Genomic DNA, 246,143 nt, shown 5'->3' on the forward strand with positions numbered 1-246,143 from the left:
CGTCTCCGTGCTGTGCCCGGGCCTGAAACCCGATTGGTATGGGTCTAGATAATCCGCTTCATCCAGGACCAGAGGGAGCTGATGCGCCACCACACTCTCAACAACCTTCGCAAGAAAGCGAAGGTTGGAGACAGGACGAAAGTTGTTCAATACAGCCGGGTCCAGAGCAGGCTTCTTGAGGAGAGGCCTCACCACCGCCTCCTTCAAGACGGTGGGGAAGATACCCTCACTCAAAGAAGCCGATATAACTGCCTGGAACCAGCTGCGTGTCCTCTCCCGGGCTGCATAAACCAGCCAGGAAGGGCACGGGTCCAGTAAACATGTGGTGGTGCTCAGCCTCCCCATGATCCTGTCCACTTCCTCCGGAGTCACAGAATCAAACTCCTCCCAGATGGTATCGACAAGACCACCCGTGTCCTGATCGTCAGACTCTGCCCAGTCAGAGTCCAAACCGGTCCGAATCCGAGCGATTTTGTCCGACAGATGTTGGTTAAACTCCTCGGCACGTCCCTGCAAGGGATCCTCCCTCACCTCCTGATTTAGGAGGGAGCGAGTCACCCTAAACAGGGCAGCCGGGCGATTATCTGCGGACGCAATAAGGGTGGCGAAGTGGTTGGACCTCGCCTCCCTAATTGCAGCGAGATAAGACCTAATAAAGGCTCTTAGTCGCAATCGGTCGGGTTTGGATCGGCTGGACCTCCAACCGCTCTCTAGGCCCCGTCTCCGACGCTTCATCTCCCGGAGCTCCGCAGAAAACCATGGAGCCCGGCGGGATCTTTAAGACCTTTCAACTAAAATTTCCTATATAAAAATATAGCATGACACGCTCTCTATATATTTTTTCAGTTTTTGTATGCAATAAAGTATCAGTGCAATTTTATCTCTTGCATTGCACATATATATATATATATACAGTATTTGTTTCCCTGATAGAAATACACTGCACAGAAAGACAAAGAAAATATTAATATTCTTGCTCGGAAGCAGTCCACGGTGCTTCATAAAAGCTGACACTTAATCGGTGATCGTGTGGCGGTTCAAAAACATGATGGCTCTCTGGGTTAGTGTCAGTCACTACAAACCTTCTCTATAAGGATGAATGAAGATGAAAAGAAAGGCAAATAGAAGTGAATGAGACACTGCTTTATGTGATTCATGATAGCTTGCAGCAAGCTGTTAGCCTTCGCCTGGCTCCCTTCTCGGAGAATAATGGATAGTTACAATGTGTATAGTGACACTGTCAAACCATCAGGAATTGCTGATTATAGTGTTAAATATTGATCTCTGCTTCACATGTGTCAAAATCCTTTCTTCCCTTAATTAGAACTTCCCTAAGCACCATACAGGAACAAACTGAATATATCAGATCTCACTGAAAGAGAGGGCAATTCTAGAATATAATTGTGACCTCTCGTTGGCTGCATCTCTCTTGAGTGTTGAGATGACTTGAGCTGTCTCTCCTGCCCTTCCTAGCTCATAGACATTTTCCCCATTCTAACCATGTGATATTTTTTTTCTACCTTTCCCCATTTCATTTTTGGTTCTGTTTTTCATCATTCTGAACTGCTGGGGCTGTAGTCAGATGGTAGTGAAACTTAAAGTGCCAGAAGGTGCCTTTTTCTATTTGTTTGTTTCATGGTACAGTGCACCAAGCAATGACCTGTGGCAACCATGTCACAGAAAACGGAGACAGGATCACCCAATCAAAGGGAGCTTTAAAATTAACAGAGAGCCCTCCATGGCTTTTTAGATCAGGGGTGGTGGCAAAAAGACATCAAACCCAGCCTATAATTTTCTGATTATCTATCAAATTCAAAGAAATGAAAGAGAATGAAATTACAGAAACTAGATTCCTGTTATTTACATTAGGAAAACAACCTTTCTTTTAGCCCCCTCCTCTTACTTACTACACAAACAACCAATTTGACTATTTTTTATATTATTGGTCAATCAACTCCTATGCACCTGGCTGTAGTTAAAATATAAAACAATGAAAGCTGGTGATGTATGGGTTCAATTTAGTCTACAAACTGAGCACTTAAATCATTTATCTTCGTTTACCTCTAATTTATTGAGGGGTTTTTTTAATAACAGCAAGATGGTACATTTGCCTTTAGTTTGGTGTGACTGATAAAAATCAATATGTCATTAGAAAGAATTTCATAAATTAAGAGCTTTCAAAACAAGGCATTGCATGTTTCTAAAACATACAAAAGTTTCAAATACATGAATTTCATATAAAAGCTACTTGAACACTATTTGCATTTAAGAAAGAAAAGATAAAAGGGGTTATTTTATTCCATTAACACCATTTGTATAATTAAATAATAGCTACTAATGATATTCATCTCATGGCTCAAAATGTATGCTGAGTCTATCATCCAAAGATTAGGGGGGGAAGGACAATCTGTTAGTTTGATTCTGCTATAACTATCTTGATTGACTGACATCTTGATAAACAAGCATTTATACACAAGCATTTATTAAATAATTTTAGAACACTATAAACAAGCAAAGAATATTAAACTCTACCCTATATTACCTGATAACAAGTGGCTTAATGTATCTTGTAGTGATAATTTGTAACTATACAAATAGCTGTATAAGTTACATGTTAGTAGTCAATAATGACAAAAAAAAATAAAAAGTGGTATCCATTTGAAAATATTACTAAACTACTACAAACATAGGCTAGATCTTCAGTGTGATGGTTAAAAATGCAATAGGTACTTAGCAAGACAAAATAAATGGAAGAAAAAAGAAAAAGTATATCTGTATTTTCCTACAGATATAAAGAATTCAGGAGAATCTGTTCACGGTTAAAAGTTAGAATTTCCATCTTTGTCTATCACTGAACAGTGATGAACTCAGAACATATTACAGCGAAGTTTTGGATTCGATTGCCTTTTCAACAAACACATCTTTACATAATTATATTCTTAATAATGATGATACATATTGGAATAACCATAATTAAATTTTGCTTAGCTTTTTCTCCAAATAAGTTATGTCCACAGCAAAAAAAGAATAGGGCATATTAACTGATCATGGCTATTATGCATTTTTTTTCTGAGCTAAGAAATGAGAAAGTTCATATGCCTATCCAAGGAAACACTGCAGCTTGAACTAATAATATAAAAAATAATCTTGAGATACTTTTTCACCTAACTACATCCATTACAATTTAATTTGATATTTTTACTAAGTCTTTGTAGAACAAAATATAATTTGTCCAACAAAACTACCTATGGCTATCTTAGCTGAAATACTTTTTATATCCACCATTATTTTAATTTTTGTATTTTCTATTTATATGTGCCCTGTTCACCGCCCTGAGTTCTTCGGGAGAAGGGCGGTATACAAATTTAATAAATGAAATTTAATAATAAATGAATTATGATAATTTTACATTAACTTCTAATATCAATATTCTATTTTTATGGTTAATTTCCCAACCATGTTTTTGTTACAGCAGTTCAATACACTTTTTCGGCTAATTTTATATTGCCTCATTCGATCAAAAAGTAAGCAGGTTATTTTACTCCTTTACTACTTCTGTTTTACTACTTCTATTTTAGAAGTCAATATATGATCAAACAAGTGACAAATCCATAATTAGTGGGAATAGTGGGAACCAGTTCACAAGATTTGGTTTGTTTTATTTTTCAGGACAATTCCATAGGCACAACTTCCTACTCCCTCCACCCAAGAAATTAGCTGCAGAGAGCAGCCATTATCAGAAGATACCTGACTTCAGAATTGTAATTACTTGGATTACAACGATCCTGATTCTACCAAACACACCCCCCCTCCACACTTCATTTTATTTATCTGCTAAAGACATTCAAAATAATTCAAATATGTAATTATCTATTTAAAAAAGGTCTTTCCGTGTAGACTGTCCTGATGTCATTTTCATGAGTCTTAGCCAAAGGAAATAATAATAAATGACAGGTAAGGTTTCTAGCACTTTTATATAAGCAAGTGAGCCTCCTAAAGCTACAGGCTACATTCTCTGGATATCAAAAATAATAACTGGTTTTACAGCAGTGCAGCATCGAAACACAGGGGTATAAGATATACTGTACTTTAAGCTCTGTTTGATGAATCTGAGCACAGTTCCTGGGGGATAGATTACTTTAAACCATGCTCTTTTACTTTCTAATCCTAACTTGATTTGATTTGTACTTTAATACAGCTGCCTGGCAATTCAACAGCAAACAGAGACTATTTATGTAATCATATTGTAAGTAGTGGGACAAGAAGAAAACTCTCCAGAACCTTTTTGGAAAACAGTTTGTTGTACTTTTTATTTATTGAACAGCAGGGCTTCAGGCTTTTTGGTGCTCATTATAATTGGTTTTCTGCTTGAACTTTCAAAAACTGTCATGTCAATACTCAAACAGAATTTTTTTGCGTACTATATGGCTCTGGGCTTTATTTTCTTATGTGCTACTTGACAAAGTTCTTGTAATATCTTAAAGGCAAGTTCTAGAATTTAAGTTGCTCTTTAGGAAAGTGTAGCTAGAGTTACTTCATCATTCAGGTTCACCTTCCCAAAATCCTTTGTTGTAATTCACTATAATTTAAGTAATTTGTTAGGCTATGCTACTTTACATATTCAGCTTTATGCCTTTGCAGTTCTGGCCCCTCCCAGCACTGAAGTTTTCTGTCTTAAAAAAAAACCAAGTATGTACATATATCAGTCTCAGATAATTTTCCCAATGTTTTTTGTACTAAAAACAGTTGATTATACCGTATAAACAAGTCCACCCAGTATTAGCCAACACTGTATTTAATTGTGCTTGCTCCATCTAATAGTTCTGCTAGCCTAACCTGTCATTTTGCTGTTACAGACTTACTTGTTAGATTTTCAGCTAGCTTTCCAACAATTGATGCAAAAACTAAACATGGCCAGATAGGTGCTATGAATTTAATCCTGCTGTTCACTTCCAAAATAAACTGCTTTATAATCATTTTATGCACAGGGAAGATCTTTACAACATATTACATAAATTGAGGTCTAAAGGTTTCATTGTAGCCTGTATGATTTAAAAACATTGAACAGTTTCTGATGAATTAGGCAGATTATCTTGATTCAGATAGAGGAAAATAGGTTTAAGGTGCCATTAGAAAATTGTGAAAGGAGCACAGTATGAATCAGGCTGTTTAAATGAGAAAGTAGAAAATATTAATCTAAATTTTATTTTGAAATAAACTCTTTAAAAACCATATTTTACGCAAACTTCATTGTCTGCACATATATAAATGCGTAAGCTTAACTTGGTCAATTGTTTTTCTTAAATGACGGTTTAAAAATATACCAAAAGCACGTAAGGACTGTATAATTCCTGAGACATTAAAAGCAAAACATTTAAAAACAGAGAGATGAGAATATTTGTTGTCTTGAATTTTCAAAAGACCTTGATATTCTGTAGAGAGACCATTACACTTTTAATATTATTTTAAAAGTTTTAAATCGTTTTAAAATTCTAAAACAATCTGTTGAAAATAAAATATATCAACATATCCTTGAAACAAGAACTGGTTTGAAAGAAAAGCACAAACCTGATAGAATTTACCTCTTACAAAAGCCATGTGACATGAGCTCATTATACGCTGTTGTTAACTAAAGGGCTCACCAACCATCACGGTCTGGATATTTACCAGTTTTATAGGCTGCCCAGTTTCAATATGTTTAGGGGTTAAGGAACACTGCTACTGGTCCTACCCACATGGTAGTACGCCTTTAAATGGATCTAGTAAACAGAGATTTTCTCCTTATTCTTGAGAGAATACCAGTCTCTGGGTAAGTATTTCAACAGAAAGTTAATTTTGGACGGGCTTGTGTAAATGTACAGGTGTTCACTAAAAACCTAATTTTGAAGTTCAGAACAAGATCCCGGTTGGCAACTAATCCAGTAGCAGGTTGAAAAAGTATTCTCATGTAAACTTCTTTTTATTATTTGTTATGTAATGGTAAATTATTTCTCCATTATGTTTGTATTAGAATATATTTAACATGCCAATATTTTTACATAATCAGATTCTAACCGTCTACTTTAGCAATATATACTCTTCCAATGTTCAGGAACTATAACGCATTAGCAAAGGCGTATACACCCTTATCAAAGATGCTCCGTTGAGTTCATGGGTGCTTACCCCTCAGATAACAAAGAGAAGGTGCGTTGATTTCACTGGTTCTCTCTTTAAAAAAAGAAACTACGGTATATCCAGGCTAGTCTTTTAGTCAACTAAGAAATTTATATACTATATACTAACCCTCTTAATATCCTCTTTCTCTTTCCTCTGGGCATTTATTGCTGTTCTTTCTAGTTCAGTAACCAGTGAGCAGAAGGTTCATTAAAACTAATTGAATTGGAAACTTGTCTGCCCTGGGAAATGTTAACTCTTTGTTGTTATCTCTTTTGTTACGCTCCTTTCAAATAAATTATTGTTCTTTTAGCAAATAAAAATACTTTTTCGGAAACACTGTTTTCCTTTTGGAAATCTTTTTCAAGAGAAAAAAAGAAGCTGTTCTGAAATTGTCATGTTAACAGCAAGAAGCACAATGAAAAATCTTGGTCCACTGTGGACAACATGTAGGAAAAATAATTTTTGGAAATCTTATAGGCATTGCAAATAATCTTGTTAAATGTCTGCTATGCTTCTTCCTCACACTGATAGCACAAGAATGACTTTTCTCACTTTAAAAGAGATAATCAAAGTGTAGTAATGTATAGAAAATATGGCTAAGCACATTAAAGCAATAAAATGAAAATCTGATAAAATCAAATTAAAGTAGAACAGCTTCTAGGAATGGGACTGTGAACCTTCATATTAACTTTTTTATATTTTTAAAGAGTTTCAGGAGAAGGAGAAAGGTTTTTAACAGCACCTACAGGATTTTACATGTAGTGGAATTGTCTGCTCCAAGAAAATATGGATTTTTAAAAAAAAAATGGCTCATAGTTGCCATGGTAGATTTCCGACAGCTTTAAAATCAATTGAAAATAACAGGCAACCCACTGTTGCTAATAACAGTAAATATTTATGACTGATTTAACTGAGCTTCAATATCAGTCAATCACTTTCTAAAGGATCTTAGCAATTCATTAACCTCTTTTTGCTGGTTCTGTCCCAGTTGGTATTAGCCATTAAGACAGAATAACAGGAGCGGAGCTATCATTTATAGCTTATTTATCCATCCCCTCCATTCAAGGGTATTGTGGTCCCCAATTGATTGCCTGCTTAGTCCTAACAGCAATAACAGGGGCCTATAACCAAGACTAAAAATCATCATTACCTTCCCCAAGACAGTTTTGAACATGCATTTATCACCTTAATCTGGAAAATGGTAACTTTGTTTGAACAGTGAATAGTCAAATAATTAAATTAGGAAGAACAGGAAGATTGTTTCTTCCTCCTTTTGCTTTAATATAAATGGAGGAAACTCTTATCAGGAAGGATTTTGTTTTTTGTATTTTCTACGCACTAATTTTAAGTGTTTTATGAATTGCAGTTACACTAAAACTTAATTTTAATGGAATTTAGAAATAAAGAGAACAAATAGCCTTTAAAAATATAAGGGTATATTAAGGCTTCTCCTTTTAATGGAAGAGTAACATGGCAATCAAGGCAGCAGTTGGCCATCATTTTCCTTAGAGAGACACCATAGTGACAAATGGTACAGTTCAAAGCAATCAGTGACTGGCTTTTAGACCACATTTTTTGAAACATTTTCCTCAATGATGTGCCAGCATCCCAGGCTATTTGCAAAACACACCAGAAATCTCTTTGCTTAGATTCAGAGCATGATTAGCATGATACAGCAGCATATCAAAATAGCTTACGGTAATTTGATTCACTTAGACAAAAAAAAAAAGAAATCATGGAAAGAACATGGTCTGCCTTTTCCATCAGCAGGAAGACCAAGGACTGAAGAATCCACTGTGGCAAATCAAAACACACACACACACCCCAAAAAAAGACACCATCAAAGAAAAGGTCGTTATTGTTTCCTTTCCTGGTTTAAATTCAGATTCAGTCTTGACACCGACAACTACCTGGGTGAGTCCTTGCAGTTTTTCTTTGATGTTGTGCTTTTACCTTATTCCTAGGGCTAAGAAAGAGACTGGTCCAAAGTCATCCAGCTGATTTCATGTCTTTAAGCAGAAATAGAACTCGGAATCTACTTTAATGACTACACCAAACTAGCTCTTGAGAAGAAGGTGAGTCTGGCCCCAATTAGATATAAACACTGTAACTCAGATTCTTAATCTGAGTGCATTCTTTTCAAACACCTATGCTGAATGCAGGAAAGACAGATGAAAGCAGAGCTGCTTAACCTAAAATACAGAGGATGATGCCCAGAGCATAGTCCTGTGTAGTTTGCACTAACCTCTGGATAAAAATGAAAAGAGATCAATGAAATGTGATTTTCCCTGTCCAGCAGGAGGCAAATGAATGGAAGAACCACTGCTAGAAAAAAACTATTTCCTTGGTTATACCCTTTGCTCTTTCAGGGGTAAGGACACCCAGTCCAAAGCAGGGAACTTCTGTTATTCCCAGACAGAGGATTTGCTAATGGACTGTCATTTCATTTGCTGAATGGATGTGTTTTATTACCACATCCAGACAATAGCCCACTTCTTGCATAGCCTCCCCTACCAAAACAAAAAAAAAACAATCTGCCAAACTAGCAGATAAAATCATATGAAAGATCAACACTTCCTAATTCAGCAGCTATGATAACATCATGAAAACACCCTACCTAACTGAAAACTCGCTATTCATGTTCACTACTCTATCTGACATGATACTACATGGAACAGCTTTAATTTACCCCATCCCATCTCTTCTTTCCAAACATTCTACATGATCTCTTCTGACAACATGCTGGAAATCCAGAAGAAGGGTGGGATCAATCCACAAGCCAAAATGATAAGTTGCTCAAAATCAGAGCATCCTTCTTGTAATAAGAATTTCCAGCCACCACTATCTCTTGGTCAAACAACACAGTTACACGTATCTAAGCTGAAAAGCTCATGACCCATTTCTCATTCCTTCAAAGCCACAATCACTGATGACACGCAGAATTGACGTATATAATTTTAGCAACTTTCCCATTTGATGAAATTAAATGTATCACCTGCATGTAGCCTAATCCTTTTTCCTACTCAGAGGATCATATACTGTAAATGTAGGCATTTAGCCACCTACACAAATAACATATCCCAATGCTTGGTGGTTGGAAGAAAACGTGAACGGTACTTCCTCTAGGAAGGATTTACTGTATGTATTGATTTCCTTATTATATTTATATAGCCACTGATCACACATACTGCGTGTGACTCTGGGCAGCTCACACAATTTAAAAAAAATAGCAGTAAATGGTTGCAAATAAAACAACTAAAATGAAAACCATTAGAAAAACCAATTAAAACAGTTTAAAGCTGGATTTGCAGGAGAGAACAATCCATACAATTGCTAACAGCGTAACCAATTGACAGGCTCCATACCGTCACTGGATCCCCAGGCAGGCCCAATGGCAAAACCATGCTTTAAGAAGCTTCCAAAAAGAGAGCAAAGGCCAGGTCTAATTTTGCAGAAAATGATGTTCCAAAGGGCAGGCGCTGTAGCAGAAAAGTTTCTTCTGGATGCCATCAGATGACATTCCTTGGTAGACAGGAGCTATGACAAGTCCCTCTTGCTGGCCCGGGATAGGTAGATGTAAGCAGGGAGAGATGGTCCCTCAGTATCAACCTTTCAAGGTAGACCAGACAGGAAAGAGCCCTGATGGAGCAGTGGTTAGAATGCAGAATTGCGGGCTAATTCTGCTGACTGCCGATTGTCAGCAGTTTGGCTGTTCGAGTCTCCACCGGCTTCAGGTTGACTCAGCCTTCCATCCTTCCGAGGTCAGTAAAATGAGGACCTAGATTGTTGAGGGCAATATGCTGACTCCGTAAATCACTTAGAGAGGTCTGCAAAGCACTGTGAAGCGGTATATAAGTCTAAGTGCTATTGTTGTTGCTATTTATAGCTCACAAAACTAGGGAGGTCCTTTCTCAGATGTTTGCCCCAATCAAATTCCTGCTATGGGCTAAGCTGGCTTTTATCTGTTTCCTTGGCTGCATCTCTTTGTCCTGTCTCCCAATATTGGTAGTGGTATTTTTTCCACATACCATTACATTCAGATAATTTATTCCAATAAATTATCTAAGATAGATAATCTTAGATAGATAATCTAAGATTCTCCCAATAGAAACTGATCTGCTGCTAAGCCATTTCACACATATTCATTCTCTCCTGATGCTTCAATCATTGAATGATAAAAACGTTTGTATGAATTCATCCAAATAAAATCCACAAGCTCAGCTAATGTTAATATCATTTATTTCCAACTCAATAACAACAATATTTGTGGTATCATGGGACTAGTTGGTAAGAATTATTATATAGAAAACTATATTGTATGTACATCTTTTTCTTTCATATATTAGAGAGAGAAATTATGCATTTACACTCTGGTGATGATAGCATTCTAACACCATTTAACTTAATTCAGAATCTAAAATGTATATAATTCAGAGTTACTTTTCTCTTTCAAGAACATTATGGCACTTATTCTTAAATGTCCTTGGCACATACATTGACAAAAATGTTTTCTTTCTTTCTTTCTCTCTCTCTGTCTGTCTGTCTGTCTTGCTCTTCCTTTCTCCAATTATTTATTTATTTATTTATTTATTTATTTATTTATTTATTTACTTACTTACTTACTTACTTACTTACTTACTTACTTACTTACTTACTTACTTACTAACTTACTTACTTACTTACTTACTTACCTACTTAATTACTTAACAAAATTTCTATGTCATCCCTCTCCTAAAACTCTGAGTTTTGACTGCTTACAAAAATGGCTAGATCTTTATCTGGAAATTAAACCAATATTAGTAAAGCAGTTTTTAAGATATTTATATTACAGTATTATGATCTAAAAGTTCAGCTAAATGGCTTTATTCATATAATGAATCAATGGTTACCCAGGATGCACCTGAGTTCTGCAAATCAATTCAGTTACTCCATTTGTTAGAAAGCAGCCCACTGTAAGGGACCAATCTGACCTCTTGAATGAATAAGGGACATTATTTATTAGGGCTTTGCATATTTTGAAAATACTTTATTTAAACTGACATCATAAACCTTTTTCAAGCTCCCATTTAAACTTGAAAAAAGGGACCAATGGTTTAAGAGTCAAGTTAACTTTAATTAGTGGAATAATCAAAGCAGCTGCATAATTAGAACATAGCCTTTCTTTCCAAAAAGTTGCGACATTGTTGAAATCTCCCTGAATGTTACATGGCAGTTTTGAGTTGTTTTACCCCCAGAACAATATGTGGTTCCAATATCTCCCCATCTCCAATTATCTTATGAAATTTGCCAGTATGAGTTGGGATAAATAAGGAAATGATGGAGTACACCCTAAAATAAGATACACTAAAATAGTTTGCTGACAACTAAGGGTTTAATGCTTTGTCCAAACTCAAGAACACAATCCTGATTGCACATATGGGTCTGACCTAACTCTGGCCATTTTGTATTATCCCACAGCCTTCTGCCCCCATCCCAGAGCCCTGGTGACACAGTAGTTAGAATGCAGTACTGCAGGCTAATTCTGCTGACTGCCGACTGTCAACAGTTCGGTAGTTCGATCCTATCCGGTTGACTCACGGTTGACTCAGCCTTCCATTCTTCCGAGGTCAGTAAAATGAGGAGCCAGATTGTTGGGGGAGCAATATGCTGACTTTGTAGACTGCTTAGAGAGGGCTGTAAAGCACTGTGAAGTGGTATATAAATCTAAGTACTATTGCTATTGCTATTGAATAGAATAGAATAACAGAGTTGGAAGAGACCTTATAGGTCATCTAGACCAACACCCTGTCCAAGCAGGAGTCCCTACACCAGTGGTGGGATTCAGCCAGTTTGCACCATTTTGGCAGAACCAGTAGCTAATTTTTTGTTGCCCAGGGCCAGAATGGAATTCCGGAAGTGGCATCCAAACAGGTTGTTCATATATTTGAATCCCACCACCGCCCTACACCATTTCTGACAGATGGAAGTCCAGTCTCTTCTTGACAGCGTCCAATGATGAAGCACCAACAACATCTGAAGGCAGTCTGTTCCATTGGTTGAATGTTCTCACTGTCAGGAAATTTCTCCTTATTTCCAGGTTGAATCTCTCCTTGGTCTCCTTGTCTGGCCTTCAGGTGCTTTGGAAAATAGGTTGATCCCCTCCTCTCCGTGGCCACCCCTCAAATATTGGAACACTGCTATCACATCTCCCCTGGTCCTTCTCTTCACTAGACTAGCCATGGCCAGCTCCTGTAACCGTTCTTCATATGTTTTGGCCTCCAGTCCCTTAATCATCCTTGTTGCTCTTCTCTGCACTTTCTCCAGAGTCTCAGCATCTTTTTATAGTGTGGAAACCAAAACTGATTGCAATATTCTAGGTGTGGTCTTACTAAGGCTTTATAGAGTGGTATTAGTAACTCACGTGATCTTGACTGAATCCCTCTGTTAATGCAACTTAGGATTGTATTGGCTTTTTTGGCTGCCGCCACACATTTTGACTCCTATTTAATTGATTGCCCACTAAGATTCCAAGATCCTTCTCACAGTTGCTGTTCTTAAGCCTGGTTTCACCCAATCTATAGGTGTACTTTTGGTTTTTCTTGCCTAAATGTAAGACTTTACTTTTCTCTATGTTGAATTTCATTTTGTTAGATAGGGTCCAGTGTTCAAGTCTGTCAAGATCTGTCTGGATCTTGAGCCTATCACCAAGGTTGTTAGCTATTCCTGCCAGTTTAGCGTCATCAGCAAATTTTATAAGTTCCCCTTCTATTACCTCATCTAGGTAATTTTTGAAGATGTTGAAGAGTACTGGGCCTAGGACAGAACCTTGTGGTACTCCATTGCTTACTTCCATCCATGTATATGTAGTATCATTAAGGACTACTCTTTGAGTGTGGTTTGTCAGCCCGTTAAAAATCCATCTGGTGGTGATGCTGTCTATCCCACTTTTTTTAAGCTTTCCAAGAAGTAGGTTGTGGTCTACTTTGTCGAATGCCTTGCTGAATTCTAAGTAGACTACATCCACAGCATTCCACTGGTCCACCAATTTAGTCCCTGATCAAAGAATGAAATAAGATTGGTTTGGCATGATCTGTTTTTTTGCCTGTTATTGATCTGTTATTGCTATTCTGTGACTCTTGTTCTTCACAAAAGAAAACGTTGGGAGGATTGGTACCTCCTATCCCCATTACTTGGTTTCTATTAATATGACAACCCAAGTATTGGAAAAGGATTGCCTACAGTGCAGTCTAGTTCACATGAAGTTTCTTTTTTCAAAAGCCCCTCTGTGACTGTGCAATAAGAAATTACTACAGGGCACTACATTTATTTCCAGCTATCTAAATGAAAAATTATATACATCTTCCTCTTTATATCTCAGGTGCAAGAGAGGCCAATACAATGTGACCTATATTTGTTCAGCACCATGGAAACCATTTCATTCTATTGTCAGGCTACTATTTGCATAAAACCAAGAGGGAGAGTCAAAAACAGAGGTTGGTGGGGAGGAGAAGAGGAATAACTGGCCGAGGGGAAAAAACAATAATAAACACATGCATACCACTATGACTATAATGAAAACCTATATTATGGGGGAACACAGAACACAGAAGCATTATTGCACTCGAAGAATGAGCTGAAAAAAATACTCCAGGGTAAAAAGTGCTTTTGCTTTGGAAAAAAAAAATCAAAATCCTCTATGATCTAGAGCAGATTTCTAAGTGTGTTTATTTCTAAGTGTAGAGTCTGTGACAGAGAAGGCATAGTTTATTTATTTAATTGCTTAGCTATTTATTTAACTAACCAATTTATTTAACCAAATTTAACTATTTAAGAACCACTCATCTCCTTCGAAGAGGGACTCTGGACAGTGTACAATAAAATATTAAAATCATAAAAACAGTACATAATTTTTTTAAAGCAAGAAATGTTAAAAATTGTTAATTGAATGGGATGGGGAATGTGCTAGCCATGTTGGATGGAACTAGCCTGGTTAATAGCAATAGCACATGGACTTGTATACAGTGCTTTACAGCCTCTCTAAGCAGTTTTACAGAGTCAGCCTATTGCCTCTAACAATCTGGGTCCTCATTTTACCGACCTTGGAAGGATGGAAGGCTGAGACAACCTTGACCCGGTCAGAATCAAACTCCTGGCAGTGAGCAGTGAGTTAGCTTGCATCGTAGCATTCTAACTATTGTGCCACCATGACTCATACAAGGGGATACCATAGCCATCCCTCAGATAACCACGTCCTGTGCCATGTAGGACAGGTGATAAGCAGCACCTTCAATTGCTCCTGTAAGGAAACTGGCAATCAGTACATCTTGTGAAACAGAAGTACAACGTGGATAGTCCAAGGTATGCCCATAGCTCTCTACACCGCTGCATCCTGTGAACCAGTTGAAATTTCCAAGTGGTCTACAAGGACAACTCCAGGTACAGCACATTGCAGTAGTTGAACCATGAAGTGACTAAGGTGTGAGTGACTGTCTAATGACACACACCCCAATCCCAGAAAGGGCACAACTGATGGGCATGTATTATACCTGCTCTGCACCTATTCATGCTTCCAGATGCAGTTTAAAGTACTGGTTTTCGCCTACAAAGCCTTTAATGATTTGGTGCTAGGTTACCTACAGGGCTGCAGGTAAAATGTGTCTGCAGTGTGCTCAGCCAATTCAATTCAATTGTAGCTATCCCCCATTTTCAGAGATCAGGCAGGGAGCAAAGACAGAAACATTGTTTTTTTTTGGTGATTGTTTTTTCTGCTCCTATTGAAAGTCCATTTATCTCCAACATTATTGGGGAAAAACCTGAAGACAGCTTTTCCGTGGGATTTTTCGGACCTGATGCCATCTATTGGTTTTGGGATTCTGATTGTCTTCTGTTCCTGTTTCTTTTTTCTTTTTTTTTCCTGTTGTTGCTTATTTTTGTTGAGCAACCAAAAGTCCTATGGTTGTGGAAGGATGTAAATTTCATTAACAAATAATATATCCTAATACCAGCAAAGCATCTGACAAAGCGTCCTATGACATTATGATTAGCAAGTTAATTAAGTGTGAGCCAACTCTCAGGTCACTTGTGAAGTTAAACAATTGAGTTGAAAATTTTACTTGAAGGGCATTCATCAATTGTCTCTTATCAATAGAAGAAGGTATCAGTTGAGAAACCACAGGATTCAGTCCACATTTTTATAATTGCTTTGGATGACAAAATAAAGAGTCTTTCTTGCAGCCAAGATCAAAATTGCAATTAAAGGCAGATCCAAGGGATCAGAGAGGAGCTGGCATGCCCATAGCCAAACAGATCCCTACTTGTTGAACACGTTGAGCAATTGCATCTTTGATGAAGCATGGCAGATAACATTGTGGCCAAAATTGTATTAGGAAAAGGAGAACACTAATTTAAAACTAAACAGCTAAAGATAACATTAAACTGACCCAGCTCTAGACTATGGATGAGAGGAAGACAACATCGTAAGGCATATCACATAAAAAGTTACCAAAGCATGTTCATTCTGCACTTTGAGGACCACAGGAAATAATAGCTCTATTATTGTCTGCATGGATCAAATTTCACCTTAAGCACTGTGCCCAGCCTTGGCAAAGTACTTCAGTAGGATTTGAGCAAACTGAAACAAGTTCAGAAAAGGCAACAACATCAGAGAACAAGAGGTTAAAGTCACTAGATATGTTTAGCCATGAGAAGAAAAGATCTGAAAACTTGACACACCTAAAAGAGCAACATCTAGTCTTTTCATCTTAGAATGCAGGCATCCAGGAGGGGCCGGAGGCTCTGCTCTGCCCCGGCCCCCTGATCGGCTCCCGGGCGGCAGCGGCGTCGCCGCGGATCAGCTGTGCGGCGGAGGCGCCGGCGGCGAGGACTACAGCGGCGACTACAGTGGCGATGGCGAGGACTCCCCAGCTCCAGTTCGGTTGCCTATTCGGGGAGCCGGCAGCCACGATGGCAGTGGCGGCAGGGCTTCCCCAGGCCCGCCCCCTGGCCCTTGGCAGGCATCCAGGAGGGGCCGGAGGCTCTGCTCTGCCCCGGCCCCCTGAACGGCTCCCGGGCGGCAGCGGCGTCGCCGCGGATCAGCTGTGCGGCGGAGGCGCCGGCGGCGATGATGACAGCGGCGGCGGCGACGACTCTTCTTTCCCAGTCTGGTCGCCTATTCAGGGAACTGGCAGCGACGGTGGCGGTGGCGGCAGGGCGTCTCCAAGCCCGCCCCTGGACCACGACAACCATCGCAGCCATCCAGGGGGGGCCAGAGGCTCTGCTCTGCTCCGGCCCCCTGACCGGCTCCCGGGCGACGGCGGCGTCTCCAGGCGATGGGCGGAGACGCCGCGGACCAGCTGGACGGCGGAGGCGGCGGCATCTTCGTCGGCGTCGGCGGTGAGAGCTTCGCGGGCCCTGGTCCGCGATCCCCCACGATCCCGATCACCGGGCAAGGGCGGCGGAGACGCCAACGGCGAGGACGGCAGCGATGGCGGCGACGACCCTCCAGCCCCAGTCTGGTCGTCTATTCATGGAGCCAGGCAGTGACGGTGGCAGTGGCGGCGAGTCATCACCGGCCCACCCCTAAGCCACCACAACCATTACAGCCATCCAAGAGGGGCCAACATCTCTGCCCTGCCCCGGCCCCCCCACCTGTTCGACTCCGGCGGCGTCCCCAAGCGACCAACGGAGGCGCCGCGGACCAGCTGGGTAGCGGAGGCAGCGGCATCGTCGGCAACGGCGACGGCGAGAACCCCGCGGGGCCCTAGCCTGTCATCTCCCCACGGGCCTGAACACCGGAGGGGGCAGTGGCGATGGGGTGCCTCTAACCCGCCCCTGAGCCGCTGCATCTGCTGCAGCCATCCGGAGTGGGGCCGGTGCTTTCACCCTCGGCTCCCTATTATGCCTCCCTGGGCAACAGCGGCACCTGGGATGATCAGGAAAGACCCCGCGGATCAAATGGATCAGCTAGGCGGCGGAAGAGACAGCCGCAGCAACCGCCCTGAGCAGGACCGGAGTCGCTGCCCTGCTTCGACCTCCTGGCCGGCTCCTGAACAACGGCGGCATCTCCCTGGGATCAAGGAGGTGCCGCAGACCGGCTATGCGGACCCGATCGACCACCACCGAGGGGCCTTTGACAGCGGCGCTAAGCTTCTCCAGGCCCCGGTCAACCAACTCACCGAAAACCCCTAGACCACCGAGGCCATCAACATCTGGCCTCCACCAGCTCCGAACCCCCTGCCCTCCCTCGCCCCACAGGACATGATGGGCCTGGGTGTAAGCCACGGTGGCAGAGTGGCCTGTCCTACACCTGCAGCCCCATAGAGGTGAGAGCTCTATGGGGTATGCTTCACCCAGAGTGGGTCCTGGACCACCCCCAGAAGCAGAATCACAACCCATCGTGAGAGGATGGGGAGTGGCCTGCTTCTGGGGTTCACCCAACCAAGTGGCAGTGGTTGGATGACGGTCCAGATACCCACCTACCCGACTAGACCCTCCTTCTAATGCTCCACCCAGGGGACCGCCTTCCCAATGCTCCACAATGCTCCCTATGCTTCTTCAATATTCTAGCATAGATCTACTCGCCCTCAGGAGTTCCCCCCTCTCCTGGGTTCGTCCTGCCTTCAATACATCAAACCTCGATGACGGGCCCCACCTTTGGGCCTCTGAGAGATGGCCAGGCAGGGTCAGGGGCCTCCATCACAAGACCAACAAGAGGCCCCTGGTTAAGTTTCTTGTTAAGTTTTTTGTCGGGTTAGGGAGGGGGGCGGGAAAAGAGTATGGCTGCTCGGGGAAGGCAGGCCTTCCGGGTACCATAACGCAGGCCAGGCCTACGACCATTCGCGATGGTGAGAAACGAGGACCAGTCGCCGACAATAACCAATGGCGTACTGACGAACATCCTATTCCCAGGATGGTGGGGAACGGCAGAAGGTGCACAAACAGAGGGCCGTATCGTCACCGGGAGTGTCATCTCCGCTCTGTACAAGCGGTGAGGCGCTCCGACCCTCTGTACTTCCCCGGAGGACCCGGGAGCGAAGGTGTGCAGCCTCCTATGCTAAGGCTGGTCTACCTGAATGCCAGGTCCGTAGCTAACAAGGCACACCTTGTTCGTGACCTAGTGGAGAGCGAGCACGCGGACCTGGCTTGCATCACGGAAACCTGGCTGGGCCAAGAGGGTGGTGTCCCTCTGGTTGACCTCTGCCCGCCAGGTTTCCAGGTGCTGCACCAGCCTCGGACCCATGGGAGGGGCGGGGGAGTGGCAGTTATCATCAGGGAATCCCTTAGCCCGCGAGAGACCACCGTCCCTCAGATGGTCGGGTGTGAGTCTCTCCTACTGAGATACGGCCCGGGGGCGCAGTTGGGCCTGCTGCTGGCATACCTACCACCTAATCGTGCAGCGGCAGCCTTGCCCGAGCTACTCGATGTCCTCTCAGGGTTGGTGGTTGAATTCCCAAAACTCATGGTCTTGGGCGACTTTAACCTACCGTCCCTGGGAGGATCGTCCGATCTGGCTCGGGAGTTCATGGCTTCCATGGCGGCCATGGACCTGTTGCAAATAATTTCTGGACCGACTCATGAGAGAGGCCACACCCCAGACTTGGTGTTCTTGTCTGGACGGTGGCGCGATGATATCGGTGGGGGTGCCACGACTGTCACGCCCCTGTCATGGACCGATCATCACCTCCTGCGGCTAGACTTCCCCTTTGCCACCCCCCGCCGTGGATGCGCGGTGCCAACCAGATGGTACCGCCCTAGGCGCCTAATGGACCCTGATAGGTTCCAGGCAGCGCTTGGGGACGCACATGCACTCCCTGCTCACAGCTCGGCGGATGCCTTAGTGGAAGCCTGGGAAAAGGCAGCCACGGAGGCTCTGGACCGAGTTGTACCCTTGCGGCCTCTGACCCGGCGCAGATCCCAGCGAGCCCCATGGTTCACCGCGGAGCTCCGGGAGATGAAGCGTCGGAGATGAGGCCTAGAGAGCCGTTGGAGATCCAGTCGATCCGAATCCGACCGATTGCGATTAAGAATCCTCACCAGGTCTTATCTCGCTGCGATAAGGGTGGCAAAATCCAACTACTTTTCCACCCTCATCGCGTCCGCAGATAATCGCCCGGCTGCCTTGTTCAGGGTGACTCGCTCCCTACTGAACCAAGAGGTGAGGGAGGAACCCTTGCAGGGTCGAGCCGAGGAATTCGGTCAATATCTGCTGGATAAAATTGCTCGGATTCGAACCGGCCTGGACTCCAACTGGGCTGAGCTGGAAGAACAAGGCATGGACAGTCTTGTCGACGTCATCTGGGAGGAATTTGATCCTGTGACTCCTAAGGAAGTGGACAGGATTATGAGGAGGTTGAGCTCCTCCACATGCTTGCTGGACCCGTGCCCTTCCTGGCTGGCATATGCAGCTCGAGAGGGGACACGAGGCTGGTTCCTGGCGGTCATCTCCGCTTCTCTGAGTGAGGGTCACTTCCCCACCGCCTTGAAGGAGGCGGTGGTGAGACCTCTCCTCAAGAAGCCCACCTTGGACCCATCCTCATTGAATAACTTTCGTCCAGTCTCCAACCTTCGCTTCCTTGCGAAGGTTGTTGAGAGCGTGGTGGCGCACCAACTCCCTCAGATCCTGGATGAAGCGGTTTATCTAGACCCGTACCAATCGGGCTTCAGGCCGGGCTACAGCACGGAGACGGCATTGGTCGCTCTGATAAATGATCTCTGGAGAGCCCGGGACAGGGGCCATTCCTCTGTCCTAGTCTTATTAGACCTCTCGGCGGCTTTCGATACCATCGACCATGGTATCTTGCTGCGACGCCTCAGGGGACTGGGAGTGGGAGGCACGGTTCTGCGTTGGTTCTCCTCCTTTCTCCAGGGTCGCTCGCAGTCGGTGCTGGCAGGGGGACAGAGGTCGACCCCAAGGCCTCTCGCTTGCGGAGTCCCTCAGGGGTCGGTCCTCTCGCCTCTCCTGTTCAACATCTACATGAAGCCGCTGGGCGAGATCATTCGCAGCTTTGGAGTAGGGTACCATCAGTATGCTGATGACACCCAGCTTTTCATCTCAACTCCAAACAACATCAGTGATGCCCTCGACGTGATGTCCTGCTGCCTGAAAGCGGTCCGGGAATGGATGGGGAGGAACAGGCTTCAACTGAACCCGGACAAGACTGAATGGCTGTACGTACCGGCATGCCAGGATACTCAGAACATCCCATCCCTTAACATCGGGGACAAGTTACTACCCCCTGTTGATAGGGCCCGCAACCTGGGTGTCCTCCTCGACTCGCAGCTCTCCCTGGAAGATCACATAGGAGCTGTGACCAAGGGGGCCTTCTCCCGGGTTCGACTAGTTCGCCAATTACGGCCTTATCTGGACCTGGATGCCTTACGTACAGTCACCCATGCTCTTGTGACCTCTCGCCTAGACTACTGTAACGCTCTCTACATGGGGCTGCCCTTGAGATCCACTCGGAAGCTTCAACTGGTGCAAAGTGCAGCGGCACGGACACTCTTGGGAGCCTCCCGATACTCCCATATCACACCTCTCCTCCGTGCGCTGCACTGGCTTCCGGTTGCCTTCCGTGTGAAGTTCAAGGTGCTAACAATGACATACAAAGCCCTACATGGCGTGGGTCCGGACTACCTACGGGAGCACCTTCTGCCAATGTCAGCACCCCACCGTCCTGTGCGCTCCCACAGAGAGGGCCTCCTCAGGGTGCCACCGCTCAAGGAATGTCGGCTGGTGGCCCCCAGGGGGAGGGCATTCTCAGTGGGTGCGCCAGCCCTCTGGAACAGCTTACCAACCGAAATCCGGATGGCCCCCGACCTCCGCACGTTCCGGCGCGACTTAAAAACTTACCTGTTCCAGCAGTCCGGCCTGGCCTGATAGCTCGAATTGGGGTCCCAGTTTGTTTTTACTATTGTTTTTTTTTCACTATTGTTCATTCTGTACACCTACCTTATTCTGTACACCGCCCCGAGTCCCTCGGGAGAAGGGCGGTTTATAAAAACAAATAAATAAATAAATAAATAAATAAATAAATAGAACATGATATTACGCAATAGGAAAGCAGCTGTGGTTGAATATCAGGAAAAGATCCCACAGTGTATTTTGCATAGGAATTCTGAAATTAGAAATATATTGCTCATTTTTAATTAACATATTAATAGCCAAACACAATAAATGCAAACCAAAAATACCTTAGAAATATAGAAAAATATTTTAAAATATGTAAAGCAGAACGAACGCTTTTGCAAAAAAAAAATTGTGCCTTCAAAGCTTGATATTTCTGAAACTCTAAACATAAGTGTTAGTTGTTTCAAAGCTAGTTTCAAAATGGCAATTGCAATATTTTAATCCTATTATTTCAGAAATCAGTATAGTTATATGTTAGTATACACATGCTAGAGGGACTCGGTGGCTCAGTGGGTTAGGACGCTAAGCTTGTCGATCAGAAGGTCGGCAGTTTGGCGGGTCAAATCCCGAGTGCCACGTAGCAGAGTGAGCACCTGTTACTCGTCCCAGCTTCTGCCAACCTAGCAGTTCGACAGCACGTAAAAATGCAAGTAGAAAAATAGGGACCACTACGGTGGGAAGGTAACAGCACTCCATGCGCCTTTAGCGTCTAGTCATGCCGGCCACATGACCACGGAGATGTCCTCGGACAAGCACTGGCTCTTTGGCTTTGAAACGGAGATGAGCACCAGCCCCTAGAGTTGGAAACGACTAGCACGCATGTGCGGGGGAACCTTTACCTTTACCTTTTATACACATGCTAGTTAGTATACCTGTTGACTTCAAATCCTAAGACCTACAGTACAGAAATGAAACACAAAGGACAAAGCTTTTAAGAAGAGGCACCTCCCATCTTCCCAATGAATATCCAATAGAAATAGAAAAGTAGATGAAGAAGAAGCCAGTGTTAATTTGCTCTGTTGAATCTTAAATTGATTCTGTTGCTAGACGTCCTCAAAGACTCTTTGGAAAACTGGGATCAACGTTTTAAAAGAAGCAAAATGAAGCGCTTTAGTCTTCCAAACTGCTTGCAGATACCATCTGAGTGCATGTTGCTACCCTGTACAGATACACACACAAGCATTTTTTTTTAATGTCAGAATTAAAAGAACTTTCTGTGACCTTAGAATAAAAGCTGAATTTACCCACAAAGCACTTCCCTGTTCGTCAGGCTCTGCAATTTCAAAACCACACAATTTGTAAGTGGAAGAAGAAGTGTGTGCATAGGAAGGGGGGAGTGAAAGGAAACCTGCCTCATCCTGTTTTTCTGCCTTTGGGCTGAATCAGATACACCTCCGTTTTAATTGTGAGATTCTCCCAGGATGCAAAGTCTTACCACTGACATCAGCAACCTTGTTCAGGGCAAATGCATTTCCAAAGGAGTGGCAGTTTAAATCTAATAACCTCCCAACAATTTACAGGCTGGAACATGGGGAATTGAATGCCTAATGGCATTTAACTAGGGAATCCCTTTTGAAAAGCCTTTAAAAAAGGATTCAGAAGCATCGGATTCAGAAGCATCCTTCAATATCCCTGCATTTAGCTTCAGCTAGCAGCGAGCAGAGCAGCAGTAATATACATACTCATATTCTGTTTTATTTCACTACAGTAAGTCATGTGTATCTTGGAAATTCCTCTAATCCAAATATGCTTTAGAAGAGTTAAAGGTGAACTGAATGTAAAAAAAAAATAGTGGTACTCCATAAATCAATTTTAATTCTGTCTATTCCTTCTGATTTTCAGAAGCAAAGTGGTAAAAAAAAGAATGAGTGAATGAGAGAAATTTAGTGCAGGACTAAGGAAAGGGGAAAAAAAATCTTTCGAGTGAATTCCATCCTTCCCAGTGAAGAGCTAACTCAGAAAGCTGCAGTTCTAAAGAGCAGGTTTAACCCAGTGGCATATAGCAATTCAGGGTCTGAGCAGTCAAAAATCTGAGCAGGATTAGATTTTCCCATTTACTATCAGCTCCAGGTTTAGCTGCTGGCTAGAAGCCACACCAACCAGGACAATGGACCTTTTCTTATTTTGAAGGCTAAATAGGGTCATCTTGGGTAGGTTGCTGGACAAATTCCCAAGGCACACTGGCAGAGAAATTCTCCTGTGGTGTCAGAGATTTAGCTCCTGGCAGTTCTCCAGCTGAGTGAAATCTCCAAGAAAATCCCCGTTTCCTATCAAAAAGGTGCATGTCTTCAACATGTATTTGGAAACCCAAATGTCTTTCTGCAGTGGGTTCAAAGAGACGCCATCAAGAAAAGGAAAGCAAGATCTCCTCAGCCAAAGCAAGTAAGCAGGAGATACACTTTCTCTGACTTGATTAACTTTGGGAAAGGATACAGTAGTCTTCTGATTTCAGCAAGAACGTGTTCACTAGATAAATGCAGATAGAATTACATATTAATAAATGCTCAGAACCGTTTGAAGGGATCAAAAATATAAATTTGAATCTGTCTTTGGTTACCTAATATTTTTTTTTAAAAAAAGGAGAACATCATCAACAAAAGACCTCTTGCCATTAACGCAGCAGCAGCAGCACCTGCAAGGGAGGCAGAAACAGGACCACTTTAACCAATGAGTATTTTTGCTGTCTCTTGGGTCACAGCCTTATAATTTACTCTATCGGGCCACAGTTTTCATGCTAAACATATCTGCTCCCAGCTATAAACAAAGGAGAATATTATCTGATTTGGAAGACTTCATCGCCAACTAGTCATTTCAGATCACTGTGTAAAATGCAGTTCTCACTGCCACAGCCCTCCCAGTTACAGACTGCTTTAAATGTTTAGAAAGACCTTACAGAATTTTAGCACATACACACACCCCCATCCTGCACCTCCTGAGGCTCAAAATGTGGGTTTTTCCCCAAGCAATATCAATCTTTTCACTTCCCTCATTGCGGCCACATAGGATTTCAACATTCCTTGGGGCAAATGCAACATCCCAAATGTGTATGGAAACCTTGTTCCTCTTACCTTAAAGGAGACACATACATCCTCCCTTTGCATGTTACCCAGAAGTGCAAAAACCCCAGATGCATGAGTCACTCTCCATGCCACTGCTAAGGCCACACGAAGGAACCCTGAACTTTGCTGAGGAATCATAGCCTCTCCTGAAATTGAACTCTCAGGTGTCCCAGATAATAATAATAATAATAATAATAATAATAATAATAATAATAATAATAATAATAATAATAATAATAATAATAATAATAATAATATAGTTGGAAGGGACCTTGGAGGTCATCTAGTCCAACCCACTGCTCAGGCAGGAAACCTTATACCATTTCAGGCAAATGGCTGTCCAGTCTCTTCTTAAAAACCTCCAGTGTTGGAATGTTGTTCTCTGGTAGTCCCCAATCATCTCCAATGCAGGCACCCTGCTGGGATTCAGCATTACAAAAGAGCTGTATGAGCAACCCATGCTTAAGAATTGGATCGCGTCCCTACTTCTCTTCAAAATGAGCAGCGATAGGTCTTTCCTGCTAGAAAAGTCTCTACTCAATACTAATTCTGAAATACTTCCAGCAGGAATGTGTTCCTAGAAAAAAGAAAAGGAGAGCTGGAAAGCCACCACTCCTGCAGTCTGTTGATGGTAACATTTCTACTTCTTGTTAATTCAGTTTATTGCTGTTTGCACCCAGGTCTTTCCACTCTTGGGATATGGGATGAAAGCAATGGGCAAAATAACTTGTTTGCATAATAATAATAATAATAATAATAATAATAATAATAATAATAATAATAATAATAACAACAACAACAACAACAATAATAATAATAACAACAACAACAACAACAACATTATCACAGTATCAGTAACCAATTGAATTTGCTCAGCTACAAATGGGGGACGGGGGGGGTGTTTGCAGGAAAACAACAGCCACCTCCAAGGCAAAGGGCTCTCATGTGAGAAGGCTATAGTGTTATCACTGTTGTACTTACACAACTCAATAATGGTGTAGAAAATGAATCCTGGGCCAATTCAGGCATATGTGCAGGATCTTTCTGCTTTCGTCAGAGTGATTAAAACTATATCGTAGTGTCACACCACCACCTCCCACCTCCTTGTGGCTGTGTGTGCTACACTGCAAGGCAACACAGAAAAGAGGACTGTGCTTGGAACCTTCTTTCCTCATCGGTCTAATCACCTTTGCCCTCCTCCTCCATGCATGCCACTGCCCCATTCCTAATCTCGGCATGTAATTATTCTCCATTCAATCGAAACAATATTTCTATCAAAAGGCTCTTATCCTAAGCTTGAGGACCTCCCCAGCTTGCTCAAGACTGGAGTGAAGGTAACCAAGCCATTGGCACATGTCAGATCTAGGGGTTGTTCAAGTTTCTGAAACCTTCAAGATGATGAAAGCTGTTTCCTTCTCTCTCTCTCTCCTCCAAGTTATTGTACTTACTACCAAGTAGTTATGTCCCATCTGTCTTCTCCTAGGGAAATCATAACAACTTCCTTAACTTCCATGGGAAGAGAGGGGAAGTCTTGTGTACTCAGACTGCTCCTGGACCCTCATATATTTAACAGAATTTGGGACTATTACCAGTGGGGCCCATTTATAACTTGAAAGACGGTATTGGTATCCTTGAGTCCTTTAACTGTAATAAACTTTCCATATTCCTGGTCATCGTGTAGCACTGTACTTTCCATCAGAGCATTCGCCTTCAGAACATGGAGTTCCTGAAGTTAACAGTCAGACCTAGGTGCATTCTTCAATGTAGATACAGTAATTCTCCATTATTCATATACAGACCAATGGTAAGATTGAATTGGCAATTAAGAAAAGCTTAGAATGTCAAGGAGTTAAGGCAGGGGTAGGCAACCTTGGCTCTTTTATGACTCGTGGACTTCAACTCCCAGAATTCCTGAGCCAGCACAGCTCACCATGGAAACCTCTCCCTTCCCCTCAGCATGGCTGGCTCAGGAATTCTGGGAGTTGAAGTCCACGAGTCATAAAAGAGCCAAGGTTGCCTACCCGTGAGTTTTTATTTATTTATTTATTTATTTTAATTCCATTTATATCCTGCCCTTCTCCGAAGACTCAGGGCGGCTTACAAGCTTAGCAGTAGCCTTCATTCTATGTATATGCCTGCTTATTAGCTAAGTAATTATAATATAATTGAAACAGAGGTATAATATAACAGGGAATAATTGTTTCTCGTTTCTGCAAGTCAGCAAGGACCAGTTTTTTCTTTGTAGCCCCTTCATTTTCCCAACATCATTTCCTGAGCTGTTTTTCTCTAAATGTTCTGTCACCTTTATGTAATTTTCTGTTTTCTTTTACTTCTATATTTTAATTGCTTAATTGTTTAATGCTTAAAGCAGGGATGTCATGCCAAAACTGCGTCCACCCCATTGCCGGCAATGGGGGGGGAAAAGTCACGATACATCGCAACACGTCACATGACTTTGCGAGTTTGACACCCCGGGCTTAAAGTGTTTGTTTCTCATAATAAAGCTCAATTAAGTTACATTTTTTTAGAAATATCCACCACCCTACAATAGCAAGATGACATATGACTTGATTCCGAGCACATTTTAAAGGGGGGAAAAAAACTTCTTTTTCTCAAAGGATACTTGCTTAAAATGTCTAAAGAGCAGCTCCATACACATTCCATAAGAAAGCATGAAATCCACTGACGCAGGTGCTTGACATCCACCATGTATGAAATTGGCCTTTAAAAAGCACACATATACTCTCTCTCTCTCTCTCTCTCTCTCTCACACACACACACACACACACACACACACACACACACACACAAAGTTTAGATTAAGCAGCATATGGAGAATGTACATTATTAGCTTGCTTGAGGGCTGGTGTGGCATTTAACTGATACAAAACATAACATGTATGCATATAGCTTTCCTTGAAATAAGAAAAACCAGGAGTTCTTCTCAACACATGCAAAGCAAGCTACTCTTTATAATCCTAACCGCAAGAGGATGACGTGGTCCCTTTTTGTACCACCCACCTCTCGGGCTGCCACCTGCCAAAACCAGCTCTTTTTTTCCTCTGCATCCCTCTCCGTTTTGTTACAGAAGGAGCAGCAGGAGCACTGGCAGGCTAGAGCAACAGCAAGCAATGCCAGCGGGTGATGAGTATCCTGTTGCTCATAGTTACAGTCCTTCAGGCTGCGGCTGAAGTCTTTCTGCGATAGCATACACCAGTTTGAATGTTTAATCTCTAGGGTGGGGTGTTAAACCAGAGCTCTCCACAACAACATGGACTTGGCTGACCTTATCTGACTCCATGTATTCTATTGACAGTGGGACAGGGTGGCGATGCCCACCAATTAATAAGTTTGGGGCTTTCTAAAAAGATTGGAAAGGTTCATGGAGGATAGGCCTGTTCTTAGCACAGGCAGGATAGTTAAGGGGAATTCGAGTGGTCATTGAGACATCACTAAAAAAAAAGGAAGGAAGTGAGTCCAGCTGCTGGTTAGGCTTATTTTATTGTTGTTGTAACCTGCAGTTTGTATATGTCTTTAATTTTTTTTAAAAAAAATCCAAAGCAGCCTACAAATAAAACATGAAGCACTACATCAAAATCAAAACAAAGGTGAATAGATATATTGTATAGAACTCAATGGACCACTCAAATGTAGTCACACCTTATGCATTACCAATAAAATCTGGCTCAATCCTTACAGAAATCTACATTTAATCCAACATACTGTCTCCAGTGGACGACAGCTAAGTCTCTCATCTAGAGAATATAAAAGAAAGAAGCCAACCCTGCAAATAGACTCTGAAACTAAATATGTTATTTAGGTAATGTCTTACTGTTAAGGAACTCAAGAAGGTCTTCAATTTTAAAATACTAAAATAAGCATGATTTTTTTTAAAAAAAACCCTTAGATTTGAAGTTTCAGGTAGAATATTTAAAGTGGCCATGTTCTCACTGTATAGCTCTTTTGGAAGAATGACACGATTTAATCATTTGCAAGGAATTAAAAACCACAGGAAGAGGTGGCAGCAGGAATCTTGAAATAACGGATCAGCTGAACAGGAGCAGGGGAGGAACTTCAGGCTAAAAAGCCTCTCACATTATTTATTAAAATCACTTCCACACTATTTCTGTGGCAAGATGCATAGGATTTCTATTTATTCATTTTTTATGAATTGAAACTAGGCACTTACACTGGCATGTGAAAATATTATGCAAATCTGACTGGTATTTCAAAATTCCATTCTCTCCCCTACTCTCTATTTTTATAGCAATACATAACTGACTATCCTACCGAAAAACTATTATTTCAATATGTGGCTTTTTGTGACTACCACATTGTTTCAAATCATCACAGTCTGGACTTAGATATTTGAGCAGAGTGTGAAAGAAAAGTGATGCAACATATTCAGGAGAGTGTGGCAGGAGAATATATAACAAAAGGGTGAGTACATTCCCTGAGTTATACATTTCTAGGTAAGTTTGTTTTCCAAATAACAGCCAAGTGGTTCTTCTCTTATTAATGTTTTCAGATCAGCAAATATAAGAAATCTAATCCATTTATTCATTTCCATGTTCATCCCGTGCTTTCAGTATATTAGCTTTCTCTAATATACAGATAACTAGCCCCTGTGGCTCACAAATTTTTCACTGTTGACAGTTGCCAGCTAAAAAATGTGCTTCAACTTCCTCAAACTTCAAAGGCCCCAAATATACAAGCTGATGTTAAAGACTGAGGCAGGCAATCTCATTCAGGATTTCATATGTCTATTCTGAAACAGATATAGCTGAACTTGAGAAACTTTCAAAAGTGCCTGACATAAAAATATAAAAATCAGAAATGCTTGGTGTAATTCTATAACTCAGGTTTCCACAGCATCTATTTTTTAGGGTATATATACATACATACATACATATATACATGCACCTCTCTCTCTCCCTGTGATAAAGGTAAAGGTTCCCCCGCACATGCGTGCTAGTCGTTTCCAACTCTAGGGGCCGGTGCTCATCTCCGTTTCAAAGCCGAAGAGCCAGCGCTTGTCCGAAGACGTCTCTGTGGTCATGTGGCCGGCATGACTAGATGCCAAAGGCGCATGGAATGCTGTTACCTTCCCACCGTAGTGGTTCCTATTTTTCTACTTGCATTTTACGTGCTTTCGAACTGCTAGGTTGGCAGAAGCTGGGATGAGTAACAGGCGCTCACTCTGTTACACGGCACTCGGGATTCGACCTGCCAAACTGCCGACCTTCTGCTCGACAAGCTCAGTGTCCTAACCCACTAAGCCACCGTGTCCCTCCCTGTGATATACACACACAAAACAGAGAGAGAGAGAGCATTCAGTTTCAGGAAGTCAATTCTGAAAATTCATCTTTCATATTGAGATTTATCCAGTGGTAGAAATGTGGAACAAAAATCTCATAAATAGATATAGGAAAGAAGAAAAGTTTCAGATCTATGGCATGTTTGCTTATAAAATCATGAGTATGATGCCATAACATCCAGCAGGTGCATGACTACGTATCCAAACCTACAATCTAAGTTAGTATAACCTATTTTTACAGCTATAAAACACTATTACTGTATTTGAGAATACCATGGTTTGTATTACAAGGCTTGAGAAAGAATTCCCCACAAACAACTATACTGCTTTTAAACCAATACTACTTAAGATCTGGTTTCAAAGTAAAGATAATAAAACTTGAAAACTTATATGTTGGAATTGTCAGTTATTGATGTATGAAAAAAGATAGTTCGACCAGAATTCTTGGTCTACCTAATGGGGCTGATTGCGAAATCTGAAAGTCAGGTCCTATCCCTGGATGGACTGACAAAGGGAAAAGGAAGAGAGATGGGGCAAAAAAGTTTTTTAAAAATGGTGGGTTTGACGAACAAAGTCCTGTTCCCTTGCATATGATTGACATTAAAAGTGGCAGAGCTTTGATTGTGCATGTCATCTTGACTTTTTAATTTGCCCCTTGAAATACATAGCCCATTCTGGAATATATTTTACAAACTGAATTCCCAAAGCTTTTGTTCATCATTGCTGCAGTAAATAATTTTGGCTAGCCCAACTTTTGTCTGTGAGGCATCAATTTGTAAATCACAGGAGAAAATCCAAGGCTTTTTCTTGCCAGCAAGAATAGAAATCTGTAGAAAGCTCAGGTAGGTGAGAGAGGAATGACCATTTTTCCAGTTACTCCTTCCTGTCAACTTCCCACGCTATTCTCAAGAACTCCCCTTATTCAGAAGGGAAAAGAGAAACCATTATTAAACCATTTGACACAGAGAGAAACAAAACTGAACAGATTATGCTGTCATCCATTAGGAACATCTGAAAGCTCCTATCCATCAATAGTCTGAATATTTCACCATTCATTGTTCCCTGTTAATTCTGGCAGGGCTTTGACCATTTATTTATTTATTTATTTATTTATTTATTTATTTATTTATTTATTTATTTATTTATTTATTTATTTATTTGATGGATGGATGGATGGATGGATGGATAGATGGATGGATGGATGGATGGATGGATGGATGGATGGATGGATGGATGGATTTCTATAGCCGCCCATCTCAACAAACAACTCTAGATAGCTCACAATTCTTTTCCACTATCCTGGTGACTTTTTGCCATCTCTTTCTTCTCAAATCCTTTTTGGGCACACCTCTTCTGAAACAGCCATTTCTGCCACCTTTTCTTAATTTCTAGGAGATCCATTCACAGCTCCAAGGCCTAATTTTTGCTTCAAATTAATGGGAGGGGGGAGGGGGACAAGAGCATCTATTATAGACTCAATTAACCCAAAAGAGATTACTTATGAAAAGGTTGCTACAACCCACCAACAGTAGCTAAAAGAAAACACCCAAGGCTATTTTGCCTATACAGTAAAGCACTCAATAATTAACTATTCCTTTTTTAATTAACTAGGGCTTCACCGACACAAGGAACTATTAACCAATTAACAATTCTACATCCAACATGACTCAATAAATATATATGTAAATGCGGTAGCAGAAGGAAGCACCAGTGAAGTATGGTTGGAACAGATTGAAATATTAATGAACATATGCTCCAGCCTTATATAAATTAAGTCAGCCCACTGATTCATTGAACTTAGTGGGGTCTATATTGACTGACAGAAGTTTTTTAAGAGGGAAAAATGGATGTATGTGCAGAAATACTATGCAGCAGGAATATCAATAATGAGGCCACTAGGTTACATACAGTTACCAATATTTCTCTTATGGTCTCCAGAGCCCGCTTGAATAAACCCAGATTTTAAACCTTTATAAAGTTTTAATTCCTTAAAACCTCCAATATTTCCCCTCAATTGGGCCCACTTGAGAGGATCTAGGACAACTTGCCGCAATCAACTCACTGAAGGACAACTTACTGTGGGACAATTCAATGCTGTATTAATTGTTTCATTCAGTTATTTTTATTATTGGTTACATTTTCTGCAAAATTATTGTAAATCGTGTATTTCTGGATTGACTTTATTTTATTATTGTCCTCCATGGTTTTGTTGAAATTAATGTAACTTTTGTATATTTTAATTTGTCCCACAGTGAATTGTCCTGTGATGAGTTGGCCATGGCAAGTTGACATGGCAAATTGTCCCATTCCTATTTGAGAAGTGCCGGTTCCATTAAGCAAACTCACTGTACAAAGCCTAATGTACTGATTGAAGTAGACATGATTTCTGGATCTATGTTGTCTAAAGCATGTTTACATATGCACTTTGCTACTTCATCACTTAATTGGGTGACAACGTACATGTCTGAAGCAGCCACCACAAAGAATGCAAGCTATAGAACTCAATTCCCAAATATGGTGTTTTGCAAAACATCATTTCCCAGTATCAGCTGAAAATCACTAAAAAGGAAAATGAGCTATTGATCAAGATGCTGCAGAAGCCTTTGTAAGGCACCTGTTCATTAGTCATAAGGAATAATGTGGTTGCGACTTTCCTTGCAGAAGTTCTGTTGTTGTGAATATACTCCTGCTCTTAACACCACTAGGGGGCAATCATTTTAAGTTTCCAGATACTGCTAAATGAAAGAAAGTCTTGCCCTAATTAACATTACAGAACTTGCATCAAACTTAAGAATGCATTACAGTAATCAGCAATACAGTGAAATTTACCACTTTCTAACATCCATATGGTTGTTCTTCTTCCCATAGTTCCCACACCCTGGAATGTGCACGGCAGAACACAAATTAAATCAGCAACAGTAGGATAATCTGTTTTGATGATGGAAGATCCTGACTTTGCCTCTCCTTTCTCTTCCAGAACCTCCCAAAGAATTCGATCTCCAGTAGTTCAAAGATTCTGAAAGGTCACTTTTCTCTGTATCTGTGTCACAGCTGTAACAATAAGTAAGTACATCTTTGACACAGCAAATGTCAAATATTGCAGAGGAGACAATGTTTTCATTATTTTACAGATTACATCAGAAAAATAGGCTTATCAGTTTCATATTTTCTTTGCTCGCCCATGTAATGGTTTAAAACAATTCTTTATACATTTTGGATGAGCCACACTATTCTGTCTTCTGGACAGCAATCTATGGAGTCTCAAGTCAGTAGATTGCTCTACTCAGATCCTGAATTTCAGATTCATGGCTGGATATCAGGTTCAAAAGACCAGGCAGACATGTGCAAGGTCCAGTTAAACTGATTTATTGCTGAAACGCCTACACACAGGAGTGTTCTCAACTAACAGTTAGCACCTGCTTGGAGTTAGTTTAAATGGAATTTAAGCAGGGTGGGCTGGTCTTTGTCCCTTGCAGCTACATAGGGATTCTAGGCTGATACTCTTTTAACTCCGCCCCCAGGATTCTGCCACTCCCCTTCTACATTGGCTTGGCAACTACAGCTTCCACCATGAAAGCGCTATCCCTTTTCATGATGGAACTGCTCCTTTTACTACTATTCTCCTTACAGTGTATCCTTCTTTTCTGAGTCTTGAACCACTATACTGAAGCAGCAGGAGCAACAGAGCCAAAAGAAAATAGGCTACATTTACCACAATAGGAAAGAGCCGCTTGGTACAGGTTTCTCACCATCCCTACCTCAGCATGGAGCAATGACAAGAAACATCTGTGCTGTTTCAGTAGGAAGGCCTCCAAAAATGGACATCAGTCCACAAATCCCAGCTGTGGCAAGATCTGCAGTATTGGATAATAATTCTGCAGGTAATCAGGGCTGAGCCATAAAAATAATAATATATCAGTGTGGGAGCAAAATGTTTTTAATATACTTTTCCAGGGACCAAAACATTTATAAATAACAATAAACATAATCGTGATTATGCTGCCATAGTGCTCACAACTTGCTTTCCAAAAAAAATAAAATTATTAGAAGAAAAGCCTTATTTATTATTTAATTATTAAATATATTTATATGGTCACCCAGCTCACACATGCTGATTCTAAGTGGTATACAGCATTAAAAATCAACAATATAAAAACCCCAGAAACTCTTCCCACTCCCCATTTTTTAGTTTTCAGTAATCTGCAGTTCAGTAAATATGCTGAAGCTTTTTTCTCTCACACACACACAATATTATCAGATGTTTGCATGAGAGATACTTTCCTTTAAATTCAATTGTAAAAAATCTAATTATAAGTAAGTACATAAACTGTGGCTGAATGCATCCATTTTATGCAATATATACGTACGGTATATATATATACGCACACACAAACACACACACACACACACACAGACAAAGGCAGGACTATTCAATAGTTATCATTTACATAGGAGAATTACAAATGAAATATTTGAATTATATTATTTTTTAAGAAATAGGATTGACGTGATGTTTTGCATAAAAAAGTTACCTACAAAGCTAATAGCCAATCAAAGAATTTTTACTGTAGGCAGCAAAAAAACACTTTTCTTCCTATGTTTCTTTAACCAATTTCATGGGAAAGGAAATTGAGGTATGCAACATATAGCCTTCTAGATGCTGAAAAGTATTTCTTACTTGTTAATAGTGAAAAAAGGGCAGAGCAATCTTGTTAAAACTTTGTCCCCTTGGATTGCAATTGAGGAAACATGGATTGATGTGAGGGATGTGGAAGGCCATAAAATCACTACATAATTGCTTACAATTGACAGCCAGGTTAAGCTGTTAGTAAATCTTGGATTGATAGAAAATACTAAAGAGATGTTGAATGGAACAGAAAGGCCTTCTGAAGTACATAAGGACTGTACATAGATACATTTAATTATGTTCATCTGAGAACAGCCATGAATTATGCCTCACAAGAATTTAATATAAAATTTTGAAGAAACTCTGATCTGGTTTATATACTGTGCAAAGCTATGATTTATTTAATCATGCTTTTTAACTTATGTCTAATTTGACCACATTTATATCACTTGTATATAAAGCCAAACAGATTGCATTATAGGTGAAGATGATTAGATTAGATTAGATTAGATTAGATTAGATTAGATTAGATTAGATTAGATTAGATTAGATTAGATTAGATTTTAGCACAAAAGCATATGCAGCCTATGGAAAGAATATTTTGTGTCTGCATTCTCAACTTTATAGACGTTTAGTCTATGACTTATAACCATTCATTTAGTAGCCATTGGAAGTTATGATGACATTGAAAAAAGTGACATATGACTAACACTTGCACTGACAACTGTTGTGGCATCCCAGGGCCATATGCTCAAAATTTGGGCACTTGGCAACTGGTTTGCATAGACAAGCAGCATTCCAGGGTCTTGTGATCACCATTTATGACCTTCCCAGCTGGGGTCTCACAAATAAAGTCAGTGGGAAGCCGGCAAGGAAGTTCACAAGCCACAGTCATATAATGTCTCACTTAATGCATGAGCTGTTTAACAACAAATTTTCTAGTCCCAACTGAGGTCATAAATGGAGGATTACCTGTATCATTAAAGCTACCTTATCTAGGCTGCAAATTTAGGCTAACCAGTAGAGGGCAGAAAAATGATCCAGAATGCTTTAACACATTGTTGACATCTAGTTTTAATAAATGCAAGGTTCACTGCAGTCCCTATATGTTATTATTTACTTTATCAACAATTAGCTGAAGCATGACAGCAGCAAAAGACAGAATCCTGTTGATACTTAATACTTAGGATGAAGAATTAGGGAGGAAATCCTGCAAAGCTTGCATGCCTCACTGCTGCATTTCTGGAAAAAAAGCATAGGATTTTTCACTCAAAGAGAAATCTAACTCAGATTTTGATGATGAAAAAAATGAATATATCAATACTGATTTTATAAAGCACAAAAGAGATCTAGCTACTAGAAAAGCCTGCTTATAAGAAAAAACAGTTGGTCTGCTTTTAAACTAAAAGACAGTTTCGTTTTGAAGTACAGTAAAAGCTTAAGATCTATTTTCCACTTTAGTTCAGCTACCACAGTCAGAGTATTCAGTGTAATGTAAATAGATAGTTTTCTGTGAATTGTTAGTAGAATTTTTAATTTTAGTATTAGGAAACTATATTAGATTTTATTATTTAATTTTGTGGCTTCAAACATGTCAAGCACTGGTTGAAAAGGAAGTCAATACTACACCTATTATTGATATATATATATATATATATATATATATATATATATATATATATATATATATATATATATATATATATATATATATATATATATATATATATATATATATATATATATATATATATATATATATATATATATATATATATATATATATATATATATATATATATATATTAATTTAATTTAATTTAATTTATTAATATTTCTATACCGCCCTTCTCCCGGAGGACTCAGGGCGGTGTACATATATATATATATTCAACCTGCATAATTTTAATGCATGAAATATTTTAGGCTTAATGCAATATTGGAGGAGTTTGATTAGTTTTTCCCCGGCTATCTGCAGAGTATATGGACAGTAGAACTTTATTATATCAAAACCCTTACCTGCACAATCTCATCAGCTAGAATTTTTATTACTTCTTTGATTCATAATCTATTCCTGTATCAATCACAAGACTACTCCTGTTTGTTTTCATTGCCATGGTTGCATATTGGGCGGAAAGCTTTAAGGATTTTATAGCAATAACTACCAAATCTCTTTCCTTGTGAAAAGATCTGACCATTGCTCTGTGTTGTAGCAACTTCTTTTTCTTGTAAAGTGAGGAAGTTCATTTTTCACAGGTTTATTTGTTATATAATTAGATAATTTGAATCTGCCATATGCAGGCTGTTGAATTTAAAGACATTTATCATGATTCAATAATTTTTGACATTCTTCCAAATAAATATATTCTAAAGACATTTAACATTTAAAGAAGTATGTCTTGATAATTTCCTACAATGGTCCATTGATCCACTAACATATTGTTAATCAATCATTAATTAGCTATAATAGTCATTGATTGGTTTGCATTTGTTCCTTTTGATATAAATACAACAAATTACTCATAAGTGATAAACCTGAATAGCTAGATGATTTATTTGAAAATTCATCAAATTTAAAAAGCAGTGATCTTGAGCAACAATTTTAATAGTACAGGTTTTCATTGTAAACCTCTGACTGTTAAGCTGTATATTTGCATTGCAGAGAAAAACCAAATAAGAGATGTCAGATGTAGCTCATATTTGTCTGGCCCCACCATAGTTTTGGCGGAAGCATTTTGTACTTCATGCAGCAAGCCTTAAAATGTGTAGTGCTGGAACATAATATCAGTGCACTATATTTCTCTACTAGTTATATTAGCAGCTAAAACTAAAAGGAAAGATACGGTCACTTTAGAAAGACACAATCTGTAAGCTTCATCTTTCAAGAGATAAAAAAAATACATTTGGACTAGAATTTCCAAAATTCAGGGCTCATAGCTATAATCCGTACTTTTCAAATGTTCCTTATACAATAGAAAGAACATTTACCCCTCCCCTTCACTTTCTTGTCCTATTCCTTCTTAATCTCACACTTTGGATTTTTTTTCCCATACACTAATTCAGTACATGAAAATATAGGAACAAGTAAATGCATACTGCTTATGAGCCAATGTATCTCAGACAACGCAGGCTCCCTCAACTGAGAATTAGACATGAGCACCGTCCCCTTGAGCCAGTCACGACTGGACAGGAGAAACCTTTAAAACCTTAACCAATGAGAGCTGAAGGGAAATGGAAAATAATTTTCACTATATTCTGTACCTAGGAGATACTGAAGAGATGTACTATCTCCAACAAATTATCCAATATTTTTTTTTATTTAGTTATCATATTTGTTAACTAGCCCGGTCAAATGGCTCTGTCACATGTCACTGTAATTCAGTGGGGAGGGGGGCTTCTAGATAGGAAGCATAAAAGGTAAAGGTAAAGGTTCCCCCGCACATGCGTGCTAGTCGTTTCTGACTCTAGGGGCCGGTGCTCATCTCCGTTTCAAAGCCGAAGAGCCAGCGCTTGTCCGAGGACGTCTCCATGGTCATGTGGCCGGCATGACTAGACGCCAAAGGCGCACGGAACGCTGTTACCTTCCCACCGTGGTGGTCCCTATTTTTCTACTTGCATTTTTACGTGCTTTCGAACTGCTAGGTTGGCAGAAGCTGGGACGAGTAACAGGCGTTCACTCTGTTATGCGGCACTCAGGATTCGACCCGCCAAACTGCCGACCTTTTGATCGACAAGCTCAGCGTCCTAACCCACTGAGCCACCACGTCCCTAGGAAGCATATTACGGCAAAATAAATTATTCAGTGACCCATTGCTGATATTACTGTCGTAACAGCCATCACAGGGTTTAATCTTTTTAAGAGCCATATGCTGCCTTAAATCACCAATCCAAATCCAAAGTGTAAGCCCTGCTCTTTTCCTTCAATCGTAATTCCCAGCATCCTTCACCACTGGTCATGGAGCTGCTAGTAGTCATAGTTCAGAAACATCTGGAGGGTCACCAATTTCCTATAATTGCAAACAGACTCACTTTCAGTCTGTGTATTAAGGCAGAATATTGTCTGTGCTAAACCAGCAGAGATTTCCTGCCTACCATATTATACAGTGACTCAGTTGTTTCTGATACTGTTGCCCACTTCTTCTTTTCTGTTAACATATAGTCATAACTATATCTTTCTTTCGGATTAAAATGGTGTCTGCTTTGTATGATCACAAAAACAAGAACAGATATCTATGAACATTATACATACACACACACACATACACACACAAAAATCCCATATATACACACACGTTGATATTCAAACTTTTAGAAAGCATATGCAGCAAAACCCAGTAATTGACAAAGCTAAAAATCTAGTCCAAGACCAAAACAAAAATAATCCCTACTATCAACTGTGTTCTTAAAAGAATTTATAATTAAAATGTTTTGAGTCCATTCCTATCTATACAGCGTTCACATGAGAATAAATCCCAGGTTCTGTGATTTCATAACAACTTATTTTCAATTACACATGCATGCTCAGAACTACATCCACTGAGTCTCTTAAAACAGTTTGCCCAACAAAACATTAGAGACACATCCCAGCAAGATGTGTCAGACAGAACAGATAAGAATATCCAAACTTGCCATGGTCTGTTAAAAGCAACAAAGCTAAAATGTTTATTTTCAAAGCAGGTGACATTTATCCAGTAACACTGTATTACCACATTTTGATTTTTATGCCAAATGGATGATGGCTGTATAATTCAATGTGATGAATGTTGTTGTCAGGATGTGTGTTTGATATTCTGTAGTGGTAATGCGTCTTGAAATGGATGTTCCCCCACTTTACCATTTCCCATGGCAGCCACACAGAAGAGACACCTAGGTGGGGCATATGGGGCAATAAAACAAAAAAAGCTATTGGAAAAAAAATAGGCTCTTGATTCAGTTCCTTAATATTAGGGCAAAAAAACTGTTTTTCTTACTATATGTACTGTTACTGGATCTTGCAAAATAATAAAGTATGGATTGAAGCAATTATGATAAAACTTAGATTATGGCAAAGCAGTTATTTTACAGAATCATACAATTAAATCCTCCCTGATTGATTACATAGCACAACAGGTTTAACTCAGCAAATCAGCAAGAAGGCTATTTATTTTGGAAGACAGCAAACAACCATAATTCTTTTTATGTATTACTTTCAGGCTGAATTATAGTATATCAGACATGTCCAATGTGTGGCCCATAGCGCATACGGCCCTGGACAGCTAGTTATGTCACCTCACAAGATCACACAACTTTAACATTATTATGTGACTTGTATGCATTAACTGTATTATATATTTTATATGTGGCCCTTGGCAATTTCTCTTCACTCACTGCAGCCCAGGCAAGCCAAAAGGTTGTATACCAGAGTCTGTACACTACAGGAAAATTTAAGGTAATGTTATCCGTTCCGATCAGTACCATGGACAGCAGAGTTGGAGGATGCTACCATATTTCAGTAGCATTTTCTGTGATTTCTCAATCTTTGCTTTGAGAAGACTATACATTTTCCTTAACAGCTGCATTTCTGTTCCCAAATGTTGTCATATTTTTATGCTGCTATCTGTTCTGAAGAAGCTGCTATCTACTCTGAAGATAATACATATATAAAATTTGGCTTGCAGTGAAATGCAGTCACAAAACTGCCAAGGAAACTGGCCAACTCTTACTTATGGCATTAAACCCACAGAAAAATGCAAATACAGTTGGCAACTACTACCCACCTATGGATAGGAACATTTCAGTATTCAAAGTACTCATACAGCATTTTCTGCAATCAAGAACCAGAATAGGTAAGCTCAGGAAAAAAATAGAGTGCTTCCCAATTTAACTCTTCTCCCAAAAGACTGCCGGCGGATAACACCCAGGGGGAAAGCCTTCTCTGTGGGTGCGCCTGCCCTCTGGAACCAGCTACCCGTGGAGCTTAGGACTGCCCCTGACCTTCGTTCATTCCGCCGGGACCTGAAGACCTGGCTCTTTGAGCTTTCCGGCCAGGACTGAGGATTTTTAACTGGGGTTTTTATTTTTCGGGATAATTTAATCTTTTTTAATTGTTTTTTTTAACTTTTGTATTTTGTATTGGTTTGATTTTAAAATACCCTGTAAACCGCCCTGAGTCCTTCGGGAAAGGGCGGTATATAAATCTAATAAAATTAAATTAAATTAAAATTAAAAGCAAAAAAAAGAATAAAAATTAGATTTAAGTTAGCTTCCCAGCCCAAACATTTAATATATCATGTTACCAATTTTAATAGAAAATTGGGCTGCCAAAACTGAAAACATCTCTTGTTGAGAAATGCCAAAAGGCAGCTCCAGGGCATCAGGCAGCCTAAATGTTGCCTAATCCTGTCATAAACAATTTCCATTTATTCGTGTGGTGTTTTTTTTAAAAAAAAGATGCCCATTGACTATATCCTCAAAAGCCTGATAAAAAATTGCTATATGTCTGCTGCATCTTTCTCTCTGTATATCTATCTTCAAGACTGAAACTCGGAGTATGGTTGTTCTTACATAGGATACAATTCCACTAAAAGCTAAATTTGTTTAAATGGCAATCTAAGCATGTAATTTATTTTAAGTCCTATTTGTTTCTAATTATTTAACTTTAGTTAAAATTTTCCCATGTTGATTTTATCAATCTCCTCCTTACAGAACAGGAAAAATTAAATTAATTATTTAGTCAATAAATTCATTAACCAATATGATTACTTTTTCCTTGGGTAACACCATTTTCTAACCTAGTGGAATGTTCAAATTTCAGCTCAGAAATTTTCTTCTTTGGTCATAAATTCAACTTCACTAAATGCACAAAGAATTTTATGCAGAGAGAGAGAGAAAGAGATTGTTGCCAAAACAGTTATCATAAGTGGCTGTTTTCTAGTTGTCACTAAACTTCAGGCAACTAAACCAAATGCACAGGGATGCCAGGAAAACCACATTATGTGTGAAGTACCACACATAGATCTCCATATTGCCATCCTGTGGTAGCTTGACAGGCATAGAACAGAACAGAAAATGATTCTTAATGTCAGTTTCTACACCAAAAGAAGACAATCAAATTATTAGGATTAGCTGTTCTGCACCTGCCATCCCATAACTTCAGGAGGAATTAATGTGATTTAAAGCAATGCTCAAGCTTCCAAACTTAATCAAAGGGGCTGTCAGGTACTTAATCCCAAGGGCCAAATTGCAAATATCTCAAGAAGTCTCTAATTAGAGCTCACTGGGCAACCAAGTGCTAGTTGGAAACGACAGCTCACCGATCATATATCCATTTTTCCCCCTAACCATGTTGCTCTTCAAGAATCAAAACAGGAGGCACTGCACTACTAACAGCATGTTTCCACCACACTGAGCATTCATTCTTATTTCATGTGGTGACAGCTGCTTCAGATTCTTTAAGCAATAGTCTGAAACAATACAATCGTACAACTGTCTTATTTTTTATTTTGTAATTGTCCACATTACAGGCAATAGCGAAGATCCACAGAGCTCCTTATAATCCTTACGAGGCCCTGCTAAAGCAGTGGGGATTTTTTTTCCTTCATACTTCACTCCCCTTATGTATACACAGAACCCCTAACTGTAAACAGATTCATGTTTGGGGGGCAGGGAGGGATGATGAAAGTAAGTGCTCTGTTCACAGAGACTGCTCGAAACGACTTGCCAAATCCCCACACCAGAATTCCTTGGTTTATTTTTAATTTAACATATTTTATCCTATTCTTCAGCCAAAAAGCTTCCCATAACATGCAATCAACGAAGGGGGAAGGAAGCTTAAATCACATGGCATAAAAGGGGGGGAAGGATATGATTTGTTCTCATGAGATGAACATTCAGGCCCAAAAAAACCCAATGAGAAATGATAATCAAATATGAGAGCAACAAGAAGAGTAAAAGTTAAAACTTTCGTCTGCTCTCAATCACTCCCTGTGGATACCTGATGTTCATATTCATGGCCTGGGTCCGGGCTATTTGAGGGAACACCTGCTGCCGGCATCAAACGCCCTTCGCCCAGTGCGCTCCCACAGGGAGGGTCTGCTCAGGGTGCCGCCGGTGAGAGATTGCCGGCGGGTGACACCCAGGGATAGGGCCTTCTCGGTGGGAGCGCCTGCCCTCTGGAACCAGCTGCCGGTGGAGCTGAGGACTGCCCCCGACCTCCGATCATTCCGCCGGGGCCTGAAGACCTGGCTCTTTGAGCTCTCAGGCCCAGGCTGAGGAGAAATTTTTAATTGGGGTTTTAATGTATACAGGGTAATTTAATATTTTTTAATTGGTTTTTTAACTTTTGTATGGTGGATTTTTAATTCCCTGTAAACCGCCCTGAGTCCTCAGGGAATAGGGCGGTATATAAATGTAACTATAAATAAATAAATAAAATAAATATTTTTTAAGAGATTATTCTCCAGAGTTCTCTACAAAAAAATTCCGCAAAAGTGCCTGCTCTATTGGCATTTCTCTTTTTTGCTGTATGGCTCTATTCTTCTTCATAAGATCTTTCTTAAGCAGAACTTTGCTTGAATGGGGAACTAATGCTGGCTTATAGTCGTTTGCACATTCGCTTGCATATACAGGCCACTTTCACTCCTTACTTATTTACTTCCATCTTATTGCACATGTAGACTGTAAATCAATGGGCTTCTTTTAGGTAGCCAGCTTCCTGCTGGGGTAAAAGTGTTAGGAAGATTTCTTAGTTGGCTGCTGCAACTGTTTGCACAGCATTTTTCTCATAAGAGATTGCAGATTCAGAAATCTCTCAATTTTTAATGGGAAATCTCCCAAAAGTGACTGGGCCAATGTTCTGCCACATTATGGGTTGATTTGGATCTATGGAAGCAGATAGGGTGCTTTCTAGTATGCCCTTGGTCCCCCAAGACTTGGAATCCTGTCTCTCTTGGCTGTATCATAAATAACGTGTACTGGGTTGGTTCTGGGAGGTTAGTAACACCTTGTCTCAAGAAGGAGAGGTTTCAAAATCTTCAAAAAAACTACAGTATGCCCCTTTCCCCCCGGATCCAGCCAGACGTGACAATTATTATCCTAGAAAAAGTGGATTGTGTGGATCCATTTGTTAGATTTCTAGGTTCAGGCTTGAGCATGTGAAAGAAATGGCATTATGGTTGATTCCTTTTATGAAGACCTGGATGGCAGTAGTGCACCCTTTGGGTCCTTTAAGGCATCTCGGCAGCCTTTCATGCCATTGAACATGACATCCTTCTGGGCAAGTGTTGGGGATTGGGTGCATTTTTTTACAGTGGAATTTTGTCCTTCACTAAAGGTAATCCTTGCTTAACAATGATACTTAGGACCAGAATTTTTGTTGCTAAGTGATAGAGTCATAGAGCATAATGTCACGACTGATCCACTGAGTGACAGCAGTTCCCAGTTACGGTTAAGCAAAGACCATACAGCTTCTTAAGCGAGAACCTCGAGTGAGTGTGAGTTCCAGCTTCCCCATTGGCTTTGTTTGTGGAAAGCCAACCAGGAAGGTTGCAAATTGTAATCACATGACCATGAGATACTGCAACAGGCAGAAATCCGGGCCGGTTGCCAAGCACCCGGTTTGTGATCACATAATTGCAGGGGTGCTGCAACAGCCAAAACAGTCTCAAGTTCAAACGGTCACTGAAAGAGTGGTCATTAAATGAGGACTACCTAGCATGGGTTGTCCTGGTTGGTGATTACTGAAGTAGGGAGATCAAGCAGGTTCACATTCTTCTTTGGGGTATTGCAGGGTTTCGTTCTCTCTCCCTTACATCAAACTTCTAAGTTATCCACCGACAGACTTTATATCATCAAACAAGACAGGCAGGAGATGCTGTCAATGTCTTGTCCCAGTGCCTTGAGGCTCCCAGAGTCTAGGTGCATTTAAACAGATTGAAATTGAATCCCAGAAAGATGTTCATTAATCTAGACACTTCTACGGCTATAGTATTATCTTTTGACACTGATTGGCAATGTCCTGAAAATGCAGGTCCAGAGTTTGGCGTTCTCTCGGACTCATACCTACTGTTCCATAGACAGGTGGAGTCCTTAGCCAGGAGGGCCTTGACCCAGAGCCAGTTGCAGCCTTACCTGTGATATAAGGGTCTTATATAAATAACTCAAATCCTCATCAGCACTCAGCTGGACTTCTGTACACGTGGTTGCTCTTGAAGATCACCAGTACCTTCAATTTGTCAAGAACAAAGTGGCCCGTTTAATTGGTAGGCATTTGCCTCTGTGAATAGTACTAAGAGTTCCCATTTCCTTACATAATAAAGAGACCCATAGGGACTGCTTTTCTATGGCTGTGTGTGTACTTCGGAATACTCACCTTATGAATTAAGGTTGGCCCGTATAGCTTTCGCCTTCTGGAAATTATTAAAAACAGTGCTGTTCCAGAGGCTACAGTGATGCATGATGCCTAGAATGGATGGCTATATGAGAGAGGGAAGGAGAGGGGGGGGGGCAGAGATGTTAATTGTTTAATTGCCTCTTCTTCTGCAACTTTAAGCAGTTTGATCAGTATTTTATCTGAGCTTGTTGCTATTTGGCAGCTGGTCACTTTTTAGAGAAGTCTTTTCCTGAATATATTTTCTCTCTGAAAACCTTTCTGTAATTTTATAATCCTGCTTGCAAAAGGTTTCAGGATAAATTTTCCATCCTCCTTTAACCTCATTGGACTATATTAGAAATTTTCCACACTGAGTCTCGAGTATTATAACTTAGCGGCAAATTTTCCTGTGATTTGCTCGATTTTCTAAAAAAAAACAAAACTCTCATTTTTTTCTTTTTAGTTTCTCAATTTACCAACTTCTTGACTGAGATGTCTTTTCTTATCCTTCTTGCTTTAAGGAAGTCTGCATTCAGTGATCATATATCCTTATCACCCAAGATATTCATCCTCTTGTCTTTCTTTCTGTAATAGCTTGTTTTAAAAGCCACTTGGATTTCTCTTCTGCCTCAAATTTTGGGCGTATATCTTTTCACTTTGTTTCTCACAATGTCTTTTATTTCTTCTCTTAATTTATCAAGTTCTCTTTTACAAAGGTTAGGTAAACTGAACCCACTTATTACACTGATCTTATATTCTGACCGTGTGTCCTCCTGGTCAAATCTCTAACTAATATATTTAATACCAATAACTCAAGTTCTGTTCTAGACTGCACATGGATAAGTCCTAGCGGACTCAATTGCAGTTCTCGATTTTCTGTTTCCTATGACATATTTGATTCAGTCCCAATGCTCTGCATCCAATGATATCCATATATCGAATCTATGTTTATTCTACTTGAAATACATTTTAGCAATTCATAAACCTTCATCTCAAAACTCTACCAGGTATCTCTGACATTAGTCATTTCACTCTTTCCTGCAATTCCAGGGTTTCTTCATATTTCCATTGTCTACATTCCAGTCCTTCTTAGTAACATCTTTTTTTAATATTGCATTTAGCATCTTTTGCAATTTATTATTCATTTATAAAGGCATGGGCACTGATTTAACACTGATATTAACTCAACATCATTAATTCTTACAAATATGACCCTACCATTGATTTTAGTCAAGCAATATGTACTTAATATGTACTTCATATTGCCTCATGCGCTGAATGATTATTATCATGTAATAATCTGATTTAAAGAAATCTGTTTTAGACCACCTAAGTTCATCTGTTCCCCAAACATGAGCCATATAGTGCTTCATTTCTATTTAACAATGGCACGTTTTTCTTTGTTCACATACCTCACCTTTCATATTCCGACTGTGAACAGAAAGGACTCCTGTTTCAATATCAGCATCAGTGACAGGACCTCCTTACAGTTCCGGAGTCATCACATATGAGAAAATATTTTCCTCCATCTGAACCATCTCATCATTGGCACGCAATTTGTTTCAGCCATGGCCGCCTTCTCCTGGCAACAATAGAGAATTGGTTTTCCATTGCCTTTTTCCATGTTTGATTTTATACTTCCTTCTCATAGATGGGTTGGCTACCTTCATATTTGTAGAATCTCGATCTGCTCCCATTTTTCATTGTATATTACTTTTAGATATGACCCTTTTCTTTTGACCTCATCCACAAGAGTGGGTCTTATCAGAAATCATCCTCCTGTTGCCATCAGTGATTAGATCATTGGAGCTACTGAGCCCCTTCTATCACGTCAAAATAGCAACCCCATGAGAAATCATAGATAAAAATTATATGATTACTATTTTATGCCCCAACAATATTAAATTTTATTTTTTGTTGTATTTTACGTCACTGTTAATCGTTGTGGATCATAGTCTTGTCCAAACCTTTCCCAAGCTGTTACTGAATTCCATAATACCCTAACCAATAGAAAAATTAAAGTCTAAAATATTGGAAGATGCAACACTGAAGGAATCTGGGTAGCCAGTGCTGGGTAGCATATTTTAAATCCGATTGATTGAATGTGAGCACCAAGTAATTAGTTTAATAATTAGAATTCAACAGTCTTTACAAATGCTTACCTTTATGTAATCCACATATATTTCTATTATTTCATTCATTTGCTGGATATAAAGTTGCACCATGTGAGTTTATGAGAAAATCAGAAATTATTCCATATAAACTGATAAGGAAAGTTTTTTTTCTCTTTTACTTGACATAATTTTTTTTAAGGTTCCATTCAGCATTTTCATGTTTTGATATAGCTGACATAGGATTCATATGTGAATTCATACACTTCATTATGTATGTGTGAGAGCTTTAAAATCATCATTTATAATCCTTCTAAAACAGCATTTTATCTTCATTGTCTATGATGTCATACACCACAGACTGACAGTTTCAACCGTTATTTATCTTATCAATCACATTTGATCTTTTATGTTATTCAATTCATGCAAATCTAAATGTCTGTTTCTCAGACTGGCTCCTTATTTTACATTTTAATTCTGACCAGAAAAAAGCTAAAATACTATTGACAAATGCTTGGAATGGTTTTACCTACAGATTGTTTTCCTCTGCCTCTAGACAAAAACAGAGGTAGCAACACTCTTAACGATTAGCAGAATGAAATGGTATTCAGGATTTTCCTTCATTGTTTAGCCCAAGACTTCAAAGTAGTGTAGTTTGTATGTAGAAATACAAATGTGTATCTAAATTGTTACTTCCAGATGTAGTGAAGGATATGCCCCATCATCAAAACAGTTTGAGATAGCCTTCAAAACAGATATTTACATCGGGGAGGACTGTGTGGAGACAGTTTCCTCCTTTAAATTTCTGGGAGTCTACCTCTGTAAAGATCTGACCTGGAAAGTTAACACAACCCAGGTGGCTAGAAAGGCCCAACAGAGGCTTCACTTTCTTAGGGTCTTGCAGAAGAACAGGGTAGAACAACAGCTAATGACCCTCTTTTACCGGTCTACCATAGAGAGCGTCCTCTCGTATGGTATTGTGGTTTGGTATGCTGGTCTGACAGCCGCGGATAGGAAAGTATTACAGAGGGTAGTGAGCACAGCACAAGACATTGTGGGCTGTTCCCTGACACCACTGGATGACATCGCCAGGGCTCGTTGCCTTGGAAGAGTGAGGAAGATTCTCAGGGATGACTCACACCCTGGACGGTATCTCTTTACTCTCCTACCATCCGGTAGGAGATATAGGAATATAGCCAGCCTTACCAACAGGCTGAAAAATAGCTTTTATCCGTGGGCTGTTAGGCTTTTAAATGGGACATAATCTCTGTGAACTTATGCAGAATTGACTTGGGAGCCCGGTGTGTGGTGTAGTTGGTTCACATGGTGTGGTGGGATGGAGGGTTTGTTGTCACTGTGTGTTGGGGGGAGAGTGCACGGGGGGAGGCTCAGCTAATCTCAATGTACACATGTTGTACTTTGACAATAAAGGTTTATTATTATTTTATTATTATTTGAGAACCGTGGATGAGATCAGGCAGTAGGGAGGAGGGCAAGAGAATTGTTGCACAATCAAAAGTTCTGCTCACATAACATTAAAAACCGAATTGTTAAAAAATGAACACTATAGAGAAAAAAGAGATAACAGGCAGAAAAAGCAACATGTGGAATATTTTGCATATTACTACATATTGTTAAATAAGCATTTTTTCAAGGAGGATATTTTTTTTTAAAAAAGGCACTAGAGAAGTAAGCATCTTGGTTTCCCCATCCCCATTTTGATGTTTTTTCTTAATTGTTTTCCAACTACTTTATGAACTATTAAAAAATAGTTTTACCCAGTTGTGCATAACCACGATAAATAAATATAAAGAAATAAAACAAAAAAATCTCAGGAAGCCTAAAAAAATTGATTTCTCCAATTTCTATTTGACTAATTTTACTAATTATATGAATGCACCAGAGGGACAAAACTAGTCCTTGAAAAGAACTATATTCTGTTTAGAAACAAACATTCTAAAAAGCCCTGCCATATTTATTACATTATGCATCCAGTGAAACAATATACATAGTAATTTATCTATGGGCTTCCCTCACTAGTAACCATGGTATAAGTATGCTTTGACATTTAGGGGGAAGGGGCATTTTTCCACTATATAAACCAGGGGTCTTCAAACCTGGCCCTTTTATGACTTGTGGACTTCAACTCCCAGAATTCCTCAGCCAATGTGCCTGGCTGAGGAATTCTGGAAGTTGAAGTCCACAAGTCATAAAAGGGCCAAGTTTGAAGACCCCTGATATAGATTTCATCTAATTCTCAGCTCATGAGTTACAGAGCCTTAAGTTGTTCTTTTCTATAGAAAACCTCTATAAATAACAGTATTAAGTTATTCTCCCCCTTATTCTGGCAGCGTTCAAGGGCAGTCTCCAAGTGTACAAAATCTGTTACGCTTTGTCACTCATTACCTTGGAGGGAAGTCATGCAATTGCAGCTTTGTATCTACAAGGCCCAAATCTACTAGGCAGGATAGGGATTAACAGCAGTGACAGCAAATTTCATGCCAGTATAGTTTTCTACCAACCCAATTCAGAGGTAAAAAGGCCTACAAAGCAAAGGTCGGGGAAATCCAGTTACATGTGTAGTAGCATGATCATAATGTAACCAGGAAACAGAACTCTGATACACAGCAGAATTACCATGAAGGAGAGCATCGAATCTGAACCAAAAGATTAATTGTGAGACTGTTACATTTCTTTCATACTAAGAGGAAAAGGACAACCCTAGGCAAGTGTTTGATTTATATGAAATCATTAAAATGTTGTTTTAAAGAAAGAATGCATTGAAGAGCTTCCTTCTAAACAGCATAGAGCTCCTCAAAGTGATTGATCTGAAGCTTTTGTCTGTGAGTCAAACGCAGCAGAGGGTTGCAGAAGCAGGAAAGAGATATTTCTGAATCTGTTTGAAGAAATCTCATCCATGAAGAAACCAAATTACCATGGTAATTATCTTCTTACTTATAATTGTAAGTATATCCTTACATGGTTCATACAGCTCTTATTCTGAGCCTTAATCCTCCCTGGAAAGAGATTATCTTTTATGGAGTAGCTGAATTAAGTGTGTTCTTTCAACCAAGAAACTATAGTGTATTTGGGCTCTGTGTGGGTACAAAGCTACTTAACGCTTATTTATAAGTTTCTTTTCTGCTTTAGTACAATGATACATGAGACAAAGGAAGACCAGAAAAATGTATCTACATATAGTCATCTTAAGAATTCCTCATAGTAGTGGCCTGTTAGCTATAAAATGCTCCAGCAGAAGTCATTTACACTAAGTTCTGGAACCAATTTAATATCTGTGTTTTTAACCTTAGAGCCCTAAACAAAATCTAGATAACCTTAAGCATATACTCTCTTTCTACATTCTTTTTCATGTGCCCTACTCAACATCTGAATTTCTATTCCAAACACAGATGAAAATAAGAGAGTGCCTATCTGAATGTCTGTCTGGCTCCATCATTGTTAGTTTTACAGGTTAAAACCTGTTCTTGTACAAATGTTTCATAATTATATCTACTGGCTTTATTTTTTTAATAAAACTATTATCAGTTATCCTTGATTGTTTCTGGCTTATTTTTACCTACTACAGGTTTTATTGACATTGGTTCATTATAATTTATTTGCTGTTTTTATATTGTGATAGCATTTTGATTATTTGCCATTTAGCTTCCATGTGTTTTATTAAAGATTTTTTTAAAATAAATAAGTTTGTGGTAGTGCTAGGCAAGGTGTGATACAGTGAAATCTTCAACAATGTTCATGTTTGCATCATTAAACCATGGACCTGAACATGCCAGGTATAGGTTGAACCATTTCACTCTAAAAACATGGATATTTGAGAGTTTGAAGGAAAGATTAATAATTTTATTTTTAAAAAAATTAAAAAAAAAACTTTTAAAAGGTTGAGCAGAAATTCTTCTATTATTGTTCATTACTTATAATTATAAACTGATCAAATCTTTGTTAGCTAGTAAAGCCAAGGCTTTGGAAATATACTACTTCTATGTCATTATTGGAGGAATAAATGGCACTTTTCTTACCTACAGTTTGATATTGTATCACTGTAAGGACTGTGATAATGTTTTAGGCACTTAACTGACATAGCACATTTGAAAAAAATCATAGGGAAAAATTTGGTGAGTTTCACCAGGTTTGAAATAGGACATATTTTCCGTGGTAATTGTTACAAACAGGAGTAATGAAAATAAAGTCTTTTTAGGATGACTCATTAGACATCAGGAAAATGTATACCTATTCCAAGGGATTCAGTCTCTTGTTTAAATTCATTGTAAAATCCTACCTCTGAATCAATCACTGCTTTTTAAAAATTATTTTAAAATAATTTATATGTTGCATGTAGGTCGACTTTCCTAAAACTAGTAACTACTAGATAAGTTGGACTACAGTTCCTATCATTCCTATAATGTTTGTGATTGCACTGTACCTGTTCAGGCGCATACCAAGTTGGAAAAAACTAATTTCAACTGATTGAAATGACAATGCATCAAAATATCTTTTTAAATTATTAGAATGACATATCATTAAATGAACAAACAATTAAAAAAATTTATTTCCAAGGTGAAAAGTGATTAAACCTCCCAGCTTCTGCAGGAACACTAGTAGTCTGTAAACTAACCAAGCTGTCCTGTAAGGTCTATTCAGAAGTAATCACTCTTGGTCCAATGTGATACACTTCCAAATAAGTAAGGGTGGGGGAGAGGCAATCTGTGTTATTAAAAAGTTAGGATGCAATGTTATGCATACACTAACTTTATGAGATTCTTCATTAAAATGCAAAAGTTTCCTGCAAATGGGCAATTGTAAAAGTGTATCTGCCCCATCCTCTGGAGTCATTTTGGAGAGAGAGACATGGATATCAGAGGGATTAAAAAAAAAGAATGATGCCCTGATAGATAACTCCTAAGAGAATACAATCCACAATTATCTACCTCAGATATAAATGTGTTTTGATTGAAACATATTATTCCAAAAGTTTAATAAAACAATACCAGTTTTCACAATACCTTGCACTTGTATGAATTGCTTCCCTCACATTCAGTTGTTATTTTTTAATCATATGGAAGATACTTTGATGTCTTGTTGATCGACTTCATCATTTTGGTCCCATTCTTCTTTTCCTGTTATTACCGAACTCTTTATCAGCATGGTTTTAAAATCAAAAGCAGCAATAGACTTGTTGCCCTTTAGGTGCTCTACATTACATTTTCCATCAGCCACAGCCAGCATAATCTGTGACAAGGGATGGTGACAGTTGAAATCCAAAATATCTGCAGGTTACAAGGTTCTCTGCTCTGTCCATAAAGCAAGAAGAGAATTAATTTGTTCTATTTCTAAATGCAAAACTTGAAAACAGGAGCCCATCCCTATCTTCTGAGTTCAGGTTCTCCATTTTTTTAAATCAGCAACAAAGCTAAAATATCTATTTCTATTTCTCTGACAATTCCAGTTGCTAATTAGCATTCCCTCTCAGAGTTAAATCCTCTAGCCTCACTCAAGTCAATGGGAATTTCATCTGAATAAGAGCTGATTGACTTTAGCCCTCCAGGATCTATTATTTTCCATTAAAAACACCTAGCTGGCAATGTGGTTCTTGTGAGAATTCACTGCTGTGCCAGGGCAGTCAGCACACTGCTTTCCAGAAGCCATATTCATGGCCTCTAATACCTTCACATATCATAATCATTTTGAAAGCTTCAACACATGTCTTCTAATGGTGTCACTCTATATAATGAGATATGCAAATCAGAGTGTTATAGAGAGTCTTAATTGCATTATATCATTCAGAGCTGTAAATGTTCAGCTAGTTACTGTCCAGGTAGAGCAATGAAGAGGAGGGAGGGTAGACTGAGAAGAAGAAATATTCATTTTTGCTGCCTGACTCCCAAATTAAATAGGCTTCCATTACTAATAGGCAAATTTATATGTTCCACAGATCCAGATGCAATAGTAGGTAAATAGTAAGAGTCTGGAGAGATAGATTCACTTTGTCTCAGAAATGCTTTTTGAACCCTGACTTCACGGTTTGGGATTCCTCAGACCCCATTTATTATACAGAAAAGCTGGTCATCACACTCGGAGGAAGGAAGGTAAGGTAAAGGTAAAGGTTCCCCCGCACATGCGTGCTAGTCGTTTCCGACTCTAGGGGCCGGTGCTCATCTCCATTTCAAAGCCAAAGAGCCAGCGCTTGTCCGAAGACGTCTCCATGGTCATGTGGCCGGCATGACTAGACACCAAAGGCGCACGGAACGCTGTTACCTTCCCACCGCAGTGGTCCCTATTTTTCTACTTGCATTTTTACGTGCTTTTGAACTGCTAGGTTGGCAGAAGCTGGGACGAGTAAATACAGTTTGGCAGGTAGAAGGCAATGAGGGAACTACATAAAGAGGAGGATGTGTTCATAGTAGAAAAAACTTTTTCCTTGCTGTGCAGGTTAGAAACATTCTTCACAAAAGGCATTTCTTTCTTGTCTGCTTCCATGATAAATATTATTGGAACACTGTCTCTTTTAAATTAGTTTAAAAAGATATTAATTAGCGCACAGACCCATATGAAAGAAGTAAAGGAAAAAAGTCAAATCAAAGCATATTAAACAGAAAAAAGGCAGAAATATAGATAAAACATTAAGAAAGTAAACAACTATATATGAAGACTTAGTTATGACACACAATTATACTTTAATCTGGAAAGGCCTCTTAAAAATCTAAAATGTTAACTATGACCTAGAATTCAGTCAAATATTGCAATACTAATATTGGGGTGGGTGGGTATGGAGTTGAGAAATATTAGAGCTGCTTCAGAGTAATATTATCCACTGTGGAAGGAAGTCTCTCTGTACTTGCCAAGGGGTATGTTCCTTTTTTATTTAAAATCCAATATTAATTTTTTTTGCAGAAAAACGCTTGAGTAGTGAATAAGTAGATCTGAAATTAAGCATTGGTACTGGGCAAAGGAAGCAACAGAAAATCTTTCTTGTACAGAACAGCCCTTCCCAACTTAGTAATAGGACCGTTGACCTGTTTTATTGGTATTCTCACCAATATTGCCTTTTGTTCCTATTGTTGCAAAGCAGGATCTCTAAATCAAGAGTAAAGGAAATTTCAGCCTTCATCTTTTCCAGACTCCCATCCCTTATTTCTCTTTCCAACTTATAGGATTTGGCTAGAAGACCATTTCAGCTCAGGAAAACCCCACTCCACCACATTATGGCTTAAGTGCCAACAACCTATCATCTTATGCACAGAGAACACACAGAGTGTTTAGGACAGGGAAGAGGAATTTCTTTGTAGTGGCACCCTAGCTTTGTAATACCTTTTGCCACGAAGAAGGCTGATACTTTTATTATCTCATGCTATTTTTCAAATTATTATTTATTCTGCTAGTTTTTACTGTTCTTAGTTGATGGAGTGAAAGTGGTCACAAGATCTTCGGATAGTAGAAGGGCTACTGTAATGGCGATAGTTTTGCACAAGGAATAACCAATAGGGGCACTGATTGCGTATATGCAGTCTCTTCTAAAAATGAAAGATCAGCAAACTAAACTCGCTGGAGTCATGGATGTGCAATATGTGGAGAGGGAGGACATATCCTACAATTGAAATAGATCTGGTTTTGATATATTGGTTTATTTTCCAAACGTCACAGATACACATAGCTTGACAAGGGAAGCTAGGAAAAAGAGCCCTTTTCTACAAGCAACCCCAAAGTAGATAACGCTATAGCACTACACGTGAATAAGTACTAGCAGTTTTCAAAAGTAGGCATTGCCAATGTTAAAAGTTATATATATATATATATATATATTAAAAATAGTATCTGGATGCTTTTGGTTAATTTGTTTTCTTTGACTAAAACCTCTGTTCCCAAACCTGCTACTTCTTCCCCTTACACAGATGAGCAGACGGACGGAATAAAAATAGTGGAGCTGTGTACACTTAGCTGGAGGTAAGGACCACTGAACTCATCAGGTCTTACTTCCAAATAAACATACATAAAATTGTGCTGGAGGATAATTATTCAGCTCAGGACACAGGACAAGGATATTTTCACAAGACCTAAATGATAAGCCCAGGAGCCGCTATTAACATTTCTTACAACTGTGGGAGATCTGATTCATGTCATTCCCTCATTCTGGCTACTTTGGTTATTAATACCACTTGGCAGGCGGGTGGGGGTGGAAGGAAAGGAGTTTCTACTTGCTTCGGCACTTATATTGCAGCATCTTAAAATAATCTCACAATTCCTGGCCATCTGCAGATCCATTATTTTCCCTCCGTTCTTGAGGTTCTCAGGGGAAGTTTTAAAACTGCCTAACAATAATGCCGGGCTTTGACAAAACAGATATCGTTAGCTTATCTGTTATTAAACTGTAGTAGCCAACATGAAGCCTTCGAACCAAATGCAACCAACATATTGTATATTGGTCAGAGCCCTTCTCTGAGGGAGATGGGCAGGCAAGAAACAAGAGGGATGGACGGGTGAGCATCCTTCCTAGTTTTGTGAGTAGAAAGTGCTTGCCTGATAAAGCTGCATGTGCACTGACAGAAGCACATGTATATTTCTTTTCTCCTAGCATATTTGGGTTCTTATATTAACATGCACACAAGAAACTCTCCATATGCGATACGGTTTCACTCCAAGGGAATAATCACAGCGTTGGAAAGGATTCTTCTACCCCAGCCCCACAGGCCTAGAATGGAATGTGTAATCTAGCAGCTGTCTTGTCCTCTAAAGCAATGATAGACGATCTTACTTTCTTTTGGGGACAGTGTTTTCTCAAGAGAAAACCTGCGTGGTCTGAAACCTGGGATGAGTGAGGAACGATCTAAAGTGTATAGGAGTCTCCCTTCTCCTTTTTCTGCTACCCTTTTGCTTTGCCCAGAGGTCTGAACTACTTGTTTGCTAACTTAGAGGTTTCTTTAATTTGATTAGGGGCCACATACAGCCTTAAGGGCATAGGATATCCATCCCATCCCACAGCGTGGCAAAATGTTTACACTGGAAGTTAAACCATAACTCATTTCCAGGAGAACACAGCACAGAATTTTCAATTGTCCTGGAGCCACACACAGTTATGCAGCATCTGAAGCAAGTATTGGAGCAACCATCTGGAATGAGGAAGGGCCAAAACACAATCTGTAGTTGGACTGTGTAACTTCAACAACAGCCAAGTTGCAGCGGGCCAAACTAGAGACTCCAATATTAATAACACTTCCAAGAAAAAAATAATAAGGAAACTAAAAGGAAACAATCAAAACAACAGCGTTTCACCCAACTGTGCTGCTAACTTACACTGATCAGACATGAACAATCATTCTCTATCATAGTTTCCCTTACACAATACATATTATGTTCAATCTTGGATACCACTAGGCATTTATAATATTTAGAACTGAAGCTAGTGCTGTCCTTTCCACAGAAAGCCACAGCTGGGTTACAGATTAACCTTAGATTTAAAGCAAAGCACGGAATTTATTGAATAATGTCTTTCCTCCTCTGCAGAAGTCAATACTTTGTCAGAAAAAGTCAGAATACAGCTGGAAGGGTCCTTGGAAGTCTTCTAGTCCAACCGTTGCTCAAGCGGGAGGCCCTATACCATCTCAGACAGGTGACTGTCCAGTCTTTTCTTAAAAACCTCCAGTGATGGAGCGCCCACGATTTCTGGAGGCAAGCTGTTCCACTGGTTAATTGTTCCCACTATTAGGAATTTCCTCCTTAATTCCAGGTTGCTTCTCTCCTTGATTACTTTCCATCCATTGTTTCTTGTCTTGCCTTCTGGTGCTTTGGAAAATAAGTTGACCCCTTCTTCTTTGCAGCAGCCCCTCAAATACTGTAATGCTGCTATCATTTCACTCCTAGTTCTTCTTTTCTCTAGACTGGCCACACCCAATTCCTGCAACCATTCTTCATATGTTTTAATCTCCAGGCCTTTAGTCTTAACATCTTTTTGCTAATGTGGCCAAAACTGCATGCAATATTCCAGGTATGATCTAAGGTTTTATAAAGCTTATACTCTTTGCTTTAATAGAGTATTAACTCACTAAACAAACAGGTCTTTTTAATATCTGACTTCCAAAATGTAACAAGTACTATTAGGCAAATGGCCGTTGTGAAAACAGACTTGACCTACAAGACTACTAGCGCCACACAGAATAGCCCTCCCCCCAAAGAATAACCTTACAAAAGCAATTGAAAACGACTGATATAATTTTGCCAGGACGTTAAGCAACAATACAACTTAGAAGAACAAAGAAAAAAAATGTAGGTAGACATTTACTAGTTTGGCACTGATTTATTGGAAATATCATAGAATTCTATGCTAAACGCAAACTGTGGTTTATTATTGGATAAAAAACACCTGCTTTCAATGACCAAGGATTCAAATTTAATCATTGACCTTAGCAATTAAAATAGGATGCAGACGGTGGGCTGCTTCACAACCTGGTGGACCAAAGAAGAGGTTCTGGTAACATCACTGGATCTAGCTGAGCCAAATAAGTTGTGCCTTGTTTGTGAGGCTTGGATGGTAGAAAGGCTGAGGGTTGAGGATGGAAATGAGAGCACTTGGACACCAAGAGGGTTTGTGCTGCTAACCTCAATTTCATTTTCCCAGTTTCAGCTGAGAATTACATTGCAATAGTCAGTCAGAGGATACAGTACTCTGGCTTGGGTTGGGAAAATATTGTAATCTGATCTGGTGTGAATCGGCTTCTTCCAGGGTTCAGCCAGGTACCTGATAATTATAGCCAGTTTTGGCCATAAACTCTTCCTGGGGAATACAACTCTAATTGGGGGGAAAAGAGTCCCTTTACTAAACCCTGTTGGTGGCAAAGGAGCAGATAAAACTTGTCAGCAACAAAAAGTCCACAGTCTTGCATTGTCGAAAAGAGATAATCCCAGCCAACTGGTAACTGCTTATGTTATTTTAAGCGGGGGGGGGGGGGGAACAATATAAATAATTGAAATGCTGCTTAGAAAATATCCTTAGAAACAAGGGAATCTAAGGCACGCCAAGTTTAAGGCAGAGTAACTCAAGGGACAAAGCAAATAGCTTTGAATTATAATGAGAAGCTGAAATAAAAAAGCAAGAAATACCAGAAGACTTGTGAACAGTTAGATGCTCCCAACATTCTTAGCATGGGATAATTTTTTTTTATTCCCAAGCAAAACAGGATGTATACACATGACGTGTAAACCATAATTCATAACTTAATGTACAATGCAAAACAGCCAATATGGCTTATTCAGCAAGCTGTTTCCTGTGGGGTTTTTTTGTTTGTTTCTATTTATGTGCTGCCGAACTTCAGTAGACTGCCCATCTCACGTGCTCCAACAAAGAGGGTGGGCTTTAGTTCCTTTCTTTGGAGCAATGTCATCTGATGCTTGCCTTTTCTGGGCTCTGTCTGCCCTGTGGAACGATCTTTTCCCCCTTTCCTGGAGATTCAACTGGTCCCAACCCTGTTAGCTTTCAGGGAGCCTTTTACAAGTTGGCTGTTCCTCAGCTACTGGCGCCAGGATGTTAGATGAGCTCATCCTGGGAGGTGTAATATGTGTTGATGTGCCATTGTGTCTGTTTGGTTTTTGTTGTTTCTCTGCGGCCATTTTTGCTATTGGGGATATCATAATTTTGTTTTTATCACTGTACACTGTACATCTTCAATCTTCAAGAGCCTTGGTGGAGCAGTGGGCTAATGCCTCCTTAAGTAACACCAGCTGCCTGCAATTAGTGCAGGTTCGAGTCCCACCAGGCTCAAGGTTGACTCAGCCTTCCATCCTTCCGAGGTAGGTAAAATGAGGACCCAGATTGTTGGGGTCAATTAAGCTGACTTTGCAATAATGCCGCTTGGGGGGTGTATGAAAGCCCTAATAGGCAGGCATATACATAGAATGAAGGCTATTGCTAAGCACATTGGTTTGTGCTTTAAATTGTAAGCCGCCCTGAGTCTTCGGAGAAGGGCGGGATATAAATGGGATTAAAAAAAATTGTTGTAAGGCTATATAAATGCATAAATAAATCTAATCCAAGGATTAGCATAATAACTTAATAGTACATTAACTGCTCTAGGTTAATTATGATTGGATCATATGCACAGTTTATGTGCTCAGCTCAAAATGTTTTTTTTTTCTTTAATATGCACCAGAAGTAGCATTTTGTTATTTTTTTCTCATGGGGAAAAAAATCTTCAATCTTCTAAATGAGTAAACTGTACATCATGGGCCGTTACTTGAGATCTTTTATCAATGTTAATGTTGAAAAAAGATAATCCCAGTCCCTGGTCTAGACTTCTCAAGAGCCTGACATTTTTTCTTATGTCTTCAAATTCCTATAGATTTCCTAACGAAAGCATGCATTTGTTGCAAGCCAAAAACCCCATTCAATATGTAACTTCACATTATCCAAGACACACATTTATCTATAAGAAATATCACTTCTTTTGTAATGACATTAGAAACAGAATCAATCTCCATTATGTATTATGTCAAAAAATAAACAATAATTTTGTATTAATTAAAGTTCAATAGGGCAGATGAAAATTTAATATTGGGCTTTACAAGGAAGAGAATCATGATTGATGAGACACCTTGTCCCAAATATGTTTGGAAGAATAGTCATTATCCTTTGAAATCTTACTTCTAATGACCAAAGAAACAAATGTTTCTCTCCTTTAAGGACATTATCTTCACTTGAGTACAGGAACTTTTATTGAGAGTCAGTGAAAGCAGAAAGGCAAAGCAAGATCTGAGGGATTATCACGTAAACCATTACATTAAAGTTTCCTTTCACAAACCCCTCCCCAGCATCCAACTGTCCAGCACGTCTCCAGCCAATCCACAGGTTTGAAGTTGTTATGGGAAATGGAACGATAAGGGACAGTTCCCAGGTGCTATGTCTTCTTTTTACAACGGCTCAGACATAAGGCAGATGGCTCCTGGCACATTCCTCTCCCTCTTCACACCCAAAGCGATACATCAAAGGTAGGGAGAACAAAATAAAGGAAATACATCCATGAGCCCCTCTCCCAATAGAGTGAAACCTCCCCCCTCCCATCAGAATAGAAGAGCCCCAAAAATGTGATTTTGAAGGGGTCCTAACAACTACCTAAATTTCAACGTCTATTTACAACTCTGCCAGTACCTACCTGTTAAAAATTAAATGTAGATTAAGTCACTCTTAGCATGCATATAATTTGCGGTAAATGCTAAGAAATGTTCAAGAAGGAAGAATCGGGGATCTGTAGAATGGCTACCAATAAGAGACAGATGAAGAGGCTCCACTTCACAATTTGTCAATACTGTCAATAAAGTAACCTGCTTGGAAGAATAACCATGATTCTTTTTTGGTTTGGGGGGCCTGATATCAATCTTGCCAAATTGAAACAGCCTACTAACTACATCAACTATATGCTTTGGGAGCTATCAGAAAGTAGCTGTCTTCATCCTCTTTCTCTCACACAAACTATCTGAACTGAGTTGCCTCTTACTCCTCTGGAAGGCACCCCCTCCCTCCTGGGAACCCAGTCCATTACATTCCATCACAATAATACATCTGGGAAGAACTACCTAATCATATATTCATACTTTACTCCCAGAAATATTACTGATATTCTATATTCAAGTTTTTTTCATTGTTACTTGACAAAATCCATTTACAATGCAGGAGAAATTATAAGTACTTACATTAGTAATTAGGGAAAAAAACAAATGTAGCAGACAAATAGGTGTCAACAAGCCTATGAGTTCTTCCCAAATTCTTCATCAGAACATATTAAGCAAAAAGAGGAGAGAAGACAATGGGCATGTTACCCATTAGGCCCACGTTTTTTCTCCATCACTTTAATTTTTTTGCTTAATATCCTAATTAATTAAGAATTCTGTTCTCTACTTTGTGACATTTAAGTTGGATCAAATAGAAGTAATTACTCTACTATTACTTTTGGATTTATTATTTGGATTATCACCTAGTACTTTTCATTTGCAGTTTTCAAATTTGATTTCATTCTGCTAAACTTTTCCATTAGACTATACATATATTATAAATTGAAATGAACAAAATGGGCTGGAGATAGTGGAGAGGAAGACGAAGAACATATGCACTATTAATCCTGCAAGAAGGCACAATAGGCCTTATAATACAATCCTGCAGTCACCTTCAGAAATGTAAATGCCAAAGAAACACAGTCCCAGATAAATCCCAGACATAGGATTACAGTTTTAGGATTTCTTCAAATGAAGTGGAGGGCTCTTGGCTAATTACCACCTTTGAACATAGATGGGGCTGCAGTGCCCCAGACAGACCTGGTTCCATAATCTTAGGATTCTCCTGGATTGGCAACTCCTATTCAAGGAGCAGATAGCAGTCATGAAGAGGAGGGCCTTTGCACAATTGTATGCTATGTGCCAGTTACACTTATTTCTGGACCAATAGGTCCTTCTCACAGGGCCCATATTCTGGTCACTTCCCATTTGGACTATTGAAATAAGCTGTACATTAGCTTTCCTTGAAGACTGTCTGGATGCTTCAATTGGATCAAAATTCAGGAACCCGTGTAGTTTTGCATAATCCGAAATTTGCACATGTGTCCCTTCTTTTTAAGAAGCTGCACTGGTTGCCAATTCAAGTGCTGGTTATCACTTTTAAAGCCCTGCATGGCTTGGAGACAGGTTATTTGAAGGACTGCTCCTCCCCAGTTAAATCTACCCATCCCCAAGAGTGGGAAGGCAGGGCATGCTGTGGGTCCCACCTATTAAAGAAATACATCTGGTGGGTCCAAGAAGAAGGAGCTTCTCTATATTAGCTCCCTCCTTATGCAACATCATTCCCACAGAGATAAAATTGCCCCCCACACACACACCTTTACTTTTCCAAAAGGCCCTGAAAACATGGTTCTGTAAGTGGGCTTGGGCATTTTAGATTGATATGGAGCTGATCAAGCAGCTTGCTTCATTGTGTTTGTTGCTGCCACTGAGCTGGGCAGAGGGGAAGTTACATTGTCGCTTTTCATTGCTATACACCACCCAGAATTGCCACATGTGAGTTGAGCAGCCATATGCATTTATTTAATAACTAAATAATTAATGAACATATCCTAATGCTGAAAATTAAAACCTTAACCATAGATAGAAACAGTGATGGAATGAGTTAACAAAAGTGTTCTCTAATACTACCAATCAAACACAGTATCTATTTATTAAATTTATATAGCTGCCTATGTCTCTGCTGTAACTCTGGACTGCTTACAAACTTAAAAATCCAGAGAACAATACAAACACAGCCCAAAATTAACCGCAAAAATCATTAAAAACATTTAAAACAATAAAACTACAGTATTTTTTTAAAAAAAACAACATAACCCGTAGAAGAGCACCCGTTCATTTTCCTAAAAATATAACCATTTAGCAGGCTCTTCGCCAATGTCACCAGATCCCCTGGCCACATGACAAAGCCATGTCTTCAGGCTCTTCTAAAAACTAACAAGGTCAGGGCTCCCTCAGGGAGGTTGATGTTCTAAAGCAGGGGTCCCCAACCCCCGATCCGCGGACCAGTACCGGGCCGCGGCATGCCAGCAACCGGTCCACACAAAGAAGCAAAGCCCCATCTGTGGGTTGCAGGCAGCACATAAAGCCATGCACTCTCCAGTCTGTGGAAAAACCATTTTTCACAGAACCGGTCCCTGGTGCCCAAAAGGTTGGGGACCCCTGTTCTAAAGGACAGGCACTGGGGCAGAAAAGGATCTTCACCTGGCTGCCATCAGATGATACTGCTTCATATTGGGACTCACAACATGCCTTTTCTGCCAGCTCTGATGGGATAGATAGATGTGATTGGGGTGAGGCAGCCCCTCTAATACCCACCCTCACACCATGTTTCCCTCATAACGGGATTTTGGGGATAACAGGAAATATTAGGAATTAATGGGTGAAAATATGAACCTTCCTGGTACAAGATGAACAATATGATAAAATTTCATATCGAGGGCAAGGCAGTCTTGGAAGCATTTGTAGAAGACATATTGGATTAGTACAGATACTGAGGCTATTAACCAAGCACAGGTTTTTTATGTTTCAAATTATTCTGAAACAAGATTCATTACAGTAGCTACCTATAAAATTCAAAGATAATACATTTCATAGACAATTGTGCATTTCTATTAATTCAGGACACTAATGCTAAGCACATCATAACAATGTTATGCTCAGAGCCCGGGAGGGAGTGCAGGCAAAACTGCTCATGGAACTTCCATGAAGCAAAACAACCTTGACATCATTGTCAAAGAAAAAAATATGCAACACTCACTTCCACCTGGAAGTAAGGAGTTATCGTGGCAGCTGACAACAAAGGCAAAGAAATAAGAACAGACAAAAGATCTAGGACAAAGTAATGTCAAACCCTACATGTCTTGGAACATTGCTTAAAGAGAATAACATTCAAAATGACCCTACAGAATTAGTAATATCAGGGTTAAAAGAAATAAATGGAATAGAAATACATCAGTGGGCAAGGAGTTTTTGCCAAGGCTGGCTAGAAGTTCTAGCAGACAGAAAATCTGCAGTCTGTCCGTCTGTCATGGACAAGTTTCAATCTATGTGAGAGAGTGTCACTGTAACCTTTTAGTTGTAGAGAATCTCAGCAAATGAGAAAGCATCCTCTTGTATGGTTATTCAGATTGTTTATAAACATGTAGAACAGCATTTCTTCATGGCAGCCAACATAATTTCTCATTCCGTATTGACAATGAGCCATGAAGGAACCTATGGGTAGATACAGTTCTTTCACCTGTGATGCAACCACTTAATACAGTAACGTGTTTTATGATAATGTCAATTGGAAAATTTTATTAAATGATATAATGAAAGAAAAATATGCTATATTAGCAACAAAAAAATTATTTCTCATTATACATTTCTATTTCTGATCCTCAAAGTAGGGCACTAGGTATCCTTCTTCCAGTTCACAACTGTATTTTAAAATGCTCAAGAGACAACTGATGAGATGTCATTCCTTCTACTTCTGCATCTAGAGCTTTCACTACACTCAAAAACTGTTTTGTGTTCATGCGTGATTATAGATTTACTGAATAAAGCAGTCTTCTCCAACCAGATCTCCTCAAGATGTCTCACAATTTACAATCATCTATGGAACAATGTCCCAACACATCTGGGAAGCAGCAAGTGAACGTTGAAATGGGGCCTGGCACATAGTGAAAACAAGACAGGTGCACATCCATTTCTCACTTTCATCTTAAACCCCAGTATCTGGTTGTAAAAATGGTGGGCCCCATTGAAATGATAGTCACCCTAAATTAAGACAACTCTGCTTTCTCCATTCACTGCAGGAAAAGGATAAACATGAAAGTGGTTTTATGTAAAGGAACTGTTATTTCCCCCAAGGCAAAAATCAGCAGTGTAGGTAGATTCTGTATGCTGTCAGCCTTGGTTCTCCAGAAACAACAGTCTGGGGGTATCATACTGTCTCATGATAGCTTTGCATGAGCTCCATGTGTTTCAGATACTACCAGACATGTGAATTAAAGACATTTAAGACTGGGATTCAATTGCACACATTTTTGATCCAGAATATTCTAATACTGTGTTGATCATTAAGGCACGGCACAAGATTTATCTGTTTTCTCAAAAAAAATTGAGAACAAAAGGAAATGAAAGAGATATTTTCTTATTAGCTAAAGTCACTGGATTTTGTTCAGAGATAGGTGGCTTATATTTATACCAGCTGGGCTTCCAGTAAAGATGGACGACTGACCAATCCAGAAAGCTCTTTCTGGACTAAAGCTTTTTCAATTTACAAACAAGGGAACTGAATTGCCTGAGTTTACGTGATTCTCCTGGGTTACGAAGAATCCCAGAATCACGCTACAAGATCTCTCATAGAGGGGCAGTTTACAAGGAAACTCTCAAGTAATGTTCCAAAGTAGATGAGTGAATCGATCATAAGTTGAGATGCAGGGCTGCAATCACTTCATTGTTGAAAAAGCAGCTGTTTTGAAATTTATTTTTCAAACAGACAATAAGTCATGCCTTTCACTTCTTAAACACTTTGATTATTATCTTTACTAAGCTGAGAGACACTTTTCAGTTACAGCTGTTACTCCTTTTTGAAGATCTTCACCATTTTGGGGACATAGTTATTATTGAACAACAAGAAAGAGGGTTACCAGAGGTGAGCTAAAATCAGTAAGTACTTTTTTCTTTCTTATTTTGATGGAGAATCATAAGGATTTAAAAAGTTGTGATTTTATTTTGCCATTTTCATGAATTTCCCACCTTTATTTGATGTTGAGAATTATAATTTGCACTTTTGAATTTTTGTTATGGGAGGTTGAAATCTTTTAATTTTAATTTTTTTAAAAAAAGATTTATTTTTTGACCAGGTACTTAAAAAACAAAGGAAGCTGAAGAAACATAAAAGGCATCTAACCCACATGGAGATTACAAAAATTATTTTGGAGAAGGATTTAAATAAAACAATTCACTTTATAGATCAACTATGTTCCAAGTCTGTCGTGAAAAGGAGTAAGAGAAACAAATTACTCAAATAATTGGAACAAAGATAAGTAATCCAGAAACACAGCCAAGTGCAGAAAGTTATCAAACCCCTAAGACTACTGCACAAGTATTTGACAACACAAAGGACTTAATGTAATTTTGGAATATAAATCTCACACCAACAGTACCTACTATGAAAATAGTTTAGTTATAAGTCCCTCAGTGCAATTGAAAGAAGAGTTGCAAGCAAATCTACAATCCTCAAAAGAACAAGTCTGGAATCTCCACTTCAAAATCGAAATGAAAATTGACAACGTTGACATATTTGTTTTAAAAATCATATTGGGGAATCTCTTGAGAAAAAGAGTTTATATTTATTTAACAGACTTTCCAAAGAAGAAAAAGATTGCATTTTATGAGGACAAACTGGAGAAAGTGACTTAAAATTAATAAGTTAATTGTAGTTAGGATGGATTTTCTATTGGTTTGACATATATAATTAAAAGAAGGTGCCAATGGTAATTCCTAAAGTTTGAAAAATATTATTGAAAGTAAATTTGAAAGTATGTATGAGGAATGAAGCTTAAAAGGATGCACTAAAATTAATTGATTTTAGTTATACCGATGAAACTTTCAAAGAAATGTTTAGAGTCTTAAAATAAATATATAAGAGTTTTCCCTTCAAAGTTAAAGAATTTGTAAGAGTGTAGTGATTTTTGTTAATGGTGATGGTTTAGAAAAATTAATGTGCAAATAGAAATATATATCACTTCCCACAACAGGAGAAAAAAAAGAAAAAATGGGTTTGGTTAAGATGTCAATGTAAAATGTTTTAAACAAAGAGATTTTATTTAGTCTTGTTTCTATTGGGATATTACTTTTGGTTTTTATGCTTGAAATAAAAAAAATGAAATTCAGAATTTAGTTTGAAGATGTAATAATTGTGTATTATAGAACTGGCTTATAATAATTAGAGGTAATGTAAAAGGTTGAGGTCATAAATGAATTAATATTTTACTATGTTGGAAAGAGTGGGAAATCAACATCTTTTTTCTTCTCTCCTACACTCTTTGAACTTTTTAAAATCTTTATTTTCATTGTATTTTATGCTACAAAAAACCTTAATAAAACTGAAAAGAAAAAATATACCAACTGTGTGATTTGTATGTACAAATGTAACAGCTCACAAAGATTTGGATTAGAGAGCTGTATTTAAGAACTACAGTAGATCCTTTCTTTGGAAAACATGAAACTGTGCAGTTCAGTTCAGTTCTATTCACTTAACTAGAAGTTAGTGCCAATGAATTTGACAAGATTTACTCTTCAATAGACATAAATAAGATTGCTCTCCATGTGATCCATTCATATTATGCTTTAACTGTGATAGATTCTGGCAGATTTTGATACACTATATAGAAAGGGCATCACCCCTTCTTCATGTGAAGAAAAAGCCAATAGTCCCTTGAGAATGAGTGGAAGACACCCTGGCAACCATTTAAGGCTACATACAATGTTCCAAGTCACTCGGTGACACAGTAAGATGTGTAAATTCATCCTTTAATTTTATATATCACAGTGAACTTTTCTTTAAAGAGTTAAAGGCAGAATACATGCCATAGTTTACTTTTACAAAAATCCTACAAGGCAGATTAGACAAAAAATTGTCTATTGTTAGTTTATGTAATGCCTCTTCTTTCTATAACTCAAAGTGATGTACATAATGCTCACGCCTCCTAATTTTCTCACAAAAACAATCCTATGAGGAGTGCTGAGATGAGAGAGAGTGACTTGCCCAAAGCCACACAGATGGCTCACCATCTCCCAGTTTCTGGTCCAACATCTTAAATACTGCACCAAAATAGTTAATTAGATTAGTACAAAATTAAAAAGATGTTTCAGTTGATATTTCCAGCCAAATCACACATACAATGCACTCAAAATATATCAATATATCTATCTATCTAAACATCCATAAGCATCTCTTCCTAAGCATGCTGTGTCATCAAAACATACACTGTGACATCAACACTACAAGCTGCATCATTTCATACTTGCAATGTCGCAGGCATTCTAGTATGTAAAGGGTAGAATCTGCATTGCAGTATTGCAAGGCACAGTTCATCAATTTCTTCATCTTCTCATCCTTGCAGATGATTATGCAAACAACTTTTACGAGTGAGGGTGAGCTCTTTTTAAGGTAGGTCAGGTGGCAATATCAGCACCACAGGAAATACTGGAATTCTGTTACATTGATACAAGCTATAATAACAGAATCTTGAAAACCTAATAGTCTTTTTCTATAACAAAAAGGGTCAAAAGGGGACTTTTTTTCCAGATTGTTTTGGGTGGTTTGTTGTTGTTGTTGTTGTTGTTGTTTTGGAGGGGGAGGGGCTAAGCTTATGTATCGTGAATTCCTGTTCTGCTAACAATCTATGCATTTCTTCTCCAAGGTCATCTCTCTATGTTCCTCTGCAATGAGCAATCTTATGCAAAATTACACAGTGAGGAGTATTGAGCAAAAGAAGCCAGCAGATAAGCGGAAAGCAAGTCTAACTAAAATATGTCCATTGCAATCCCATTCACTATGCCTCTCCATATGTTTCCATCCTTGCAATCCAATTTGTTTCTATTACATCTTTATACCACTTCGTATAAAAATGTTTCACTACTCTGCTTTTCAACTCTATCTAACCACATTTTTTTCAGGCTTTCTTCCCCTCCATTCCTGCCAATTCACCCATTCTTCACACATTTGTTTTACAATTCAAATTTCATTCATTCTCTCAATAGAAGCAAATTACTTTTACAGTACATACTTATTTTGTAGGTAACTCACTTATATATTCACTCTACATTAAATCAGAACTAACAATATCACTTCCTGCTTTAGCCTATATTTCCTGAGCATTCACTCCCTCTACATCCAACTATTTTTGTTTCTTCTACCACATCCAAATCTCACTCCCATAAATTAGGCAGACACACAGTTTTATATATTGCACTTTTTTGCATCTTTTCACAAATATTAATTCATTCCAACAGACTGCATTCTCCGTTACCTTTTTCCAGCACTTGGATATCTTAACATTTAGTTACCCACTTCCCCATTTTTAATAAATGTGCTACTAAGATACACAAATTCATCTACTTGCTTTAATTGTCCCAATTTATATATAATTTTCAGTCATTGATTGCATGACCCTGTCATTCTTGTACATCAAAAATTACAATCCATCTAACATTCACTGAAAATCATTCTAGTTCTTAGCCCACATCCTGATATGGCCTGCAAACAAAATGCATGCTTGTTCATATCTTCAACCAACATACCACTAATGTCATTAAAAGCAATCCTTAAGTTTTTTGTGCATAAATATATTAAACATTTAACATCTAGAGACAAGACACATTGCTGTTTTCTCCCTGCTTAATGTTGAAGGAAGCATTCCATTTATTCTCACCCTGTTTTTACTTTCAGAATATGCCAGATTTAACATAGTTCAAAATCAACCCTCAACTCCAAATTCACAGTTATTTCATCATTCAAGTCTATTCATGTATCATAGGCTTTTTCTAAATCAACTAGTTCAACTTTCTCTCATTCATATATTTCTCAATGACCTTCTGTAGGACCTGCATGTCCCCTTACTTGCACAAAGTCACACTGCACTTCCCAAATTTGGCTTCTTGTCACCTCTTTTATTCACTAGATCAGACTTCTAATCTTCACATATGTTAAATCTACACTCCGTAAACAAACAGCTAATATATTTTGACATTTATCCAGTAACACTATGCATGCTTATAGCTTTACCATTTTTAAACATTTCTTACAGCATTTATGACCTAGTTTTCATCAGCTCTTTCCCCTGGACATTAACTTTTATAGCATTTCTTTCAGTAACAATCTTCAACATATCACTATGATTTTCTTACAAATCTCTAAAATGTCTAGTCCATCATTCTCTCAAATTGATTTAACCCAAATGAACAAAGTCCATTGTTTTGGCCAATATCTCCAGACAATGTATGCTGCTTCAATAATTGCAGAAGAGTAATGCTTTTTCTGCACATCTGTAAACATGTACATTATCTTCTGTTTCCCCTTCTGACAATACAAACTTCCTTTGTCATCTAGATCCAAAAACACACTTTAAGGTAGTCCAGAAATATGAAAGTATAACACATGCAATATAAATCAGGATTGGAAAACTGATAGCATTTCAGATATTGCTCTACTATAACTCCCAGTAATTCACATGCCATAGAAAAATTGAAAAATAATGGGAGCAAACATTCAGAAACATCCATAATGCTGTTGTTCCCCCAACCTTGCTATGCCTACTTATTCAACGTTCCATTGGGTTCTATTAAACTTGCTTTCAAAAATTATTTTAGGAAGACAGACTTATGGTTTACAGAATTGTTGCAATTTATCTGCCAAAAGTTGTGTACTCATTTAGCCAAAATACTTCTACATTCAGTTAAGATCTTTCTCATCTTCAGTTCACTAAATATAATATTCAGACATATAATGAAGTTTAGAGCAGATACTATTCCCCTTTCAAATGAGGTTTCAGGGAGACTTACATTTCTATCCTATGCAGTAGTTCTGTACGACCAAACATCTATTTCTATATCTGAAAAAGCAGACTGGAAAAAAAAAAGAAACAGAGTATTAGCTACCCTATTTAAAAGGCAGTGAAAAGGTGGGTGCTGAAGTAGATGCTGAAAAGTAAAACTGGTTGGGATAAAAGCACATAAAACAGTGAAATACTCATTAGAAAATAAGTTATCTACACACTCCTGACTTCTCTAAGCACAAAAAAGAACTCAAGGCTCAATTTTCTTTAGAAGGAAAAACCAGTAACTGTTTAAGATCATGTTCTATAATTTTAGGGAGTAGCCACAAATACATACATCAAGGAAAACAAAAATACTTCCATAGAATTGCAAATCCATTGCTGCTGCTTTTAGGTTTTGAGAGCTTATCATAATATTGTACATACGTATCTTCGTCATCATAATATTGTACATACGTATCTAGTCAGAAATAAATCTTCAACAGATTGAATTCTAATAAACATAGTTTGTAGATTGCAGACTACATTCACTGTTACACTATCTACTTCTAGTATTATTTTCATACCCATATCTAACTTTCAAGATTGGAGAAGATGTCACCTACTCTATTCATTACACTAGAGGAATTTTCTGCTATTCAGAGAATGCCACTTGCCATGAGAAAAGCAATTTGCTTGACAGAATATCTAGGCTCAACACTGAGTTAAGTTAGCCATTTTACTACAGATATTCCCTTTTCCCCCTCCCCTCTTTCCCCTCCACTCTCTTCCTTGGAAGGTGATAGATGATGCAACAATGGAGAGGAAGAAAGCTGAAATATTTCCAAATATTCATTTGGAGAATTAAAACTAAGCTACTAGAGATTTAAAATGTTTATTTCAACCTTTTTCTTTAAAATGAGCAAAAATCTTCATTGCCAAAAACTGGTGATTAATTACCAAATTTCAGTGGATGATTTGGGTAAGTTTGGGTTCTGCTGTATGTCACTTTGCCAGAAGGTTTTGTTTTGTTATTATTTGGGCTTAGTATAGTGATTGAATTTAATAGTTGAAGTTTATAAACAAGTTTATTATTATATCTGAACAATGTTCAGCAAACTATGGATAAATTTAATTGTGGCTTAGTGCAATATGCAAGCTGAGTAATTAATGTTGGTAAGATCTGACTGGCAGATTTTGTTAGAATTCATATCGAAGATACATGGTGGCATAGGTTTGTTACCTCCCTCTCTGTCTATAATGACAACAGGCTTGGAAGCTACGTTCCCCAAGAGTAGAGAAATATTAGGTTTTGATAATAAATATAACTACAGCTACAGTCACACATGCTAAAGACTACCAATGTGGCCTAGTGAGCATGTCTATGATGCTTGTCATATGCAGCACTTAAAGTCTAGTAGTTGATTACACCATCTGAAGCAAACATGGAGGTCCAGATACCAAATTCTGAACCTGTCATAGCTTACAGGGACTAGTTTCGTAATCTTGAGATAGCCCCTATGGCTGATCTAGATGCCATAGTACTGTAAGTAGCCAAATAAACATTCATGCATGACCATGGGGGAAAGGGGAAAAATGCTAAGTAAGATGTGTGGCTTAGCATGCCGTGGATTCAGTCTACAATTACAATGGCAATTTCTCCAGGGATAACATCCTCTTACCTGAAAAAAAAATGGGATTGAAATAAATCATACTACCATACTAGTTTCAAAGTGATACCTTTTGGGACACTGGAACAGAAGATCAGATGCTCAACACCCCCTCAAAAATAACCCATTCTTTATTGTTGTCTTACATATTTAAGTTTTTGCTGAAAAGAAAAATTGCATCATTATATTTCATTCTTCTTGCTTTAATAAGCACTTACTTCTCTCTTCTTTCTTTCTAAACTAGGAGGAAAGGGAGGAAACTTTCTCAACAGTAAAAATTTGTTTTCCCCTCTGATTTTGATCTATTCATGTATTAGTTTCTGCTTTGTCATATACCACTGGCCTTGCTCTTTGATCTAGTATTAAAAACTAAAATGTCCCTGGAGTCAAGCTCTATTCCTTTTGACTAAACAGCCATCTCCATATGATTTTCTTAACAACAGTGTAGAAATGATTTGCCAAGGATTTTTTTTTTAACTTCCCAGTCCAGTCCTAGAATTTCTTGATATTCTCTCATCCAAGAACCAGGTCCAACCTTGCATATTTCTGGAGATCAGACATGATAACCTAGCCTGTGGTGTAAGGCTGAAACACTGCAAGAAGAAATTAATCACTGTCAAATAATAGAAAAAGACATAGCTATCATTCTGCTATGATCTAAATTTCATCAAGACCACCTCAGATCTACCTGCTTTGCTCAGCCCAGGGCTAGTATCAGAATACATTTCCATAAAAATAAGGGAGAACTTTGATAACACAGCAAATGTTCTAACAGTCAGAAGTGTCCCTGCACTCCCATTTTCACCACATCCTTGCATTTGGATCCATGCATTTTTAATAGGTATGTACAGGATATGCAAAAATTCAAAAGATCCATCTCCCCTCATCACATCTCTTTGGTGAAATGGGCACATCTATTGAATTCTATGCTGACATGTAACTGGCAGGGTTCTTCTTTCTTGTAACACGTAACTGTTACAAGAAAGAAGAACCCTGCCTGAAACAACACAGAAACCTTTTTCTAAAAATTTATGCCCACTACTGAGCAGCTTGTTAATCCAGAAGGAATATGTCTCACTGTTCCTAAGAGCTGCATGGCAGCCTGCAAGGAAGCTCAGCTCCCTCCTGCATTATTCTGAATTTTAGTTAAAAAGGTTGCAGAAATTGTACTAATTTATCCTCCAAACACATTTTAGAATTGCTTTGAAGAGTAACACCAGTCCTAAGCAGAAAGCCTCCCAGACTAAGAAATGTGCCTAGACCAGGGGTAGGCAACCTTGGCTCTTTTATGACTCGTGGACTTCAACTCCCAGAATTCCTGAGCCAGCATGGCTCAGCTTGGAAACTTAGCTTTCCCCTCAGCATGGCTGGCTCAGGAATTCTGGGAGTTGAAGTCCATGAGTCATAAAAGAGCCAAGGTTGCCTACCCCTGGCCTAGACTGTCAGCTAATTATCAGTTCATTTCCAGATGTAACTGTTGCCATGTAAGTGTTCTTCATTTTCAGGGAGATTTCTACTGGACAAACCTAGACTATGCCTGAACAGAGTTTGAACTATATATGTTCAGTAAACTAAAATGTAGCTGACTGTTTTATGGCTTATTGAAAGTTTAGCCAGTGGTAAGTTTAGACAAATAGGTTAAATCAGTAATTCATGAAGTGGGGGGAGTTTCAACAATATCATATTGACTCAGAAGAGGCATCCACGCCAATTAAAATTGTCTAGGATCCCAATCCAAAAGCCATGACCTCTGCAAACTTATAGATATCACTCAGTGATACTGTAGATCAGGGATCTTCAAACCTGGCCCTTTTATGACTTGTGGACTTCAACTCCCAGAATTCCTCAGCCAGCATGCCTGGCTGAGGAATTCTGGGAGTTGAAGTCCACAAGTCATAAAAGGGCCAAGTTTGAAGACCCCTGCTATGTAGATCATCTACTTTACATACAATCCAATGTTTGGCTGGATCCCTAGAGACCCATTGCTGTTCTGAATAAACAGTAGTGAGCTATATGGACCAGTAGACTGACTTCGGTAAGACAGCTTTTTAGGTTCCACTAATTTCAAAGCAATTGCTCTCCAGTTAATATCCAAAGGTTTAAAGTCCCAATCTATGTATGCATATACATTAGTTAAATGTATTATCTAGTACTGTACAGCCCAATCTTGTGGATGTACTTTCAGAAATCAACATGATGAAATTCATACAGTGTTATCGTTCTTCTTAAAATGTACACTTAGGCTCTAACTGCAGTCCCCAAAAAGGATAGTAAACACCAGTTGAGCACAGTGAAATTATATTGGAGTGAAGCATGCCTAATTCAAATTATTTCCTTCTTTCTTCGGAGATGCTCTTCTGATTCATTAGTCAGAAGAGTTCAGGAAATGCAAGGCAACTAACTATAGTTATTGAGTAAAAAGTACAAGTAAATCTAATTTTCTTCCCTCCAGCCCTGTGTCTGTCCTTTCATTTATCTCCACTGGCCATGCTGTGTGGGAATAAGAGGGACTGCAACCCACCCTTATCTGAAAGACTCCTGTTGGGAAGGGTGAATGAAACCGTGGCTAGTGGCAATGGATTTGTCTGACTTTCTCAGTCTTGAGAAGTACAGCAGGAAGCACATTTGTTTGCAGGAAGCATATTTGTTTAGAAATAAGCTCCAGGTTTGTTTTTGTTTTTTTGTTCTCCAGTAGAACTTATATCTAGGCAAGAGGTGTGAGCATCTAGGGTTCTAGGAAAACCCCTCCCCTCTGTTTCTTGTCCAATTACTCTCCTTCACTTTGCTTTTGTTTGGTAGATGTGACATAAATTTCAAGATTTACTCCTCAGCAGGAACATGGCAGGTGTTCTTATTCCAATACCACTTTATGGAGCCAAATCCAGAAAGAATTCCAGGGAAAACCCTATCCTAAAGAATGTAGTTGCACAAGAAATGGATTTCTTTGCCTTTAGACCCTGTCTATTGATGGCACTTCTAGCCCAAGAGGGGCACTGGTTGAGTTTCTCTGGTGTGATCCTATGCTGGATCCTAGGAATCTAACCCCTTCTCAATGGGGCTTTGAAACAGAAGTGCCTATATGAACTGAAGAAGCTTCTTGGATGAGAAGCAAAACATCTTCAAGCAAAAACAAAGCTTAAAAAGGCAGCTTTGAAACAAAAGCTTACTGTATCATACAGTAGCCATACATACATGTCATTCATTATTGATAGGAGAGTTTTAAGATTGGGGGGGGGCAAGAAATCGTAGGAACAGAAGCCTAGGACAGTTAGGTCTTCTGCATTTCCTTAGGTTTTCGAAAGTCTCTAAAGCCCTTGCAGAAAATCAGAGTAGGCAGATAGTCTGGACTTTCATCTTTGCAGTCTGCACTGTTGGTCCTGCTAGCACTAAGCTTCCAGTTTGTTTTCTCTGCAGCAGTGGGTTGCAGCTGAAAGGGAGCTATGGCCACAAGTTTTTGGAGACTGAACCGAGGAGAGTGGGCTTCCTGTTTGTGCAAATTCAATTCTAAGCAAATTCACAGGACACACCGAATCACAATTTCACCAGCCATCTTTTGTCCCAGAATATTATACAAAAGCAGCCCATAGCTGAACTGTACTAGGAATCCCAACAGGCTGGTAACTTGAGCAAACTACGATTAGGATAGACATGGATGCAAGTCCATGGGAAATGCATCCTCTCCGGCGTGATAGAAACGGTTGCTTTTGGGGTTGTTGGGCAGAGAGAGAGGCTACGAGCTTTGCTTGGCGCTCCTAAGCACTGAAGCAACAGCTGCAGATCTTACCAAGCAATAAGTCTCCATCTGTCGGAGAACAGGACTGAACCCCACATGAGTTCAGTGCACTTCACGATTTCAAACTGATTTTCCTTGCTGCTTTGTTGGGAAGCCGGACAAACGGATATAAGCAGACGCTTGTATTTCCGAAATCAGGCTGAAATCTTGTTTCAATTCTGAAAGCAAGGGCAGTGCTTAACCTGTTGCACGATCCAGCCAATGAGGGCTTATTCAAGAAACCATAATGAAGAAATCCGTGCCTCAGCTTGATCCGAGAGTCCCTTGTCCTTGGGATTGCAGTGCCACTCTGATGTAGGATTTGAAACTAAGTATCACTAGTCCTGTGTTGCGCCACGAGGTGGTCAACTACATTTTATCTCACTATGTTGTGGAATAATTGGTTTAAGACTCCACGCATGATACCAACTTTGGCACAAGTCAACTCTGTTTCAGTTAACCCCGTTGGGGGAATACAGCCTGAAAGTTATTCTGGGGGAATACAGCCTGAAAGTTATTCGCTGGCCAAGATCTTTCAGTCAAGGGAGGCAAACTGCCTGCAGTGGGCTTGTCTGGGACGTTAGGGCCAGCGGAGTCTCCTTCCAAGGCAGAGCAGCTGGCACAAAAACGGAGCCGGTATAGTAATAGCCAGTTCAACGGCCCTTTCCAGTACCACCCCATTCATGACGGAGAAGAAGATGGAAGGCCTCCTAATATCTAACGCCCCGATATATAGAGAATAAATATCCGCTAAAGACAAGCTTCTTGTGTCTCATTTATTATGGTGAAGAATTAAAAGCATTTGTTTACTTCTCTCCCCCCACCCGCAGTCATGACTTTGAGTTCTTCTGGGCTCCATGTTCGTCGTCTTCATCCAACCCGATCTCTGAGGACAAAGGAAGGGCTGAATACTTCACATAAAGCGTTGCAGCAAAACATACTGGGACTTGTTCGGATTTGGCTTAGGCTTAGCGGATGTCCGAATCTTGCTACTGTGATTTGCAAACGAACGATTTCTTCAACAATGTTTGATTAAAGAGATCCAAGAGTTGGTGGGACTTTAGAACCTAACCCCTGATTAGTGCGAAGCTGAGGTGAGATCTTCCTGAAGAATCTCAGCTTAATTTCTGTTCGAAAAGGGCTTAATTCTTCTCTATCAGCTGCCTGGAAAATAGTAGAGAAGTAGGAGTCAATTAGGAAGACAGTTGTGCAGTGAAGGAAAAGATGCCGGCAACTGAACTAGTTTTATCTTTCAATTAGTAATACGGTATTAGGATTTCTTCTTCTGTTTAAAAAAATGGGATAGCTCTGTCTGGACTGATGAAGAGCTTCGAGTTGTTGAGTTTGGCTTGCAAATAAATATCTTCCACATGAACTCTGAAAGGCTGGGAGTTTGCAGATTGGGCTTTCAATTTAGCGGTTTTGAAATTCATTGAGGAGCATCTTCTGGAAATCGCTGCCTTGCGCTCTTGCAGTAGCCTGGTGATTTGCGAAATAATAAAATAATGCGAAGGAACGCTGCAGCAAATTATTATCAATATATTTTATTCCTGATTTCAGCAGCTAGGACAAACGTAGCCTCAAGATTTTAGGTCGATATACCAAGTTGGAAGCAGGGGGCGAGGAGGGAAAGGGGGTACCTGCCTGCCTAGAATAGATGGAAAGATGAATCACGGATGAGGAAAAATCTGTCCAGAGTGGCAACGTTTGGGGTGTCCTTGCAGCTGAAATGGTCAGTTTTCAGGTTGCAGGACTATCCGCCTTTATCTGAGAATATTTGCCAGTGAAATCAGACGATTTAAATTTGACCAGATATTCAGAAAAGCACTGACACTGGTTAGTTTACACTACAAACCTGTGAATTACCACTATCACTCCCGAAATCAAACCCACTGAATTCAACAGAAGCATACAGCTGAGTTAAAATGGACACAGGATTGCAGCCTTCATAACACGCAATCAAGCTGAATTCCCCAGTGGGAATGGGGATAACCCTCACGAAAGAAGGCACATAGAGCAACGGGTGGGCTCAGCCTACAAAATGTAGAACAGGTGCTATCCACGGAATGCGGCAGGTAGAGAAGATCCACGGAGGAGGTAGAAATCGGCCCAGGATTTCGCGGGTTGAAATAATTTTCAAATCAGTAAAAACCTGACGTCGAATAGCATTTTGCACTTCGGCCACCTCGAGCCTCTTAATGCCTCAGTATTGAATTTTTTTTTTTAAGACTAAGGAGGCAAGTGGGAGAAACGGACCTAGCCTACGGGTTCATAATATTTAAGATGCACCGGGTCCCTTCGCAGAATCCCTGGGGCGTGTCTTTCTTCACGGTGGAAGCAAGAGGCGGAGGGCGTTAAGTCCGGCCCAGCGTCTTGCAAGGGATGGCCGCTCCATCCTGCCGATCAGCCCACTTGGGCTGGGACGAGTCTACCTACAGGTTCGCAGGGGGTGGAGAGTCAACGCTTGGGGAGCTGCAAAGAAGGGTTGGGCAACGCTAAAGTAGCGCAACAGGTAGGGCAACCTTAGGCTGCCAGTTGCAAAACTGGCCATCCCTCAAAAAGGAACAAAGTTCCCCCAACCTCCTTTCACTCCTTGCCGTCAACAGGAACTTCCCTGTTGCTTCCTTGGGAGGGTGCGGGGGAGGGTGTGATAGCCAAGGGAAAGTGACCCTGGAAGGAACTGACCACAGCACGTCGCTTTCTCTCCTACCGAGATATACCCGAGATAATCAGCGATGCGCCAGGCTGCTACAGGTCGCTCCAGTCACCTTCTCCCCAAATATTCTTGCTCAAGTTCAAGAGACCGTTTCCTTCCCCCAAGCTAAATCGCATTCAAGTTATCGGGCGTCGACCCCGCCACGTTTCCCAAGGCACCTCATCATTCGAATTCATGGACCTATTCTCTCTCCGGGAGTGGCTTTCCCCTGGGTTACGTCCATTCAAGGCTGTTTCGACATCTACCGAGGCCTCCGTGGGACTCTTGCAGCCGCTGAACAACAGCCTCCACCTCCCGTGCCCCGCCACTTCCCCAACCGCCCCTTCGCTCAAGGCGGGCAGAAGGCGCTAGCAGAGACGCCCGCGACGGCGGGAACGGCCCATTCATTTCCAAGCCGCTGAGAGAGTCTTGCGCTCAAACGCGTCCTTCAATCCCTTCCATAAGCACAAGCAGAGCCCCTCGCTGCGCCCTCAGCTTCAGGCCGACCCGAGACAAAACAAGCCAGCCGAGGTACAAAGGGAATTAGTCACTCGGCAGCGGCTTCCCCCTCGAGAGGCGGCACGGGAAAGCCTTCCGAGACCGAAGCGCTCCGAGAGCTGGCGGAGGCAGGCGGGAAGCGCCCCAATGGCGGGGCGACTGAGGCAAAGCCGCCTCTCTGCTCGTCCCCCAAACCTCTCCTTAATTCTGTCACTGGAGAGGGGCACTTGGCTTTATTTCTGGTTAAACACGTAACTTCCCCCCCCCCGTGCCAGATAATAAACCAACATCTTCGCTAAATTCCTAGAAAATTCACCCGCACAGGAACGCACATTCCATTGCACGCTTTCTCTGCGGCGCGCCCCGCAGTCGCCCATCCAGCAGAGCCACCGCTCGCTCGCTCGCTCCCTCCCCACAATTATCAGCGAGGCGTCGCCGGAATTCACACACACACACACACACAAACTAAACGCCTCGAGAAAAGGGGGGGGGCAATCTCCCCTTTCCACTCCGTTATAACAGCTGGGCTAGGCTGGCGGAAGGGCATGGAGGGGTGGCGTCCGTTCTGCCTGAAGCAGCCCTGAGCCTGAGCCCTCCTGCCTGCAAATGGGCGGGGAGAAAAAGAGAGCGCGGCGTTTTGCTGCCTAGGCTGGGCGCTTTCTCTGAAGGGAACCGCTACTTTTCGGCGGGAAATTTTCACCGCCGCGAGGCTTGTCCTCTGAATTCCCTCAGGCTTCTGCCTGAAGAGATTTCTCCTTTCTCAGTCTAAGGGTCTCCGGAGAGACTTTAGACCCCACCCCCCTCGCTACCCTTTCTTACAACTTGTCCAATTAACATTGCCTCAAAAAAAAAGAAGATAAAACAAAACCGTGACTGTCCGAAAGACGAATTGCACGTGCGAGCCAGAAGCTCCGGCTGTGGGCTCGACCGGGGGGGGGGGGAGGAACTCCCTGGGGAATGTTGCAAAAAGTATGATTTCTCCCCAAGACTGAATTAGCCTCCGGTCCTGCTGCCAACCCTAAAGGTGGCCGTCTCCTAGCCCCGCACAGTTTCTGAGCTCAAGTTAAGCCGGGAAAAAGAGGCCTCACCTTCGCGACAGTCCGTCAGGGCCGCCGAAAGAGCCACTCTGGAAAGAAGATGGAAGAGCGCTGACTCGGAGGACCGCTCGAGCGTGGCAGGCCGCGCGCTCCTTCTCCCCCTTTCTCAAGAATAAGCCCCGGTCAACTCCCCAGGGCGCACGGCCGGGCAGGCTCGCGCCAGCTGGGCAACCTAAAGCATCCTTCCCTGGAAATCCAGCTTTCTCCCGACCTGGGTCCTGCGTGTAATGCATCAATCGAGGGCTAGGGATCCGATAGATTCCCTCTTTGGACAAGAATTGTTATAGTTACGGTTATTATTATCATTATTTATCTTGTGTGAACCTGCCATCTTTCCTTGACTCCAACGAGCAGGTGTCTCGTTTTAGCTGCCCCTTCTCACACACACACACACACACACACACACACACACACACACACGCTTTCCCCAACCGCTTGATGCTGGTAAGCTTAGGAGAAAGGGGGGGACACGTAAAACTAGCCACTACTTCAAAACAGACACAGCATAATAATTGGGTATATGAGAAATTCTCTCCTAAATTAAAAAAAATGGGGATCTTGGCTTGCTCCCCCCCCCACACACACCCGAGAATATATTATATATATATATATATATATATATATATATATATATATATATATATATATATATATATATATATATATATATATATATATATATATATATATATATATATATATATATATATATATATTTAAAGGCTTCTCGTAAATGTGTTTGTATCTAAAACAGGGATCCTCCCATCAAGTTTCTTAGCTGTGTCCCACACTAGGCTATATATTTTGGTTTGAGATAAAGTGAGTTTGAAGTTTAATAAACAGAAGAGATATCCAAAGATACCATTTCCTTGTTTATGCACGTACTCTGTGTGTGTGTGTGTGTGTGTATGTATATGTATATGTATATGTATATGTATATGTATATGTATATGTATATACTATGCTAATAGATACACAAATGTACCTAGTCTGCAGAAAATTCCATTGAAATAAACCAGTTTTCTTCCAGATGAAGTACAGAAATTAATTTCCTGTCTAAAGCTTAACAGCCCAATCCTAATTCTTCCTATTCTGTAGAAATCACACTGAATTCAAATTATATTAACATAAGTAAACGATTTAGGAATGTAACCACATGCTTCTCTGGAAAGAACCCTGTGAATTCAACAGGAATGTTTGGGTTGTACCACTAGCCTTTCATTGTAAATAAAGTAAGGCTGCAGCCTTTTGCAGTTAGTAGATCCTCACATTCTTTAAATTTTATGGAACTTGCTTTCCACTAAACGTACCACAGGTTTATGGCATCCACACGCATGCAACACTGCCCATTAAAATCAATTTCATCCAGTTTAGCCTACTTAAATTTCAGCAATGGACATGAGTGTTCCAGTTCCAAATATCTTAACTTATACCCCATTTTCTACCCCATGTTTCTACCCCATTTCTTTTTTTTGCTACAACTTGCCTACTCTAAACTCATTCAGAATCAGAGACTGATACAGAGATTACTCAAAAAGCTAATTCTTCTAGAATACATTGCTCTAAATAGGGTGTATTTAATTTTTTTAGAGCCAGATAAGGCAAATATTCTGTATTTAACAGGTCCTCAGAGGTTTCAAAGGAAGGCTAAAATGGTAGAAACAACAAACTCTACTTGTTATTGAAGTTAGAAAAAGAAACTAAACTATACATCTTAGCTTTGCCTCCTTTGCCTCTTAAAACAGCAAATTCCTTTTCTCAGATCAGATAAGCCATCGTACAAATAGCATTTCTTTAACCTGCTGTTTCAGTGCTATGAATCATCATCATCATCATCATCCAAGTAATTATCTATCATGGGAGGCTTCTGGGACTTTTTTTTCCTAAAGAGAAAAAAGACGGGATTCTGTTCGTTGACATGGATTTATTTGCTGTAAACATTAAAATTATCTTTCTCCAAGAAAGAGTTTAGGGAGAAAGTGTCAGCTTCTAACTGTCATATACACCACATGGAGAAATTGTGGGGTGGGTAGAGCGGGAGAGAGGAAAGGGAAGAGGCAGTGATTGTAAAATATGCCATACCGGAAATATACAAAGAAAAATAGATATACTACAGAATATGGCATTAAAAAACATTGTATTGATACGTAAAATAATATATTAACAATTTTAGGCATTTAAAAAAACAACTCCCTCCCTCAACAAAAGAAACTTGAAATAAAAAGACAAAGTGCTCAATAATTTCCAGGGAGATCTATATATGAGATAAACACTCTGGAAATAGTCAAAAAAGCTTGTGCATGCAAGACTGGTTTCTCCTCAGACAACAAAATGATCAAGATATAAACTCTTTTCTTTTAATCAGCATCAACAATACATACGACACTTACAAACAAGGAATGCCAAACGGTGTTTACAAACACGGGAATATGGGTCCCTTTCGGAAGATTTTTCCAGAAATGGATGTGGGTGGGGAGTCTGTTGGATTTGTGTAACACCTGTGCCCACCTATTTTACAACTGAGAAAAAAAAAACATTTGAAGCTTCTTAGAGAACTACCAATCTTTATAAAATCTAGCAGACTACATAGTGTCTGAAATAACTATTTATAGAATATAGACATTACTGAAATAGCAAGTGCCTATAATAACATTGTCTTCCTAGAATCATCACTTTCTTTTGATTTAAGTCTTAAATAATAATCAAATCTTTTTGTTCAAATTCCTTTGATTTAGTCTCTTTTTCTAATTCTATAATGGTTTGAATAGCTTATTCATAAATAGGCACAGAATAGTTTTGCTTTGTTTTTAGAAAGAAAAAGCCAAATTGCATCTGATAAGTGTACAATCCTTTGCCTTCTGTCGATTCATGCCGCACCCTCTCCCTCCCCCACCCTTCATTTCATCTTCTATATATTACAGCTTTCCCTTTACAGCAGAAAACACTTTAAAGGTCTTAAGAAAAGGGGGGGGGGAGACTGAGTGGGTCATCTTAATAATCTTGTCATCAACATCAGCAGCAGCAGCAGCTAAAGCCTGAGCAACACTCAGCTTCCTAAATTATAGTCCTTGGTCACAGCCACCCTCACAATCATAGTAATGAACTTTTTTTTAATCTGTGTGTGTCATTTTGCTTTGGGGAAAAGGGAGTGGATGGGAGCGAAAGAGACTTTTGTTTTTTGCTTGCTTGTTTGTTTGTTTAGGCAAGAATAAAAAGCTTGTACCATGGGAATCTGTGTGTAGTCCAAGGAACGGAATTCAGCATGGCCACAGCCCCCAGTTTTCAGTCACTGTTCTGCAGGACAGGCTAAGCCACAGTTTGGAAGGACGGGAGCATGCGACAGCCGGAGGTGCTCCTTCCTTATCGGGAGGGGGGGGCTCTCGCTTTTCTCCTGGGACTTCGACCTCGTTGCTTGCTTGCATTTCCCCCCCCCCACTCCGAGGCTTTGAAAGTTCTTCACTCTGAGAGCACAGCAGCATTGTCTTTCTTTCTAGATTCCCCCCCCACACACACACACTTTACACTTTCTCTCTCCCTCTCTCTGTTTTTGTTTTTAAAAAGGTAAAGTGTCCAAGAAAAGTTTGTCAATTATTGCTGGTGGCGGCACCAAATCTTCCAATTTCAGGTAGAAAATACGCTGCAGGCCTTGCGTGCAGAGCGTGCGAAGTTCCGGGAGCTTGCCCAGGAGTTTGGACAAGTAATTTGGCCGGTTCAGGCCGCCGTTGTTGAAAGTCACGTGATCCTTGAGGCAATTGACAATCTTGTTCTGCAGTTCTTCCACCCGTTTGGGCTCCTTCAGGCCGTGCCTCTCTGCAAAGGACAAGAAGGTGCTGATTTAGACCCAGCTCTGGACAAATCTAAGGGGGTGGGTGAGGGAGGGGCACTTGAACAGGCCTTGTTAGGAGACTGCCAATTATGCATTGCTGCTTTAACTACCCCTTCCTCCTTAAAGTTCCAATGCTAAACAACACCGTTTGGGATAAAGTGAAGTTTCTGAACCCAGGGGACTTTCTTTGATGTAGCTACAAATCAGACAGCATTGTGAAATTGCAGCTGTGTCAGATTGCAACTCCTCCATTTGAGTCAGTACTCTTGAACTTCCAGGGTGCCATAGAAATATCTGTATTATAGTCATTCAAATGTAAAGTTTCTCTCTTAAAGCCTCTGTTCATACAGCACCTCCATGGCTTGATCAATTAACTCAATACTCTGGATTGGCAGGCACGCTGAACCTTAAGTTAATCACAGGGGTTGGATGTGCACCATGTTAATATAAAATATGATTGGCTACTTTGTGATTCAGTGTGTCATGTGAACATAAACATGTCTTCATGCATATATCCTGATTTGTGGATTCTATTCCCCATTGCCTAATGGTGATTGTATAAAAAGGGCAATTACTCTGGATTACTTCATATTCATCTGGGACATAATGATAAACTCTAGCTTACTTTAAATAGGAGCCCAGGAAGGTTAAAGGAATAGGTTTACGTAATCCAAAATAAAAGCCAGAAGTTTATGGGAAAAGAAGTGAGAAATCCCAATATGCAATATAGAACTTGTAAAATGAAATAAGGGGAAATAATGTGGCTATTGTGGATTTTAACTCTATATTGGAAGAATGTGGATATTTTCTAGCTAAGAATTCTCATCTGCCCAGACAGTTGGAACAGGGCATGAGGCAGAGATTTTCAGCTTGCCAGAAAGACAAAAGTTCCTTTAAAAAAATAATCTATATTCATCACTAAGATGGAGAAACTGGTTACTTATTCCAGATGAGTTAATCTGAAATAAAACACCTATGGGTGATGAGAACAAAGAGGAAGAGGAAGAACCAGAAACTGGGTCTCACCTGTCACCATGGCTAGGGCAGCGATGCAGGAGAAGGCAGAGATATCAATGTTCATATTCTGCAGGCTGGAAGAAAACTCCACAATGGAGTCGATCCATTCCCCGAATCCACGGACACATTGCAGCCGGTGCAGGACCACACCATTACAAAAGATGAGCTTCCCTTCCACAGGGTTTGACCTGCGGGGGGGGGGGGGGGGGGGTTACAGGGTGACCAAAAAAGGGGAGGGGGGGAATAGAGAAAGGCAAACAACTAATTATTTGCCAAGCAATAAATGGAAGGCTTAAGAGGGACCTAATTACTGAGGAGTTAATAAAAACGCAGCTCAGCGGACCTTGAACGGGGCACAGTTTTCCTCATCATAGGGAACACAAGAGATGTGTCTGGGTGTGCATGTATGTGCACATGTATTCCACACGCCTGCACATCCCAGTATAGGCTTGCAGATGACCTTCAACTTGGAGAGAGCACTTCCTACTTACCGATAGGCTAACCGCAGGACAAAAAGTTCCAGGAAGGCAGACTCAAACAGCAGATCTTGGTCTTGTTTGGGAAGGTCAGTGAAGCCAGGGATCTTTTCTGCCCAGCCCCGGATAATATCCATGGAACCAGTTAAGAGATCATAAAACTGCTGGATGTGCTGCGTGTCATCACCGCTCATCTGATAATCTGGGTTTGCCTGGAACTGGGATTCCATTGCGAGGAAGATGGGAGAGAGAAGAAAGAGGAAGGGAAATAAGAGAAAGACCCCAGCAATTTAATGAGGCTCTCCGAAATCTATAGCCCGTGAAATTGCTAACCCCATTTCGAGGAGGGGAGCCAAGTTTTTATAACAATTAAACCTCGCTCTGGCCAGTGAAGAAATTAGATGTCCCATGGCAATTAATTCAATTAGGGGTGGTGTTAGGAGGGGAAATAGCTGTGGCCAGGAGGAAGGGTCAACTTTAAACACTCTGGAAAGACATCCTGAAGCAAAAATTACAGGGTCTATACCCACAGTACACACTTGTAAAATGCATTCAGCACAAAGGCCTGTGGCTCTCTATCACACTTCATTTCTTATGTACTCAAAAATGTATATTCACATGTGGTTCTACTGTGAGAAAAGGGAGCAACTAACCACACCTTGAAAAAGAGGCGACTTTCTCTCTTCAATTAATTCATCCCATGGGTCCCATAAGGCAGAAGAGAAAAACAAACCAACTTCCTGGAGTAAGGAGCTGAAGGTTAGTTTCCAAAAGGCAGGTGCTGAGGGGGGTCATCTCCTTTGGGAATGTCCTGCCCTGAGTTTAATCTTTCTTAATGGCTTTCATTTCCCAAGCAGGTCTGGATGGGAACACCTCCTTTTCAAACTAAAGCATTGCTCCCGTTACTGGCAGGGGGAAATGGGGGAGATGACTTCTAATGTGGAACAAAACAATTCCACATACATTTAACTAGCAGTAAACACCACTTGCAAAAGTAGCCAGCCCACAGTCCGAAGGAAGTGTATAGAGAGATGCAATCTGCATCTGCTCGAAGTTCCCCTTCCCCCTTCGGCAGGCACACATGCATACACAGAGACACCAATTCTTTGCCCAGGTACCTCCAAGCCCTCTGGGACACCAACACCTGGGAGGTGTCTGCGCAATGGCATCAAGTAGGGGTGGTGGAAAAGAGGGTGACCTTACTGGGGGCTAGGCAGATTTCATTTGGTGGCCTGGGAGGGGGACCCATAGGCAAATATTGTCTCCAGCTTACCCTGGAATAGTCCAGGCTGGTCATAGCCGGGTTGGAGTCGACATGAGCTCTCACCAGGGCACTGATCAGACTCACCGGGGGCGAAGGGGGAGAAGGCTCCTGGGGGCTCTTCGGTTTCGAGGGCAAACGACCCCTTCGGCCTTTTAAACTGTCTGTTCGAACGACTGAAAAAGACAAGATGCCTCCACTCAGAGAACACGCCTTAGGTCCCCCCCCCCCCCCCGGCCAGGCAGAGGAGGAGGAGGAGGAGAAGAAGAAGACGAAAATACAATCCGAGCCCCCAGCCCCATCTAATGTCCTGGTTTTTTTTTTTCTCCTGGGCCCAAAACCTCGCGGCTGCCCAGAGAAAAAGTTCCCGAGGAGAAATTGGGGCTGCTGGCATTGTAGTATTTTTCCAGGCTTCCTTGCTCCAACGCTCAGTTTCCAGGAGGTTTGGGCTCCAAAACAGCTAGGCTGACTTTTTTTTTTTTTAGAAAAAACACGTAGGAGAGCAAACCCTCCCGGCATTCCTTCACATAAGCCCAATTATGCCCTGTTTCTGGAATCCCTTTTTAGGTTAAAACTAAGAACGCCCGGCAAGCGCTTTGTCCCAGGCAGGGAAAGATGATCTTAGGTCTAGTCCGAATGTGCTCAGGCCTTCCTGCCACTACCCCGGGGGTTTGTGAGTGTCAGATCGCCCTGAAGACGGGCCCGAAGGAGCATGGGGAGGGGTGGGGGGGGAGAGCCCAGGGCCGCCCAAGGGTCAGAAGAAAAAAGCCGGGTGCGGGAGCTCAGCTGGAACTCCGCCGCGCCTCCTCTCCTGGCGACTGGGGACGTTGCTGCTCCGCCCGTGCTCGTGGCCACCCCTGGCTCCCGCCCACGGCAGGCTCTACCTTCTTTGACCATGCCGACAGCAAGGCACTTCTGAAAACGGCAGTACTGGCACCGATTCCGACGGCGTTTGTCCACGGGGCAGTTCTTATTCGCTAAGCAAACGTATTTGGCGTTTTTCTGGACGGTGCGCTGCAGAGACAGGGGAGGGAGGGGGGAAGGAAAGGTGAGGAGCGGAGAGGAGAGGAGCCCCCGAAGGCGGTCCGAGTTTAAAGGCACTTCGGGGGCTGAGAAGATCCCTCCTTCTTCCTCTCTCGCTCCAGCGGTCTCCCCTTTTTCCAGGTCCTCTAGCAAAAAAAAAAAATTGGGGCGCCGAGCAGCGTCCGGCGAGCCTGCCCATAAACGACTGAACGAGCCGTTCGGTCAACACGAATCCGAAGCATTTCTATAAGTGGTTTTTTTTCATTATTCCTTTTCTTTTGAAGGACGCGGTTATTCAATTAGGAAGTTACGGGGTAGGGCGGGGAGGGAGAAACGGGGCTTAATTCAACCATCGAGATTGCGGGTCAACTGTACTTTGTTAGCCGAGGCGGGGTTCTCTGTTCTAGTCAGTCCTAAGGCAAATGAATTGCAAAAGGGTCCCCTCGCGCAGCTCAGCTCCTACACAGACAGGACAAGCCCCCCCCCCACCTCCCAGGTGGGACTGGAACTGATAGGGAGAAAGGTGGGGAGATCAGCAGGCGTTGAACACTCTAACAACTCGTTCTCTATTGCAGACCGTTTTTGTAGATTATAGTTTAGGGAATAGGCCTAAGTATAAATTTTAAAAGCCTCCCGGATCGTGGGTTGGGTATGAGGAAGAAAGGAAAAGAAAGAGAATCGGGACATTGTGGCACTTTCTTTTCCGAGCTTCAAAGCTCAGGTTAAATAAAAGCAATTCCTAATTCCTTCAAACGTTCTTTCTAACCGCCCCCCCATCCCCCACCCCGCTCCGGGCTCGGAAAAGGATGCAGAGGAATTCATCCCTTAAAGCAGCCAGTTCCTCTTCTGCTGCACTATCTCCATCAATGTGTCGGGCAGGGAGAACGTGGTAAAACGAAGGGCTGCATCATTGGGGGACAAGAAATGTTATTCTTAATAAAGCAAGAATAGCTAGGCCTCAAATCTGTGCCAGGACAATAAAACTGACTTTTGTTTTTCCTTTGGTGAGCTGCGTATTCCCATCTAGTGTAGGTAGATTTGGCTCAAGTACCTCGGTACTATTTTAGGGATTAGATGGCAACAGCCTAAAAGACGGGTAGGGAATAGAGGGGGGAAATATATGCCATTTAATAATACGAGAACCCCACTGGCTTCTCTCATCTTGAGCTTTTTTTTCCTTTCCCTATGAACTAAAAACCCGGTAAGTGTGGATTTTGAGCTATAAGGCGCCTTTATCTTTCTGAACTCAGCTACATCTGGAGACAGGGAGGGGGCTAAGACTAGACCCCCAAATATAACTTTGAAATCTGGGCGTCCACTTCTTTTCAAGACTGAGGGCAGCTGCAGTCTAAAGTGAGTTAGTTTCTACTCAGCAGAGGCTGGAAATTGAAGGTGGTCATTAAACGAGGGGTAAAGGGATACAGTTAAGGAGACGGATGGAGGGATGGGAGATCAGCTGCACAGCGAAGCAGTTGGCATCTGGGAGACAGGTAGACACGACTTCTTTCCCCCCCCCGCCTCCCCAAGAGGCACCATGAGCAGCAGCTCACCTTAAAGAAGCCCTTGCAGCCCTCGCAGGTGCGCACGCCGTAGTGCTGGCAGGCCGCGTTGTCTCCGCAGACGGCGCACAGCCCCTCGTTGGAGGGTGAGCCCCGTGAAGGTGGCGAAGGCACCTGGGCATCCAGGAGCTGGGAGGCATGCCCGATCTGCAGTCCGGGGAACCCGACGGCGGCGGCACTGGCCTGCTTGCGGATAGGGTTGGGCAGAGCGAAGGGCTGCCCGTCGTGGTGGTGATGGTGGTGGTGGTGGTGGTGGTGGGCGCCAGGCCCGTGGCCCGAGGGCTCAGCATTGAGCGGTAGGGCATGCAGGGGCCCATCAAAGCGCATCTGGCAGCTGCCCACCGGCATGCCGGGCGGCGATTGCTTGAAGGAGAAAAGCGAGAGACGCGGCACCGCCGTCGGGGCTGCCTTATGCACGCCGCTGCCGCCACCGCCAGCCGCTCCTCCTGCCGCCCCACCATAAGCCTGGTGGTGGTGATGGTGGTGGTGATGGAAGCCGTGCAGCGGCCCGGCCTCGTCCCAAACACTCTGGCCAGGCGCGAAACCAGCGGCCGGGGTGGGCGGCGAGGCGCAGGGTTTGTAGTAGACGGCCAGCTCATCAGGCGCCTGGGGCCCGCCGGCAGCGGGGGGCTGCGGCGGCGGCGGGTAGCCGTGGCCGTGCAGGGGCAACTCCTCGACCTTGATGGAGGGCGCCGGCGGCGGGGGCGGCGGGGGCTGCGACGGCATTTGGTACAGGCAGGGCGGCTTGACGTCGTAACCCGCAGCGGCGGCGGCGGCGGCGCCGTAGTTGTCCATAAAGGTACTGAAGCTGGGGAGAGAAGTGGTTGCAGTGATTTCAGTGTTGGTCAGGTCCATGCTAAACTTGACAAACTCGGGCGTTAAGAAGTCCGAGCTGTACTCCCCGGCAGCCGCCGAGTGGTGGTACGAGTAGCTCTGCGTGGCCGGGCTGGCTCCTTGCGGCGAGGACCCGTACTGAGCCTGGACGCAGGGCATGGCTGCAAACGAAACACGGCACAACAAGAGCATGGCTCAGCTTTCCTGGGCAACAATCCCATTCCTCGGCCCCCGCCCGCCCTCCCCACCAAGAGGCCAAGCCAGGAGGAGAGGAAGGTGGCAGGGAATGGGACGGGCAGGCGAGAGAGGAGAGGGCAGGACAAGTGGGGGCAGAAAGGGAGGCAAAACGCGAACCGAAGGGAGGTGAGGAAATGGGCAAGCAGGTAGCGCAGAAGGGCTGGCTATAGAAAGAGTGGAGAGAGGGGGCAGTAAGGACTCCGCTAAGCGTCGGTGGGGGAGGAGACGGGGGTGTCCTCTAAGTAGAAAGTAATGCCCCCGCTGCTAAGTACAAGGGAGGCTAGGTGGGGTGCAGAGCTGCCCGCGCTAGAGCTATCGAGAGTGGAGCCCAGCACGCCCCCTCCTCTCCTCTCCTCTCCACCTGCACGCACAGGTACGCGATCCCCCTTTCTCTCCCGAATTCCGCGAGCCCAACTCCTGCTAAAGGCAGAGGCCCGCTTTCTCCGGGTCTGTGAGAATTTGACTTCCTGGTTGGCGGGGTGGGGGGGTGGGGTGGGGGGAGTGGGGGGAGGAAAGGGTCAATCCGCGTCACCCACCTTCAGCCGCGTGAGTGGCGTTTTCGGGAGAATTGAAGGCAGACAGCGTCGGAAGTCAATGGAGAGACAAGTTGCCAAGACTTGAACGAGGCGTTGATGGCTCCAGTTTGTCCGGTTGCTCCCTGAAAAAGACGGGCAAGATGCGGAGAGGGAGACGACGTTACTCTTTCAGCCTCACTTGGACCGGGTGTGTGTGTGTGTGTGTGTGTCAACGAGAACTAGCGGGCGCCACAAAATTCCTCGTGTCACCAGCTGGGCTTCTGTCAGGCCCAGAGGTGACTAGGAGAGCTGGGTATACGGTCTCCCATAAGCCGCTATAGGCAAAGAGGAAAAGAAAACCCTTTGCCTGAAGGGCTTTTCTTGTTCTCGTTGCGCTATTTGATTCCCTCATTGTGCAACAAAAGTATTCAGGCATTCAAGTTATTTCCACCACCACCCTGCTCCCTAATAGCTTGCCCACACGCATCGGCGCGCTCACGCAAACTCTTTAATACTCGACAGCTCCCGCAAGCTTCAAGACGCGCGTTTGCAATCCCATTGGGCTAACTTCTCTCCATGGCGAGCTGGGTGTCAGTGGCGTGAGGTTAAGAATGAGAAGCGCGACGTGGGGAGGAGGAGGAGAAAGAGGGGCCCACGCTCTCGTCTCCCCTCGACATTCCGCCACTCTTCGGCTTCCAAGTCTTCAAAAGGGACAGAGTGGCAGAAACGGCATTTAATTAGAGCACGCAGCCGCTCGCTTGCTCGCACGCGCGCGCACAAAGGCGAAGGCAATTAAAGGCCAAAGAAGCCAGCAACCAAGAGCCGCCGAGCTGCGCGCGGGAGAGCCGGAGGGTCCGAAGGATGCGCGTGGCAAAGTAAGGCAGCGGAATTAAACGGGAGAAGGGAAATACCTCTGCCATCTTTTCCGGATCCCCTTCGGAACTGACGCAAATCGTTTTTTTCCGGGGGCTTTTCCAATGATTGCATCCCTCCGATATCGCCCCCCCCCCCCCAAGAATAGCTTCTCATGCGTATAAGTAGCAAAACCTGGGAAGTTTCATTCTTGGACTGCTCAGTCTCGGCGACTCCTCTCTGCTTCTGCTCCGAAGTCTTGCGCCCTTAATTCAAACTCCCGTTCAAAGCCAACAGTCCCTCTCTCGTGCTCTGTACAACCTGCTGGCCGTTCCAACTAGGGCTGGGAGCGTTTCCCTTCTTTCTTGCCTCCCACCTACATCAGGCAAGAAGGCCGGCCGGCCCCGCTATCGGGCGGCGTTCTCTAGACTAATTTATTACAGTATTCCCCACCTCCGGCGGCAATCAACCTGAAAGGCAGCGTAGAGTTCCAGGACCGAGCGCTGGTCCTCCCTGCGCTAAGCCTTGCCGCTGACGGAGATCAAAGTGTTCCCAAGTAACCCAGATCCGCCCAACAACTTTTTTTTCCCCTTGCGATTGAAGTCCCTCCTCGGACCTCCTCCGCAGGGTGGAATGCCGCGGCCCTGAGCCCGAAAGCCAAGCGCTGGGGCTGCTCTCAAAGTTTCCTCTTCCGGCTTTCTCTCCGTAAATCCACACTTTGGGAGATGGAAGTTGTGAGGTGGGCTGTGAGAAGGTCTCCGGATCTGAAGGCCGACAGGCGAGGAGGCCCTTTTAAAGAGGTACATTTTGGATAAGCTTGCGCGGGGCGGGGGTGGGTGGGGTTAATATTTTGTATCAGGCAACCGCGATCTTCCCCGGTCCCAATCCCCCCCCCGGCTCATCCCACCCATGTCACCCCATCTCCGGGCTACTTTTCTTTGCCTAAAGGGGGGAAAATATGTTGCATCATCCAACCAAAAGACAGAAAATATTCTCTGTCCCAGTCAGCGGCGCGATCCACTTACTTGTTAGGTGGCGTTCATTCATTTATTCATTCATTCATTCAACTGTTGGCAGTTCGGATTCCCAGGGCGGCCGGGCGGGCGGGCGAAGGAAGGAAGCGGAGAGGCGCTTCTCGCCGCCAATCGCTTCGCTCTCGCTTTCCTTTCGCCTTCACTGCCAGCGCGCGGACAGGCTCTCTTCCTTTCGCTCCTTAGGGAAGTACAGTACGAGCGAAGCGCGGGGCGAGCAAGCAGGACCGACTGGCCCTTCCCTCCAATGTGCCTTTGTTTATGTGGGCTCCGTATTGCACAGCCAAATGCCCCTCAAGACTCAAAGCGTCAGTGCACGTCAGTGCCGCCTGCCCAATCAGCCAGTCAAGGGGCTGGATCTCTCGGTACAGTTGGCTAGATCTTGCTTTGGTAAATTTCCGACGTGACATCACCAAGAGTGGCGCTTTTAAGGTGGGAAACGGCTCTCACTGCCTGCCTTCACCTTGGCGCAGCTTTTGCCAAATTAGGGACAGACCCTCGATCCTTTTTTTTCCCCTCCTCTCCCTAATCTGGGCTGATGCACCCGGAGATCCGAAACTGTAAACAAAGACTGAATACTCCCTTTCTCACCCCGCCCCCCTGTTGTCATAAATTGGTCCAAGAATCTCTAGGCGCTGTCAATCCACCGCGCGCTCTGCCTCCCTCTCACGGCCCCGAGTATCTTTTTTCCACGTTATACTTTCTCCTCACGCGGAACAGGCGTGCGTTTTCCAGGTACGTTCGCTTTCAGAGCGAACGTTACAATAGTCCCTGGCAACTTACGCGGGATGTCCACCTATCTTTAATCTGTCTAGAACTGCGACTTTTTACCCGTCCCTCCCGAGTACCACCTTATCTCGGCGTTCTCTGCAGAAGGCATTTTACAGGTAAAAAGGCAGGAATGTATTGACGCACCCAGTCCATCCTTTTAAAGCAGAGACAACGCATTCAACAAGTTGCGCAATCGTTCCCAGCCCGATTTACGTCCCGAAGCATACTTCTCTCGCCTCCTCCCTCTCCCTCCGTTGCTCTGCAACTGCTTAAAAAAAACCGCCCACGGAAGCTATTGGAGAGGGGGGGGAAGTGTGTGTATGTGTGCGCGCGCGCAGGACAAATACAATATGTAAATTAGATTCAAAACGTTAGTATTTTGTCACCTTATAGGCATACAACCAAACTGTATACAATCCCGTTTCTGCAGTTGAGTAGGAAACAGGTTAATGGTCAAAGTCCAAGGCCTGCACGAGGGTCAGAATCATTGCAGCCCTGAAGGAATCGCTTAGTCCTACTACTCCGAGTGCTCTGGTCTGGAGTGAACCCTCAGCGGAACCAGTGGGAGTTACTTCCGTGTAGATGGGCAGGAAAAGCAGCGAAGCTCCAAGGATCAGTGGGAAACGTCGCCGGAATGCCTGCTTATCTTCTGTTTCCCGCGTGTTTGCCAGAAAATAGCGTGGACGTTGCAACCCACTCAGGTAATCGAAGAACCAGCGGGCGCTGAAGATAAGAAATGGGGGTGCGTGTTCCCGCGACCTTCCCAACAGCCTGAGGGTTAGGGGGCTGTAGGCAGGCGGGCGTTTGCTGTTCCCTTGCCCGCCCCCCCCCGCGTGCCCACCCTCAGCCTTTTTAGAGGAGAAAATTTGCGTCCTCCCCCCCCACACACACTTTAACTGAACTTGCTTTGGCTGCCGATTTGAGATCTTGCAGGTGAAGGGACAAAAAGATTAACTGAGGATCCCATAGTGATCCCGTGAAGGTAGATCCTGTGCAGGTTGATTTGAAAGTAAACCCCGCTCATCTCCACAGGGCTTTTTTTTCCAAGTGAGCACAGATTTAAAGAGAGGCGTTTATCTCCCGAGTTTATTTGGGGGGCAGTTAGCGCTCTCTGGCTTCCCTTAGCTTTCCCCCCCCCCTTCCGGGAATTCAGAAGAGTTGTGCTTCTCTTTGCAAGTTCCACCTCTTCCTAAAAATGTCTCCTTCCTTTCCTGAACTTTCGAAGAACCCTTGAGTCAATGGGATTCCCTCCCAGACAGGAAACTTCCCTACACACACACACACACACACACACAAGCTATTTTTAGGAATCCTATAAATAGACTGAGGGTTTTTGGGGACAAAAGGTTGGAAACGTAGGCGGGAAGAACCCTGAGCGGCCACCTTAAGTCCTCCTCCTCCTCCTCCTCCTCCTCCTCCGGCTGCTGGCCCTGGCGCGAGGCAGCCAGAGGGCTGGGAGGAGGAAAGCTCGAGCTCATTTGCATGAGCGCAGCCGCGTCAGCCGCCGCCGCCGCCGCCCGTGGGCTGAAGCTCACGAAAGGGAAAAAGTGAGAGTTGGGAGGAGGGAAGGGGGGGGAGAGGGGCGGGGTGGCGCGTGACGCAAGGGGACGGTGCCATTGACGCAACAGGCTCGGGATGCTCCGAAAATAGCAGCCGCGGCGCCCAGCTTGCCCCGGTGGTGCCTGCTCCATTGCGCTGAGAGAGCGGGAAGCAACAGCCTGAGAGTGGGCCGGGCTATTTTAAGGCTCTGCGAATCGGAAACTCGAAAGCAGCCAAAGGAGGGGTGGGTTATTTTTAAACCTTTTCCTGGGCGCTGTGTTTCGAGATTGAAAACTTTCTTCTCTCGAGCTCTCTGAAGTTGCTCCAAAGAGAAGGGTTTGGGCACCAACGGGCAGCGCTAACTCGCTTCCCCTTTGTTAACGCTGCCAAGCCCGTGTAAGAAAAGTATGTAGTCCTGTTTAGGGTAGCGCGTACTAGGAATCGTATTTAATGCGTGGGTGTGAGACGGTTCGCAAGTAACTTTTTCTCTCGCTTGAGCCATCACTTTTTGGCAATGGAAAGTCAGGCTGACATAAAATATTCTCTGCAGCGATGGCGGGGGAAGGAAGCTGCCCTGGGGTCCGCAAGCAAGGTGACCCCCCCAGTTCTCCTTTGCCGCCCGCGCCTTGAAAAGTCCGGATCGTCCTGGGATAATATAGGAGATATAGGAATATAGCCAGCCGTACCAACAGGCTGAAAAATAGCTTTTATCCGTGGGCTGTTAGGCTTTTAAATGGGACATAAGAGCAGGGCTACAAACAGGAAGGGGTGAAGAAAAAGCCAGGGATTCTGCTTTTACCTCCAACCTGCCTCACTCCTGGCAAGGGAGCCCTGCAAGCCTCAGGAGATTTGCTGGGTGGCCATTCCTCTCTGCCTACCTGCAAGTACAGTATTGGGAGGATCACTAGGCGGCAGCAAATAGTTTTTCAGTGTTTCTTTGATGCCATCTTGTGGTCATCTGGTTTTCTGTTGCCCAGCTGAGAGGTTGCCTTGAAGCTCAAATAACTTCCACCTGTGGATCAAGGCCATCCCCCTAATGTCTCCCTTAATGTGTCTCCTGTTCTGATAATTGCCCAAATAATGGAGTGTATTTTTGAGACTTTAAATATTTTTTGCTCAAAAATGCAGTGTTAGTTTCGACAGCATGGACTATAAAAGAATGAAAACTAAACAGCCCAATCCTTTTATATTAGTCTAAAGCTCTTCTCAAATTGCCCAATTAGAATCATTTAGTATTGCATTTTCCCGAACATGTCAATAAGGGGCTGGACTGTGTAGTCAACATAACCAAAAACATTTGAAGTAATATTGGTAAAACATGTATTTTCTAAAATAAATGTGTAATCATTTCCAATAATTTGTTGAATTCAGTTTAGATATGTAAAATCCCCTATCTTCAATATTCAAGGTTGATTCCTCGAGTCAGTAGACCAGGGGTGTCAAACTCATGTGACGTGTCGTGACGTATCGCAACTTTTTTTCCATTGCCTGCAACGGGGTGGGCGCAGTTTCACCATGATGCATCCAGCCCATGGGCCGGCAGTCTGACACCCCTGCAGTAGACATTTCGTTTGCCATTAACCACAATTCCATTTCAATGTGCAAAATAATGTATTGTATAGCTTGCCCCAAAATAGTGTGCTTTGAGGGCCAGCTGTTTCTATTTATTTCAAGGAAGTGGCATTCTATTAAAAAAAATTTCTACAGTATATAAGTTCTTGAAATGATGTTATTTTTCTATATTACATCATGAATGCTAGTGATAAGACATTATGGCTTTGTAATTCCTTTATATATTTTGTCTAAATCCTTAGGGATGCTACACACATAAGAATTAGTGTGGCTGTGGAATTTAGAATCTATACATTTATGTAAGCATCTTAACTTCACTGATATATATATATATATATATATATATATATGTGTGTGTGTGTGTGTGTGTGTGTGTATGTGTGTATATATATATATATATATATATATATATATAAGTTCAATTTATATACCGCCCTATTCCCGAAGGACTCAGTGTGTGTATATGTGTATATACACATACATACACACACACACACACATATACACATACATACACACACACACATATACACACATATTTAAAAGTAGGAAATTAATTAGAGTTAAAAATAATATTCAGGGTTGATTCACAAACGAATAAGTTATCCCTCTGTGTTTATGTTATATTTAAACAAGTTTAGGAGGATAAGAAAATTATTCCATTCTCGTTGCTAAGTTTTTACCTCAATTGATATATAAATTACTTGCACATTTACTTGCAGCAGAAGATCACAAAGTGGGAAATATGTCCCTTATGTCATAAAGAGTTGTTTTTAAATTACAGTCTCCCTTTAAAAAAACCAGAGGGGGATGCTGTGGTCAGATTTGCTGTCAAATACTAGATGGTGCCCTGCATAATTTAAAACACTGCATAGCATTTTTCTTCTTCTGTTCAATCATGTCTAACTCTCAGAGACTGCCTCAAAAGTGGTTTGCTATTGTCTCTGTCCTAGGGCTGAGAAAGAGTGACTGATTCCAAGGTCCACCAGTTGGCTTTTGCCTAAGGTGGGACTAGAACTCACCACCTCCAGCTTGTAGTCTGATGCCTTAACCACTACATCAAACTGGTTCTTCTGTAACATTACAAAACTTTATATTATAAAATCTGTAGCTTATAAAAGGGAATGTGATAAAATATATAAAAGCACTACTCTATGTTTATGCAGTGCTAAATCATATTAAGTTCAAAAACTTTCATGTAAGTGGCTATAGGGAAGTCTAAATGAAAAGTATTATATAAAAACACAGTGCTCATAATAATTTAACAATACTTCTGGAATTAGGATTGAATCCTGCATGTGAGCACATTTACTTACAACATGGGTAACAAATTAGTTTCTTATATTGGAGATCTAAGCAGATTTGTCGGTGTTATTCCAAGAATTTAACTAAAAAGACAATGAGTACAGGCTTGAGGCACAGAGATTTTTATTTCTAGTACATGGGAAATACTGCGATTAGGAATATATCAAAATGAATAAAATGCTACTTCTCACACCAACCAAGTTAATTTATATACCAAGAATAAATGAAAGTCTGGATGATGCAGCTTGTTGTCATATATAATATTTTTTTTGTAATGTTCAAAATAAACAAGCAATTTCTCTTAGTTTAATGCAAACTGATTCTAAGTATTCTGAAAATGAAAACAAGTCTTCAAATGTTGTTTCAGAAGAAATGGCACAGGGAACCTTACCCATATTAGAGCTGAGAATATTGATTGTCAATTTAAGATGCACTCCCAATTATGAGCTTTCCCCCAGGAACTTGCATGAACAAAATTTCAAGAAAGATAACAAAATCAAACTGGAAAGGCTGTGATAAAGGCCTATAAAAAGAAAATTACATCATAATATGTTTGTGTTGGCAATAACAAATAATTTTAGTTTTTAGAAAACATGTGTCTGTATTTTAACCTACAGTTGAGTAACTTTCCTGTCTTTTTTCTGAAAACCATATTTATGAGAACTGAAAACTAACATTGATAGAGTATGCTTTCAAAGGAGGTTAGGTGTACAGGGGGAAATGGAAAAAATGTTCTTGGAATATTAATAGATGAAAAAAGAATTTAACTATGTGCTTTTTTACCCTCTCCCCAAATATCATGATAAATCTGCCAGAATGCCATTCAGGGCAATTAATCAAAGATACAAGAGTTCTTATTTTTCTATCCATTCATCCAAAGACAGAATACATTTATAGGATTTAGGTTTAAATATTAGTTGCAATTTCTGCTGATGCCAATATTTCAGTATGGAATGAATGTTAATTACAAAAAAGCAACAATCTCTTTATGCATGAATATTATTTCAGTTACAGTTCTTGACAAAAGTCATACTTCCCTCATGCTTTAGTAACTCTCTTTTACCCTATTATTTGCATAATCCCCCAAAGACATATTTACTTTTGAGTATGATTTATTGATTTAAATGGTGCTTTTAAAATAAGCAACATGCTTTGTTGATTATTATAAAGGGTTTCCCATGCTATATTTGCAACATTGTAGAAGTAACATGGTTGGGCCCTTATATTGTTAGGTACATATCTAATTATCATAGCTTTAGAATCCATGTAATATAAAATTTCATTGCTCATTTTAAAGTTTTGAAGTTAACAACATAAACTTCAAGTTGAGTAATTAAGTAATCCTTATATAGACACTTATTAAAGTATTTATACATATTATCTTAAATCTACATCTATCATTTTGCCAATTAAAATTAGGACTTTAATTGCAATTAAGTAATTTAATTGCCAATTGAACAGCAAAATTGCTAAGTGACTAATTTTAATGCCTATTTTAATTACCAATCATGACTGGGGAGGGAGCTAATCAAGCAGTATCAGAGTAATGATGTGAAAAAAAGAAGAGAGAACAAACATCCATGGCTCCATGCTTCAAAAAGACATGTACGTTAAATGAATGCAAACAGTTTTTGTAGATGTAACAAAATCATGACTTTTGATACCTAAATAGCTGTACACAGAATTCAGTTTAAGAGATTCACTCTCTAGAACTGGAATTACCGTATAAAGGAAAAGCAATCTGACATTTTATAAATTACATGCAAAAAACATCTACTCCATCTTCAAACTGACAGTGTCTGGGATTCTGGTTGCCAAGTACACTTTTGGTCTCAAATGCCATTGTACGTTGAGGACTCTTGTAACCTAGCAGTATCCCAGCAAAGTATGTTTAATTTGGAAGATTAAAAATAATGTTAATCTAGTGAATTGTTTTGAGGAAAAGCCCTTCATTTTTTTGCTCTTAAAACATAATGGTCACCTATGATTAGGAATATATAACAAAAGAGTGTCAAAACATTAATACCAAGAAGGCAGCAACTGCAATAAAGCCAGAGTAATATTTACAAGAAAATATTAAAGAGTCCATAGAATAAAGTATTTATTGTATGTTTGCCTTTGTGATGAAAGGCATATGTCATTGTGTTATCAGCAGTAGTATGTAGGGACAACTGAGCACATGAAAAGGTGAATGATGAATATTCTGAGCCAGTGGAAGCTACATTTTAGAAGATCCATATTAAAATACATTTCACTCAGGGCATTGTTTCCAACCAGTTTCTACCCTTTAATGGTCCCAAAATTATTCTTATTTAGAAAATAAGAGAAATCTTCAAATTAACAAAATACTTTCCATGTTGGCCCTTATAATAAAATCCAATATGGGAAATGTTTCTGCACTGTTTATATGCAAAATATTTACTTCTAACAGCAGACAATGTATCAGAGCTTCTTAAAGGCCCTATATTAAGGTTCAGAAGCATAGTGAAAATGCTTTCTCAATTAATAGAAAACTTAATAATGTTCACGTAGCTAAACTACACATTACACTGCTGGTATAAGTAATATTAGTGTATAAGGGTTCTTCTCTATAGAAAACTACTTTCTGGAAGGGTATTTTATACTAGCAGAAGTTGAGAAGGAAAGGTTTTTAAAGTTCCAACTCACTCTTTTGTAATTGCAAGGGGCATATGTGCTGGGATGGGGGAATACTGGACTAAAATTACACATGGGTTGTAAGATATATTGACACTGGAAGTATTTTGTCTAGAGATGCTCACTTACATGTGCACCTGCATATAGGCAGCTTTAGACTGCTGTTTTAAATTTTAAACTAAAGGCAAAATTACCTCCATTTTTATATCTGTGGATGTTAAATCATTCTTTTGATAGTTCATTATATAAATGGTAGTGATTTGGAATGATTATATGCTCATCTCTAAAAAAAAAATCAAATGCTAGAGTAACTCAGGAAAAAGAACTGATTAAATCCTAGAAGTTGCAGCCTAGGAGAGCTTCATCCAGTCCGTTGCAGAAATAAAATACTGTAATAGGATTCAAAAGCGAAACCTTTTTTCTTTATTAAATCTATCCTTAATAAATTATTAGATTGTATTGCATCTATAGTTTGTGAACAATAATTAAATATAAGGGAGAAGCATGTGTTCTGAAACTATAAATAAAAAGTGGGCAACAAGATAGGGTTAAAAAATTCTTGAAATATTTTCTGCTTTTATGTCAGAATCAGAAATTATGGGAAACTGCAGCATTTAGAAGCAATGTTCAAAATCTAAACACATTAAAATACTTTCCATTAAATCTGAGCTCTGTAAAGCCTTTATGCAAAACGAGCATTTTTCTAAGGTAGTTCAGAATGCAGAACCTGAGGCAGGCAAGAATGATAAAGACAAATCCCTTAAAAATACTGTTTTAAGGACTACACGTTTATTCTGAAGTCAACTCTGTAAAATTCAACAGGATTTTCCCCTAGAAATGCATGTTTTAAACATAAAGAATGCTATTCTACACCCATTAGTTTGATTTCAAAATTCTCAGTTAAGATTAACCTTATTAAATCTATGGGACTTTGTCATGTTGTTTCATCGATTTCAGTGAATGTATTCTATTACTTTTGGAACTAACCCATCAGAAACAAACCACCACCCCAAAAAATATTGTATATAAGGTTTTTAATATTTTACATAATGGTATCTCTGCTAACAAATATGAATTGCTAAAGTATAAATATATTTCAAAAGAGTTTAAGTAATCCTTTACTATAATTGTTATGGAGTCTGATTAGGTAATTGGGATAAATATGCTTTTAAAAAAATCATGTGAAAATGTAACCTTAAAAGACAAAATACAATTAGCTTCCTTCAGCTTTTACTAAACATTTACCTCATTTTCTGGGACAGAAAAAAATGTAAAGTACAAACAGAGAGAAATTGAATGTGATGTTAATATTTTAATAAGATATTGTAATTTTAAATACATGTAATTCTTCTTTGTCCATCAGGGGACTAGGCCATATAACATATTTGACAGTTTCCAGGATCCTAGCTGACAAATAGATGTTTACACCTTTTGAAGTCCTTCTGCACTAGGCTTACTGTAAGATCCACTCTGTTCAAAACTATACTTATTTCCCTACAATCCATTCCCCATTCAGTGCAATCACATTTACTTCCCGGGTATGTGTGCATAGGATTACAACCTTACTGATTTTAAAAGTCTCAGGTCAAGGAATATAAATTGTCCAATGCAATTCATCTTCTTGTTCAGAGTCATTAAACACACACCCTCCCCCCCCACCCCGAATATATTTGATTGATATTCTTGGAGGTGAAAGGCTAAAGGGACCATATGGCAACATGTTGCATTCCATATGTTATCTGCCCATCCATGCTTAAGCTGCCATTAGCAACATCTGCACCTAGTGGAAATCCAGCTGCGCTGAAAGCTATTGTCAACTAAATGAAGGGGGGGGGGGAAGAGAGATTTTCACTGTCAGCAGATAGACCCGTTTCTCCGTCTTGCAAGGCATAACGAGTTGCATTAAAAGGAAGAGGGAGGAGGGGTGATATTATCAGGCGGCATTTTTTTTTACAGGGAAATTTGCTGTGCGATTAAAAAAAAAAGCACGGATTGATGAACAGACGTACTGAGGAAAAGATCCGTCAAGCTTCCACCACGACGCTGCAGTTCCTAAAGGCTCTTTTTTTCCCCGGAAGCTTCCAAAGGCGTAGAAAGAGCTCCGCCCCGCCCCCTAAGGTCTTTCTCGAGCTAGAAGCAGCGGGTTCATTTAGGGGCGGGGACAAAGGCGAGAAGCTCCTCCTCCTCCTCCCCCCCCTCCCCCGAGAGCGGGTTCAAACGAAGAACTTACTTTTCCGGAAGCGCGGGCTTCCTACAGCTGCTGGCTCAATGGTGCGCCTCCCCGCCTCCGCCCACACACTTAAATAATAAATAATAATAATAATAGCCGCCCATAACGCCACGCCGCTCCATTACGACATCCTAGGTTCTTGGGAAGAACTCGGGAGCGCACGAAAGCCGACACCGGCTAAAGAACCGGCAGCTGCGACTTCACACTGTTTGTGAACGGATGATGATGATGATAATAGTGATTGTTACCTTTTCCTGGGCTCGGCCAGAAGCCCGGGCTTTTCTCTCAATGCCCGCTTCCCGTGCCCCCTTTTCTTCTCTAACCAGTCGCTAAACTCCTTCCCGGACGCAACCTTTCGCCTCAAGAGGCAAGCGGCTACCTCTTCGGGGGAAGATTCCGGGGTGCAAACGGGCGGCCAAAGGGCGACGGTCTTCCTTCCCCGCCGTTTCTTCCAAGCCCCCGAGTCGCTTCACACAAAGCGCCCATTGTAACCGCAAGCGCGGCTCCGGCAGCCAAGAGCGTCAATCCCTCGTCAGCGAAACGGCTCTCCGTGACGGCAGCGCCAAGCTGTATAAATAGCCCGGCCCAGCCCGGGCAACAGAAGGGAGGCGGGGGGGGGGAGTTTCCATTGAAGCCGCCAGGAAAGGAAACAATAGCTTTGGAGCAGGAGCGAGCGCGCCGCCGAGCGCGCGCCCGGCTTGCTCGCACCGGGCAGGCGAGCCGCGCGCCACCCTGGGACGGCGTCTGTCTCTGCGACCAGCTCGGTCGTTTGCGAGGGTTTCCCCCGTTGTGGCTTTCCCGCCAGAAACGCCGTTTTTATGTTTCTGTTTCCCAGGCATAATCTGTACTCTTGTTTTTTGTTTTGTTTTTCCTGTCGCCGGCTCAGCTTTTTAGAAGGTCTCCCAGACAACACCTATTGGAAAAGAAAAAAAGAAAAAAAAAACAACAACACCGCCCCGCGGTTTAGATTTATTCCTTTCAGAAGATCCTTGCTTACAGAAAGATTTTGAGACTGGAAACTTGCAACCGCTTCTGATGTGACCGATTTCAAGATTCTTTTTGTGTGTGTCCGCGCCATCAACTCAGCCTTTACTCCTGGCCCACGCTTGCAGAAGTGATTTGCCCTTTTGCCTGCTTCCTAGGCCCAGAGAGGATGGTTGGCCTAAACTGCAGTTGGTTTTATACCCAAAACTGGAGTAGAACTCGGAGTTTCTCCGTTTTCAGCCTGGTGCCTTCGCTACTACACATTAAACTGGCTTTTATTGAGAGTCTAGAAAACTAAATTTAACGAGTAACAAGTACCATTTTGTCTCACATGTTTAAAAAAACAATTTATATTATTGTTGTTATTGATGGTTATCTAGCCAAAAGTGGTAGTCCTGGACTTATTTTTATTTTATTTTTTTAATTCCATTTATATCCCGCCCTTCTCCGAAGACTCAGGGCGGCTTTACAAACTTAGCAGTAGCCTTCATTCTATGTATATGCCTGCTTATTAGGGCTTTCACACACACCCCAAGCGGCATTATTACAAAGTCAGCTTAATTGCCCCCATAAATCTGGGTACTTATAACCATTCATTTAGTGACCATTCAAAATTACAATGGCACTGGAAAAAGTGATTTTATGACCATTTTTCACACTTTGATCACTACAGCATCCCTGTGGTCAAAAGATCAAAATGCGGATGCTTGGCAACTGGTTCGTATTTATAATGGTTTCGCAGTGTTCCGGGGTCATGTGATCACTTTTTCGTAACCTGTCAAGGGAAGTCAAATTTGCTTAACAAGCGTGTTCCTAACTCAACAACTGCAGAGCACTTAACAACTGTGACAAGAAAAGTCATAAAATGGGAAAAATTCACAACTGTCTCACTTAGCAACAGAAATTTTGAGCTCATGGTCGCAAGTCAAGGACTACCCACTAATACTATACTGTAGTTTAAATACATGGAAGGTATGTCAGTCATCGCTCTTCTTTTACTCGAGAGATGACTGAAGTTTATTTCTACCTAAACTTGCACATGGCAAATGAAGTGCAAGATTTTATCAATTGTTGGATCCTTCTTCCATGTTCTGAGACTGAGGTAAGCAGTAAGAGCTAAAGGGTCGCTGAATTCTCCAATGTCTATAAAAACAAAATATCAAGGATAAAATATTTTTCAGAAATAGCAGACTCCTGAAAAAACTATAAATTTTGTTTTCTATCACTGGATATCCTCATTTCCTCCCTCACTTGAGAATTACTATAATGACTGGTGATTTTCTTTTTTTTTCCATTTCCATTTTTTATTGGTTTATAATATACAAAAATGCAAAAGCAAATAGTAAGAAAAAGAGGAGAAAAAAGGGGAAGGAAGAGTGTTGGGAAAAAGGGAAAAAAGAAAAAAGGCATTGACTTCTGACTCCCTTTGGTTCAGTAGAACAAGATAATAACATCAAACCTCAACTTTTACTTTTACATACTAGTGTAAACTAGCCATTTCTTTAACAACAGATCTATCTAATCAGTAAAACCCAAAATCAAAGTTTCATTTTTCCCACTTCAAAGTCCAGAAGCTGTTTCCAGTTAGAAACAAAAGTACTTATGGTTTTTTTCCTTTTATCAAAGCAGTCAATTTAGCCATCTCTGCTAACTCCATCAACTTTTGCAGCCATTCATCCATTGTAGGGATCAAAGCGTCCTTCCATTTTTGTGCATAAAGTAGTCTTGCTGTCAAATGACTGATGATTTTCAATGTTGGCTCGTGTCATCACAATGAAATGTTTTAAATCATTTTAAGTGTGAGAATAGTAGTGGATTGTCTTCTGCATACCTTCCACTCTCATTCTCAGCTTTAAAATTGCATTGAATTGAACTGAACTAAACTGAATTGAACTGAACTATTCACATTTGGCCAAATGTGATTAGACATATAAGGAATTTGTCTCCGGTGCAGAAACTCTCAGTGTACATGCAAAGCAACAGTATAATAGCCATAATAATACCAACAATACCTTTTGCTCCACCCAGATAGTTATTTCAGACTTGCCCCTTTTTTGCTGCCATTTTTTCTCCCCAATCCAAGCTTGTTGCAAGAAATAAGGGAAGACCACCAGTATCTTAACTTTCTGTAATTAATCCAATTGTTGGATTGTTAATCTAATTGTTAATCTAACTGCTAATTGTTGGCTGCTTCTGCTGTTGTATTAGGCATATGTTACACTTTAAGCAAGTGTAAGAGTACCTACCAGATTTAATTTTTTTAAAAAAATAGTAATAATATTTTAACATGTCCTTTTGACTAGACACAGGTCAATTTATAAAATGTATAAAGAAATTGCCAAAAAACCCTATTATATAATCCAATTTAAGATCACCCTTCAAAATATAGAGCTTTAGTAACATGAAAGGTTAATAACTTCAAATTTAATAATTAGAATCTGTATCTAAATATCAAAATAGTGAGTGGTTGCAGCTTTCTGCTTTGTTGAAGAAGTGCCTAGCTACTCAGAAAAGAGATTAAGTAAAGTGGTGGTATTTTAAATCCTGCTTAAGTTTACCAGAATGTGATCCCAGATAATTTATTTAAGAGGAATGCATGTGATACTCTGTTAAAACAGAATAGTAGTAGCTAAAAAAAGAAAATATAGCATACATACAGTATATCTGCTCCATGCTACAGCAGTGCCATTGCAAGGATGATTGCTTGCTTGTCTTCTAGTTTGAGCAGATTCACATGTATAGTATAAAATACATGCTCCGGTACTAAATATATTTCCTTTGCTACTGGATAAAAAACAGCCAGCTCAATACTTCTGTGGCTACATATTAGTCAATTTCCAGATAGCCTGTTCATCTTCAAAAAGATTAGCCTGTTTTGTTAATTCACAGATCAGCGAACGAATAGCATTCTGAGATCAATATTCAGTGATTAAAATAGTTGAATTTTAGAGAACAACATTTATTTACTGAAACTATAGCCAGACACAGTAAAGTCAACAAAGTGTGCTTTTAAATAATTTTGAGGGGTTTGGGGGTTTTTAAGAGTGAGAATAGTAGTGGATTGTCTTCTGCATACCTTCCATTCTCATTCTCAGCTTTAAAATTGCACTGAATTGAACTGAACTGAGTATTTCATTTGGCCAAGTGTGATTAGACACACAAGGAATTTGTCTCCAGTGCAGAAACTCTCAGTGTACATGAAAAGCAATGGAATAATAATCATAATAATACCAATAAGAAAGTGTAGTAAAGAAGATAATAAGGATAATTAATAATACTACATTGGTAAATATGCAAGGCTTTTTTTCTCATAGAACGCTCAGAACGGAGTTCTGGTACCTTTTTTGGATGGAACCTTGTAGGGTAGGCAAGGCAGGTTGTGTGACGTGTGAGTTCTGGCACCTTTTTCTTTCACAAAAAAAGCACTGTAAATATGCATAGACATTACACAGCACTGTGAGAATTAGGTGTTCAGCAGAGTGATTGTGTGAGGGGGAAAACTATTTTTGTGTCTAGTTTTGCATGTAGTACCCTATAGTGCCATCCTGAGGGAGGAATTGAAACAGTTTATGTCCAGGATGTGAGGGGCCTTAAGTTATCTTTTGCCCTAAATGCTAAAAAAGGCCAAATTTTATCCATATGTCTTCCAAGGAAATAACTGTAGCACTGGATGGTCTCCAATGATCTTAACACATCCTCCAATGATCCCCCCCACAATATTGAGTTATATTTCTCCCTGAGTTCTCAGAATATTTCCTTTCACTTAGGCAATTTTATTGAATGTGCAAAGAGTGATGGCAAATGCAAGTTGTGATCTACTACTTAGAATTTCTTTTTATCATGTGTGCAGTGGCCTATGCAGCAAACCAGCACTATGCCAAAATTGATGTTCTGCATGCAGTGACATCATGAAAATGTCAATTTTATCTTTTTGTACCCCATGATCTGAAACAAGTATATACATTGCTGTCTTTGTATGATATCTTTTGTAATTTCCCCCATTGTCCTCTCTGGACACCCATGTGTGGAGCAAAACTAGTATTAAGAAATGTTGTTATGCGTAAGAATATCTGCTTGCAACAAATACCTGATAGTGGAATTAAAAAAAAAACCCAGTCAGCCTTAACTTAGAGCCCTATGGATGTGTTAAGATTCTATTTCTGAAAACTCCCTAATAAAGTAGCAAGGGATAGGCAACTGTTGGCTACAGACCTGCCTGTCTGTCTGCAAGCAGGACAATGAAGGAAGTGAGTGAGGTCACATTGCATACATGATCAGGGACAATAAGTTTTTTTTAAGTAAAATTAATACTAAACTATTGATTTCATAAGAAAACCAAAATCATGGCATCCGGCCCTCTCAATTCCTGGCAAATAGATGGGGAAGAAATGGAGGTAGTGACAGATTTTATTTTCCTGGGCTCCAAGATCACCGCAGATGGGGACTGTAGCCAAGAAATTAAAAGACGCTCACTCCTGGGGAGGAAAGCCATGGCAAATCTAGACAGCACACTAAAAAGCAGAGACATCACCTTGCCAACAAAAGTGCACATAGTCAAGGCTATGGTCTTCCCAGTTGCAATGTATGGCTGTGAAAGTTGGACCATAAGAAAGGCTGAGCGCCAAAGAATTGAAGCGTTTGAACTATGGTGCTGGAGAAGACTCCTGTGAGTCCCTTGGACTGCAAGGCGATCAAACCGGTCAGTCCTAGAGGAGATCAACCCTGACTGCTCTTTAGAAGGCCAGATCCTGAAGTTGAAACACAAATACTTTGGCCACCTAATGAGAAGGAAGGACTCACTGGAGAAGAGCCTAATGCTGGGAAAGGTTGAGGGCAAGAGAAGAAGGCGACAACAGAGAATGAGGTGGCTGGATGGAGTGACTGAAGCAGTAGGCGTGAGCCTAAATGGACTCCAGAAGATGGTAGAGGACAGGAAGGCCTGGATGAACGTTGTCCATGGGGTCACGATGGGTCGGACACGACTTCGCAACTAACAACAACATTGATTTCATGTGTACAGAAATAGTAGTCAGAGATGCAAATTGAATTCAGATTGCTCACCCTGATACAAGACATAGTCTGCAAGAAGGTGGGTTATTTCATCAATTAAAATGTTTTTCTGCAGTTAAACATTGCAAGTAGCTATGAATATTCTTATTTAGAACTCAAATTTAGAGGAAAAAATATTAATTGTGTGGCCAGCCTGTACAGAAGTGATGTATTGGAATGATGCCACTATTAGCATAAAGATTTGCAGATATAAATCTCCCCTCCATATCATATGTAAATAATATTCATTTAGATTGGCTAATACAATGACTATCGCAGCGCTTTGTCACTGATACAAAGACATTGGAAATGGTTTTGTCCATTTCTGAAGCAAATGTGAAATGCTGGTATTAGCCAGGCAAGAGCCAGAATGGATTAAGATTTAATTGTAAAGGATGTCACCTTTCTTAAATCCACATCTAAGATCACATTCTGGCACTGTTCTTGAGATCTTTCCGCAAATAATAAGAACCAGATGCTAAGTAAAATAAATTTAGTTCCAGTGGAACTCTCATATTGGATGGAATAATTTTTCTAAAGAGACACAATCAGGTGATTTTTTTTTTGGTGCAAGACATTTTTTCCAGGTTTTTAATTTTAGAACTTCTTAGCTTATTTCTGATATTGTTCCTAGTTCCTTGCAGCTTCCATATCTACTTTTTCTCATGATTCATTACCATTTTTTCAAGTATTTACTCTTTATACTACTTTATACTAATACACATTTGGGACCTTAAATTTTCCCCGTATCCTTCATTAATTCTTGTGGCCTTTCATTGTAAGAAATCAAATTGATTACGCTTTTTGATATATATGCTTGTCTTTGCTTTTTGTACATGTGAATAAGATAATGCTTCAGGAAAAGTTTAAATAATAGGATAATGCTTCAGGAAAAGTACAAATAATATAAACAGGCTGCTGTTTTCAGACACATTCTTTTATGTGAGATGCTACCATGATACTTTCATCCTGGTTGGAAATTGTGTTGATTAATGATTGAGCCCCATATCCTCAATCATGTAGAAATAATTCTGGGATGATGTATAGGTCATAGTCTGCTAGAGCAGCCACTAACTATACCAGTTGCAAATGGATTGTGATTTGGATCAGTTAGCAATATGTAAATCATATTGATTTGGAGATTGTTCTCCTTTCTGTGCCAAATTATGTGATATGAAACTAGTAAGCATGTTTGAGCTTCCAGTATGTTAATAGAAGCCGAATTAGAAATAATGTGATTCTTGTTTGAATAATATAGGCTAATTATAATTGGTTACTGTAAAAATAATAACAGATTTGATTTTGCTTTCTAATGATCTTGAGTATTGAAATTTTGCAATAAGGAAACTAATGCATTCACATTTGCTTATTGTATCAATATAGTCTAATTTTGTTGAGTCTTCTATCGAATTAACTGATGAATATAACACCCAGTTTTGATTTAGTGTCATTCATTTTTTTCATTTATTAAGCTTCTTTGGTTTGAAGAGCAATATGTTTGTTTTTGCTAATAGCATTAAATAAGAATCAATTTTCATATCATCATTCATCTGCTTCTTCATATTGAATAGCCAGAGCTCATTTAACTGAAGTATAGCAGATGTAAAATGAAGTTCTTGCTTAATGCTGTACACATCATTTAATGCTTGCAGTCCCCAGAATTGTCTCTTTGTGACAATATTTGCTGTCAAGATAAAATTGTATTACAGAGATTTCGCATATTCTTTTACTGGACACACTGAAAATCTAATCTTCCAGCATCACAGATCTTGTATGAGTATCTTGCTCTTGAATTTTGAACATATCAGAAAGTGTTCAAGGATGATTGGTGTGATTTGCACTTAGGTTTAAAAATTATAGACAACCTATGCTCCATTGGATCAATGCTTCAGTGACATTTCCTTACCTAAGAGAGAAAAAGAAAGACCATGGGTGATGGGCAAAAAAACAGTGGGAGCAGGAGCATCTTCCACGTTCCCGTTGGCTTCCCTCTTAGGTTTCCTTGTGGGAAGCTGATAGGGAGCATCAGAAACCTCCCTTCTTCCCACCCTTCCTTTCTTCCCTCCCTTGTCTTTCTTTTCTTCACTTTTCCCCCCCTTCCATCTGTCCCTCCTCTCCCTTCCCTCCCTCCTGTTATTCTGTCATTATCTTTTTTCCTTCCTTCCTTCCCTCCCTCCCTCCCTCCCTCCCTCTAATTCCTGCTGCTTTCCTTTTTACTTTGCTTGTGGGAGGCTTTCAGGGAGAAAGTTAGTGGAAAGCTGGCAGAAAGTTACAAGCAAGGCTAGCTAGCAGGCAGTTAAATGGCTGCTGTCAGGTGGAGGAGGGAGCAAGGGATTGTGAGACTGGCTGGGAAACTGTCATGGAACATTGAAAATGAAGTTCATGTCACTGCAGCAGTGGCCTATCAACACAACAGCAACTAGTAGCACCAGAGCAGCCACAACTTCCCCAAATTTCATTTCCTCAGGAATCATGGGTCCCATATTTTAGACATGTTCTGTAAGTCCATTTGAAGTACCTTGGTTCAAGTTCCTTGGCTGCCATATGATGCCATATGATGTACCATTTCATCCAGTTAAAGGTCATGATAATGAGAGTTTTAGAAGTACTGTACATAGATTCACATGGTAAGAAAAAAAAGAGCTGTTAAGGAATATAGAGTTCTTCATGGTGGTGTTAAAGAGCTGTTTCATAGTTCTTGAGTCAGTGGAAAACTGTACTGTATAGTATAAGATTGGTTATCCTGATCCTGCCAAGGAAAGATGCCCATAAATGGTGCTGTCCATATTTACAGTGTATGGTGTGTTTTAAGTTAGGGGTAGATGGGTTTATTTCCCTTCTTTCCCACCAAAATAATCAGCCAGCAGGAAAACAACCAGCAATCTTTCTCCTTAAAATGGTTAGGATGATTGGGGAAAGGCATATTTTTGACAGTTTTGATATCAGTGGATAATTTTTCGGACATGGCTTTCGTTCTGTTCCTGAAGAGAGCTAAACCCACATCCAAAAACAGCCCAGACTAAAGTCGAAAAGCATGGGGAGTGTTGTGCCACGAAGCAGGAGAGAAACAAGTGATGCTTCAAGATAAAGGTAAGAAAATTAATTTGTAACCAAAAGCTAAAGATGATTTCAGGGTACCTCTCGAGTCGGCTGGGAATCAATGAAAGACAATGTCATGAAGACACAGCAGAAAAAAAAGATTGCTGGAATATGTGCGTACACAGACAACTTTACAAGGCTCTTGTTATCATACCAGCCTTTAGAAGGAAGCAGCCTCCTCAGTGCTTCCTCCAGAAAGTTTGCACAATCCTTCCAAACTTGAAGGGCTGTTCACCGAGTACATGAAATCTCTGCTATTGCTTGCAAGTAAAAAGTACATGGGGATTTCAGGGAGATATCCATGTAGTTTTCTTGAAAACAAACACAAGTGGCTGCTACGGCCTTTTCCTGGAAGTATTTTTGACTTCCCAATTTGACCTACCACCTGGGGATTTCTCATCCAAGCATTAACCAAGTCTGACCTTGCTCTATTTTTGAAATCAGCCAAGATCAGCTAGATGCTGCCATCTAGATTCTCCAGAAGAAATCAGCTACCAGAGAGGCACTGAAGGAATGAACATCCCCTTTAGAGGTGAGATTTTCATTAAAACTGTAGCACGAGAAAATAGAGTTAATAACCCTGTATACATCCTGTGCAGTTGCCATTTAGCTTTTGAGAATTAAAATTCTTAACTGATTTTGTACAATTAACTTCACATCTGACTTAATGTGTTTCTGGTAGAACATTAGAGAAAATCGGGAGTCAGAGGAGTGAATCTGTTGAAATAGGATCAGGTTTGCTCTTTTGAATGTTCTGTTTAGGATTGGCATTGTGCTATCAACTTATAGGGAACAGGGCTGGTTACCTGAGGGACTGCCTGTTTCCCATAGTATCTGCCCAGCCGATCCAATCTGGTTAGATGTTCCAGATTCCTTTGATTAAATAACACCATTTATCAGGACTCCCATTCTGTGTAGCAGTATCTGTCCCCTGGAATGAGGTTCCCCCTGAGATTTGAACAGCTCTCACTCTACTAGTGTTTCCAAGGGCATGAAGACTTGGCTATTCGGTCAGGCCCTTGGCAAACACGATTGAAGGCCCCTTTTCTTCTTTCTTCCTATCTGGGTTTGTTATGTCTGCCATCTTTCTTCTTTTTTGTTTTGGGTTTTCTTGGTTTCTTGCAATTTTTTAAAAATAATTTGTATACCACTGACGAAGAAAAAGTCTTCATCACCACCTACAGTTTTTGGGAATCAGGTGGCATATGCCTTCAACAAATTACTATTATTATTGGCTTTTATGTCGATATATTTGTGTATAAAACAAATCAGCTTAAAGTTGTCAGGGAAATAAATCAATACTTCCCTATCAGAGGGCGATGAACCGTGATTCATTTGACGCATGGTAAACATCAGGTAAAAAATAAAGAAACCCGAGGCATATTCTACTGTATATAAAACTTTAATTGGAAAACAAAGAAAGAACTTATCTGACTACATCCTCTCATCAGACAGAATCAAAGAAAAAAAAATAAAGTGAGAAAACTTTTGTAGACATGCGCACTTAATAGCACAAAACAGATTGAAACCATAACATGGCTGGACATGTGACAATCACCTTGGTTACATTGATAATATTACTATGCAGCTGGCAGAAAAGCAGAGTGAGACGTGCGTAGCTGACAAACACCTAAAAAAATGCAGTGACAAAAGTCTCCAACATTCTCTCATGCGTATCGATTTAAACAGGTAGGGCTTCTACTGAGCCTCTTATTACTAAGGGAAGAAGGTGTTTGATTGTTGGTTTGTTTGTTTGATTGATTGATTAATTGATTGTGTGCCATGAGGTTGGTATCAACTCTTAGCAACCACAAGGATAGATTGTTTCTAGGAGAATCTGGTCCTTCAGGTCTTTTAATGGTGCACTCATTGCCATTGTAATTGAGTCCAGCAATCTGCTGCTGGTCAACCTCTTTGTCTATTTCCTTCCATCTTTCCCAGCATTGGAGCCTTCTCCAAGAGAAAGGTCTTCATAGAATGTGTCCAAAATATGATCATTTGAGCCTGTTCATTTATGCCTCAAGTGAAAACTGTAGGCTTATTTGTTTAGTGATTTCTTTTTTAGTCTGTTTTGTTTTCTTGGGTACCCAGGGCTTTTTTTCTCATAGAACGCTCAGAACAGAGTTCCGGCACCATTTTTGGATGAAACCTTGTAGGGTAGGCAAGGCGGGCTGTATGACACGTGTGAGTTCCGGCACCTTTTTCTTTTACAAAAAAAGCACTGTGGGTACCTATGGGTATTTTCCAACACCAACGTTCAAAAGCATTCCAGCCTGTTTCTTCTAAGTCCAGCTTGTACTTCCATAGGGTATCTCAGGGAAAACCACTTCATGCCTGATTCTACTCTTTGTAGATAAAGACACATCATAGCATCTGAATTTTTTTTCCCAGACCTTCATTGTTACCCTACCAATTACTAATCTGCGATGTATTTCTTGACTTCCGCTTCCTTTGCTATTAATAGCTGATCCTAAAATGCAGATACTATCTACCACTTATCTCCTTTGTTAGTTCTAAAAAGAGAGAAGAACATACAACATAAAACGCAATTCAATTCAATCCTTTATTAATTTTAAATTTACAAATTTGTGTTATGAGTTTTACTTTAGCTTTCCCATTTTGAAGTCTTTGAAATAATTAGCTTATATAAATAGAATTACTTCTCAGTCTATTTCCAAATCAGGTTGTTTTTTTTTCCAAAAGATAAAATAATCCTGTATTTTAATGTTATTTTAGTGTCTGGATTAATTCTTTTTTTTAATTCGGTTCTCAAATTACTTTTTTCTCCTCCATAACATTCCATATTAAAGGACTGATTCTCTGAAACACTTAGAGTTCTAGCATATATTACCTGTAATGACACCCAACATATAAGTACAATTTTCAAGCGCAGATATAACAATTCCAGTTTGCCAAATTGTGGTTTAGTAAGTTGGGATTTAATGTTAGCTGTTTGCAAACCCAGTGGGAGCAATTTGTACAACTTCAGATTCAGTCTTGAACTGAAACAAAAGCGAGGCTGCTCTTTCCTTTTGTGAATTTAGAGACAATGATTGGTCCATTCTCTTAGTGGCAGTAACTGTTGTCTCTTCCTATCTCTGGGGGCTTAAGCAAGCCATTCCAATCAGTCTCACACACAGAGAGACAGACAGACACAAACAGGTACGCAAACAGCCTGACAAAGTGTTAGTCATAGTATTCAGTATTTTGGGACTGAGTTTGGCACTGGGAGTGGGAACCACTGTTTGCAGTGCTTCTTCTTCTAAGGCCAATTAAAGCCTGTAATGATAGGAGAGGTCAAGAACTAAGATTTTCTATGACAGGTTGCCATACAGCCCAACTTTTTCTCCTTCCCTATTCATTTTTATATATTCATTGTGTACCTGCCCTCTGAATCAAACAGGAGATTCCGTCAAGTGCTATCCCTATGCTGGGAGGCTGGGAGGGTCCAATCTCAGCAAAGAATAGCTCTGGTTTGGGAAACAACTGAGGCAGTAAATATTCCACTTTTGGTTATGGGAACCTTGTACTGAATTGGTTTGTAATTTGGGTGTCCTCTGGAACTCACTTTTCCTGCTCAAAAATCAAGGGGTAGCTATCACCCAGAAAACCTTTGCTGCCCTGAAGGTACAGTGTACCATTTCATCCATGCGACATCAGTACTTTTGCTTCTGGGTGTAATTCAAGATGCTAATTGTCAAATTTAATGCACTACATAGTTAGGACTTAGGTATCATAAAGATTGTCCTTTTTCTAATGATATCTTCCCATTCAATAAGATCTAGAAGGGAGATCCCTTTGAATCCTAAAGCCAAAGGGATATTATTTTGGACTAAGAAGACAGGATTTTTATGTTTCTGCTCCCCTTCTGTGGAATGGCATTCTCCCGAGATTAGATCCCGTTGGTATTTAGGAAAGTCATTGATTATGTATTGCCAAGTTAGTGTTGATGCTTAGCAACTACATACAGTGTTCTTCACCATAAGGATCTGTTCCCAGCCTGGACCTTCAGGTCTTCCAACAGTTAGGAAAATCCTTAAGATATTTTAGTCTTTAAAGGGTGATTTGTGGTGCAGAATCCCTACTGAAATGAATTATTTTTATCTGGTTTAAATAAGTTATTCCTCAGTGTAGAAAGATTTAAAGGGTGTTCACATTTGTATTTTTTATTGAATATATAATACATTTGCTGAATTGGGGTATACAGAACTTAGAGTTGGTTGTGACTGAAGCAGCATACTAACCTGAGTAATCATTACTCAGCAAGTAGAATTTCCATACATTGATTGAATGTTTACTATGGACATATATAGATATTTAGTTGGGGAAATGAGTAAAGAAATTTTAAGATGTGCAAGTGGATAGTGTTTAGTCTGGGTAGTTTTAATCAAACTTCAGATCAAGAATAACCATAACAAAATATTAAAAACAATAAGAGAAAATATATCCAAAGTTAAGTTACAAAAAGGCAATTTTCCTGAAGGACATAGAGTAACAACTACAACTAAAAGAAGTGATCCAGGAGAAAACTGTTTTGCAAGGATCTGTCAAGTGATGGTGGTTTCCAAATGGCTCAGTTCTCAAGGATAAAAATTCTGACACCAATTCAACTAATAGTCTGAATGCAACAAATTAGAAACCTTTAGAAATCAATTGCAGTGGCAAACTGAATCTTGTACCAAATGTGGAAGTAATATTAGGTTGCAACAATGAAAAAAGTAACTTTTGCCGGCTGAAAAAAATAAGAAAGATCAATTAGGAAGGTACAGTTAAAAGTTACAAAATCAGAACTAATTTAAGAATTAGCAATTTAAGAAGTTACACTGAGTAAAAAATAGAAGCTAATCAAGTTTAAAATGAAGCTCAACAGAGGTGTTACCCTTAATTTTGCATTAACTTTTCTTCAAAAGTTCTGTCTTACTTCTATCTTAATTAAAACCCCACTTTGCTCTTCATATTCAATATCTACTCCACTACCTTATACCAATCTATTAATATCAAGTAGCTGAATTAGTAAAACTGTAAACATTTGAGGGAGAAATTGGCTGGCTGTTAGCAAGAGAAAAATATTAATTTAAATTCAGATAGTAACTAAACATTTGCACATTTAATACATATTTATTTAGTACTGTGTGAAGATTTGTTTTCATTCCCACGATCATCACATCTCTGAACTAATTTCTGTAAGGTGTACTGGAGATAATGTGTAATTTAGTTCTTCAATAAAATGAGCTCATGGTTTAAAAAATGATGCCAACACACTATAAATAATTGTATATTTTATTTAGAATTTGTATAAAAGGCACAGCAGCGTATTTTATTTTAGCATTCTGTAATCAGATATGTAATGTTCTGTTTAATCATCTGTTATAATTGGACTACATTGTTGGTTTCCAAGTAAGGTTTTGTTTTTGCCTTCTCATATGGGATTATAAATTAAAGGCTATAAAAAACCAATATCATTTAACTGTCTAGAAACCTCTGCTTTATAATCTATGTAAATCTGTATAACTACTCCAGTCACAGTGTCTCTTTATATGTGGTTTTTTTTACAGCCACGTTTCTATTCATGGCAAAACCTTCAGAGATATTCTTTTTCCCTTTTTAAAAATTCCGTAAAAGAATAATAAAATATTATCTTCAGCGAACCTTTTAATTTTTCACTCTTTATAGCAGTAATTCCTAAAGTGTGGCCAGAGACCACTGATGTGTCATAGAAGGGATTAACACATGCTCAGAAAAACTACATCCAATAATAAATCCATCTCATTTATGACCCTTACTGCGAAGTGTCTCTGATAGCCCCATCTTCTGCCAATATATAGGCAGTGATACCAGTAAAAAATGGTGTCATAAAATGTTGGTGCTCAATTATTCCCTAATGCCAGAGGCTTCCATTGACGGTTCTTTGTGGAAGGGAACCAGCCCAGCTCAGCTCCAAACTGGAAGCAATCAGATTCCTTGTTTTTCTTACCAAAGGAAGAATGACTGCTTGCAAAGACTATGCTCATAAACGCAGTAGTTACAATATATTATTCTTGACTTGGCCCCAGCTTTCCTGACAAATATGGTGGAAGCCAAATGAGGAATTACGAGAGGTTTGTAGAAAAGGACAAGGATTTTTATTGTTTTAATGTCTTTTAAATTGCTTTAGAATTTTAAAACCGTAAGCCGCCCAGAGTCCCTTGATTGAGCAGGGCGGCTATAGAAATTAAATACAAATTTAAAAAATAATCACGTGAGCAGTGATCTATTCCAAAATCCCAAAAGAAATTTGAAAAGGACTGAGGAACCATTTTTTTATTATTGACAACTACTGGAAGAGAGAAACTGAGAGCTGAGAAATTTACCACATAATTCAAAGCTGCACTTGAAGGCAGACTGTAGAATAATCTCCCAGAAACGGAACAAACCAATACAGATTTGAGGAGAAGTCTCAGAATTGTATGGAATTGCAGCCCATTTCTTTCACTATGTACCTGTATATCTTGCTTGGTTGCATTTATTTTAAATTCTTCTTTTGTAAATATGGTTTAATTCCACTGAATAGTTTATTGCTCTGTTACCAAATGTTTGAATGCTGATTATGTGACCATGAGATGCTGCAATGAAAAATGATCGTAAGTCACTTTTTTTTAGTGCCATTGTAACTTTGAACATTAATAACATTAAATAATTCATTAAATGAATTATCATAAGTCAAGGACTACCTTTACTATGTAATTGCTATATAGAAAAGATTGTAAGTCACTTTTTACATATCTTTTTCTTTTTTTAAAAAAACCCTTTTGTAACCTTTTTCTATTCTATGTTTTTGTAATTTTTAAGCCTTTGCAAAATCTCCTTTTTTAAAAGAACTATTTTACTTTATACTTTATTACTTATACTTTATTTATTTGACCAAGCATATTTAGACACACAAAGAATTTGTCTCTGGTACAGAAATACTCAGTGTACTTGCAAAACAACAGAATGTAATAATAGCCTATAACTGGGATATTCGTGCTCATCTATAAAACAGTGAATTGTCGCAGATTTGAAAGTCTTGTGTTGGAATAAAATGAAACATGTAATCTGAGTATTCGTAAACATTTCTAGAATACCACAAATGAGCTCATCATAGTGAGTTAGTGACTGCTGAGTTAAGAGACATTGTTTCCTTCTGATGTCAGCATTAAATCCAGACGCAAAGAGGTCAGTTATGCCCCAGGAGAACATTTTTGAGAAATTTGAATGTTAGGTTTGCAATGTGGTATTCAGGCTTTTTTTTAAAAAAAAAATTCACTGCAATAATACAACACATTTCTAGCCAGACATCTGGAATATGATGATGCAATGAGAGATTTTCCAAACAATGATGAGCATATGGCATTGGGAATATGTGTGTCATTTAGGGAATAACAACATTGGATTAACTGTATGTTGTTTACCAAAGCAGATTGAGAAACTCAGGAATTTTTACATGAATTACGTAAAATCATTTCATCACCTATACTCACCATGAAAGTTTGAAGCCCTCGGAGGTAATTTTTCTATGAAAAGTAAAATAAATGAACATGGAATTAGAAAGTAATTAGAAGATTCACAAGGATATTGGAATTTTTGAAGTGGTTCATTGCCTCAAATGGGCCAATAAATTCCTTTGCTATAAATAAACTAGGGTGAAGCAAACGTGTCTAGGGATGTTGGCATCGCAGAACCAGCACAGAAAAGAACACAAGTATCAATTCAGATAAAACAAGTTGCAGTTAATCATAAAAACTGAGTAACTGCAACCCTAAGGTACAGAAGGAAGAGCCACAGTCAACTTAATGGTCAAATAAAAGAAACTTGAGTCCAAGACAGAAATGTAGTTTGAGCAAACATTTCGGACTTGACCCTGCCTAGTTCTCCCAAACATAAAAAGAAGGAAAGGAAATGTGCATTCAGACTTGCAAAATTTGTTACAATAAATCTGTTATGATAAATAATATAGTATTTGTCTGTATGGTTTTGGTGTCCTAGTTTGGTCTACCTCGAAGGGCTGACAGTAACATAGAATGCAAAGTCACAATAGTCCAGGTCAAAATATGATTAGCATGATCATTAAGCAATTGCAGGTTGTTGTCCAGGCAATAATAGATAAGACAGCAACTTGCACATCAGAGATCTGCAGTGATGCTTTTGTGGCATAAGTTGTATGAAAAATCAAGGGGGTAGGAAAGATGAAGACGTGTCCTGTAGCATCAGCAGACAAGAGATGCTATTCCCAGGTTGCCTGTAGAATTTTTACCAGCCACAAACATCTCTATAAAGTAGGAGGGCGCAACCTGAAGTCCCAGGGCAATAGATGGCCACTGAAAACTTCTGAAATGCCCTCTAACTCCAAGAGCTGCAACCAAACTATAATTTTCAGAAGATAAAAATGATTAAACAAATCAGGAGTCATTGCATTGTAACAATTCTGGAGTGAAGAAATACAGATAACCACTAGAGGGCAGCAAAGCCCTAGAGTTTTGATTTGCTTTGTTTTGCTCTCTTTGCTGCCAGGTAATGGTCATTAAGGTTTTTGCAAGCCAACTAAGGTAGTACTATAAAGTCACCCAGCCGATTTCCATGGCTAAGGGTAGACTTGAACCTGAGTCTTCCCAGTTCACATTTAGTTTTTTTGCCGTTGCGCAATTTTTTGGGAGTGAGGATCTCTGAGAATAATAGTCAAAAGCAATTATAGCCCTTGCCAAAAAAAATGTGTGTGTCCCTGTATTTAACAAGAATGAAATACATTTCACTTCTGTGGGTGACTACCCACCCACCTATCTGCTAATTACAAACAAAATATTGGAATATGCACAAAAGCAGCCTAATTCTGAAAACAAAGAATTTCTATAAACCTAACTTTACAGTGACAATAATAAAATTAATTGCATTATATTTACAGGAATAATTAAATACTATATAGAAATAAGCAGAGTCTGCTTATCTGAATAGATAAAAATATGCATTTGCTTCAAAGCCATGCAAAGCTTACTTACTGGACAAGAATGAATATTTCCTTTAAATAGTTATTCTTCAAATAAATTTTTATTCTTCAAATTAAAGGTTTTAAAACAGAGGTCCTCAACCTTTTGGGCACCAGGGACCAGTTCCATGGAGAGAGGTTTTTCCATGGACCAGAGAGTGCGTGGGTTTGTGTGCTGCCTGCATCCCACGGATGGGGCTTTGCTTGTTTGTGCGGACCGGTTGCTGGCATGCTGCGGCTCAGTACTGGTCCACGGACCGGGGGTTGAGGACCCCTGTTTTAAAAGCATGAAGCCTTAAGGATGAGTGAGAAACCTGAGATGCATTTGGAAGTTTACAACTGGGAACAATACATGAATATATTCTATAATGTTTTGCAAGTGTTTATTACTTTTTTATAGGGGGAGAGATGACCCAGTGGTTAAGACACTGGGCTTGTTGACCAAAAGGTAGGCAGTTTGAGACGTGATGCAGTGAGCTCCTCTACCTGTCTGAGCTCCTGCTAACGTAGCAGTTTGAAAGCATGTAAATTCAGGTAAATAGGTACCACTTCAAACTAACAAGGTTATCTTCAAGGAAGGTAACAGCGCTCAATGCACTTGGCATATAGTCAGTGGTGGGATTCAGATATGGGAACAACCAGCTCTCTGTGTGGATGCCACTTCTGGAAGTCCATTCTGGGTCTGGGCAACAAAGAATTAGCTACTGGTTCTGCTGAAGTGTGAACCAGCTGAAACCCACCACTGCATATAGTCATGCCACCCACATGACCATAGAAGCATCTTGGGACAATGCTGGCTCCCTTGGCTAGGAAATAGAGGTGAGCACTTAGAGTTGGACACATTGGACAGAGGAAACATTTACCTTTTTAAAAATCTTTATTACTCTTTTTACAGTCTTTTTACTTTGATTTCCCACTATATCAAAGTACTGAACTCAAGACTTCAAGTACACTCTTCTTATTTTGATCACTTAAAAAAAACCCTGAAGCTTTCTGTAATGTAGCGTGGACGCACACAGAGACGGACACTCAGCTGGGATAGAAGACTTCTTAATTGAGGTCAGGAACGAAGCTAGAGAAAAGGGGGTTACCTGGCGTACCTTTATACCTGCCCAGGTGAATACCAGCCAATGGATTCAAACCTGGGCTTCCCGCCAGTGCAGGTGGCCAATAGATTTAAACCCTGGCTTCCCGCCAGAGCTGGCTATAGCCCGGGGCTGTCAAACCCGTTTAAACCAGGCTTTCCCGCCAAATGCTGATAGCCTGTGTATGCTTTTAGTCGCATACACTACACCCCTTCCCCCATAGTGAGGCATTATCCTCTTACCATTCCTTTCCTTATTAACTATATACAATATTTACATTTTTTATTTTTGTTGATGCTATTCCCCCTTCCTCCCCCCTTAGGTCCACACATAATCAGAGAGGTAGCTTGGAGCCTTGTGAGACCTGCTAGATCTCCTCAGGGCTGGTTCACCTGGTGGTGAGTTGCTGTTTGAGTCTTTTTTATTATCTCCTGCCCTTTTTGTTGTGGTGAGCTGTGGTGAGCTGTGGTGTGTAGGTGTGGTTGCAGGGGTTCCAGGGGTTTCTGTGAGCCTGGGGGCTGAGGGGCTGTTTTGGCGGTGTTGCAGTGTCCTCCTTCCGTCTGGGTCAGGTGTTGCCCTGTCCCCAATGTCCTGTCCCTGCCTGGAGCAGGGCTGCCCCTGTGACCCTCTTGGTAGCCATCCTGGGTGGTTGTGTTATTGTCCCCTCCACATCAGGCCCCGGATTGTCCCCCCAAGACCCTTTCAGGAGCCCTTTGCCTTAACTGGTCCAGGTGCCTTCGCCATTGTAGTCCACCCTCCACCCTTACATTGTAGGATAGAGGGCCTGTTTGGTCCAGTATCTCCCCTGGCACCCATGGGTGACCTGAGCCATAGTTCCTTGCCCAGATGGCGTCACCTGTGTTGAATACTCTTTTGATGCTTGGGGTCCCGACGTCTGCTGCCACTCTGTCTGGGTGGAGCCTGTCCAGTGTTGTAATCAGGCGTCTACCCCAATGGAGTTCTGCAGGGCTTTTGCCTGTTGCGGTACAGGGCGTGGAATGTTGGTGGAGAAGGAAGGTGGCCAGTCGTTGCTTCCATTCCCCTTGGATGATGCGCTTGAGAGCGTCCTTTGTGGTGCGCACAAATCATTCTGCCAACCCATTACTGGCCGGATGAAAAGGGGCAGAGGTGACGTGTCTAATCCCCAAGGTCCTCAGGAACACCTGAAAGTTCGATGAGGTAAATTGCGTTCCATTATCTGACACAATCACATCAGGAAGTCCATGGGTTGAGAACAGGCCCCTTAGTGCTTGGATGGTTCCTGCTGAGGTCATGTTGCCCACAGGCACCACTTCTAGCCATTTTTACTGGCTGTCTACCACTACTAGGAATGTGTGGCCTTGGAATGGTCCCACATAGTCAATGTGCACTCTGGACCATGGGGTGTGCGTCTCCTCCCATTTGTGCACTGGTGCGTGTGGCTGTTCGGGGCGTGACCTCTGGCATGTGTAGCACCCTGCTACTAAACCCTCTATTTCCTTGTATAACCCCAGCCACCAGAGGTAGCTCCTAGCCAGTGCCTTCATTCTCACCACCCCTGGATGGCCCTCGTGCAGTGACTGAAGGACCCTTTCTCTTAGGCCTTGTGGTATTATGACCCTGCTTCCCCATAACAGGCACCCCATGTCTCCTGGTGAAATAAGCGATGAACTCTTGGCCTGACGATTTGTCCTGCCACCCAGTGCTTACCCATGACTGTACCCGGCTCAGGATTTTGTCTTTGGGGGTTTCTGCGGCCACATCCTTGGCGTTGAGGGGGCATTCTGGCAGATCTTGGATAGCCAGTATTTGGGCAGCATGTGCTGGGTCTGCCTCAGTATCCCTTAGGGGGAGTCTGCTGAGGCCATCTGCATGCCCCATCTCCTTGCCTGGCCTGTGTACTAATTTGCAGGAGTAGGCTGACAGGAAAATGGACCAGCGCAGCATCCTGGGTGACAGAATCTGAGGTGTCTGTTTGTCTGTGGTAAATAAGCCTAATAATGGTTTGTGGTCTGTGTATATTACGAAGTCGCTTCCGTATAGGTAATCGTGGAACTTCTTTACTCCAGCAACCACTGCCAGTGCCTCCTTATCTATCTGGGCATAATTCCTTTCAGCTGCTGACAGGGTCCTGGAGTAGTATGCAATGGGGGCCTGTGTTCCATCTTCTTCTAAATGGCTGAGCACGGCCCCAATCCCATAAGGGGATGCATCACATGCAGTGCAGACTGTTTTGTTTTCTATGAAGTGTGTGACTGTGGCATTTCCTGCCAACAGTCTCTTTAGTGCATTGAATGCGTCAGTGTGTGTGGTGGTCCAGTTCCAGGGTGATTGTTTGTCTAGCAGTCTGTGTAAGGGTTCTGCTACTGTTGCCTTGTGTGGCAGGAAGGTGTGGTAGAAGTTGAGCAGGCCCAGGAATGCCTGTAACTCTGCCTTGTTTTGCGGGATTGGGACCTCTTTGATTGCCCTGAACTTGGATGCAGAGGGGTGGATGCCTTGAGCATCTATCCTGAATCCTATCCTGAATCAGTTTCTGTCACCCCAATCCTGCACTTGTCCCTTTTAAGCTTTAATCCTGCAACTCTAAACCTTCCCAGCACAGCTTGCAGGCAGTCTGCCAAGACGTCCTCAGAATTACCCGCAATGAGGATGTCATCAAAGTATGGGCAGACCCCTGGTATGCCCTTGAAGGTTTTTTCCATGACCTCTTGGAAAATTCCAGGAGCCACACTTACTCCGAACTGCAACCGGTCTACCCGGAACGCCCCCTTGTGGGTGACTATGGTTTGCACTTCAGCAGCCTCCGGGTCGACCGGTAGCTGCTGATAAGCATGAGCGAGGTCCAGCTTCGCAAATAGTGATCTGCCCTGCAGGGATGCAAGGATGCTGCTGATCGCGGGAACCGGGTATGAGTGGGCACTCAGGGCTCGGTTAATGGTCCCCTTATAGTCAGCGCAAATTCTGACCTCGCCATTTGATTTGAGGGGTGTCACGATGGGGGTTTCCCATTTCGCTCCCTCAACCGGAGTTAACACCCCCTGGTCTACCAGCTTGTCGAGCTCCTGTTCTGTTTTATGCTTTAAAGCGAACGGGACTCTCCTAGCCTTTATCCTAATGGGCTGGACCTGCAGGTTTAACTTAAAAGAAATTGGGGAACCTGTGTATTTTCCCAGCTTCTCATCGAACACATCTGCAAACTCTTCGGAGACGGTTTCAAGCGAACGGCAGCTTTGCGTCTGGTGAATCCCGGTGATTCCAATGCCCAGCGCTTTGAACCATCCCAGCCCCACAAGACTGGTTCGCTGCCCTTCTACAACCAACACGTTTAACGTCCCCTTGAACCTCTTGTACTGCACCTCCCCTGAAGCCTCCCCTCGAACATTTATTGGAGTGTTTTGGAAGTCAGTGAGGGTCAGTCTGGATGATCTGAAGGGAACCCGCTGGCCACTCCGCTTGCAAATTGTTTTAAAGGTTCCGGCGGAGATGAATTGAGACGGCTGACCCTGAGTCCAATTCCATAGTGCAGGGGACTCCTTGCAATTTCACCCCCAATTTTATTTTAGGGGTGATCGTCTGCGAACCCCCCGTTGCACAAACAGCCGCCCAGCCCTCTGTGTGGCTGACAGTCAGTCTCCGAAGCCGCTCCCCGGTACCTGTGGCAGACTGGAACTCAGCTTCCACCTCGTGCAGGTTGTCCCGTTGCTTGTTTCGACAGACCGACGTGATGTGTCCTGTCTTTCCACACACCTGACACTTTGCTGATTTAAAATGGCAAGTCGACCGGGGGTGCTGTCCTCCGCAGCTCGCGCATCGGGTAGACCGGGAGCCGTTCGCACCGCAGCCGGAGCACTGGGTTGTCTGCAGCCGCCATGCTGGGTAGACCGGGACCCACAGCCACAGTGTTGGGTAGACCGGGGCCAGTTCGTGCCGCAACCAGGGAACTGGGTAAAACAGGGGTTGTTTGCTCCGCTCCTGTATTCCTGGCACTTTTGCTCCGCCGCTGCTGGTCTTGCATCCCTCGGGTTGTCTCAGTTGGTGGCGGACAGTTGAGGGCCACGGTGTATTGCGTCCACTTTGGTTACTGGCCCTTCATCACCGCTGCAGCCGCTCACCTGGTGGATGGTGCCGCCGGGTCCGCTGGTCCTCGCGTCCGATTCCTCTGCTACATCCCAGGCTAGGAACTCCTCCTGGATGTCTCTCAGGGTCAGCTTTGGATTGGCGAACAGCTTCTGCCGCAGTTTCCGCTCCCTCAGGCCGCAGACTATGCGATCCCGCAGCCTAATCTCAAGGTTTTCAAAATTGCAGATACGGGCTGCCTGTCTTAGGGCGGCCATGTATTGCTTGGCTGACTCACCCGGACGTTGGTCCCGCTTCTCAAATCGGTACCTCCACACAATCTCGGACATGTCCGGTCGGAAATGCTCGGTCAGCTTGGCCAGCAGTTCTTTGTAGCCGACGGTGTTGATGTCGTCAGGTGAGCAGAGACTGACCGCCAGCTGGTAGGTATCCATTCCGCAGCTGCACAGCAACGCCGCCGCTTTCTGACCGTCATCCTTGACCCTGTTCGCCCAGAGGTAGCACTCCAGCTGTCCCACAAAGGATTCCCACTCTTCGGGACGGTTACTGTTAAAGAGAGGATACTGACCCAGCTGTGCCATTTCGCTGCCTCAGGTTGTCCTGCTCCGGCGCTGCCGCCTCTCGGTTGCTGTTGCCAGATGTGGTCGCTTCCGCGGCTAGTGGTATTTGGGGCAGGATCCCATCCTCGTCGCCAGTGTAATGTAGCGTGGACGCACACAGAGACGGACACTCAGCTGGGTGAGAAGACTTCTTTATTAAGGTCAGGAACGAAGCTAGAGAAAAGGGGGTTACCTGGCGTACCTTTATACTTGCCCAGGTGAATACCAGCCAATGGATTCAAACCTGGGCTTCCCGCCAGTGCAGGTGGCCAATAGATTTAAACCCTGGCTTCCCGGCAGAGCTGGCTATAGCCCGGGGCTGTCAAACTCGTTTAAACCATGCTTTCCCGCCAAATGTGGTTATAGCCTGGAGCTGTCCAGCCCCACGCCTCCTGCTCTGCTGACAGCCTTTGTATGCTTTTAGTCGCATACACTACACTTTCTTAAGCTGTGTTTACTTTGCTGCTGCAAATCAATGGTCTGCTTCGGTATTCACCAACATAACATGTAATATTTCAGATCCAATATGACATTATCATCTAGAGAAGGTTCGACTTGTTCTCCATGTTTAGCATTCTTTTAGTCCTTTTTATCTTAGTATTTGTAAGCACATGTGCACAGGTATATTCCTAGTTGAAGTTACAAGCTGCCTTGAATTTTGAGAGGCCAAGTATTTTTTTAAATTATCAGTTGCTTTTATATTGTAGCTAATATTGTGGAAGTTCAGCTGAAATCTCACTATTCAGTTTAGCCATGAATCCACTCCTCGAAAAAGATATGGACTTTGTCTTTAATCTCTGTATAAGAATAATTCTATTTGCTTATCCATCAGGCTTGCTATAAAGATTTCTGAAACAAAATGTAGTATTATTAAAGCTGGAATTACTTTTGTGATCAAGAAGTTTTTTTAAAAAAATGTTCCATCTTCAGTAATACAACTGTCATAAGAAATATTCTTCCTATTACTGTACTTGCCCCTATAATAATTTATTTTAATTGTACTCAGTGCTGAAAAAGAAGCAGGCGTTATGTTAATTGAGAAGAACAATGTAAAATCATCAGCAAAGAAGCAGATATTATTTTGTACTAACAATATACTACACCCCAGCAAGATTTTCCCCTTCTTAAATGTCTATTTGATTGTGCTCTGAAAGATACAAGACTATCTCTAAAACCGAGCCACAGGGCAAAGAGTCATCTAATAAAAATAAATCTTATTGAAGCTGATTTTTGTCATATCTAAATCACATCATGAAGAGACGTCCTCTTGTAAGATAAGGCATTACAACATCAAATCACAGTGCATTATAATGAAGGAACAGGATGCTTTCGCCCATCCCAATTCTTTTTGAAGATGTATTAATTTCCTTTTACAACAAAAGGCTGGAGCTATGTGCCTAAATGAAGTCTAGCCTGGCAGATTTTTAAGTAAGAAGAAAAAACAGAGGTGGCAGGAAAGTGGGGGAAGGACTTCTGGCTGAGAAATAAAGGTGGCCACCTTGGAATAATGCAAGTTGAAGAGGCATCATGGATTAATGTGACAAGCAGGAGACAAAAAAAAGAACAAATAATAAAGAAATAGGAGAGAATTTAGAATTAAAATTAATTAAAATTAAAAATGATTGCTGTAGAGCAATAATAAAAGTAAACCAAGAGGACTTTATAATCCTAGGGTATAAGCCTAGGATTTCCAGATTACGTCAAGAGAAAACCAGTATATTCACAGACTTATTGATATACACACTTCTATCACAAAACTGAATGAAAATCTGATGTTAATCACCAACTGCTAAAACATTTATTAAAGTATTGGGGTGTGTGTGTGGGGGGGGTTACGTTCCTCTCTTGGGACCACTTCATAGTTTGGAGGTCCTTCTGGACTCATAGTTCTGGCTGAAGAACCAGGTGACAGCTGTGGCTAGCAATGCTTTGCCCAATTTCATATGGTCTGCAGTTGTGCCTGTTCTTGGACTGAGAGGCTTTGCTCATATCTTATTTACCTCCTCTTTGGATTATTGCAATGATGTCCACATAGGGCTTTCCTTGAAGTCAATCAAGAAGCTGCAGTGGTTCAGAATCAGCAACATATATACTTATGCATATACCTTGAAATGCGCACATAACTTTGCAAGCTACACAGGCTTCCATGAGAATTCTCGGTGTACTGGGTGCTGGTTGTGACCTAAACAGCAGGGGTCCCCAACCCTCGGTCTGTGGACCAGCACCAGGCCAGCAACCGGTCTGCACAAAGAAGCAAAGCCCCATCCACAGGATGCAGGTAGCACACAAAACCACACCCCCTGCAGTCCACGGAAAAACCTCTCTCCATGGAACCGGTCCATGGTGCCCAAAAGGTTAGGGGCTTCTGCTATACAGCATTATTTGTGCAACTGCTTATCTCTGGTTACATTGTCCCTTCCCACACACTCTTCTAGAATGGGAATCCTCCAGGTCCTTTTGTTTCTTTTCTGTGGCTCCGCCTCCTCCCCAAATTTGTTTTGACTCCAACCCAGTGGTGGGATTCAGCAAGTCTGCACCAGTTCGGCAGAACCCATAGCTAATTTTTTGTTGCCCAGGCCCAGAATGGACTTCCAGAAGCGGCATCCACACAGAGAACCGGTTGTTCACATATTTGAATCCCACCAGTGCTCCAACCCTGGTAACCGTTCTTCCTCTGGGAGTCATTAAAATTCTGATTTTTTCCCCCCTTGGCATTTGGGAGGTTAAATGTACCCATCTTAAGAGAAGAGACAATGTGTCTAGTGGTTGGAGTGTGTGGTTGCTTTTTATTTTTGTTGTAAATAGATATTGTTATGTTAATCATCCAGAGTCATATCAGTAAGTAGGTGCCATGTATATTGGTATGTATGTAGATATCTAGATATGATATTTTTTTTCTTTATAGTTGTCTTGACAAAGATAAGCCTGATTCATAAATTCCAATAGAAATACAGTATGGTCCTTGTTTAATATAAGTAGAAACAAATCCCGCTATTTCCAATAGACCTAAAATATGCCTGCTGGAAACCACCATGGGTTGCACTGCGCTAATTAGATAAGTGATCTGTCACGGTATGTAACAATTCAATAGTGAGATGGACACTATATACTGTAAGCTTAGTAAATAAATAATAAATTTCCCCTGCTTCTAATTAGCTGTACTTTAAGCATACGTATATAGGCCATTGAATTTATTTCCATGAACCATCCCAAGCTTGGCTGCACGTACGCCTATTTCCTTAAATAAAAATATGTAGTTCCAAATTGGCAACCAATTAGAAAGGACTTAAATTCCGTATGTTGTGTACCTAGAAAGGAATGGCAAAGCCCAACTGCAGATCTGCAAAACAGATCCAAACTTAATATCAAAACTGACATTGGCTCATACTCAAAAAACTTGGGGTTCAGGGCTAAGGAATATATATACATGTATATATGTATGTGTATATGTATATACATATGTGTATATATATGTGTGTGTATGTGTATGTGTATGTATATGTGTGTGTATATGTATGTTTGTATGTGTGTGTGTTTATATATATATATATATATATATATATATATATATATATATATATATATATATATATATGTGTGTGTGTGTGTGTGTGTGTGTGTGTGTGTGTGTTTATGTGTGTGTGTGTGTGTGTGTGTGTATTAGAAGACAAGAACAACATTCACAGGTGTGGGCACACATGGCTACACACAGCCATGTCTTTAACAGGGACCGAGGCAATTGCCAGTGACAACACTAAAGGCAGCTGCTTGTTTAAGGAAGCTTGGTTTTCAAACCACTCCTCTATCAACTGGCACATAGACCTCCCCACTGCATACCAGGCACTAAGGAATTGGGAAGAGGAACTACGTGCACGATATGGAGGCAAACAGTGCAAGCACTTACAGAACACCTCATTGTATCAAAATCAAGATTGCACAAACACACAACCACCCTGCATTGTAGAACACAGGGAAGAAGAGAAACAACTATTTAGAACCTCTGGTATAGGAACACGGGCAATGACTAGAGCTATGGCTATATAACACATGGAACTCACCATCACCCTTACCCACAGCCCAGTCGATGCTCTGGTGGATGCCTGGGAAACGGCGGCCGCCAGGGCACCTGACTGCGTTGTACCCTTGCGACCTCTGACCCGGCGCAGATCTCGTTGGGCCCCATGGTTCTCTGTGGAGCTCCAGGAGATGAAGCGTCGGAGACGAGGTCTAGAGAGCGGTTGGAGGTCCAGCCGATCCGAATCTGACCGATTGCAGTTAAGAACCTTTATAAGGTCTTATCTTGCGGCGATAAGGACGGCGAAGTCTAACTACTTTGCTGCCCTTATCGCGTCCGCAGATAATCGCCCGGCCGCCCTGTTTAGGGTAACTCGCTCCCTCCTTAACCAGGAGGTGAGAGAGGATCCCTTGCGGGGATGAGCCGAGGAGTTTAGTCATCATCTGGCGGACAAAATCGCTCAGATCCGGACCGGTCTGGACTCTGACTGGGCAGAGTCTGATGTGGAGGAATCGGGCGGTCTTGAGCATGTTATCTGGACTGAGTTCGACCCTGTTTCCCCTGATGATGTGGACAGGATCATGGGGAGACTGAGCACCACCACCTGTTTGTTGGATCCGTGCCCCTCCTGGCTAGCTTATGCGGCCCGGGAGGGGACACGAGGCTGGTTCCATGCAGTAATAACTGCTTCTTTGAAGGAGGGTGTCTTCCCTGCCGCCTTGAAGGAGGCGGTGGTGAGACCCCTCCTCAAGAAGCCTGCTTTGGACCCGGCTGTTTTAAATAACTATCGTCCAGTCTCCAACCTTCGCTTTTTGGCGAAGGTTGTTGAGAGTGTGGTGGCGCATCAGCTTCCTCTGTTCCTGGAGGAAACTGATTATCTGGACCCGTACCAATCGGGTTTCAGACCCGGACACAGCACGGAGACGGCATTGGTCGCGCTGGTGAATGATCTCTGGAGGGCTAGGGACAGGGGTTGCTCCTCTGTCCTGGTCCTATTAGATCTCTCAGCGGCTTTCGATACCATTGACCATGGTATCCTGCTGCGGTGTCTCAGGGGGTTGGGAGTGGGAGGCACCATTTTACGGTGGTTCTCCTCCTATCTCCTGGGCCGCTCGCAGTCGGTGTTGATGGGAGGGCAGAGATCCGCCCCGAGGCCTCTCATTTGTGGAGTTCCTCAGGGGTCGGTTCTCTCGCCCCTCCTGTTCAACATCTATATGAAGCCGCTGGGCGAGATCATTCGTGGTTTCGGGGTGGGGTATCATCAGTATGCTGATGATACCCAACTTTTTCTTTCCACCCCGAACCAACCCAGTGATGCCCTCGCCGTGATGTCCCGGTGCCTGGAGGCGGTCCCGGTCTGGATGGGGAGAAACAGGCTTCGTCTCAATCCCACCAAGACTGAGTGGCTGTGCATATCGGCATCTCGGGTCAACCAGACTATTCCATCTCTAACGATGGGGGGTGAGGTATTACCCCCCATTGATAGGGCTCGCAACTTGGGCGTCCTCCTGGATTCACGACTCAATTTTGAAGACCACATAGGAGCCGTGACCAGGGGGGCTTTTGCCCAGGTTCGACTGGTGCGCCAGTTGCGTCCCTATCTGGACCGAGATGCCCTACGCACAGTTACTCATGCGCTCGTGACCTCCCGTTTGGACTACTGCAACGCTCTCTACATGGGGCTGCCCTTGAGGACCACTCGGAGGCTTCAACTGGTGCAGAATGCGGCCGCGCGAGTTGTAATGGGGGTCTCCCGATACTCCCATGTAACACCTCTACTCCGCGAGCTGCATTGGCTTCCGGTTGCCCTCCGGGTGAAATTCAAGGTGCTGGTCATTACCTATAAAGCCCTACATGGCTTGGGTCCGGGGTATTTGAGGGAACACCTGCTGCCAGCATCAAATGCCCTTCGTCCAGTGCGCTCCCACAGGGAGGGTCTGCTCAGGGTCCCACCGGTAAGAGATTGCCGGCGGGTAACACCCAGGGATAGGGCCTTCTCAGTGGGGGCGCCTGCCCTCTGGAACCAGCTGCCAGTGGAGCTGAGGACTGCCCCCGACCTCCGTTCATTCCGCCGGGGCCTGAAGACCTGGCTCTTCGAGCTCTCTGGCCCAGGCTGAGGAGTAATTTATTTTAATTGGGGTTTTAATTGCACAGGGTTAAGTTTAATCTTTTTTAAATTGGTTTTAGCTTTTGTATTGTTGGTTTTTAATTCCCTGTAAACCGCCCTGAGTCCTCAGGGAAAGGGCGGTATATAAATGTAATAAAATAAATAAATAAATAAAATAAACTGTCAGCAATCCACTTTTGACAACAGACACCCAGAGACAACTACATCTCCCAAAAACAGATGTGTGACAACTCAAAGGAATACGGCCGGCCTCAACAAACAGACCCGTGACGCGCTCCATGAGCGGAGTGCAGACACCAACAGTATAAACGCGATCTCCCCACCCCAGCGTTTCCATCCTGACGACGACGCTGGCAGTTAGCCAACGAAAGCTTGATTTTTTAGCAATAAAAACTGTTTTAGTTTTTCTTATTCCATCCCAGTGTTTGCTTAGTTTGTTAATTTTAATATGCCTGGGATTTGCATTTTTAATCTTATCACTCTTATCATATATATTTATGAGATTCTGTTCATTTTGAAATCATTTCCTTTCCATTAGGCTACATCTTCATGGACTGTCAGGCACCACAAAAATGAGAGGTTGCAGAGATGAAGAGGGGACTTGTGTCATGTGAGAAGGTTGCATAAAATGGAAGTTAAGGATTGGTAGGCAGAGAAGCCTTTAAAGAAAGAGGAGGTAAGTAGCCCAGGTAGCATAGATCAGAACAACATTGTGAATGATGCAAGTATCAGAGAGATCCAAATGGAGAGGGAGGCTAACAAAATGATTATTAAGTAGAGATCAAGAGACCAGAAAGGAAGATTAGACCTCCTTAAAAGGAACAGAATTCTGTTTCCAGTTATTATAATGTATCCCAGGGGTCTTCAAACTCGGCCCTTTTATGACTCATGGACTTCAACTCCCAGAACTCCTCAACCAGCATGCTGGCTGAGGAATTCTGGGAGTTGAGGTTCATGAGTCATAAAAGAGCCAAGTTTGAAGACCCCTGGTGTATCCTTTGCCCATCACAATACCACTTGTTGCGGGTTATTCTGTTAATTTCAAGCATGTTTTGATAATTCTGGAAGCACTATCGGAATTATGTTTGCAAGTCTAGCTTAATGTTTTGTTGTTTTAGTTTAATGACTTCTTTGGTCCTGATGCTTTAGTCTGAGAGAACACCCCAGTACTTGGAACAAAACGGCATAAATGCTTTGTGGGAATTAAATGCATTTAATACTTCTGATAGAAGGTTGCATTGACATTATTTTCCTGGACATCAATTACCGTATATACAGTAAATATCACTTATCTACTGTAATAACCTGTTTCCCCCACAAGTATATTCATGTACTTGTAGCAGTTCAGAGAAAGAAAGAATCTTAAGCTTTTAAAAGAATTGTCTGTGTACATGAACAGAACAGGCAAAACAGAGAAAGGTTTATATACAACAATACAAAACAGTAGCTGCAGTATTAAGATAAAATTTATTATGTACAAGAAATTGCTAGCATGGTTTAAATGCTGCAGGGTACCTCTATTCTGACACTGTCCCTTTCAGCACATTAAGAGCACAAAAGCTTATGAAAATGTAAAAGGTCACATATACCCCAATCCTACATTTAGAAACAACCCTTGCCAACCCTTTCACTGTAACCTAGCTCTTACTAAGAATGCACAAGACTAATGGTTTGGTCTTCCGATCTTAATTATTTAAAAGCAAATCCGTAAAAAAAAAGTACACATAGCTCTCAACATACAACCATTTAATGAGCTTTCGAAGTTACGACACTGAAAAAAGTGACACATGATCATTTTTCACACTTAGGACTGTTGCAGTGTCTGCATGGTCATGTGATCAAAATTCCAATGATTGCAGTGTCCTGGGGTCATGTGATCACCATTTATAACCCGACAAGCAATGGGGAAGCCAGATTCACTTAATAACTGTATTACTAACTTAACAACTCTAGTGATTCACTTAGCAACTATGGCAAGAAAAGTCGTAAAATGAGGCAAAACTCAACTGTCCTGCTTAACGAAAATTGTGGGCTCAGTTGCAGTCATAAGTCGACTACCTCTTGATCCTCCAACATAATTCTGGCATTCTTTTTTGAAAACTTGCTGATCAAATCAGAGGTTGGGACTTCTCCAGCTATCATTGGCCACTTCAGACTGCTGTGGGCCCATGCCCTGGGTTACTAAGATCTTCCATGAACAAATTAGCTGGAGGTACAAGAAAGGCAGGAACTTCACTTCCCCAAAAACATCTGCCTATGTAAATGCCTGATGTTTTTCAAAATACTTGCCAGGCCTTATCAGGGCTGCAGCTGCTTTTAACCCTGGGATTTGTGGTTTTTTTGGTTCTGAGCTGCAAAGGTAGATTAAACTAGAAAAGAAGGCTGGATTCTGCCAACTGTTTGTTGCTACCTCTGTCAACAGTGGGTTTTTGCTGCTTCTGCTGATAGTTTCCCGTTGCCATAACTTTGCAGTGATTATTAAATCAGGGGCAATGCCACTGTGTCCATTGTATGCCATTCTGGGTCTGATGGCCTCAGCTGCCCTAGTCATGACTGGTTATTAGAGTTAAACACAATTGTATCTTCTCCATTACCACCAAGTGTATTCTTTTGGTTACTGTTGTCCATGGGGTCAGAAATGGATTCCTTGGCTATTTGCTGCTGGCACTACAACTCCCTTGCAGCACTAGACGAGAATAAAGCTTGCTCTTATCATTAGTTCTCATTCACATGCCTCCAGATGTCCTGTCAATCAGAAACAGGCATCCGACAGGCACAAAGGAGGCTTGTGTTACACTGTACCTCTTCTTCACACCTGTGCCCTGTCAACACATTTTCAAATAGAGCAGACATGTCAAACACAAGGCCCGGGGGCCAGATCCGGCCCACGAAGTGGTTTCATGTGGCCCGCGAAGCCATCCTGGAAACAGTGAGGGAACGGCCCCCACTGCCTTGGCCCTGGCCCAGAGACCCTCCTCCTGCCAGAGACCCTCAGATCTGTCCCACTCCTGCCCAGGCCCCCATAGGCACCCTTGATGCGAACAATGTGGAGCTGGCCACGCCCACCCAGTAGGCCATACGCACTCTAGCCACGCCTACCCAGTAGGCCACGCCCACCCTGGCCATACCCACCCGGCCCCTTGAGGGCAACCACAATGCTGATGTGGCCCTCAATGATATTGAGTTTGACACCCCTGAAATAGAGGTTTAATATCCGTTCAGAAGACCAACAGCCCCATGTTTAGAAAGAGCAGATAGGATTGTGCTATGCAGAAGCATTGAGGTGCTCCTTCATGATTTGGCCCATATACCTTTGAGACCTTATGACCTGTCAGTCAGATCAGATCAGGTTAGTCAGGAAAAAAAACCATGTGCCAGATTAAAATCTACTTCAAGAGCAAGTCAGTTTAATTGCCCAAAGTTTGGTGAAGAAATAAGTATTTTTTCAATACCAACGGTTTTCAAGTTGACATCATTATTATAATTCATCATACAGTCAACCAGACATTTAGGTTAGATTTGTCATTTTTATCCACCTACTGAGTCGTTCTCAAGGATCTGCGATAAGCAGATGTTGTTTTTTGATGGTGTTAAAGATATTGTTATAGGATGTAAGCTATTCCACGTAAAGCTGACTTTTGCAATTGATAGATGGTGTACAAGTGGTGTACAGGTGGTACTCCAAACATTCTGTGATTGTGTTATTGTCACTACTATTGGTACTATCTTGGCTTTCTTTTGCCACAGTCTTCTTTTTGGATATCTTTGTATTTTGTGGTTTTCTCCAGTTTTTTCTCTTCTATTTGGCTGTCTCCAGGCACTGCAACATTCATTATCCAGATTTGCCTTTCTTATGGATAATTATGAAGTCTGGAGTGTTATGTGGCAGATGCCTGTCTGTTTGAATTTAGAGTCCCAAAGCACTTTAACTTTTTTATTTTTTATTACTGTCTATTTTGTATGGTCCTACCAATTTTTGCTTGCAGGAAAATGGCATTTCTTGTAGATCTTCCAATGCAGTATTGTTGCTACTTTGTCATGCCATTCTTTGTAGTCAGTGTGTGCAATCCTCCTGCAGCAGCTAACTAGGTGACCCACTGTTTCTTCATCTTCTGTGCAGGGGTGGCATTTTCTGTCTGTTGCTGTCTTCTCAATTCTGGCTTTGTATGCATTTGTTCTTAGGGCTTGGCCTTATGCAACTAGAATTAGTCCCTCTGCCTCTTTCTTCCATTTTTTTTGCTCTTCACCAGTGCTTTTTTTGTAAAAGAAAAAGGTGCCGGAACTCACACGTCATACAACCTGCCTTGCCTACCCTACAAGGTTCCATCCAAAAAAGGTGCCGGAACTCCGTTCTGAGCGTTCTATGAGAAAAAAAGCCCTGCTCTTCACCATTGCCAGGCCTTCTTGTTATCTGCTTTGTCTGCCAGTTTCTTTTAATGTACTGGCCATGTAGTACACTGCTTTGCAATCTCTCTTTTCTGTTCTTCATTTGGTCTTTCTTGTAAACCAGTTTAGTCTCATAGTATTCACTAGGCCTTCATGATATACTACTTCAGTGCATCTTCTTCACTGCCCTTCAGATATCTTTCCAATGCCTTTTTTTCCCTTCAACTGTTTGGTGTATTTGCAACATTGCTCACCCACTTATTTCCCTTGGTAAGTAGAGTCTGTCAACGTTATTGCAAGGATGAAGGGCATGATTCATTGTCGTTATTTTTCTGAACTTCCCAGTCAGGGCTTTTAGTTCTGCTTGAGTCCAGTCCATTATTCCAGCTATGCATCTAATGACTGAAATTGCCCAGGTGTTAACTGCTTTGATGATGTTTCCTCCACTGGTGGACTTTCAAATTATCTTCACTTTCCCCCCCAATCAGAATAGACCTGGAAGGGACCTTGGAGATCTTCTAATCCAGCTTCCTGCTCAAGCAGGAGACCCTATATCATTTCAGACAAGTGGCTGTCCAGTTTCTTCTTAAAAACATCCAGTGATGAAGCATCTACAACAGACATGTCAAACACAAGGCCCGGGGGCCGGATCCGGCCCACGAAGTGGTTTCATGTGGCCTGCGAAGCCATCCTGGAAACAGTGAGGGAACAGCCCCCACTGCCTTGGCCCTGGCCCAGAGACCCTCCTTCTGCCAGAGACCCTCAGATCAGTCCCACTCCTGCCCAGGCCTCCATTGGCACCCTTGATGCGAACGATGTAGAGCTGGCCATGCTCACCCAGTAGGCCATACGCACTCTAGCCACACCCACCCAGTAGGCCACGCCCACTCTGGCCATACCCACCCGGCCCCTTGAGGGCAACCGCAATGCTGATGCGACCCTCAATGAAATTGAGTTTGACACCCCTGATCTACAACTTCTGGAGGCAAGCTATTCTACTGGTTAATTGTCCTCACTGTTAGGAAGTTTCTCCTTAATTCCAGGTTGCTTCTCTCCTTGATTAGTTTCCATCCGTTGTTTCTGGTCTTGCCTTCTGGTGCTTTGGAAAATAAATTGACACTCTCCTCCTTGTGGCAGCCTCTCAAATACTGAAATACTGCTATCATGTTCCCACTACTCCTTCTTTTCTCTAGGCTGGCCATTCCCAAATCATCAACCGTTCTTCATATGTTTTAGCCTCCAGGCCTTTAATCATCTTGGTTGCTCTTCTTCGCACTTTTTCCAAAGTCTCAACATCTTTTTTGCAATATGGTGACCAAAACTGGATGCAGTATTCCAGATGTGGCCTTACAAAGGCTTTATAAAGCGGTAGTAAAGCGGTACTAATACTTCACGTGATTTTGATTCTATGCCTGTTTATACAAAAATTAGCTTTTTTGGCTACTGCCGAACGCTGCTGATTCATATTTAAGTGAATGTCCACTAAGACTCCAAGGTCCCTCTCACAGTTACTGTTTTTCAGCCAGGTTTCACCTAAACTGTACTTGTACTGTACTGGTTTTCCCTGCCCAGGTGTAAAACCTTTTATTTTTATTTATTTTTATTTATTTATTTTATTTCAGTGCACTTGATGTTGTCCCCTTGGAGGATGCCAAGATATTTGTAGTGATTGTCTCCATCCAGACTCTTGATGCTATTTCCATAGGCAACTTGATTCCTTCAGTTTTCACTATTTCACCAAGGCACATTTGTCCATCCCAAACTCCATTGCAATAGCTTGGCTGTATATACAGTGTTGAACAATTATTATATTTCAGATGGTGTTTTTCCCATATAGCTTCAGACCATCAATGTAAACAAGGTGAAATAGTTTCACAGAAGTTCTTGATGTTTGAAAGCCATGGCTGACTTGTTCAGTTTGTTGATAGAAGAACCAGTACATCAGGGGTGTCAAACTCAATTTCATTGAGGGCCGCATCAGCATTGTGGTTGCCCTCGGGGGGCCAGGTGGGTATGGCCAGGGTGGGCGCAGCCTACTGGGTGGGCACAGCTGGAGTGCGTATGGCCTACTGGGTGGGCATGGCCAGCTCTACATCATTCGCATCAAGGGTGCCTATGGGGGCCTGGGCAGGAGTGGGACAGATCTGGGGGTCTCTGGCAGAAGGAGGGTCTCTGGGTCAGGGCCAAGGCAGCGGGGACTGTTCCCTCACTGTTTCCAGTATGGCTTCGGGGGCCACATAAAACCACTTTGTGGGCCGGATCTGGCCCCCGGGCCTTGTGTTTGACATGTCTGCAGTACATGATAAAGAATAGTGATGATAGTGAATCTCCTTAAAAGAAACAATTAGGGATTATGCACTTTTATGCACTGCTTATCCAGTTACCAATATATACGATCCAAAAAGTTTCTGTCTAGCTCAACTAGGCATGATACAAAACTGAAGAGAAATTATTTATTTGAGTTATATATCACCTTTCACATCCAAGGCATTGTATATACCACTTCCATATCCAACTTCACTCCAAAATAAATGGAACTGAGGCACCATCAAAATGTAAGCACCTTGCCCAAAAAAGTACTTCTGGAGAAAGTTCGTATCACCTCTTCTTTTATACATCAGAATTATTTCTGTAAATAGAGGTTCACCGTTACATTTTTCTATCTTTTCTCATTCAGTTTTATAAACAAGCAAAGGTAGGACTCAAGCAACTAAAGATTTTGTGCAAATTTTCAGAAGATATGGTTTGGAAAGTATCAATTCTTATTGGTAAAGAAGAGGCTAAAATAACATTTATTTTCTCTGTTGAGGATAAAGAGAGGTATGCTTGACAAAACACCGTGCACACAATAAAATTATTTAAAAGGTATTTATAGATAATGTGCAGTAACATCTATTGTATCTTTTCAGGTACAACATCTATTAAAAGAGCATTCAATTTCTTTAGTCTGATTTTTTTTAACCTGCACTGTGCTGTAAAACTAAAGATCATAAAAAGAAAATTGTCAAAAGAAGTAAAATATTTATTTTAAGGTACTTTAGGCAGGGTGTAAAGCAAAAAAATATAATTAAAATCTCATGCTGATAAAATTACCTCGCAGTCTAAGAGTGATCAGAACAAAACAGGAAGGGGCACATGAATTCAATATTGACCATATTGGTAATGGTATATATTACAATAATATAAATTGCATGTCAAGCCCCGCCGGCTTGCCAAGCATCCGGGCCTCGACATCGTCTCCGCCGCTCTCTCCGCCGGCGTGGGGAAGCGGCCACTCCCTCCTTCGGCTTCTGCTCTCACCTGCCGTCTCCTGCGCTCGCCTGCACCCCTCGACCCCAGCACCTCGCTACCGGCCAGCAGACGTCCGTGCTGGCCGCGTTGGGACCCGGTGGCCACGCCGCGCCGGGCAGCCATGGACGGGGGGGTGGCCATGCCCACGCTGCCTCTCCTTCCGGCTGGGCGTCCGTGTGGGCGTGCAGGGTGGGAGAGCACAGTAGCAACATTGGGAGGGGCAGGGAAGCGCATGGAGGCGGAAGGACAGGCCTTACCTGGGAGAGGGCCCGGTGGGCCGCAGCAACGCACGCGGTGGGTGGTGGCTGTGCAGGGTGATGGGTGGGGCTTTTATGGGGAGGCAGGCGGATGCCGGTTTGCTTTGAAGGGGTGGGGTTAGGGTGTAGCTGCACGTTAAAAGAGCGTTGAGGCTGGATGCCTCAACGCTGACTTTACCGCGGTTTGATCTGTGTGAGCAATAAACCTGGTCACCCGTACCTTTGGAGTGCTTGTGATTCTTCGCAGAGGACGTCGTGACATTGCATTTAAATTTATCTTGTCGCTGGAAATATATTTATTTAAACAATTAATGTGTGTTCTTTGTGCATTAACTCTTCTCACTGCTAAAAGAAAAAGTGCAGTGTGTTAGAGTCTCATAGTAAACATGCCTTTTTAGAAAAAAAACTTTTTTTAGAAAAAAACTTTTCAATAAAAAAAAAGAAAAAAGAAAAAAGTTCCATTGAGGGTCAGAGTCAAGTGAGTATGATAGTCATATAGGTGCCTCTTTAGAGTTTGAATTGGTTTATCTCACTTTGGGGTACATATATTCCTCAACTTACAACAATTTGGTTAGTGACTGTTCTGTTCCAGCCTACGACCGGCCCTGTTTGAATGTCAGGGACAACCCCTTTTTATAATCAACAGGCTGGAACTAACCCAACCAAATTTATTTACAAAAGTTAAACGAAAAGTTCAAACAAGACTTAAACCAAAAAGGTTAAACAAGAGTTAAACAATAACAGACCAGGACTCTCGCAGAAGCTCTTCAAACGGTTGCCTTCAGCAACCAGCACCTCCTACACATTCCCCTTTTAACAGCAGTCCCAAGGCGTGGTTTCTCATTGCCTTCTCCCGAGTTGCCTTATTGCTTTCCTCTGCTCAGTTCTGCTAGATTGCCTCCTGCTCCTAGCGTCCCTGAACAGAGCCAGCTGTGGATTGTCTTCTTCCAATCCTTCATGCTCACACAGCTGGGTCTGAGGAGGAACAAGACAGGAGGGGCCAGGCTGAGAGTTCTGCGGTGCATCAGAACCTTCCTCTGACACCAGAGGCTCTCCAAACCCCTCCTCCTCCTCCTCTTCAGAATCGTCTGACTCAGCTGTCGAAACCACAGGCTGACGCTGAATCACAACAGTGACCTTCAAAGTCACAGTGGCAGTGAAAAAAGTAAGTTATGACCGTTTTTCACACTTCATGGTCACACGGTCAAAATTTGCATGCTTGACAACTGGCATGTATCTATGACGGTTGTAGTGTCCCAGGATCATGTGATCACTTTTTGTAACCTTTGCTGACAAGCGAAGTCAATGGGCAAGTCAGATTCATTTAACAACCGTGTTGCCAACTTAACAACTGCAGTGATTCACTTAGCAACTGTGGCAGGAAAGGTTGTAAAATGGGGCAAAACTCGCTTAACAACTGTCCTGCTCGGCAATGGAAATTTTGGGCTCAATTTTAGTCCTAAGTCGAGGATTACTTGTATTCTGATCATCTGGGGAGTATTCCCAGCTCGAAACAGACCAAATCTGAGCTTGAATCAACGGTTCCAGGTTCAAAAAGACGTTTTTAAGCTGGAAACACTTCCAGAATGGCTGGAACAGCCCATTTAAATATTTCAAATGGCGAATCTTTTATATACCTATATAATGCCACCTTATTTTTAAATTGGAATTGTTTTAATTTCAGAGCTTCCAGATCAGGATAGACATCAATATGCTAAAACTGCAGCTTTCACCTTTACACTGACTACAGCAGGGTTTTTCAAAGTTTCTTACCTGCCAAACCTGTTTTTTTTAAAAAAAGAAGTCCTTAGTCAATAGGAAAAGCCCTCATGACAGAAATTGCCACCTCCCTCCCCTTAAAAAAAGGAATAATTAAGAATCTGAAGGAAAATTCTTGTCCACCCCAAAACCCAAACATTTCCTTTGGGGGGGGGAAGCAGTGATGGGCAGGGCTAATTTGCAGAAGGCAGATTGGGCACAGGGAAACTAATGGCCATGGTGTTTTTTTTTATTAAAAAGTTTTACAGATACATTATAAACATAAGACCCACCCCTCCCCCTCCCCCACCCAATTTCCCCTCCCTCCCCCTCCCCCCCCCGACTTCCCAGAGCGTAATACAGGGTATTGACCCTAACAATCTTAAACTATAATATGCTAACTAACTATAATAACACTTTAAATCCTATCGCACTTTAACTCTCCTTAAAAGTAACTAAATAATAATAAATCTTATAAATCTAATACTTATTCAAATGCTAAATGAAACTTTTTGGTCCCATCCATATTTATTCTGAATGTAATCAATCCATCTTCTCCATTCCAAGATATATCTTTGTTGCGAATGGTCTTTCAAATATGCTGAAATTTTTGCCATTTCTGCCAGGTTCGAAACTTTTAAAGTCCATTCTTCTATAGTAGGCAAATCCTCCTTCTTCCAATATTGCACTACCAAAAGTCTTGCTGCCGTTATTAAATTCAACATCAATTTAGTTTCTATAGCAGTACAGTCTATAGTAATACCCATCAAAAATAATTGTGGAGAAAACTTTATTTTTTTCTTAAATATCTTCTGCATATTCCACCAAATTTTAATCCAAAAAGCTTTAACTTTTTTACAAGTCCACCATATATGATAATATGTTGCATCATCACAACCATACCTCCAGCATTTAGGCTGATAATTTGGATACATACATGCCAATTTCTTAGGATCTAAATGCCATGTATAAAACATCTTATAAAAATTCTCTCTTAAATTTTGTGCCTGTGTAAATTTTACATTTCTGACCCAGATTGTTTCCCAAGTATCCATCGTTATTGGTTCTTGAATATTCTGGGCCCATTTTATCATACAATCTTTAACAAGTTCCGTTTCTGAGTCTATTTCTATCAATGCATTATATATCCTTCTTATATGTGCAGGACTTTGATCTCTAATTAGTTTAACCAAATTTTCATCTACTATGGAAATACCAATTTTCTGATCCTGTTTCCATCTAGCTTGTAACTGCCCATACTGAAACCAAGTTTGTACTATCTTTTCTTCTTTTAAAATATGAAATGGCTTTAATTGCCATACATTTCTTTCCAATCTAAGAATTTCTTTATATGTAATCACATCATGCTTAAATCCCACATTTATATTTTCTATCGCATGTTTAGGTATAATTAAGAATCTGAAGGAAAATTCTTGTCCACCCGAAAACCCAAACATTTCCTTCGGGGGGGGGGGGGAAAGCAGTGATGGGCAGGGCTAATTTGCAGAAGGCAGATTGGGCACAGGGAAACTAATGGCCATGGTGTTTTTATACTGCATGGCTGAGGTACCGCTGATGAATTTCTATGAGAGCCCTTGGCTGTATGTAGTGATTTTTTTTAGTTAACTTTTGTCTTTAATCTCTCACAGAATATTATATTCTTGCAGAACTCTGTTAGATTTTGTATTTAGTGTATGGCAATGGTACAATTAGCCAGGAGACTACAGTGTTACTACACAGTAGTTATTTGGCTGCTGAAGAGTGCTATTCCTTTTAGTTAGAGCTCACGTGCATATCCAGGATGCACTACAGGGGGCGAACTAGCTGTGACCAGGAAGATGAGAGGCATCCTGTGGTGCCATCTGGGGCCTGCTCTCACCACCGATGTTGCCTTGCAGTCAGGCATCATATTTGGGCAGATCCAGCCCCAGCAGAAGTCTGACTGTCCACAAGAAACACGTTTCCCACTGAAGTGGTACCTATTTATCTACTTGCATGTAGCATGGTTTCAGACTGCTAAGTGGGCAGAAGTTGAGGCAAGTGATGGGAGCTCACGTCACCACGCAGTGTAGAAACTCAAACTGCCAGAGCAGAGTCCATCTCCAGCATCTTTAAGCCACTCAGCCACCGTGCTTCCACCCTGTTTGAAAAAGCCTGGGTTAGGTATTGCAAAGTCAATTGTGAAAGCGTGACACAGAGCAATCGCCTTTTTGACTTATAGGAAACCCTCAATTTAATGCAGTAATGAAGGTTGGATAGGAGTTTCTATTAAAGAAGAATGCCTATTAAATTTGAATGGGGTATATAACCCTTGCACATTTTTCTTATTTTTATGAATTTTACACATGGAGGCAAAGAAACATACCAAGTCTGCCCTGATTTCATCTGCTGCATCCGAAATGGAATATGATCACTCAAGAATTGATCTTACCTTTGTTCGCATGATATTCCTAGGCTGCTGAACCTGTTAGAAATGAGGATAAAATGTAATTGTTTGAACAGGAATTATGACCTTGTTGCATAATTATATTTTGATAGGGGGTGGAGCTTGGTATTTTGCTTCCATTCAGTGTTGCTCTAATGTAAACCATTATCCTGATTGCTAGCTAGGGAGAATGTTCTTCCTACCGAGATAAGGAGGGCTTACAAGCAAAGTGATTATGGGTAGAAAGGGTGGGAAATTGTCATAATTTTTTTTATAAGATTTGTTAAAGCTACCTAACTCCAGGAAGATCATGGGCAGCTTTCAATATGTGCAATACATAAGTCAGAAACACAACTAAAACACTGCGGCCGCCCTGATTGAAGCAGCATTCCCAACATAGAAAAAAGGCTTGACAGGGGCTCACAGACATCCTAACCCCAGGCCTGGGAACACAGCAGGTCTTAATTACTATCCTACACAATGCTGTTGCTTAGAAACTGTACTCTGGATACAATCCAGTTAAACATTAGTGTTATTCTATGGTGGCAAAAAAGCAGGAATCCTTTTCCAGCTAGCACATTTTATTAAAAAGCATAAGCTTCCCTGAGCTGCAACTCACTTCATCAGATACAGAAAGTGGCTAGACAGATAGAGGATTACTAAACTGATGGCCTATACTAGGCATTGCTGAGCAGAAAAAGCTTATAAAACTAAGAAACGCCCCCCCAAGACTGACAGCTAGAACCAGACAAAACTGGTTGGGGGATTAGACTGGTGAACTATTGTTATCTTATGACAACAGGTCCCTAAAAACACATCTCCTATGTGACTATAGGACCACTTTACAATGCCTTGGTAAGGCCACACTTGGAATACTGCATCCAGTTTTGATCACCACGGTGTAAAAAAGATGTTGAGACTCTAGAACAGGGGTGTCAAACTGTCGGCCTGTGGGCCGGACACGTCACGCGGAAACTGCGCCCACCCCATTGCTGGCAATGGCAAAAGAGTCCCAATACGTCGTGCAATGTCACATGACATCATGAGTTTGACATGTCTGCTCTAGAAAGAGTACAGAGAAGAACGACACAGATGATCAGGGGACTGGAGGCTAAAACATATAAGGAACGGTTGCTGGAATTGGGTATGTGTAGTTTAATGAAGAGGACAAGGGGTGACATGATAGCCGTGTTCCAATATCTCAGGGGCTGCCACAAAGAAGAGGGAGTCAAGCTATTCTCCAAAGCACCTGAAGGCAGGACAGGAAGCAATGGATGGAAACTAATCAAAGAGAGAAGCAACCTAGAACTAAGGAGAAACTTCCTGACAGTTAGAACAATTAACCAGTGGAACAACCTGCCTCCAGAAGCAGTGAATGCTCAACACTGGAAGTTTTAAAGAAGAGACTGGACAACAATTTGTCTGAAATGGTATAGGGTTTCCTGCCTGAGCAAGGGGTTGGACTAGACGACCTCCAAGGTCCCTTCCAACTTTTATTATTATTATTATTATTATTATTATTATTATTATTATTATTATTATTATTATTATTATTATTATTATTTCCCCACTCATATATTATGTGATAGACAAGATGACATACGTATGTATCAAGTTCTGACCAATCGTTTTTCTTCTTTGTTTGAACATTGCACAAAAGTCTAACACGTGGATACATGCTATTTTATTGCTGCAGTAATAAACAAATTGGGATGCATTTTTCTCATCTTTTGTGACATTTGGTGCTCCCCACACTAGATCCTTGGGCCTACCTTATACTAGTTTTCTGACCAACCAAACTAAAGTTGTCCAAAGCAGAAGAACATCTTCTCTTTAACCACAGAATCCTGGTGGCCCAGTAGTTTAGAATGTATTTACTGTAGTCAGACTCTGCCCACAGCCAGTAGTTTGATCCTGGTGTGGCTCAAGGTTGACTCAGCCTTCCATCCTTCCAAGGTTGGTACAATGAGAACCCAGATTGTTGGGGGCAATATGCTGACTCTGTAAACCACTCAGAGAGGGCTGTAAAGCACTGTAAAGTGTTATGTAAGTCTAAGTGCTATTGCTATTTTTCATTTGTAAGAAAATGTTACTCTGCTTTCTTCCAGTGGCAAAAGAAGACACAATATACTCTTAAATTGCCTCTCTTCCAAAGCGGTCTCCCAAACATCACCCCTTCCATACATACTGATGCAAGGAAACCTGGGAAAACTAAATTTTTAAAAATAACCAGCAAAATAATATCTTCCTTTTCTGTTAGCATGATTGTCCAGAGTAGGCCTATTTAAGAAGACTCTGGGTTTAACTAGCTTTTTTAAAGGCATCAAGAGAAGTAAACTGTGCTTGGATGTCTGAGTAACAACACTTAGGCCTGGATACGCAAGTTGGGTGCCTGGTGAGTCTTGCCTAACCATGTCTTTCTAACTAGGTTTGTTATTCACCAACTATTTCAACCAGATTAAAAGTGGGCTAATATTGGACATGCCCCCCTTAATAGAAAAAACAAGATACAAATATGTATTATATTTCAGACATTCAACTGTTTACCCTTATTTAAATATATAAGGTCCCTTCAAAAGGTCAGGCTTGAAAACATTTATCTGGTCTGATTTGTGTTGCTTAAGGCTGACGAAAAGTACTTTGAATTTCCTTATGAAAAGATCACGTGTTGGTTTATGGACTCATGACCTCAAGTCAGCCCCTTTGAGACTGCAGATCTGTATGTTTGCTTGAAACTGCATTCCCAAAATAGCAGTTCAACCTGTACAATTATTTTAAAACCCCAAATACAGATTGTTAAAGACATCTCAGAAGTTCCCGAGGCTCTTTTCTCCAAAAGGAATTGGCCTTTTAAAAGCTGCCTTTTAAAAGCTGCCCAGAATACCTCAACCCCTACCTGGGGCCTCACCCCCTCCTCTTCTCCCGAGGAGGGAGCTTCAAATCCATCTAAACAGCTGATCGGCGCTGTTTCCATGGAAAAACACAGCTGCGGAGCGGGCAGCCCGAAAACGGCTGTCTTCGGCGTCGCGTCGCCACCGGAAACCTCCCCCCCTTTTTTTACCAGCATCTGATATTTACAGGCATTCTACTTTTAACTAAAAGTGCTAGCGTTAGGGTCAGTTTCATATGTCACATTATAACAACCAGGGTCTTAAGGATATTTATTCTTCAGGGCAAAAGAGACTAATATTTTAAATATTTATTTGGAACATATATTGTTTTATAAATGCAAGGGTTCCAAGTGGAATTCTAACCTAAAGTGTAGGACAACATGCCATAATTTTTGTTTTAGAAAATGCTACCCCAGCCAAAACTAGCCTTAAAGGTTTTCCTGTCCAGTCATGTCCGACTTGACTTTCCGTTTCTTGGCCAAGGGAGCCAGCGTTGTCCAAAGACATTTTCTGTGGTTATGTGGCCAGCATAGCTGTATGACAAAGACTCACAGAACACTGTTACCTTCCCACCAAAGTGGTACCTATTAATCTATTTGCATGCTTTCGAACTGCTAGGTCAGGGGTAAGCAACCTCGGCTCTTTTATGACTTATGGACTTCAACTCCCAGAATTCCTGAATCAGCTATATGACTCAGGAATTCTGGGAGCTGAAGTCCATGAGTCATAAAAGAGCCGAGGTTGCTTACCCCTGTGCTAGGTGGATCAGGAGCTGGGGCAAGTAATAGGAGCTTACCCTCCCCCCACTTGAAACCAGGCACTCAAGCTTTCCAGCTGGCAAGCTCAACATACAAAACAGCAACTTGCAAAAAAGGGAGCAAAGACACATTACTAGTCTAAGCACGAAGAAGAGGGATTATGTCCTCTAGAAATCCACTTGGTTACCATGCTGGGATCTAAAATGGGACACCTGAATTTTTTTCCAGCCAGATCACCTGTTTGCAATTCTCTGGTCTGCAGCTAAGGGATATAAAGTTGCTTCTAAAAGGACGTAGGTTGGACAGTAGATGGGGGAAATACACTGTTCGTCTTGCAAATAAGAGACGCAAGCCAAATTCCCTAATCATGAATTACTTGACCCAGTAGGAAGTGCCTGGGTAATTCTAAAGAGGCAGCTCTTAGCACTACCGTGCAAAGGAGGCAAAGTTCAGCCGCTCCAACTTTCCGTTATTTTTTTTTATTATTTTTGCTAAGGAAAATGCAAGAATGCAGGGAAAGCAAAGACGAGCTGCAAATGACTGAACTCGAAAGAATGAAGTAGAACAGGGGTCTTCAAACTTGGCCCTTTTATGACTTGCGGACTTCAACTCCCAGAATTCCTCAGCCAGCCTGGCTGAGGAATTCTGGGAGTTGAAGTCCGCAAGTCATAAAAGGGCCAAGTTTGAAGACCCCTGAAGTAGAAGAACCGCGCAGGAAAAGAAGCCGGATTTGGAAGCATCCTCGCCGCCTCCCTTGCCTTTTCTTTAGCAAAGGGAAACTCCAGTTAAAACGGCCCAACGCTCCTCGTGATCGCGCCCCTTGGAAACGAATCTGGGTCTTTTGAGAGGCGATTGTGTTCAGGCCCCGGCTGTTGTTTTTTTTTAGGGTGACTTTCTTGGCAGGAGAGTTATTATTATTATTATTAATTTAATTTGTATACCGCCCTTCTCCCGAAGGACTCAGGGCGGTGAACAGGGCAATACATAAAAACAAGATACAAAAATTGAAAATTATTAAAAAGTAATTAAACAACAGTGCCCGTAATAAATCAATACAGATTAAAAGTTAAGATCCATTTATAAAAGTTGTTGTTTACCGGCTGCAAATGGGATGGGAGGGGGGTTGGGTTTTTATTACTTTTAAATGCGTTTTAATCTATCTAAGAGTTCTGGGCACTTGTTTAATCTTTTTTTTAATTTTTGTATTCTGTTTTTTTTAATATGCATTGCCCTGTTCACCGCCCTGAGTCCTTCGGGAGAAGGGCGGTATACAAATAAAAATAATTTTAAAAAAATAATTCAATGTCAAGAGCGCCGCAACGGCCTCCCTTTCCGAAAGGCAGCTCCTGTACGGACTCGAGCACAGGCGGCTGAGTGACTCGCTCTCTCTGTCTCTCGGCATTAACACGTGTGTAGAAAGGGAGGAGCGGGAAGCGCTCGCTCGCTTCCACCCGTTTCCCCCCACCCCCACATTACAGCAACTTGCTCCTTTGCAGGCCGGTTAGAGGAGACACGCCTTGAGGAAGCAGGCTGGGGGGGAAGAAGAGGAGGAGGAAGACGGGAGACCGCCAAGAGCCCCTAACTTTGCACCCCCGCCCCCTTCTTGTTCACCCGCGAACTGCGGCAGTCCTGGCGCTGTGAGGCCAGGTTTCCTAAAAAAATAAAAATAAAAAAAATGCAGCCCCGGGGCTAGCTAGAAGCTGCCGGGCTGGCAAAGAAGCAAACGAGGTAAGCGAGCGAGTCGCTCCGACTGGGCTCCACCTGCAGCCCGGGGAGGCGAGCGCTTTAAGGCACACGGCGCAAAGAGCTTTTACGTAGTAGGCCGGCGGCCGGGCGACTTCCCGGAATGGTCCTCGCGTTGCGGCGGCGGCCGCAGCGGGGCCTACCGAGCGCGGGAGTTTTCATCTGAGATCCCCGCCTCGGCCGGGCCTCAGGAAAAAGCCTGTTGACGGGCGGGGACAGGAGCCCAGACCGGCGCGGGTCCCTTTTCCGCTTGCTGGCCGAGGAGGAGCTGCAGAATCCTGCATCTTCCGCTTTGCTGAGCCCGTGGGCGGCTGCAGCCTGGAGGGGAAGGCTGCTGGTCTCAGGGAGATGCTGACTCCTCCTCCTCCCCCCCCCCCGCCTTCTCTCTCTCTCTCTCTCCCTTCTCAGCTCGGGCGGGAACAGGCGGGTGCGGTGGAATCGGCGCCTGGATCGGAGGAACGGGGTCCCGGAGGAGGAATCGCGAGGGTCGGTCTGGTTGCCTCTTTATTGGCTTTCCCGAATTTCTTCGCGCCTGCTTGTGGGTTTGATGGCTGGGATCAGGACCCGGTGGGGCAGGAGAGAGAGAGGGTGGGGGGGGGAGAGAAGGCACAGGTGGTCTCTCCACGATCAGGGTTCAGACCTAAAACCTGTTTGCCGATGGTCAGAGCTTATGTAATTGTTGCGGGGGGGGGGTCCGATCCTGGGCAGAGTGCCCTGCTTTCTCTTTTTGTCACCGCGGCGACCTCATTTACAGGCCAAAAATTGTGGCTGAGCTGCTGTCCTCTTGCAAAGAAATGTATAAGGGTTTTTATTTGTAGTAACAAAAAACGAGGATATATATAGATATAGATATAGATATAGATATAGATATATAGATATAGACATTATATATACACACACACACACACACACACACACACATACACACACGGTGGCTCAGTGGGTTAGGACGCTGAGCTTGTCGATCAGAAGGTCGGCAGTTTGGCGGGTTGAATCCCAAGTGCCTCGTAACAGTGAGCGCCTGTTACTCGTCCCAGCTTCTGCCAACCTAGCAGTTCGAAAGAAAGAAAAATGCAAGTAGAAAAATAGGGACCACTACGGTGGGAAGGTAACAGCGTTCCGTGTGCCTTTGGCATCTAGTCATGCCGGCCACATGACCACGGAGATGTCCTCAGACAAGCGCTGGCTCTTCGGCTTTGAAACGGAGATGAGCACCGGCCCCTAGAGTTGGAAACGACTAGCACGCATGTGCGGGGGAACCTTTACCTTTATATATATATATATATATATATATATATCATGAGGTCATGCCTTTCATTTGAGAAAGAAATAGTTCATTTGATAACAAATTACAAAAACTACATTCCTTTCTTTTTATTGTTATTAAACACTTTGAGGATTTCAGTCTTTTTCTCTCATCAGTTGCAGTATCTGAGTGCTTTTTCTGGTTGCCAGTTTGGATATGCTAAATACACAGTGGTTCTGCTACCATTGTTGACTTACTACTGTAGAGTACACTTGGTTAGGGTTATTAGGAGTAAATGAACAGATGGCAGGCCCCACCATTAGTCAGAGGAAAGTGGTCAGTTCAGTACAGCAGATACTTGAGGTAGAGGGAAATGACCAAGTGTAAGAAGCAGTTGAGAATATACTGTTCAATCTGTCCTGAGTCAGTGTAAATTGGTAGCAGATAACTGGCAGTTGTGACTAGAACCTAATATAAATTAGGAAAGATTTATAAATCCAGTTTTTCTAAAAAAAATGAAGCAAAATTTTCCTTCCTAATTATTATTATTCCATTTTTATATATTTTATTTTATTTATTTTATTTATTTTAATTCCAATTATATCCCGCCCTTCTCCGAAGACTCAGGCGGCTTACAAGCTTAGCAGTAATTTAATTTAATTTAATTTAATAATTTGATTTCTATACCGCCCTTCTCCCGAAGGACTCAGGGCGGTGAACAGGGCAATACACAATAAAATCGAATACAAAAATTAAAAAGCCATTAAACATCATGCCCATAAAATCAATACATATAAAAGTTAAAACTAGTTTTAAAAACCCAACCCCATCCCATCAGACCAGGCCAGCTTGTTCGAAAAAGAATGTTTTGAGATCGCGCCGGAAGGAGCGAAGGTCGGGGGCCATCCGGAGCTCAACCGGTAAGCGGTTCCAAAGGTCTGGCGCGCCCACAGAGAACGCTCTCCCCCTGGGGGTCACCAATCGGCATTCTTTGATCGGCGGCACCCTGAGGAGGCCCTCTCTGTGGGAGCGCACTGGACGGAGGGAAGTTGACGCCGGCCGCAGGTGTTGACGTAGGTAATCCGGACCCATGCCATGAAGGGCTTTGTAAGTCATAACTAACACCTTGAACCTCACCCGGAGAGCAACCGGTAGCCAATGCAGCTCGCGGAGCAAAGGTGTAACATGGGAGTATCGGGAAACTCCCAAGACAACTCGCGCGGCTGCATTCTGCACCAGTTGGAGTCTCCGGGTGGACCTCAAGGGCAGCCCCATGTAGAGAGCATTACAGTAGTCTAGATGAGAGGGCACGAGCGCATGAGTGACTGTGCGCAAGGCATCCCAGTCTAGATAGGGCCGCAACTGGTGCACCAGGCGAACCTGGGCAAAGGCCCCCCTAGTCACAGCTCCAATATGCTCTTCCAAAGAGAGCTGTGAGTCTAGAAGGACCCCCAAGTTGCGGGCCCTATCTACGGGGGGCAATAGCTCACCCCCCATGGCCAATGATGGAATAATCGGAATTTCCCGGGATGCCGGCACGAACAGCCACTCAGTCTTGTCAGGGTTGAGTCGAAGCCTGTTCCTCCCCATCCAGACCCGGACCGCCTCCAGGCAACGGGACATCACGTCGAGGGCATCACTGGGGTGGTTTGGGGTCGAAATAAAAAGCTGGGTATCATCAGCATATTGGTGATACCCAACTCCAAAACCACGAATGATCTCACCCAGCGGCTTCATATAGATGTTGAACAGGAGAGGCGAGAGAACCGATCCCTGAGGAACTCCACAAATGAGAGGTCTCAGGGTCGATCTCTGCCCCCCTGCCAACACCGACTGCGAACGTCCCAGAAGGTAAGAGGAGAACCACTGGAGAACTGTGCCTCCCACTCCTAACCCCCTGAGACGTCGCAGCAGGATACCATGGTCGATGGTATCAAAAGCCGCTGAGAGGTCTAAAAGGACTAGGACAGAGGAACAACCCCTGTCCCGAGCCCGCCAGAGATCATTCACCAGCGCGACCAATGCCGTCTCCATGCTGTACCCGGGCCTGAAACCCGATTGGTACGGGTCTAGGTAGTCAGCTTCATCCAAGAACAAAGGGAGCTGCTGCGCCACCACGCTCTCAACAACCTTCGCCAAAAAGCGAAGGTTGGAGACTGGACGATAGTTGTTTAAAATTGCTGGGTCCAAGGCAGGCTTCTTGAGGAGGGGTCTCACCACCGCCTCCTTCAAGGCGGCGGGAAAACTACCCTGACTCAAAGAAGCAGTAATCACTGCCTGGAGCCAGCCTTGTGTCCCATCCCGGGCTGCATAAGTCAGCCAGGAGGGGCACGGGTCCAACAAACACGTGGTGGAGCTCAGCTTCCCCATGATCTTGTCCACTTCTTCAGGAGTCAAAGGATCGAACTCTTCCCAGATTAAATCGACAAGGCCGCCCGTATCCTCTTCGTCAGACTCTGCCCAGTCGGAGTCCAAACTGGTCCGGATCCGAGCGATTTTGTCCGACAGAAATCGACTAAACTCCTCGGCTCGACCCTGCAAGGGTTCCTCCCTCACCTCCTGATTAAGGAGAGAGCGAGTTACCCTAAACAGGGCGGCCGGGCGATTATCTGCGGACGCGATGAAGGTGGCAAAGTGGTTAGACCTAGCCACCCTCAACGCAGCGAGATAAGTTCTCGTAAACGACCTTAGTCGTAACCGGTCGGATTCGGATCGGCTGGACCTCCAACAGCTCTCTAGTAGCCTTCATTCTATGTATATGCCTGCTTATTAGGGCTTTCACACACCCCCAAGCGGCATTATTACAAAGTCAGCTTAATTGCCCCCAACAATCTGGGTCCTCATTTTACCTACCTCGGAAGGATGGAAGGCTGAGTCAACCTTAATAATTCAAGGGGATAAGCATACCTAATAGTCCTGCCTGTGAGGTGGATTGGACTAAGAAAGAGTGATTTAAAAACTGATACATATTTGTGAACTAGGGTGGATTTCTATTTGCAAGAATTTGGAATTTTTTAATTCAAAAGATCTACGTCAGAAAAGATCTTGAAGCAACCAGGTGGCCAAAATAATATAGAAGTAGAGTTTCAACAAGTCTTTGATGATTTTTTTTTTACCTTTGGATAGGTCTCTGACAGAAACCTTTTTTATTGCTTCTTAGCATGATTGGAGGATTCTAAAATTCAAGATAAAACCACTTACATATTCCTTAGGTGAACATTATTGAAGATTTGGCTGCTGAACAAGGAAGTAAAATATCTTGGGTTAACTATTATAATGAATGTGTAGATGATATCTTGATAACCCTTACATTTTTGGTATTAGGTAATTCAAGGCTGTTCCTAGGCAAGAAACCCAACCGAGTGTTTTCATAACAGGAAAGAAATCTTTTATAAATGAGAACAAAGATCAAAGATAACTCACTTTTTTCTGTCCCATTTTGTTTCAACGTTTGGCCCTTTTGAAGATTTTAAGGTGGTTTATTTTGCCTGTTTGATATCTGATCCATTACAAGCTTTATGTACTCATTGCAGTCCTGGATTTTGGAATCTCATTTCAGGTTCCTAGTTTATTTTTGTAATGCTTTATTTTAATAATAAAATTAAACTCTGAATAATAAGAATGGTCTCATTCTCTAATTATTTTCCAAAATGTATTTGAATTTTTATTCCTAGGAGTCAGATTAAGATCAAAATATAAAAAGTTATTTAAAAATTTGAGGTGTGTAGATAAAAATCCACTGACATTTTAAATTATTTCTGCCCTTACACCTCTTCTACTGGTTACACTCTGAAAATCATATTTTTTAAAGAAAGCCAGTATTTCTTGATGATACTTAGGTGTGAAAATTTTCCACTAATATAATTCCACAAGTGTGAGCACCCATCAAGAAAATATACACATTTATAAATGTTGATATTGTTGAGCTCGCTACATTGGTCTTGAACAACTTTACCCGATTCACTGTCACATGGATATGTTGTGTTCCCCCAGCTAGGTTGAATAGTGGGCATGGTGGATTAGGATATTCATGTCTGTCTGGGATTCAAGACTTGTCTTTGCTGGAGAACTGAAGTTGCTCCCTAGATGGAATTATGGGCTGCTGACGGAAGAATTGGTGTATTTTCTGTCACCATGGTAATAACTGAGGTCAGTAATGCAAAGGAATTGTATTACCATGGTGAAACAGCTTACCTCCTGGCCCAACCCCAATCGGATATCCTAGGGGAGGCAAGTTGTGGGACAGAAATGCCAAGTGCTGAATTCTTGGTGGCCCCTGTTTTGGTGAGACAGCAGCAACACTTATGTATGTATGCAGACAGCGGTAGAGAGAAGGCCTCTTTTATGGTTAGACCAGAGAGCTGGAGAATCCTTGGTTGAGACCTCAACCCCGAGGCTTTGATAATATACAGATATGTTGCTCTTTTTAAGATAGAATCAGAGGATCAATTACTGAAGAACAGCTTTTAAACATCTTATTCTGCAGGAATTCAAAATATTTGGAGAACTAGTTATTTTAATGAGGGTTAGTTTCGTATGCTGTCATGGTTATGACACCAGGATAGAAAAATGGGAGACACTGAATTGTAGTCCTGCCTAAGGTATAAAGCCATCTGGGTAACCTTGGGCCAATTACACTCTCTCAGCCCTAGGAAGGAGGCAGTAGCAAATTGCTTTCAAGAAACATGGCCAAGGAAACTGCAGGGACTTGTCCAGGCAGTCACGTGGAATCAACACTGACTCAAAAGCTAACAAAAAAAAGTTATTTTTACAAACACGTCCCAACAACTTATTTAAAAGTCTTTTAGAAGCCATGCGAAGCAGGAGAATGGGAGAATATTCACTTTCCATGTGTTCAGGATAAGGAGTGACCAGATACTTTGGCGCTCGAAGTTACCACTAGCAGTCATGCCCTGCTGTATCGCTGTTTTATTTCACAGTTTGATTTGTAATGAATGACTTGGTTATAGTTCTTATTATCCAGAATTAAAGAAAAAGACCAAGGTAGGTCAGTGATAGCGTTTCATAACAGTAAATATTTTCAAAACATTTAGAACTAAATCTATTCATATACTTTTATAGAATCATGTCTTATGGTATTCCTTAAACAGAAAGTTTAAAGTTACATCTGACCTATTCATTACCTAGCAGCTGCTCTTCGTGCCCTTTCCCACTTTAAACCTTCCCTTTAGCCTGTTGAGTTTTTTTTGTCCCAGTCCCATCTCTTTAGGGAACTGTCAGAATAACATGGGATCGTTATTTGCTAAGGTTTGGATTGTGAAACGTTGCACTGTTCATTGTCTTCAGTCAATCTTAATGTACAATAATTATGACTTTCTTATAGGCATTATTACGTAAGTCTTTTTAACAGGTTAGGAGGTCTTCTGTGTATTGACTAATATGTGTGACACATTCAGAAGCATCTGTGGGAGATGGTCAATGACAAAAGGAGTGTTGTGCAGACATGGCATGAAGTTTACCCCTGCTGTATATATATCATAACGTTGCATGCATGTATGAAAGGGTTAAAGCTTGCATGATGGTGCAGTGATTTTTTTTTATTTTTTTGGAGGTGTCAGAGAAGACATTTGCAGACACATCCTATGCTTTATCCTATTAGGTGTATGGCAGTTTAAGAATTGCACCACCCAAAAATCTGGCAGTCACATGAAAGAAGTCCTCCTCCTCCTCCTCCTTCTGTTACCAAATTAAAATCTAAAACTAATTTATTTTCTTTAAACTTTTGTTCAAAAGCTATTATGGTCATGCAGTTGATATTTTATTTGGGAACAGCTATATAACCCGAGTACTTGCCCATTTTTCTTATATTCTTCAATGGCTTTTTATCACAGCATCTATAATACCAACAGTAGTATAAGAGATTTAAGATTTGGTAAACTTTCATTCATAATCTAATGCAGGGGTGTCAAACTCACAACGTCACATGACGTGTCACAACATATTGTAACTTTTGCCATTGCCAGCCATGGGGTGGCCGTGGTTTCACTATGATGCATCCGGCCCGTGGGCTGGCAGTTTGACACCCCTGATCTAATGTATTTGTGCAAAGAGCATACATTTAGTGAGCTTTGGGGGTGGAGTTTCAGCCTCTGCTCCCCAATTTCTCATTGTTGCCTCTTCATGTGACTATAATTCCCAAATTTATATGTAGGGGAGCAGGTTATTTTTTATTTAGATGGTTGGCTTCTCTCATAATGTTAAACCATAAGTCACTTAGTGTTTTGGCTTAATATTACTGAGTGAAATCAGCAATTATAATTAATAGACTTTGATTTTTAGCTTGGCATGTTGTGCAGAACCAGCTAATTATGGTTTGTTCAGTTTAACCATGATGAAGCAAGCCATACTTAGTCCAACATGAGACTTACGTAGAAGTCATAAATGTAGAATTAACTGCTCTAGACTCTAGGGAATACATAGAGTTGACTGCTACGTATTGTGTAGATCTAAATCTCTGAATAATTCTGGAGGTAGATTGGAATCAGAAGGTACCAAAAACATCATAAGAAGAGTGCACAAGTTTGGGATAAAACAATTCTATAACTTGGTTTATTTGTTTGGAAGTAAGTCCAGTAGATTTTGGCAGACTTATTTGCAAGGATAAGGATACACCAATTTATAGCCTATCTTGCAGTCTTTAGCATGCAACTCAATATGACATATAATAATGCTATATTGACATTATATATATATATATATATATATATATATATATATATATATATATATATATATATATATATATATATATATATATATATATATATATATATATATATATATATATATATATATATATATATATATATATATATATATATATACACACACACACACACACACACACACACACATACATACTGTATATGTGTATATATATATATATATATATATATATATATATGGATCTTTGGTTATTCGGGTTTTTCCCCGACCCACATACAAACACCCGCGAAAACCTCAGAAAACACACACACACACACACACACACACACACACACACACACATATATATATATATATATATATATATATATATATATATATATATATATATATATATATATATATATATATATATATATATATACACTGTATATATATAAAGGTAAAGGTTCCCCCGCACATCCGTGCTAGTCGTTTCCGACTCTAGGGGCCAGTGTTCACGGAACGCTGTTACCTTTCTACCGTAGTGGTCCCTATTTTTCTACTTGCATTTTTACATGCTTTCGAACTGCTAGGTTGGCAGAAGCTGGGACGAGTAACGGACTCTGTTACACGGCACTCGGGATTTGACCCGCCAAACTGCCGACCTGATCAACAAGCTCAGCATCCTAACCCACTGAGCCACCGCGTCCTACACACACACACACACACACACACACACACACACACACACACACACACCTTTTAATTATAAAAGTGCTGGAATCGTTGTGGATATATGTCCCTGATATATCTTCACCCAGGGCAAAGTAAGCAACTTAATTCTTTCACACTTTCTATTTTAGGGTGCAGTGAAACCAGAGAATTGCTTACCATTTCACTGTTGTGCTTATGCTAGCACTGTGGACGTGTGGTAAGAGCTAACCCTATAAATGAAATCCCAGATCTCTGAATGCTTTGCATTTGTCCACATGTCTTAAGTTAGTATGGGACGCTTACCAGTAGATAAGCAGATAAAGCTGCAGTATTTTCAAATGGGATATAGACATCAAAGAAAAGATTGAAGTAGCTCTTCAATACTGCTATGATTTTCTGCATCCTACACCAACAATTGTGACAGCTGGGGCTGCTGGTGATACAGTTAAGCAATATCTGGGCATTTGCGGATTATTGTTGATTCTTATTGATACTTTATTATTTAAAACTGACAATTTATTACCAGAAGCAATCTATACATTATCTACATACCTGCATAGAAGCTCATAGTTCAGGTTTGGGGGCAACATCTGTTTATTAGTGCAGTGGTTGTGGCGTCAACAGTAATCAATAAACCAGGTAAGAAATGCTTAATGAATAATTGTGAATAACTCAGTTATGTGTCACAACAACTAATGGTTAAAACAGGATTAAAATAAAATTTCACTCTTATTTCATTCTTTGATCAGAGTCAAAACTGCATCAAAATTAAAAAGCGTGCACAGAAATGGTACTTAGTTTATGGTAGACCTGACTGCTGCTTTTAAGTATGTGTATGTAAGGGTAGCTCATTAGTAGAAGTGCAGAGTCATTGATTTCTTCCTCTGAATTTCAGAATTTTTATTTCACTAAATTTTGCTTTTAAAACTAAACTCTTGATATAATAATGTTTCTAATTTGTATACTTTGTGCTCTGCAAAGGCTACTTCTGTTGCAAGCAGAGGCTTTCGTGTGCTTCAGAGATTAAATGAATAGTTAGTGTAGTTGTGTTAAAAATACTTGATTTTTGGGTACCATGCCTTATATGATGTCTTAAAATGTTAAAACAATCCCTCCCCAAAACTCATGGTACAGTATATAATCTTAAATAAAAACATTTAGATGGCTGTGATGATTAAAACACTGGCTTGGTTTGCACATTTTATTAGAAAAATATGGCTGCTTATATCATAGAAAATAGCTCTAGGCATGGTACCATATAAGGTACCATGCCTTATATGATGTCTTAAAATGTTAAAACAATCCCTCCCCAAAACTCATGGTACAGTATATAATCTTAAATAAAAACATTTAGATGGCTGTGATGATTAAAACACTGGCTTGGTTTGCACATTTTATTAGAAAAATATGGCTGCTTATATCATAGAAAATAGCTCTAGGTGGCTAATAATCATTTAAGAAAAGTTACTGTATAAGTCATGTTTAGCTGATTCACATACGGTGCTGGTCATAGACTATGGGATTTGAGTCACAGATGGTAGATACATACAACATACTATGCCATAAACTAAATGAGCCTCAATGGCCTGATTTATCCATCATGATAAAATAAAAATCAAACAATTTTGGGGGCAGCAAAATATGTGAACTGGGCCACTATATTAAAGACTAAAGATAAAGTTTTAAGGTTGATATGTAATTAATAATTTACTGTTGATATCCTATTAAAGTCTTTTTACAAGATATATTAATGTCATTCAGTACAGCTCTGCTGGTGGAGCAGTGGGCTAATGCCTCCTTAAGTAACACCAGCTGCCTGCAATTAGTGCAGGTTTGCATCCCACCAGGCTCAAGGTTGACTCAGCCTTCCATCCTTCCGAGGTAGGTAAAATGAGGACCCAGATTGTTGGGGGCAATTAAGCTGACTTTGTAATAATGCTGCTTGGGGGGGGGGCGAAAGCTCTAATAAGCAGGCATATACATAGAATGAAGGCTATTGCTAAGCACATTGGTTTGTGCTTAAATTGTAAGCCGCCCTGAGTCTTCGGAGAAGGGTGGGATATAAATGGGATTAAAATAAAAAAATAAAAAATATTGCTAAAATTTGGGGTTGAGCCCAAGAAGTCTCTTGTGCTTGCTATCCAGCTCTTACTGAATAGCTTTTAATGTGTGAAAAATCTATGAATGGCATTGCTTTGATTTGTTTTTGTATTAGATTTATATTCCTTTTTTAAAGGAACTCAAGAGTACCAAATGACCATCCCATTCTAAAAAAAAGTAATAATTTTGAATATATATACTTTTTGAATTTTGAATCTGGTTTCACTTAGATTGAAGGTCCTTGCCATGAATCATGGATTTACCAACTACAACATCCCCCAAAAAGACAAAACAGGAAAGAAGTCACCACAATGTGCTTAAATCTAATGACCGATGACCTGCCGCTGCACAGTCAGCTTAGATGGTCACAGATAGAATAGAAGAATAGAATAATTCTTTATTGGCCAAGTGTGATTGGACACACAAGAAATTTCTTTCCGGTGCATAAGCTCACAGCATACATACAAGCAAAAAAGTAATAAATCGTAAGATACAACCAACAAAGTGATAGTCATAACATACCAATAGAAGTAGGTAATAGGAAAGATGAGAAGAATAATGGTAATAGAGCCCTACTACGTGGTTAGATATTCTTAGCATAAGACACTGCTGTTGGAATTGGTGTTGGTGTTTAAGCAGATAGGTTGGAGAGAAAAAACTCTCCTTGTGTGTAGTTGTTTTGGCATTCAGTGCCCTATAGCAGCGTCCTGTGGGAAGAAGTTGAAACAGTTTAGGTCCAGGATGTGAGGGGTCTGTAGATATTTATTTTCTCAGCCCTCTTTCTAGCTCATGCAGTATACAAATTTCTACAGATTTGTACAAAGCGAATTTAAATCTGGAGGAATTGTTTCACCTTAAAGAAAACCAGCTTTCCTCTTGTGCCTTCAAATTATTAAATTTCACGAGGCTTTTGAGGGGTGGGGTGGGGGAAAGGCATATGGACATCCAGTACTATAACCACTTACCATTACATTAATCTTATGTGTCCCCATCGTTCCTATATGCTTACTTTTTGCTTTTCTCTCTCTGAAAATCTGTATTGGAGAACCGTGGAATGTAAAGAACAGCATTTCAGTGCTGCATTAGAACAACAAAAAAAACCCCTCCAACAACCCCAACTCATAATGAAAGAATCTGTGATATACTGTATAAAGTTAGGACCTCTGTTTTGCAATTAAATATTCTACCTATCATCATTTGTTAAGCCTCACTTGCTTATATCTCACGAAGAAGGAAGAAAAATCTAAAAAAAATCTCAGTCTGTTCCTTTTCTTTTAGAGTCAGATGTCAAGCTGCTTCCCTCCCTGGTGTCTAAACACAATTTCGTTTTAATTAAAAAGGGGAAAAGCCAATTGCTTGGCTTGTGCCCTTGGTTGATAGAAAGGTAGAAGACAACTTGGGCTGTCTGTGAATAATTGAGCTTCCAGAAAATATCACGCAGTATTGACTTGTAGGGGGGGGGAGAATTTCTGCAGATATTTTTAATTATTGGCTCTAGTGAACATCACATTTGCTCCCCATAACCTTAGATGCATTTCTATTTTTTAAAAACAAAAGCATTTTGGACAATCTCTTGGACAGCCTGCACCATTCTTTCATTTTTGAGAAAGGAAGCTTAAAATAGCCCAGTAGTGTTCATTACTTTTCTTACTAAAAGGACTAGACAAGCATGCTAGGTTCATATATTGTGGCATGCATTGTATATACTAGGAATGTAGATCTAACTTCTCTGATACTGAGAATGATTTTATGTGGCACATTACGTAGTGTTAAGCATGATTAAGACATTCTCCCTGTTAACAACTTTCATCAGTATCCCAGCAACACTTTCAGGGGATGGTTGAGGAGCACTTCCTAATTGTTTTTTACCCAATTTGGATCAGAGGCACTGCCTGTAGCCAGGAAAAGCTAATTCTTCTCCCAACCTCTTTATTTTCAAAAACATGACCCTGCAGGAGGTAATAAATAAGGTAATAAATAAAGTGGAATTAATGATTAGTCTGAATTTGGTTTGGATAATAATGCTAACCCACAACCAAGGCTTGATCAATATTCCTAATCCAAGAATAAATGATGGCCATCCAGACAGTTTTAAGACAGGGGCGTCAAACTGCCGGCCCGTGGGCCGGATGCATCATAGTAAAACCGTGCCCACCCCCATTGCTGGCAATGGCAAAAAAGTCACGATACGTCGTTACACGTCGTGACGTTGTGAGTTTGACACCCCTGGTTTAAGATATTACAGGAGAAGCATAATATGGCTTTGCATATTTTGAGAACACAATTGGTTTTGAAGTGTAGTCTAGTTAGCTGTCAGTATAAGATTTCATTGTGCATTTGTGTTAATGTTTCACAGCCACAGTTCTTTGAAACAGTATGTATTAAAATGTATTCATAATTGTGAATAAATAAGGTTCCAAAACCTGCTATTTCAAAGCAGATGCTAGTTTATTACATAGATATAGTGTAGAATTATCAGATTGGAGATATTAATAGCAATTTTTTATCTATTAACCTTGTTTATCTCTAATAAATAAGTCCACTGTTAACACCTAGAATCTAACTGTCAGTGCTGCTAACATCGGATGTTCTTGCTTTGACAACAGATGGAAATGCAGCCATTTTCCTCTATTGCTTTTAGAGTTAGTTGATGCTGGGAAGGGGAAATGTGGATGAGAGTCCAGCTAGTCATAACAATAATAACTCAGTTGTGGGAACCCAAGGTCATTGGGCCCAGAGTTGATAATGTTTTGGTAAGCTGGAGAACTGGGGAGAAAGCTAATTTGGGTACCGTATGTGATTTATGACTGCTTATTGGAGGAGGGAATTGTGCTTTGTTACTTTGTGTCCAGGGGAGGGGAATTTAGTTTTTGGTTTCAACTATGTAGTGCCAATACTTTGTTTCTCAAATAAAAGATTCTTTAAGGTAAACAATGCTTCAAAGTTCTTTTGTCGGAACCATGACACACTGTTGTTGAATATTATGATTAGGATATAATTCACAGTATTTTTGCATTTTTAAAATACTATGATTTATTTTACTACTGTTATGGCTTTTACTAGTAAAGAAGTCTGTAGCTCATGAATAGAAGGGTAAGTGATAAGAGAATCACAGTCCAGCATTTGGTTTATGCAGTTGGTTAATAGTAACAGCAAATGCAGTCTGGCTCTCTATAAATACTTCTCATTTCTGTAACATTTATTGTATAAGCTATTGTCGTGTTCTGGCTAGTTATTCTAATGTACCAAAGATTATGTTAAGTGCTTATATGAGTCTTTGATTTTGGGAACAATGCAATATGCCTCACTGCTCTGGGATATTTTGCATATACAAATATATTAATTATACCAGGGCAGCAATCCCTATAATTTTTGACAGTTGGCTTGCCTGGCTAGGCATGATAGGAATTGTAGTTCAGAAACGCTAAACACTAAAGAACCTTTAATCCAAGAATTCGAGGTTCATCTGCATATTCCTTCTGTATCCTGGGAAGACAGTAGAAAGATCTGCTAATGGCAAAGGAATTTGGACTTTATCTTAGCAGCTCAAGCCAACAGCACACATGCCTGATGGCACACAAAACTTAACAAATGTGCTTGCATTTATACTTTTGGGGTTGTTGTTTTTTTGCTCCAGATAATATAGGAGAGATCATGGCCAGAGATGGGGTTCTGGTGCTCAGCTGCAATATACGTGCAAGGTCTGCCTTTTTTTTCCTGAAGGCAAAATTGATTTCATATGTATAAAATGTTTGTGGAAATTCTGAAAGCAGAGATTGGATAACTGGAGGCCAAAATGTTTTGCCTGTATATCATTATATCAAGATGAAGACTTCCTGAATAGTAGTAGTGTGGATACCATTACTCACCACAAACAGGAGAAAAATGTGAAGTTTACAACTTCGGCCAAGCATGGGAATAAAGAAGCTGGTAACAGGTCACAGTTGGAAGCAAAATGATTACAAAGCAGACTATTGTCCTAGATCTTGGCAACCTCTAACCTCCGAGGAAGACTCTACAGACATGAGTAAGCTACAAAAAGTCCTCATAGTTAAATTTGTCACATGACCCAAGTGGAAGTGATCTATTACTGGTCATCAAGAAGAAGAAAACATAGTGTAGTGATTGTGAACAGGATGTTTGTGAAAGGCACAGTAGTTCCCATTTATTATTCATAGTGTTCATCCTGACATATATGCAATCTTCCAAGTCTGAGATATGGTAGGAGGACTGATAAGTCTTACCAAATCTACTGATCAGAGACTTGTCCCATTAATCTTGTGGGAATAAACAATACTGCTAAGCATGACTTCCAGTAGATATAGAGTTACTGCATGGCTTTGGGAAAGGGGGTGATGGATTTGGGGACCTAACTGGTGTTCCTGAGAATACTTCCCATTGAAGGCAAAAGAAAGGAAAAACATTAAATGAACACCTGGTTGCAGTGTTAGTGCAATTGAGAGGGTTGAGGTTCAAAGAATGCTGCAAAGATCAGGAAGGAAAAAGCTGCTTTGCATTATGGTATTCATTTTACTAAGACGGGAAAGTATATTTCTGGATGATGGGTAGCTAACCTCATCATAAGGGCTTTAAACTAGAATGCAAATGCATTCTATTTAATTCAGTGCAAACGGAATTGTCAAGTAGTGGATTGGATACAACAACAAAACAATTTGCTAGTTGGAGACAAATGAGATGGTGGCAAAGAGAGAATTGGTTAGGTTTTCTGGATGTCTCTGCACTAATGCGCAAAACATGGTTGATAGGCAAGATGACCCAGGTGTTATTAGGCACTGAAAAATGGTGAGATGAATTTACCTGTGCCACATTGGGTTTGATGGCTACAGTTGGTTTCAGAGGAACAGTCAACACGAGAGAAGGTAGAGTAGCATTCTTCATCTTAAGGAACTTCCAAAGGGCTTGATGGTAATATGACTTGAAAAACTCAAGGTAAAAGAACAAGCTAATAGCAGGGATACCTTGCTAGGAATGTGCTGTAGATCTGAGGTCCCCAACCTTTGGGCACCAGGGACCGGTTCCATGGAGAAAGGTTTTTCCACGGACTGGAGAGTGTGTGATTTTGTGTGCTGCCTGCATCCCATGGATGGGGCTTTGTTTGTGCGGACTGGTTGCTGACATGCCACAGACCAGTACTGACCAACAGACCAGGGGTTAGGGACCCCAACTGTAGATTACCAAAGCAGTCCAAAGAAGTGGATGAAGATTCATTAAAGCAGATTTAACCGAAGCTTAAAAAAAAAGTCATGAAGTTGTGATGTGAGATTTTAGCAATCTGTTGGAAAACTAATTCTGCCAAACACAAGATGCTGTATAGATTCTTAACTAGTGTTGGTGATAATTTTCTCTTTTAAAAAGTTGAGTTAGCCACTGGTTGATCTACCTTGGATATGGTCCTAATTGGCAGGGAGGAATTGAATACATTAAAAAGTGGGAAATATATGGTGACCTCACCTGCTTTTGATTTTAGCAAAAAGCTTTGTTAAAAATTACAAGTTTTAGAAAGGTTGATTTTATAAATTAAAAGAAATAGGAAAGAAAATGTCATGAGAAGAAAATCTGAAATGCAAAAATAATGAACCTGGCCAGGTTTCTTTTAAAAGAAATTAAGGATGCCGCAGTCTCAAAACAACGCCAGTGAGGAAGAAAAGGAGGTAGGAGGTACAATATCTGAAGGAGCCAATCTGTGTAAATAGGCAGTTTGTGAAGTAGCTGAGAAAACAGGGTGCTTCTTTAGAAGGAAAGACTAAAACTCAAGCGATTGTGTAAAGCTTTGGCTCAGAAGTGCAGGAAGTACACAAAGGGAAAGGTGTAAAATTAGCTAAACTTGGCACGAGAGATGAAATCCAACAAGAAAGCTTTTTAAAAATACGTTCATAGCAAAAAAGAAAAGAAAAAGGCAAAGAAAGTGGCAGAGACGCTGTTTTCTCCAAGTGAATTCTTAATGGTGAGGGCAAAAAAAACAGGGAAACTCATATTTTGCTTCAATCTTTACTGAATGTTATTTTAAAAATAACTGTTAAATAAATGTTACTGTTTAAATTATTTAAATAAATGTTAAAAATAACGTTTTAAATATTTAAAAAAATGTTAATTGAGTAGCATGCATCGGGAAGGCACACAACAGGAAAGGGTGCAGGATGGTAGGGATGAAATAAAGGAGCATTTGACTAATTTGAATGCTTTCAAGGTCCCAGGCCCTCATGAAATACACTCTAGAACAGGGGTGTCAAACTCAATTTCATTGAGGGCCGCATCAGCATTGCGGTTGCCCTTAGGGGGCCGGGTGGGTATGGCCAGGGTGGGCGTGGCCTACTGGGTAGGCGTGGCTAGAGTGCGTATGGCCTACTGGGTGGGCGTGGCCAGCTCTACATCGTTCGTATCAAGGGTGCCTATGGAGGCCTGGGCAGGAGTGGGACAGATCTGAGGAAGGGTCTCTGGGCCAGGGCCAAGGCAGTGGGGGCCGTTCCCTCACTGTTTCCAGGATGGCTTCGCGGGCCACATGAAACCACTTCGCGGGCCGGATCTGGCCCCCGGGCCTTGTGTTTGACATGTCTGCTCTAGAATACTGTTGAAGAACTACGGTATTCTCTTTGATAGGAGGGAAGATACCAAATGACTGGGGAAGGGGGAAAAAAGTATTTCCCCTTTTCAAGAAAAACAGGATCCCAGTAATTATTAAACAATGATCTGGACATTAGTCTCTGGAGGGATGATTGAAAAAGCAGGCCATTGGTAATCTTGAAGATTGCTGTGATCGCCAGGAACTTTGTCAAAAACAGGTAATCCAAGACAAATCTCATCTTCTTTGACAAGATGCCCTAATAGAACAGCTGAAATAATTTGGGATATTCAGTCTGGAGAAAAGAAACTGGAACCAAAAATAATGGACATAAATTGCAACTACCTAAAGTTCATTCCAACCTATCCTGTTGCTGCACTTGCCCTCTGGAATGATGGGTTATTCTCTACACACACACACACACACACACACACAGACACACACACTTATGACTTTTTCCAGCTGTATTGACAGACTGGCTGTGGAATGCTATTTTTGGGGGGGTTAGTTTATTGTTATTGGTTTATTGATGGATTGTGTCTATGATTGATTGATGAAACTATGTGGTCACTAGGAGGTTGATGACACATAAGGGTGTGTGTGTATTGTAAAAGTTGTAGGCTACCCAGAGACGTTAATGAGTCAGGTGACTTCAGATTTGACAAAATAAAAATCTATCTATGAAGACTGGATTCAGTTCTCCATTTCTAGAGGTGTTTTAAGAAGGATAAGGATAATTTAATTTCTGGATGTAAGTTTTTTCAAAAAATCTTTAGGGTCTTGCTTGTTACTGTGACATGTTTTTAATTATTTTTATACAGACTTAAAAATAAACCAGTAAATGAATGGTTTTCCTGTACATTGCAGAGGGTTGAACTACTAGATGATCCTTTCAGCTCCACTATTCTGTTTTCTGTTATGTGTCTATATTCAGTGTATTTATCAGTTTCAGAGTAGTATAGCTGAGCGTCTATGTTTAATTCCCTCTTAGAACAACGGAGCATTCTGCTCTATCTGATCTGCTGCGTTCTGAGCTGTAGGTCAGATTGAGACATTGAAAAATCATAAGGAGAAGATAGTGGCAAACTAAGTCTATATTCATGAAGTCATCAAAAGTTAAGGGTGTCTTTTTTGTTGTTGTTGTCTTCACTTAAATTCTATTTTCAGTGGAGGTTACTCTCAAGGAAATTAGTAGATTCCTAGAGACCTAGGTCAGATTGATCAGATTACAATATTTTAAAATATTTTTGATATTTTAAACTGGTCTGAACAGCCTTTTTTTAAAAATTGTTTTATTAAAATGTTAGTTGTTTTAGCATAAGAATTTATAACAACCAGCTAGTAAGCATCATTTTAGAAGAATCATCTCCTCTCTTCCTTTACACTGGATCCCGAAAGATATACTGCAATAACTTTAGATAATCTTACTTTAGGAAGAATATTTTAAAAGTTCCGTGCTTTTGCATAAAGTTTTTTTATGCTTTTCCATAAAACCTAATTGAAGAGGTTGCGTAATTAGGACAGTTTTTACAAAGGAAGAATAGCTGCTGAAAAACAATGGCTTACCCGGGTGTAACTGATGATTGGATTTGATAAGCGTGCATTCCTCATTCCACAGTCAATATTTTCTCAGTGGCAGGGCTGTTCTTATGTCCCAACACCTAGCCTTTCCACCTACTTGGAGAATAGCATTTGCATCAGTCCTCTTGAAATCAATATATGGCTGAAATATATATCTGGAGGACTGAGAAAGCTAGTCCAAATGATTTTTGTGAAAATGTGTTTATGCACTCCTTTTTCTGTCATCAGATTTTATAGAAGAAAAAAAGAAAAGAAAGGCACCTTTGCGTCAAGCTTGATACCTAGGGATTTCATGGGCTTATCCATGTCATTTTGCTGGCAACAATAACAGGTGTGGTTTGCTGTTTTCTTTTGGGAGAGTTCGGAGGCTGTTTCTTAGTATTTTCCCATCAAAATGGCCTTCCAGAAATTCCTAAATAGATTTTTTGTGCATGAATAGGACCGGGGCCATGTGGTACAATATAATATATAATGCATTGAGAAGAGGCTACATCTCACTGCCATGCAGAAGATTCCTGGGAAAAAAAGTCCCATTAAAAAGTCAGGGAGAAGGTCATTTGAAAAGTCTTTGGATAGCTGCTGCAACTGGGACTAGTGAGAGATAGGACTGGGCTAGATGGATTTTCATCAACCTCATGCCCCTTGAGATGTGTTGAGACAAGTTTTTGGATTTTTTTTAGAGGCCCCATACAAGCCAGGGAATGTTGAATGTTGGTTCCAATACATTTGGAGGCTATCATATTGGGAAAAGCTGAGGTAGGTGGACAAATAGTCTGACCACTTGGCAACTGCTTTTTATAATCAGAGATTGTTGAGATGACTCAGTCTTCTTCAGCGTGGTGCTCATCATTGTATCATTACAAACAACAAAAATAATGATTCCTTCCATCCCGCTAAAGAGAAATAAGAAAAAATAAAGCAAGATATTTTTGCATGGTCCATTTTTTCTGCCTACAGTATCACTGTTCAATGTCACACAGTGACATAACCAGCCAAAAATTTGATTCCACTCCCTTTTTAAAAAATTTTTTGGCAGATGTGGGGACGCTTCAGGGGAAGGTGCTTATAGACACTACAGGCTTATAGACACTACATGACTTCCTCATTCTGGTACCTTTCGAACACTTTGGCTGTTGGAAGTTCTGAAACTTGTAGCTTTGGGGAAACTACAATTTGATTTCTGAAATCAATTGAATGGAATTTTTGTGCATGAATTCGACTGGGACCATATTTATTTGTTTGTTTGCTTGTTTATTTACGCTTTTACTATTTTTACAAATAACTCAAGCCAGCGAACATATCCAACATATTTTACTTTTCCTATTTTCCCCACAATAATAACCCTGTGAGGTGAGTTGGACTGAGAGAAAGTGACTGGCCCCAAGGTCAAGCAGCTGGCTTTCATGGCTAAGGCAGGACTTGAATATAATGTACAATGTATTTGCGAAATATATCAGAACTGGGCAAAGTTGCACAGTACCGCTGCTGCTACCGTACTAAGAAGGACATTGTAAGAAAACATAGCAGCTTAGAATGTTAGGACGAGAAAATAAGGTCTTTTTAGGGCATTTTCTGCAGTATCCAGTTTACATTGTGCTTCAGGGTTAGGTAGTATTATACATAGGGAATTATATCTTTGATTTTGTATGGGTAGATGTAGGACTTTCCCACAACTAGTTTTTTAGGAAGGAAGAGAGTAGTTACAAGCTTGCTGCTGGATGACATGTGGGTGCAGTAATATGATATACCTCATGGGCTGAGAAAAGGACTCCAATTATTTTCTGTGAATTGGGGCGTACACATTCTCTTGTTATTACTAGGTCTAATAGAAGCAGAGCCAAAGCCCTATGTATCATCGGCATCTTCAGATACGTACTTGTGAGAACAGTATAATCTGAGGTCTTTTTGAATTAATGATATTGAATTGCCTTGAATATCCTTATGGCTAAAATACAATAATGTTAATACTATAAGTAAACAGGCTATGATAGGAGTTATTATTTTTGAAACTTGGGCTTTCGACTATTTGTGTTTTGCAGTGCAGTAATACTATGATTGCCAATGTTTGAGCTAGTGTTTACTCATAATCAAACAGTTCTTCAAAGGACTCTGGAATGGAATCATATTTCTTTTTAGTCAGCAAAGCTAAATATTCTATCCAGAGTTCCTTACCTAATGTGGCTGTCCCTTCATGAACCCTTTAAACTCACTCTCTTTACACAGACTTCCTCAAGTTTCTTATTTCAACTTTAGAGGAAACCTTGCAAACTTTCCTGATTGTTTTTTTCTTCTTCTTCTAGAACTAAATCATGGCTTTTCGGAAGGCAGTGAAAGGAACTATCCTCGTAGGAGGAGGAGCCATTGCAACTGTCTTTGCCCTCTCACAAGTGTCTCAATATAGAAAAAAGGTAAGTAAATTGGTTTAATACTTGTAAATTTCATGCAAATATTTCTATTATTTCTATTGCATTAATACTATAATAATGGGTTGGTGCTGTATTAGGTTATGCAAATTGGAAGAGGCTTCAACCAAGAATACTGGCTGTATATTATTTTATGGTTGCACCAGTGAAAAGTTCATCCATTTCTAAATAAATTTCGAAGACGGTTTTTGTACCATTTCACACCATCCTCTTTGTAGTAATTAGATTATAAAGGATACAAGCAGCATATCAAATGTAATTTAAACCTTTTAATGTTGTTGAAATCCTCAATCAGTAATAATTATGGAGGCTAATTTTGTATTTGTACAAAAAGATGAAATCCAGTTGTTTAATTGGCAAAATATAATTAATATGAAGCTCTATTTGAATATTTAATAATTTGCCCCTTGACATCCTAGTAGTTCGAAAACATCCAAATACAAGTAGATATATAGGTACCACTTCAGTGGGAAGGTAACAACATTCTGTACGCTTCAGTGTATAGTCATGCCAGCTAGATAAGAGGTCCCCAGCCCCCAGTCCGTGGACCAGTACTGGGCCGCGACATCCCAGCAACTGGTCCGCACAAACAAGGAAAGCCCCATTCGCAGGATGCAGGCAGCACACAAAACCACACATTCTCTGGTCCATGGAAAAACCTCTCTCCACATAACTGGCCCCTGGTGCCCAAAAGGTTGGGGACCTCTGAGCTAGATGACCACGGAAATGTCCTTGGACAATGCTGGCTCCCTCAGCTAGGAAACGGAGATGAGTAGGACACAACTGGACAGGGGAATCCTTTACCTCTTCTTAGTGTGGCTTTGCGGTCTCATCCAACAGTTCAAAGATATAAAGAGTGAGCCATGACTGTAATTAATAATTGTTGTGTTGAGGTGACATCTTCCACGTTGGATGAAAAGAAAGGAAATTAAAAGCCTTCTTATTCCCTTTAGGTTCTCCAAGAGTTTCAGATTAGAAAGTGAAAATTAAGGAATAGATAAATTTATAATCTGTACAGTCATTAAAAAAATAAATCTTGGTAGTTGCAGCAGTATTTCACATTTTAACTGAATGTAGGTGAGAATATCATTGCCCAGTTTAAGAGAGCCAGTTTAGTGTAGGGCAGGGGTAGGCAACCTCGGCTCTTTTATGACTCATGGACTTCAACTCCCAAAATTCGACTGAGGAATTCTGGGAGTTGAAGTCCATGAGTCATAAAAGAGCTGAGGTTGCCTACCCCTGGTGTAGGGGTTAAGACCAAGCTAGAAACCCGGAGACTATAAGAACAGCTGTGTGACCCTGCGTCACTCTCCCTCTCTTTGCCCTTAGAAGAAGACAATAGCAAACCATTTCTGAAATCTTGCTAAAAAGAACCCAGCAGGGACTTATCTAGGCAGTTGCCAGGAGTCAACCGTGACTTGAAGGTGTACCTGCCTGTGCACGCACACGTACAGAAGTTTAAGCATAGGGAATGCTGTGAAGATACTGATTCTTTCATAAAGTTGAATATAAGAGGCGTTTGATACGGCCCATGATATTTGTTGTAAGAGTCTTCATCTAGAGTTGAAAAATACGACTAAAGGCTGGAAAAGGAACATAGTAGTATGCAGCAGTAACCCCCCCCCACACACACACCCCTGTCTCACCATTGAGTTTCCTAATAATTAAAAGTGGAAATTTATATTCTGTGCAACCGTGGGAGTATATAGAGAAAGTAAAAATGGCAAGAGAACAAGAGAAATTCTGTGTTTTTCCTTTATTTCTGACTTTTCCACCACTTGTAGCTGTTGTCTGCCCATTTCCAACAGATGATACCAAGCGGAAGGATTGTTGCACAAGAAGATGGCCTGTTTGTCCTGTTGACATACCTAATTGTGGGGCAGAACTACCTTTATTATGCCTGTCAGTCATGTAGAGGATGTGGTAAATGACCTCCAGATTAGCAAGAGAGAAAAGGAGGCTCAAGGAGGCTTTAATTGGCTCTGTTGTTTTTTTTCTAAGCAAGACTTTTCAACACTCACCTGTGCTGAGAGAAGACCTAAGCCAATTAACATACGGGCCAATTTTATATTCTGTCTTCTAGAAACATCTCATTTACAGTACAACTAGTAAGCATTCAGCAGCAAGCTGTTCTGTCTGCATTTTTAGGAAGTCATTGATTATTCTTTGCCAAAGCAGCACTGAAAACAGGAAAATGAAGTTGTAAAAACTTTTGTTACATTTTTAAGTGAAAAACTTTGGATAGGAGCCTTATGCCAATGCTTAGTCTGATCATGCAAAGGCTTAAAAAACAGGGAGAGGATTTAGGCATGTAACAAACTTGTTCAAGTCATCTTTGTTCACATTTGCTTAATCCTTGACTTTCCCATAATGAAAAGAGTAATCTGAAAGAGACTTCCAGTAGCATTTATTTGAACAGTGGTAGGAGAGTATATCTTATGAGGTTTTCAATTCCATTTTCAAGTGAACATGAGTTTTTGGTGTTTCTAAAATACTTTCACTCTTAGATTATTTTTAGTATTGAACTTCATAGTTGCTTTCACATGCTGCAATTCAGTGTAGAGATTGGTCTTAAAAAGTAATATAAACATTCTGTGTGTGTTTCACTGCTGTGTCTTAACAGCAACAACACTCTGACAATAATAGAAGATTTTGGATGTGGACTTGACCCACTTAGCAGAAATATGCTTGTGCTTTCTTAGGCTTACTGCTGAATAAACATGTATGTGATTGCCTAGTTATGAATTTATTTTACTTTTTTCAGAGTTCGTTTCAAAGTAAAATATGAATTTACAATGAATCTTACAAATTAATAATACATAGAAATACTTAGGATACATATAAGTCAGTTTTACTTTTGCATACATCTTCTCAAAATAAATGTGTTCTGTACTCACACACGAGATGAAACACTGAATTTTGCAAACCGTAAACTTGTGCAGGATATATTTTTGTAGCTATAAAATAGCAGCTTGTTTTAATTGAGACAGAGAAAGCACATTTTTCAGAATGTGAATTCAGCATCTAAAGCAATACAATTATATGAAGACCCAGAAAACTAGAAATGTATTTTCACATTTCTGATATTAGATGCACACTCACACAGAAGCTAGTGCCAATTGTTGCTGTTTTGCACTCCCATGAATTCTTTTGTAGGCTGTTAGTGTTTTATATTTAATAATTTCAATTGTCTTTTGTAAAAAAAACACAGCAAGCAAGGTCTTAGTCTACTGATTTATATTTAAAGACACTTTCATTAAATCTTTTGTGGCGGTTTTAGGAAAAATAATGGGCATGCTGGGATACTGAATAATGATGATGATAATACTTGTAATAATATTTTGGGATTATTTTATTTCAATGCTATTCAAACATGAATCTTTTGTGCTGTTCTTAATGACTATAGACAAGGATTTTGAACTAGTAGTGCTGCTCTTTATAAATCAATATTAAATCCTTCCTTCCTTCCTTCCTTCCTTCCTTCCTTCCTTCCTTCCTTCCTTCCTTCCTTCCTTCCTTCCTTCCTTCCTTCCTTCCTTCCTTCCTTCCACTTTATTTTTGCAGGGTCATCTTGCATCTGTGGAAGCTTCAGAATGTAAGCTAAAACCAATGCTAAGCTCCCTTCCAACTAGGGAGAATCATTTCCAGGCTTTGAGAGAAACCCCAGAATTTGATGTTCTTATCATAGGTGGAGGTGCCACAGGAAGTGGCTGTGCCTTAGATGCTGTTACAAGAGGTAAGTGAGTCATGGAAATATAGAAGTTGGTTGTTTTGTATCTAGGCATTCATATGTTCCAGAGTTAAAGGTAAAGGTAAAGGTTCCCCCGCACATGCGTGCTAGTCATTTCCGACTCTAGGGGCCGGTGCTCCTCTCTGTTTCAAAGCTTAAGAGCCAGCGCTTGTCTGAGGACGTTTCTGTGATCATGTGGCCGGCGCACGGAACACTGTTACCTTCCCACCGTAGTGGTCCCTATTTTTCTACTTGCATTTTTACGTGCTTTCGAACTGCTAGGTTGGCAGAAGCTGGGACGAGTAACAGGCGCTCACTCTGTTACGCGGCACTCGGAATTCAACCCGCCAAACTGCCAACCTTCTGATCGACAAGCTCAGCATCCTAACCCACTGAGCCACCGCGTCCCCCTTATGTTCCAGAGTTAGAAATATATTTTTACGTTAAAAGTAGATTCGTTCTATCTAAATTCATTGCTTTTCCTTTTCCTTTTCCTTCCTATTTTTATTTTTATTGTATTTTTTCACAACTTTGCTGTAGTTGGTTTGTATTATTTACTGTAGCCTTTTGATTGATTCTTTTAAATTATCTTTACAGGTTTGAGGATTTTTTTAATTCATAGTGCAGTGTTTAAAAAAGATGAGCAGAGTTCAGATTTAATTGCTACAGTTCCTTTATTATGTAATGCCTCATATTCTATCTCTCACTCATACTTTTGTCATTCAATCCTATATAATGCCTGTGACAGGCCTATGGCATTTTGAAATGCTGTCTTGGATCATGGTAGAGATAAGTTGCTAACATCACAGTTCTCCGTTCTGAAAACTTAAAGAGGCTCATGCATTTTGATATTCCAGAAGTATAGTTTTTAAGCATGGAGAATTCAACAAAGTGCCTTTTGTTTAAAAGATGAAATGAATATAATTAGAGCATTTGAGATTATCTCTTTGACTTGCTGGGCTTTCTTCTATTCCGTTTGTTTTTAATGCCATTGTCCAATATATCCATCTCGGCTGTGTGGGCAGCCTGCGCTTCATGTTATGACCTATTTTGAGGGTGTTCCTTGCTAAGCCAGTTTGCCTTAAATCCTAAAGAACTTCTGCCTTCCTAATTGTGAATTGTCTTTTTAAAACTGCCACAATTCCTAACTACCAAAACTTGCAGTACAGGTAGTCCTCAACTTAATGACCACCAATGAGCCCAAAATTTATGCTGCTAAGTAAGAAACTTAAGTGAGTTTGATGTATTTTACGACCTTACTTGCCACAGGGGTTAAGGGAATCAGTGTAGTTTTTAAATTAGTAATACGGTTGTTAAGTGAATCTGGCTTCCCCATTTGACTTTCCTTGTCAGAAGGTTGCACATGACCTCCAGGGCACTGCAACCGTCATAAATGTGAATCAGTTGTCAAGCATCCATATTTAAATCATGACCATGGGGATGCTGCAATGGTCATAAGTGTGAAAAATGATCATAAGTCACCTTTTCAGTCTTGTAACTTTGAACGGTCACTAAATGAAGTGTTGTAAATTGAGGACTACCTTTATGTGTAATGGTAATGGTGACATAATAAAGGTGGAAAAATAAGAAACAAAAAAATTCCCATATTGAAAGGATAACTTGATAACTAGCCCTGGTTCAGGGGTCGGCAACCGGAAAAAGGAAAAGAGCCACTCAGAACCGGTTCCATCACACAAACAAAAATTGGGAGCCGCAAAAAGTGCGCACGCGTGCGTCCACTCATGCGCATGCGCAAAAAACATTTTGCGCATGCGCAAAATGGGAGGCACCTGTGCGGCGACGGGTCTCCCCTTTGGAGAGGTGCGCGCTGTCCCATCCGGAGACCTGCCGCGTTCGTCAAACATGGATGAACGCGGCAGCTGTGCAAACGGGATGGCGGCGGTTTGGCGAGTGCGCGCGCACCTCTCCCAAGCCGCCGCCGTCCGTCGGCAGGTCTCCGGATGCAAAATGGGAGGCACCTGTGCGGCGACGGGTCTCCCCTTTGGAGAGGTGCGCGCTGTCCCATCCGGAGACCTGCCGCGTTCGTCAAACATGGATGAACGCGGCAGCTGTGCAAACGGGATGGCGGCGGTTTGGCGAGTGCGCGCGCACCTCTCCCAAGCCGCCGCCGTCCGTCGGCAGGTCTCCGGACGGCGGCGGCTTGGGAGAGGTGCGCGCGCACTCTCCACCGCCATCCCATTTGCACAGCTGCCGTGTTCGTCAATGTTTGACGAACGCGGCAGGTCTCTGGACGGGATGGCGGCGGTTTGGAGAGGTGCGCGTGCACCCGGAACGGGCGGTGCCACTCTCCATTTGGAGAGGTGCGCGCGCACCACTGCCCGTTCGAAGAGGTGCGCGCACACCGGGCGGCTGGGAGCCGCGGGTTGCCGACCCGTGCCCTGGTTGGAAGATCAAATGAGAAAGAATAGGAAAGTCATTTTTGAATGAGAAAAATTAAATCAGGTTTTGTCTTTAGATTGTGGGATTGACTTCTGCTTTATATAAACCTCAAGATCTGTCAACTAGTGCAGATATTATGGATGGGATATATAGAATCCAGAGTCCAGATATTTATTTTGGCTATTAAATATGAGGGGTAATTTACATTTTTTAAATCATTGGAATCATATGTTTCACTAACCAACGATGTAATGTGACTGAATTTGCTCAGTATGTTGTGGAAAAATCAATTGTGATGTACTTAGTAAACCATAGTTGAACAAAAATAGCTTAGTATGTTATGGAAACATCAGATAAATTACATTCAGTAATCCCAAGTTAGCAAAACATAGTTTAAGGTGATGTGGAAACCTTTTAACAATTATTATTAAAAAAAATGTAAGAAAACAATTCTGAACTATTTCTGATTTGTACCAGTAGATTTTAGTCTACCTTTCTCTCTATGCCAGCTCTGGATTATAATGACTTCTTTTAATTAGCTAGTAATCACACATGTGTTTTAGGCCATATAAAAAGTGTTGACATAATTTGGACAATAAAGTACTATTTTTAATTTAAAGTTTTATAATCCATTCTATTTTTACACACACAGTTTTCTTTTGTTAATAAATTTAATGGGCCTGGCTTCAGCTATGTTTTCTTTCTTCCTTAACTCCTATTTAAGTTTTTGTTTTTATTTTGTTTCAAATTTTCTGTATCCCCAATTCTGCTGAGGGATTATCTGTGTTAGCCACCACCAGTTTGAAATTTTGGGGTGTACATGTCAAAATAAGAGGCCTAAACATTCTTAACATTCTGTTTGGATAATTTCAGTTGCATTATTTCTGGCCAAATTTTGCTAGATTTAAAAAGAGGAGTCAAGTTGGGAAGTGAAGTATATGTAGGTGAGATACCTTCTTCGGCAACTTCCTTGTATTTGTTTTTCCTACCGTGTATTTTGTTGCAGGGATATGATGTTGGTTTCATAATCAAATAAAGCTTTTCAGTATTTAGGATTGGACACAGCAGATGATAGAGCTATGTAGGAAAACTGAAATTGAAGCCAATCTCCATTTATCGTTTTCGTAGTACATTTGTTGATTTGTATCAGTAGCTTTCTGAAGTGTGAAATAATCATAGGCATTTGGTTAATGAATTGTATATTGTTGCTCTTCATTCACGGGATTTGCTCTCATATTAAGTTTGATGCTTCACTTAGCAAATTCTGCTTTCTTTGTCTTTGATACGTTCTTGCCAAATTATTCCTGATTGTATTCATTAATCTTCAGTCACATTTGACAAAAATAAATTGCTCTGATCTTCTAAAGTTACCAGGAATAATTAGGTTTTTTTTTAAGGACATGAAAGTTTAGGGGGACCAAGAGAGGCTAATGTGGCTGTTTGTACTGTAATAAAGCATAGCAGAATCTTTAAGGCAATGAAGGCTAAAGGAGAGCTCAGAGGACTGATTATTTGCACTTCCTCCTTGGACATGCAAAATCGTGTTATTCCCTCTTCCACACCCTCTTGTTAAAATCTTGCAATACTTGCTTTCATTCTTCCTGTTTTCTTCCATAAGTGGCTTTGTATGAATGATTGCCACATGGGAAGTACATATTAACAGTGGTTGTGACATCAGCATGGCTGCTTTATTCAGTTTTGAAAATAACACTTGAACAAAGTTAGTTTGTGTTAGATGTGATTTCTCCCCCTTCCTCCCCTTAAAAAAGGAATTTCATTTTAAGTGTTCTGTAGGTGTTTATTTTAACTGCATTTATTTTCATTATGGTTACATTTTACAAAACAATAGAAGGATCGGTGGAAAAAAAAAGTCTGAAAATTGGTAATGAGGTATGCAGTTCAGAGTCGGTCTCAAGATAGCGATTGTGCATTTGCACGCATTAGTTAGAGGAGATGTTATCAGTATTACATTACAGTTTTCATTTAGCACAAAATATGAATTAGTTACAACCTCCCCAAGGCCCATTAATCTTCCATCTGTCTCCTGTTCTGCTTTTATAATATTCTACCTGATGAAAAGTTCTGAAGAACTTGAAAGCTTGCCTCTGAATTGGGTGGTTCTAATAAATATTGTTGTTTTTTTTAAAAAAATTGTAGACCATTATGTTCATATGTTGTTGTTCTAAAAAAACATATGCAAATTTAAAAGGACATTAATAACACTAATCGTTTGATTATAATTTAATTACTTTGTTTAATTTGTTGTTCTCATGTGTACCAATATCAAGAGTTGGAAAATAATGCGACAACTATGTCTGGGCCTGAACTCTTCTTCTGTCCTGCATTAGCTTAATTTCAAATATCATCACTCATCTAAAAATTTTAATTGTCCTTATATATTAATGAGAAGGGGAAAGTTTTTTATGTATTCTCAAATTCCTTCTTCGGTCATTTTCATACTTTCAGTTTTTATGACTTACGTTAAAATATTTCTCTGAATAAGGCTGCCACTCTTCTCTCCCAAAGAGATGACATTATGCACTTTGAATACAAATTTATCTATCTTCAGAGCAATTTTTTTTTCTTGTGATTGTCTGTACCCTAGAGAACGGTCTTTAATGAATTACATACAAATTGTGCAATTTAAGAAGTTAATTTGGTCTTCTGCTTATGCAGGCCTCAGCACGGCTCTTGTAGAAAAGGATGATTTTGCATCAGGGACTAGCAGCAGAAGTACTAAACTGATCCATGGTGGAGTGAGATATCTACAGAAGGCCATCATGAAGCTGGATTTTGAGCAGGTAATTGTTTAGGATGGCTGCTGCAAAGCGAAACAATATGTTGGTTGATCTGGTTAAATTGGTTCTCACACTTATGACTTTCCACACGCTATTTGCTTTCAATCGATTTAAACCTTGAGAATATATGCAGAAAATGCATATATAGAAAAAAATGCGTAAGTAATTAAAAATTATGGAATGTTTAATGTTAGCATGTGGTCAAGTAATTGAAATGCAAAGTGTACATTTTAGTAAACTGACACTTTGATAGCACTTTATTTATTAAATTTGGGTTCAAATTCTCACTATTTGAAAAAAAAAGTCCTAAAACATGTTATGGTACAATTTATTGTTTTGTAAAACAAGTTGAGAAGCTTCCATACATTTAAGACAATTATAATTTTCTTTTTTAAAAAAACTGCAGTAACAGCACACTTTTATATTATCTGTAGAAGTGTTTGTATTCTTTTCAGGCAGTGGGTACCATTGTGTAAATTGGTGTGATGGTGCAATGGCCAAAAATGTAAAAATGCTTGGAAGATTATCAAAACTGACAAGATCTCATCATTTGCACCCTCAAAATTCTCTGTCTCATAAAGGCTATCTGATCTTGTGACAGTTTTAAATGCTTTCCTCGGGGGAGAAAAAAAAACAACAACTTTGGGTTCTTAATGCCTGATTTATAGTGAACCTTAGTTTCCCTCTTCTCACTCATACACTGAACTAGCCGTTTTGTCGTGCATTTCTCCATATTAAGACTAAATTCTGCAGGCAGAACATTTTTGGTAGGAACAGTTATTTCCTTATCTTGATTCTAGGTCATACGATTCCATTATACCGCATTTTGATTCTATAGTCATTCTATATACAAGGTAGCACATTGATTTTTGTTGGATATGGAGATTACCGCCACTTGGGAATGCAGAACATTTCTGTGGCTCCAGGAGATTTAAAAACAGAAACAGGGATGCCTCTGTGATGGTTTATTTTATTTTTTTATAGAAGAATAGAGTTGGAAGCCTCATTTAGGCCACTGAGTGCAACCTCCCTGCTCAGTGCAGGAATTCAAATTAAAGCATTTCAGTTTAAAGACTGCACTCTTCCAGTCAAGAGGAGCCCAGCACCTTCCTAGGTAATTGATTTCACTATCAAACTGCTCTTACTATTAGGAAGGGTCCCCACCCCCACCCCCCTATTCAATTAGAATCTCCCTTCTTTCTGTCTGTGGAGATTCTCAGTCATCCAGGTCATGGTTGTCGCAACGGTGCTTTCCCAAAAGACAGCTTTCTGGTTTTGTTTCCCCCCCCTGTTGAAAAACATTTCACTTTCACGTGGCTTGGGTCCAGGATATTTGAGGGAACACCTGCTGCCGGCATCAAGCTCCCTTCGTCCTGTGCACTCCCGCAGGGAGGGTCTTCTCAGGGTGCCGCTGGTCAAAGAATGCCAGCGGATGACACCCAGGGGGAGGGCCTTCTCTGTGGGGGTGCCTGCCCTCTGGAACCAGCTGCCTGCGGAGCTTAGGACTGCCCCCGACCTTCGATCATTCCGCCGAGACCTGAAGACCTGGCTCTTCGAGCTTTCCGGCTCAGGCTGAGTTTTAATTGGGGTTTTAACTGGGGTTTTACATGTTGCAGGGACTTAGTTTAATCTTTTTTAAATTGGTCTTAATTTTTGTATTAATGTTTTAAAAATTATACCATGTAAACCGCCCTGAGTCCTTCGGGAAAGGGCGGTATATAAATTCAATAAAATAAAATAAAATAAATAAATAAACTTCTCCTTCAAAAAGCTTCTTCAGTTAGAAGAAGAATTCTCCTAAGTCTAATTATTAATGTATTAATGGTTAATAAAGGGATGCGGTGGCTCAGTGGGTTAGGACGCTGAGCTTGTCGATCGGAAGGTCGGCAGTTTGGCGGGTCGAATCCCGAGTGCCCTGTAGCAGAGTGAGCGCCTGTTACTCGTCCCAGCTTCTGCCAACCTAGCAGTTCGAAAGCACGTAAAAATGCAAGTAGAAAAAGAGGGACCACTACGGTGGGAAGGTAACAGTGTTCTGTGAGCCTTTGGTGTCTAGTCATGCCGGCCACATGACCACGGAGACGTCCTCGGACAAGCGCTGGCTCTTCGGCTTTGAAACGACTAGCATGCATGTGCGGGGGAACCTTTATAATGGTTAATGATTAGTTAGTTAATTAATAATAATGAATAGTTATTAATTAAGGGTTCTTATAATTCTTCATCCAAGAAGAATCATTCTTCTCCATAGATGAGAAGAAGGGTGTTCTCATCCAAGAGGTTTCTTCAGTTGAAAGATTCTTAGATGAGAAGCAAAATGTTTTCAAAGAAAAAACAAAACAAAACAAGTCCAGTTGCCTTTCGGAAAACCCCCTTTGGGCCTTCTTTCCTCTCATTTAAACCCATTCTTCAGTGTCCCGCATTCTGGGGCAAGAGCGATTAAGTTTGGGTCCCCCCTTTTGAGTCACAAGCTTTCACATACTATATTCCTTCTCAGTTGTCTTTCCCACACCTACCTCCTTTATTAGATATTAGATAACCTTTATTGCCATTTTTTACTCTGGGCAGAACGGCACACATTAAAAATGAAATTTAGTTGCTTGCTCTCAAAGTGTACACCTACATAACACACATTTAAACACACTATACATCGTATGTATCTTTCATCATAGGAAGCTGGGCTTGAGCAGTTTACTTCCTGTAATGCATTCATTATACTTCCATTGATGGAAGCTAAAATTTAATTTACCCCTTTTATAGCCGAAGCACAGTGATCCCTCAAATTCATGTGTAATTAACTTCTATTCCAGATCTGTTTCACACGTGCTGTTTCCAAATTAGTTGTGCCTCCTCCCGTAACAGTACACTGGATTTTTGTCCTTGCTTCAGGTTTTTCATTTTACATTCCTCAGCTAACTTCTGCTAGCTGTTGGTCATGTATGTAGCTCACGTTTTACTCAAGAACAAATCTGAACGTATGTACAATGTTGGGAAAATACTGTTGCCTTAGAACAGACATGTCAAACACAAGGCCCAGTGGCTAGATCTGGCCCACGAAGTCGTTTCATGTGGCCTGCGAAGCCATCCTGGAAACAGTGAGGGAATGGCCCCCACTGCCTTGGCCCTGGCCCAGAGACCCTCCTCCTGCCAGAGACCCTCAGATCTGTCCTACTCCTGCCCAGGCCCCCATAGGCACCCTTGATGCAAACGATGTAGAGCTGGCCATGCCCACCCAGTAGGCCATACGCACTCTAGCCACGCCCACCCAGTAGGCCACGCCCACCCAGGCCACACCCACCCGGCCCCCTGAGGGCAACCGCAATGCTGATGCGGCCCTCAATGAAATCAAGTTTGACACCCCTGCCTTAGAACACCACGGGTGTCAAACTCGTCACGTCACGTGATGTGTCACCATGTATCGTGACTCTTTTTGCATTGCCGGCAATGGGGTGAGCACGGCTTCGGTATGATGAAACCGGCCCGTGGGCTGGCAGTTTGACACCCCTGCCTTAGAATATGGATATAATTAAACACGAGCCTGGTGTGTAAAATATTTGTGGCAGTTGCATTTTTTACTATTTCAGATGTTGTTTTTTTTTAACTCAATACAGTTTTGAGTTCCAAACTATTATTTTGAATTTTAATCAGTATTTATTTTAAGGTCAGACAGAACACTTTCTGGATGGACAAACGGCAAAATTCAAATTTACTTGAATTTGGTTGATTAATTCCAGATTTTCTGTTATTGATTAGACAGGTTTTTATGTGCTAGAGTAAAATAGAGCAATAACAATATGAAATCGATACTGAATTGTCTTATTTTTTTAAAACAATAATTAGTACATATCAATTTAGAAACTGCATAGACTGCTGTTGTTCATCCCCATAGAGCTAGGTAGTCCTAGACATACGACTGTTCATTTAGTGACTGTCCAAAGTTACAGTGGCATTGGAAAAAGTGACTTATGTCCGTTTTTTACACTTAACGACTGTTGCAGCATCACCAGGGTCACGTGATCAAAATTCTGGCACTTGGCAAATGAACTCATACTTATGATGATTGCCGTGTTCCAGGATCATGGGATTATCTTTTTGCGACCTTCCCGACAAGCAAAATCAGTGAACCCGGATTCACTTAACAGCTGTGTTACTAACTTAACACCTGCAGGGATTCACTTAACAACTGTGGCAAGAAAGGTCATCAAATGGGGTAAAATCCACTTAGCAAATGTCTTGCTTAGCGATGAAAATTTTGGGTTGAATCGTGGTCATAACTCAAGGACTACCTATAGGGTTTGGTGATCAAGATATTGAACTGGCACAAGGGAAATGCAAGTCCTTCTTCCGCTCCTAGCTGTGAAAATTTACTGAGTGGCTTTGGCCCTTTCTCTCTCAGATCAACCTTATTTCACACAGTTGATGTTGTGGTAGAAAATGGAGGAAGGAGAATGTGAACGCCATATTGAGCTCCTGAAAGAAACTTCGAGATATATTTTAACAGTTTTTCTGCAATAAAAATACATCATCTTCTGGTCAAAGAACGACCTGTACAAATTTTTATTACAATCATAATTTCTAACGTTTTTTTTAAATATTACAGAGAGTCCACAAAATAGTAACAGATGGTTGTTTGGCAGTATCACTGAGAATCAGTTCAGTAAATTCTTTATTATTATTTTTTCTTTTTCTTTCTTTTTTTTAGTATAGAATGGTGAAAGAAGCCCTCCACGAACGTGCCAACTTGCTTGAAATTGCTCCTCATTTATCTTCTCCTCTGCCTATAATGCTTCCAGTTTACAAGTAAGTTATTCAAAATTTATCCTCTTTTATTTGCTTGGCAGGTTATTCTTAAAATTTAATCTGTGTCACCGTGTAGGAATTATAGTGCTTTCCCCCCCCCCGGGTTATTTTTTATTTTGTTTTGTTTTGCTTTTGCTAGTGCCAAGCCTAATTTTTTACTTTGCAAGAACAAAATATTGCCATTATTTTATTGAAGTGTAATGTGAAATCTTTTGGACTGTTGATTCCATTTGTTTTAATCTGGTATGGCAAATGCACAAAGAATCCTATTGGCATTTTACTGACAGATTGATTACAGGGGCAGAAACCTTTGATGTTGCTATACCATAACTGTGCTTGAATTAAATCTTGATTAGCCATCTCAGAACTGAAACTTACGGGCATTTATGTGCATCGGTGTTTATATGCATTTATTTATTTAAACGTTGAAACCATGTCTGCATCTCTGTGGTATAAAAAGGGGAAAAATGAGATGCAAATGTATGCATGCTGTTAATTTTCCTGACTTCTCAAATGCCTTGAGAAAGGAAAATACATAAGTAGCTTTTTTACTCTGGTTAGACAGACCAGTACTTTACCTTAAATTAGTCAGTAAGATGTGAAAAGAGAGTATCCCATTAATGTTCTTGAATAATAATAATAATTTATTAAACTTGAATTATGCCTGATTCTCATTCTGGACAATCAAACAATTTACAATAAAGTCAATAAAACATAAAAATATAGATAAGTGCACAAATGTACACTGTTTAAGACTTAAATTGAGGATGCGTGTGAGGTGATCTTACAGGAAGAGTATAGTTAAGTGTTTTGTAACTTACCTATTTGAATTTTGATCTTTAGAGAGGTACTAGGGGAGGGATGTTAGCCTGAGCTGATATCTTATCCAGGGTCTCTTAAGTGACTTTTTAAATCAAGTGACGTTTTGAGACTTAGTTTCACACATCCCACCACAATGACTCACAAAGAATAACATTAAGCAGTGGAAACATCAAGGATTGGAGAGAGAAGTCATCAAACCTAAATAAACATACTGTGCTTAGATGATGTGGTGTTATGTATCCAAGAAAAATATGATGATGCTACAGCACTTCCAGAACATGTCTTACAAGTGCAATTCTGGTACGTTGTACTTTCCATGTCTCAGTGTAAAAGTATACAAGCTTGCTCCATCATTTCAGACACTTTACAAGAAAGGGCATTTTGAAGCACCATCCAGGTCATTTAAATAAGATTTCTTGTTATGTAAGAAACAAGTGCCTGTAGGCTGCTTATTTATGTGCTGCTGTTAGAAACTTGTTAACTAAACATTAGAAATAGTGCAAAACAAGTATGCAAAACACCAGTCATTGCTCACTTTTGCTCAAGCATGCACAATTTCTGTTGCCTTAAGAGCTGCAGCTGGCTTTATGTTATATATCAAACACTTTATTCCAAAAATGGGCAAGGCCAGGTCAAATATTGATGTGGGGGTTTAAGTCTGATGAAATCTCTTAAGTGCCTGCAAAGTTTAAGGCATTCATTTTGTCCTCTAGAATTCTCTAAACTTCATAGTGTTTTTTGATTGTTTTTTTTTTAAAAATGGGTCTACCTATACAGGAAGGATTTTTTAAAAAATTTTTTTAATTTTAATTCCATTTATATCCCACCCTTCTCCGAAGACTCAGGGCGGCTTACAAGCTTAGCTGGATGTTGGCAGGCTGTGCCTTCAGCTATACCTGAGTGTGCCAGCTTTGTGCACATTTTCCTTTTAGAAGAATAATTTCAAAGTTTTCCCTTGAGTTTTTTTAAAATATGGAATTCTACACCTGAAGAATATTAAAGATTAGCCCATGTCGTGTAATGTTTAAATACACATTAAATACACACAGTAAAATGGAGTGACTACTTTTCTCACACTATATGTCATGGTGCTGAATTGTGCTGTTATCTGTATTTTCCCCCCTCTTGCTAGTAGAATAGTGGCTATAGTTTCCCTGCAAAAATCATGAATAGGTGCTTGCTGTTAAATTCTGGCTGACTGTAATAATCAAGAATTAAATTCATTTGTCAGTTTAAAGTTGAATTTCACCATATTTTCAAAACTGCTAGTCATGTTTTCTTTAAGACCAATGATGTCAGTAGATCTGTCTCCAAATCTGTTAGTTTGAAATCTCAAATATTGTTTAACATTTTCATTTTCCAGTACAAAAGTCTCTCTCTGTGTGTGTCTCTGTGTGAGCGAAAACAGGTTTGAATGTAAAGGTGATTATTTTAATATCCTGACCATATAAAAATGGCAATCTAGCTGTATCTCAAGATGGAGAAGTCCTAGCACATGAAATTGGTGTTTTTGTGATAAAAGAGTGCTGCAGCATTTCTTAGGTATAGTTTTTTAGTCTATACTGAATACCAGAGAATCATTGATAATTCTCTGACCACAGAGTTTGGCAAAACTATATTTTGGGTTTTTTCCCCTCCTGAAACAATATTAAATCTTCTTAGAATATGCAAAAAGTCTTTCATTTAAGACAGGCATGTCAAACTGCCGGCTGTTGTGATTCAGGGTCAGCCTGTGGGTTCGGCAGTTGGGTCAGACGACTCAGAGGAGGAGGAGGGGGGTGTTGAAGAGCTTGCTGATGATGGCCTTGAGGCTCCGCAGAGCCCTCAGCCAGGCCCCTCCCACCTGGTCACGACGGAGACCCAGCTGTGTGAGCCTGACAGCGTGGATGAAGATGACCCACAGCTGGCCCTGTTCAAGGACGCCTGACGCAGGAGGCAGTCAATCAGGAGTAAACAGAGGAAGGCCATGGGGCACCTCGGAAGGAGGCAGAGAGAAGCCACGCCCTTAACTGTATAAAAGGGGAATGCGTGGGAGGGCTGGTTTGCTGAAGGCAACCGCTTGAATAGCTCCTGTTTCTTAGCTCCTGTTTCATGGTTGGTGTCTTGTTTTGCTCTGTTTTATGTTAATAAATTTGGAAGGCTTTATTCCAGCCTCTTGCCATTTGTAAAGGGGTTGTCCCTGCTTTTTCTGCAGGGCCGGTAGCAGGCTGGTACAGAACACCGGCCTGCAGGCTGGACGCGTCATCCCGAAACCACGCCCACCCCATTGCCGGCAATGGGAAAAAAATTGTGATACGTCGTGCGACGTCACATTACGTCACGAGTTTGACGTGCCTGATTTAAGATATTTGATGCTTTGAAAATATCTAACCTGGCAAAATGAGCTACAATTCCTGCTCCTCATCTTACTGTTTTTAGATTGCACTGCTGCTTGGTTACACAGGACCAAATTGGAATGGGACAACTCGCCACGGCCAGTTCGCTGTGGCCATCTCGCTGCAGCCATCTGGCTGGAGCCAAACTAGCATTGGCATTTCACCAAGACCAATTCGCCACGGGACAACTCACCGTGGGACAACTTGCCGCGGGACAATTCCATGCTGCATAACTCAGTGCAATAAATTTTATCCACCACTGTTTCTTTGACATTATTTCCATTGACAAAAGTGGAACTAGTGTAGAGGAAACAGTGGCAGAGTTACCCCTTGTGGATTGTCTTGTGGTGGGTTATCCTGCGGCGAGTTGTTCGTGGCAAGATGGCCACAGTGGGATGGCTGCTGCAAGTTGTCCTAGACCCAGACCAGTTCCTCCCCCAGGGGCCTTTCTGAATAGGATAAGACACGTGGCCCAGCCAGGTAATTGTAGACTTTTAAGCTGCTGTGTAATTCACAGGGCACTAAATATCATTCTGGTGGAAAGAAATGATTTATATTTAAAGATTTTTTATTGAACACTGATCATTCTTTGTATGCTTGGATAGTTGTCCCCGATTATTACTATATTTTAAAATAACAACATTAGAGAACAATGTCAGCTTCAGTGAATCCTCAGTTTTCCATGTAAGCCTATGAATCTGTCTGCTCATTTCTCTGGCTGGATTTGTGTAAAAGGATAGGGTAGGTTAAAACGGAATTGAATAGCTAGTGACTGATAGTACTATGGGAACCCAAGCATTATCTTAATAGGTTACATAACCCAAGACACCAGGTTAAGGCAGTTAATTTAGATATTATGGGAATAAAGCCATTGTGTTTTGTTAAAATGGGATTAGAAGATATGTTATCTGGATCAGAGGCCCCCAACCTTTTCGGCACGAAGGACTGGTTCTGTGGAGAAAAGTTTTTCCGCAGACCGGAGGGGGCATGGTTTCGGGTGTTTCCTGCATCCAGCAGATGGGGCTTCACTTTTTTGCGCGGCCTGGTTGCTGGTATTCTGCGGCCCGGTGCGGGTCCACGGATCGGGGGTTGGGGACCCCTGATCTGGATGTTCATTCTTCCCCACTCCCAGTATTTGATGCTTGGGTCCAGGTGCACAGTAAAGCTTCATAGCCAAGTGGGAATATGAACCTTGGTCCTGGTGTCCAGTTCTTTTTGCTGAATTGATTGCATGCTAACTGATTTAGGGTCTTTCTGTTTTATAAATTACAGCCTCAGCCTTTGCAAATAAATATGTATCTATACTTGGGTCTGTTTGTATATCCTCTGCTTTTCTTCCCAGAAACTCAGGATAACTTCAATCAATAACAAACTGAATTTAAAAAAACAACAACATCTTATCAGTTGAATAAAATAGTAATTGGAATAGTTGTATCTCACTTATTCTTGGGTGGCCTCTTTTAGTTGAAACATTAACGTGCAGAAGTCCCCTGTGATCTTTGAAACAGGTTTTCCACACATATCCAGATCTATTCTGATTTTTCTAAATTCTGAGTTTTTAGATTTGTTCTAAAAGAACTTCCATTGCAAAAAAAGGGATTTGTTTTACATGCTTATGTATTTATTTGTCATCTTTTTTCTTTTTTTTAGGTGGTGGCAACTGCCTTATTACTGGGTGGGAATTAAGCTGTATGACCTTGTAGCAGGAAGCCAGTGTCTGAAAAGCAGCTACGTGCTTAGCAAATCCAAAGCTTTGGAACTCTTCCCTATGTTACGGAAGGACAAACTCGTGGGTGCCATAGTCTACTATGATGGTATGTCCTCTCCTTTCTTGCCAGTGTTAAGAGCAGAAGCTTTGATCCCAGTTGTGAATCTGAGCCCATTCTATCACTAGCTATGTTGCAGAGATACTGTACAGCCCTTGAGTTCATGCATTTCTCCCTTTGCACCACCCTGCAAGAGTCTTTAAGTACCAGCTGCTTTTTTACCTGCTGCACTGTTTAGCTAATCAGTTAGAAAAAAGTTGTCTTAAGTACAGTTCACTTTCATTAAGCCATGGTGGCACAGTGGGTAGAATGTAGTATTGCAGGCTCACTCTGCCTACTGCCAGGAGTTCAATCCTGACCGGCTCAAAGTTGACAGCCTTCCGAGGTCGGTAAAATGAGGACCCAGATTGTTGGGGGCAATATGCTGAGTCTGTAAATAGCTTAGAGCAGGGGTGTCAAACTCAATTTCATTGAGGGCCACATCAGCATTGCAGTTGCCCTCAGGGGGCCGGGTGGGTGTGGCTTGGGTGAGCGTGGCCTACTGGGTGGGCGTGGCTAGAGTGCATATGGCCAGCTCTACATTGTTCACATCAAGGGTGCCTATGGGGGCCTGGGCAGGAGTGGGACAGATCTGAGGGTCTCTGGCAGAAGGAGGGTCTCTGGGCCAGGGCCAAGGCAGTGGTTGCCGTTCCCTCACTGTTTCCAGGATGGCTTCACGGGCCGCATGAAACCACTTCGCGGGCCGGATCCGGCCCCCAGACCTTGTGTTTGACATGTCTGGCTTAGAGAGTGCTGTAAAGCAGGGGTCCCCAACCCGCAGTCCGTGGACCGGTATTGGGCCACAGCATGCCAGCAACCAGTCCGCACAAACAAAAGCCCCATCCGTGGGATGCAGGCAGCACACGAAACCATGCACCCTCCAGTCCGCGGAAAAACCTTTCTCCATGGAAGCGGGCCCTGGTGCTCAAAAGGTTGGGGACCTCTTCTGTAAAGTACTGTGAAACGGTATATAAGTGCTGTTGCTATTGCTGTTTTAGCTCTTTTCCTCTGCCTAGCAGATTTTCTCCCAACAACAAAACACTATGGCAGAGAAGGTCCATTGTTGTTCCTCTTTCACGTAGCAAGTGAAGCACACCCATCTCGACTCCCTTCCTTCACAGTGAAAAAAAGATATAGATACTAGATTAGTCTTGTCCCCTTTTGCTTTCAATGTCCGTTTGTGCCTATTTGTGTGAAAATTCCTGAGAACATGCCAGAACTAGTTCTGGGAAGATGTTCATGCCTTTGAGTCAGGTAGATCTGTTCTTTGCTCATGTATATTGGGGGCCGAAAGCTCTAATAAGCAGGCATATACATAGAATGAAGGCTATTGCTAAGCACATTGGTTTGTGCTTAAATTGTAAGCCGCCCTGAGTCTTCGGAGAAGGGTGGGATATAAATGGGATTAAAATAAATATTGTCTTCTAAATTCACTTCTCTGTGGCTGGTGGATAAATGAGGTATTATCATACATGAGAGTGTGCCAAAGAACTTACTTTGTAAAATCTGTGTTTAGTTCCATTATTCACTGAGGTTTCCAGATTTCTCTTTTAGTCTGCCAGTAGAATGCTCCACCTACTGGTGGCTTTTGTGACTCAAAAAACCCATTTCATTCTTCCCTTGGATTTTCCCAAATGAAAGTTGATTTTTCATTTGCTTCTGTATTCGTGTTGCTATTTCATCAAAATACGTTGCTGCATGCAGAATGATCTTTTATATTTTTTTATATTAGATATTTCTCCAATTCTGCCTTTGTAGGCAAGTATAGATACATAGGGATAAATACATGAGTTAGGGATGAAATATACTAGCAAATTAGTCCATTTACTTTTTGTGAAGGGGGAAGAAGAAAATTAAATTTATATACAGTAGCTTGAGCAAATTTAGGTTGGGGATAATCAGGAAGCACCTCAGGCCAAAAGGACTAAAAAAGACCATTAACCATTTTAAAGTAGGGGGATGACAATGAAAATGCTTGATGTCCTCTATAAAACTGTAGTGAATCCACAAACATACGATTATAGCATTATGAATATTTGTATGTATCAGAAAAAAGCTAGCTCAAAACTTCTTTGCAACCATAACACAATAATACTGATGGGATCTGAATGTTCTGTTGAATATGCGCTTGCTATGTTTCCTAGTTTTCTAGGACTGCAGTTTTATTGCTGATTGTAAGTTTATCTCTTTGCCTGATAAGTCTTGAGATGGAGTGGCTGAAGAGAATAGTTTTTGTTCTAAACTGGATTATATCTTATAAAACATCCCTTCTACAATTTGGGGCATAAATTGGTGCTTCCTGATTATCCCCAACCTAAATTTGCTAAATTTGCTCAAGCTACTGTATGTAAATTTAATTTTCTTCTTCCCCCTTCACAAAAATGTGGAGGTGAGTCTGCATACATTTTAATAAAGGTAACAAGAGAAGTCAGCCTACCAAACCGTACTTTCTCTGAAAATTACTAGAAGCCAAGAAACTCAGTTCTGAGATAGAGGAATGCAACTAGTTACACAGCAGGATGCCCATTTAGTGACATTTTTATTGCTCCCTGTCTAAAGGCCAGCCTTAACTGTGATTTTTTTTTTTGTCCTTATGTTAGATGGATACAGTTTTCTGTTCTGTTTTATAAGATGATTTATAGGTTTATTTTTTTTCTGTTGAGATAAGAGTGTCTTTAACATGCACATTTTTGAGAAACGTTTTTTTTCTACCTAACCCCCAGCCCTAGCCAATAAACCAGATTTGCACTTTCAGAATGTCTTTCATGAACAAAGGCTACGCAGAGATTCAAGTACGAAACCTGAACTTCAGTATCCATCCAGATATCTTTTGCTATCCCTCCAGTAGTGCTTCTCTGTCATTCATTTTGAAGAAGTTTTAGAATGGCGCGTGCTAACTATGGGACCCACGTGGATTGCTTTTTCAGTGAAAAAGCTATACAAGGATTTCATTGCGAACCAAAAAAACCCCCTGGAATTTAAATTTGTCCTTTTTTATTTCTTTATTTGTTACTTGTATATCTTGTACAATTAAAACAATTTTTAAACTTAAAAAGAAAAGCTTTTAAACAATAGAAAGGAGACCATCCCAAACTAAAAATAAAAAATAATACAGAAAAGAAAAAACTACCTTATGTTTTATACTTATCAATAGTAGACTGTAGACTGTTCTTCTACGTGCTAAATTTACTTGAATTGAGTGATCCTAAGTATAAATTCTAAACTGTGAATTGATCTTCTGGCAGATTGCGTGGTATTTTGTCTTTTCACGTAGATACAGTCTGTTGTGCTTCACCCACATTCTGCTAGTGAAGCAGTCAGGTGATCCGCTAGAGCAGAGGTGGGCAATTCATTTTCCCAAGAGGCTGCATGAGAAACTGGGACTGTTGGGGAGGGCCGAACTAACAGGGCTGTAAAGATTTGTAGGTATGCACATATGCCCATACTTACGTTGAGAAAAAAAAATAGCAGTTGCCTTCAAAATAAAAGCAATCCATGTGGGCTTGGACAGAGACAGCCAAAGGGCTATAAAAGCCTAGGTCTGCACTAGAGAGTGGGAAGGGCCCTACATTTTTCTGGAATATGCTAAATCTGCATCCAAAAGAATCTTTCAACTGATAGGGGAGGACTAGCCACCTAGCAAATCATGCCCCCTCTCCCAGTCCTATCCCAACACCAAGAGAAAGACTACTGGATGGTCTCCTAACAGCTGGTGAATTTGTGAGAGCGAAGCAAAGCTGAGCTGGGATATACAAAACCTTACCTTTAATTTGTTCTGGATAATTGACAATGTGCCTTTGGCAGGACAAGGATTGCTGGTGGATCTGCCACATTTTAAAAACCGGTGTTCTTTCTGCTGGCTCAGGAACTAGTATACAGAATTTTAATTCTCTGGTGAAGAAGTACCATTAATGTGTTTTTCACTTTGTGCTCTACCTCAGGGCTTTTCAACCAGTGGTACGGGTACCACCTGTGGTACATTGGCACCTGGCAGGTGGTACGCGACCATCCTAGAAAAGTGGTAGCGGGGGAGGGGAATGAGCTGAACCGATGGCAGCACCGCACAAGCCTGAGCGAGAGATGGCTGGAGCTGCAGGGCTGTCAGGACTCAGCGGAAGCGCCAGGGTCAGCACCAGGCTCCAGCTGGAACCGAACAGCTGGAATGTTGCAGCATCTCCAGGGTCTTGTGATTTACATTCAGATGCTTGGCAACTGATTCATATTTATGATGGTCACAGTGTCCCAGGGTCTTGTGAAGTGACGAAAACCTGCTGCAACCACCTAGCAGATGGGCGGGGGGGGAAATAAAAACTAAACACCCCCTCCCCACCCCCACTGCCAATCCTCAACAGAAATGCTCACAACAGTGAAAACCTCGGACAGGAGGAAAAGCACCACTGGGTGGGCAGGCAGGTGTCTTGCTTGGCTGTGGCTAGGGGGCACTTTTTTCAGTGCCATTGTACTTCGAACAGTCACTAAGTGAACTGTTGTAAGTCGAGGACTAGCTGTACTTCATTTTTTTCCTTTTTTTTGGTCATCAAGTTTTTGACACCTTGCTAGATGACTGGTAGTACTCGGATGTTGCCGTATCCTAAAAGTGGTACAATGGATGAAATGTTTGAAAAGCCCTGCTCTACCTTACATCTCGTTTCTCAAGGAAATGTATGAAGTCTGACACCTGAAATATTCTGGTATTGTTCTTTTTTTAGGCTTTTCCTAAGAAACTGCAAGTTTACTATAGCGAGCCAATAAAAGTCTATGCTGAGATTCATTTTTAATCAAATAGTTAAAGGCTCAGTACTGCTAAATTTAGCTGATTTGCAAGTAGAGAAGGATAGAGGAGAGCAAGAAAAATTAAAGATTTGGTGTTCAGTTTCTTACACTTCAGAGCTTCAGAAAAGTTTTCTAAGCCTGCTTAAAGACAGAGGTATAGTCAAGACATGCTTTCTTGGTAAAGTAATATAGCCACCAATATTGGGGAAAGAAAGGTAACTCACTCTAAAAGGTCCCAAGTTCAGTCCTTGGCATTTCCAGCAGAAAGAATCTTAGCTAGTAGTCCATTTTTTTTAATTACATTCCCGTTTTCAAAAAGCTGTGTGCCACGTCCAGTAACAGGGTAAATAGAAGTGATCCTGGATTCATGAAGTGGAAAATATATATTAGTCTAGCACAGCTGAATAAGGCAGGCAATTGAACAAAGCCGAATCCGGCAGGCAGTTTATTATTGCAAAAATGCTTCCTGCCCCATTTCACTTCCTTTCCCAGTCACTCCTGGAGGCCAACTATTAGTATAATTCTTGTAAGATATTCTTTTTGATGCTATATTCTTAATTTCTGCTTAATGGCACATACCATTCATCGCATAAGTCACATCCAGTGCAAGCCTTCTATCAGTTCTGACAAACTGAAAATTCTCGAGCTTAAAATATAGGACCACTTGCTATGCAGATACATTAACAAAAATTTGCCCGTATCTTTTTTAGAAATGTTATATAAAATCTTCCCCAGAAAGCAAAAGACAAAATACAACTTCCCATTTCAATAAATTCATCTTTAGACAACCTTTCATCTTTAAGTCACCCATTGGTTGGATCCTGGGAAATCTTGTTTTTCAATTAGATTTAAGTTCATTCCAACATGGCCTTTGGGAGAAAAACAGTCTGGTTCAATCTGGTTGATAAATCCAATTGGAGTTTGGAAAAGATGGAAAGTTAGTTTTCTAACTTTAGGTGGTAATGAACTGTCTGTTTAGAGTAGAATTAGGAAGTAGGAGGTTCAAAACAGCTCCATTCCTTTTTGGAGGGAAAGATGTGGGATTCTCAGGGCATTAAATTACAATACCTGGTAACTTTTCCAAGTACTTATTAACGTTTGTGGAAATCATTGAGAAAAAAACTTACAGTGATTTTGGCTAAAATGTACTCAGGAAATGGTTGATACACAGTCCTTCCTTCCTTCCTTCCTTCCTTCCTTCCTTCCTTCCTTCCTTCCTTCCTTCCTTCCTTCCTTCCTTCCTTCCTTCCTTCCTTCCTTCCTTCCTTCCTTCCTTCCTTCCCCAGGAAAGCTTTGCAGTTTTAGAATAGTTTAAAGGCAAATAAGTAAAGCCTTGAGGGTTGACAAGACCACCATTTTAGATGCAAGCTTTCATGTAATATAAATCTTACCCACAGAAGATGGTTTTGGCCCAGTGCTACATAGTTTCTGATCTCTGAGCATGAAGATGGTGCTTTCAATTTGTATATAATGATGAAATGCATTTTTCCTCCTATATACTCCTTTGATCTCTGAAGAAACTAGACTTGGTGCTGCCAAAGCACCAAGTCTAGTTTCTTCAAAGAGATCAAAGGAGTATTTTACAACAAACTTAACCATAGTTCCAATTGGAAAAATGTGACCATCCTAGACAAAGCCAAGTACAAAACTGTCAGGGAACTTCTAGAAGCCTGGCACTCTGACAAATCAGCCATCAATAAACACATAGACATTAACAACATCTATAGACTATGCAAAAGAGACTATACCCAGCCCCAAAAGGAATAAAAAGACCCAAGCACCTCTCCACCAGCAATCAGTATCCAGATCAGCATAGATTTACTCCAAGATTAACATCAGATCAACTGTCAAGTAATACCCCAATCAAGAAACTGCCAAAGAAGCCAACAGCAAACAGCCCAACCAAATCATCTCTAAGACTACCCCCACCAACACTGACAATCCAGGACTCTAGAACAGACATGTCAAACTCATGACGTCGCGCAAAGTATCAGGAGAGTTTTGCCATTGCCAGCAATAGGGTGGGTGCAGCTTCCGGATAATGCGTCCGACCCGCGGGCCGGCAGTTTGGCACCCCTGCTCTAGAATATAAACTCAGAGCAAATCCCACTCCTTACTGGCACTGATGATGTTACCTAGTTGGGTAATGAGATGTCTGCAAGAAAACAAACAAGCACCAAGGACCCCCTCATTTCAACCCTGAGCTACAAATATTCTCCTTTGTTGGTACTATATTTGTACCTTTGCAAACCATGTACAACCATGTTCATAAATGTATTTGCCCGCTTTAAACAAAGGACAAAAAAGTTCTCATAAACCAGGCACAGATTTTCATTTCTTCTAATTTCATAGTAATTTGTCCAAGCAGTGATATACCAGAGTGTTCATATTCTACCACATATTGTTGCTCCAAGCTTTCTTAATTCCATTTTAAGTTTATACAGGCAAAAAAGGGAAATATTATAAATGTTGGCTATACCAGCCAGTGCAAATCACAAACTTTACCAGGGGCTATTCGTGCTCTGTCGCAGCATCAGGAAAACAAAGCATATGTTGGATGTTAGCCTAGCTGTACACAATGTGTCCTATTTATTCAAGGTTTCCTTTGAAGCTACAACTTACAACTTTGTTTCTTAAGGGTACATGTCAGCTTTATTTAGCCTTTGTTAGTGTTTGGATACTCTTGAATAGCAAAAAAGGCAACATTTTGGGGGAGAAATGTGGCTGCTATCTGAGCAGTGATCTGTCATTTTACCTCATGCATCTCAACAAAAATTAAAAAGGGGCATGATGGAAAAGCTAGACTAAGATTTCTTGTAACCAGCTTTTCCCTTTTTTTAAACTGGGTAAGTAAGCCATTTTTAAAAGTACCATATAGGATCCTTGGGAAAATGTACAGCTTTTTTCTTAACGATTTGTTTTTGTTAATTTAAACTTAAGCATTATCAAAGAGCATTTGGTGATTTAAATGGAGGCCGAAGATTTTCTTTCCGGTCTGATCTTTTTTTGAGGAGAGGCACGGGACATTCAGGCTCATTTTTCTTGAAGTTAAATGTAGTAAACTTTTACATGTAAGTATAGCAAAGTTTTAAAGGTTTTTCTTCAAGTGTATGTAGGTGGGTTTAAAGATTGATAGATCTTTTTTCCATTATGTCTTAAATAAAATCTCTTCCAATTCAAGTCTGAATTTTGGTAACTGCAGAGGTGTCCATGTAGGGATTGATCTTGTTTTTCAAGATTATTTAGGTGGTTTGGCCTACCTTTTTCTAGGATGTTTCTTTCTACCTTCCATTTTTAGTTTGTAGCCCTAGAATTTCTGGTGGTTTTCTATCCAATTATTAACCCTGATGCCTTTTTTGTGATCAGCCAGGATTGGTTGGATGCACACATTTGTTTAATTTTGAAATGTATACCAAGACTTCATAACCTACTTGCAGGATCTCATCAAACTGATTGCTATGGAAATAGAAGTATTATCTAATTTGAAATTTCTTAGTATAGGTCCTATCAAACAGACATGCATAAATTGTATTGTAGAGAAGTTATGTTGAATAGGTCCTGCCTCCTACATTTGTTAATTAAATAAGAATAAAAAAAATCTGATAGAGATAACACAGGTACAGGGAATACATGTAAGTACTTTGTGTTGACAGTATTTAGAATTGGAGAAAACTAATTAAGGCAAGTGGAAATATAAAGTGACTTTGTTTCAAAAAGATTTTTTTTCCTACTGTAAACTTTATGAGATTTTATTTTAATGTATGTAGGGGAAGGATGAAGCATAAAGAAATCAATGAGAAAAATGTAGAACATTCATTAAGCTGTCAACAGCTATATAGGAACCCAATTTCTCTTAGACTCCTATGGCTTCTTTTTCAGTGTGTGCTGAATTATGAGAAATTACAGGTTTATAATTCATTTTTGACTAATTTATAATTTGAGACACTTGAGGTGTTTGATTGAGATCCAGCCCAGTTTTAAATTTAGGCAGTTGTAAAACTTCATACACTTATTTAAAACGTTTTTTCTCATTTTGAAATAAAAAATACTATTGTCACAAGCTGCTATTGTAAAGGTTTCTCACAGGTGAAACCCAGCATGTACATCACAATAGAATTATGACAACTTCTTATATCAGTAGAAATCCATGGGGGAGCAAGGAGCAAAGTGAGGAAACTATTAAGGGTAGTTAAAGGCAGTCCGGAGACTCAAAATTATTTCTGAATCATTTCTATGAACTGAGAAATCTCTACACAAAACTTGCAATTACTTGCAGTAAAAAAGATTATAGGAAGCTGATTTGGTGCTGCATTTCAGAGCAATGGGATCTTTTTAATTATAGGAGTTTTTATACTATGATCTCATGTGAATAGAAGGAAATATCTTGATGAATTATCAATAGAAGAGAAGATTTGTAGCTCAGGATTCAACCGTGGGATCCTTGCTGCTCTCTGAGCTTGGGGCTTTTCTTGCAGACTTCATTACCAAACTGTTAGCACTGATGATGTTACCTAGTTTGGTAATGAAACGTTTCCAACAAAACCATCAAGTTCAGAGAGCAGCAAGGACCCCACCGTTCTGATGAATTGCAGGTGATTTTATTTATTGTGCAGGCACAAGGCAATAAAATGGTAAGCTGTTCAAGAGCTGCATTTGTAAAGATGGTTTGTTTTGCTTCATTTTGTGGCTCCTGAGAACCACAGTATGCATGGCTGTGATTTCATCGGCGTGGGTAGAAGCAGGGTTTTTAGCCCCTTGGCTTGGATTATCTTTCAATCGGCGTGTTGTTTTGATTGCTCTTTTGTTTAAAAATTTTGAAAAATTTTTCCCAGCCATTCGATGCGTTGCTGGTAAATTTGGGCAGTGTTATAAAAAGGGGACTGAACATTGCACATGGGCTCTGTAGCAAGGTTGCTATAAGGAAAGGATGTCCAACCTTGGCATCTTTAATTAAGACTTGTGGATTTCAACTCCCAGAATTCCCCACCCAGCAGGGACATCCCTGCTGTAAGGCTTCTTTCTGTTTATCCAGCTCTCCAAAAATCATCTCTTTTCTTAAAGTTATCAAATAAAATTCTGCGGCTGCAGTGGTACCCCTTAAAAGTTTGGTGTGTGTTCACTGGCTATTTCCTTCTTCCCGCCTCCCCAGTTGCAGGGCACCGCCCCACACACAAACGTACCAATGGATGCCTAGTTTGCTTGTAACAGAAGGCTGGCTGTGCATTTGAAAGCACTTTGGTTGCTGGAGGCACCGTTCCCAAACACTTGCCTATGATAGCTGCATCTCCTGCTGTACCTGTAACAATTTAATTGTATAAGTCAGCCCAGTCAAGCATTCCTAGCGCATGACTGGGAGACATGAAATTCATTGTCATTATTGTCCCTGTCATTTTGGATCATTATATCCTACTGCAGAATTTTCCTCACTTCAGTGCTTTTTTTAACCTCCAGGAACCAGGGATTATGGCTGAATTGGAGGTGGGGGCAGGACTGTGATCTACATTTACCTCAGGGGAGCCACAGATTAAATTGGCTTTGCTCGCTGACTGGCTAGATTCATCCATTTGCGTGTTCCGAGTTTAAGGCAGCAAATTTATGAAGATCTGGATGAAATGTCCAGACTTTGCTTTGTTTTGTTGATGCATTTTGGCTTGGGAATCAAATGCTGACTCTTGCAGAGGGAAACCTGGAGGGAAGGTGTGCTTCAGGTCCCATGCCGTCCTTAAAGGTACAGGATTATTCTCAACATTATTTGAGCATTATCCTGCAAATGCTTTTGGTATACCCCAGCGTGCCATGGGGTGGTAAGAGAAAAGATTACATTGAAGCATATAATTTATATGTGTGAAGTTTATGTGAACTTAATAATAGGCCATTAGCAGGGCTTTTTTTCTCATAGAATGCTCAGAACGGCGTTCCGGCACCTTTTGTTTTTCAAAAACAAAAACCTCCCTCTATTGGCTTTAGGAGTAGGCAGTCTTGGCTCTTTTTTATGACTCGTGGACTTCAACTCCCAGAAATCCTGAGCCAGCCATGCTGAGGGGAAAGAAAGAGGTTTCCAAGCTGAGCCATGCTGGCTCAGGGATTCTGGGAGTTGGAGTCCTTGATTCATAAAAGAGCCAAAGTTGCCTACCCTGCACTAGAGGAGGACATTAAAATTATTTACAAGGTTACTTCTTTAGGAACTAAACTTTCAGAATCTAAAACAGCTAATTCAAAAAAGTCAACAGGAAAGAACCTCACATTTTTCATCTGCTTCTGTCTTTTGGAAGGTAAAATTAGATAACAAAATAATCTATTTCCTATGTTAACATCTCTGCAATGAAATCAATAAAGGTAACAGGAAAGAAATGAGAAACATTTTTCTCAATGTAGTATGTCTAATTTAGCTGATGCTAGAAAAAAATTAGTATCTTTTGTAAACTCTTAAACTATTTTGAATCTATAACCATCTATTACAACTAAACCACTTTAAATTAAACAATTCTTAAGAATGAAATATTCTTAATTTGGACTTTAGTTTTACTGTTTGGACTGTTGTGTGTTTTGAAAAATAGATTATTTAGAATCTAGTTATGTTGCACTTCAATCTTTAAATAATTAACCTAGTAAATACATAACAATATATGATGTTTTCCATGGTGAGCTTAACATCAATAACAACATTTATTAAAAAGGCTAAAATAATTTCTGGTGGTATTATCTGTACATTAAAATTTTGTTTAGTCACAATCTTCCACTTTTCACATTCTGGAAAAGCAGTGGTCATGTATCCTAGCAAAAGATGTTACATATGTGCATAAGCGTAGTCAGTAGCATATGCCTTTTTAAAAATATCAGACATTCAAAGAAACAGGGATTGCTTTTTCCTTCCAGTAACAGATTGCTGGGAAATACCAAACATGGCCTTGAGAATTCCAATGTTTGTTACAAATTTTTCTGGATGTGGTTGGAAAGAGGCTGTTTGGTGCCAGAGACCACTGCCATGAGGAACACAGCTCTGGGTCAGGGTTCGGAGCAGCTCTGGGTGGGGGCTCAGCACGGGCCGCGGCGTGGCAACTGCGGGGAGGGGAATCCCCATGGCGGCTGTGGGGAGGGGAATCCCCGCAGCATGTGGCTCCGAGCCGCAGGGGCGGGGGTGCAAAGGACAGGCGGCGACGCCGTAGCAAGATACTGGCATTGCTCCCGGTGACAGCACCTCTGAGTTCCGGCACCTTTTTTTTTTTTTTAGAAAAAAAGCACTGGCCATTAGTAAATATGGATCTCGTTCCATGAAATAGTGACGATGGTGCCATAGATACTGCTTTAAAAAGGAAGAGAAGATTGTTGCAACAAAGTTAAGCTTCCACTTGTGTGATGTTAGGATAGTAGCTGAACATCCCTTGTAAAGACAATTCTGTGATGGTTATTCCTTCACTGTGCTTAATAAAAGAATGGATTACATTGGATTTTTACAGAATTGTGTTTATGAGCCTGCACACTTGTCTTTCTCTTCAGTGGGTCCTACTCGATTGTTGTAGAAGTGTTTTGACTGAAATCTATTTGTAGGGAATAAAATATAGTAACTGGAGTTGCGAGGGTTGTAAAAGCTGCCTTAGTCCATGCAAAGGGACCACTACTCAAGTTATTTTTCCAGGTACTTCTGTGTTTAAATTAAGATTTATATTTTGAAGTCTTTTCCAGCTAATATAAAATCAAGTAAAGTTGTTTTAATAAGGATTTGAGGTATCAAAAGACAATGTAAACATTGCATTCAGAACCTGTTCATAATTTTATCTCGTGCTTTTTCTAGGGTAGATTTATAGTTATAGTTCTTGCTTAACAATCATTCATCTAGCAACCGTTCGAAGTTACAGTGGCACTGAAAAAAGTGACGTACAACCTGTTCTGTTACTTATGACTGGAACAGTGTCCCTGGAGTCACATGATCTCAATTTGGGTGCTTGGCTCATGCCGATGACAGTTATGGAATTCTGCAGCCACGCGATTGCTGTTTGTGATCTCCCCAGCAGGTTTCCAACAAGCAAAGTCAGTGGGGAAACCACAGCAGGAGGCTTCAAGTTGTGGACATATGACGTCTCCCTTAACAACTAGGAGTGATTCACTTAATGAATGGCAAAAAGGTGGTAAAATCAGGTGCACAAACAACGCCTCTATTAATGACCGTACCACTTAATGAGCAAATTTTGGGGCCCTTTTCGGGTTGTAAATCAGGGACTACTTGTAATATGTGGAAATGTAATTAGGAGCCTGATAGAAAGGAGCTTTTCCATTGTTCAGGATCTTGGCCAAAGACTTTATAAAGGGTAACTAACTCAAAAAAACATTAGGTGTCTTTTGAACCTTTGACCCAGGAGGATTGCCTTTGATGCGCTTTTATAAGAAGCATCTTCCTCCCATAAAGTTAGGACCTCAGTGCATTAAATCCTGGCAACTTCCTTCAGGGCCTTTTTCTTTCTTTACTTGATTCGCAGAAGGCATCATTTGAGTGTGTCTGTTCATTGGCCATTATACAGACTAAGAGAGTTGGAAGGGACCTTCTAGTACAGACATGTCAAACACAAGGCCCGGGGGCCGAATCCGGCCCACAAAGTGGTTTCATGTGGCCCGCGAACCCATCCTGGAGACAGTGAGGGAACGGCCCCCGCTGCCTTGGCCCCGGCTCAGGCCGGCCGGGGGCCAATGTACAATTTCGTGGTGGCCATCTATGCTGAAATACATTCAGTCTTAGCTCCACAAGGCTGTCTGGAAACAGCGAGGGACCAGCCCCTGCCGCATTGGCACTGCCCCCTGGGCGCACCTTGGGGAGGTATCACCCTTTGTGAGGAATGAAGAAATGCACCATCGCCTGGAAGTGGCCAGCACATGGTCCTCCCTACTTCAGGCACGCTAGGGCCTGGGCAGTGTTGCACTTCTCTTCAGATTCATGTCACCTGGCTCAGCCTCTCAGCACTGTGTGGAGAGCGCCCCGCTGCCTGCCAAAATCAGGCAGGCTGGGGGCTGGGCAGCACTGCGCAGGTAACATCGACTCTCATGCTGTTCATGGCATCCCCTCCCCAAGAGCCCACCAAGCCGGATATGTGAAGTAGACGAGGGCCATGTGCTGGCCACTTCCAGGCGATGGTGCATTTCTTCATTCCTCATGAAGGATGACACTTCCCCAGCTGCATTTCTTGCCTGTTTTTCTCCCTCATCTCAAATATTTTCCCACCACTCTTGGAAGGAAGGAAGGAAGGAAGGAGAGGGAGGGTCTGAGGTAAGTCCTGCTTTAGTCCTGCCCTGCTGCCCTTTCACCATCCCCTTGCCCCCTCCTCCTGGCCTATCTTGGGGGGGGGTCTCCCATCCTATTGCTAAGGAAGCTTTGGATACAAAGCCAGGTCTCCTCATATGGAGAGGGAGTGGGCTTCCCTCTTGACTTTGCCCTCGTACCCATCATGAGCAACCTGGCTAAGGAGAGCAAGCACAGCAGCAGTAGCCTTGAGGAGGAGGTAAGTGCAGCTGTGCACCCCCCTTGGGAAAGTGGGGCTGGGCTTAGTGCCGCGGGTGCTTGAGGGCTGGGCTGGGCATTTGACCTCCGTGCCACCATCCAGCCCCCCCCCCCCACCATGGCCTGAGAGGAACTGTGAGGCTCCTCCACTGGACCATGCCTTGGCACTTGCCCCGGTCCCATCTCCTTCTGCCAGAGACCCTCAGATCTGTCCCACTCCTGCCCAGGCCCCCACAGGCCCCCTTGACATGAACGATGTAGAGCTGGCCATGCCCACCCAGTAGGCTACACCCATTCCAGCCACGCCCACCCAGTAGGCCGTGCCCACCCTGGCCACACCCACCCGGCCCCCCAAGGGCAACCACAATGCTGATGTGGCCCTCAATGAAATTGAGTTTGACACCCTTGTTCTAGTAGTCCAATCCCCTGCATAATCAAACATTAACGTTGGAGTTTTGTGTTCACTGGATGAAAAGATGAGTGGTGTTTCATATGCTTTTCCACAATGTGAGGAAATATGCCTTATAATTACTGAGTAGAAGTAACTACAGGTAGTTTTCATTGAGTGGCCATAATTGGGACTGGCAACTTGATCTATTAGCCATGTGAACCTGCAACTGTGCTTAGGATCTTAACTTCAAGTTTTCCTTTGCTATACGGGTCTGCAAAGGTTGTAAATGTGAGGATTGGTTGGGAAATGACTTTTTCATTACCGTCCTAATTGCGAACAGTCATTGAAAGAGGCAGTCAGTAAACGAGGCCTAGCTGTACTGAAAACAAGCAAGATGCAAGTAGCTGGAGACATTAGATGAATGTCTTTTAAAAGAAGCTGGAACATCAGCTCTCCTGAAAAAAGGGCTGTTTGCTTGGTGATATTTTTATGCGTGTACGCATGCATGCCTTCGAGTCGCTGTGGTTGCAATCCCTGAAGTTTTCTGAGCAAGATTTCAGAAGTGCTGTGGCCCAAGAACACCTAACTTCCTGCCTCAGGTGGGGCTAAAACTCACTTCTTTTGAAGCCTTTGAACACAATTTCTGTAGTTTTTCTTCTTTCCCGGTACAGCTAACTCTTCTTTTTACCATCCTGCTTTTTTCTTTTTCTTTTCTTTTGGAAGGGAGAGAGTTGCTGCTCCGTTTGGAAGGAAGGAAGGAAGGAGTGTACGTGTACACTGGCGTGACTGGTTTACGAGTGGCTTGTGTGTGAGACAGAGAACGATAGTTTATAGATGTACAATACGTGGGAGTTAATTTTTAAAATAGAGTTTAATTAGTATTGTTAGAGTAGGATAATTTATCAGCATCCTCTCAGCCGTGGTCTAGCCCCTCCAGGATGAAGGCCTCTTCCGCATGTTTCCAACCAATGCAGTCCTGAGCTTTTTTTTTGCCAACTGAGCCCGTAATACTTGCTGATGTCGCTGATCCATCTTGTTTTTGGTCTCTTTCGTGGACCCTTTTTATCAAGTGGGATCCATTCTATGACTGCCTTGGTCCACTTGCCATCAGGTGCTTCTTGCTATGTGACAAGCCCATTTCCATTTCAATTCTTTTACTTTCTTCATGATATCGTATGCGCTGGTTGGTTCTTTAATCCACGTGCAGGTCTTTTTATCTTGTCTTGTGATGCCAAGCATGAGTCTTTCCAGGGCTCTTTGTGCCACTCGTAGCTTTTGTATCAATTGTGAGGTTAGCGTCCATATTTCACCAGCATATGTTAGAGCAGGTAGTAGATACTGCTCAAAATTTTTTTTTCTTCAGGCATAGTAGGAGGTTGTTCTTGAAAATTATGCTTAGCTTGCGGATGCCTGCCAACCACATTAAACACGCCGTTCAATTTCCTTTATTGTATCACCTTCCATTGAGATCTGTTGGCCAACTATGCCTGGTTCTTCTCCAGATAAATTAGCATAATTGTTCTTCTCCAGTAGAATAATTAATATTCATTAAAATAATATGCATGATTATTAAAATATTTTTCTCTCTGTTCCTCTTCGAGATACGTGCATTGTGTGCACACACAGTTACAAGCATGCAGTGCTTGCACATTTTTGGTCGGGAACAGGGAAATCTCCCAGCTTGGTTTCAGTCGAAGTTGGTAATGCTAGTTTGATGAGGAGGAAAGAGCATAACAAGATTATCCAATGGGTTTACATATATCTATATATCTCTCTGTATATATTTCAAAACTGTAGTCAGAATTTCCTGATGAGTAAATAGGGGACATTGCTAATTCCATCAGACAGCAAGCATAAATTAATGGCAGACAAATGTCAATAGCAATCTTTGTACATGTGCTTTTTGTTCTCACTGCCCTGTGGTACCCTGGGGTGTTTAAGTATGAGAAGCTGGTGGCCATACATAATATTTGCTGTGGGAAATGACAGTGCAGCATTAGGGTGCTTGTGAGAGTCTAAAGTAAAAGTAGGAAGCAGCTCTTGGTTTTGGCTCTAGGTTTCCTGTAATCAGCTGTATTTGACTCATATCAAAAACATTTCTATAGAATTGCACTAAGCACTTCTAGTCTCTGTTATCTAAATGTATTCATTGTTTTGGCATCTTTGTGGTCTATGATTGCCTTTGAAGTGAATACATAGTACAGTATTGGTATTCTCTGTGTTTTTGTAGGGTGCTAGCTTTTTCTCTATACAGTGAATAAAACTTTCTCATAATTTATTTTAAAATTACCACATATTTCTGGTGAGGGATGAAGTCACCTTGCTTCATGAAAAGTAATTCTCTGACATACTGTCCCCTGTCTCTTTTAATACCTTGGATCATAATCCAAGTTGGTTTAGACAAAATGATGTAAGGTAGAATTTTCTTGATGTCTTATGAAGCAGACAGTAGTTTATAAAACTGTTGACTGGTTCTACTTTTTTTTAAAATAGGTCTGGTCAATTTGAACTGAAAACAATACAACTGCCTGTTAGAATTTGTTTGTGTATGTGTGTGCTTATTTTACTTTATTTGTTAACTCTATATCTCATCTTTCATCCTCCTAGTTTAAGATAGTGAACCAAAGATATGTACAGTATGTGAGCAGAATAAGATGGTCCTTGCTAACTCAAACATTGTACAAATTGTGTCAGTATGAATGTTTGTAACCTTCAGTTGGAACAGATGCATCATAGAGCAATATTTTTTGAATCAGTGTAGCCCAGGTGGGCTAACTTACAGAAGGTGTCCAAAATCCGGGACCCAGAACCCCATGGGGTTGAAATTTGGCAAAGTTGTGTCTGCTTTAATGCTACTGCATCACTGTGCTACCATGGTCAGCTGCAGTCACATGATCATCATTATTTCCAATGTTCCCTGCCAGCTTCCTACAAGGGAAGTCAATGGTGAGTCCCTCCCACTGATTTTTTGCTCACCTTGGTCATTCTGCTTGTCTGTCTAGGTGAGGAAATATCTCTGAAATGATGAACCAATAGGTCATTGATTGTCTAGCATTCTTATAAAACATTACAAAACTTGACACTGAGCTTACAGTATCCCCAAGATTGTCTCATGAGTTCGAACCTGCCCCATCTGTACATTCAACGCAATTGCTCATGGTTTCTCCCCCCCCCCAAATAAGGATAAAAGGATGATAGCCCAGAGGTGTGCCTTCTGGGTGGTAGACCCCATGCTATAGAATATCTTGTTCTCTTGAGATGGTAGAAGTCTCCATTCTGGTTGTATTCCACAAGATTGTAAGGGCTCTTTGATTCCAGTGAACGTGGGGACAGCTAGCGAATCAGGACCACATTTGCAATGGGCAACATTTTATTGTAGTTTGTGTTAGTATGAGTTTTCATTCTGCGGTGCTTTATCATTTTCTCTGGGTAGGTCCTCACTTAGAACCACAATTGGGACCAGGAATTTGGGTAGTTGCTAAGAAATGTGGTCACCAAGAAGAAAAATCATGCAACCGCAAGTGAACTTGCAACCTTACTTTGATTTAAGTGAAAAATTATGTGGCCGTGACTTATGATTTTACTTCTGCTTTCCATACTGCTTCAGAATTTGACCTGTGTGGGGAAAAAAATTGTTTGTTTACACACACATCTGCACTTATATATATACCCATGAGACATGTTAATTATCCCCTCTTTAGTAACATACCCTGACATCACTGCACTTGTTCCCAGTATTGTAAAATGGACACTGAAAAGCTGTCATGACATTTTTCTGAGTGACATTTCAGTGTGGCTCCCGTAAACTGCCACTGACAACGTTTAGTTTTCATTTTAACACATTTACTTAACTGACATGGCAATAAGATGTCTCTGACATGTTGAAGGCTGATACAAAAGAAGTGGGTAACAACATAATTAAAAGCCACTACAACCAAGTAAATCCTAATTCTGATCTGTCCCTCAGCAATCTTTCCCCCTCAAGGAGAAATTCATTATCCAGTAAGGCCTCTGGTACTATATGTCTAAGAGTCTGAGTACGGTTTCACACCTGATGTCATCCCAGTCCCATCTCTCTGACTGGGTCCAATTTTTATAGGTGAGCCTCATTGTTTCTTTGTTTGTATCTCACTTTTATTATGTTTACAAATACCTCAAGGCAGCGAACATATCCAACACACCCTCCTCCTCCTATTTTCTGCACAACAACAACCCTCTGAGGTGAGGTGGGTTGGGCTGAGAGAGAGGGACTGGCCCAAAGTCAGCCAGGTGGCTTTCATAGCCAGGTGAGACTTGAGCTCACACTCTCCTGCTTTTTAGCCTTGTGCCTTAACCACTAGAACAGACTAACTCTCCAGTTTGGTCTAGTGGTTAAGGCATCATTGCGTCTACCTTTGGAGCAAACAGATTTTGCCACTCCGTGTTTCCCCCAAATATATAAAATTCTTTATCACTAACCTATGTTAAATGCACAGCAACAACGACGACGATGAAGATGCAATGCTGATTTTTTTCCTTCCATTTTCTGTATTAAAATGTGGCTTTCTTCATCCACTGTAACAATTTTCTTAATATTGATATGCCAGTTGATGCTTTTTCACGGTGTTACATTAGATGAAACTCAACAGCCAACGGTCCAGAATCTTGTCATAAGGCTGACAAGTCTCTAGATAGAACTCAAGTGGGACTGGGATTGAACCATTTGTGCTAATGTTTTAGCACTAAAACAGTGCCTCTGTTCTCTCATTAAATTAATATAGGCAAGTCCCCCCTCATTTATGGGTGATCTGCTCTTTTGAAATCACATTTCGCTTGTGACTATTTTGTAGGGAACTAGAAATGGGGAAAATTATGAAGACGTGGTGGGGAGCGGGCAGAGTGGTTTGAAAACATTTGCTGAATGAATCCTGTTCCTTTTCAAAACAAGGAAATGATGAAGCTGAGTTAAGTATTAGAGCATTTTCACTGGTGCAGTCCAATATACTATAACGGAGCCATGATAGTAAAATGGGGCTGTGTTGAGACTCTTAATCCTTGAGTTCTTCTGTTATGCTAATATAATATAAAGGATGGTCCTTCCCTGAAACTAATGCATTGTTATGAGCTTCAAACATTTTTTAACAAACTCACTTCTCTCCATTATGATGAAATGCCTACATACTGTTTATTCATTGCTTAATGATTGCCATGTTTAGCGACCATTCAAAGTTACATTGATGTGGATGGTTCTTCACACTTACGACCGTTGCAGTGTCCCTGGTATCACAAGATTTAGGCACATTTCAATCAGTTGGCATTTATGACCATCACAGCATCCTGTTGTCATGTGATCACCATTGTGTGCTTCACAGCTGGTTTCTGACAAGCAGAGTCAGTAGAGAATCCAGCAGTCAAATTGGCAAGACATGGTCACGTGATGTCTTGCTTAACGACCACGGGTGACTTGGTTAACCACAGCGGAAATGAGGTCATAAGTCCATTGCCGTCATGTGATGATTCACAAAGCGATCATGCTGCTTAGTGTGATGGAGTTGCTTGTTCCAATTGTGATCATTAAATGAGGACTATCAGTATATGTGCTTGTACATGCAGTAGATTGTTGTATTTAGTTGCAGGAATGAAAAAGAAGAGGAAGGCACACAACTTGAGCTATATTTTGAGTAACTTCAAAAATGCAGTATTTTTTTTCATTTCTTTCGCCTTCAGCCTTTTATTTCAGTTCCTTTCTCAGCCTCTTGTTCAACTGTGTTTCCACCAATTTTTCTTTACTGTCACATGATAATTTGTACAGATTTTCAACTTTCCTGCTCTTAGCCATTTCCAGGTCTTGTTGTTATCTGACTTTTTTTTTTAATGTGTAGGTTATGGAATATTTTGCCTTGCCACATCTCTTTTCTGTTCTTCATTTGGTCTTTCTTAACAGGCCAGTTTGATGTCTCCAGTAGTCAGTCAACCTTGTACTAGCTTCAGTGCATCTTTTTCTTTTTTCACAAATTTTATTGATTTTCTAATATTACATTCACATATTTTGAAAAGCAACGTGGTGGCTGGGTAGTAGTAACTCAATTACATACAGATATCATTAGTACAGATTTCAAATTGCTACCATAAACATTTCCTCTCTTTTTCCCTTCATATATGCTGTCTATTTGTAGATTTAAAGACAAGTTTTATCCTATCAATCGCATAGAAAATAACTTTCTTACATATATCCATAGTTTTTAGTTTACACATATTCTAATTGTTTTAGCATACAATCTTTTAGACAATGAATGACCTAATAGATTTTTCAATTTTAATTTCCACTAACATTTAGACTTAACGTTTGATATTTATCATTCCCAAGATTTTTAGTATACTCCCAATTTATCACCATTCCTCACAAAATCTAATATTCAAAATACACATGCCGTTTACTTCTCACCCTCTGTGTCAACAAATTAAGGATACAATATGATATCCTTCTTTTTTTGCTAATTTTCAGTTGTTTTTTTAAGCAGTAATCAAAATTTCTTTTTATTTCAATATTTAATACTTCCTCTCTTCCTCTTTGTATCTGCTCTCTTGCTTAAACTGATAATTTTTGTTTTTAACATTCCATATAAACCTATTTATTACTTTCAACAATAGGATTTTAGCTTGTCTACATTATTCACCTTTACATGATCTTTATGCACAAATCAATATTCAAATTAGCTATTAATATTTATACTGCTAAATATTAATGACCAAAATTTTTTCTTTATCTCAGTTCATAACAATGTCTTGTGTTCAACATACACATCTTATCTATTTAAGTATATTCTGTTTCAGATTTCAATAAGATGGTCGAAACTCCATTCTTCTTGAGTCTTATTCTGGCTTTTTTCCTTTGCCAAATCATCTTCCATGTCCTTGTTTTTGGGTCATCGAACCAATCTCCTTGTAATATCATGTATATTAATTGATATTGGCAAAACCATCTGATTGCCATTTTTTGAGAGGACTTGTAGGTCTAGTGGGTCGTCTCTTTATTCTTCCATACCGACATAGTTGTTCTGAATTGTTTGTCTTCTCATCCAACTGTTGTTTTTCTAGATCCTCTAGTTCCTTCTGAGTTGTATAAGAAACCTTATCCTTTTTCCAAGTTGTCAATGTCTTTTCTGGATTTTCAAATATCAATATTTGTTTAATAGTAGATTCTTCTGTCATCATACTTGAATGTTTCATTTTTTCTATTTTATTTTGTATAGATGATTCTTTAGTTGTGGTCAAAGTTTGGGCTTTCATATCTGGGCTGTCTTGTTCCTTCACATAGCCTCTTAGTATTTCATTGGTTGTGGTAAGAATTTGGATTAGTGTTTTCAACATAGCGAGAGTTTGTTGATCTTCATCCATAAATAAATTTTTGTTCCTGGTCTTCTTCCATATTGGTATTTTAAGCTAAAGGCTTTACATTTAGAAAATCCAAAAGAGAGAATTTTTTTTTCTAGGTAGGGAACACAAAGCCTTTCACAGCTGTTGTTGCAAAGTTCTCAAGGTTATGTATCTTATCTATTTCCCTGGGCAGTCAGCCAGGCCCCTTTTAAAGTTTCCCTTTGAGTCCAAAAATTATTTCAATCTTTTCAGTTTTTATTTTTCTTTTTTTATAAGAAAAAACCCAGATTTATTAATTTATTATGTTATTATTATTTTATTCCACCTTTTTATACATTTTAGTCAATGGAAGAGAACATACTTAATACATCTGCCTCCTAGTTTACTCACAACAATAATCTTGCAAGGTGGGTTTGGCTAAGACGGGGTAGGCAACCTTGGCTCTTTTATGACTCGTGGACATCAACTCCCAGAATTCCTGAGCCAGCCATGGGCTAAGAGAAAGTAACTGGTCCAAAGTCACCCAACTGGCTTTCATGTTCAAGGGATGCCTGGAATTAACTGTTGTTTGGCAAATTCATTTTAGGAAAATACCTTTCATAGCATATACTGTACAATCCAAGACCAATGATGTTTCCTCTCACATTTAATATTGTTTTGTTTGATTGCATCAGACCAGATGAGAAATCTGGAGAAATTGGATATGCTGTTCTTTGAACCAGAGGTGGCCTAAGAAGAATAGGGTTACCATAATAAAAATTTTACTACACCGGGGCTAAGACAAACAACTGCATTTGTTTGTTGCTTTGTTTGGGTCTGACACAGGTAGTCTTCGACTTACCACAATTGAGCCCAAAATTTCTGTTGCTAAGTGAGACCTTTCTTAAGCAGGTTTTGTCCCATATTGTGACATTTTTGTGTCGCAGTTATTAAGTGAACCACTGCAGTTGTTAAGTTAGTAACACAGGCTTCCCCATTGATTTAGCTTGTAAGAAGGTAGCAAAAGGTGATCGCATGACCCAGGGCCACTGCAACCGTCATAAATAAAAGTCAATTGCCAAGTGTCTGAATTTTGGTCACAGGACCTTGGGGAATGCTGCTTAAGTGTGAAAAACTGTCGCAAGTCACCTTTTTTTAGTGCCTTTGTAAATTTCAGTGGTCACTAAGTTAACTGTTGTAAGTTGAGAACTACCAGTATTAAAATCCTTCCGTTCATTTGTGGCAAATCAAGCAGATTCCTGGAAAAATAAAATGTAAACCTGCAAAATGAATTCAAGATTCTAGTTCCATGTTTGCAGTATCTATTTAGCACTGACGAGAATTATTTTAATACGCTTACTGTATAAATATATGCAATCCCCCCATTTTGCCCAGTTCTTCTGTATGACATTCACTTTCACCTGACTTTGTGAACGGCCCTGTATTAGTCTTCCTTCACCTGACAATGTCCACAAGTGAGACTGCAACTCCTCTAAAATTCCCCAGCCAAGGAAGCCTTTGAATTCTGAGAAAAACATGGTCCCCGGCATCTGGTGAGGGACAGCTACCCACTATGCTTTTCATTCTGTAGTTGCCATGTCAACTATACAAACAGTTCTTGTAACAGAAGAAGAGTAGCTAGAGCTCCTTATTTTAAGCTTTGATTCACACGCCACAGTTATCTGAACAAGCGAACACGCTACATAAGGCAAAAGAATAAGACCGGAGGAAAATAAAAATGAAAATAAATCTTTTTTTTTTTAGGATCAGTTTTCATTTCTGTCTTCCTGATGTATCTTTTTATAATAATTATGTGCTCGCTCTTACTTCAAATGGAAGGTCTCTAGATGTCTTTTTATTCTGTGGATCCATTTTTGATTTAGAGACCACGTTCCTCTAAGTCAGGGGTAGGCAACCTCGGCTCTTTTATGACTGACTCAGGAATTTATAGCTGACTCAGGAATTCTGGGAGTTGAAGTCCATGAGTCATAAAAGAGCCGAGGTTGCCTGCCCTAAGTGAAAGGAGTTTTTGCTAACACTTCCTTAATGGGAGGCTATCCCTAGAACTTCTATACTGTTATTTATTGTGAGGGAAACATCTTCCGCCAATCTTGGAATTCCCTCTGCAGGTTCATAGATGCGGTGTAGATGTGAACGTGTAATTTTGCTTTTAGAAAATCGAAGATCAGAATTGATAAAGACTGCTGTTCAGAGGCCACATGCCCAAGCAGAGAAATTTAGTCAGATATTTTTCAAGTCATGAACAAAATGCTTGCCTATTTTCAATAGGGATACCTCATTTGGGCCCCTGTATATCTCTCTGTCTGTGTGCCTAACCACATTTTCTTCCATTTATTTAGTTTGCAGTTCTTTTAGGTTCTTTGTCATCTTCTTCAAACTGTGCAATCTGTCCCATTTTATTCATTTATTAGGCATTTAAATACAGTGAATGTTTTCACCCGTGCTCTTGTACTCAGTTTTTCACACAAATTTGCTCCAAAGTTCCTTTCCCCCCCCCACAAGTCCCCGTTTAGGTTCATTTCTTTTCCTTCCAGCAGGTTGGCCTAAGAAGAAGTTCTAAAGACAGGTTAGGAGAGGTGATGAATTCTGGGAGACATTGATCCTTTTTGTACATTTTTGCCCTTTGGTTTTTTTTTGAAACGGATTACTTGCTTAGTGTCTGGGTGTTGCTGAAGCAGAATTTGAAAGGGACGAACTTTACATAAATCATTTACACTGAACACTTGGTATGCCGGCTACATAAATCAACAACAGTATCTATTACCATTCTCTCCCCCCCCCTTTACCAGTATTATCTTGATGTGGCTGGTCCCAACATTTGGGCATGCTGAACCCTGCCTTCAGAAGCCTAGCCCTTGGTAATTAATTATGCTGGGCACATAGAGCTTGGCCCTTGCTACGGGGAATAATTGCTCCCAGCCAACAGACAGGGTTTTAACTTCAGTGGCAATAATAAATAGAAAGTCTCAGGTGATGCCACTATTTTGAAGTAATTAATCATCTCCACTCTTCCTTCTCTCTCTCCCTCCCTCCCCCCCACGTGCTCCCTTCCATGTTGATTCCCTCTACCTCCAAGTAGAAAATTCAGCAATAAATCTTTAATGATATATATATGTTTAAAGTGATCTGTTACCTAACCCTTGGGTTTTTTCCCCCTCGTGCGTACTTTGCATGTCCAAAGATTTTTTTTCCATCACCCGCATACTTATTGTAAATGCTGCAAGTTGTGAACTTCAAGTGTGCATGAAAGGACTGTTATGTAGGAAGGTAAAGCTTAGCGATAGAATCTCTGAAAGATCGTTAACTTTTTTTTTTAATGTCACTCCGTACACGTGCTAATAGAGATGCTTAATTAACACCGGTGGGGCTGTCAAGAAATGCATCTTTTAAGAGGTTGTATTATTGCCATCTCCGCCTTCTCCAGTACCAGAAAGTGGGTGCCTTGTTTTGGACTGGATGCAAAATACACGCATTTCAGCTATAGCGTGTAAGTTCACCACTGGACAAGAATCCCAGCGCTCCACAAATGTCTGTGCAGTTTCTGCTGCCTTTTTTTTTTAAGGAGAATATGCTACGCTATGCAGAGTCTGTGATTCTCTGGATATTTCTTGTTAGACCTGACCAGCCATCAGGGCTATTCAGTGTGACAGGGAGAGATGTGACAGATTGGTTCTGACACCCTTCCATACCACAAATCAGTGGCTGGAGGTGACTCCTGTCCTTCTGTGATTGTGCCCCTCCCCAACCCCCCCGCTGCAGGACAGCACAACGATGCACGAATGAACCTTGCCATCGCCCTCACTGCTGCCAGGTATGGGGCTGCCATAGCCAATTACACTGAAGTGGTGCACTTGCTGAAGAAGATGGATCCAGAAAGCGGGAAGAGCCGGGTTTCTGGAGCAAGGTGCAGGGATGTTCTAACAGGTATGTCCTTTGGGCTCTCCGTGGCATTTATGAAGCCCCTTGTCTCCAGGTAGCTTGTTCTGCCAGGTACTGTGTGTGTGTGTGTCTTTCTGTTTTTCAGAGACCCCCTTCCTTTTTATCCTTTCTGGGGCTGGGTGGCTGCCAAGATTCTCCCTGTAGCCCTTCACCTCAGTAGCTGCCCGTACTTTGAGCATAGTGGGGGGGGGGAAGCTCTGCTGCCCAGAAAGGCATTTTACTCCGCCTTAAAAGAAATGGGGAAATCCTTTCCTCCTCAAACTAAGTGCAGAAAGGTGGGTGAAGGGAGAGTGCAGTTTGTAAATATCGCTTAGCTGACAAAAAAGGCATGTTTCCAAAGTGCAGTGGCATGTCATTACCGCCAATCATCCTTAACTTCTGTCAGGCTTTCGTTCAAATCCTAGTGCTTTGGCAAGCTAAGTTGTGCTTTACATCCAAGCCCTTCTGTCAAGCAAAGCTGACGTTTTGAAATGCCGGGTGGTGGTGCGTTCAGCAATAGTACCATTTAACAAATTTCAGGGTTTAAGAATGTCATTAAATAGAGAAATCGATAAGTAAAACCAAATGATGGGGCCAAAAAAGGGAGGAAGTTGCTAACCATTCTTTTCTACTTCTTTTCCCTCGTTCGACAAGTCCGATCTTCAATCTTTAAAGATTGGGGAGTCAACGTACTCTTGGCTGTAAAGCCATCTCTGTTCTAATTTTGCAGGAAAGCGAGCTGCTGGGTTCTGCGTGCACGGGTACGAGTCTGAGTGCGCGTGTCTTTATACACACACTTCACAATAGATTAACTTCATGGATAAATTAATAATCCAGAGAGTCAGTGAAGAGAGAAACAAATGGAGTATGTGATTGATGCTGTTTTCTTTCACAGGGCAGGAATTTGATGTCAAAGCCAAATGTGTTATCAATGCTACAGGACCTTTCACAGATTCTGTGCGGAAAATGGATGAGCAGGAAGTACCAAACATCTGTCAGCCAAGTGCAGGTGTTCATATTGTGATGCCCGGCTATTACAGGTAACAGTATTCAAAGCACAGACCATTTGTAACAATCTTTAAGATGTGAATCTAACAGAGGTGGGGCAGGGGAATCTGAAGAAAATGTTTTCTGGCTTAAATGGTCCATGTTGAATTCAGGCCTTCATTTCTTCCCCCCACCCTACCTGCTGTATGGAAAATTATTTTGAACGAGTCAAGCATAATCCATCACTTTTACTAAGGGGGCGGGCAGGTTTATATAGGAGAGCTAACTAGTCTTTTTTTAATGGTTGTTGTTCAAAATGCCCCCATGTTAAAATATCCCTGCAACTGGAGGAGACAGCTGGAGTTTTGAAAGAAGAGTGGAGGCCATTCCCTTTATCCCAATCAAAAGCCAGAGTTTGCCATATCTGTATGATTTGGGGAACAAATGTCTTTGGAAGAATCCTAACTGGACAATTTTCGTAGAGGGGTGACTTAACAGATGGGAATATTTTCTCCATGCCACTTTCCTTCTTGTCTCAAACAACGAAGGCCCTAAAGAGTTGTGTTCTCTCCCACATTGCATTCTCTCTACCCTCACGTTGGTGAAGTAATTCAAAAGAGGTTATTGGCCATAAGGAGAAGCCCTAGATAATCTTCAGCAAGTCGTTGCTGGCTCAGCCAGCGTAGCAGACAGTTGACCAGTTTGACACAAGTAGTCTAAAAATTACTGCAGCCCTTAGCATTCACGCAGTACATTCAGTTGTACTCTATGAATGCTAAATATTACCGCTAATAAGGAGTTTCGTTCAGATGTGCCCTTCTGCTTGTGGCAGGGCAGTGTTTCCTTCCCATATGTTGGAATACCGAATGAGAAAATGAAAATCCCAAATGTTCTGCTTGCTGAAGAGGCTGCGCCAAGGCTTGGCCAGGCAGATGTAGCGAGTCTATTGTCCTGCTCTTCACTGCCCCTCCTTGCATAAATGATACGTCATGGCTTAACTAAGATCACAACCCCCTTTTCTTGTGTGGGACAACTGGGAAGCGGTTGAAATGAGTTCTGGGTTGATACATAAATATGCCAAATTCCTTTGAACCTAGGGCTTATTAATGTATTGAGAGCTTTTCTGTAGAGCTGCCTATTTAATGCAACTGGAATAAATCTGCTTGGCCCAAGGGCAGCATCTACTTTATTTTGTCAAATAGCCCAGGATTTGGTTTCCAGCTTCAGTTCTAATAGAATTTGCCGTCTTGGTAAGGGAACGTGCTATAAACTAGATTGTAGATTCAGTCATATAAAAATTCAGAACGGGGAACCGCAGGATTAGTAAAGCATGGCTTTTCTTAACTTGCGGGGGTCCTTCAGCAACTGCAGCATCATCCACCAAAAAAAAAAAAAAAGAAAAGAAAAGAATTGCCACCGTTCCGCATAAAAGGGGTGAAAGGACTACAAGTCGTTCTTGACTTAATGACCACAATTGAAGCCAAAATTTATATTACTAAGTGAGTCAGTTGCTAAATGAGTTTGCCTGCGTTTTACGACCTTTCTTGCCACAGCTGTTAAGCAAATCACTGCAGTTGTTAAGTGACTCTGGCTTCCCCACTGTCAGAAGGTTGCAAAAGGTGATCACATGATCCCGGGACACGGCCACCATCATAAATATGAACCAGTTGCCAAGCATTTGAATTTTGATCACATGCCCATGGCGGGTTGCTGCAATCATCGTAAATGTGGAAAACGGTCATAAGTCACTTTTTTCAGTGCTGTTTTAACTTTGAGGGTCACTATAAACAAATGATTGTAAGTTGAAGACTACCTGTATCCAGTGGTGGGATTCAGATATGTGAGCAACCAGTTCTCTGCGTGGATGCCGCTTCTGGAAGTCCATCCTGGGCCTGGGCAACAAAAAATCGGCTACCGGTTCAGCCGAAGTGGTGCGAACCAGCTGAATCCCACCACCGCCTGTATGGTATATATAAAAACAAAGTTGCTGGTTCTGTTTTATCAGGAGAGAGATTGGAGATGCCTAATGCTGGTCTTTTATCTCCCAATTTTAGATAAAAATCGAGAGGGTGTCTGTACATAAGTGGGACATATTAGCTTACTTATTCATCATATACTCATTGTCTACCTCCATCTTTGGCTTATTCTCACAGTCATCCAATATTTGTGATTTCTTTCAAATGCAATTGCTCCCTAGATATGGCATTCTAAGACTACTGATTTCATCCTAGAGATTGATAAATCAAGGAATGTCCCTGTATAATAAATAAATATGCAATGCTGAAATGTAAATGTATGTATTAATTTAAGCAGTTGGTTCTTACCTCTGGTGTCGGTCTGAGTCTTGTTAAAGAAAATGCACGTCATGTCATTAACAGTTACTCATCTCTTTGGAAAAGTACTTTGACATCATCTGGGGGAAATGATAAATAGTTTTAAAGGCATTTTATGTGTAGACGTACCTTAGATTTAATTAATTTAATGTTAATACACTGCAAGCATTTCCCATCGGGTTTTTAAATTTTTATATTCTTCATTAATAGTCCCAGTGTTCTCTCTGCACTCATTAAATTTATTCTTCCAATGCATGTTTTCACTTAAGCAAGAGACTGTATGACTTTTTTTTCACCCCAGCGATACTAGCATGTAATCTCTTCATAATTTTAAACCTCAATCCAGTGGGTGTTGCTTTTAGATTGACTGTCATTCTGCCTGTCAGAAAAATGGAAAAACAGGCACTTGATCCAAAGAGTCAATTGCTGCAATCAGAGCCTAAGCTATGCGTTCAGTTCCCTAATCAGTCATTAACTTGAAATGCTAAAAAGAAGTATGGATAACAGAGATACAAAGGATAAAGAGCTAACAGTTCTCCAGATGCTGAACAATATTAGCCCCAGTAGCCTCAACCAGCACGACCAGTAAGACTGGTGGCTGGAATCGTAGTTCAGAAGCTCAGAAATGGGCAGTGGCTCCTCTTCCCGGTTGTATGTCAAGCTTTTTGATTCCTCTGAAGCAGTGGATAAATGCTAAATATTATTATTATATGGTGAATGGTGGATATTATTATTGACATCTGGAATTTCATCCATGTTAAATTTTGGAATCAATCTATTAGGCAGCCGAACCCTGGTAGTTATTCGAAATAAACTGAGCAAGGCGGTAATATATGAAAGTTAACCCTTCTCTTGGGTTCTGGCTCCTCTAGCTAAGTCAGTGGCAGTCGAAACAAATGAAAATTGTCTCCCAGCAGCCTTTTCAAAAACGTACTCAATCTACAGTTCAGATTCTTTTAAGGCAATTTAGAAACCTCATTTTGAAACTTGTCCAAAGTTGTTTTTTTTTAAAAAAAATAGTTTGAGTCTGTATATTAAATTTCTTAGTTTCCTGGCTTCTTTAAATCAATAGTGATTTCATTTTGAAAAAGTAATTACTTATCTGCCATAGTTTACCTTGCACAAGTCCATGTTGACACCTACTTTTTAAGCTGTTCTTCTCCAAATGTATCCTTAAGCTATATATAAATATCATCTCAAAGACTTAGTGTAGAAGTTAGACTTCGAGTGTATATAATTGTCATTATCTCTCTGAGGAGCATCTCATGCATATTTTTCTGTTACCCAGACCTGTGCAGGGGAAAAAAAATACAATTATCTATAATGAATAAGAATAATATAATCTTTCTGTATTTTGATATTTCTAATATTTTAATCATGTTGTTTATTGATGTATATATTTATCTGTTATATTAAGGAACTGCCCATCTCTCTCATAGAGGCAGATATACTCCCCCCATTGTATATAATGTATACAAGTGATTTTGGTATAACCCCAATCCCTCCTAGCACTCCTACCCACTACTAGTTGGGTAGTGAAACGTCTGCAAGAAATCAACCAAACTGGGAAAACACAAAGGATCCCACAGTATTGCTACTTTAAAAATTGTATTAGTACCATCATGGCTGAACTAATTCTTTCCATCACAGTAGAGCTAGTTCTGTGCACTAAGCAATGGCTGTTGAAGGTTATAATCCATGTAACTCAGGTGGTTCTTTTTCTTTTAAAACCCCCTTCTCAGTGGTAGGATTCAGCCGGTTCGCACCACTTCGGTAGAAACGATAGCTATTTTTTTGTTGCCCAGGCCCAAAATGGACTACTGGAAGCAGCATCCACACAGAGAACCGGTTGTTTACATATTTGAATCCCACCACTGTCCCTTCTCCTTAAAAAGCATGGAGAGAGAGATTAGCCATTAGCCACCCAAATTATGCCTTTCTCATGGAAATGGAGAACCTTTGGATCCAGTAATAGAAACCCAACTGCCTCCATTGTAATGCCTTGTTGAAGGAACACTATAAGTAGGAACCATTTGCAGCAAGGACTTCACTGTGTATGAAAATAGGCTGCCAGGATGGAGGGGCAAGCATGTTCTACCTGCCTTCCATCCTTCCGAGGTCGGTAAAATGAGGACCCAGATTGTTGGGGCCCATATGCTGACTCTGTAAACTGCTTAGAGAGGGCTGTAAAAAACTATGAAACTGTATATAAGTCAAAGTGCTTATTGCTATTACTAGGACATGAGCACAAATCCAACTTGCTAATAGTAAGGAAAGAGAATGTGGCATAGCAATCTTCTTTCTCATTGGTGCAATTATAGTTCATAAGTGTGCGTGTGTGTTTATGTTCCTTATTTCTGTTAGAAACATTATAGGAATAAACAGTGGGATGCTCTCTTAACCTGCTGGTACCTTTCTCAAAACACTTGGCTGGCCTCTGTCACAAAGTATTAAAGAAAATGGAAAACAAATGATTTGGCCAAGATCAGAACCAGAGTTTAGATCATGAATTAATCATTTGATTCCCCATTTGATGCTACTACTAAATACCTCTTTCACAGAAGGCAAACCAATTAATTTCTCACATATAACTGGCCCCAAATGGCGTTCCTTCCAATTAATGTGCACCTTCAATATATATTATTTATACATTTCCGCTCATCTAATTCTCTGAGTATTTTATTTGAGAAAGTGTTCATTTCCCTTAATCTTGTCCCCAGAGCAAAGAATAACAACAGTAAATAATAATTATTATATGGAAAAAGAAATCCACTGTTATATTAATCATGACTGGGAGCCTTGGAGCAATATCTAAATTCAAATTTTGAGTTTATAAGACCTGAATATATATATATATAAATAAACACCTTGCTTGGAACTGCCTATATCCTTAGGCACTATCTTAATAATTCTTAGGTCTTTAATTAGGACTTGAATTATTAAGTTTTCACCAGTGTTAGATTGTGAATCTAACTGCAGATTACTCATCATCATCATGTCACCCCTGGTTTTTGTCTTAAGGCCTTGTGTGATCAAGAAGGATTTTAATAATTTGGAGAAAGAGAAATTACCATTCATCTACTGTTAAAGCAGAAGACTACAGATACTTGCTTGAAATTTTGTTCTTGAGAATTTTGTGAATACTTGTGTCCTGTACCACGACACTAACTCCCAAGTACAGTCTGAAGAGATATAATGGATGATTGCATGTGTATTATCTATGATGTGTCAGCAGGTTCCGAACTTTGAGGAACAATCAGTTTGTGAGCTACATCCCTGAGCTACAGGTGTTCTTCAGCTTGTGTCTCAGGTCTTCTTGTTTCTCCCTTGTTGCAAGTGACGGTCACACTTGCACCCAGATCTGCTGCAATTTGGGCATGAAACACCTGTCAACATAATATTAGATCCAAATCCATGATTGCAATATTGCCTATACTCTTCCAGTGTCTCTGGTGCACTTTTTAATAACGTAGTACTCATTGCTATTTTGCTTTAAGGAAGCTTTTACAAAGGAACATTTTCAAAGAACCTGGGAAGAAAAAAAAAGTAATATTTTTGTTGGCTTCTTCTAGCCCTGATAATATGGGACTTCTTGACCCATCCACTAGTGATGGACGAGTGATTTTCTTCCTGCCATGGCAAAAGATGACTATTGCTGGCACTACTGATACTGCAACTGAAGTTACCCATCACCCGATACCTACAGAAAAAGATATCAACTTCATTTTGACAGAAGTACGCAACTATCTTAGCTGTGATGTTGAAGGTAATTTTCAGTGACATTAAAATGTAATTTTATTCGTCGCTTTAAGGCAGAAATATACAACTTGACCATCACAAGAGCACATGATCCCTGCCTCCCAAAGTTTTTTTTTACCATAATTGTAAACAGACAGGATCAAAATATATCCTTGAAGAGTAACTGTACTAATTGTGCCTCATTTTACATGTAACTTGTAACTCATATTAAAAACATACTTTTAGAAGTTCCTTTGCATTATGAATGCCTCCCTTGGCTTAGAAGAAATTATATATTTTGATCATTCTCTCCCCCTCCCCTCCACTTCCATCAGTAAGTTGGAAGAAAGACTTTCATTGGAACTCCACAGTGTTAAATGAGTTCTGCTAATAGGAGGTACCAGTTACATGCACACAAAAGACATACACTGGCCGCAGTTCTGCCCTTCTCTTTATTTATGATGCTTCCATAGTATCAATGGAGATACCCTATCAATTAGGATCTTCTGCAGGGAATATCTGTGCTATCAGCACTTCTGTGAAGGGTAAACGGCTTTGTTTATGAGTCTGAATCCTGGTTTTTCATATCTAAACTCCACAGCACAGCCCTGCTACCACATTGAATAATTGCAGCATGCACCAATTCACTTTTCTTGCATAGCCAATCTATTAAAGAGTCAGGATTTACAGCACTGGATTTCTGTCATGTCCTTTTTATTCTAAACCAAGATGACACAACTTGAAGAACCTAGTGTTGCATGTGACTCTCAAAAAGCCTTTAATTTTCAATGTGGCAAAACCTAATTTTAATTGAATTAAGATGTAAGTTAAGGTTAGTCCCTATTAACTTTTTAAAATGTGGTCCCATTACATTCCTTAGAAAACCACTTCCCTCTCACCTGCCATTGTTTCGTTTTTTTAAAAAAATGGCTTAGTTTGAGGAACGCACCTTTCTGCTGTGTTCTAAAGTGATTTTTTAATAAAATACATTCTTTCTCCTCCTTCACTCCCTGAATTATAAAACTCATAGAAAACAAATTGAACTTTGTCATTTGTTTATTTAAGTAGAGATGCACCCTAAATGATTTTCTAGTGGTTTGTCCTTCCAGAATGAGATTTGATAACTGGGAGACCTGAACAGATTTCATTACCGAGTTCCTTAATCATCCAGCTCATTTAAAGTGATTCTCTAAAAAGATTCAGACTCTGACCTGCCCTTTGTAAATTTATACTCATAATCGTAATCTTTTTTTTTAAATAAAAAAGACTGAACATTCTAGATTGCTTGTTTGTTCTTCCTTGAAATGGATAATTGATAGTTCTGTTATTGTTGTAGCCATTAAAGGAAAATGGTCTACAGGAGGAGGAGGGGAGAAAACCCATTATCATTAGGGCCTTTCTTGCAAAAATTAATAAAAGAGCTGAAGTTTGTCAGGCAAGGTGGTTGGTTCTACTAGGCTACAGCTTGGAGAATTGATTAAGGCAGCATTTGTTTGTTGTTTGTTTATTTAATTATTTACAAGGCAGTTCTGCAAAAGTAGTTTTCTTGAGCATTTTAATGCTTTTGAAAGTAACCAACCTGAGCTGTGCACTGTTTTCCTCGTGTGTAATTAGTCGTGTTTATAGATTGTCTGTTAGAGAATTAGCAATTGTGCTGGCCGTATCAACTCACGGCAGACCTGCCTTTTTGCTGCCAAAGACAGTGGCAGGGTTATCAACTTACACAGGCTTGGATGTGTTCCAGCTGTTTAATTATAGTGTCACACATGCTGCTTTTTCTAGTTTCATTAATTTATAAATGTAATATGGTATCTTATTTCAGTGATTAGCACTTCATTTTGGTGGCCTAAACACCCTGGCAGAACAACATTGATTTCTTAGATTTCTGTTCTTTCGAGATATTTTTACAAGGCATTATTGATTTTTCTGTTAACACCCTTGTGAAAGTATTGTCCTTAAAACAATCCTCCCCACATGCACACTCACACGCAAAAGCCTGTGTAAGAGTTTTTAGTCCACTGAAGGAAGATCACAACGGTAATTTAGACTTCCATGCCTATATTTTATTTATGGGGAATAGGCGGTACATGGATGATAGAGAGCTAAGAGAGAAATAGTCTTGTGTGTTTTTTCTATTTGTTTTACTTTTAAAGAATTACGTGAATGCTTATGTGAGGTGAGAGGTAATTCAGGGGTTGCCAACCGCCGGTCTGTGGACCAGCACCGGACTACGCCATGCCAGAAAGCAGGCTGCACAAACAAGCGAAGCCCTATCTGCGGGATCCAGGCAGCCCACAAAACCACGCCCCCGCCTGTCCACAGAAAAACCTCTCCACGGAACTGGCCCCTGGTGCCCAAAAGGTTGGGGGCTGCTGAGTTTATTCATTCAATGTTTTAGTAACTCAATAGGAAGCAGGAAAAGGAGATGAATCTGTTTTCGCCACGAAGTACAATATTGTCACGATCATTCTAGAGATGTCAATAACAATTGGATCAAGGTATAGTCCATTTTTAGTGTTGCGGTACTAGGCTTCTGTAGACCAGTTTATACTATTCCACATAAAATTGAAGGGCATGAAACACAAAGATTGATCTCCTTCTGGGTTGGGACAAAGAAAGAACTTGCATACTGTTGATTGACCTCATGCTCAGCTGTATGGGAGAATTGCACATGTTTTGAAGGTTGTATAAATATGTTAATCACACAGGTCAGTTTTTTTGCAAGGAGAAAAGAAAAAACTGGATACTTGCTTTTTATTTGCTATGATAGGGTCTTAGAAAGCACCAGCAGCTGTAGCTGCGTGCTTCTTTCTTTTGTTTTTCTTATGTGTATTCACCTTTTCTTCTTTTTCTTGGTTGTGGAAATCATAACTTGCCATTGTCTACCCAAAATCACAAGTGGAGGAAGAAGCACATAAGCCTGTTTTTTTTAAAAAAACAAAGAATACAAAATTGGTGGTCACAGTCTTAGGGCAGTTCCCATTGCCTTTTCCCGAAATTGCAGAAATCCTTGACCAAGCAAGATTTTATTCAATTTGCAATAATATTTTGTTTACGTCTCCACCCACCCACCCCGCACCCCCCCCCCCCGGCCATCAGCTTGCCACTCAAAAACCATCTATGCAGAGGCAGCAACAGAAATTGCACTAATTACTTTAAAGTGGGTGTAAGGAATCAACCACAGTAGATCTGGGACAGCCTGTAATTGTGGGTAAGTTGAAAGGAGGGAAATGGGAAGTCCATAGCCGCTCAGTGAAGGCAACAAAGCAGGGATTTCCTGTATCCAAGTTCACATTCCTTTTTTTTTTAATACTGACCTTCATAATTTTCTCTAACGTTAATGGCTTCAAACAGAACTAGGGGGGGGAGACTCATTAAAAGCATCTTGCTATTTTTCAAACTTTTTCTTTTTGCTATAAACTTTGAGTTTTTTTCATAGGACAGAAGGGAAAAATGATGAAAGCCCAACTAGAGAATTATACATAATAGAAAATAAATTCAAAAAGAAAACAAAACAAAATATATATTTTTTCAGTCTGGTTCTTTGGGTGGAAAATTTGGGTGGATCCTTGTTTGATATTCTTATGCTTTCCTCTTCAATTTGGATGCTACATTTCTTTCCCCATCCTAAGAAAAAACACATTAGTATTTTTTTATGTTACTCTGAAATATTAGTAACTAGAAACAATCTAGAAGAAGTAAACTACAGAGAAAAATGATGGATGAGCCTTTCTTTCTTTTCCTCAGTGACATGTGAAAATAAACTGCTCCTGTGTTATCTCTGTGACCCCTTGAGGTGGTCTACAGGAAGCCAGATAACTTTAGTCTTTAAAAAAAAAACCAAGGAAGAGAATTTAAAGAGTAAAAACAGCAATTTCAAATTTTTTGACCTTTCTGAACTGCAAAGTGTGCCTGACAAATTCTGCCTCTTTCCGCAGAGAATGATGACAGTACTCTTTCCTGAGGTTTTGGCCAAATAAAATAATCAACAATTGCAGACTAGTTCATAAAAATCATCCTATAAAGTTCCTGGCCAGGCAGATTGCATTTTCCACATAGTAAGATTTATGAATTCACTGTTTAACTTGATTTTTCCCTGGAGGCTAAAATGCTTTGTTTATACATGTTGACATTGAGTTGCAGTCCATTTTCACAAATTCAGAATTTACAATGGTGTTTTTCTAAGTTAGCAACTATTAACTTGTGCCATGCAATGTAGTTATTTCTTTGAATTATTTAAATACAAATTGTGAGGAAGCTTTGGGGATATTGATTTAAGAGTTCCTGATAATAGTTAGTGATCTTGTATAGATGATACTTGTCCCAAACAATGAGGATATAAACTCACAACAATAAGGAGAATTCTCAAGCACTGAATTAGGTAGAAGATCCTAAATTTAAAAATGTATCAAGAACTATTTGTAAACATAATGTCCAAATCTTCATGGATAGAGCTATGTGAATGAGACGTTTGGCATAAGTAAGCTGTATGTGTAATTACTAAACAATAGAGGAAAGCTAAATATATAATTAATTGCTTAGCCAGGGATGAGTCAAGGCTGAATCATAAAAAAATACCTGTTGTAAAAGGAAAATCTTATTAAGTATCCCAATATTGAGGTTGCCAGATTTTGAGATTTAGGACATTGTGATTTTTGCTTTCCTTCGGCCAGACTTCAAGTTACCTCACTGGCACCTATTTTTTTCCTCAGAAAACCTGTTTTTAAGCTTTATTACCAAACTCCTATAATTTTGTCTTCTGCTTAATTATTTGTTAAATTGAATCAAAAGATGGAACTTGTACTGAGTTTGTATCTCTCTTTCACTCTGCCTTTCTTCATTAAAATTCGTTGGAACTAACAGTATTCTTTCCCCAAGACGACATTTTAAAAGTTGTGATTACGTTCTAACCTAGCAGCATTTAAATCATATATTATTTTGAAATCCTTTCCTCAGATGGTATTTCTGAATATTTTTTTTGTTTTCTTATTTTCCCCCCCAATTACAGTGAGGAGAGGAGATGTTCTGGCAGCATGGAGTGGGATCCGTCCCCTTGTGACGGATCCCAATTCTAAAGACACACAGTCCATATCTCGAAATCATGTGGTGCATGTTAGCGACAGCGGCCTTGTGACTATCGCAGGTACTAGGATGTTGCTTCTAATTATTTTCTTTCTTGTTGGAATTATTTCTTAGTGATATGAAGGAAACTGGTCAGATACATACGCTGTGGTTCTCAGTTCTAAAATATTAGAAGAAGATTTGGAAAACTGATGCCCTCTAAATAACATGGATGCCAGATCCCATCAGCTTTCTCCAATAAGTGTAGTGTTGTGTTAGGATTGCAGGTGCCTTGTCTTCCTGTACAATAGAACTATTTCATTCTAAGAGCTTTAGTTGGTGTGTTTTTAAATAAAGGCTTAAGGGATCAATTTTTATACACTATCTGTATTTTGTTGATACTTACTCCCAGGTGGGAAGTGGACAACCTATCGCTCAATGGCCCAGGATACCATTGATGTTGCAGTAAAAACTCATAACCTTCAGGCTGGTTCCTGTAAAACTGTAGGACTACTCCTGCAGGGTGCAGAGGGTTGGAGCCCCACCCTTTATATCCGCCTGGTTCAAGATTATGGACTTGAAAATGAGGTGAGTTTGTTGTTTACTTAGGTTAATCTACAGAATTCTGTGCTGAAGGGTACAAATGGAACTTTCTTGACTCTGAAGTTCCATCCCCTTGAATAGTATGAAATAGAAGCAGAGGAATAATTCACCCAAAATGAGTGGAGGCAGTTTCTATAAATATGATTGCGGACCGTGACATAAATAGAGACCAAAGGGAGTGAGTAAAGCCCCAAGTTGTGAGTCAGCTCACTACTTGGTAAGTGCTCTGAGGACAGCAAAGCAGTCAAAAGAGAAGTAGAAGAAGTGGAATAAAGAGAAATGGTGATTGAGAAGAACCATTGTAGAAAGCAAGGAGAGGACGAAACAAACACTTGATGAAAAGGTAGATAGATTACCTTAATCAAAATTCTTCGTATCTTGCCTTTATAGCTCAGTACAGATCTTAGTTCATTGGAAGAAAGGATTTTTTTAAAAAAATATTCAAAAGGGTTAGGGATTATCTACAAATCATGTTATCGATTACTTTTTAAATTTTTAACTATTCATAGTCTGCATGCTTATTATTCTTGATTTGTTGGCTTTTTGCCTTTGATACCATCTTGGATTGGCTGTTGAATCACAGACAAGGGGAGAGCTTTCAAGGATGACTTCTAACAAGATGGAGGTCGCTTCCAAAAGGCATCAGTCTCTTAACTTCTTTTCAATTCTACAGGTTGCTCAACATCTTGCAAATACATTTGGGGACAAGGCTTTTGAAGTGGCAAAAGTAGCCCAGGTCACTGGGAAGAGGTGGCCTATTGTTGGGAAACGTCTTGTCTCAGAGTTTCCATATATTGAGTCAGAGGTACAAAACGTTTTGTATTGCTGCTTCTCTTCTTCCTCCTTTCTTGCATTTGGTTTGAAGGTTCTGTTTGTTTCTTGCCATATAAAATTGGAAGCTTCATTTATCTCGTGTAATCACCAAGGAAAAAAAGGCTTGTTTTATTCTGACATTAATAGCAAATTCTGAAATATTTTTACTCTGTCATGGCAGAGTACACCTGAAAGGTATATACATGCAGTGACCAGTAGGAAATCAGTCAATCTCACCAGAATCATGAGAAGCATGGGGAAGAAAAAAACATCTAGAAGAAGGACTCAGTAGGATATCCAAAGGTGTTTTTCCAAAAGGCAACGGGACTTTCTTGGGTTTTTTTCTTTGAGAATGTTTCGCTTCTCATCCAAGAAGCTTCTTTGGCAGAAGGTAAAAGATTGGAGAAGTTTAGATCAGGGGTCCCCAACCCCCAGGCCACAGTCCAGTACCAGGCTGTGGTCCCATTCAAAATCAGGCCTCAACGAGCAGTGGGCAAGCACATGCACGCAGCTCCACTAGGTGAGAGTGTGTGCGTGCGAAGCTCCATTTGTGCAAGCAATGTGTGCCTACTGCTTGCGCACATAGAGTGCACACGGACTTCCCCACCGCTCACGTGGAAGTTGGAAAGATTGGGGACCGCTGGTTTAGATATTTACGTGTAAGGTTAAATCTTCTCCCCGAAACATACAAGTTTGCTCAATCAATGTGGGGAGAGAGACCTCTTGTAACGGGCGAAAAGTTGGGTTAAGCAGCCTAGATAAATTGCTCTAAAGTAAAAATGGTGGTAGATAATTCCAACATGGATTGTTATCAGATTAATCTAGCATTTAATTTCTTTTGTGTAAATTTCTCAGACTGAAGCTGTTATTGTTTTTCAAAACATTTTAGATCGAGTATGCCATCGGTGAGTATGCTTGCACTGCAGTGGACATAATTGCACGTCGCACTCGTTTGGCTTTTCTGAATGTCCAAGCTGCCGACGAAGCCTTACCAAGAATCGTTGAGATATTGGGCAAGAAACTGAGATGGAGTGAACAGAAGAAGAAGGTAGTGAAGAGGCTCCCAGTTTCATAATCAGAAAAAGCTTATGAGAATGTTTCCAAGGAGTTATTTGACTTTGGTGGAAAGTTTTCTTAGTAACCAAGGGCTGCGTGATGGTTCACGTTTCTGGACAAAGTAAGGGAGGCTCATATGCAACCTCCCCCCCACACACACACATACGCTCAGTCATATAGAGTTGACTGAATGCTGTGGGCTCCATCAAAGGGACTGTCCATATGTATCACTTGTCATTACTTGGGTTAATAGGTTTTGTTTTGTTTTTTGACTTGGAACTTGGGTTAGCAGTTCTTAATGTGAACATTGAACCCCGATCCACTTCTTCTTGCTGTAATGTACGGATCAGAGCCTGCTATGGCATAGGTGACCAACGATGGTTAAAAAATACTGAAAGTTATGTGTGAAGTATGCCAATCTCCCAGCTCAGCTCTTACCACACAGTCTTGTTTTGAAAAATGGGAGACCCCCACTCCTTGCAGGAACTCTCTTCCCACCATAAACAGCACGCATGTATCTGTAGAAAAACAAAGCCCTGTGCAGATATGATTAAAGTAAGGAAATGAATGCCCAGAAGTTACAGGCCAAGTATTTCTCCCTCCCTCCCCCCCACCCCGAAATGCACACACCTGTAGTTCTCCTCAGTGCTTTTTTTGTAAAAAAAAAAAAAAAAGGTGCCGGAACTCACACACATCATACAACCCGGCTTGCCTACCCTACAAGGTTCCATCCAAAAAAGGTGCCGGAACTCCGTTCTGGGCGTTCTATGAGGAAAAAAAGCCCTGATTCTCCTAAACAAACATCCAAAAATGTAGCATTGAGGGTTTGTTGAGAAGCCCTTCACGCAGGCAGCAATGTGCATGCTGGCTTCAGCACGAGAGAGATAACTGGTGTTGCAAAGTACTTTTTTTTTTACCCTGACTATTTGAAAAGGAGTTCTTGGGTCTTATTCCCAGTCTTTTGAAAATAAAAGATGCAGTCTTACCTAGCCTGCGTGCTGTGCTGAGGGCTCCTTTCTCCCAGCTGGATAGCTGCTTTCAGTTATAGGTGCCTGTTTTCAAGTGCAGGATTTTGAGCATAAAAGGCAGCATAAAGCAGACAATGATAAAAGGTGTGTGTGGGGGGGTGGCCTTTCTTCAAATGTCCCTCTCTGCTTACTGAGATCATGGAGGAGGTTCACCTACGGTTGCCATGAGCTGTCAGCCAGAATCAAGCCAACTCTTTTGTCGCTTAGCTTCCTTGGAACACATTCCCTGCATGGCGAGGGGCCATTAGCTTTTAGGAAGGCGGTTAACACCACCCCTTTTTGTACTGAGCCAGACTGTTGATTTGAATCTAATTTGTTTTGCTTGTTACGTTTTAATTGCTTTCGAAACCATCTTTTAAGTCAGGGGTCCCCGACCCCAGGGCTAGGGCTCATTCCCAGGCTACGGTCTATTCAGAAGCGGGCCACGCAAGCGGTGGACAAGCACACGGCCGCAGCAGCTCCGTTGGCACGAGCGGCGGGCCCCATTTACGCAGGAAGCCCCATTTACGCAAGCGGGTAGTATGCTCCCGCTGCTCGCACAAATAGAGTTTCACGCATGAGCACCCAGGCCCACTGCTTGCACGGAACCGATCCCCGCCCGGTATACAAAGCTGGAAAGGTTGGAGACCCCTGTCTCTAACCTTTTTATTTTAATAAAAATTTATTGAAATTTTAATGCAATTTATTTTTAATATTTGTTTTGTTTGTAAACATTGGGAACTTCTAGTAGAGGAAGGAAGGAAGGAAGGCGCGAGCTTGCCATTTCCAAATTATTGGCTCCATCATTACCGTGCTGCCTGAAGAGAGTAATCAGCACGTGCCATAAGCCTAAAAGAACTTAAATGCATTAAACATCTCACTTAGGGCATTCATTGTACTAAAAGTTAAAGGCCATCTCCTGGCCCCTTTGTCTGCAAGTGCAAGGCTTGCTGACATCACTGTGAGTTGCCTGTATGGATTAAGGGCATGAAACATCCCTAAAAATTCTTTACCTTGCACGTCTCCCGGGGTAATTATCACTTGATAATCAACACTTGTACCACCAAACCAGTGATCTAGCTGAAGCATGAAATGCTGCCTAATCTTAATTACCTTGTTCACCTTTAAGCACTTTTTGGTCATCAACTGCTGATATTCCTCTAAGGACCAGCAATTACAATTAAGTGAAAGGAGCCAATAAAACATTCCAGCAAAGGGGAAATTCAGAATGTAAATATTTGCTGTTACCCTAGAGCTCAGGTTGTGTGCTCTCCCTCTTAGGAAGAGCTTGCCACGGCAAAAAAGTTCCTGTACTATGAAATGGGCTACAAGGCAAGGTCGGAGCAACTGACAGATCGGAGTGAAATCACTTTATCCCCAGGAGATATTGACAGGTAACTTACACAGGGCAAATGACTGCTACTTAGTTTCCAGGGATTTGGATGTATCATATGAGGTATCTGAAAAGGGGGTCATCAGCCCTGCGAGCTGAGTTGTGCTTGATTTATGTATTTGCCCATATCCTGATCCTTCCCCCCCCCCGGTATATTTGAATGACATTATCCCCTCTCTGAGAAATTCATACATAATTGTATTTTCATCCTGGGTCAGAAAAAGGTAGAGGCCATTAAACCATATTTTATTTCTTTGTATCCCTCCTTTATTATTTCTGCAAATAACTCAAGGCAGCAAACATTTACCTTCCGTCTCCTCTCTTCCCCACAACGACCCTGTGAGGTGGATTGGACTGAGAGAGAGAGACAGACTGGCCCAAGGTCACTCAGATGGCTTTCGTGACTAAGGCGGGATTGGAACTCACGGTCTCCTAGTTTTTAGCCTGGCGTTAAAATTTCTGTTGCTAAGCAAGGCAGCTGTTAAGTGAGTCACACCTGAATGGCTATAGGCAAAAGACTTTCCCCACCCTTCATTTGAAGATTTGTTTAATTTGTCCATGCCAAGATTGGATTTGGCTGTCCTTGGGTGTGGAACCATGTCTTCCATAGGAATATAGCATGCCTGGATGAGGAATTCTGGGAGTTGAAGTCCACAAGTCATAAAAGGGCTAAGTTTGAAGACCCGTGGAATATAGCATCTCTTTGGCTTTTGCAGTGGAAAGTAATAGCATTATAAGAAGGGAAGTTTGAGGGAGTTGAGGTGTGCATTGATCAAGCCAGTTGAAAATCCTTTTTTATGTCTTAAGTGAGGTTTTTCTTTGCTGGTTTAAAATTGCTTGTGCAGTATGTCAGGGTATAGCTTTTTCATGCATTATCTATGTTGCAGGTATAAAAAAAGATTCCACATGTTTGACAAAGATTGCAAAGGTTTTATTACTATATTGGATGTGCAGCGTGTGCTAGAGGTAACATTTCACTTTGTTCTTTTTTTTTTAATTCATTGGAATTGCCTGGCATGATATTAATAGTGTGTTTTTAATCCAGTCTTGTGAGATTTTTTTTCTCCCTTTCATATATTTTATAGAGCATCAACCTTCAAATTAATGAAAGTGCACTCCATGAGATTTTGAATGAAGTGGATTTGAACAAAAATGGGCAGGTTGAGCTCAACGAGTTTTTGCAAGTGAGTACTTCTTTTAATTTATACACGTATATCTATATCAATCTATTATAATGGTATAAAAAAAGCCTCGCGATACTCATAATGTTCAGTTCATTAATATTGGAGGGGAAAGTGTACAGGCATTAATTTCTGGCAGATATTAGTCAAAAATGGAAGCCACACCTTAGCTGATGCAAAATGGAAAGTATTTCTTTGATTCAGTTAGAGGAAATCAATCAGTCAAATGAATTACCTTCTGTCACTAAAACATAACACACATCGAATGTCTGCATATTAAATAACAATAACAATAGTAGAGTTGGAAGGGACCTTGGAGGTCATCTAGTCTAACCCCCTGCTCAGGCAGGAAACCCTATTACCATTTCAGACAAGCGGTTGTCCAGTCTCTTCTTACACCTATTTATGCTGCATCCCGTTAGCTCTGTTAACTTGCATGTATACCAGATACGAAGCTATTTTGGACAGGTAGGAGAGAGGCTCAAATGTCGGGCTGATCTTATGGTGTGAGGCCTCTGCAGTAGCTGCACAGTATTATAGAAGTATGAAAGAGGGAGAATTGCCCCAAATACCAAAAATAAAAGTGGTGAAATGATTTCAGGTCATCGTCTGGAAAAGGTAAAGCAGGAAGGCTTTCAGGTTCCTGACTTTTATTATCTTGTCAGACTTTATTAAAATCTGACCTTTACCTTGTTACTTGGAATCTTTGAAAGATTCCTTATAAGCAGTAATTGTCCAGTCAGAGGAAAGTATAGAATCAGTTGCTCCTGATCCCACTTTGGGGCTATTACTCATAGTGTTGCTATTCAGGATAGGAACTTTTAGTAGTTAACACCCAGTTTGGGGAACTTTTCTACAGTACAGTTGTAGCTAGTGCTAAGTACGGCATTGGGCAAAATGTTGCATTTTTGGTTTCTGAATATATTAATCAACACTTTAGATTTTGAATTGCTCCAGCAATTTCTGCCTTTTTTTTTAAAAGCGCCAATCAATTTTCACCTTCCTTTTCTGACTCTGCTCAACCAGGATTTTTTTTGTCAGAGTTGTTTTTCACTACTATTTTTAAATTTATCACCTGTTAAAATGGGTTATAAAACAATAAGCCCATCTAAAAAGTAGCAGTTAAAAAAACCCCTGTAAAAACAAGAAAAGAGGCACAGCAGCATAAATTCACCTCTATGTTCTAGGAATAGAAATGAGTCTCCAGATGGTGCCAAAAACTTGGCAAAGCTTGTTATAACCGTACAATTGGAGGGTTCTCCAAACAGAGTGTATCTAAATAATTATCGCCTATATTGAAGTTCTGTCCTGAATTGGACTGATACCCACAAGTGGGATCATTAGCAATAGGAACAATAATTTACATTTTCCTCTGAGAAACCTTCAGTTCGTCATTTTACTGCGAGGTTTTTAAAAATAAGTCTGTAAATCATTAAAATGCAAGTTGGAGGGAAATTTACCCTTCTAGAGCCAACAATGTCCTCTGTTGAAGAAACAAGACTTTCTTCCTGTGGTAAAAAAAATACGTTTTGCATTGTTGTTGCTGTTTGGCTCTTCGTTTAGCCCGACTCATTGTCATGCATTGTATTCTCTCTAAGCACAGCTACTTAAATTGCTGTATATTTTTATTTTTTATTTATTTATTTTAATTCCATTTACAGTATATCCCGCCCTTCTCCGAAGACTCAGGGCGGCTTACAAGCTTAGCAGTAGCCTTCATTCTATGTATATGCCTGCTTATTAGGGCTTTCACACAAACCCCAAGCGGCATTATTACAAAGTCAGCTTAATTGCCCCCAACAATCTGGGTCCTCATTTTACCTACCTCGGAAGGATGGAAGGCTGAGTCAACCTTGAGCCTGGTGGGATGCGAACCTGCACTAATTGCAGGCAGCTGGTGTTACTTAAGGAGGCATTAGCCCACTGCTCCACCAAGGCATATGTCCCTCCCCTTAACCTCTAATGATATATAAAATATGAAATTTGGAATTGTGCATCCAGTTTAGGTTGCCATGATATAAAAATGAGGTTGAGACTCTAGAAAGAGTACAGAGAAGAGTAACAAAGAGATTAGGGGACTGGAGATTAAACATATAAGGAACGTTTGCTGGAATTGAGTATGTCTAGTTTAATGAAAAGAAGGATGAGGGGTGACATGACGGCAGTGTTCCAATATCTCAGGAGTTGCCACAAAGAAGAAGGAGCCAAGCTATTCTCTCTTGTCCTGAAGGCAGGAGAAGAAGCAATGGATGAAAACTAATCAAGGAGAGAAGCAACCTAGAACTAAGGAGAAATTTCCTGATAGAACAATTAAATCAGTGGAACGACTTGCTTCCAGAAGTTGTGGTTTCTCCAACACTGGAGATTTTAAAGAAGAGATTGGACAACCATTTGTCTGAAATGGTATGGGGTTTGCTGCTTGAGCAGGGAGTTGGACTAGAAGACCTCCAATATGTCTTCCAACTCTGTTATTCTGTTAGTAAATGATATAATATAGTGTACCGTGTAGTATAATAATATGTCTGGTCCCGCCTTAGACATGAAAGCTGACTGGGTGACTTTGGGTTAGTCCCTCATTCTCAACCCAACCTACCCCATAGGTTTGTTACTGTGGGAAAATAGGAGAAGGAAGGTGTGTTGGATATGTTTGCCACCCTGAGTTATTGGTAAAAAAGTAATAAGGCGGGGAGGATAAAAAATCAATAAATACCTCTTATATCAGGGAGTGTGAAGCATTTGGGATGTGTATTGGGAATTGGTTGGGCTCCGGTATTTCTCAAGTAATGTTCACTTCCCTGCATGTTCCTTCTTTAGTATTTTAATCCTTTTGCCAATCCAACGTGGGCCTTGATCTTTTGTTTGCTCAGTTTGCTCCTGAAGTTGGATATTTGAACCTTGGGAATTACAATTGTTGTCTTCTAGCTTTCGTCTTTCTTTCTTGTGCACCTATTTGCTAATACCTCCTTTTTATAAATTAAAAAAAAAGAGGAAGTCAGAACCGCATTATTTTCACTACCGAGGGCATATATTTACTCATTCATATGCAGCAAAATAAAAGTTCCACTAATGTTGAACTCTACCACTTTCCTCTTTTGACTTGGCTGTTTCTTGCCAATAAACAAAAAATGTGATTGCATTCTTTACCGTGGTGGAATTGGAAAGAGTGTAAATGTAAATCTGTGTAAGTGTAACTGTTGAGGCTTAACGTTTTTTTGTTTTTGTTTTTTAAATCAAAAATTGAAATTTTGGTTCGCATAGAAGGAGCAGCTTTGCAATCTGAGAGTGCTTCTTGATCTTCATCCATTGAATTTGTTGCTAGCAACAAAATTGCCTTCGACACCCTTACACTGTAATGTCGAGGGTCCCTTCCTGGTTGATTTGGTGACAATTATCCACACCTTGATTACATTTCATCAATACTAGAATATGCCCTACATGGGACTACACCTGAAAAATGTAGGAAAGCTACAATTGGTGCAAGATGTTATTTATTTATTTATTTATTTCAGAAAAAGCAAGTCTAGGCAACACAGTGTACAATGCAGCAACTAAGCTACTAGATGGTATGAAACCCAGCCATCATTTTATGTCTGCATTGAAAGATCTGCACTAGCTCCCACTTGCTTATTGGTCACTATGTGAGATGTTTGGATTGACGTCTACAGTCTTGAGTAGATTGGAGACTGACTATATGAAGGACCACGTCTTTCCTTATAAATCTGTCCATTTGCTAAGACCTTCGTTGGTTGAAGTAGGTTTCTTATGCCACATCAGAGGCAAAAATACAACCAATAGTAATCCTAGGGATCCCCAGTTCTAGATGTGGTGATCTGTGGTTGCCAAAAACCAGCAAAGGGAGGAGAAGATCGGCAAATGAACAGATAGGAAGTCAGTTCGCAGGATAGGGAAGAAAGAGGTATCAGCAGGAGCTTGCAGTACATTTTTATTGCTAAACTATCCTGCTTTTGTGATGACATTGGAATTGAGCTATTCGGTATCATTTGTCCTATATAAACTGTTCCATTATTCTGTGAATCGGAGGGGATAATTTAGTGTGAAGTAGAACAAAAGAGCACGTGCCTGTTTTTCCCCCCAAAACTCCTGTGTGGTATGATACACATTTGAGGGCTGTAGAGAGACTTGCAAAATCTTTCCAAGTGTCCCTTTGACTCCTTTTATGCAAGCAGCTGCTTATTTGTTTTCAGTTGTTCGCCAGGTTTATTTTTGCAGAGCCTTTCTTGGTCAGGTTTTTCAATTGACTGCCAGGTCCTTCCTGCGCTGTGGCAATGATGAATGCAGAACATGAGATAAATTAATGCTGGGGATCTCGGGTCCATGTCAGCCCTTTCTTCACTGCATGTCACGTTAAACAAACAAGATCAAGGCAAAGGAAAATGGTAATTGTCTCTCTCAAGATGGGCTGCAGATAAAAGCACTGTTGAATCTAAATGCAGAAATGTGAAAGGAAGGAAGGAGAGAAAGAAAAAGAAAGAAAGAAAGAAAGAGCAGCCTGTTCTCTGAACATTTTTGAGAGCAGTTGAAAAATCTGCTGTATGATTTAAATCATGCCAATTATTAAAAAAAAAACACCTCACCTAATTGTACGCGCATCTCTTATTTATAGCTCCAAAGCTATAGAATTTACTTTTAAATATTTTTAAGAGCAGTAGTCTCATTTCATGGCCACGTTTCAACCTTCTCCAGGCTTGCTCTTCAATCTGTTAGCTTTCTTCTCCTCAAATTCCTTAGGGAGAGTACGATGCTGGAAAGAGTGCCATATTTGTTTAAGAGGGAGCTTATTTGAATTGGCTGTAATGTAAGAGAGCCCTCCAAATACACGGCCATCAACTTCTAGGATTCTCGGCAGAGGCCATGTTGGCTGGGAATTCTGGGAATTGGCCCATCCATCTGGAAGCGTCCCAGATAGGGGAAGGCTGGTGTAAGAAGTGAAAACTGTTTATCCTGCTGTCTTATTTCCATGGAACTGTCTTTCCTTAAAAAGATGTATTTACGTTGCCGCTTCTGATGTTGTAGTTGAAACCGTTTTTATTCTGTCGTTCAGGAGAGAGAGAAAAATGTATGTCAGAATGGTTTACATATCCTTCCCTACCCTTTGGTTTACAAAACAGAAGGAAAAGGAATACAGGGTTTGATGGGGCAAATGGGAAATGAAAATAAAGACGGAGACTGATTCCATATTATAGGGTAGTTACTTTTTTGTTGGGAGGGTAGAAAAAAGCATGTCTCTTTTTGCTCTGTTTCTGTCAAACCGATAAGCTGGATCTTGGTCTTCCTTTTGCCATCTTTTATTTCCAGGAAGTAGGGCAGTTCTCAAGTCATTGGGGCATATATAATGTTGAAAATTTTTTAGGAAAACTGGACAACATCAAGTTAAGTAGAGATATGACAAATTATAAGGCAAGGCTTTTAAGCAGGGATGTGGAGATAAAGGTATCGTCTAATACTGGGGTTTTATTTAGGCAGGAACACATATAATTTTTTTTAAATTTGTTTTTAACTTTTGTATTTTGGTTTTTTAATCACCCTGTAAACCGCCCTGAGTCCTTCGGGAAAGGGCGGTATATAAATGTAATAAAATAAAATAAATAAATAAATAAATAATAATGCAGTGACACAGAGTATTGAGTTTAAAGCTTTCTCTATCTTGCCTCTTTAGCTCATGACTGCTATTCAGAAAGGATATGTATCTGGAAGCCGGCTTGCCGTACTTATGAAAGCAGCTGAGGAAAACATTCAGCAGCGGGAAGTGATTTCAGTGGACCGGAGTTGTGGTGGACTGTGAGTTGGGAGGTGGAGGGGCTTACAGCTATAAAAAGGTGCGCCCCCTGGTTGCCTCTTTCAATGCTGAAAAACATTCCACTGCTTTCAGATGTTTCTGCGTCTCCTCCTTCTGAGCAACTGTGTGCAGAAAGTCACATTGTACAGCTCTCCTTTTTACATTTGTGTGAAGAGTCTACTTGACTGGGGGCCTGTTGAACTGGCTTTCTCTAGAATCTGTGGCAAACAAGACTATGAAAAGAAGAAACAGTCCATCTTTTTTTTTTTCCCTGGGGTAATCCTGGGAGACGAACACTCGAGCCATGGCAAGGGATCCATGTGATAAGCAGACATGAATGTAGATTTCTTTTTTGCATTTATACAAAAGCAAAAATAATTCCTCTTCTACATTAATAGGGTCTCTCCATTCTCCTTCTGCCTTTTGATGCATTAACCAGGCAAAAGTGGACGATGCCAGCATGCCTTTAGTTTAGTATTTTAAAAATGGATTTTTTTGGGTTAAATCTCCAGATACATTTTTCCCCCTCCCCATTCTTTCAGAGAAGTACATTGTGCTAAATATTCATCGCTTGCCTAGAACTTTGGTACAAACATTTTTTATAATGGCCACAGTCTATTAAAAAGCGCATGCCATAAAAATGAGTGATTTATCATGGAGGGGAGTGCTTGCATTTAGAATTTTCATAGACTGTATCCCAAAATAGAAGTATAATGTCCAACCAAGGAATTGCAGTGATACAATTGTAATTCTTCAAAAGTGTCCTAAACGCAAAAAGCCAGCATAAAATAGAAAATAAACATATCAAATGGTGCTTTTTACTTTACAGCAAAAAGAAATTGCCATTCCTTCCCTGGTACATTTTATGAATTAAAAAAAAGAGCTAAATCCTGTATCATGTGGGTGGTTTTGGTTTGCTCTGAAATTTTCATAAGAAAAAGGTTTCTGAAATCTTATTTTATTTGTGGTAGGTAGGTACCCCATAACTCCTCAGAAAAATAGTGAAGAAATATTAGGCAAGATTACATTACTTTCTTGCTAGGATTGCTGGTTCAGATTTAGGCTATTTTCTAAAAAAAATACTTGTACATATTATTTAAAATGAATTTAGGTAAAAAAAAATGCTTCCAGGTTACAACAATAAATTAATAGCAAAATCACTAAAAGGTGTGCCTTTTGCTATTTAGAAAATAAACTACAGCAAAATACAAACCTAAAAAAGGAACAAAGTCATGTTACCGTGGAAATTTTGTCTTTGTACCTCTGATGGCCTTGCTCATTCGTGGTTTGATACAGGTTTTAATAATAATATTCCAATGCAATTTATAGATCAGTAGGAGTTGTAGTACTTAAACCAGCAGACCCAAATTCTGTCATTTACTTATGTTAGTGTTTCAGTGCAGTGCATTTCTTCACTCTTCAGAGCAACCTATAGGAAAGGGCCCCTTTATAAGGTCTCAGTATAAAAATGAAGTTAAAATTCAGAATTACTCTATATTCAAAATTTGAATATATTAAGGGCATCTCTTGCTAGAAGTAGACATTGCCCAGCCCAGCCCAGCCATTAGCATGAAGCACTCCTATTTTCTATTTGGAAATTTAGACAGCATTGAAGGAAAGGAGCAAGATCTTCATAAAGGATATTAAAAGGCAGCATTCTAAAATGCCCTCTAGCAAAATTCTCGGCAAACCATTTCCCATGTAAGTTACTGCTATGATCAAGAAATGTCAACCCTGTGTTTTATAGGTTAAGAGTAGAGGTGGAAGCCAAGGCAAGAATCTCATCCTCTTTAGGCCTGGAGCACTTCAGAATGACTTGGAATACAGGCCTAAACTGGGTCTGCACTTGATAGTAGGAGATCTCTCTTTGAGCACAAAGAGTTGGGGTATTTTTTTTTTGGTAGATCTTTCTCCTCCTCCCCTACCTCCCATCACCAACATATATTGGATGATTTTTACATAGCACTTTTCAGTTCGTTCCATTTTGCTTTGACCAAAAAATGCCAAACCTTAACAAAAAGCTATTATAAGTAACTCTTTGAAGATTGCTGAAGTTCGAAGAGGTCCAGAAAAACCGTTGAGATGCCGGCCGTTACACATTTAATTAATAATTGATGCAACATTTTTCAGTGTTTGAGGCAAAAGATTAATGGCAGATACATGGAGCCAAGTGCATCTTGTCCGTGTGAAACATTAAGAGTTAAGCAAGCACCCAAAATATAGTGAGGCTGAGGATCATAGGGCTGATATATATTAAGGCAGGGGTGTCAAACTGCCGGCCCACGGGCTCGATGCGTCATGCTGAAACTATGCCCAACCCAGCTGTGGCAGTGGGGAAAAAGTTGTGACATGTCATGTGACATGGCGAGTTTGACCCCCCTGTACTAAGGAGAAAACCCTTACTGGTCACAGTATCTACCATAGTTCTTAGCAAAGAGTTTTAACGAGCATTTGAGTGCACACCTTTACAAATAGACTTCTCTGATAACCAGAAGTTGGAGTAATGTCTAATGTTTGTCCTTAACCCAGCAAAGGTCTCTTCACAGGTTCTGTCATGTTTTCCTACTGATGCCATTACACCATGATCAAAAAGCCATGATTTCTTTTAGGCATCGCCTGCATAAAACAAGTTGAACTGTAGGAAATGTTTTAGCCAACACATCCATCTTCTTCCTATGGGAAGGGAAAGTGTTATTCCCCTACATCATTTTACAGTTGCTCACTTCAGTTAAAAGTAGACTCTCGGAATTACTTGGTTTCTTTGTGATTGTATTTCTTTGTATATTTGGAAGGGGATATACATGAATGTATAGGAAGCACAAAGCTCGTTTTTGTCTAACAGTAATTTAATGTCATACTACTGTACAATTGTTTCAAAAACAAAGAAATACAGGAGCAGGGCGTTGTGTAGTGGTTGTGTGTGGGTATGAATAGGTAAGCACACATTTATCTATGCATATATGCATATGTATACATATACATATACCGCATGTTTTTCCATCTGGCACTTTTATGTATTGTGCTGGGTTATTGTTCAGGATTGGACTGCTAAATACTGTGTTTGAGGCTGGGTTGTCATTTTTATAACTGTCTTGGTGTTTTATTGCCATTATTTATTACTTTTGATATACAGAATGAGCTGCATGCATTTATAGAGCAATAAGAGGATGTATTTAATGTGCCTTGTTTTTAACTGAATAAGATCTGAAAGCATGAATCAATAAAACTGATTAAAATGGTCCACTCGTTGGCATTTTGATGTTAGTGGCAGTTACGGAAATAAAGTTGATTAGCTCGGAAACCCCACCCCCAGATACCTTCTTTTTTCCTTGATTTCTTTTCTTTGCTTGTGATTAAAAAAAAGTTTAAAACAATCCCTTAAACCTCAGTTTTTAAGAAATGATATGAATTCTTGACCTTAACTTTATATCTAGAATGAAAAATTAAAGAGAAGTCTGTCATGCAGTATTAATAATGGATATTGTCATTGTCGTGTTTTGTTGCTACTACAACATTCCACATTTCTCCTCCTCCTCCTCCTCCTAATAATAATAATAATAATAATAATAATAATAATAATAAGCAAATGACGGATTGTCTCCTGTTTAGACTTTTTAATTTTTTAAAAATTTTCATTTAACCACCTCTCCTCAGGTGCCACGTTCCCAGCCCACCCTGATGAATTTTATCATGATTAAAATCAATAGAAATAAATGGAAAAGATTACATAATCCATTTTGATCATCTTGCATGTCAGGTTAGCCCAGAGTCGCCAAATCCTGACAAATGTTCTGACATGGAAAAAGGCCATGTATTTTCAGTGAAAGTAAATCAGCAAACCTGTTTATAAATTTTTAATGAAAATGTTATAATTGTCATATTCTTTTATAGTTCCTAATTTACTCTTGGAGTAAGATTTTTTTTGTACACTTTGTAGCCATACATGCATGAGCATGTAATTAAAAAAATTCTTGCATCTGGGATACGTGTTTGCCTTGTCACAAACAGACACAACCTTTATTGCATAACAAGTAGCATGACAGAAAAGCATCTTTCCATATCTACCATTTTATCCAAAACTTCCAAAGTTCCACTGCCTTTCTTCTACCAAGCGGTATCTTTATTAAAATGTGTATTAAATTTAGTTTTATTAAATTTATTAATGCTTTTTTTTCTGGTGCGACCTCTCAGTAGGAAGAGGTTGCTGTTCTTCGATAGATTTAGAGCCCGTGAAGAATTTAGGATAAAGTGAGCCTATTGAAGTGAATCTGTAATGGGGACTTTAGTTTTCAAGCCTTGGAGGAAAGGGGTACACAAACGGTCCTGGAAATATCAAAGTGATGCTAGTGTATCTACAGCATTGCTTACAATCCACAGGAGGTAGGCCCTTGCATAGAGAGGAATGAGAAGCTTTGATAAGACTAGCCATAGTTTGCGGGGATAAGGAGTGGATGCAGATGTACATCTCATCCCTGTTCATCAAGTCCTAGCATGCTAAACGTTTTATGTGGCATGTTTTCATGACTACAGCACCGATTTTAAAATAAAAGAAATAGCTGCGGAGGTTGTCAGTATACCTAGTATGTATTTGCCCTTTTCTTGCCTTCTGTCTTCTGCCTTCCATATTTATAAAAGGATATCCAGCTATGCTTCCTCCTCCCTCCTTCAAATTGATTACTGTATGTGATAGTCCCAAAGGTGCTTTTTCAAGAGGCAACTGGACTTTCTTGTTTTTCTCTGAAGATGTTTTGCTTTTCATCCAAGAAGCTTCTTCAGTTCTGACTGGATGGTGGGGAATGGAAGGATTTGTATTCCTTGCAGACAGCTGGTCATTTGCATTCTTTAGAGCAGGGGTCTTCAAACTTGGCCCTTTTATGACTTGTGGACTTCAACTCCCAGAATTCCTCAGCCAAGCATGCTGGCTGAGGAATTCTGGGAGTGAAGTCCACAAGTCATAAAAGGACCAAGTTTGAAGACCCCTGCTTTAGAGAGTCATTGAGGCCACTTGGAGATTTATCTGTGTCCTCAGGGTCACCTGAGTGGTGCAAATGACGTGGAGCCGCCTTGAAATTACTGAAAAGAGTGTTGTAGACTGGAGATAGATGATGTCTTATCCCTCACCTTCTATTGAGAGAGGGCTGTTCATAATCTATGTCAGTGGCTCCTAACCTTTTCTATACCCCGCACCCCTAGAACGCTTCTGATATATTCTTGCACCCCTTACAAAAGTTCAAAAGGAATTACCCATATACACTATAATTTTGAAACTTCTAAACCCAAGTTTTCGCACCTCTGGAATATCATCTCGCATCCCCGGTTGGGAACCCCTTATCTATGAGATCTGTGTGTAATTAACATAATCCTTACAGTTGGGACAGCCTTGAACTGGCCTAAATTGTAAACTGAGTCGAAGCACTTTTTTAAAAAACAAAACAAAACAAAACATGGTTCTATGGATTTTTTCTTCTTAGTTACCTCTGGGCATAAATGGAGAATTGTTCCCCACTAATCTGTTCTGGTGATTTTATTTTACTGAACCGCTGAGATGCTTTTAGTTTTGCATCTCTTCAATTAACTGATTTGCAATTCATTTTTATGCATGCTGAGTTTTTCCTGTCCAAGTCAAGAAGCTGTAAATCTCGGATCTATTGAACTGACAGGGAAATATATTTCATTTTTGTCCATGAATCATTTGCCACCCTTATTGCAGAAAAATGGCAAAATTATGGTGCACTGTGTTTTAATAAATTATTGTTTTTTTTTAATGTATACCATAATCTGCTTGGAGAAGAAAGTCAAATTATTTTTAAAAAATCAAAATCTGAAAAGCTAGATAAACAGCCCTTTTTTCCAATACAGCTTGACAATGATATCTAGTTTATTTCAGCAATGTCTAACACTGTCAAGAGTTCGTGTATTCCTGATTAAAATCCCCATTTCATTCTGTAGAGCGTTTGTATTGTTTTATCTGTATATTATTAACAGACACACAAAAGGCAACTTTTTCTTGCATAAACGTAAAATGGTCTTGCCTATTTGCTGTAATTGCTTTTCACATCTTTGTCATTTTCAGTGATGTCAAATTATGTATAAGGACATTGACTCCTTAAAAGTTAAATTATAACCTCACATTGCTATTGCAGTTTTTGACCCCAGTAACCCAAAATTAAAGATTTGGAGCTTTTTTAGAATACTAATTAGCAATTAGGAAATAAAACAAATTCTAGCAAAATAGTCCATGTTGTGCATCATTCTTATCCAAATGGCTAATTTTGTCTAATCGTCTTCAAATAGATGATTGTATCTTGTAAAAGACGCCTAGCCCGTTTACCCAGTTTTTTTCCCTGATAAAAAAATATTCACTGCAGTAAACTGTTAAGTGGCCAATTTTGAAAACAATTTTTTAAATGGAGCTCATCCAGCTATATCATACTTCAAGCTGCACTGAACCATTAAATAAAAACCTGGGACAAAATGCCTCTGAAAAGGGTTAATTAGCTTTAATATTGATTTATTTCATATAGGGCAGTAATAGACTGGAGCACTTATTTCTGTTTTGGATCATTAAAACAGTCTTTGGGTGATGAAAATTTGTTTCTAATAAATAAAATTTCAGACCAATTAGAAGCCTTTTGGGGGGTTTTTGGAGCAAACTGAGGGGATACACCTTTTGGC

The 246,143-nt window shown here is 40.7% G+C and overlaps 2 protein-coding genes and 2 long non-coding RNA genes across 6 annotated transcripts; 1 reads left to right on the forward strand and 3 right to left on the reverse strand.

Annotated features, from left to right (window-relative positions):
* Positions 1–82,865: 82,865 nt before the first annotated feature.
* On the reverse strand, positions 82,866–92,051 carry NR4A2 (nuclear receptor subfamily 4 group A member 2; the record flags this gene model as incomplete). Of its 2 annotated transcripts, XM_081314847.1 has the most annotated exons (8): positions 82,866–83,122; positions 84,165–84,343; positions 84,647–84,849; positions 85,905–86,068; positions 86,777–86,906; positions 88,466–89,469; positions 90,082–90,203; positions 91,938–92,051. In XM_081314847.1, 6 exons carry the CDS (start codon positions 89,465–89,467, stop codon positions 82,866–82,868), a joined length of 1,935 nt encoding a protein of 644 aa, XP_081170973.1. The 2 variants fall into 2 exon arrangements, with proteins under 2 accessions (XP_081170973.1, XP_081170972.1); XM_081314846.1 differs by lacking the exons at positions 90,082–90,203; positions 91,938–92,051 and having other exon boundaries at positions 88,466–89,500.
* Positions 92,052–117,639: 25,588 nt separating this feature from the next.
* On the reverse strand, positions 117,640–141,019 carry LOC308675264. The gene is made up of 3 exons (XR_014028093.1): positions 140,183–141,019; positions 118,647–118,679; positions 117,640–117,749 (listed from the first exon to the last, which is right to left on the reverse strand). It is a non-coding gene; the product is annotated as an uncharacterized lncRNA (long non-coding RNA).
* A 1,055-nt stretch (positions 141,020–142,074) lies between these two features.
* Positions 142,075–149,876, reverse strand: LOC308675259. Its single transcript, XR_014028092.1, has 3 exons — positions 149,609–149,876; positions 144,152–144,184; positions 142,075–142,456 (listed from the first exon to the last, which is right to left on the reverse strand). It is a non-coding gene; the product is annotated as an uncharacterized lncRNA (long non-coding RNA).
* On the forward strand, positions 149,238–243,002 carry GPD2 (glycerol-3-phosphate dehydrogenase 2). Of its 2 annotated transcripts, XM_081340367.1 has the most exons (20): positions 149,238–149,522; positions 149,946–150,023; positions 168,656–168,758; positions 170,728–170,835; positions 174,415–174,586; positions 179,657–179,781; positions 184,475–184,572; positions 189,420–189,583; positions 215,341–215,505; positions 216,395–216,539; positions 222,392–222,585; positions 227,566–227,700; positions 228,031–228,206; positions 228,895–229,026; positions 229,924–230,082; positions 232,379–232,491; positions 233,378–233,456; positions 233,576–233,674; positions 239,349–239,470; positions 239,562–243,002. In XM_081340367.1, exons 4-20 carry the CDS (start codon positions 170,737–170,739, stop codon positions 239,584–239,586), a joined length of 2,202 nt encoding a protein of 733 aa, XP_081196493.1. In that variant the 5' UTR covers positions 149,238–149,522; positions 149,946–150,023; positions 168,656–168,758; positions 170,728–170,736; the 3' UTR covers positions 239,587–243,002. The 2 variants fall into 2 exon arrangements, with proteins under 2 accessions (XP_081196493.1, XP_081196494.1); XM_081340368.1 differs by lacking the exons at positions 149,238–149,522; positions 149,946–150,023; positions 168,656–168,758 and adding an exon at positions 158,446–158,805 and having other exon boundaries at positions 239,349–243,002.
* Positions 243,003–246,143: the final 3,141 nt, after the last annotated feature.

Source organism: Vipera berus (assembly GCF_964194415.1).
Source record: "Vipera berus genome assembly, chromosome: 1".
Classification (NCBI taxonomy): domain Eukaryota; kingdom Metazoa; phylum Chordata; class Lepidosauria; order Squamata; family Viperidae; genus Vipera; species Vipera berus.

Excerpts from the sequence above, each read along its gene's own strand:
- GPD2 (XM_081340367.1), top strand. The coding sequence starts at position 170,737 with ATGGCTTTTCGGAAGGCAGTGAAAGGAACTATCCTCGTAGGAGGAGGA. Across the intron at positions 174,587-179,656 it reads CTTAGATGCTGTTACAAGAG|GCCTCAGCACGGCTCTTGTA; the intron begins GTAAGTGAGTCA and ends CTGCTTATGCAG. Across the intron at positions 222,586-227,565 it reads TCTTAGCTGTGATGTTGAAG|TGAGGAGAGGAGATGTTCTG; the intron begins GTAATTTTCAGT and ends CCCCAATTACAG.